The following is a 281,889-nucleotide window of genomic DNA, read 5'->3' on the forward strand; positions in this document are numbered from 1 at the left end:
AATTGAGGAATCAATTTCCCGATTATACAATCAAGAAAATTAGACTTGATAATGCTGGTGAATTTACTTCCCAAACCTTCAATGATTATTGTATGTCTATGGGAATCATTGTTGAGCATCATGTTGCTCATGTACATACACAGAATGGATTGGCTGAATCATTGATTAAACGTCTGCAAATGATTGCTAGACCAATGATTATGAAAACAAAGCTCCATATTTCTATATGGGGACATGCAATTTTACACGCTGCTTCATTAATTCGCATCAGACCAAGTGCATATCATAAATACTCCCCATTGCAGCTTGCATTTGGTAAAGAACCAGACATTTCTCATTTGAGAATTTTTGGATGTATGGTGTATGTGCCTATTGCACCACCGCAACGAAAGAAAATGAGACCTCAAAGAAAGGTTGGAATTTATATCGGTTATGATAGTCCATCAATCATTCGATATCTTGAACCTCAGACAGGCGACGTGTTCACAGCACGTTTTGCTGATTGTCATTTTAATGAGAAAATCTTCCCAATGTTAGGGGGAGAACAGAAATATACCGAAAAGGAAATTACATGGCATGTATCATCATTGTTACATCTGATTCCAAGAACAAAACAATGTGAAAAAGATTTACAACAAATTGTACACTTGCAAAGAATAGTCAATCAAATACCAGATGCATTTGCTGACACAAAATGGGTAACTAAATCATATATACATGCTGCAAATGCCCATGCTCGAATTGAAATTCCAAAGAAACAAATTGAAGATACTCATGATGTCATTAAACGCCTGAAGCGTGGAAGGCCAGTCGGTTCCAAGGATAAAAATCCTCGAAAAAGAAAATTAATAGAGAAACACGATGATCACAAAATAAAGAATGATGTTCTTGAAGAAACACTTGATGATCACAAAATAGAGAATGGTGTTTCTGAAGAAACACATGATGATGAAAATGTTCTGTCAGAACCACAAACTGACGAGAATCATGAAATCTCTATCAATTATATTAATACTGGAAAAATATGGAACCGAAAAGATATAGAAGAAATTGATGATATATTTTCTTATAATGTGGCAATCGACATCATAAATGATAATGAAGATTATGAACCAAAATCTTTTGGTGAATGTAAAAATCGGCATGATTGGATAAAATGGAAAGAAGCCATCCAGGTTGAATTGGATTCGTTAAATAAACGTAATGTTTTTGGACCTATAGTCCTTACACCTGAAGGTGTAAAACCTGTTGGATACAAATGAGTTTTTATTCGAAAGCGAAATGAGAAAAATGAAATAGTAAGATATAAAGCTCGACTTGTTGCACAAGATTTTTCTCAAAGGCCTGGAATTGATTATGAAGAAACGTATTCTCCCGTGATGGATGCAATTACGTTTCGGTATTTGATTAGCTTGGCGGTATCTGAAAATTTAGAAATGTGTCTTATGGATGTTGTTACAGCTTACTTATATGGATCACTTGATAGTAATATATATATGAAAATCCCTGAAGGATTTAAGATATCTGAAGCACAAAGTTCAAAACCTAGAGAATGTTATTCTGTGAAATTACAAAGATCATTATATGGGTTAAAGCAATCTGGTCGAATGTGGTATAATCGAGTAAGTGATCACTTGATGAAAAAGGGATATGTAAATAATTCAATATGCCCTTGTGTTTTCATTAAGAAAACAACATCCGGATGCGTAATTATTGCTGTATATGTTGATGATTTAAACATCATTGGAACGAATAAGGAAATTCAAGAAGTTGTGTCATACTTGAAGGAAGAATTTGAAATGAAGGATCTTGGAAAAATCAAGTATTGTCTGGGTTTACAAATTGAACAAAAAGAATGTGGAATGTTTGTTCACCAGACAAATTATACAGAAAAGATCCTTAAACGTTTTAATATGGATAAATCAAATCCTTTAAGTACTCCGATGGTTGTTAGATCATTAAACATAGAAAAGGATCCATTCCGTCCATGTGAAGAAGATGAAGATATTCTTGGTCCAGAAATACCATATCTAAGTGCTATCGGTGCCCTTATGTATCTTACAAATTGTACAAGGCCTGATATATCTTTTGCCGTAAATTTGTTGGCAAGATTTAGCACATATCCAACAAAGAGACACTGGAACGGAATTAAACATATATTCTGTTATCTACGAGGAACGACAGGCTTGGGACTTTTGTATTCAAAATATGCTAATTCAAGTATAATTGGTTATGCCGATGCTGGATACTTATCTGATCCACACAAGGCACGTTCCCAAACTGGATATGTTTTTACTCGTGGAGGCACTGCAATTTCTTGGCGTTCACATAAACAAACGCTCGTAACAACTTCATCAAATCATGCCGAGATTATTGCACTACATGAAGCAAGTCGTGAATGTGTGTGGTTAAAATCAATGACCCAACATATCCAAATCTCATGCGGATTATCATTCGACGAGAAGCCTGTGATACTATATGAAGATAATGATGCATGTGTTGCTCAAATGAAAGAAGAATACATAAAAAGCGACAGAACTAAACATATTCCTCCTAAGTTCTTCGCATTAACCAAGGAGCTAGAGAAGAATAAATGTATTGATGTTCGTCACATTCAATCAAGTGAAAACTCATCAGATCTCTTCACAAAGGCACTTCCTACGTCAATATTCAGAAAGCACATATATAATATTGGGATGCGCAATCTACGAAATTTGTGAAGAATTGTTCGTGTCAACATGAGGGGGAGTTTACGTGACTGCACTCTTTTTCCCTTGCTATGGTTTTTATCCCAATGGGTTTTTCCTAGTAAGGTTTTTAACGAGGCGGTATAAAAACACGTAATGAAGACAATCATTATGATCATCATCACAAGGGGGAGTGTTGAAAAATATATTTAAAATATGTGTATTGAATATTTGAATGTTGAATATTTGAATGTTGAAAATAAGAGTTGTAAATATTGAAAATTAGTGTGTGATGATGTAGATAATGATGTATTTTATTTTTGGATTATTTGTAAAGATTTCCTATAAATAGATCTCTCATTTGTGAAGAAAATCACAATTGAGTAGAGAGAAAAATATTATAAAGTGTGTAGTTTAGGTAAATTTTGAGAGTTTGAGATTTTTACTTTTTACCATAAATTTTTACTTTTCACAACATTTATATTTATTTTTTTAATTTTTAGGGTCATTGTCTTCTGTTATTTGATGAGACTTTTATATAAGGAGGGGAAAAAAAGAAGAGATTTTTTTATACAGAGGGAGAAAAAAAAAGAGATTTATGCAGTTGTTCTAGTAATTATCTTTTACAACCTCCGATTTATCACACACATTAAACGTTTCATGTGGTGACAAGTAAAAGAAACTCTCATGTTAAAAATTCAAAATTAGAGCTTAATCCTAACAGTTTAAACTTTTTATTAAAATTTATGGTCAACTAACTCTGTAACGGCATAAATATATTTGATCCTAACTCGTGATTTTCAATACTACAAGTCCAAAACAAACATGGACCTCGAACCTCAGAAATGCAAATGTGTAGATTGAACAAAACAAGAATGATAAATACTAATGATTTGAAACAAATAGCCGAGGAACTACACAAATCTTGAGGCAGCTTGCTGTCAAATGAATAATGTTACAGGCTATAGAAATCTTAAACTTATTGTACAAAGACTAGTTGAAAAGGGCGATTATATTTACCAGGTTCCCCGTTGGTAGGCATAAAGCTCGGACTCACAAGATTAGCACAACCTTCACACAAATCTTCCAAAGTCGGATAGGGTCGGTCCGTTGACTGGATTCCCGAATGGAAGTTAGATTACATAGACGCCTGAAATAGAAGTCGTGCTCACAAAATATTATTTATTGGCTACTCGGGTGGAAACTCAACAATTTACTCAAGCATTAGATGAAACCTGAAGAAATAGAAGAAAAATCAGCCAGTCAGTATGTATTCCATATTTCCATTCATAAAAAACACGTCCACCTATATGGGTGAATTTCACAGTAGCAAAAACTATCACCAACCATTTTGACTACAAACCACCGTCCTCAAGAACTACAGATAATGAAAAGTGGGGGGTCCGTAGGCATAAATTTGTTCGAAACAGGTGCTGCAAATGGAGGTTTAGGGACTTGAGATCATCTAAGTCATGGCCTTAGCTGTTGAAGGTGCAAATGCACCAAAACATACCAGGTATATAAGGCAAAACAAAAGGGGATTTCCACACTAAAGAATAATGTTCTAAAATTTGGATGCACAGTGAAAATTCTGTCACGTAAAAATATAACTTGTACGAGGCAAAGTCCTTCATATTGGAAATTAAGTTCATTGATAAATGTAGAGTAGTACAGTTGGAGCGAGGGTAAGACATCATGGCATAAAGTTTTTCGCTATTTAAACTACCAGCCAACTTGCATGTTCTAAAACACTGCATACACAGATTGTAAGACGTCTGTGATTCATGCTCAAGTTAGACTTCTAAAATTGCCAATATTCTGGGCCTATTACTTTGCATTTCCACTGAATTTTTCACATATAGAGCCTCTAACCTGTTGGCTTCTTGATAGACCACTAATAAAATGGAGTGATGGTAGAAATGAAGACCTGAGTGAATATTCCACTCCTACTGCCAATTGGAAACCAAAACAGAAAAGGCTGAAGAAAGGTCTTATAACCCAGAAATGCTATAAGAATAAACCAAGAAAACATTTCAGAAGTATTTTGTGAAAATAGAATGCGCGGTAGATCAAGATGGATAAATGAATAGTATTAAGATCATATACACTAAACGTGTCACATCTCTAAAGCCTGTTAAATATGTTAAAAGCCCTCCTCACATGCCAGTGATGTTGTTTTTAAAGCCTCGACCGTGGAACTCTAGTTCATAAATGGTTTAAGACAGACCTGAAGTTTGAAGACCAACCTCATTTGAAAGCTTAGACAGTTAAATATGTGAAACATTTAACATTTTATATTCTGTAACAAATATAAACAGTGAATAGAAATAGACAATTCACCTATTCAGAGAATCCCTGATCAGATCATTTGGGGAAAATACTGGCGTACTGGGATGCCCACTTGCACATTATCCCTGAAATCCATGTTTGGCTCCTGCTTCACTTTGTTAGAATTATTCTCAGCATAGAATTTTACATGATTTATATTTCCCAGTGGATATTCGTGGACATCCACGGCAAAGCGACTCGGTATGGATGTTCCTTTACTGACATATACTGGATTTCTAATAGATTCCTGATCAATTACCCTGTCTGTTTTACCACCATACAAACTTTGCATATATTGCACGTTAGTTAGACCCCCTTCTGCTTTTTTTTTGCAAGACGATGCAGATGAAACTGAACCTGAATCAGAAAACTCAGAAAGCATAAACGCAGGTTTACATTCTAAGTCCAATATTTGACCAAAACCTGATTGATTGTTTGATCGAACTGATGGATTGTTGTAATCCACTGTCGTATTTCCAAAGCTAAGGTTTTGATTGACAGAAGCAGGACTATTTACAGGTTGAAAATTGGCTGAAGATTGGGATGGAACCACCAAGCAAGAAGCCTGCACATTTATTGAACGGCTCGGCTCCAGCATTATAGATTGTCTCTGTAGTTCCAGCTGGTGCTGTCTTCTTTGTCGCTGCTGTTGCTGTACGAAACTTTTCATCATATTACCATTCGCTTCAACTACACTACTATTATCGCAGGCTGGTACCACATCACTGATATCCTTGGATGACCAGGCTCTGAATTCCGATTGACCATCCTCGTTCGACATCAGAGGATGAGAAATTTGTTTGATAATGTTGGATGAGCATTTAATCAAAGGCTGACCATAAGCCACATTTTGATCTACAGGAATGTATTTAGGTCCCTGCAGAGATGCATGAAGTAGGGCTGGCTGATCCATTGCTGACAAAACTAAGTTTCCTGCTGGTCGAGACAAAAACTCAGCATGTATAGCTGCCAATGTCTGTGGAGGAAGTTGGGCAGAACCTGCCAATGCTTGGATGTCAAATCTCCCAATGGAAGCTAGGTTTGGATTTTGTTCCAGCGGGCCACAATAAGAACTAGGGAGACCACCCTGTTGTTGAGCCACTCCACTCAATCTCTTCAAGTATAGTCTAAATTTCTGCCAATGACATCATAATTACTATGAATGGAGATGAGCGAAGAGTCAACCCAACTATGCCAGAAAATGAAAAAGTACAATACACATCGAATGATTTAGTGATAAATTATTGATAAGGATACGGGAAAAAGAAATTATACAAACAAATTGTATAGTTTTTATTCCTAAAGAACTAAAAAGTCTTTCTTAGAAGTTACCAATCTCCGTCAAATGGATAATATCATGAAAAGAGCACTTATGAAAGAGGTCCTAACATTTAGATAATCCACCTGTTGACCAGGAAAACTGTTTTCAAATATAACATTTCATGGTTGCACATGTTCACTCATTTTTCACAAGTCTCGGGATTTTTTAAATTTTTCTTTGTAATCCCAGGTGCAACAAGGAGATGGAATGATGGATATATGAAAATCACAAAAATCAAATCCACCTCAAGAAATATAAACTTCAAAACAAGGAGGACGACTGGATTTCATCTAGTTCTATGGGAAGCATCACTTTCACAATAGACCAGCTGTAGTTCTTAGACTATGTACAACTTCACACAGTTTTCATACATTATGCATTTATAAAGAATTATTGCAGGTTATGTAAACTTTTACTGGAAGTTTGTGATTGTGAAAGTGGATATCGTAAGCGAATATATGGCAGCATTGACACCAAAATCTCAGTCAACTAAAATATAAAGAGGATGCAGTACAGATGTAATTCCACTATTCCAAAAGGTCTTGGTCTATATTCGCAAGTTGTAACAAGCAATTGTGTCATGTAATTCTTGCATGTAGGGAAGACTTCTGAGACTGGTGTAAATCAAACATCACTAAGTGAAATTGGTGAAGATCAAAATCACCCAGTGACTAGGCTGCGAAGTTTACATTACCGCTTTGTACTGCGTTATTTCGAAACTTGCATATTTTCGACAAATGACAGCTAATACAGCTCGACTGTGCGCCTACACCAATGCAAACAACTAGAAAAAAATCAATTTTGAAATAACCAAATTCTTAAACAATCTATTCACCCCCGCTATACACAGTTTTTGCCTACATTTATTTCCCAACAGGTCGGCACGAAAGTCAATCCAGTGATCTTAGAAACGAGTGAATGGATTGGGTGGCAACAAAGCTGTGTGTGTGTGTGGGGGGGGGGGGGGGGGGGTGATTGAGCTTTCTTAAAGGCTTATCGACTAATGCTAAATGCCTTTCCACCCATTTAATCATTGGATTCAAGCAGAACAAATTTTATTACAAAACCATAACATTTTTGTGATGTTCATATCTGAAGAGTGAAGGGTGATTATTACAGGATACATCTAGGTTCCAAAAGGAATGCAAGAAAATTTCTAATTATGTTTGCTCCATAAATTATTAGTTATTACAATATTTGCTCAACCATGAGAATGGGAAAATTACTTGTTTTAAAATTTACTTCTGTCGGTGCTATGTGAATAATGTGGCATTAATGGAGAGAAGCTATGGTAACATCATTAACATTTCCATTTATTTTGTAATATGTTATACAGGAATATGAAAACATAGGACTGCATACCAGACCTGTAAGTGACTTGCCACATTCTCCCTCGTTAAACCAGGAACATTCATCAATTCAAGAATTCTCTTGGGTACGGCCTCTGAAAGGAAACAGTGTACTATTAATAGTTTAATGGGCACAAATTCAATTAAGTGTTCTTTGTTAGGAAAGCCGCATCAATAAATACAATTCGTCCTCCAGAAAATTTTAAAGAGCAAATATAAGGAAGTGAAAAAAAAGAAGAGAAAAACCATACTATCAATCCCGAGTTGATTTACAGCACTAACAAATTGCTGATGAAGGTCCACAGACCAGACGACCCGAGGCTTCTTTGCCATGGTAGGGTCATCATTTTCCAATTCTGAGCTATCATCATCTTTAGTTTCCCTCCTTTTCTTCTGTGATTTTAGTACCCCATCCCCCCCCTCATTCACGGAAGAGCCATACTCAGCATCATCATTTGCTCGTTTATTCTGATCGCTGTCGTCTAGGCTATCTGAATGTTCGGGTTCTTTATTGCCATTCCACCTTTTCCTAACAACATGCTGCCAAATATTTTTCAGTTCTTCATCCCGAATAGGTTTAATCAAGTAATCACACGCTCCATGTCTGATTCCTCTCATGACAAGGTCCGTCCTTCCATCAGCAGATATCACTGCAAAACAGAATGTTACATAAACTCATGGTATCCATTTTTCAAGCCTTAGTCACGATATGCCCAACTCACTTATAACAGGAAGGTCCATTTCCAATCCAACTAACTCCAGAAGTCTGAAGCCATCCATATCAGGCATGTGAACGTCACTGAGTACTATATCATAACAGCCTTTCCTTTCCCGTAATAACTTCAAAGCAACTGTAGCTTGAGAACAACTGGTAACTGCAAAAAGTCCCTACCTTTTTAACAAATTTTATACGAGTGAATGTACTTGTCAATCATACTGGTTTAAATCATAATCAGTGACAAGGATATTGGTAAAAGAACAGAAGAAGCCGATCGATGCCCAATGTGTAATGTCATGAACGCCGATAAGTAATTACGCTACGAAACCATTTCTCGACAGCACAATGAGCAATAAGATCTCATTGCGATGATAATCAAGCGCGGATGGAACCAAAACAGCTTTTGCTTTGGTCCAACACAAGTAGATCACATACGATTTCCCAAATAATCAAAGATCATCCGTCGCTCGCAAGTCGAGAAAGAAGAGAGAATTGAAATAGCAAATGCATAGACCCAAAAAACAATAAAGTCGAAGAACAATGAGCTCCAAGTCGAATTTAAGGCCGCTACCTACTTCAGTAAAACGAATCAAAGAATCACTAACCATTGTACACGCACTTGAGAAGCATCTGCTCCAGCACACGCAAACAAACGAGGTCGTCGTCCACCACCAAAACCCTGAGCCCCGCCGGGAACTGCTCCGGCACCACCAGTTTTCCGCCGCTAGAGCACGCCATTTCAGAGTAAAAAAGGAAATTTTGCCTCCCGAAGTAAAGACCTAGCTTTACAAAGTACAGCAGCGGTAGAATATACACATCAACAATATGGAACCATAAAAATCTCCAGCTCCAAAGAGTTGACCGTTTTGCCCCTGAGATCTGATTGATTCGAGGAAGGAAACGAAACGGGAACAGAGCAGACTAGCACGGTGGCCTTTTTATTACATTTGTGGAGAGGATAACGCGAACTGTTGTCCGTTTCCGTTCGATACAGTATATCTGTACGCATATGTATGTATATCCACGTCACTTGACTACGTCACATAGTTTCCATACATGCTGAATTATATTTTTTTTATGCAAGATATGATGATAATGATAATAATAATAATAATTGATATCTATATTTTAGGAAATAATAGGTAGGAGGAATGATTTATTCGTACATTCCGACATCGTACTGTTGTACAAGTTTTATTCCGCATAGGGTTATTATTTTACTCGAATTTTCACACATTCTGAAATATAATGTTTTAGCCAATATAGATATTATAATTTTAATTTAAAATAAAATATATTTATAAAAGATGTTTTACAAAAAGAACATATCCTGACATCTTGGGAACATACAAGGCGATACCGAAAATTACTTCTAAAAAATCTGTGGAAGCTGTAAATTATTCATTAATTCCCTGGGATTCTTCCTCTTTGTGATCTTTTCTGAATGCGGTGCAAGTTGTAGTTACAACACTTTCCACAAAATAAAACAACAAATACCTCCAAGATTTGACAAAATTCAAAGTCCCCACAACAATCAAGAAACCAACCAAGAATCCAGGCCCAATTCCTGCATAAAACCATGGGAACAAAGAATCATCTCCATCTTCATCGGAACCACCAGATGCCTGTACTGGCGGCACTGCAGCATCTCCATCACAGCTTTTCAATATGGGAGCTCCACATAGTCCTTTATTTCCTACGTAAATGGATGGATCTTCAATAACTTGTAGCTGATTTCCAGTCGGTATTCGACCCGACAAACCGTTGTAGGATAAGTTCAAATGCGTGAGGTAGTTTAAGGAAGACAGGCTTGATGGGATTTGGCCAGAAAGGTTGTTTCTTGAAAGATCTAGTGAAATTAGTTCTTGCATTGCTCCAATGTCATCTGGGATTCTTCCCGTCAAATGGTTTCCTGCCAAATCTAGATTCCTTAAACCAATGAGTTTTGTAATGTTATGCGGAATTTCACCAACTATGCTGTTGTTTGAAAGGTCCAGGGATGTGAGAAAGGGCATCGTTTTCGTGTACCGGCGCTCTATCCCATTAACGATTTCGAGAATGCTTCCTCCATAATCAACATCAAGGATTAAGTACTCCATGGCGCTGTGTTCTTCAATCATGCCTGTGAGATTTTTAATGCATTTGGGGATTTGTCCGCTGATGTTGTTTGATGCCAAGTTTAGTAATTGGAGCTGTGGCAGTTGGCAGAGGTTTTGAGGGATGTCGCCATGGAATCCATTTGATTGAAGACTGAGAAACTTAAGATACTGGAGCCTTTCCCCAATCCATTGTGGAATTGTTCCTGTAAATGAATTCCTCCCCACGTCTAAAATGCTGAGAAATGTCATGTTCTCGAGTGATACGAGCTTCCCTTCGAAACTATTGTTGTTCAAGTGTAAAGACATGAGGCTTAAATTGCTTAAAGAAGTGGGGATTTCGCCATGTAAAGTGTTGTTTGTCAAGTCCAGCATAGACAAGTTCTCCATGTCTCCTATGCACTCTGGCAATGATCCGTGAAACTGGTTGTTTGCGAGATCAAGAATTGTCATTGACATTGCATCACATAGAAAACTTGGAAACAGACCAGTAAGTTGGTTGTTTGAGAGTATAAGTACACCTAATTTCATGTTTGATGCATTTTGGGCAGGAATACCGCCTGACAGTGCGTTGTTGGAGACGTCAATAAGATAAACGTCTGAGGGTAAGGGTCTTAACGGTCCGGCAATATTGTTGGAATGAAATATTAACCTCCTTTCAGGGTTATTCGCCTCCTGAAACTGTGGCAAGCGTCCACTGATATTGTTGTTCGATACATCCAAGTATTTAACTCGTGAATACAGCTTTTCAAACCAATCGGGCAATGTATCTGTTATGCTAGCATGAGGCATCCTCAAATCCGTGACATTTTGTTGCGTTCGAAGCCAAGATGGAAACCTAGGTCCAATTGTGCAAGAAGCTAGATTGATCGCGTGCAGTTGAAATGGAGGAATCCAGTCGGAGCTCACGTTGAAAAATAAGTCGTTCAATGACATAGACAACTCTATCAAATTTATTAGTTTAGCCAAGTGCAACTCAGTTACCATCCCAGACAGAGAGTTGTTAGATAAATCCAACTTTTCAAGATTTGAAAGCAGTCCAAGACTTAAAGGGATGTCTCCACTTAACCTATTATTTTGAAAATCTAACTCCCTCAAATTCAACAATGTCCCGAGAGATCCTGGGATTGGACCAGTCAACAAATTGTAAGAAAGCCGAAGATACTCCACATCTTGAAGACAGCCATCTTCATTTACTCCTAAATCTGGGATTTCTCCAGTAAATCTGTTTTCAGTCAAATCCAAGAACTTCAGTTTGCAGAGATTAAGGATACCGTCAGCTATCATTCCTTGAAACTTATTTTTAGATAGGTCTAGATAAGAAAGACTACTCAAGTTCAACAATGTATTAGGCATTGAAGAGTTCAGGAAATTGGAAGACAGGCCAAGCACTCTGAGAGATACCAATTTTTCAAGATTTTGTGGAATTGAACCGTAAAAGCCATTACCATCAAGACGTAGTTCAACGAGGCCACTAATGTTAAACAACCAGCGAGGGATTGCAGAATTTATCGTGTTCCATTGAAGATCAAGCGAAACAAGGGACGTAAAATTCACATTCGATAGAGGGGGAATGGAACCAACCAATGTATTAGAAAAGTTCACTTTTATCAATGCAGGTAGCATGTTGATCGAAACCAACCAATCCTCAGCTTCTCCAAGCTGCACACCCGAGAAATCCAAGTGCTTCAAAGAGGAAACACGAGATATCCAATGAATACTATCAGAAGTCAATCTATTCATCCAAAAATCACTCAAATCTAAGTACTCCAGATGCGAAAGATTCCCAATATGGGGTGGAATCTTTCCTTCAAAACGAGCAGCAGAAAGATTAAGATATCGCAAATAAGTTAAGGAACCGAAGAACTTAGGAATCTCAAAGCCTGAAAAGTTGTTCATACTCAAATCCAAGTATTGCAACTGCTTCAAATCAAGTAAAGAAGGACTTATCTCACCTCGGAGACAAGTCTTGCTGTAAATTGCTGCATATTCATCGTGATCGACGATATCTTGGAACCTTGCATAGTCGATAACGTTTGGATTGTGAAGGTCTATTTTCACAACAGTGAGATGTTTTGTTGCTGCACGTGACTCCTTCCCATTCACAGCATTCTTGTCCAATCCACGAAGATAGTCGGTTTGATTCATCCGTGAGGAATTGCTTGAATGTCGTTAGTGCTATTCGTTCCTTGCCTATACATTTTACAGTTGAATGCATCGCCCCAACTGTTAGTCCTGGTGTCTGTGTGAAAACAAGAGCAAAGAATAGGAATACAACAGTTGACATAGCCATGATTTTGTTTTTCTTGGTGGTATACAAAGCTTCTGATTTGTGTGTTGCATGTTTTATATACTATATTTGATCTATGATATCTATCAAGCAACAGCGTGGATTTAGAAGAAATTTACTATAAATTTTCTTTCTACACGTGGCATCTGAAATGTTGGTTTCGTGGAATATTTACCTGCCTGATAATTCTATAAAATATTAATTTTTTAAGTATATTTTAGCAGCTTCTTTTTTTCGCTCTCTTATTTAATTAGATTTTAATTGGTCTGCACAAGGGAAGACCTCGAAATTGATGTTGCGGTGAACTCAATGACTTTTGGGATATCATGAATGGTGTCGTTATTTTTTTAATACAATTTATATTTATTTGAAGGGTGAAAGTGTACTAGAGATTTCCGTCACGTTATTAAGATAACTATAAAAAGTAGATCTTTCATGAGATAATTTCAAGAATTTTTATTTGTAAGACAGTCCAATCCTATCGATATTGACAATAAAAAATAATACTCTTAGCATAAAAAGTAATATTTTTTCATGGATGACCCAAATAAAAAATATGTCTCACAAAATACGACTCGTGAGATCGTTTCACACAAATTTTTGTCAACTATAAATTGTTAAACCAATATTATACTATTAATAAATTAATAAGTAATATGTAAAAATAAATTTCTTATATCTATCGATTTTTTATATCAGTTGGAGGACTTCAAAAGATTATATATATTATAGTTAGATTTGTTCCTTTGTATATATAAAAGCTTTTTGATGGGTAATTCTTGAGTCAACTCTCAACGAATTTAAAACATTATCACTGAGCAATTATGTTTGACTCACGAGTATTTTTTTAATCCCACATATTGTATTGATTGCCGGCAATCTGGGATAAATGGACAAATGGTCTACATCGAGATTAAAATCAGGATCCCGATAAATTTGAAGTTAGAACTGTTTCTAATATATTTTATGATCTCTCCCTCACAGTCGTTTATACAAATTAAAAGTTGAAAATATAATTTTTATTTTTTTATGAAACTTCATATCAATATGATTGTATAAGTAAAGGTTTATATTAAAAATGAAGAAAGGTTTATATTTAAAAAAAACGTTTGGCATCTTGATATTAAATTTTCTCAATTTTCATGTTGCGTGATGGTAAAGATAATTCTGTTTGTTGCTAACGTCAATTTGCCGGCCCCCAATACCTCTCTAAAGTAATTTGTCCTTTTGGTCTTGGGGTGATGGATTTTAAAAAAAAAAAAATTTAAGAAGGGTTGAGTTGCGTGTGATATTATTATATGTTATATCTTTACTATTTACCGAATTTTTTAAGATCGAATTTTATTGGAAATTTAGTGGTCAACTTCCTCCTTGTTTGTTTTGCATGGATGTATCAAAATTGGCCAATTGTCATTTCAAAAAAAATTAAAAAAAAAAAATCCTACTCTGATCTTGGAACAAATTTAAGTAAATACAACATTGCTGATACTGAAACATTTAGTCCTTCATATTTATGAAAGGCATATTTTGTCTAGTTTTATCCATGCACACGGAGAGTGTGTGGCATAGCCAAAACAAAGCTCCGAATGTACGATGGTCGAGCTCACAAATAAAAGAATGAATAGTTGAAGACTAGACACATTTATCGTAGAAAGTTGCCAGTTAATATAAATAATGGTGGCGCAAAAAGAATACTCACATTTGTAAATGTAGGTAGCCGTTTTGATCTTGTAAAAAATAAGGATGTCTTTCTCATTCTTAAAAACCCGCCAAAATCGGTTCATTTTAGATCATGGAATAGGAAACTAAACAGCCAACCTGATCATTTTTCAAGGTACACAAATCATACGAACCTAAAAATTATAAATAGATCATCAGGATACAAGGATGGAAAAAAATCTGACCTCCAACAAATTACACGAATTTGCAAACCTTAACTAATTGTCACCACAATAACCGCAGATGAGATTACAAATACAGACTGAAGATTTACAATCATATTAACTGTAATTGAGATAATTTTTCCAAAAGGATAAGAGTAAACTTCAATGCCCTTCTTGATTTGATTCTGTGTGACATTGTTGAGAGGGTTTCTAATCTACGTCAGAAGCATACTGCACATTTAATTGGATTTTGCTTGTCATGATTACACAAACAAAGAAGGGCTGAGATTACGAGATGAGAAAGGACAAACAACGAGCTTTACTAAGAACTGGGCCTCAGCACTGCAATTGGTTCATTTGTTATCATGTGTTACGTGTCACCTGCTTCTTGCTACAGTCCTGCATGGTTGTTGGGAGATCATTAAGAACCAGAAACATTCGAGGATAATAACTAAAGAACAGAACATCATATCACAAAATTTGGTATCTAATTTGGACAAGTCACAGTAGATGGGGTATATCCACCCCTTAAAGTCGTGATAACAACTTTATATCTATGAATAGTCTCAAAACAACTTGTTTTTGCCACAGAATCTCATTCCAGCAAACATGCAAGATATTAATCATTCTCTAAGTTATAATCATTAAAGTTTAAAATAGATAACGAGCTTGGCAGAAATCAAAGGCAGGTTGCCAAGAAGTCAATGTTAGTGATGGAGAAATCTGTAATTCATATTCAGCGCGGAAAGCTGACAAGAAATCAGTTTTAGTGGGGAGAATCTGTAATTCATATTTTGGTGCAGAAAGCAGACGATAGATAGGTGGTTAAGATGGCAACCAGATACACGAAATGCACTACATAAAATAACCAGATATCACAAGATGCAGTCATTCCAATCGAATATGGAACAGCAATAAAAACAGACAACCTGAATAACATGCTAGTATAAGGGAAGTAACATTTTCAAGAACAGGCATACCTTCGTGGATGTAACTGGGAATTGTTTAATGAGCTATTACGATTCCCGAGTTGTTTGGCACTATTTTCATGTTCTTTCCCCACATGCATGGCAGCCACCTCCTTCTCCATCGAGGCCACTTCTCTTCTCATCTTTTTGGCCTCAATTTCCATGGCTTTAGTTAATGTTTCCACCTTCTTTGCTAGCATCTGATCAGAAAACAAGACAAGTAGGTTTGAGAAGAAGACTAATCAAGTCAGCGAAGTCACCATAGCACATGCAAATAAAGAAACCAACCTCAATTGCATCATCCTTATCTTTTAGGCTCTGATCCTTTTCATGACCAGCTTTTCTCAAGGCAACCACTTCTTTTTGTAAAATATCGTACAACAACCCTGGCACAGAGTCCTCTCCATCATTGTGTGCATCACTGGGCTTTTCATCTTGATTTCCTTTCCACGGGCTATTTTGCTTCTCGTCATCCTCAGTTCCATCACAGGACTGACTTTGCATGAAATTTGGCCCTAATACATTTAAGACAATTTTACTCCTGTCCAAAGATCTTGAACCCCCATCAAAAGACTTTGATGTCCCTTTTGCATGTTTCAACACGGAACTGCTCCCAGAAGACCTCAATGAAACAGACGGAGGCCTCTTGGTTAGGAAGCCATTGGAAATCAGTTTGGAAATGTTTTCAGCACCACCAAGTGACTGGCGATGCAAAGGATTATTAATTGAGCATTTTCCATCTGCCGTACTGTGTGCAGCAGTGTTTGGTGATCTCAAAGTTTCTTCAAGAACTCTCAGACGAAGTTGATATTTTTCCTGGATGGAAGAGCTAGAACTTAAAGTTGAAGAATTTGAAATTTCATTAAAAATTCAGATAAAAAACAACTGAGCTAGTTACTTTCAACTGGCCTTCAGACTTGGCGGTTCTCTCAGTAATAGCTAGCTTGTCTCTTAGTTGCTGCATCTCACCCTGTGACAACATACAGAACTCATCTCACTATTGACTTTAAAAAGTACAATTGTTTAAAGGGCGAAAAAATAAAGTCTGAAGTCACTGGGAAATTACCTGCAAGAACCTCCTTTCTTCAAGCCATTGTTTCACAGGCACCACCTTATCATTTGCATCTTTCCATTCATTAGCCACAACAGTTGCCACCCTGTTTGCCGTTACTTTTGCACGAGCTAGCTCTCTATCAAGAATTTTTCTTTCTTCCTGAAGAAATCAGCAAAAGCTGATCACATATTAGGGTTTCATAACGCTGAACAATGCATGAAATACAAGTTTACTTTCGTATTAACCACATTACATTCATCTCCTGAACTTTACGCTGATAATCCCGCACTGCATTGGCAGCTGCACCACCAGCAAGAACAGCCTCTTCAAGTTCATGCACAGTTTGAGTAAACCTTTCAACCTCTGCAACCTTCTGGCGGTGCATTCTATCTAAAATCTTATTCTCTTCCTGATAAATCATAAAATGCTACATGCTAGGGGGGAAAAGAGAGAAACAATAAATGTTCAGATGTGGTTTTAAAACCAAAGAGCGTGCAAGACCGCAAAACCTGGCATATTTCAATCTGTTTAATCAATTCTTGGTTCTTGTTTTGGAGATCATCCACCATAGAAGCCTTCATCAATGCGACCTGCACAGTTCTCTCTGCTTCCACTAGAGCAGCCTCCTTCAACTTAGTAAGTCGGTCCAATGCTTTGTTATCGTCCTGCAGCTTTGCAATCTGGAAGGGGGATATCAAAAAATTAAGAAATGTTCCCCAAATGGGAATTGTTTAACTAAATGGAAGGTAGCCTAAAGAAAATATGGACCTCTTGCCGAGCAAGCTTGAGCTCAGCCTCCAAGGGAGCCAAGATAGCTTCGATTGGAGGCATATCGTCATCCTTCTGACCAGCATGAACTCTCCGAAGAGTGGCTTCGGCAGCAAATTGAGCAGCCATTGAGGCCTTCTTTTCATCGTTAATTCTCTTAATCTCAAGATTCTGCACAGAAAAAACCATTGAAAAAATACATAGAATGGAAGGGGGAAGCTCGAGCTATTACCTTGTTTTCTAGGTTAGATTCTGTTAATTTGAGTTTCTCATCCACCTTTGCCAACTCCTCAGTGAGCTAAAGCAAAATAAAATAATTCAGCTTCAGTTCAACTCCACATGTAAAAGGTCATGCCACTCACAAAGTGAAAAACAACAAAAAGGGGGATTGCAAAGAAAAGGTAACATCAAACAACTTCCAATCTAAACTCAAACAAAAATTTCTTTGTTTTAATTCGACATAAATGCAGATTATAAATGAACCACATTCAGAAAAACCATTCAAAATTTGCCACCGACAAGGGATCATTTCTTAAACTGACACTGCACGCATATGCTATGGATACTTGAACATCTCAACAAAAAATTGCAATATATTAGGATCAATGAATAGCCTGACATAGAAAACTCTTGCGAATTCTGAATAAGTTTACCTTAAAAATGCATCGGCCCATTATCTATTTCAAAAAAAATTTCTACTAGCAATTGAAAGTCTTTCGAACAAACCCACATGAACTTAAAGAAGACAAAAATTGGTGTCATGACAGAATAATAACAATTCATAATGAGTGGGTACAACATTAACTTGTCCAAATACTTCCTAAATTATTTATCCTGCACCCAAGTTCTAGAGCAAGAGCAAAGACTGAAAACTTGTTCGGACTCAATTAAGTACTCGGAGCAAACAAATTATTTTAGGAAACCTGCTATGCAGAATAACTGTCATAGACCACAAATGTAGTCTATCTCAGGTTTAAACTTAGGCAGCCTTTGTTCGTATCATTAACACGTAATCTGTATACCTGTCAAATATTTATTATTCTAGCTTAAAAATAAGCATTTACAGAAATACGTTCCAGGAACAAACTGGGGAAATAAGGAACAAAATGGACCTCTTCCACTGCTTTCTCTCGAAGGCGCTCCGACAACTTCAACGCTCTTATCAGGGACTGTGCTTCCCCCAGTTCCCTGTCCTTCTCTGCAAACCACCAGAAAAGGTAACACTAATACGCCGTCGTTTCCTCAGTGAACGGTCACTGATTAACACATCTCACATTCTTAAAACATAAAATAATAATGACATAACAAGTAATAAAAGCAAGGGCACAGAAACGGCAGCATCTCACAAGATATCCAAGCGCCGGATCCACCTAAGGAGACCAACCTTTGACTTCATTCTCGAGGCGATTAAGCTCCAGCTTCACCGGATCCGAGCCATGAAGCAGGTTTATCAAGTCGTCCGCGTCAAGGCTCGGGCGCACGCCCCTCCGCCGCGACGAATAAGACTTTCCTCCCTCTCTAAACGATGCCGACGCCGTCAGCGGCGTCCTCTCCGGCGCATTGTCACCTGAAATCAGCTCCGGCGTCAAGGAAACATTTCCTTCGCCAGAAATCCCCGTCATCACCGATCTGTTTGCTTCACGATCACGCATCAAATTTTCGAAAGGCTCCGACAGTATAAATTACGACAATGTGTAGCAATATTATATGAATACAGGTACAAATATAGACGTGTGTGTACATATACGTATGTATATATGTGTGCGCGCGCGCGAAGGAGAGAACTCGAAGATGCAAGTGTAGAAGGTGAAGAGAAATTTTAAGTTTCAAACAGTGTCATTTATTTTTCTATTCTGTATGCTTTTCTCCAGGGAAACAGAGTATGTGTGTGTGAAGAGAGAGACACGTAGAGGTTTTATGTGTGTGAGTGCGATCGACTGTAACTTCGTCAGGCACAAAAGCATGTGAGAGAGAGAGAGAGACGGAGAGGTTTTTTTTTTGACAGCGAGACGGAGAGGTTTTATGTGTGTAAGTGCGATCGACTGTAACTTCGTCAGGCACAAAAGCAGGAGTCCTCGACTCAAATGTCCGAATTAGCCTTGCTGATTGGATAAGAATTGCTTTAACATTGAGGGTGACAATGTCAGGCGAATTGTGTTCGGCGTGTCTTTAGCATTTCTAGTGTGGAACAAATAAAGGACGAGTTAACGGTTCCAAAGCTATTATTGCTTTAGGCGTCTCTTCTCCAAAAATAAATGTATATTACTAACTTATATTTTTAACTTAGTATACGTTAATTATAACAATTATTTAGTAATTTATTCGAAACCGTTTAAACATACAAGGTCATATTAATCTATTTAATCTATAATTGTATTGAATTTTTAAACTAATTACTGCGCAATAAATTATTAATCAAGGGAAATGTAGCAAAAATTTGACACAAATAAAAAAAAACTTTAGAATTTTGAAAGCGGACAAAAAATACAGATTCTATTAGATGAAGTACATATTTTATCATCATCATCATAAAAATATTTTTTTAAAGAAAAAAGTCAAATTCATTGTATATCGTATACCAAAATTAATATAAAAAAGCAGCCGGCATTAATAATAAGATGGCACTTGGCATCTAAAGATTACAGGAAAAATAATTAAAGACAAATGAAGAGAATATAAAACAACAAAAGCTGAGGAATTTGTGATAGAAATATATTTAGGCATATTTTGGTAATGGGATAACGGATGGATTGATAAATAATACTCTTTGGGTTCGCTTGGTCTGTAGGATATGATAATTGAATGATTAATAATTTGATTGATAAATGGTTGATATGATAAGATATATAATTTGAGAGATATATAATATAATGTGTGGTGTTAAATTAATGACATGGATAAAATCATGATAAATGTTTAATGATCAAAATACTTTTCATCTTAATATGGTTTCGCACAGTCCCCACCAGCCCACGCCAGCCAATGGAGACTTCTTCCAAATCCCTAGAGTTGTTTCTTTCGGCGTTTTTGACGTCGTTTTCGCATGTTGCCCTACCTCAAAGGGTTCGATTTCGATAAACCCACAATTGCATACGTACTTGAAGGAACCATCCAATTGGATTTTCCTTTTTCAGGAATAGAAACGAAAAGGGGATTACGAAATAAGAAATTTTTTTTGGATATTAAGGGTTGCATTGGATTTGTACGATGGTGCTGTATCCGGATGTGCTACACTAAGCCTGCATTGCGAAGGGCACCACCGTTTTGGCGGAGTTCAATTCCAGGGACGAGACCCTAGGTGCTCTTGCCGCAAAATGTTTGGAAAACACTCCGGCTTTTCATTCCACCTTCTCCCACACCGTCCGCTCCCGCACCTACTCTTTCTTGATCGAGGACCCTTACGTTTATTTCGCGATTTTCGATGTGAAATTGGAGAATTCGGAAGGTTTGGCATTTTTGAAGAGCGTGAGAGAGTCTTTTGAGGACGTTTTTAACGGGGATCCGGGGAAAAAGAGGTTGGAGCATTTGAGCTCACATTGTTTTCAAGGTGAATTTGAGCTCACATTGTTTTCTTCAACACCGGTCAATGGCAAGAGTGTACCGATGAAGAAATTAGGAGAATGACGTAAAGAACACGCGATTGAAAATTTGATTTTTAAAATCAGGGGTATTTAGGACATTACTCTGTACTGGAGTTGTCGGATAGTTTTTATCCTCATGGTATGACTGGATCTCTTGTCCACCGCAAACAGTAAAAACTGTCCCACAAATAGTCAATGTCAAGTTTAAAAATCAAAGCAAACAAAACATTAATAATCTATCCAACCTTAATACTACTAATCAAACTGAGCATTTATCTCATGTTTGGTACCTTTTTAAAAAGCTCATGATAATATCATGGGTCATTGATAAATAATTTTTTAGAAGGATAAATGTCCCTTCTATTAGTTGTGATAATTTTAATTTAATGATAAAATACACTACAAATGATTTAATTGTCCTCAATTTATAAATGATTTTTATAAATAGATATAAATTAAAATCAAATAAATATTTTTATTTATTTTTATATATTATATAATATGATAATTATATAAATGAATTCGATATAATTATATAAATAATTTTTATAAATATCAATAAAATTATTAATATCACTCGATTAACCTTAAAAATTGATATTTGACTTGACTCACAAAACCAAGGGTTCAATTATCATATTATATAATATATAAAATTAGGTAAAAATAAATAAATCATGCAAGCACTATCGGCGCATAAACAGATAAAAAATATGAACTCAAGCAACAACTTTGAAATTATAAAATTTATTATGATAATGTTAATTTTGTCATTACAATCTAATATATAAATGTAATCATTCTTATTAAAATCATACCAAACATTAAATATAATATCCTACATCTTATTTATCTTTAATTTATCATGATATTATGTATCAAACTATGCCTTAATTGATAATTTACTATATAATTAAAAAAATGTAATATATACTCGCCAAATTTAAATATCACACATTTTTTCGGGGAAAATACAATTAATAATTCTACTTTATCGCACGATATAAACAAACATAGTCTTCACATTTTTTGATAAATAATCTAATTTTTTTCACGTAGTTTAGGATAATATATGTGGTTCCATAAGTAATATGAAGTATTAATTTATTCAATTAAAAATATTTGACAAGTGGCAAAAGCAGTTAATGAAATGTGAGATTAATTGATGTTATTTTAGTCGAATAATTGTTTCGATATTTCGATGTGAGATTTTTGGCATTGATAATTATCTCATTCTCAAGTCTCTTTCGTTCGCTATACGATCGGGATATAGAAGTATTACACCCACACATAACAAGACAGTAAGTTTAACCATTGACGCCAACCTTCTAGTCCAGAGATGGGCATACGCCCAAGCCACTCCCGAGAAACCGAGTCTGAGGCATCTCTCGTAAATTTTTAGGTCTTCATTAGAAACATGTGAGATATATCGAGTTATCAAGAGGATATAAAATAATCTTGACAAACAGTAATCCTGGAGAGAATGAATAAATTTGGCATTCTCACAACGGATGAGGACTCTTATTCAATATTCAGCTAAAATAAAGTTTGTTATATCTCACTTGTACATGAAAGAACAAGATGAATTAAGTATGAAGTATTCTCGACTCGTTTTCATTGGATCTTACTTTGAAGCCGGTTAAAAGATGATCAAAGTATTTGTTACAATAACAATTTTTACGAATACGTGACGTGTATGGACAATTTCTTTATGGTTGAAAATTATATTTAATCAGAAAATTTAAACATTGCAATAGATTTGTATGATTAACTAAATTATGTCTTTAAAAAATTAAAACAAAACAAACAGATTTTTTTCATCAATTGCATTGATTTAGTTGCATTTATTCTTTATATTGTATCTGGAGTGTTTATCTCCTTAAAATATGATGAAAATTTATTTTTTTTGGATTATCGATATATTATGTCAATTTTCATTAATATATAAGAAACCCACACGATATAATAATGTCGGAATAGAAGGAAAATTATTTGTGAAAAAACATAGACTAGTTCATACTACACGGACATGGGAGGTCGAGCAAGAGTAAAGGAAGGAATTAAGGCTGCACACTTTGGCCTCAGTGGCAACGTTGCTCTTCCTTGAAGTATCTATTTACCAGTTACAAAAATAATCGTCGCCAGCCGATGCACAGTTTGATTTAAAGAAGAAAAAAAAAAGGTGCTTACTGGTTACTCGAGTACTGGTGCAAAATATTGTTTTGACGACAAGTTTCGAACAAAAAAAACTAAATTATTGTTTGACAAATTCTAGAGAACTACCACAATGGTAGGTATGTGTGAGGTCTGTTTTCATTTTTCTGACATGTTTGATTATAATATATTATTATAATTTGATACTCACAGAAAATTTAGGGTCCGCTTCAAGGGGGCCAGGAGGGTGTCCTGACATAGCCCCTCTGACGCTCAAGTCAGTGACTGAAGATATATGCGAGAGGCAACTAAGGGTGTTGCTAAAAACAATATAATGAATGAATCAACCGTATGCTTAAACCTGGTATTTATAAGAGAATACATGGGCCCTGATGAGCTTCCCATCCAAATGTGGTCCGGACCTGCAAGATGTAATCCGGGCCTAGGGACCCATGGGGTATCATAATTAAAAGAGTATTCTTATTCATTTCTAAAAAAAAATAGTATTCTTATGGTTTTTAATGCGACAGCATAATAGATAATTAATATATTTGATTCCTCTCCTATTTTATTTTTTTATCCGTAAATAAAATTCAAATACAATTACGCTTTCGCACACCAATTATTACGAAACAATACAAACTATATAAGCAAGTTACAAGCTTCGATAATAACGAAAGCACCTCGGAGAGTGATCAGTCAAATATGAAGGAACGTGACGGGTTTGTTTCCGAGGGGTATTTACTAAATCCCAGTCGCATGTGAATTTGTTTAAAGATTCTCGCTGCGAATGCAATGTTCCCCCAACAACCTCAATTTTTACTTCAAATCTCTATGATATTGGCCCCTGCCCCGATTTGACTGAATAAAAGTCATATTTATTAGATAAATAACGTGAAAAAAGTCAGATGTGCGGAATATAATATTCGAGACTATATTTTATAATTTTATTCGAAGACATTTATCTATAGTTGGTACTTTGATATCAAATTATATTTTTTTTCTAATTGTTATTCTATAGATTCGAGTCCATCCGCAAAGATACGACGATCGAGCCCCATGACCATCCAACCAAAGTATATCTTCTAAATTGCCCTTCTTTTTGTTTTATTTCATAATGTATATAATTTCCATTTTTCAGTGGATTAATTGATGTGAGACAAGATAATGAAATTTTTATGAAGAAATTAGTTACCTTTCACATCTAATTAATTCTAATAATCGTGACTAGTTAAACTTGATCCACTGTCTATCAACATCACGTTCTCAAGAAAATATACGATTTCCTCTCTTGTCAAGAAATACATATACATACTGCTACCATTATAATTTTTTCAAATCCAATTTCTATTTTTCTCAAATTTTCACTAAACAAGTAAAAATAATATTTACAGTACAAATACGCTGGACATTCCCAATCTCTCAACAACGATCATAAATCGTTTTACAATAAATAGCATAGATCCACACATTAAATTACATCACTATAGCTAAGAGAGCAACGAAAGATTAATATTTTGATATTCCTGATTGTCTGCGACACATATTGTATCTCTTTGTCAAAAAGTGCTCTATTTCTTAAGTTTCAAACCTTGTAGGCTGTAGCGGGAAATGCAGAACACCTTATTCTGGACAGATTCATCTCCACGATCGCAAAGTACACAACATTTGTTAATGACATACGATTGTCTGTCCCGAGTAAAGAGTTTACCATGTGCTATTAACCAAACTATAAATCGATGTTTAAGAAGTATATATGTTTTCCCCGATTGGCAAAGCCGTGGAAGTTGGTCTATGTGTTTTAAACAAAAATTTGATAATAAAAAGTTTGACCACAAAATATAATATTAGGTTGTATTGGATAGATGAATATAAGATGACGAATTTCAAAATTTTTGATTTACTTGGATTGAAAAAATTTAAGTTTTTATTTGAATTGATGAATTTTAAATTCAAGGATTTCAATGAATTTAACCCGAAACCGTGACCGTAACCACCCAATCAGAAATTATTTACAATTTATGGCTCCAAAACCCATATACCCAACGAGTTGACATGCCTGGTTGGTATTTTTTCAAATTAAAAAAAAAAAACTTTAGCATAAAATTCTACTTTCAGTTTGTTTGATTTTGATTTTTTATAATGTAATATTTTTTTTTTTTCATGTTAGATTATTTACATTAATTGTTTAATGCAATTAAATAAATACAACTAAATAGAGATGACAACTTTTTCCACGGGTGTAAGGCCATGCGGGCAAACCCGAAACATGGATGTGGATCGCCAATTTTTTCGGGTTTGAGTTCGGATTGGGGGATTTTTAAAATCTCCGAAGTAGTTCGAGCCGTGTATGTGATTATTGTCCTCATCTTCGAATTCGTCCCGAAAGTAATATCAATAATAAAATATATTATTTTTTAAAAATAATAATAATATTTTTAATATTGATATTAACATTAATATTATCACTAATAATAAGTTTTGATTTGAGAAAATCTCTGAATCCGTCATCATCTTGTCACATTAATATTTTTGAAATAATGATGGGAGCGGGGATGAGAAGTTGACCATCGCGGTTTCGCTGAAATCGAAAAAAAGGAGATCGGGGTGGGCATGGGGTGTTGATGGAATTCAATGACGGGGATGACAAACTCGTCCTCGTCCTACCTCATTGTCATCCTTAAGTCTAATATATGTAGTCAATAATTAATAATCATAAAAGTATATCACTCAAGTCCAAAAATAAACTCATTGAATGAGAACGTTTAAAAATTTAAACATCATCAATTGTGGCATAAATAATCAACATTTGGGCACTCGGGACTCTTTTTACCATTCTCACTCTCACGAGTGAAAAAAAAGTTTAACTAATTAATTAGATAGATAATTAGCATGAAAATCACCAACTCCAATATCAAATGCATACATAAACATACATATGTGCAAACATTTTTTTTAAATTTTGTTTTTAAAAAATTATGTAAAAAATAATTTATATTTAATTAGACCGAACTGGACCCGTCCGTTCCCTCACTCGACCCATAACCGGCCAGATTTTCTCGACCGGACCGGCCGTGGCCAGGTCCAGATATACATAAAAGAATTTAACGACACTGTTTATTTACCTAAAACAGAAAAGAGCAAGAAATGGACCGCAGCGTACCATTTCCCAAAATATGCTATAGAGATCCTGTCTTCCTTTGACTCGGAATACTCCATCCATGGCACAGTAGTGTTCGTACTACACTCGCTCCCAATTTTCCAGCACAATCTTTTCCAATTCCATCTTAACCCCTTGACAAAACTGAAATTCCAATCATGTCCATGTCCTCCCCCGACTCCCCGCTACTCCCCCTGCGGCAGCCCTCCCGCGCCTCCTCTATATCCCTCCTCCTCTCTCGCTTCGCATCCATCACCCGTCGCCGGGGCGGTGCATCCGTTGTTGTCCGAGAGACCGCTGCCCGCGAGCTCGAGCAGCGCCGTGCCGACTGGGGTTACTCCAAGCCCATCGTTGCGCTAGACATGATGTGGAATCTGGCTTTCGTGATTGTCTCAGCAGTTATGCTGATTTGCACTTTGGATGAGAACCCTAATATGCCGATCAGGGTTTGGGTGTGTGGGTATGCGATTCAGTGTTTGGTTCATGTGGTTCTCGTTTGGGTCGAGTTCAGACGGCGGTACTCGCGTTGGCTAGTGGGAGACGATGGCGGAGAGGAAGGTAGTGGAAGTGAAAATGAGGAGGAGAATGGGGATGGCAGAATTGGGGTTTTAGGGATCGGCAGTCGGTCGAGGTTGGTAAAATTTCAACATAATTTTCTTTTTTATGATTTATGAATTTCAGTGTTCTGTGGGTTTTTTTTTTTTTTATGTCGTCATCTTTTGTTCCAAGCAAAGCATAGTGCAAATAAAAGGAGTTCGCATTTTGCTACTGCTATACTATAATTAAAATTTATGCTATTGCAAATCACTTGTGCAAATTAATCTTCCTATTTTCTGTTCTTGAACTACGCTATCTGTATGTTATCCAGCTTCGTCGAAGGCGCCTCTAAATTATAATTAGCCCAACCGTATTATCACTCTCAATTTCGGTCCCCCAGTCTATTCTCAACATTTACATGCTCATCTCTATTCAGTCGTGTGACCATTCATACAAATTGTCTTGGCCTTATCCGAGCCTTCTTTGCTGATTCCGGATTCTGATTTAACAATAGAAAAGTTAGGAACTTCTTTCCTTTTCAATACAAGTTGAAGTGGGATCCTTCCTAATTTTATTTCTCTATTGTTCAATCTCAGCGACAATCATTATTTGAATATATGTAGTCTTTTGTTGTCCACTCGTCATCTTTGTTAGTGGAGTCACCTGGGTTTGAATGGCTGAGCCTCCTGAAATTAGTTTTTTCATGTGTAGTTGCCAATTACGATAGCTGATATGAACGGCTGCAAGAAGCTAATTTCCTCCCATGCTTTGTTAACTAATATGGCTCCTTGATTAGTTTTTGCATGTAGTTGCCAATTAAGAAAGCTGATATAAACTGCTGCAAAAAGCTAATTTCTTTTGATGATTGGCTAACATTTGTGGAATTTCAGCACAATGAAGCGATGTGAATCTGTTAACACTATAGCCTCGTTCCTGTGGTGGATAGTTGGCTTTTATTGGGTTGTCTCAGGCGGTGAACTTCTCTTGAGAAGTGCTCCACGCTTGTATTGGTATATTCTGAAGCCAACTTCTTGAATGTTTCTGCTTGTACTTAACTGATTTTTATGTTTGTCACTATGGACATGCTGCATCTGATTTTTTTTCAAAAACATTATCAATGCAAATCTGAGTTGTGAAATTGGTAACCTAATGGCTATACCATGCATTAGCAAAAATCTTTCTCCCTTTGTTGATTTTCTTCCTTGTTAACAATCATTCTTCTATTTATCTTCAAACTGATGGAAGGGAGGTCATATGCTTATGGCATCATTTCTTGCAGAAAATAATTGCTATTAAAAATTTCCTTTTGCCCTGACATTGAGTGTCACGGTTGACCTATTTTGCCTTTTGGTTTATCGTTAGCAGCAAGTTATGTTAGAATGCATAATAATTATCAGCTGTCCACATTTTGTATTTTAAGTCATACCTAAATGGATCCATCGAAAGTGCATCTGTTGGATCTGTCTTGAAATGATTCCGTTGAATACTTCTTCTGTTGATTTTGAAGTATTTTCCCTTCCTACCTCCCTTGCATATTAATCTCAGTAATTAATAGCTAACAAAGCGTGCCTAGGTTTACGGACAGCTTGATGCCTAGGCTCAATCAAGGTGCTGCCTTTTCATGAAGTGCGTACCTCGGCAAGCCTAAAAAGTTTTGAGACATACGTAAATGCGGAGATTGCAAATCTTTATTGTTGTTGATAAATTTGTAAAATGCGTATCATAAGTTACTTGGGATTATTTCTTCATATATTTAGATTCTAAATTTTTATGTGTTAGTTAACTTCATTTCAATAAGGCACGGGACTCACCTTGCATGACAACCTTCTCTTAGGTCTGAGGACACTCATTCACCTTAGTACTTCGTGAGCGTTTCGTAAATATGTTATTAGTTGTAGAAAGAGACTCTCAGACCCACTAATACTTGATGTGTTGCAGGTTGGCTGTTGTCTTCTTGGCATTTGATGTATTCTTTGCCATATTCTGTGTTGTTTTAGCATGTCTTATTGGAATAGCACTCTGCTGCTGCCTACCATGCATCATTGCAGTTCTTTATGCCATTGCAGGCCAGGTATGCCACGATGATCTCAAGCTGAATTTGACTGATATTTCAATTTTAAAATCCTTTACACTCTCGCTTGGATGATCAGGAGGGTGCATCAGAAGCTGATTTGAGGGTCCTTCCCAAGTACAGATTTCAAACCTGCAAGGATGAAGATAGGCTAGGCTTTGGAGCAGGAAGAATGATTCCTTTTGAAACAAGTAGTGGAGCCAATGATCGAGTTCTCTTACCTGAGGATGCGGTAAGTTTATCATGTGTTGGGTGTTTTTTGTGTGTTTGTGTTTGTGTTTGTGTTCCATCTCATATATCAAGCAGATGATTCAGAACTCGAATTCTATTTTATGGAATCGAGTATAGCGCAAACCTAAAAAAATTACTGTTCTTGATTCAAGCTCACAAGTCTGTTAAAAATTAACCGGCTGTTTGTCAGCTGTTGAATAAAGTAGTTCATACTTGAAGTTGGCTCAAGTGATAAAGCCTTTTTGATTCAGTTACACCCTTAATTGACACCAAATCACGATATTGAAGGAAACCAATACTACAAAACCGATGATAAAGATCACAACACATTCATTTGGTGTGAAAAAGGAACTAACCTCACTATTGCATATGGACGTACCCCTTCGTATCTGAAAATATTCGTATCTGAAAAGTTTTGAGTTCATGCTTCATTTACCGGTTTCGATTTCGATTTCCATTTGTGGGGCTCAATTTATTGTCAGTTTCCTACTGGACTTGAAAATGTTCTTCCAGGAATGCTGCATATGTCTGTGCGAATACGAGGATGGGAATGAACTCCACGCGCTTCCGTGCAATCACAACTTTCATTCTACGTGTATCGTGAAGTGGCTTAAAATGAACGCGACATGCCCATTATGCAAGTACAACATTCTCAAGGGTAACGATCAAGTCTAAAACAAAGGAGAAACACTCAGAATCTTGGTGGATTTATTTATTCTGATATTTGCACCATGTACATAGTTGAAGTTGGGATAATAGAGACTGGAAATGTTCTCTGCATTGTTCTGAGAATAAGATAATAACTTACATCTATATGTTATCATATTATAAGTTAAATATCATGAAGAAATTTTTTGTAAGGTTACTCCCCATGCCGTTTATGTCTGGCATTCAGCGAGTGTTTTTTTGTCATAATTTGTATAACGAAGTGTTGTTTGTTGTAAAAACTGTGGAGAATTTCTCGATATGATTACATATTATAAGTTAAATATCATGAAGAATTTTTTTGTAAGTTGACTCCCCATGCCGCTTATGTCTGGAGTACAGTGTTTTTTTGTTATGATTTATAAAACGTGTTGTTTGCTGTAAAAATGATGGAGAATTTCTCAATATGCCACTTGTGTAAAACAATGTGGTGTTGTTTTTTTTTTTTTTTTTTTAATTTCTAATCCCAAAAGCACTCTCACATTTGTAACTGAATTTGGTGTAATAAATTAACACAAACTAAAATTATCATTACTTAAATTTATTGCATTAAACACAACAACGAAACAAATAAATCCAACAATCTAAAATAATAATTTGGCCAAATCAATGTATGTACAACAAAAGTAGCTTGACAGCCTAGTTCCCAGCAAAAGTTCATGCTTTGTACTCAAAATCAATCCACTTAAAAATTAACAAATCATATTTCCCAAAAAATTGTAGCTTACATAGAGCAATGTTTGTCCACAACAATTTACTTGTGGAATAAAATTTAACATCTCACCACCGTCAATCAAGCCATTAGTTGGCCAACAAGATTTTATATAACAAAGTGACACCTATATTAAATTTTTAATTAAAAGACAATTTAAAGTAGCTAGTACTTTGAACTAATTGAGCATTTTTTAATTTTATAATTTTTACATTTACTAAAAAACATGTAATATAATACATTGATATCAAGATTTGGCCTATCTGAAAACTGCATTATGCTTCATGAACTTTTTCTCGAGTATTAGTTCATCACGCTCATCCTTCAAGCCCAATAACGTTTTTAGCAAATTTGGTCATTCCCTCTAATTTATACCCTCCTTCTTTTTTCTACATTTTGCAAAAACTTTCACTGTTAAATTTTAGTATGTAAAATGAAATTTATGGAAGTTTACCCATCGAAACTCTTCTTTATTTATTGATTTAGGGTGAAGTACAAATTTCATGCTCCTTGAATTGATCATTCGAGTAAGATGATTGTCAATCCATTAAATACTGACTTGACGATACTTCTGATATCCAACATATATCGTGGAGATTTTCCATGTTAAGCTCTAATATTCGACCTAAGCTGATTCTCTTGACATTTTGAAAGACGATGTTTCGAGTTTTTGTTGGTTTCTTAACTTTTAGAACAAAAATCATCCACCATAACCTATAATCATCGGCCTTCCAAGTTTTAATCTCCCATAATATTATTGGTTCCTTGATTTTGTAGTTGATGATCATCGATGATATTTTTTGTTTTTTGGCCTTGTGGATATGGATCTTCTCCCATATATTGAATTCCGATTGTCATATACTATATTGTTCATCTTAGTTTTGGATACCCTCCTTCACATTTGTGGGACCCTGACAATGCATCAAATAATGGTGATGTGAATTTTCTGATGATTCTCCTACCTCGACATTTTGTTTGAGGTCATTATTCTAGTCTTTCTCGCTATTCTTATGTTTTTCAATCCATTTACTCGATGGACACGATCTTGCTCACATTTTCTGTCATACAACTCACGATTTCCTCTATACATATCATGACACTCGATACAATCAAATCTCAATTCCTCGAGTCCGTTCTTGTACTCAAGGTCTGAAGTAACATGAGAAGATACCCTCAACAATTTCTTTGGGGTGTTATTTTTTATATTACACCAATTTATGAAAGAATCCTCCAGACAATCGTTCTAGTTTTTCAAATCCTTGCTCCACCCCTTCACGGGAAACCTATATTACCTCTTTGAAACATAATTGTATGGATCCGAAGAATTAGAAATCATGTATTATCTATCATCGAAAAGTGTATTCCATTATTGTGAATGTATTCTTCTGTTGTAGCTTTCATCTAAAATTTTCTATTTTATCTGTAAAAGAAGAATTAAGATTATCATATTCTACATATTCACAAGGATTTATTTGTACATTAAGCTAATGCAATGAATTCCCCAAATAGTATTCATAATTTAATTCTTTTAATATTTTCTTGGTAAAATTTACCTAAGAAATCTATATCTTATTTTGTAAAAGATTATTTATGAATTCGAAAAGTTAGAAATCATATCTTTTTCATTCTAATCATCCATCGAGTGCATTCCATTCCAATTGCTCATAGACTTATTGGACTTTGGAACATCTTTTTGTCATTCTCCGTGTTTCCTCGCTTTTTTCGCGGCATGGTCCCACTGGACATGACAAAAATTTTGTACAAAAAATTGCTCGGGCATGCCAAACACGTAATCATGCCAAGTGTGTGAAATCAAACTTCTAAATCACAAGCGATCCAAATCCCGAATTGACGGTTAGTTCTAACTCTCCTAATAAGTCACATAACTAGGAAATTATCTTAAGAAATTGAGGAAAAATTTCATGAACGACAACATATTTAATTTTGTGATCATAAACTGGAGTAAATATTTTTACAACTAGAATTAAAGAATTTTTAATAAATATACTAAGGAAATTAGTATAAACTAAAAACGAGTGAACCAAAATCGATAAAATTTACGGAAGCTTTTGCCGTATAACTTTTGTGTTGATTAGCTCCTTCTGACTTATTATTCACATTTGTTCAAATTCTTTCAAGTGATTCCTCTCACTTTTCTCGGATCATCGCAACTTCCCTACTTCCCCTGCACGAGCGTAAGTTTGGCCCAATTTTTTCAACCGCTTGATTCTTCTGATCTGATGTGATGGACTTTAATGTGTGTTTATTATTTGTTGGCTTGTTATTTAATTTTGGTAACACACATAAAAATTGTAATTTTAAAAATGAAAATTTTTAGGTTACGTATTTAAATTTGTCTTAAAATTCCAACGAAGCACGAGGCTCCTCGAGTCATTTCACGAGTCGAGGCCAATTTTCTTGCCAAATCTTTTGCCAAATTTAATCGCACTGCTGATCAGGATAAAAAACCCTAAATTTGGAAACCAACAAATCAAGAAAAGACCAAGAATTATCTCTGGAAATTTTCGAAGTTGAAAATTCCGATTCAACTAACAAGCTATCGATTTTGCAGATTCTCTTCGTTTCGTCAATCAGTTTTTCATTAGATCTACTGACAGTCTGTTATCGAAGATTCATTAAATGTTATGTAGCTAAATTAAAAGGCAAGATTTTCAGTTTCTTTTTCCTGGGGATTTGCTATGGCGGATGCGCTGTCTGTGATTCCACCAGCTGTGCTTCGTAATCTTTCCGATAAGCTCTACGAAAAGCGCAAAAATGCTGCTTTGGAGGTAATACATTGCGTACGGGGATATGAGTGATTTTATGTTTGTGGGTGTGAGCGTGCTTTTTTTGGAAAATTTGTCGTGAGTTTGAAATATTAGGTTCAAGTGTGTATCGGGCTTTAATTTTGTCAGTTGGTTGATAATCTGGAGGTTTTGATTGGATGTAGGTGGAAGGGATAGTAAAGCAATTAATCAGCTCTGGGGATCACGAAAAAATAAATGCCGTGATCAATTTGTTAGCCAACGAATACACTTACTCACCCCAGGCGAATCATCGGAAAGTATGTTAATTATTTAGTTTCACTATCAATGTTAGAGTTCATTCATCTAGTATGTACGTATGTTAGTTGAAAGTTTCATTTGTACGTTTCTGTTTTTAGGGAGGGTTGATAGGATTGGCAGCAGCTACAGTGGCTTTGACATCAGATGCCGCCCAACATCTTGAAGTAAGAGTGTTAAAGTGACGATCAAGTTTCATACTTATTATTTGACATTGCTCAGGCGAAGGAAAGAACTTTTACTAACAGAATGTATAATAGATGGCCGATCTAGTTTGCTCATCTGTTCCATTGACTTTAGCCCCCTTTTTACTTATAACAAACCATCACGTCTTATTAATTCACATTAGTCAGGTTATTTTGTGAGAAGCTAATCACCTAATAAATTCAATCATACAGTTGATTTAATCGTCTGGTTCTAGGCGAACCAGGTTCCTTTATTTTTTAATTTACCGTTAATGCTTTAAAATTTAATAAAGCACATTCTGTTTGGGTCATCGACTCATTGAGGATACAAATTTGCAGTTTTCATGAATATTCATGGCTGCATGCCTATTTTACCGCCTACATCTAATGTTTGGGCGAAGTAAACACATTTAAGTTCCTGCTTCAGGGAACTCAAAAGGTGGAGCTTGCTAAGCTCCTTCCTGTTCAAATGTAGCAAGCAGTCAGGCATAAAAATTGCCAAGAAAGTTATGCTATCTATTGCAGGATGCAGGAATGCCAGTGGCCTAGTGTACCTAAATGGATTGAATAAACTGAGGGATGTTCTCATCTAATCCATCACTTTTGATCCAGTGACCACCTAACATTTATAGTATTTGTATTTGCCTATTTGGATGTACCTATCTTTTATCTCGATAAATTTGGCTGAATTGGTTTATGTTTTAAAATTTGGATTTTGTGATTCAGCGATTGAGACCGTGGGTGAAGAAGTATGGATTGTAGTTTAGTTGAAAGATGACGTATCATGAACTCAAGTTAGTTTTAATGAGTGTTGGGAATTATTGATTCAAGAAAGAAATAATGATCTTATAGCATAAATTGACATAATTTCTACATGCTAAGAGCTAATGAATTAGAAAACTTTGGGTATAAGATGCAGTAATATGGTAGTACCACACTTTGTAAATGTGAGATATACCTCAAAACCCGCAGACTACAACAGAAGGATCACATGGATCATATGTTCACCTTTTTTAGAGGAATATCTACTGACTGGGCATGATTTCCTTAGCCCAAGTGTGTTACTGGATCAATCTGTACATTTCAATTTTATGTTAAAGTTGAGATGGGTATGAATGCTAGAAACTGGTCTGAAATGTCACAGAAGTAACATTTTCAAATTGCATTGCATGGAACTTGGCCCTTTTCATTTCTTTGCTTGTGAAGTTCATTCATGTATCAAAATGAATATACTTTCATCCCTGAAACTGAGGTAAGGTTGCCAGTGGGTAAGTAGCTTGCTCCTTCGACCTTGATATGAGTTTGATTTACCTTTACGTAACTGCTGTTGGGTAAGAGTTGAATTCTCCATTTTGAGAATCAGAAGAGTAGAAAAACATTTTCCTCCCTTGAAGTAAAACTATAATGCATGCATCTGAGTCCTTATGTGTCATTTTTCCTATAGCTTATTTAGATTTCCTACTATTCTTTGACTTCCTATTTTTCTCGTCTAATGTTTCTTGGGGTGTTTCTGATGAAGTTTTTTTGATCTAATGCCTCTCTTCCGCGGTCAATCCAGCAAATTGTACCCCCCGTTTTAGCTTCGTTTTCTGATCAAGACAGCCGAGTTCGATATTATGCTTGTGAAGCTCTGTACAACATTGCAAAGGTACAAAAATAGGGGACTTTTGTTATATTCCACTTTTCCTTGTGTAATTTAGTTGTCCTGTTTGCTAATTTACAGGTTGTGAGAGGCGATTTTATCGTGTTCTTCAACCAGATTTTTGACGCGTTGTGTAAACTTTCTGCTGATTCAGATCCCAATGTACAGAGTGCTGCTCATCTTTTAGACAGACTTGTAAAGGTATGTGGTTTCTGTTTCCTGAGTATGCATGCATGCATAAATTTATGCATAACTGATACAGATACTTTTTTAGTATTGCTAACTTTGGTTGCTTGTAATGCAGGATATTGTCACCGAGAGTGATCAGTTTAGGTCTGGTGTCTCATTTACTTTGTTCACATAGCAATGTATCAAGCTGAATTCTTTGATATCTCTAATAATGAAGCAATTTATTTTAACTTTCTACTGCTGCCATTTTCACCTGACTCAGCATTGAAGAATTTATTCCATTGTTGAGAGAACGAATGAATGTCCTAAACCCTTATGTCCGCCAATTTCTGGTAGGATGGATTACTGTACTAGATAGTGTTCCAGATATCGATATGCTGGGGTTTCTCCCTGATTTTCTTGATGGTGAGAAGGCCAAAACACATTCACAGTCTCTAGCTGTGTTCCTGCAGATTTATGTTCTCACATTGGTGATAAAATTGCAGGCTTATTTAACATGCTTAGTGATTCTAGCCACGAGATAAGGCAACAAGCTGATTCTGCACTTTCTGAATTTCTTCAAGAGATCAAGAACTCTCCAGTAAGATTCAGCGATGCTACATAATTAATTTCTTTAGTTGTGATTAGAGACGAGCATTTATTGAGGAATCCTGCCCTTTAATGAGCCATGAGGATTATCGATTCATTTTGTTCTGTATTCTTGCTCATACTTCGGCTCTATGTTGCTTTTCACATGCACCACCGAAATAAATCAGTGAACATGATCTTTCTAGATTCATCAAACAGATGTAAGACAGCATGTGACATAGAAGTTGAGAAAGTCTAACAAACAACTATCTTATAACGTAAGTTGAAAATAATCCTTGTCAACTAATAATTTCTCGTGGAAAACTTAACTGGTTTCTCACCATTGTAGGAATCTGAAGTCCCAAATACTCATTTTTATCTCAAAATGAGTGATGGTAATTCACTTGACAGCTCCCAAACATGCTATAATAGCTTGTATGAGGTCCCCCAAAAAAAATTAAAAATCAAGGAGCACAATCTTAGAATACTCAATAAACATAATAGATAATACCTTAAAGATTCTGTTGCTCCAAAACGAGAATAACAGTGAAAAAACGAGAAAGAGGAAAGAATCCAGACATAATATAATCACCTGCTAAGAAATGACATTGGAGATTGAATATCATTTGAATCCTAGATATGAAGGTCATAAATAATATTTCCACAGTTTTCACATGATACCACTATGCAAAAGTGGGTAAAATAAATTCTTGAGTTATATATTTAACCTTTTAGATTAGATTAGATTAGATGAGGTTTTGAGAAGTTAGGAAAGATACGCTGTCCCTGTTCCATCCATAAAATATATCTAGAATGGATAGATCTTAAACTGAAAAGATTTTTATTTCAAACGAAGATGGAGTGAATGACAAGGACTTGAAATGCATCGAACTTTTAATTGTGCTTACTCGTTATTGACCCAGCTACCTTGTGACACTTTAATTTCCTTACTAAACTCTATCTTAAATGAAGAAAACACGTTTTTCAAATGGAAACAATTGTGAACTAGTAAACCCCACTCATTTGGTATTTAACAATAAAATGATTGACAGAACTGCTGGAAGGCCTTTGTTGATTGTGTACGAACAAAATACAAGTTGAAAGGTAGGGTAAGATAGAATTTTTCTAATGGAGGCTTTCACTCTTTGGTAACCCTATTTATTTTATCATTTATTGATTAATTTTTGCTTCAATGTAATATATGTGGATTTCGCCCGAAATACTCTTACCAGAATATACTTTCAGGTACCTTGTTTTTTGATGGATTTATCGGTTAAAATCAATTAGCCCATCATACAGACTTTATGCTCAGAGCACCTTTCTTTGCCTATTTCATTTTGAAACTCCTCATCCCCATCTCAGCATTGTCCTTCCTTCTTTATGTTGAGAATCTATGCTGACTGTCCCAGATGCCTAACGTGATTGTTTCTGTCATCCTTATCGATTCTAGCCCTCTCATCGAATATTACTTAAGAACTTTGATATTCTTGTTATCAAGTTGATGGTTGAAGTAAATAAGGATTATGTTTTGTGCCTCTAATAGTTGACCGGTGTTATACCCATGGAGAACGATGTTTCCCTGCAATTGTGTTTATACCTTGATTCCTCTAATCCTAGTATGAGAAGATTAACTCGGCTGTGATTCAAATTACTAGAGGAAAGTAAGTTTTGAAGTGTGTTAATGTTATCTTTTCACGAAGTAACCTTCTAGTTACCGAGTAGAAAAACCTTAGAACTGCAGAAAAATAAAATCCCAAGTTAAATTTCACTTCCTCGTTATTAATGGATGAACCTTCTTTTGAATTTCCGGAAGATCATTCCGTGCTTATAAAGGGTATTACTTGACCAAAACTGGATACTGTGATGTCATATTGAAGACTTGCTGACATTGCGTACATTTCCTTAAAAATAAAGGCAATTAGGAGACATTTCCACAGATCATATATTAGAACGCGACCCAAGTAATAATTTCCATGTTCAGTTTTGCCCTCTGATGAGCCTTTATTATTTAGACCACTACTTTACATTTTTAGCAATTAGTTGAGAACTGCGACTTTTGAAGTCTGTAGATTATGGTCGAATGGCTGAGATACTAGTGCAAAGGGCAGAATCACCTGATGAATTTACTCGATTGACTGCTATTACCTGGGTAAGTACTTTATGTGCTTTTATGATGTGTAGTAGTAAAATATTGTGTGGGTTTCATTCTGTCAGATTTGGTTGTGTTCACAACTTTTCTCATGCAGATCAACGAGTTCGTAAAACTTGGTGGGGATCAACTCGTACCCTATTATGCTGATATTCTTGGCGCAATTTTACCTTGCATATCAGACAAGGAAGAGAAAATCAGAGTTGTAAGTTTCATTCTTCTTGTTGACGGAAATGAACGATTCAACATTGTATTCCACAACTTTCAAAAGAACTGATGCACCTTTCAGGACTTGTAAACTGAGTTGTCATTTATTCGTTGCATGTCTTGCTTGGCCTCCCCGATTAAATTTTTTTATTCTGGCGGGTGTAGACTTATGTTGTTTGACATTCAGGTTGCTCGTGAAACAAATGAAGAGCTTCGTGGAATGAAAGCAGATCCAGCTGAAGGATTCGATATTGGAGCTATTCTCGCTGTAGCTAGGAGGTATCATTCTCCTATCTGAACAACTAGGTTTATGCTCGTCTGTATTTCACTTGTGGTTTATTGACGACCCTTGTAGAAGGTGATACATGGTGCTATAGTTGCTCTTTCCAATGCCTTTCAGCGGATGAACTGTGTTGAAAATTTTAATTTTTTCTATGTACCAGTCATCTGTCTACTGAATGGGAGGCCACACGTATTGAAGCTCTACACTGGATAGCAGCCCTTTTAAATCGACATCGAACAGAGGTGATCATGAATATTTGCTATTTCCAATGCACATGATTTAAAAGAAATTTTCGTAATGCATATTCACGAAATATGTAATCCTTTTCGTAATGATTTTTTGTGTAGTTGTGTGATATCAGACATTTTGTAAATTCAGTAAAAAGCATACGTTGGATGCACGTATTATACTAAATTTGAGGTTTTGGTGATTGATTGATTATGCATTGGAGATTTTTGTACACGTACTGTTGAAGTGAAACTTGGGGACTTATAATCTCAAGGAAGCCTTGCTGTGCTTAATTGTTTTTTAGCTGAAAGTTGGTCACAAAGCTTTACTCAATAAAATATTTTTGGTTGTGGGCCATCTACTAGCATTTCAAAATCATTGAACTTTCAGTTACATCATTTTTGGGAATTGATGATTAGATTTTCACTTTCCATTTTCTCACTTGAAACAGGTTCTATCATTTTTGGATGATATCTTTAAAACTCTTCTGACGGCACTTTCAGATCCATCTGATAAGGTATCTTCTTCACTTGCTTTCCTCACTTTCTCAGTGCCTATTTTTTAAAACCAATTTCTGCATCAATTTTTTTAGTCTTTAATCTTTTTGATGGAGACATTCTAAGATACAGTTTCTCTACTTTTATAAACTATGCATTCAAAGCTTACATTTTGCATGTTAGAACCTTATGACAAGGGAAATGCTTTATTTACATATTTCTACATGTCTCTATTGATTTGATGGGTCTGATGCTTTACTCGCTGCCGGACTAGTTGTGGAATTTCTCAATCATGCTCTCCAGATTGGAGGTTTACTGCGTTGAGTTTACAATAACTTCAGCACCATTTAACTTATGATTTATGGATGAAACTCTGGAAATTTCTCAATCATGTCCTTCTTGTTTTCCATTTCATCTCAGGTTGTGCTGCTGGTACTTGAAGTCCATGCTTGCATTGCCAAAGATGAGAAGCATTTTCATCAGCTCACTTTGTATTTAATGCAAAATTTTAGAATTGACTATTCTCTCTTGGAGAAGTGAGTCATTTGCCTATGCTTCTATGAATATACTGAAATAACTTTTTTAACATTGTTTATAACCGGAGTAAAATAACTCTTTGTTCTTGCAGGCGTGGCGCTCTGATAATTCGTAGACTATGTGTGCTACTTGATGCTGAAACCGTGTATCGGAAGCTTTCCACAATACTTCAAGGGGAACCGGATTTGGATTTTGCATCAATCATGGTTCAAGTACTATGTTGTTCACACATGGATTATTATTGTGTTTCATTCTTTTTGGTCTTGTCTACCATGGATAGATAACCAGTTTCAATATTACTTGTTTTGCTTATTTATGATTTCCAGTAATTGTATACTCCTTGTTTTTAGGTTTTATTTTTTATGCTTCTTTCTATATGGGGCAAGGTTGGGGCCTGCTGGTCGGTCGGACAGCAAGAGATATTCCTGTGAATGTGACCCATTTTTTCATTTCAGGCTTTGAACTTGATTTTAATCACTTCTTCGGAGTTGGCTGGCATTAGAGATCTTTTGAAACAATCACTGTTGAATGATGCTGGAAAAAATTTATTTCTATCTTTATATGCTTCGTGGTGCCATTCGCCAATGGCTATCATAAGCCTTTGCTTATTAGCTCAGGTACGAGCTTTGTGATTAGTGGTCAGCCATGTCTTTACCTACCTTTGCCTTTGCCTCTGCTGTGCTTTTTCAACGTTTACATTTATATTCTTGATGGCACTGCTACACAGACATATCAGCACGCGGGTTCCATTATCCAATCTCTGGTCGAGGAAGATATCAATGTTAAGTTCTTAGTCCAATTGGATAAATTGATCCACCTTCTGGAGACTCCCACCTTTGCTTACCTTAGACTACAGGTAATTTTAGTAGACGTGGTTAGTGATGACAAATTTCATCTTACTTCAACTACAGACGTAACAAATTTCAACTTACATCAATTACAAACTTGGTTTTCCGTAACAACTTTCTCTCGTAAACAGATTTGGGATGCACATGTAAATGGTTTCATGCATTAAGTAACCATGTTAACTTGTGTTAATTTTTTTCTCTATTTAGCTGTAAAACTTGTGTATGTTTTTCTCTATTTAGCTGTAAAACCTATGTATGTGAACCTGTGTATAATCAGTGCTTATTTTTGTGCATGTTTGCTGACGATCCATTACAATAAATAAGGTTAGACCACAAGAAGAGGGACCGTAGAAATTTTAACTGTTGGAAAGCTTAAGAGGGACATGAGAATACGTGATTTATTTTTGAAGATAATGCTATGATGCGGCAAACTTGTTTAATCACGGAATTCAATCTGAACAATTTTAATGTCTACGCCTGAATTTAACATCTGCTTAGTTTTGTTTCCAAGTCAGTTAGATCACTCTTTGAATACAATTTTAAACAGTTAAATTAAGTACTGGATAGTATAAAGCAATATTACATGTACAAGGTCGATGGACTGGAAGTTTGTATGACATCGATATTTTTCAAAACTTTATACAGATACGAAAAATCATTAGAACAATTCGATTTTTCACTGATGCTAAATGGTGATTTAAAGGTGGGTGAGATGTCTTCTGCTACAACTGAGAAAAGGAGATCATTATAGATACTGTCTCAATGTGTAACTTAAAGAAGTAAAACTTAAAAAGGTATTATGGGAGATGGCAGTTGTTCATAAATCATAAGTTAATTGCTGTTGAACAGTCTCTGATGTCAGGTTTAATTTTCTTGTGAAAATGGTGTTGATGGCATTATCCACTTGCCTTTTGATGCTTGTTTTTTTGGTTGTTGAACATTCTGTCATCCCTGTGCTTTATGTCTGTTCTATTTCTGACCTTCATTCGTTACCACGGTAAGTTTATGACAATATTGTCGGAGCTGACGGAGCATTTGTCTTCATTATTTTTTGTCAAACAACTCATGTACAAAACTATTTTTTATGCCATCGTACATCTCTTATTTGCCTATTGCAGCTTCTTGAACCTGGAAGATATATATGGTTGTTGAAAGCCTTGTATGGTCTCCTGATGTTACTTCCGCAGGTATATGGATACCAGTTTCTTACTTTTATCAGCATTTTAGAAATCTCAAGTACGGATGATGGCCTCATTGCAGATTTCTTCCATATAGCTTCTATGATTTATTGCTTGGGAGTGTTTTATCAGGCACATTGTTGATTTGATGTTTTAAATTCAATTCCTCTTTGCTGAACTATTTGCGTGAAATATTGGCCTGAGAAAAAAGGAAAAACGATAGTTGATGGGAAATTAACCAATCAGTAGGAGCATGCAGACAAAGATTGAAGATGAGATGATTGAAGGACTGTGGGGGAAGAAAAATGCAAATTAACCAAGGACACGAAACTATTTGACACAAATTTCATCTAACTTCAAAGAGCAACCGATAACAAATAATAAGCAGTTTTCGGCTGCAAAGTCTGCACCAGCCATAAAAGATCTGCATATTTCTTGGGCAGCTGGATAGTTGGTAGCAAAAAACCGAGTATGCATCAGTCCTAATGAAGCCAATTTTCACCCAAAAGATTATTTCATTTATTATTGTGGCTAGCTGAGTAATTGAATTTCCGTTAAATCAGACCTTTTCAAGCCTACATGTTGATTTTGAAGGACTTCGTATACTCGCTTCCATTATTTCTCTCTATTTTACAGGATCTTTAAATGCCCTTATGTTGTATGGCACTCCTAGAAACTTTCGCAGGCTTCAATAGAAGTTAGTAATGGTGTAGTAATAGAAATTTGGTGGTAATCGCATTTGTTAATGGGACTACCTTATGGTGACAAGAATAACTTATATGATCTAATATCAGAATATTTTTTCTTGGGGATGGAAAATCCACCGCTGGGTTTTATCAACTTGCGAATTCTTCCTCGAGTGATGGAGAGGTCCAGTATATATGCATGAGCATAGGTCTTTTGAGTGCATTTATTCTCGCGATTATGCTCTTCATATTTCTTTTGTTTTGCACTGCTGAAGAAATTATTAAAACTCAATTATTTGTTTTGGCAAAAAAATCTGTTTCAAATGTTATTTTCAAAAACCAAAACGAAAAACTCATTCCTATGAGAAATAAATTGAGGCTTGTACTGTTCATTAAACATAATTTTACTGAACATACTCGTACTTTTTCACTTTATGTCCATTAATTCTGTGTGATAAGTCTCTTCTCACGCACTGATGCAGCAAAGTGTAGCATTCAAGATCCTCCAGACGCGGTTAAAAACTGTACCCCCATACTCTTTCAGTGGTGAACAATACAAGAGAGTGTCACCAGGAAGTATTTTGTTGGAAGGTAATTATGTAGGTGGATCACAACTTTCAGATGGTGACATCAGTGAAGATCCACATAACATGAATGACGGTATGAACTTCGACTCAAGACTGCGGCAGTTTGAGAATGTGCAGCAGCAACATCGCATACACACTAAATCTCAGGCACAATCGCGTTACATTTCTGCTTCATCTGGAAAGGTATGTGGTATTTTGTTTATTGATATTAATATAGTTTGTCTACTGGGAATTTTATTCAGTCATGATTTCTGTTCAATTTTCTTTCAAAAAGAAATAGATGGAATTATGGCTCATTTACAAACCACCCATATTTTGAGATAAATTCTACCTGAGCCAAGCTTAGGGTGAGACACACTCATACATAGTTGGATTCATTTACTTAACGTTCTCTTGACTCTTGAAATGTGCTTTATGTTTCAAATACTTTTAGCGATTTTCTTTTCTGTTAACGAATGATTTTACTCTGCATCAAAAAAGTTTGTACTATATTTGCTGATAATTAACAAGTAAAATTGTTCCGCGGCCAAATGTTAATCTTTCTTTCAGGACGTACAAAGACCAGAAGAACCAAGTCGTCCACCATCGCAAGAAATGAATAGAACTCCTTCAGTGCTGTCACGCAGAGGTCCCGGGCAATAATTTTATGGACTGGTTTTGAGGTTATTTATAATGAGGATTCATTATTCAAGACTGCTGAGGTTTTCTAGCATATGTAAATTGTATATCCTAATAGCTTCTCTATTGAACCCTAAAAGGGTGGTTATGGTTGGCAGTGGAAATTTCTTGGCTGACTCGCCAAGCTATTCTTTTGACAACAGATACACCCATGTGGTTATGTTATTTTTATTCAAAAACCATATGGGAGAAGAAAAAAAAGTAGATGTTGGGTTTAGGTTGTATTGAGTTTGTTTCTACTACTAATATTTCTATTCATTTGCTACAGCTTAACATATCTTACATGGCTACGATTCGATTATTTTACTATTTTGGATCCATTGTGTATTTTAAAATCTAGTAATTTTAATCACTGTTAGAAATTAGATACGGGGTGTCGGCACGTCGGCTCTCATGTTCAAAAAAAAAATGTTAAAATCTTCCACATAACTTGAAGTACGTATGTGATTGGTAATTATGTGATATCGATGTTCTGATGCTGACCTCTAAATGAAGTTTTCCAAGGAAGTTGAGGATGACGAAATGATTCGAGTGGATTTCAAATTTATTATATTTATTTGATTCAAAATTAGAAAAAAAAATTGAAATTTGAATAATTGATTCTGGATTTCAAATGCTTTAAAATTCTCCTACATATGCAAATTATTCATTCAAACATAAGCTGAGAAATGTTTTTGAATGTATGAGCTCAGTTATTAAAAACACATTTGAAAATTGAATGGTTTGATTAGGCTTCGTAACCAATGGTTGTAATTTGCTATGTTTTACATTTATTTTGTTCAGAATGACATATAAAACATAAAAACTAGATAACATATGCGTGCATGTACATCTGGATTAACAAACTAACCTTAAGCTCGTACTACTTTTTTCATTACTAATTTTCCAAATTTACATGTGTGGGAGTGGAATAATAATAATAAAAAAAAAGGAGCCATCTACGACAAGTCGACAACAAAACTCTGTAAATTTGGGGAATTTATGCAACTGTTGACTGCAAAAACATAGCCTCGCAGTTATGACTCATAATGCATATATCTTCTTCTTTTCATCAGAATTGTAATCATCCAAATCAGAAATATTTGCAGAATATGCCCAAGAGAACGATTTGCTTCCGCTTGCTCGTCTGATCCGCCTCTGAGAATCGCTATCGCATATTCCGAAATGCTGCTGGAAAACGAAGTAACACAAACTGATTAAAGTCCCCACAAGAATCGGAGCCCCGACGACCGTTATCGTAGTCGCCATCCAAGAACTTTTCTTCCCCACGACGACAAAAGATATCGACAAAAACGCCCCACAAGTGCTGATACAGGCGGCCCACATCATCTTATTCACGACTGAGACTACTTGTTTTTGAGCTCTGGTTTCCCAAGCAACCAAAGTGATCTGAACGACGACTACAGAAAGTGATAAGAAAAGGGCGGTGGAATCTAAGAGACAGAATGCACGGAAAGCAACCGTTTTTGAAATACGTGATTCGCCTGCTTCTGGTCCGTCTGGAAAATACTGACCAGGCAAGTTAAATAGAGCAAGAAAAGCAATGGATGCCACAAGAACAGCAACGACCGTGACAGAGTTGATGGTATTTTGAACGGCTTCTCTGTGAATTTTCTTGAGTTCTTTGGCAATTCCTGAGACTCGTCTCTGTGTTCTCTCATTCTGTTTGATTTGTGAGTGGACTTCGTGTTTAATGTCACTAACGGTTCTTTTGAGTTCCATTGCTTCATCAGCTTGGCCTATGTGTATTGCGTGCTTGGCGCCAGCCTCCACCAGAGCTTCCTTGATTTCCAGAGGTGAGTCTCCGTATTGAAGTTTCTCTGCTATGTCCATCGCAGTTTCACGTTGATTATTCATGGCATTCACCTCGACATGTGCGTAACTCAGTAAAAGTCCAACTATCTGAAATGGAAAAAAGCAATTTCCAGATTCAATAAGAACACAATATAGAGTAAGGTAGTAGAATTTTCATGATAAGTATATACATACATCAATTAATAGATACCTGAGAACGATTCTTCCGAGTGGCTATGTGCACAGCCGTATTACCCTTTTTGTCCCGTTCGTTTAACATGGAGTGATCAGCTTCCAGTAATTCATCTACCACAGATGTCTCCTGACCTTTAACAGCCATGTGCAAGGCAGTTTGGCCCTTCTTATCCTTGATAGAGACAATACCTGGATCCCTTTGGACCAGTGCTTTTACGACGTTCAACCTGCCATATCTTGCAGTTGTGTGCAATGGAGTTTTCCCATTTTTCCGAACAATCATCATCGAGCTCACATCTGCATCGAGTATCGCGTTCACTACATCCACATGACCATTGGAAGCAGCTGAATAAAGGGGGCTCGTGTTCGTTGAGTTGCATACTTTGCAAAGCTCGGGCCACTTCTTCAGCAGTTCTTGAACAATTCCTAAACACCAGAAATCAGGATTTTCTGTTATGTGGAAAGATCGACAAAAGTTCCAAGACCAGTAGTTTTCGAGAAAATCCAAACTTAATTTGGCTAAAAGATGAAGTACGCCAACACAAAAAGAAACATCCTGATCCAGTTACTCCCCAATCATAAATCTTTAATTTCAACAAAACATAATAATAAGCTTACAATTTGGTATCACTTGCTACCTATTTCTCATCATTCCACACCTAAGCTAAATTCAACCGTATCACCAAATTCAGTTCAGCATCCTTTGATCAATAAAGAAACACCAATTAATTTCTAAAACTTTCTTTAAATTCAATCTGCATACCATCGCAATTAAACACAAACGCACACTAAATTAACCAAAAAGGTGTAAAACATGAACACCAAGTAAATATATAATAAACCACACACACTCAAGCAAAAAAATCAAAAAATATTCCACCGACAAGGAGTGAAAGGGACAAATTTTTATACCCAAATGGCCTCTGGCAGCGGCGACTTGGAAAGTATCCATATCCCCTTTAGCCCTCATCATAACAGTCTCCAAATCACATAAAGCTACCAAATAATTGAAAACCTCAACAAAATTATTCTCTGCAGACACATACAAAGCAGTCTGTTTCTCATCATTTTGAAGGGCCATCAAAACAGATGGATCAGATCCCTCATTCTTGATGATGCTCTTGAGGGATTCAAGATCATTAGATTGAACGGCCGAGAAGAATGAATGGTGGGTAATGAATCTTAAATATTTTGAATCCATCCACTAACTATACTACAATCAAGCAAACAACACGCACGAACAAAGAAAAGTTCCGACCTTTGAACTGCTGTTTCTGCTCTGTTTTGCTATGTAAACGAGTGGACGCGAGCTTATATGAAAGAGTACAGTTAACATCACGAGTCTCGCATGTATTTCTAGAAAAAAGGTAGTTGATCGGGTTTAATTTAAATAACTTATTAAATTTATTTAAACACTAGTTCAAATATAAATTTCATTAATTTAAATAATTAAACATTTTACTTGATTTAATATAATAATAAAATTTACTATTAAATTTGATAAACTTGTTTATATATTTTTAATAATTTTATTAATTAAACATAATATTATACAAGAATAAGTATTATAATTATTTATACATTTTTTTTAAAAAATACAATTTTAAACTTAATATCAAACACATTATAATTGACCACAACAAATAAATTTTAACTAAAGTGTTGCAGAACTATCGCTTTGCATCAACCTACCTAGCTAGCTCTCAGTATAATAAGACTGGGTTGGAGCAAAAAATCCAACACCATTTTAGTGTTTTGGATTGGAGTTTCTGTAAAAGAGTCACGATGGTCTGAAAATGCAAGTGCGAAATGAGATAAAGTCAAACTTCTTATAAATTAAAGTTGGGAAAAATCACCTTTCTTGGTTCTAAAAAATCTGGATATGAGTGTTGAGACTGAAAAATATAAAACTCAAGCACGATCAAAGAAAGAAATTAGAGCAAAAGGAACGACACGCATTTACTTGGTTCGGATTGAGATCAATCTTACATCCAAGGTTCTGGGAACACCCCAAGAGAATTCACTATAATGAACAAGTTTGATATGATTACAATTCTCCACTGATCTCACAAAGCCACACTACAACCGAGTTCTCAATACAATCTATATCCGATTGCGAAGCTTGTATAGTGCTCGGTCACCCTGAATCACAGCAATTCTTGGCTCAAGAGTTATTCCAAGGAGGGAAGAAGGATCAGAGTGATTTTTCACTTTGTGTACAGAGAGTATTTCATGAATAAGACGAAGAAAGAGCTTAGTCTGTTAAGTCAGTTAGCAGGCCCCTTTAACCATTCTATTCTCATTTAATCCATTGACTTCCAAGACTTAGTCTCAGCCGTTGGATGAGTACATCGCATCCTTGTGCCATCTAAGCCCTTTGATCACAAACGAGTCAAAATAATCTTCACAATGAGTTTTAGTATTCTATTCCTTCACGATTTATAATATGATGGTGTATATTCTTAATAAATAGATTTTTATTTTTTATCATTATTCTCAGAGAGAATAAATATTACATAAATTTTCCGATGTAACATTAACATGATGCATTTTAGTATTCAAATCTGCGACATCGATAACACTGTATTGTAGGGGCTAACAGCTTTGAAGGAAAACATGGGATAAGTCGTGAATCCCTTGGTATGAATGATCTTCGAACGTGGCTTCATTATTCTCTTTTGGCTGGTCACATTGTTTAGGTGTGGGATTGTTCCTTTGCTTTCTTTCTCCAACTGCCGAAGTTTCCTTTCGGTAGACAATATTCCAGCAAATCTGAAAAAAATAATAAATGAAAAAAAAGCTTTCATTTTTGAGAAACAATTAACAAATTAATAAATAGAAATACATACATATATATATATATATATATATATACCTTTTGAGGGCATTTGCATTTGTGCCGCCATTTTTAATGGGTATTGATAGACCCGTCATAGTGTTTACCAGTGAAATCGGATCATTTAGAAGCTTCTCACCAATGGTCGCAAGTCTCTCCAAGTTTTCTACTGTTGCGATATCCACTGAATTTTCAATGCCACTCAGCGTATCATCCTACATTAACAAACGTATTTAAACAAAAATAATATATGTGTTTAATGACATTAACCTGATCTTCTTCATCAATCGTTACTTCTATGTTTTCAAGATCAGAGAGTAACTTGGTGAATTCATCGATGTATTCATCTATGGACTTATTCTCCTCAATCTTGAATCCATAAAACCGTTGTTTCAGATAAATTCTGTTGGGAAGTGCTTTCGTCATATATAGTTGCTCCAATTTGGTCCACATCTCAGAAGCAGACTTTTCTTTTACCACTTTTCTGAGAATTTGATCGCTCAGACTCAGAACGATTGTATTTCTTGCTTTCTTGAGAATCTCGGCTTTGTTTTGTATTGTGTCGGGCATTTTTGATTCACCATTTAGAGCCTCATACTAGCCCTAAGTTTCCCAGGTGTGCAATCATTTTCTCCCTCCACAAATTAAAGTCGTTTCTGCCATCGAATTTCTCCACCTCGAATCTTGATGTTGAAATATTGAAGGTTTGCCCCTGGCCAGTAGACTATCCACAAGAAATCAACACAAAGCTTCGATCGAGCAGTCAATTCAGCGGCTTCCGGTTTCAGTTAATATTCAACAGTAGGACAAGAACCTGGCTCTGATACCAGTTTGTTGAGACTGAAAATATAAAACTCAAGCACGATCAAAGAAAGAAATTAGAGCAAAAGGAACGACACGCATTTACTTGGTTCGGATTGAGATCAATCCTACATCCAAGGTTATGGGAACACCCCAAGAGAATTCACTATAATGAACAAGTTTGATACGATTACAATTCTCCACTGATCTCACAAAGCCACACTACAACCGAGTTCTCAATACAAACTATATCCGAGTGCGAAGCTTGTATAGTGCTCGGTCACCCTGAATCACAGCAATTCTTGGCTCAAGAATTATTCCAAGGAGGGAAGAAGGATCAGAGTGATTTTTCACTTTGTGTACAGAGAATATTTCATGAAGAAGACGAAGAAAGAGCTTAGTCTATTAAGTCAGTTAGCAGGCCCCTTTAACCATTCTATTCTCATTTAATCCATTGACTTCCAAGACTTAGTCTCAGCCGTTGGATGAGTACATCGCATCCTTGTGCCATCTAAGCCCTTTGATCACAAACGAGTCAAAATAATCTTCACAATGAGTTTTAGTATTCTATTCCTTCACGATTTATAATATGATGGTGTATATTCTTAATAAATAGATTTTTATTTTTTATCATTATTCTCAGAGAGAATAAATATTACATAAATTTTCCGATGTAACATTAACATGATGCATTTTAGTATTCAAATCCGCGACATCGATAACACTGTATTGTAGGGGCTAACAGCTTTGAAGGAAAACATGGGATAAGTCGTGAATCCCTTGGTATGAATGATCTTCGAACGTGGCTTCATTATTCTCTTTTGGCTGGTCACATTGTTTAGGTGTGGGATTGTTCCTTTGCTTTCTTTCTCCAACTGCCGAAGTTTCCTTTCGGTAGACAATATTCCAGCAAATCTGAAAAAAATAATAAATGAAAAAAAAGCTTTCATTTTTGAGAAACAATTAACAAATTAATAAATAGAAATACATACATATATATATATATATATACCTTTTGAGGGCATTTGCATTTGTGCCGCCATTTTTAATGGGTATTGATAGACCCGTCATAGTGTTTACCAGTGAAATCGGATCATTTAGAAGCTTCTCACCAATGGTCGCAAGTCTCTCCAAGTTTTCTACTGTTGCGATATCCACTGAATTTTCAATGCCACTTAGCGTATCATCCTACATTAACAAACGTATTTAAACAAAAATAATATATGTGTTTAATGACATTAACCTGATCTTCTTCATCAATCGTTACTTCTATGTTTTCAAGATCAGAGAGTAACTTGGTGAATTCATCGATGTTTTCATCTATGGACTTATTCTCCTCAATCTTGAATCCATAAAACCGTTGTTTCAGATAAATTCTGTTGGGAAGTGCTTTCGTCATATATAGTTGCTCCAATTTGGTCCACATCTCAGAAGCAGACTTTTCTTTTACCACTTTTTTGAGAATTTGATCGCTCAGACTCAGAACGATTGTATTTCTTGCTTTCTTGAGAATCTCGGCTTTGTTTTGTATTGTGTCGGGCATTTTTGATTCACCATTTAGAGCCTCATATAGCCCTAAGTTTCCCAGGTGTGCAATCATTTTCTCCCTCCACAAATTAAAGTCGTTTCTGCCATCGAATTTCTCCACCTCGAATCTTGATGTTGACATATTGAAGGTTTGCCCCTGGCCAGTAGACTATCCACAAGAAATCAACACAAAGCTTCGATCGAGCAGTCAATTCAGCGGCTTCCGGTTTCAGTTAAGATTCAAGAGTAGGGCAAGAACCTGGCACTGATACCAGTTTGTTGAGACTGAAAAATATAAAACTCAAGCACGATCAAAGAAAAAAATTAGAGCAAAAGGAACGACACGCATTTACTTGGTTCGGATTGAGATCAATCCTACATCCAAGGTTATGGGAACACCCCAAAAGAATTCACTATAATGAACAAGTTTGATACGATTACAATTCTCCACTGATCTCACAAAGCCACACTACAACCGAGTTCTCAATACAAACTATATCCGAGTGCGAAGCTTGTATAGTGCTCGGTCACCCTGAATCACAGCAATTCTTGGCTCAAGAATTATTCCAAGGAGGGAAGAAGGATCAGAGTGATTTTTCACTTTGTGTACAGAGAATATTTCATGAAGAAGACGAAGAAAGAGCTTAGTCTATTAAGTCAGTTAGCAGGCCCCTTTAACCATTCTATTCTCATTTAATCCATTGACTTCCAAGACTTAGTCTCAGCCGTTGGATGAGTACATCGCATCCTTGTGCCATCTAAGCCCTTTGATCACAAACGAGTCAAAATAATCTTCACAATGAGTTTTAGTATTCTATTCCTTCACGATTTATAATATGATGGTGTATATTCTTAATAAATAGATTTTTATTTTTTATCATTATTCTCAGAGAGAATAAATATTACATAAATTTTCCGATGTAACATTAACATGATGCATTTTAGTATTCAAATCCGCGACATCGATAACACTGTATTGTAGGGGCTAACAGCTTTGAAGGAAAACATGGGATAAGTCGTGAATCCCTTGGTATGAATGATCTTCGAACGTGGCTTCATTATTCTCTTTTGGCTGGTCACATTGTTTAGGTGTGGGATTGTTCCTTTGCTTTCTTTCTCCAACTGCCGAAGTTTCTTTTCGGTAGACAATATTCCAGCAAATCTGTAAATAAAATAAAAAAAAAAGCTTTCGTTTTTGAGAAACAATTAACAAATTAATAAATAGAAATACATATATATATACCTTTTGAGGGCATTTGCATTTGTGCCGCCATTTTTAACGGGTATTGATAGACCCGTCATAGTATTAACCCGTGAAATCGGATCATTTAAAAGCTTCTCACCAATGGTCGCAAGTCTCTCCAAGTTTTCTACTGTTGCGATATCCACTGAATTTTCAATGCCACTTAGCGTATCCTCCTACATTAACAAACGTATTTAAACAACAACAAAAATAACATATGTGTTTAATGACATTAACCAATTAACGAATCAATTCGAAAAGCTTACTTGGATTCTTAGGTAATTATCCTCTGAGAAAAAAGCTTGGAAAATCAAGGCATTGTGAAAATCAACCATGTCTGCACTGGCTTGAGTGAATATCTCGAGCAACGGCGTCGTTCCACCGTGAAGAAGCCAATCCAGGATACCCCATTTTCTAGCAATTCTGCTATTGTATTTCTCCTCGACCTTGGCAGCACCCGTCCCTATCGATAACGTTAGAATACGAGGGTAGTCTCCAGGTTTTATTTGGGACAAGTCGACGTTCTTGTCAAACATATGTTTCGTCACCTCAGTTATAGCAATCAATGTCTGTTGGCATGATAGAAAAACAAAAGTCGATTAAAATAATTAATTTATGGTTATAAAAAAGTATACATTTGGATTCTGTTTTATCCCACAAACCACGATCGATCGGTGAAATTAATATATAATTTTTTACCGGATTATTAGCAGCAACGCCACCATCAATGAGATTGAACTCGTAATCATAACCATTTGCATCAATTGTCTTGAACTCATGACCGGGGAGAAATGTCGGAGCTGCCGAAGTACTTATGCAAATGTCCGACAGTTTAGCATCTAACCACGTGCATCTTTTTGCCTGCACGAGGTTGTTAATTACAACTTTAATTTAATTTATATGACTTGGATTAGATTATTATAACATATAACACACACATACACAAACAAATCACCCGACCACTTTACCGAATTACATGTACCACCTTGATGGGCCCTCATTTTAATCGTGGATGCCCAATTATATGTATATGTTCACAGAATAAAATAAAGGGAGGCAAAAAGGGAAAAAAAAAAAAAAAAAGAGAGGAGACTACGGGCTGGTCAAGCCGCCTACCTCCACTAGACAGAACATTACATTATATTTTAATACTCAAATTTCGGACTTATGAATAGATCCAAACTCATTTACTTAATAAATTTATTAATGACAAAGACTAGCTTGTGTCCATATATATATATATATATATATATATATATATAGAGAGAGAGAGAGAGAATATATAAATATAGAACAATTTTAACTCATTTACTTTAAAATAATTTCAGATATGTCAGTCATAACTCAAGTATAATTAATTGTATAAATCCAAACTTTAACTTGGGAAAATGATTCAAATGTGCTAAATAATAGAGAAGCATAAATAAAGGGTAAAACATAAAGTAATAACAATAATTATAATGAAGCTCTTTGGAAAAGCCCGAGATACCAAAATGGGCCCAAAAATTAACGTTGATATATACCTACCTCATAAGTGGAAAAGATGACAGGCTGCAGACGCTTTATATCGAAAGCTGGAATCACCACGTTAGTTAGAGCTTGAGTCAACGTAATCTCTCTCAACTCTTCCCTCAGTACTTTATGAAGATGTCTCCCATCATACAAAGGTCCACTCAATGATTTGAACAATTTCCCGAACGGAAATAACGTGCTTCAAGATCATGACCAGTATCATATATTATGTGTGTGTTTGTGGCCAAAATTGAAAAATAATCAGTCCAAGAGATCGTCAACTTACTGAGTTTGTGGGAAGATTTTGGGGCAGTTCTCCAAGTAGAAAGGCTTAATGTCTTTTGCGGCGTAAAGGGGTCGATTATTTTCGTCGGGGGCCGAGATCATGGCGGTGACCAGGCCACCGGTGCTAGTCCCCGCGATCACGTCGAAGTAATCCGCGAGTCTTGCATTATCTCCATCTAGCTCCTGCAACAAGTCACGAATCAAGATTCTTGATGGGGAATCTAGTAAAATACATATGATTTATCTTTGTTTCTGTTACCTGAAGTTGAGATTCAAGAAACTCGAGGATAACAGCTGGTATGATTCCTTTGATGCCACCTCCATCAATACTGAGGACTGTAACGAATCTGTTACTTTTTGGAGGAACTGGTTCTTGAAGGGATGAATTTGTCTCCATTTTCCTGCAGATGAGATCCAGTGAAAGAAAGAAAGAAAGAGAGAAATATATATACATATAATAGAGCACAACCAGCTGGACTCGGAATAATTAATAGACCTCGTTGGGTACCTAACGAATGAGCCACTTGGAATATCGACTAAGATTTTTTTCATTCGTCTCAAACATATAATTTAATTTACACATAATTAATCTATCCCAATCTTTAAATAAATTAATTACTTGCAAAAATATTTTTATATTATTAAAACATTCATTAAATAAGGATAACTTCGAATTTTTTTTTTTAAAAATTCCTTTTTAGAGTACTTTTTAAAATATGTGTGAATATATATTTAACCTGGTATAGAGGGAGTATTAAACTTACCCAAAAGTTGACTATTATATCTTTTGTAATCAGTGAACCTTATTATTTATTATTCATAAAACAGACGACGCCAAACGATCGATAATAATGTATAAGAGTTGTTTAATTTTAGTATTTTTCATTTATACTTAAGTGCTTACATCCTCCCGTTAATGAATAAACTCAAGAGGAATATAATTTTGGAAATAATTTGTTGGATGCAATAATTGTCCTTGCTTGGTAGAGCGATCGAACCATGATGCTTGAACTGATGTGCGGTTTAAAAGATTTTAGTTGCACAATTACTACTAGCTATAGATTTTGGTAAAGCGGCAATCACTCGGTCCTACATAATTATAATTTAATTTTTTAAATTATCTATATTTATCTATCTATAATACGTCATATGCTTCTATATTGTTATTATATTATAAAGATTGGACCCCATACTAATTACTTCCAATCTTCTACCAAGTTTTCTTTCTTGATAGAAAAAATAACATAACAAAATAGAAACTCGAATATTATTTTTTTTATAAAGAAACTCAAATATTAAATCAAAATTTTAGAAAATTTTAATATCATTATATTTTACATAAAAATTTACTACTTAATATAATTAAACTCAAATATAATTATATTTTGTATTAAAATTTAATCCCTACGCACACATTAGGATGCGTGCATGGTTTAGTTAAATAACATACGACGATCCGATACTCTGGAAAAATCGATTATTAATCAAGTGATTAAACAACACCTTAGTCATAATTGAGGGTGTGGTTGGCTATCGAGATCGGTCATCCTCCCTTCTTAAAATTTTCAAAATTAATAATTAATTTTGTTTTAATGATACATATTTACTCATCTTTTTATTTTAAAAATTATATTATAATTAAATACATTCACACGTTATTTATTTATAACTTAGGGTTCCCACATGACTTAGTTTGTCCTTTTCTCGCACGATTCAGCTTGTTAATTGTTTTTATTTTTCACGCAATTCAACTTGTTATTTTTTATTCGTTTAATTTAAATATGCATCTCTTTTTGTACTTGGTCATATTATAATATAATATAAACTCGAGTAGCTGTGATTTCTTGAACTGTGCAAGAAAACTATATAAAAACTCATCCTTCCATGTGCCTACCCACCCCTAAATTTATGATGATTTAAACATGTGTGTATTAAATTCAATTTTTTAAATATCAAACAAAATTCGATATAATGAATACGTTCCTATTTTTCTAACTTTTATAATTTGCACGAAAGTTGTTTACGAGGTTGTGTGTATTAATAATCACAAACGAATCGAATCTTTTAACTTGTTTAAAACATATAATACTCAATAATTGAGAAACTTATCCGCGAGGAGGTTGACTTTATCGTGAATCATTAAATTGATTTTCTAAAATGATCCGAACCGTAGTATTATAATTTCACACAATGCATGGTTCAGGTTTTATATAGTTTTCTAGTAAGTGATTTCGCATTTATTTTTTTCATTATTTAAATTAATTCGTTTAGATTATATATAGGACATGCTTTTCATTGGTAAATCATCTAGAAAATGGATATATTATATTCCCCACGATCTTGTGTGCATCTTACATTTATGCATATATATAGTCCCCAGAATCTTCTGCTCTGAATTTAATCGTCGTAATGAAGATCGACCATTGATCAGCAGAAGCATTAGCAGGAAAACAGCAAGATACATTATCATGGTGAAATTCTTGGGGAACTTCATCTTGAGAAAAGAAAGAGTGGCGATATCTCAAGTAGTAAAAAAATGGATATATTCCCCACGATCATGTATCTATCTTACATTTATACATACATAAAAAAAGAATATGGGGTGGGTGGGTGGGAGTGGTACGTTTCAGGATATTAAATTGGAGATAAGGCATTCATAAATTCAAAAGATTCATATTTTTCAACAATCTTACCCACCTATGCAGTATCAAAAGATCAACATAATCAAAGAAAGATTCTTGTTTACTTTGTATATTATGGCAGCTTTACTTTCAATTTTGCCGATGAGGCCTTGACCTGATGATTAAGGTTGAGCTTCCGAGACTTTTTGGTCTTAGGTTTGAGTCTCGCTGGTTACAAGTATTATTTTTTTAATTTATTTAGATAGATTTAATTGTTTTTTTACACTCTTTGCCCGAGATAAGCAAGTGTCGGCTCCACACTCAAGTCCTGCCATTAATGCAAACAATGGTATTATATCTTTGTAATCTGAAACAATATTATACTTGTATACTTAAAACAAATTAAAAAAACCAAAACTTTCAATTTTCAATCATTTTCTTATTTCTTTGTTCAATAGAAAATTTGATATACTTTAATTTAATTAGTTTGATTAATTTCGAGATTCACCGCTAGTTTTTGTTACTCGAAATGTATATAAGAAATTTCAATTTAAATTATTTTGAACTAAAACCTAATTATGTTTAAATAATCCAGTTTCGATTTCGCCAACCATTCGGGTCATTTTCAAATAATTAGATTTGGGCTTCACCGAGAGCCATCTAGAACCGTATCTCTAGGCTCTAGCTCGCTCTTTGGACACAGATTCAGGCCCATATATGCGTTATTTCATCATACCCATGTGGTACATTGTCCCATGATAGGATGAATGGCCAGGATTTGCCCACGCATATATAGGACCCACTTTTTTTTTTAAATTGTATGTGTGGCAAGATCTTATCCCGTTGAAATGAAGTGAGGGTAATGTCCATATAAGTAGGATCTCATTTAACCCATATACGTCTCTTTCCCCCGTGGACCTCATAATTTAAGGCTTCGTTTGGAGTAAAAAAAAGGAAAGAAAAGATAGTATTCGGAAGGAAAAAGTAAAAAAATGTGTTTTCGAAAGATTTTATTAATGAAAGGAAAACAGATGAAATGAGTGATTTTTTTTTTCCCATCTTCAAAATATTTTCCAACCAAAAATAGAAAGAAAAAAAAAACTCAACTTTACGTCCATTATCAAAAATATTTCCCTCCCAAATAAAAATATTTATTTATTTATTTTTCTTTCTTCGATTCTCAATTTAAAAAATATATTATTTCTTTTATTTTCTTTTTCCTAGTCCAACTCCCAAACGTCCTGCTTCAGCACTTGCTTCAACCCATTACTTTAAGGTAAAATAACCTCTTTATAGGGTAATTAGTTTCTTTCCTCTCAGACTTTGATTTCATGATTTGTTATTGCATTGAAATGAAGATTTTTCGTTGGACTGGGCTGAAGGGAGGTGTTTTACTTTGTTTTTCTACAATTTGTTGCGTGGTTGAGTTTAGGAAGCATGTTTTGGTACTGTAACTGTTCGATAAAAGGATTATGTGGGCAAGTACGCTTGATGTATGAGCTTTGTCGATCCATGGCCAAATAGGTTTCTTGCAGCGCAGAACCAACCATAATCCCACAAAATTGGTGTCCAGGTTCAAGGTGAAGCGAATTTAAATTAGTCGTCAAGCTTAGACGTTTTGGTGAAGTTGAAAGGATCCAGACGCTTGTGTTTTTCCAAGAATGATTAATGAAGTTGAATCGTAGGCGATAATCATTCTTGGTAATGGATATTTGTTAAGTACAAGATGGATGGTGTGTAAATTGATCTTGTTTAAATATTTAGATCATAGTAAATGATCTGTCAGATGTTAAACTTGGATAAGACACATGATTGGCCTTACATTATACGGTACCACACGCCTAAGTGTGACATGCCCCTCTAACATCTGTGGACTAAACAATATCAATCAGACAGTCGTTTCTCAAATGAGGAAATAAATCGATCTTTATGTGTAGCTTGTGAAAAAAATTCAGTTCTACTCTTTGGACTTATCTCCAACTGCTTGTATTTGTTGATTTTCTTCATCTGGTTTGGATTACTGAGCAACTGTATTTGGATTTTTGACAGGATTCGCCATACCATGTCTACTTTGCGTCAGATTAAAATATTCTGCTGTTGTAAATCACTTCCCTCTGCTCGCCTGTTCCAGCACCTACATTTATTCGCCTCCACTGGCGACGGAAGGAATTCAGATTACCCTCCAGAACCCATTCCAAACTGGTCTTTAAGAAGGCAAACTTTACCTGACAACCCTAAATTTCCAAAATCCAATCTTGGAAATGAAAATGAGAATCTAAATTCATGTGAGGGCATAGATGATGACGATTTTGTGGAAAGATTTAAACTTGGCCTTGATCTCAACTCCGGAGATACAAAACTTGATTCTGCTAATGGCAGAAGTAAGCCATCAGAAAATGCTGAGCCGCTGTTGCCTCCGCATGGTGCGGATGTGATATTCAAGAATATGAAGAAGACGAGGTTGATCCCGAATGCAGTAGCCATGCTTGATGGTTTGTGTAAAGATGGGTTGGAGCAAGAGGCAATGAAGCTATTCGGATTAATCCGCGAGAACGGTTCGATGCCAGAAGTGGTTGTATACACTGCTGTGGTTGAGGGTTTCTGCAAAGCATGCAATTTTGAGGATGCAGTGCGAATTTTCAAGAAAATGCAGAGTAATGATGTGGTTCCAAATGCACATAGCTATGGGCTCTTGATTCGGGCTCTATGTAGAGGGAAGAGGCTGGAGGATGCATTCAGTATTTGCATTGAAATGTTGGAGGCTGGACATTCGCCAAATTTGGCTACTTTTATTGGTTTGGTGGACAAGTATTGTGGGGAAAAGGATCTGGAAGCGGCTGGAAACGTGATCCAAGCGATGAAGGAGAAGGGTTTTTCCGTTGAAGAGAAAGCAGTTGAGGAGTATTTGGAAAAGAAAGGACCTTTCTCACCTTTTGTTTGGAAAGCAATCCTTGGGAAGGAGGCTTCGAAGAGGACTTCGTAAAGTGGATTTTTTGAAATTTTTGTTCGAGGAATCCTTGTATATGGTCTAGTGGAACATGTATCTACAGGTTCACTTTCGACACACTTTTTTCTCCAAATTCATAGAACTGGAATCTTGAAGGCAGACAGATAGGAATAAAATATGTTGTGGTTTTATATCAAAAATAAAGTTGAAGTTAAAATAATTAGCGAGATTTGGGTAAGAATTCAAATGAATTTGTAATTTTAAAATACGCATTTTGACGTCAAATTTTAAAATGTTGAAATTGAAGTGATAAACCCGAAACTATATATGACAGTAGAATATATCAGAAACATATAATATTCATTGCATAATATTTGATAATTCATATAACTCCGATCCGATTAGATTTGCACCACCAACAATAACAGATGTTCTTGATCCTGTATTATGAATCTACGTCCATACGAGGGTGAAATTCAGAATCTCTCCTGAATCCGCACGACATGGGTTCACCACAAAATATATATATATATAAATTCAAAAAATAAACGATCATTTATACGGATTCTCTCAGATCTCTCCATTCCACCTCAAATTGTTTCTTTCTCCCATCTCTTGGAGCTTTGCTTAATTTGTTGTATTCTGATCATGGGATTTAAATCATTGTTCAACCGGAAGAAGAAACATCGCCGCGGCGGCGGGGAAGGAGTAGACGGGCTGCCACTGACGTCGGTGAATGTCGAACCCATAAACTCGAGATCATCGTCTCTGAATTCCCGCGCCAGGATCGAGGAGGAGTTGGAGCAAGTTTTCAAGAAATTCGACGTGAATGGAGACGGCAAGATCTCCGCGTCAGAGCTGGGGTCCATAATGAGCAGCCTGGGGAATGCCGCCACGGAGGTGGAACTGGACAGCATGATCCGCGAGGTGGATTCAGACGGGGACGGGTTCATCAATTTGCATGAATTCATCGAGTTGAACACCAAGGACATCGATCATGACGAGATATTGGAGAATCTGAGGGACGCATTCCGGGTGTTCGATATCGATAAGAACGGATCGATTTCAGCGGAGGAGCTGCAGGATGTGCTGATGAGCCTGGGAGAAGAATGCGGATTGGCGGAATGCAGGAAGATGATCAGCGGGGTGGATTCAGATGGGAATGGGGAGATCAGTTTCGAGGAGTTTAAGGTGATGATGACCATGGGATCTCGTTTTGATGCAACCAAAGATTGACTGAAATGAAAGATAATCCATTCATTCTCTGTAATATTTCCATGCACTGAGTAAAGTTATTGTTCAACTAGTATATATAGAAGCTCGTTTAATTAGTTTCTTTGATTTGATATATAAGTTTTAATTCAATATACGTTTTGATATAATATAAACCATTTCAGAAATATTCAAAGATTGGTCTGATATCTCTTTTCTTTTGGGATTTCGTTTTTTGCACTTGAAAGACAAGATTTTAAAAGATATTAATGCATCGTATATCATCTATATCTATGTTATTAAACACGAGAAACTGCATTCTGCAATAATTATTTTTTAATCTCAATTCTATAAAACTGATCCAATCCCAAAATAACTCCTCCCCATCATGATAACATATATATTTTTAACTCGAACATAAATTAAAAAAAAATCTACTCCAATATCATCGTGTAACCTGCAAGCTGATGGAGTTGATATATAATGTTTATATTTACATCTAAAAACCCAAGAAAAAAAAATAGGAAAGAAGAAAAACAGACGGATCTAGGAATGACAAATTTTCCCACAGGTTTGGGGTCCCATGGGGAAAACCCGATTCGGGGATGGAGATCCCCGATTTTTTCGGGTTCGGAGATTTTTTTAAATCCCCGATGTAGTTCGGGGCGGGTATAAGATTATTATCACCATCCCCGAATCCGCCCCGAAAATAATATCAATAAGAAAATAATAGTATTATTAGTATCAATAATATAATAATAATATTACTTTTAAAATATTAATAATAATAATATTATTATCACTGATAATAATAGATAATAATAAGTTTTTGCTTAAGAAAATATCTAAATCCATCATTGTCTTGCCATATTAATATTTTTGAAATGAGGATGAGGGCGGGGAAGAGAAGTTGATCCCCGAAGTTTCGTGTTTGGGGATTCCTCGAACCTGAAAAAGCGGAGATTGGGACGGGTATGAGGGTGAGGATGGAATTCGGGGACAGGGTATCCTACCGATATTCACAATAAAAAGTAATACTCTTAGCATAAAAAGTAATATTTTTTCATTGATGACCCAAATAAGATATATGTCTCACAAAATACGAACCGTGAGACCGTCTCACACAAGTTTTTACCCTTATTTCTATTGTAATATCTTAAAATTAATATTTTAAAAAGTAAATTCTAAGATCGCATTCTTTACTAAGTTTATGACTTATAACTCACCAATATTCAGGAATTTATCTTAATTGTCTATTCAGAATGTAACGATCATGAGTTATCTGGATCTTGATCTCCCTCTGACGCTTTCTCCTGTAAATTGAATCTCTATGAGATTAGGCTTTTCTAATTTTTGTAATAATATTCTCGGTTTTTTTGTTTTTTTACAAAGTTTTTACATGATTAGGTGTTTTTTTCTTTGATAAAATATTTTGACATAGTTTTGAAATTGAAGCAACTTTGAACCATCAGCCAAGAAGTAAGGTAAAGTAAATTATGCCCATTAATTGAATAAGCCCAGCTGTATGAAACCAAATCCAACCGAATATGTAATATTAACTTCAATATCAATTATAGATATAAATGATTATCATTTTATTAAAAATTATAGTTAACGATAATTACATAACTCAAATGTTTTTTTTTATTATACCTGTGGTCAACTATTTTTCAAATGCTTTCTCGATGAAAATAATTGTTGCTCCATAAAATTTAATTCTCAAATTTTAAAGAAAAATGGAATCAAAATATTTTTTCTATTTGTAAAACAAAAACCATTTTTTCCAAATTTATAGTTGTAGGACACAAAGCTTTACTACTTCTGGAGAAATTATGGCTGACAATAACAATTCGATGGTTCTTGGTGTCACAACCTCGTATATTTCCTACTTTTTAAGCAAATATATATTTGCATTTGCTTGGACGTCTCATTAAATGTTAGAAAAACGTAAGTTTATGATGATACAATCGTAAACGTCTCGTTAATTTGTAGAATATACGTATATACGCAATCAATCTAATAAAAAACAATAAAATATAGCAAATCTATATATAAAGTTGAACTGAAGAAAAGCAAATTAACATTTTTTTTTTAAAAAAAAAGAGTGAATGAATTAAAGAGAGGGGCAATTATCTGGCGGTATGTCTTCTAAGTTTATTATCGTGTTCTTTGCGGTGGAAGCTACGACGTCGGAAGCGTAATAAATTAAATTTTATTGCAAGTTAAGAGACAAATTATACTCGTTTATCCCCTTAAAAGATTCAATTTTTTTTTTTTTAAAAAATAAGTTCTTGAAGGGCCAAATAATATAAATTTTGTAGTTATACAACGTTGAAGGTTCGAATAAATTCCTCAATATAGGCCCACCGATGTCATTCACCATTATTGGCCCTTGTTTGTTTTGTTTTGTTTTGTTTTGTTTTGTTTGATTCTATCATTCATTATTGACCATTAGGGTGACCACGAAGTGTTAAAATCAACTAATTAAATAGTTCTACTCCAAAGGAAACACGCCACCATTTTTGAATGCTTTACTCCTCGTACTTCTTTCAACATTAATTCCTTTTCCCACTTCTTTATCTTTATCCCTTCCAAATTAGTATATAAAATACTCAATCATTTTTTCCCCTATAATTAAAATAAAATTAAATGTCGATAAATAAGTGTGCTGACTTCATTCATATTGATCCCAAAAACACAAAGAACTAGGTGAGGATAAACCGAGGTAATGAGATTTGATTTAGATAATTGAATGTATAAGTTTAAATTTTTAAATAAATTTTTAATGGATATGATATTACATATGTTGGATAATTTTGATACGTAATGAATGAAAATTAAGCAAATTAATCACAATGTGTTTGATTAGAAAAATTCGAAAGGAAGAACGAAACTTAATTAATGAATATTAAGTTCGGTGGTTCAGAATTAAACTCGAAATGAGTTCTTCGAATGTTGAAAAAACTTCAAACGAGTAGTCGGAACATTTAAGGGACGGAAACCGAAAAAAAATCGGTGTACTGTAGAAGGTGCGCACATGCGCGCAGACCCTGCCGAGCGTTGCCGAGAGCGCTCGGCAACACGCGGGGCGCCTGCACGCGTCGCTTCGTGTTTTTTCGTGTCCCTTCGGATTTTTCTGGTATTTTTTCCATTTCTTTGGCATTGTTTGATGCTTGTGGTCAGTTACAATGACCAAGGGACACCATTTTGAATGAAATATCATGTCTTTTCACATGAAAAACATTAAATGATTGACTTATTGAAAATCAAAAACACATATACATAACATATCATTTTGCATATTGTTCTTCTTCCTTCTTCAACAAGAGAGAGTTCCATTCATTTCTTTGTTCTAGAACTTGGATATTTGAGTGCTCATTATCCAAGAGTTGTAGTTGTATCTTGGGAGAAGATTGCCACAAACCTTTAGCACACTGTGAGTGACAAATTCTTTTTAAGGAGAAAGTGTTCAACACTTGCTTCTACAAGTCATTTTCCTATCAAATTTCAATCACACAAACAATATAAACTTAAGCTATCTTAATTTATCCAAAAATAAATTAAAATATAAATCATAGATGCTGGAAAATTCCCATGATACCCTTTCGATCGATTTATCATCCTATATAAATATAGGCCAAACAAAAAACCCACAAATTAAAGCACCTGGTTCTTTTCATCTCTTCTCTCTTGTAATTAATTAATAATTACTCTATCTCAGCTTCAATGGCTGTTGATTTGGATTCATTTTCAAGCAGTAGCGTTGATCAACAAGGCATGAATATATTCTCCTTCTTCAATATTTTTATTTTAATTTTATTAATCGATTATTCAATGAGTGCAGGAATGGAAAGTGACAATCTCACCGTTCTGCAGAAGCATATCATGTTCTTTGATCGGGATAATGATGGGGTAATTTATCCCTGGGAAACTTTTCAAGGTGATCGGTTCAATTATTAATCGATCTATTTATTTTTTGAAGAGAATAAATCTTTAATTATCTGCTTATGGCTATGAAAACACACATATTTCACAGTGAACATTAAAAGGAAGTCCATGAAAGAGTCGCATAAGGGTTTCTGTGGCCATTTATAATATTCAGTCGGAAATCATTTTTAACTGAATATTTAGATAAATTTTGAGTTAACTTATCAATTCTTGGATACTATTTAATCATTTTAATCGAATTTTTAGGTTTTCGAGCTATTGGGTGTGGGATTTTTCTATCTTCTATGGCTTCTCTATTAATCAACATTTCTTTGAGTCGGAAAACGAGACCGGTAAGTCTCTAGCTAGCTTGTTTTTTATACTATTTGAGTTTTTATTTGCTTCAGCGTGTGTATTAATATTACTCATCTCAAATTACACTATGTCTCCTCAATGATTTGTATCAATTATTAAATTAAACATAAAATTAAGCATTTAATAAAATTTAAAAACTTGCACCAATATTTTTCCTCAAAATTTCTATTGCAACTTATTTTCAATATAATATTACTCCTCTCATATTGAACTATGACCTCTAAATAATTTATATCAATTATTATTAAATTAAAAATAAAATCGAAGCATTTAATAAAAATTTAAAAAATTAATGATTTTAATTTTATAATTTACTAATATATAAAGTTAATAAGAGGAGACAAGTCTGATCTTTATGCACGTCAAAGTCATCACGTTGGTATTAGGCTCCTTTTCCTTTTATCCATTGTATTCCAACCAACACCATTAACTAAATATCTCCTCAAATCCAGTGGAGGGAAATGAATATTGAGTGAGTTTGAGAAGATACAATTAGAGAAAATTAATATTTAAAGAAATTATTGAAAAATTGATCACCCGATTCAATTTCAAAATCCTTAATTATTGTGAGCATATTTTTACATGTTTTTTTTTTATTAAAAAAATACAACATGAATCGCTCTAAAGCATCAAATATTCCAAATCTGTGCCATGAATGCGACAATTATTTACACAAATTTTAAAAATAAAACATGTATAAACCGTGTCGAGTCGGATATTTTTTGGAAACTAACTAGCTAATTGAATGAATGAATAATTCACGAGTTTGTCGATGTGATTTTATTGGTGGTAGGGGAAGCCCTTTTCCTTCAAATTCCCAGTTGAGGTGAAGAACATTCACTTGGCCAAGCATGGAAGTGATTCTGGTGTGTATGACAAACGAGGAAGGTTTGCAACTCTGACTTATTTTTCAAACACTGCATACACACACACACACACACACACACACACACACACACACACACACACACACATATATGTATGACAAACGAGGAAGGTTTGCACATATGTTATATATATATGTATATTATGTATATATGTATATATGTATATGACAAACGACGAAGGTTTGCAACTTTGATATGTATATTTGATATCACTCTACATCAATATCTCAATAATGTTTATTTATGGAGTATTTGTAAAATAATATATTGGTAGAAATAATTAAATTTTTAGATTATGAAAAAAATAAGAAATTTAGGAAATGAACAGTGTTTGAAAATAAAAGTGAAAAATTTATTTTTTTAAGATAGAATATTTGATTAGTAAGTGATTTTCATACTACTTTTTTAATTAAAAAAAATAAAAACAATAATATCATTATCAGATAATGCATCTCTCTCTTTATTTATTTGAATGAATGTGACGAGGACTTTTGAATTGGACCAAAAATATTGAGGGGAGTGTCTAGAAGAATTTTCATTTAGTTATCAAAATATCATAATCACTTTGAAAAATTAAGAGATTTGTTTTGAGATTTTAATTAAATTGATCAGAAGCGAAAAGAAATCCGAGTTAAGAAAAAATGAAAATAAATAATGATTTTTTAGTTATTACAAACACTGTTGTTTTTGGATGGTTAGATGAATATCTGGCCACTATATATGTTATTTTCATATTTAATTCTGAACACCTGTTTCTCACATGATATTGGTATCGTCCTACTTTCAGTTACCTCCATGTGATTTCCAAATGACAAAAACTTGTGCGAGACGGTCTCACATGTCATATTTTGTGAGACATATATCTTATTTGGGTCATAAAAAGTACTACTTTTTATGCTAAGAGTCTTATTTTTTATTGTGAATATCGATAGGGTTAACCCATCTCACAGATAAAGATTCGTGAGATCGTTTCACAAGAGACTTATTTTTTTCAAATTATTACATGCAACGATAATCAATTGTAATAATTAATTATAAATGGGCTTCGTGGGTTGTTTTCGCAACTTATAAGTCAATTATTATCACTACTTATGGATAGAATTTGAATGACTTTTAGTGGTGCGACTATAGCTTTTACAATAATGTTGTTTTAAGATACAATATATTTCTTGTGAGACGATTTCACGAATATTTATTTGTGAGACGGATCAACCCTACCGATATTCACAATAAAAAGTAATACTATTAGCATAAAAAGTAATATTTTTTCATGGATGACCCAAATAAGAGAACTGTATCAAAAAATACGACCCGTGAGACCGTCTCACACAAGTTTTTGCCTTTAAGATATATATCATCAGTACGTGAACAAACGGTCCATGAATGCGTTTACGATTTTTTTATTAAAGAAAACAGCAATTTTGTTTCAACGTATTGGTTTATTCGTGATTTTGGTCATCTATGTAGTTCAATTTTAGTCTTAGTCACATATTCTTCAATTTTTGATAATTTTTAATATTTTGTCATCAAATGTACTGATGTCAGATTGTACACATCAGCGATATATCAGAGCTACGTAAACACCACATATGTCTACACCGTATCGAAAAAAAACTAAAACTACAATATTATATATGCAACGACTAACAAAAGATGCACATATTTGATATACCCCATAAAGATATCCTCTGTTATAGTTAGTGATTCTCTATTTTTTTCTTGTTGACTATTTTCAAAGGTTTGTGTCATCTAAGTTTGAGGAGATATTTTCCAAGCATGCACTTGCTCATCCAGATTCATTGACATCCAAAGAACTGGAAAGTTTCGTCAAATCTAATAAAGAGCCCAAAGATTATCGTGGATGGTATGTATAGATAGTCCCCTCTGATCATATCAAAGAAAAATCAATCTTAGTCCGAGTTTTATATATATATATATATATATATATATATATATTATATCTAAAAAAAAGATACGTTGTTGCCAACATTATCTACTAGTGTAGTGGCATAAACTTATCTCGACACGAGAAATTATTGAATTTGATCCTACGTCAAAGCGAAAAATCTCAACCCCGATTGTAATAAAAAAAATCGTCTAATTATCTAACTTCTCGAACTCTTAAAATCGTGGATTGATGAAATTCAGGATGGCTGGGTATGTAGAGTGGAAAATTCTATACATGCTTTGCAAGGATAAAAACGGTCTGCTACATAAAGATGTCATTCGAAATGCATTTGATGGAAGCTTGTTTGAAAGAATGGCAAGGGAAAGAAGCATCAAAGAGACCAAGTAATTTGCAAGAATTATGAAAAGGTTACAAATTAACATGTGAAAATCTATTTTATATGTGAAGATGAATTGATTTGTATAAATTATATAAGTTCTTCATTCTTTTGTGGTGTGATCGAATAAATAATATTCACTTGCTTGCAAAATTTCTCTCTTCAAAATTTATTCATGTAAGTCAAAATTTGTACTGCATCGTTTTATTTCTTTGAATCCACGAATTTTAGATTAATTCAGTCATTGAAATCCAATCAGTTCACAACCCTCATATATATTCAACTATATACACATTGCTCGTATATCAAAATTTCCATGTAATTACGAAAATGAAAAACGATTGCCCGAATGATATCATTGCCTGCTTCAATTAATTTTCAACATTTACACCTTAGAAATCATATAAGGAAAAAAAAAAAAAAAACCACATCTAGAAAATATTTATAATTTAATATCTCGAGATGATGGAATGTGGCTCCCATCTTCTGTGATTTTACACCGTAACAGTAGAAGTCCGACGTGAAAAATTACAACAATACCTAAAAAAAATCGAAGAAACCAGACTCGACCACCACTTTAATTACAAGTTTACAATATTCATCTTCCACTTGACTAGCTTTGCATTACACTAAGGCCTAAGCACAAGACCATAGTAGTCTACTCCTTAATTCCCTTCACAAAATCGACATGCATGCTAAATTTGATCAGTCTCCCACTTTATTTTCTATTTGTTTCGTAATGCTTCTTTCACTCTTTCCAAACCCTTCAAATTCTTCCCTACAATCCTTAACATACGTCGGTTGTTCCCAGCAAAGGTACATCCCCGGAACTCCTTACGAATCCAACGTCAACTCCGTCCTCGCATCTCTTGTTAACTCCGCCACCTTCACAAATTTCAACAACTTCAAGATTTCAATCCCCGGCTCCACCCAAAACGACATCGTCTACGGCCTCTTCCAATGCCGTGGCGACCTGACCAACTCCGACTGCCACCAATGCGTCGCCAACGCCGTCAGTCGACTTGGGAGCCTCTGCGGCCGCGCTTCGGGTGGCGCGTTGCAGTACGAAGGGTGTTTCATCAAGTACGACAGTAGTCCATTCCTGGGTGTGGAGGACAAGTCTGTGGTGTACAGTAAATGTGGCCCGTCGATCGCGGGGGAATCCGATGTACTGACCCGGAAAGATGCTGTGCTTGCTTATCTGACGGGCGCAGGGCAGTACTTTCGGGTTGGCGGGTCGGGTGAAGTCCAGGGTATGACGCAGTGTGTGCAGGATTTGACTACGGGTGAGTGTCAGGATTGTTTGTCGGAAGCCATTCAACGACTGAAAAACGAGTGTGGGGATTCAGCATGGGGGGATATGTATTTGGGAAAGTGCTATGCTCGGTACTCGGAGCGTGGGTACGCCTCCAGAGGCGGTGAGAAGCTTTGCCGCCGTAGGTACTGGTGGTTCACCGTTTGTATTTTTTACCTACTCTTCGATTTTTATATGCTATCATAAATTAAGATACCGAAGATGGCTTCGAGAGAGTATAGCTGTATATTGTTATGTTCACTATATATATATTTGGTCTTAATTTGTTAGTAAAACATATCCTTGGCAGTCTACAATTCATGTTGTGTGTATTTTTTTCAAAGACATTAGATGCTGAAATTCTACGCAAATATTCATGAAATAATATGTTTTTAAATATAACGGTTTCCTTCAAACATTTTAAAAAGACCTCGAAAGACCAAAACTTGCGTGAGACGGTCTTACGGGTCGTATTTTGTGAAGGGAATTAAGAGTAGACTAAGTGCCACTTCTTTGTGGTGTGACCAAAATAAATTCTCGGAATTGTCTCTGTTCTTTCTCACTTTGCCTTTCTTTAGTTTGTATTATTAAAGTGGGAAATCGACTTCATAATTAAAGAAATAAAATAAAAGGGGAAAAGGTTGGAGCAAAAGCCGTTGTTTTCTTTGCCTTTATTTGACCACGCCTTAGAGATAGATATGGTGGAGTTTGAATGTGACCCAACCATTTAATTTATATTTTTCGATATTTAATTTTATCCTATATCCAAACAAATTACATATAATTGAATCATTGGACCAGTACCATGATGTATATATATAAATGAAGAATATAATCTTGAATTTATACATAATTAGGCTGCCTTTACTATAAAGCATGGTACCACCTTGTTTAATGACCCCCAAAGAACACAACACCAACAAAGTGGCCGGCCAAGTACGTGAAATCGTATGGTGGTCACATGCACTAAAAGAACTTTGTATTCTTGGTCATGCTTGCTTTACAAAAGCACTTATTTTTAAAAAAGTAGACTACATAAGAAAGATGCCTTCAAAACTACAAAATTTCCACGACTTTCTATAAAACCTCATGAACAATAGGTCCAGTTAAGGTACCAAAAATAAAACAAAAATCCCCAAATAAATAATAATAATAATAATACTTTAGAAACATAAATTCATAAAAAAATCACACATAAACGCCTTAAACATCATTTCTCGGCTAAGCAGGATGAAGGGCTTACAACATGAATTTATTATTTCATGTTTCATCTTTTTACCTTAGTTTTAACCAAGAACCCTTATATTACATTAAATTTCTAAATTCAAATAAATATTTTATTATCTCAATTGTTTGCCAATTTACAAATAAATATATCCAATGGCAAAAGGCTTCACTCAATGTCGCTTTTTCACTTAAACTCAAGTTCGACTTGTCTTATATTTTATCAAGTTACTCAACTTTATTTTTTCATCACTGTCGATCAACTGCTAAAGCTTTTGTCAAGGTAGATTCCAATTTAAAATTCCAATAATTAATTTTCGCTCAGTTATTATATATCAAAGGCTGAAACATATAATTTATAATAATTTATAACGGTTAATACGTACTATATATGAGAATCGGATTTGCGATTAAAATGGTTCAAGTCCATCGATCTGAATACAATGTTGAAGAAGCTGCTTGATTTCATCCGTGTCTGAATATTGGCAAGTGGGATGGGATATATACAAGAAATACAAGAAGTTGATTATGCATTACGTACGAATTTTGAAACGTAGAGTCGAATGAGTCATTAGCTTAATTAATATTATATTAGATTGAATTACTTATTTTAAAATTATATCACAATCACAAAAAATAAATAAATCGACATCATATATATGTCGATCAGATATGTGAATTCAATAGAGATGTGAGACGCCAAAGATCATTTGCTAAGGGTAGTGTCTCGTATCGTAATATATTATACCAAATAATACATATAGTATATCGTATCAAAAATTACAGTATTAAATTTTTTTATATCGACACCGTAATTAAAATTTTGATATATTTTCTGTATTTATAGTTAGTATATCGATTATATCGAAATATTGCATTATACAGAGATTTCGATATGATATCGTTTTATACCAAAAATACCTTATTTTTTTTAAATATAAACTTTATTTTTTAAAAATATTATATATTTTTTATTTTATATATATTATTTCGATATTTCTGTATATAACGAAAATTTTCAGATTTCATATTGTTACCGTATTGAAAATTTCGTAATCGGTACCATACCGTACCCAAAAAATTCAATATACTAAAAATTTCAGTACCATATGATCAACATATCAAAAATTCGATATTTTTTTTTTCACCTTAAGCTATAGGTGAGGCCCAAGACCTGATATGTTTAGTTGGTTTGAGAAATAATTGAAAGATTAGCGAGACAAGTGATATAATTGAATTGGGGCCGGTGTTTTAGATACTACTAGTAAGATTGAGGCTTGAACTTAACTCAACCTCAAAAATTAACTCAAAGATGATGATTGTCCAAGTCCATATATATATCTCTCAAAGATTTTATTCAATTGGTTTAAGACAACTAACATACCGTGAGACCCAATACCACTATGGCTCATGTCTCACCTATCTGACACATTTAATTAGTTTGAGAAATAATTGAAAGGTAAGCGAGACAAGTGATATAATTGAATCGGTGCAAGCTAGTTCAAAGGAGATGATTGTCCAAATCAATATATATAGCTCTCAGAAATTTTATTCAACTGATTTGCGACAACTAATATTTAAAGCATGAAGTTTACAAATAATCTACCTATCGGCAGAACGGGTGATACAACTATGAGTAATCCAATATATAACGATGAAACTTGAGCTCTGATACCATATTAAGATTCAGAGTTGAACCTACCTCAATTCTGAAAGCTAACCGTCCAAGCTCATATATATAATTGTCAGAAATTTTATCCAAATGATATATAACAACTATCAGCTACCACTCAACGAACAAAAATATGTGGTGGCATCGTACTTTCATTAAATGGGAGAAGCCGCAGTAACGACAAAGTTTTCAGGATTTTTCATTATATGGAAGAACCGCAGTTATGAAAAATATGTGGTGGCGCGCATCGTACTTCCATATTGAGATCTTTATTCAATCCGCTCCATTGATGAATTCTGAATTTATATAGATTTTTCTAAACATCGTCATCTTAAGCCACAACAATAAATATTATCAATATCATGAAAAATCCGTTTGCTGGATATTTTTTAATGACCATGGAACCTGATACTCTTCCGTTCGCAGGGTAAAGCGCTGGATTTTCTTTCTGTTTGTTGGTTTCCACATGCACTGTTATTTTCAAAGCTTTGTAAACCTCCAGCACATCGCCTTCAACCACTTTGAGTGCGATCAATTTCTTCTCTTCATCAAATAATGCTTCTACTTCGTGCTTAGCCCTTTTCTCCTTGCCCTCTAAGACATAGTTTGGTATACATGATAGGATAAACGTGTGATATATAATATAAGTATAAGTTAAGGATAAATAAGATGTAGGATATTATATTTAATGTTTGGTATGATTTTAATAAGAGTGATTAAATTTATATATTATATTGTAATGACAAAATTAACCTTATCATAATAAATTTTATAATTTCAAAGTTGTTGCTTGAGTTCATATTTTTTATTTGCATGATTCATTTATTTTTACCTAATTTTATATATTATATAATATGATAATTGAGCCCTTGATTTTGTGAGTCAAGTCAAATATCCATTTTTAATGTTAATCGAGTGATACTAATAATTTTATTGATATTTATAAAAATTATTTATATAATTATCTCGAATTCATTTATGTAATTATCATATTATATAATATATAAAAATAAATAAAATTATTTATTTGATTTTAATTTCTACCTACTAGCATAGATTTATAAAAATCATTTATAAATTGAGGGCATTAAGTCATTTGTAGTGTATTTTATCATTAAATTAAAATTATCACAAGGGACATTTTATCCTTCTAAAAAATTATTTATCAATATCATGGGCTTTTTAAAAAGATACCAAACATGAGATAAGGATGATTATTTATCAATCCATCCCTTACCGCATGTATCAAACTATGTCTAGGAGACAATTCAAATGAATTATATCGAATTAATTCGCAAAAGGTTTTTGAATAAAGGATCACTACAAAATTTAAGCTAATTACCTTGTGTGTACTTCCAGAACATTTTGGAGCCAACATCTCCCCATTCTCCTTCGTGCGAATCACAACCTCAAACTAATTTAGGGCTCATCTTTGATACCCGGTGTGGTCTGTACTTAAAGAGTTGATGGAGTACATCTCCACCAGATTTGTATTCTATCTGGGTTGTTAACTTCCCTCCTAGTAAGACCCATCTATAATAAAACTCAGTGTATTTATGGGCGAATCTTATAATTATACTAATACCATTATGTTATATACTTTTAAAATATACCCATTTTATTCCAAAAATGCTCTTTGTCCTACCCAAAAACAAAAACAATTGTAGGATACTCAAAAGGTAATTATCACCATGTATTTCATGATTTTCTAATATATAATTTTTTTATCGATCATTCAATAATCTCATCATTCGAAAAAACTGTTCACATATTCAATATCTAACGTAACAAAGTATGTCTATCTGAAACTCTCAGTCTTATTATAAGCAAATTGATTATAGAAATTTACGGGATAAGATAACACAATATTTTAAAAGATATATTTTCCTCAAACTTCAGCAAACCATAATCCAACATCTGCCAACAGCATAAGGAGAGATATTCATCATCTTCAATCTGTGATATTTAAAAACTTATTGTTATTTTATGACACAATACACAGACACAGATTTTATTATTTGAAACACACTCTTCATTATTCCTTGGCGTGATGAGTTTCGATGTCCTTTGTAAGATCAATGAATAATCCCAACAAAGTGAGTGGATCTTCCACATCTTCATTGCGTTTCTCATACTCCAAAATCCATGTTACCAGATCAATATCTCCATTTGTTGCCACATGAATAGTTAACTTAAACGCTTTGTAAATCTGCAATGCATCACCTTCAAGCACTTTGAGTGCGATTAATTTCTTTTCTTCATCGATGGCTTCTACTTCATGTTTAACAACTTTCTCCTTGCCATCTGCAGTTCAAAAGGGTTCATAAATCTGAGCAGAATATGAGCTTAATTTAGCTGAAAAATTAAAGCACTAAAAGCTCGTTAGAAAAGTTTAATGTTACTGCTGCTTGCATGCCTTACCATGTGTGTAGTTCCAGAAGATTTTTGAACCTACGGCTCCCCATTCTCCCTCATGCAAATCACAACCTTGAACTATGCCGGGGCTCATGTTTGAAATCTGATGTGGCTTGAATCGAAAAAGTTCGTGGAAGACATCTCCACCAGATTTGTATTCTATTTCGGCCGTTAATTTCCCAAGAAGACCCATACGTCTAATCTCTAACAATATACTCCAGTAATTTAGATATTTCCAAGTGAAATGAAGCTAACCAAAGTCCTCTTTATATATACATAAGTCATGACTCTGGCTTCCTTTTTTTATATAGAAAAAATAATATTTGCGTTTAGCCTCTCATTTTTCCATGAGAATTTAACAAGATGTAATAATCCGCTGACCCAATTGACAAATATCAAGTCTCATAAGTGCAATTAAGTTGCTTCTTTGGCCATTTCAGTACATTTTGGCAAGAGCGTCGAGGTGATACTAGATATTGTCAATATGTCACGGATAATTGTTAGTGTGACACCAAATATTTTTATTATCATGTCAATATTCCGTCAAAAAATAATATATGTAAGATTGAAGTTTCACTAATTAGATGAGCAAAATCAAAATAAGGAATGTAATAACAATTTAGAATGATATCACATTTATTCTAAAATCCTTTTAGTCATACATGCACAGCCCGCAAATTTTCAAATATAATATTTTAAATACTGGAAATGAAACTGGATAAATTTTCGAGTTTGGTATTGATTTATGCCCAAAATTTTAAAACTTGACTAGATAATGGAATGAATTTAGCAATTTGTGGACATGTATAATGATAAAAGATTTGCCAGATAAGCATATAGTAATCATCATATATCAATCGAGAATAAAATTTAAATATCTATATCACAATCTATCTTGAATTTTCGAAATATGAAGATGAAGATGGCGCGTCTATCTCGATACACCTATAAATAGATCATCAAGCAATTAGAAAACTTACATTATTTTCACTCCACATTTTTTAGAATAATTGTTTAATATTATGACAAAAACTTGTGTGAGACGGTCTCACGGGTCGTATTTTGTGAGACAGATCTCCAATTTGGGTCATCCATGAAAAGTATCACATTTTATACTAAGAGTATTACTTTTTATTGTGAATATCGATAGGATTGACCCTTCTCACAGATAAAGATTCGTGAGACCGTCTCACAAGAGACCTGCTCATTATTATTTGATCAAATTAAAAATAATAATAACACATGCAACACGTGTGTATCTTTTACTAGTTGTTATAAAATATTAGATATTCATAAGATCCTTTCCTTCTATTATTTTGATTTGAAAAATACACGGTTATTTTAATGTTAGATTTATAAAGTTTTACACACTTGTTTTTTTTAAGTTGACTTGTGTTTTTTGTTAAAATATATACATATTGTTTCGAAAATTCGATCTACATGACATGTTCTTTCAATTTGATATATGATTGCTTCGCTTCGCTTCGTTTTGATATGATCATGTAATGGTGCACGAGAAAGCCCATGAGAAAAGAAGGTCCCAGACTTAGAAGAAGTAAGTTTACAAGAGAAAGTTACGGAGGGAGCTCAAGATTGAGATATCACATGGTCGTTACAATAAAATGCATCGTTTCGGTTTGCTTTGATAAGTTTTTTTGTGACTCCTAAACGGTGAGATTATAATTGTTTCAGACCACGCCCCTTAGAAGATTGAAAATTAGAGACTGACCAATTAGTAATTGAAAAGAATATAAAGTTTGTGCCATTTGATCGCCATTGTTTTGTTCTGTTTGATTTGTATTCGACATACTTCTTTCGAATCATATAAATATATATGTATTTTTTATTCGATCATATCGATCAACCCCACTTGGTTAGGTGTTCCAACTTGATGAGTGCTTCTCCAAACACCCACATCTTACTCTCCTTCCCAAATAAGAAAGAGAATCAATAAAAAAAAAAGGTGCAGATTATGTTTTTAGGCCTGTGAAGAGGATGTTTTCACATTTAAGAACATATCTTAGTCATTTTATTTCAATTTTATTTAAGTTGTAAATACTGACACAACCTTTTTTTGTTTCTGTGAATTTTCATTGTAAAGACAATTTATTTATGAAGCAGACTAATTTTGGTTTATATTGTACTGCGAGTCTTATTATTTTACGATTTTGTTTGTTAAACAACGTCGTGTCTGAAAAGAATATAATTTCCTAATTTAATTTATTTCTCGAATATTATCTTTTCCTTGTTGATTTGATTGTGTATAATATTAAATGAGATTTTTTCTTTCTAGATAATGAGATAATTATGCAAATATTATTATGATATGACATCAATCTTTAAAAGGAGTTTGTTTCTAATTAAACTCCTATTTTCCTTGTGAAATAAGTTTTCTTTTGGATATAAAATATAAGAGAGATAAAGTATATAAATTATAGTAGATCTCTTGTGAGACGGTCTCACAAATCTCTTTATCTGTGAGACGGGTAAACCCTACCTGATATTCACAATAAATAGTAATACTCTTAGCATAAAAAGTAATATTTTTTCATTAATGACACAAATAAGAGACCCGTCTCACAAAATACGACCCGTGAGACCGTCTCACACAAGTTTTTGACCATAAATAAGAGACACAAGGACGTTGAACAATGAGTTTTTTCAAAGGAGATTCATGCAACACAAGTTTAAGAGAAAAAGATTTACAAAGTTGCTGCTGATCGAAGAAGTGTTGAGACCGTGTGTTGTCTGTAGATGTTGTTGCCTTGATTGTTAGAGACATCTACAGGACAAATTCTGTGACGAAGTTAGCTGAAGATCGTTTTGTTGCTCCAGTTTTTGGCATCACATTTTTGCTCTCTTGAATAAGTTTTATTATGGTTATTTGTTTTTAGGAAGCATTTATCAACGTGTTGAATTGAGAAAATTGATTTTAGTAGTAATCACTATTGATATTGTTTTCGTGTAAACTCATTAGTTTTATAGTTATTAATTTTTGTCTTGAGGCACCGCACAAATATTTATACTTGTGCAAATTTAATCTAGTCCATCGTATTTATTTAAAGACAATTTGTGTTATAAACTTTAATATTGTGCTGCATGTTGTCTGAAATGTTGTAACATTCGGCACAACACTTAATTCTGATAAAACACAAATTTACAATCTTATACTGCTATTGTTATATACACTCACATCTGTCAAGCAATAACCCTTACAGTGTCAACGCGCTCGAGTCTCGGGTCTGACAATACATATATTTGTTAAATTAAAAATTCCATTGTTTAAACTTATAGGTTACAAATAATATTAAAAATACTATAAAGTCTCACTTATCACATTTTAAAGAATCTTCAAAAATTTAAACAAAATCTTTTTGTTTAATTGTTGCCTAAGCTATTGTGATGGTAGTCATTTCAAGCGTCTCTGTAACGATCTCGTAACGATCTTCTTATTAAATAAATTGCATTTTATTTCTTAACTACACCTATTAATCACGTATTCACGTTGTACGCCATATTTTAAGTACTTTTATAAATTATAATATAATTTATAATTATAACATATTATATGCACCGGGGAACGTAAGAACATTCAGGTTTTATTTTATCAAACATGTATTTTTTTTTAAACAATTAATTATGGGGATGAGAAACCAAAAATGTTATAGAAAATTTATGTGATAATTAATGTCAGATACATAGTTTTATAACACTGTATGATATATTTTGTTTGTGTATGAAAAACGTGACAAGAAAATGAGACAAGATTTAGCAGATCCCTTGTCACGAAATCAGCCGACAAAGACAAGTGAAGATTCGCGAAATTGTCACATTTTATTATTCTGGGTTTCATAGACAATAATGACTGAATAATTCACCAGATTGTTTTTAAAAAAAGTTATCTTAGCACTTGGGACTTGAGATTTTGCTTGAAAAATCTCGATGCTTTGTTATATTTTAAGACGGGCAAACACTCGAAATTCTTTTCAGTTCAGCTTGGTTTGTCTTGTGTGAAAAACGATTTCTTTGATATTTGAACTGATTAATTAGAAAAGCGTGACCAAGTAACAGCTATCTCCATTTATAATAAACCACTGTGAATTTGTTAATTAATGTGTTTTTTTTTTTTATGTTATGATAGCGCAAAATATATATTATTCATTTGACACTGAATAATAGATGATTTGCTTGTGCATCATTTCATTTTGGTACTTACGTTCATTAATTTTTCTACTTTATTTTTGCATCACCGAAGATAAACGCACACGCAATTTTTATTTTTATTTTTGGCCTTTCTTTTTGGGATATGATATCTAAAATATCTTTTTTCTCGAATTTTTATATATTTGGTTAGATTTTATTTTTAGCAACCAATAATATATCTTCTTGAGTGGGATCCAGGGTACTTGTGTTCGATGAAGCCTGAGGCAAAAAGTAAAAATTGCCATCTTATTGTAAAAAATAATTATAAAAGTTCGCAAATTACAAGTATAATGAGAAATACATAAATAAATCATATGACCAAAAACAACATATTACATTAATAATAAGTCAATAAATAATTGAAATAATTATATAAATAATACTGGTCTATTTGTTTAAACACGAAAATATTTATCAAATCGGTATAGTCTAGTTGTCGGATCATTTCTTTGTCATTCTACAACACTACTAGCCCATTTAATATGTCATATGGCATTGTTGATCACAAATATTTTTTGATTAACTTCAATTTCGAGAAACTTATTTTCTGCTGATGAGTTGTGACTGGTCCGAGTAATAAAATCTTAAGGACAACATAAGTATTTGAGAATAAATCATTCAGTATCGTCAAACACTATAGAATATCACTTGGTTTTATTAATTTGTTGAATAACATCTTATAACCATCAACTTTGATCACAACTCACCGTAGTAAATGTATAAATGTCCAATGTGACTCAAGCTTATTGAAGCTCCATATTATACTTAATCAAACTAGTTAAATGCTAATTCTTTAATTTTTTTTCAAATTCAACAAAACTCAAAACTTTATTTATATTCTTTAAATTATTCAAACCGAATTTTCAGATAAAATCGAGTTTAATCGATTATTAATAAAAAAAAATTCAGATTGTTTTTTTTTTTTTAAATTTTGAGTTAGATTTTTTTACTTGATATCAATTCAACATATAATCATAAAAATAAAATAATTGTAATAATAAGTTCAGGTCTCTTTCAAGGCCGGGTCCTGAGACGAAAGCCTCTTTGACCTTACATAAGATACGGCTCTGGATCCCACAGTGTTTAATACTGTCTTTGAATTAAATATGTTGGTTGTTTTACAGACCTTGTCCCGTTCATTTATATTTATATAATCGACAGATCATTTTTAAATATTTTGTCTGCCTCTCTCAAATTAATGTAAATAAAGTTAATATTTCAATTATTCGCATAATCGAAATTGCCTTGACCTGTTCGTAGATATACCTTTCTCCAACCGCATGAGTACGCCAAGTACAGAACATAACTTTCTCTATTAAATAAATAAATAATTATAAATCGATTAAATATGATTCATTTGACATTGATCGATTATATGGATAAAATAAAGGAAAATGGATGCCATTATTAGGTATCAAGTTTAATTCCACTTATCGTTTTGATTAAATAACACAAAATATCACACCAAATGCAATTAAGTGGCAATACCCTTGTATTATTACACTTGCAGATGGCAAGGAGAAAGTGGTTACGCACATACTCAAAGCAGTCAATGAAGAGAAGAGATCGATCACATAAGAAGTGATCGACGGTGACGTGAAGCAGCTTTACAAAGCCAGGTTTCATGCCAAAACAAATGGGGATATCTGTCTAGTTACATGGACTTCTCAGTACGAGAAGCTTGACGATGACGTCGAAGAACCGCTCTCGCGAATGGGATTCATACTTGATGTTACAAGAGACATCGAGGCTCATCATCACATGAAGGATTGATTGCTAATGTCATATATTAATGGTTTACTGAATATTAAAAAAAAGTACTGAATTCTACGGTAGAACAACCACTCACTGTGTTTCCAAAGAGAACACACTCTCTCTTATTATAGGAGAACAAAACACCTAAAAAATATTATAGAACTAAACATTTAAATGCTATAAGATGAGAGAAATATTCGAGAATGAGATGATCTCAACTGATGGAGGAGAGTTCTATTTATAGAGCTCATCTGGCTTGTGAACACGAGAAGACAATATCAATTGTATTTGCTTTCATCCAAAGACAACGCTTGGAAAATATGATTTTAATTTTTCAAGAAATCATGCACATTCAATATCATCTCTCAATTTGTCTCCACATTTAATGTTATCCGCAAATTTGTCGACAATATGTATATATGTATATCAACGTTTTTTTTATTGCTTTTAAATATGGTAATCGATCATTTTAATGAATATCAATGAATACTACACGAGTAGTTGAATATGAGAAATCAAAAGTGGAATTTCGCTTGATAAGAGATTATTTGAACTGCTGAAGCTCGACTCAAGGAGCTAAGAAAGTATCTTCCAAACTTTCATTAGTAACAACTTATGATCGTAGTTATATCGTTATATTTTTGTAAAAACAAATATAATTATTATATATAAAATATTATATCTCGTTGAGTATAATAACTGCGTCTGCTGCTAAAATAATAAAAACATGATGTTATGCTGCTGTATAGTTTAAAATATTTAAATAACACCGTTACGATCCGCTATAACGACTTTTAACAAAACAAAAAATATTCATCATATATATTTGTCGATTTATAAATATGTCATCTATGGTTCTTCAAGCACAATCAAATATAATTTAACAATTCTTATATTTTAAAAAACTCATTTCTGGTGCACAGTTTTTTCTTGCATCTTCACAAGTTTTTCGAATTGAAACATAATATACATCAGCATTTGCGACGGAATACATATATAAACCGTCTCTATTTAGCGAGGGTTTAATAACCGTCGCTAAATTTAGCGAAACCGTCGCTAAATTTAGCGACGGCATTCGAAAAACTGTCGCTAATATTTTACGTAAAATAAAAAAAATTAATAATTTAATAAATCTGTGTTGTGAATTGGTACAATCGTGTAAGATATAAAAAAATGTAAGTTTCATGAAGTGATAAAATCGTGTAAAAGATAAAAATGTTAATTGTTTTGAAGTGCTAAAATCGTGTAAGAGATAAAAATTTTAAGTGTTGTAAAGTTGTAAAATCGTGTAAGTGAGAAAAATTTTAAGTGTTGCGAAGTGAAGTGGAAGAAAATGTAGCGAATTTGATGGTATTTATAGAGAGTGGTGGAAGACAATGGAGGGAATTTTATGCGGGATCGAATTTTTGAAATTAGCAACGGTTTTATTACAACTGTCACTAATTTTAGCGACAGTTATAGTTAAAGCGTCGCTAATTTGGTGGAAGAAAAGGGAGGAAATTTTAGGTGGTAACGAATTTTTGAAATTAGCGACGGTATTCTTTGAACCGTTGGTAAAATTAGCGACGTGTTTACTTGTTTCTGTTGCTAACATTAGCGACGATTTAAACTAAACCGTCGCGACTTTGAAATTATCGACGATTTATCTATAACGGTCGCTAACATTAGCGACGGTTGTAAGAAAACCGTTGTCGATTAGCGTGAGGTTAAAACAAAACACAATGGTATTACGGTTTTATAAAAACCGTTGTCTTTTGCTTAAAAAATGATCTATGACAACGGTTTTATAAAAACCGTTTTAATGAGGATGTTGAAGAACCTCTCGCTAAGTTGGGATTGTGCATTAATATCACCCGTGATATCGAGCTTCATCATCTAAACAAGACAACATAATGTCGATGAACATCCATTTCGATCGTTGGCAGTAAAAAGTGAATAATTTGCTACGCTTGTTTCCCTTCCTTCTATATATATATATATATATCTGTGTGTGTGTGTGTTTTAAATAATTTGATATGCCTGTTTGCTGTTGGTGTTGTAACATTTAAATATGGAAAGTAAGGGGAGTGAACATTTGAGTCCGATCGATTCACTTTTCTTTATTTACAATATATACACAACGAGAGATCAAACTCACGCATCTGAGGTTTATATGCCACAGTAAAGCATCGTCATAATTATCATTAGGGCGGGATAATATACATGCATAGAAATGAGAAATAGATAAGAACGAAATAAATGTAGATACCTTGTGTGTATTTCCAGAAGATTACAGAACCAACACTTCCCAAATCTCCTTGAAGCAAACCGCAGCCTTGAATTAATTCAGGGCTCATCTTGGGTATCTCACGGGGCATGTATCTAAACACCTCATGAAACACATCTCCACCAGATTTGTACTCTATTTGGTGCAAATTGATTTTTTAAGACACGATCTCATGAGTCATATTTTATTAAATATATATTTTATTTGGTTCAACTATGAGAAAGTATTATTTTTTATGTTAAGAGTATTACTTTTTATTGTGAATATCGGTAGAGTTGACTCATCTCACACATAAAGATTTGTGAGATCTTTTTTTTTCCAATTTAAATAATTGATTATAATTTTCAAAATACAATTTTTGGTTTCAATTTGATCGGTTGGGGTTACGGTTTTTTTCCCCGATAAAGAATTGATTTTATAATTTCCGGTTTATCATGTCTTAATTACAATCCACCCCACGTACGAGTATCATAAATGTATTGAAATCTAATTTAATATTTGTAGATAAATGATTAACAAGTATTGAAATGTATTTAAAGTATGATAGGATGCATTATAAAAAGATTATACATCCCAAAATGTATCTCTCTGATTCAAAAGATTTAAACATGAAAACGCATACCAACAAATATTAATTAGACATTATTTGTTTGTGTAACCGTGTAAGGAGACCCTACCCAATATATATAAATAATTTAAAAGGCAAATGAAAGTTTGGCTTTTTTAAATTAAAATATGTTACAATTAATGTTGTAATTTTCACATTAAAATTCTGATTTGATAAATGAATTTGGTGGAATAGATTCCAATTAATTACTGGTTGTAATAACTTTATAATTAAGTTATATATTTCAAATTTATTAACCTTCAGCGATAATTCGTCAAAAAGACTAAAAAAAGAAATGGCAAGTAGACTACAATCCTGAATTGAACAACAAGAAGATAAAAAATGAAATATGTACAAGTTAAGGGACTAAGTATATTATTTTTTCTTGATTAATTACTTTTATTATATCGATGTGTTTAGTACAAGAGATTGCTCAGAATTGTGGTGGTTATTCTTGTAAAACAAAGTGTTTTTTAGCTTTTATAATAAACCTAGTGAATCTACTATCCAAAGGACTAGGTGACATTAATTCAATGGAGGAACTGATTAATGACTATAATCAATTTAACAAATACAATTTGTGAAACTATTTCACGGCTTCAATTTTGTGAGACACATCTTCAACCCGACCCAACTCATGAGTGTTGGGCTCTACCCTTTTGAAAAAAACAGTTTTTTTTTTTTTTTTTGGGTTAAAATGATGCAGTGTGTAAATATTATGCTGGTTTCCAAATTTGCTGATGCCAAGGGAATTTGGCAGCAGAATGCAAGAAATGGTGATGAATGGAGGTTCCTAGTTAGCTAACGAACCTGCCTCATTGGATAGAAGCCGCGATAAATAAATAATGAGTCGCGATATTCAGTAACCAGATCACACCAAATAATTTTTCAAAATACTTGTTATGTATACTCGTGATATGATTCAATTCTTCAAATTCAAAATTTATTTGTGTTTGTTCTCCGATCGTCTATCCTGAGACACATATTTGGTTGACTGCTTGATTAAAACAAATTAGCTAGGTAAGATCCACTTTGTATATTGATGATACCCTCGGGATAGCCCGGGTTGTGCCCGAGTCATGGACGATTCTTGTGCCCGGGACATGGACGACCCAGGATACTGGATGGATGGCCAGAATCAGGACAAGTCGGCAGGAAGGGTTCATCAGGAGTCGGGCGGGTGAATGCCCGGGACGTCTCCTCCCCGGGCCACCGGACGCCCGGGCTCTCGTTCAAACTCCCGGGAACTTTCTACCCGGGCCACCTGGATATGAGCACCGCACTCGAGTATACTAGCAGAATAGGATGTGGGCGACTGTCCCATCTCTGACACCAGGCCGATGGGTTGACAAAATCAGATGGGCTGGATGTGACCAGTATGAGATTTGACATGTCAGAATATAGGGTGTGCTCAGCCGTCCTACTATAATTAGTAGGTAGCACGGAGAACGAGGTCATCATTACTTCTCCTACTATAAATACCAGATTCTCTCTTTACATTTACATTCATTCATTGACACCAATATCACAACCATCACTTGGTTACATTGGTTCTTGGCTTGAATCATTCGCTGACTTAAGCATCGGAGTGGCCACGCCGGACACCCCTCCGGCGCCCATTCACGTGGTTACCTTCTTGAGTGCAGGAAATCCTCTCCGCTCGGGAAAGAAGCTTCTGGTTCAGATATCTACATTGATCTTATTTCCTTCATCATTTTGATAGCAGATCCGGTGGAGCACCCGACCCTGCTCGTCCATTTCACCCGGATCGCATCATATATCAAAACTTACATCTATATATATATACTATCGAATCAGATAGTTTCATCAGGCAGATCCAAATCAAAAAGGAATGCAATGAAACAATTACTGGATGATCAGTATGTGCTGTAGACTCGACCGCTCGAATCAAGACCGAAACCATTTTCCAGAAGTTGGAATCAAACCAATTTCTCAATTCTCGAGCTGTTTTCAATACTAAGTACCAATTACTGTGTTTCGTTTTTCCTTTTAGTTGACATCACTTGCAATGAACGATAGGATACTAAAATCCATGAGCGCAGCAGTTCGAAACATGTATAATTTATCCTATAATATATTTTAGGGCGAATTGCCTTCATATTTTCTTGAGAGGCTTATCTTCATAATTAATTTTAAATAATCTAATCCAATAATGTTACTGTACGTAATTATGTTAATGCGATATTAAAAACATTCACACGACTCATGAAACCATATATTATTTATTTTGAAAACGATATTAGAAAAATTCTTAACCTAATTAATACGGTTACTTATATGATAATATATATTTCATAAAATATACGGGATAATGAAAAATTCTTGTCGAGTCTCAACTCTCAAATATTATTATTTTCGTTTGATATGATTTATTAGACATTGATTGATTACACATTTTTGTTTCATCCAACGTAACATCATCTCAGTTGAGACACTAGCTTGTGTCATCCCAATTCCCAAGCACAATTTGTTGTCAGACGATCACACGCTGTGCTGTGACACTTCGGTTATTTTCTTGCTGTCCGGATTAATCTTGAAGCAGCTCGTACATTATATATCTGCAGCGTGCATGCAGATCTTTAACAAGCACACATTTGCACCAACTCCTGTGACATACTTCTTCACACATCAATTGCTATCCACTCAAATATTATTAGTTACCTTTGTATAGTTTTATTTTTATATGTAAATAAAGTAAAATAAAAGCATCCATATTCATATTATAGTCATTCAAATTACATTGTAAAAATTGATTAATGAAATTAAAAATACAGTCCATGCTCTGGCATCGATCCTATGTCTTTGCTGCCATGCCCAAATGTCTGTTTTTTTTTTATTATTATTATTATTATTATTAATTCAATTCAATTGACAGAAGCAGCTGGAAAAAAGTATCGACCAAAGTCATCTTCATCTGAAAGTCGTGACTTGTGACTGGCGACGTTTCATGAGTTGCATTATGCGCTTTGTTTGTTTTTCTTTGTAATTTGGTAGCGACTTTTAGTTCTGGTATTCTTGCCTTCTTTATATGATTCTTGACGACAGAAACTGGCTTGAATTGGCAATTCTATTGCACCACAATTGACATAACGGGTTCATATTACTCCAAATTTCAAATTTGGATTTTCCTCGCCCATCGGGACAGGGTTTAGTTTCTAATATTTAATCGAAATTATAAAAAAAAAAAAAAATCTGGAAGTGTCTATTCTTACCTTGTTAATAACTAGTTAATAAATATAGTAATGGATAAATAATTATATGTAGTTTGACTGATTAAATTTATAATCAACATAATTTTACTTTTTTAATAATTAATTAATAAATATAGATAAAAGTTTTATATTAAGCGTAATACATAAATTTTAAATTGCAATGATTTGATTGATATAAGAAATAATTAGTATATGGATAAATTATAATTACAATTAAACATTTCATTGGATGAGAGATTAGTGGCTTCATGACTACAAAACTTTACAACGTACTTCCATGACGGGAGATGCATTCAAAAATATTGTTGTATTCACCAAAAATTTAGTATCATTTTTCTAAATCGAAATTTTTGAAAATTTAAATCACGTGTTAAAACACCTTAGCGTGGCAATTAAATTTTGACGAGAAGCCGCGGAAGGTGATATCACACTTTGAAATACAAAAATTTTTAGACATTTTTAAAAAATAAAAAAAAAATTAGGAATTTTCCTAATGGAATAATAATATTAGGTAACTATCATATTCTATATTGGGTCCGTACGTATTAGCGTCAAATTTGACTTTGATGAGATTGAGGTCAAAAGTTGAATTTAATTATCATGTCCGGTGGAACAACACAATACAATCAATTTGAGACTCCACCAACTTTACTCGATGTTTAAATACCTAAATCCGTTTACGTAGGCCGAAGAATTTCTCGAGTCAACTAAATATTAGGTTATAAAGTTAACAATAAATTATCACAAGTACTAGACAAACAGTAGATACACTTTTAACGAAATGCAACACTGATACGACCAATTGACTCCTCACTTCTCTCAAAATTCCCACAACCTTAAATACACAAAATACTGCATATTCTTACACTAATTCGCCTCAAATGGACATTCCCCGCCAACCAATTCACGTCCTCATTCTTCCTATGTTTAACTCTCTTTTCTCACATACTACTCGGCCTTGCAGATGATCGTATCGCCCTCCTCCGCCTACGTGCCTCCGTCCGTGGCCGCACCTTTAGATGGAACACAGCTGACACCACCCCATGTACGTGGGAAGGCGTAAAATGTGATGACACGACTAACCGTGTGGTTTCCCTACGTCTTCCGGGCAGTGGCTTAATCGGGCACCTGCCATCGAGTACCATTGGCAATTTGACGGAACTCAGAGTCCTCAGCCTCCGCCACAACGCCCTTTCGGGTCCGATTCCTTCTGATATAGCTTCATGTTCTCAATTAACTGATCTTCACTTGCAAGGCAACAGCTTTTCGGGTGAGATTCCAGAGAGTTTCTTCACTTTGACAAATCTTTTACGTTTGGATTTAGCAAGAAACGAGTTTTCAGGGGATCTGCCATCCGGTTTTAATAGCCTAGTAAAGATAAGAACTTTGAATTTAGAAAACAACCAGTTCACTGGATCGCTTCCTGATTTGCATAGCCTCAGTAATCTCAGAAAGTTCAACGTTTCTTTTAATGGTTTGATCGGTTTGATTCCACGGAGTTATCATAAATTTTCTGCTCAATCATTTCTTGGAACTTCCCTTTGTGGTGGACCTCTTGTTTCTTGCTCCAAAAACAGGATGTCAGGTGAAGCAGTAGCCGGGATTATTACAGGATCAGCTATTGGATTTCTTCTAATTCTTACGTGTGTACTCATTCTACGGAGAAAATACAACAGTATAAAAACAATCCCAAGGATACCACCTTCCCCGATGAAGCCATCGGGCTACGAACCATGGAATCCGAAGTCTACAGCAATGACAGAAGAAAACAGATCAAACAGTACATTTTCTGGCCGAAGCCCTTCAAATGAGAGATTCAAAATTGTCAACAAGAATAGTGGGCATGACGGATTCGTGTTTTTCGATGGGAAAACTTTCACTTTACAAGAACTGTTCCGGTCTTCGGCTGAGATTTTTGGGAAAGGGAGCGTTGGATCAACGTATAAAGCGTATTTAGACACTGGATTTCAGGTGATTGTGAAGAGGTTGAAAAACGCAAGTGTTTCAGAGAAAGAATTCAGGTCGAAAATCGAAGAACTGGGATCATTGATTCATAAGAATTTGTTGCCGGTAAAAGGGTATTATTATGGCAGAGAAGAGAAGCTTATCATCTACGAGCCTATGTCGAACAGAAGCTTGTATGCTTTTCTTCATGGTTAGCCTCTCTTCTCCATAAATCCTTTTCTTTAAACTTTCATCCTGCCTAATATCTTTCTCCCGTTGAGTAAGCACAGAAACGCAAACGCACACTTATAAATTTAAGGTTTGGGTTTAAATTTATCGATATATATCACTATACACTAGAAAAATTTCTCGTTTCCTTGCTTGTTTTCTGCTTACCATTGACTTAAAGAACCCGATCACATGTATACATGTTTCATCATCAGGAACCAACAAGCAGTCACTTTCTTGGGAAATCAGGCTAAGAATCGCCCTCGGTACAGCCCGTGGGATCGAATATCTCCACTCCAGCAGCCCCCAAACCACGCATGGGAATATTAAATCATCCAACATCTTTCTAACAAAGTACTACATCCCTCGAATCACAGAATTTGGCCTCATACAACTCGTTCCTCCGGCATCCGCCACAAACGGTTATCGAGCCCCGGAAATAATCGACACACGCAATGCCACACAGCCTGCGGATGTGTACAGTTTTGGGGTCATACTGCTCGAACTTCTGACGAGCAAATCGCCCGAAGAAGCGCTGGCTAAGGAAGGGATCAAACTGGCGAGTTGGGTGGAATCTGTTGTTGAAGAGAAGTGGACAATTGAAGTGTTCGATCCCGAATTGCTTCGGTACGAGGATCTCGAGGAACAAATGGTGCCGCTCTTGTATTTGGCGATTTCTTGCACGTTGCGGTATCCGGAGAAGAGACCATCCATTGCTGAGGTCGTGCGGCGGATTGATGAAATTTGTGGCGGAGAAGTAGAATATTAGTGTTGGTGTTTTTTTGTCTTGTAAAAATAACAGATGCATGGTTTATATGTATGCCATTGATTTATTAATGATCAGGTATTTCTTCTATATCTTTGATATTTTTGTGAAATTTATAATTCTAAAAATATTTAATTAAGAATTTTATAAATTTTATAAAAGTTTAAAAATATCTAGTTTAAACTATTGTAGAGTTAAAAAAATTAACGTGATATTCAAATTTGATTTTTAAAAATTTTATAAAAATTTAAAAATATTAAAAATGTCAATAGAAGTAAAAAATTGAAATTTAAGATATAATTATAAAATGTCAAAATTTATCTATTCAACATAAATATTTTGAATGAACTTTTAATTGAGAAATATTTCAAACTCGTGTACTCATTTTCATTTATATTAAAATAATATATATACAAATAATAGTTAATTTATTCTTTTCTCCTTCGTATGTTTTTCTGTTTCTTTGGACTTTTAAAAACATATATTTTCTATTACTAATAATATTTTAAAATCGAATTTATGAACATTATTCATTTTATTTTTGAGTTATGATCACAAAATCTAGTGAAATTTAAATTTTATTTATTAAAATATTGCAAAATAATATAAATTTAAAATGTATTTATTAAAATATTGCAAAATGAAAAGTGTCATGAAAATATTACAATCCGTTGAACTCGTTTTCGGATTCTACATTATAAAAAAAACAAAAACAAAAACAAAAAAATTGTCACGAATTCATTGAATCCGTGACTCTCTTTTCCTCTTTAAATTCCGCGCATTCTTCCTCCTACTCTCTAAAATATATTTGTGCAATTCTCTATCCGATTCTCGAAATTCAGTTGCGTAATTCTTCGTCCGATTCTCCGAAATTCAGTTGCTCAATTCTCCGCTTGACATTATTTCCAAATTCGACGTTGTGTTTGTAATATTTTTTTGTTATCGAGCATCGTTATATTTTTGAAGTTTTATTTTTATTATTATTGAAATAATTTTGTTTTATAATGTTATTTTTTATCAGAATGTTTAACATTGTTAGGTAGTACTATTATTCGTTGATTTTGTCATTTAGTTCATACGAGTGAGTCTTAAAACCTTTACTGATGACTTCTTGAGATATGTGTATATGCATCACAAATTTATATTTATTATTATTATTTTTATTAGCTGATGACATACAAGATTCTATAATCAGATTCACATTCGAAAAATATCTTAAAAAGCTTAAGTGTTTATTCAATCACATTTCTAAACACTTTACTCGTATTAACCGATCCTAACAAGATGGATATCTGAAGTTTCCATATTTTATGCTCATTTCCTACTGATGTAAATATTTTTGGTTGAGACATGTAAATCTCTTCCTTGATGTCACCAATATTCCATAATCATACCATGCTGCTATCGATAACAATATCTTAACGGACTTAAACATTGCGACTGGAGAAAATTTTTACCCATAGTTAATACATTGCCTTCGAGTATATCTTTTTGCTATCAATCTTGCTTTGAAGGTCATTTTCCTTCCCATCAAACCCAAAAGTTTCTTTTTGTAAATTCATTTGCTTTCTATGAGAACAATTCCCTCATGTAGATCTACTAAGGACCACAATTGATTCAAATACATGAATTTATTCTCAAACTGCATGGCTACAAGTCATTTAGATGAATCATCAGAAAATGCTTCTCTAAATTTTATTGGATCACATTCAAGATGGTTTCATCTTGGACTTCTTCAAGAAGCATACTCATCATTTTAGGAGGCCTTGAGATCATTTCGGATAACCTAGGAGCTTGTACATCTTCAACTACATATCAAACTATGTCCATTAATGTCCTATTATGACGTTCTTACACATCATTCAACTGGGGCGTGACAGGTAGGGTACACTGTGAGAGAATCTAGTTTCGAAATTCAGTATCTATGTATTCTCCACCTTATCAGATCGAAGTGTTTTAATATTTTTTTTCTAATTGTTTTTCTATTCTATCTAAATTCTTTGAACTTTTCAAAGACTTCGTACTTGTATTTCATTAAATATGCATACACATATTTAGAAAAGTCATCAATAAAGGTAATAAAATATGACTGACCATATTTTATGCTAACATTTAGCAGGCCACAAATATATGTATCGATCAAATCTAATAGATCATGTGCACTTTCTACTTTTATTTATTATGTGTAACAAATTTATTTTTATTTTTATATCGTGATTAATATTAAAAATATAATATTTAACAAAATTATACTTATTGGTATAATACAAGTGAAAAAAATTATAATTATATTAGTATGATAAAAATAATACAAATATAATATAAAATATGACTTAAATTACTCTCTCAAACGTGGTTGTAAGAAATTTGTAATAAAATCAACGATGTTAATAGCTGAAATAAATGATAAAATCAACTAATAATAGTATTACTTAACAATGTTAAACATTCTTATAAAATAACAATATTATAGAACAAAATTATTTAAATAAAAATAAAAATAATATATGTTAAATAATTCAAAAATATAATGATGCTCGATAACAAAAAATATTATCAACACAACGTCATATCTGGGAATAATGTCAAGCGAGGAATTGAGCAACCGAATTTTGAGCAACTGAATTTCGGAGAATCAGACGAAATGAAGGTTGGCTACCATTTAAGTAGCAATTTTCAAGTTCAAGATTTATGAATGAAAACTAGAAACTGCAAATTATTATTATTTTTTAGGACGATATGATTCGATGCTCACAGGATAAATCACGAAGTAATACAATAGTCTAAAATTGATGTTAAATAGACTGGACTGAGTTTATATCTAAAAATAATTACTAATTACTGATGTCAAGAGAAGTTGAGAAAATCGCGTTTGTTAAACGCGCTAACAGCTAATTCCATGGCCACCCTCGTCTCATGTAAACTTCCATGGCCTTTCTCCCTTTGATTTTTTTCCTTTATTTCCAGCATCTCTTTTCCAGTTTTTCTCGACCCGTGTCACTGATTTGCTAGATTCATCGTATTACTTGTTGCAAATATCCTGCTTCAAATTTATTTCCTCAATTGAAATCCCATTTAATTCACTCATTTTTTGTCTAATTTCCGGTAGTCTTTTTCATTAGCTATAAACTATTCTTTCACACGCTTGTTTAGCTTTAATTTCGCTGCGTTTTCAAGGTTTTCGGCGTTTGAATCTTTGCTTCTTCTTTTTTTGCGCTTTTCAAATTCCGGAAATTGGAAGAGAATGGATGATGTGAAAGATAAGATGAAGGGCTTGATGAAGAAAGTCAACAATCCTTTTTCATCTTCAAATTCTAGCAAATTCAAAGGCCAAGGTAGAGTTTTGGGCTCTTCTTCAAGTCCCGATCAAGTTTTATCATCATCTTTGTCTAATTCCAAGGCTTTACCTCAAAAGACGAATAATATTTCTGAACGTTTACCGCGAAAGGTAAGCAATAGTTCTGAGCAGAAACTAGAGAATAAGAAGCCTGAAATATTGGCGAATAAGAATGGGGACGAGAAGGATGGTAATGGGTTTGATCCATTTAATTCATTGATCACTTCTGGGAGAAGGAATCCGCACGGGTATTCTTTGAAAGTGTTTGAATGTCCTGTTTGCAGTAAAGTGTATAGCTCAGAAGAGGAGGTTTCTGCTCATGTTGAATCTTGTTTGAGCAGTTCAGATTTGAGTAATGTGAACGGCGGCGAAGAATTGGTGGGCGGTGAAACCCGGCTGCACGATTGTGTGAGTGCATATGTATCTGGGAAGCCGAAGGATAGTTCGATGGAGGTGGTGATGAGACTTTTCAAGAATGTGGTGCTTGATCCGCAAAATGCAAAGTTTAGGAAGATAAGGTTGGGGAATCCTAAGATAAAGGAGGCAATAGGGGATGTTCCGGGAGGGATTGAATTGTTGGAATGCATTGGGTTTGAGTTGAAAGAAGAAGGTGAGGAGATGTGGCTTACGATGGAAGTTCCTTCCGAGTATCGGCTTGGTTTAGTCAAGAAAGCTATATCTTTGCTTGATCCTAAGAAGGATGAGGAGTTACCATCCACTGCTCCTGGTAAGATCGAGGAAGACCTTCAGCCGCAGAAGGTCGATAGACAGGTGTAACTCCAATTCATCACGTATTATGTTTCACATTTTAATGGCATTTGCTTAAATTATTTTGTAAAATATTGTGTCGGCTGCCTTTGCTTTTCGGTACAGCATATATCATGAGAAATTTTGTGTCTTTTTCTTTGTGATCGTTGTTAAGGATCGTAACTGTGCAAGCCCGGGAATTACTGGTAGTGCTCACTTGTACAGACAGATGAAGAATGCAATAGCGAAGGAAATCTATCTTGTTGTTTATCAGAAGTTGGCACTCCTTTCTGTGTTATATGGAGTGTATATGCGTGTAGATATTGATAATTTATCGACAAACAGAAAAGATCTTGATTTCAGTTGCATCGTTCATAATCTTTTTAGCATTTAGGAGGATCGTATGGTTTCACTCAGAAGCTATGAAAGAAGAGCAGATTATGTGATACATACATATACCTAAGAGCATCATTTGATAAACTTTATTGGATGACCTAGTAAGAACTGAAAGAAGAAGCTTCTGAAGGGATGGAATAGCAGCTTCTGAAGGGATCGAATGAGCTGCATTTTCTTTGAAATTTTTCTCTCTTGTTTGCTGACTCGGGAAAAAAATACTTATATTTTGATGCCTGCTATCCGAAAAAAACATCTTTTCTACTATCATAAGATTCACTTGCTATTATTGAATTTTACAGCAAGTGAATTTTACGGGTCTTGTTACAATAAGCTAATGGCAAATAAACTCTCATCTCTCATACACATCACGTTAACGTGAATTATTTAACTTAAATGCACTATATTGTTAATAATTATCATCAGTTGAATGAATTGTAGCCAAGAACAAGATGCTACAACTTCAATTGGCTTCTGTGTCAAGTTATATGTTTGCTTGTTATTGTATTTAACATATTTCGCTTTCTAAAGATCCTAATGCTACCTATTGATGTGGCACCAGGTGGATTAGATGCTATTGTATCAAAAATATATGCATGTATACTTAGTCGAATAATCAATGACACTATCTAATTTAAATGGATCTTGATCATCTGTTCGGAATCTTCTTTCATTAAATACCAATTAGAAAGATCAAAAGTCGCTTTTCCTATGTTAAAATCATTTGCATGGTTTTGGTTGCTTTATATTTCTATGAATATCCCTAGTTCAGATTATATTAAAAACCTTGTCTGGTCAAACATATGGCAGCATCAATTAATGTCACATTAAGACATTAGTCTCTTTTTTATTCATGCTTTTGAGGAAAGAGTTCTCATTATTGAAATGGATGAATCTTTAAGTGCTTATTAAATTTTAATTTTAGAGCTAAATTTAGGATGTTTCCAACTTTATTCTTCTATAACTGGCTGCATGACATTGCATCGGTAGTTTCTCTTCCTTTGTCCTCCGGTAATATATCACACAATTTTAAGAAATCTGCTCTTACCAGTTCTCTGTGTTATTATGTAATTAGGTCCGAGTGTTCTTTTCTGTCCCTGAGAGTGTAGCCGCAGAAATTGAGCTCCCTGATTCATTTTACAACCTTTCGGCTTTGGAATTGAAAAGGGAAGCAGAGATGCGGAAGAAGAAATTGGAAGATTCAAAGCTTTTGATCCCTAAATCATACAGGGAAAAGCAGGCAAAAGCCGCAAAAAAACGGTACAAGAGAACTGTCATTAGAATACAATTTCCTGATGGAGTGGTACTTCAAGCCATTTTTTCTCCATCAGAACTTACTGGCGCTCTGTATGAGGTTAGTGCTCTGATAATGTCGTGTTATATACATGAATCCTAAAAGTTAATTCTTGGTTTTCGAATCTGTTATTCCCTACACATGAATTTCTTTATGAGATGTTTGAACTTTCCGGGTATAATTTAGTTTGATATGATTAACTCACAGGCCTATATCTGAAATCACTGTATTCTTGTAATTAATGTTGTAATAATACCTGTTGATTTTATAGACGAAAATAAATAGGAGCATGTTGTATGATTTTGACCTCAAATTATCTAGTCTGGTTGTTGTAAGATGAAGGTATTGCCTTTCGCAAATTTATTTCGGTTAATAAACAAACAACACGTGGTTGCACTATTTGTTGTCTGCATGTAATATACTTTATCTTATTCTACCGACATTTGGTTTTTACACTAGTTTGTGAGCTCTGCACTGAAAGAACCAAGCTTAGAATTCGAGCTGCTACACCCAGTTTTGGTTAAACGGCGGGTAATACCACATTTTTCGCCGGCAGGAGAGAAAACCGTTACACTTGAAGATGAAGATTTGGTTCCTGCGGTCCTTGTCAAGTTCAGACCCATCGAGACAGAAGCCAACGTGTTCACAGGTCTCTGCGATGAACTCCTCAAACAAATTGAGCCCCTTGTGCCCGATTCAGCCGTTCCCCCGTTGTAATCTCTACAAATTTCTCCATTTAAGAAACAAAGATCATCCTTTTTTTTTGGTCTTCCGATATATTTAACTCCACGGTTTTCAATTATTTTGATGATCAATGCGGGGGTAACAAGTCTAAATTGTAATACGAATAAAGAGATTTTTTTTATTAATATATCGATTAATTAGATCTTTCAGATTTTTGGCCAACAAGCGATTCGGAAAAAAGGCCAGCTTGAACATTGTTTAAGAAAAATAACTTCATGGTCGAGAGGGAGTTCTGGGATTGGGCAATGATTTGAATTTTGAAGAAATGAAGGGGTAAATGAAATTATGATGATCTGATGAGGGTGAGTGCATGCAAGTGGAGCTAGTTTGGTTTGCGGGGCATGACAGATGATGACAAGTGAATGGAATCCAGCTATCTTTATTCACGTCCCCGCAACCTCTTGTCTCGCGAAATCTTACTCCCACTCTCCAACCCGTCACGCTTATATTTGGAACCCCACGGGGTCAAAATCATAATTTTTTCAGTCCAAATCCGAACCTTCATTCGTCATCGTCGATGTTATGAATCATCAACCAAACACATAAAGAAAAGGAAAAAAAATAATCTTGACCGTTGGATTTCTGACACACCCAACTCCCTCTTTTTTTTTTGGGGTATTTTAACTCCTCTTGTTTTTGTGTACGTGCGTAATGTTATACTCTAAATGGTACGAATACAGTAAACTCAGAATAAATGTGTGTTGTTACACTACACTCACTACTCTGTAATTAAGTGTACCAAGCTTGGGTGTTGGCATTGCGATTTCCTTCCTCAAAAGCATGCCACTCCCCCTTGCTTTTTCTTTGTCTAAAGCTATTTTCTTGGTGCCGTTCTCTTTGGGGTCTTGTGATAGGGGTAAAAGATTCGATTTTTGGAGTTCAAGAGGAAGAAATACTGGGAAACGGTTCATGGGTTTATTGCTTCTTGTTCTTCTCTTTCTGGTTTCTGCTTCTTCTGCTGATGAAGGTTTGTGCTTTTTCTTTCTTAACTTGCTTGCGTAAACTGTACTGTGTTTTTTTTTTCCTTTATTTGGTTTCGTTTTACTGATTTTTTAGTTCTCTTGTCCTTTGCGTATCGCTTATCCTTGAATGCCACTCTTATTGCTTAGTCATTGGTTGTCATTTGGCATTTTTGTTCTGAGAAATATTGTCCTGTATTCATTTAACAAACTTTAGTTTAGTATGATTTTGGTGGGAGTTACGCCACAGTTAGTTTATTTATGACTCTATTAGGGTATTATGCATTTATGCACTGCTAATTATAGAAATGTGTACATGTGGAATTTCTTGGAAAAGTTTACTTTTGCTATGGACATTTTTCTCGAATAAAAACCTCCAATGTGTCCTGGTCAGATTTGAATTTTTTTTCTATTGCTAAACAGCTCAGATTGTTTTCTGTTTAGACATATAAAGTGCATTATAGCTTTAAATAAATTTGAGCAGAATTATTTCTCCCAGTTCGGTCCTATTCATGTCAGTTTCGGAGTCATTTTGTCATTTTTATATATTAAAATCTCATATGTCAGCAAGTGACAAATCGCTGACAGTGCAGTTCCATATTTTGATAGATGAATCTGCATTTGTATTTCATTTTATGCACATGGGATACGTCCATATGTTTGATGTTTCTTTCCTGTACAGCAGTGCAGGTGCTTTCATGTATGTTTTTTTGTACACATGCTGCGGCAATAATTGAAGTATCAAAATAGTGAGGCAATCTGGGATGTTGCCCATGATATTTGTTGAATTTCATAGCAAAAGTCTGTTAATTTTTTTCATTTTTCCTTCTGAAAAGGATGGCATGCTTGATCCTAGTGTGGTGAACTTTCTAGGGGTTATGAAGTTTCTTGTGCAAAAGTATATCACTGCCCGCAATTGGAGTGAGAACATTATGTGAGTTTGAAGATTGGTCGATAATGACATGACCAGTTTCGTGAAAAATCTCAAGGATACAAGTCATTTATTTGATGAATTCAGTTAAAGAAATCAATTGAATCGAGTATTTTACACCATGGATAAAGCACCAGCTAGTTTATGTCTTAATGTTGGCTGTGATAATTGTTGATATTACGAGGTGGATAATAGGTTTCCGGATGTTGTTTCTTCCTCTGTTATTCTACTCTGGCGCACTGGTTCTGTCATTAAAATTGCATTTCCGTAATTCCATTTTCCAAACTTGTTTGTAATTAAGCATCGGGCTTGGCCTTAGATTCTGCAATCTTGTCTTTTTAATCATTATTTTTTAGTTAGTAAATAAATTCTTACCACACTTGCAAAGTTTTTTACTTGACAAAATAATTTTTTCTTGAATTTTCTATTTCCCTTCATATATTATTAATGTACAATAAAGAATATATGGTCTTATTCATGGGACTGATAGCATATACATCTGTTTTGAAAAGAATTTTGAATGATCTGCTTAATGATATTGCATCTCAAGGCAATTTTTTTGGTATTTTACGCTGTGGTACTTTTTCCAACTCAAATTGGCTGATCATTTGAAACATCTCAAATCTTATACTTTCAAGCTCAACTCAAGATTTGAGATAAACTGGTTCCACGCTTGCCTCCAGTGACGGAATCAATATCTCGACTAAAGGGGTGAAACTTAAAAAATAAAGATTTTTTCAAACATGGTGGTCAAATCACATTTGCCACTTATGTTTGCTTAGAAAAATATACTCAGACTACAGGAAAATTGTGCTATGGATGGGGAGACTGCTAGCTTTTCCTTTTTCCGCCAGCACTTCCCTCGGTTAATTATTTTAGTCCATTGTCTTTGTCTCTAGCCAAGTTCGTTATGTCTTTATTTCTTATCTTCAGGGGCTTTCATTGGCGTGAATATCGGCACAGCGCTATCTGACATGCCAAATCCAACTCAAGTGGTGGCCCTTTTGAAGGTTCAGCAAATCCGCCACATCAGGCTTTATGATGCTGACCGAGCCATGCTACTGGCACTTGCGAACACTGGAATTCGGGTCACCATATCCGTGCCAAATGACGAGCTTTTAGGCATTGGCCAATCTAACGCCAGTGCAGCAAATTGGGTTTCTCGCAATGTTCTTGCACATGTCCCTGCCACCAATATCACTGGAATAGCTGTTGGATCTGAAGTCCTTTCCACACTACCAAATGCAGCTCCAATCCTAGTCTCTGCCATTAAATTTATCTACTCTGCACTTGTAGCCTCTAATCTTGATTCCCAAATCAAAGTTTCTACTCCACATTCTTCTTCTATAATCCTCGACTCATTTCCTCCCTCCCAAGCTTTCTTTAACCGTAGCTGGGACCCTGTCATGGTCCCATTGCTGAAGTTTCTACAGTCCTCAGGATCGTATCTTATGCTTAATGTTTATCCATATTATGATTACATGCAATCCAATGGTGTGATTCCATTGGATTATGCTCTGTTTCGTCCTCTTTCTCCTACCAAGGAAGCCGTAGATCCTAACACACTTTTACATTACACCAATGTCTTTGATGCAGTTGTTGATGCAGCATATTTTGCAATGTCTTATCAAAACTTTACGAACATCCCAATTGTAGTGACTGAAACTGGTTGGCCTTCCAAAGGCGACTCTTCTGAGCCAGACGCCACTCTCGAAAATGCCAATACTTACAACAGTAACCTCATCAGACATGTTCTTAACTCGACGGGTACCCCAAAGCATCCTGGGATTGCAGTTAGCTCGTACATTTATGAACTTTACAATGAAGATCTTCGAGCTGGGCCAATTTCGGAGAAAAACTGGGGGCTCTTCAATGGAAATGGGGTTCCTGTTTATATTCTCCACTTGACCGGTTCGGGAACAGTTTTGGCTAATGATACTACGAATCAGACATTTTGTGTTGCAAAGGAAGGTGCTGATCCGAAGATGATACAGGCAGCGTTAGATTGGGCTTGTGGTCCTGGAAAAGTTGATTGCTCTATTCTTGTGCAAGGGCAACCATGCTATGAACCAGATACAGTTGTGGGGCATGCATCATATGCTTTCAATGCGTATTATCACAGAATGGCTATGACTGATGGAACATGTAACTTCAATGGAGTAGCCGTCATCTCTACCACTGATCCAAGTATGCGACCAAAACTTTTTCTCATGTTAAACTTCGACATATTATATTGATAAAACACGAATAAATTCCCGTTAGTTAGTTACTATTGACACTGATTTTTTGTATATGTTTTCTGGTGCAGGCCATGGCTCTTGCATTTATACGGGAAGGTATAAAATGATTCTTCCTCCAAAGAAATGCCAAATGTAATAGGCTTCTACTGAGTTTTTTCTCAACATGTCAATCTTTTTCTTGCAGCGGCGGAAGAAATGGAACCTTTGTAAATGGCACCGCTCTTGTTCCTACCAATTCCACGACATCTGGTTGCCATTCACGACATTTCCGTCAAGAAAATATTTATATTCGTGTTATAACCGTTTGCTTTGTAGTCTGGTGTGCCGTATATTTGTAGTGGTATTTAGAATCCTGTCATGGTATTTTTGTAGTTCAACTGAATTAATGCCCAGAAACAGTTGGTTTTGTCTTCATTTGACGATTCCAGCTCACCCGTTTTTGTTCACTCCGCGAATTTAAGGGTGGGCAACATCGAGTGGGAAATGGTTGGATGACAAGTCAACTGATTCCTTAATTTGTGCAAACAATTCAAGTTGATCATTTAAATTGATTGATGCAACTATCTCTTGGTTCAAGTGTAATGTAGGTTCTCGTTGAACTCTCTCTAAATTTAAGGATGATGCTTTTGCATAAATATTTGGATCGTGATATCTCCTTATGCTCTGTCGAAAACGATATGATTTAAATTTAAGATTCGATAATGGCATTGTATGTAGGATCTTTCCCTTGATAACCAAGTCAACGATGATGGGAGTACGTTGCATTGATAGTTGAACACTTGTAGTTCTTGTCGAAATAAATTATAGTAGCCGATCCTTTGCTACTTGATCACAGAATAGACTCGCATGTTCTATGCTTGGCCAAATTCGAGTTCGTATCATGTTCATACCCTTGTAAAAAAACAATGGAAAAAAACATATAAAAGAGTTTATTCAGCAGTTTTATAAGATAAAATTCGAATGGCAAGAATCACATGCAAATCCTTACGAGATAAAATTCGAATGGCAAGAACCACAAACAAATCCTTCGGAACCCACAAGCGTCAGCTGTGAGCCAGCATGTTCATTACAATATGGCTTATTACAAAAACTGCATTTTGGAAGCTTGAGCCAACAATCCAAGCACAAAGAATCCACACAAGCTGCTTCTTCGAGTTCATCAATACCGTTGAAGCAAATTCCACATTCTTTGCATCTCGGAATGCAAAGATCGCATCCCCTACATTTCTTCCCACAGACGAGTCGAGGGCAGTCGAAAACCATTCTTACTTCATCGCATATTGGACATACTTCCACATCGATTGAATGATAAGTCCCTTCGTGCAAAAGGGTGGGGAGTTTCTTGTGATAAAAGATCTTGGATTGGTTTGGTCTCGATTTAAGGTTTGGGTTGATTAGCTCTTGAAGAGTTTTGAGTTCTTGTTTCTTGATGCCATAGATGCCATTGATTCTGAGGCAGTTTAGATTGGGATTTGTTTGTGCGAGGAATCTTACTGCTGTGATGATTCCTTCTGTTGATAAGTTTGTGCAGGATGGTACATAAAGCTGCAAAAATAAACTTGGGAGTGATACAAAAATATATGTACGAGGAGCATATGATATAAAATATAGAAGGGGAAGGTTAAGGATTCAATCCCTTCAAAATAAATTAATAGCACACGAAAAATAATTGAAAAATCTATGTTTGGGTAAAATCACTTCATGTTTCATGCATTCGGTGATGTGTTGACCTGAGATTAAAGCTAAATAATGAGAGAAAGACGAGCCTTATGAAATCAATAATGGTGACAACATATAAAATAACTCCGGACCAAAGGCTAAACCTTGCTGATAAAAGAATTTTGTGCCACAACCCTCAACAACCCATCATCTGTAATCTTCACGCAGTTCAATAGAGCCAGAACTTGCAACTGTCCTTTCGATTTCGACGCTATTCTCATAAGAATGTCATCTGAAATACGAAAATTCAAAGGCCGGTCCACAACGAGTTGCATCCATGGTAATATGTCGTTGTTTATGGCATCTCCAAGTGATCTGCAGACTTGGGACATGGACAAAAGTTCAAACAGAGGAAGATAAGTTAAAACAAAGAAGATTGCTTCATGGGGGGATGATCTTTGTTCTAAACAATTGCTCTGTCCATTGTTCTCTTCCATTCGTATGATTTCTTGGTTCTTGGTTGCTTGAATGGAAATTTGTTAGGGGTTGAATTCAAAGATTTGATTCCACAAGTATTAGGAACAGAACGAGGATGACAAGGGATGTAAGAAGTTGAACACAAGGTATTGTTGTGGAAGTTTCATAGATTTATATGGGATGTAGCGATTGTGGATGGGAGTATGGCGGCATATTAAACTTGTCTTATCCATTAGTAACTAGAAAATCAGACCCTTCATTTTCTTGGTCGAAGTGACATAAGTACCCTTCAATCTGTTTAGAGCAAATGAGAACAATGCCCCTACAGGAGGAGCTTGATGCTAATATTCAACACAAGCATCTCCATTAGCAAAATCTCGACCGAATACAAGATTAATATGCCAATTACTAAACAAAAAATCATGATGCAAATTCGTTTCTTCCATGGAAGACATCATGTATCAATCTGTATGATTCTCAAGTTTCAAGAATCGTAAAAAAAACGAATCGGGAATGAACAATTCATCTTCGTGCATCGATATCCAAAGGCTCCACAGCAGTCTTGAAGAGAAGAACATAGAATTTATCTATTGAGAAATACAAAAATCCTCCCAAGGAATGTGTCACATATGAACCAAAGCTCGTTCCAACGATGCAATGCCAAGCTGGACCATATGTAGAGTCAAAATCCTGCAAACCCGCACAAGCTCATTATGTAAGCTAGCTTGTCGCGTGAATTAAGCATAAGACAGCTCGATTGATGTTCAAAAAATTCAAGATAGATGAAGTTTATTTCTGGGGTGCCATCACAGACTTAAAGGGTAGAACTTGCAAGATTAATGTTTTCATATTATTACTTCTTCAATCGATTAGATATTGGTCTGATTACAGGAATTTCACGTGCCAAAGAAGGACGGAGGCTGAAAAAAAAGGGTGAGAAATTGAACAATAATTAGGGACTAACTATTCGTGCTCGAAAATTAATTTTGACTCAAAAACGTAAACCCACTTCATCTGTGCGTTAATTGAACTATATTTTCATCAATTTTTTGTGTTCAAGAAAATTGATTCCATAACTATATGGATCAAGAAACCAACGGAAAACGAACAAACAGATACCAGTAACAAATTCCATTAATTCAAGAAACGATTCCTATACAACGTAAAACTGTCAACAATACACAACACTAGCTAGCTCCTTTGGAAGAGGCCTTAATTAAGAAAGCCGACAGGGGAATTTTATCAAACTCCCTTTGCTCCAAAAAGGAAAATAATCTTAAAAAATTGATGGCATCCATTTTTAACGCATCAGCAAGGAAAAGAGAAGTGTATCATCACCTTCTTGAGCGCAAGGGCGAGGTGTTTACTATCAGGCTTTCCTGAAGGCATGGATTCAAGATTATTTCTTGCTGTTTTAAAGGCGTGATTTTGCAAAGATATGGGCATGTCCGAAGCCCTCATGCGTATATTCATGCACGCATTTTGCTGTTTCTGATCAATGCCTTTTTTCTTCTGAATCAAACTGTTCAAGAATCTGCTTCTTCTTTCTAATTCCACCTCTGCTCCCTCCATCTCACATCTCACATCTCACATCTCACATCTCACATCTCACTCACTGTGCTTTCTTCATTTATTGTGGTTTTATACATGTACCTTGTGATGTATGGCAAAATAAAAGTGTCTGCTTGTGCTCCCAATGGGTGGAACATGTGAGTGATTAGACAAATAATCAACAGTTCGCTTCAATTCATCTTATCGATAATTTTTTTGAACGAGTTTGCACAAAATTTATCAGTGTGATTTACCTATTTTTCTGTGATTAATTTCTTATCAATAATTTTTTTTTAACGAATTCAAACATAGTTTATTGATATAATTTACTCGACCAACTTAGTTCGTAGTTTGTTGACTATCACGTTAGCACGAAAATTATTTACTTTCCAAAAAATAACAGATATCAGCGACACTAACAAAAAAAAAAAAAAAAATAGCTTGCGGGTGGGTGGGAGCCGGGCATAGGTTGGAAGACTAATATCATGGCTCTCGAGGCACTTTTAAGATTTGTTTTTATATTCCTTTTCTAAGCTCAAGAAACTCTAGCAATATTTAATTTTAAGCTTAAAATCTTGTGAGTTTTCAAATTTAAAGTTGAAACTTCCATTAATGTGTGATTGGGTTTTAGCTACTAGCTCGATTTAAATTTCACAGGAGCGTTAGCCTTCGATTTAACAATAAGGCGAAATTCCATAGTATGGTATTGATTAGGTGAGTATATTTGTAGTTGTGGATGATTCTTAATGTATTGTGGAGACAAGGTTATTGGGTATGGCGTTTGGAGCCGAAAACTATGATTTAATTGCGGGAAATATTGTTCATTGATGATTTCAGTTTTTTTTTTTTTTACGATGATAAAATTTATTATCGTTTTCTTCTATGTGATTACACTGGTAAATTATGTGTGGCATGTTCGTCCGATAAAACATTAGTTAAACATTCATGTTCTCTGTCAACTCGGATATTTGTAGAAGTACCAATTCTCCCTTGCATAACCTATTGAATCTGAAAAATACTAAAAACGATGTTTTTTTAATTGAAAAGATCGTATGTGAATCTCAAATTAATCAAATATTTAATATCGCATATGTGTGTATTTTTTTAAAAAAATGGAATTTTATATTTACATTACGCGAAAAGAAAATCAAGAAGCACGAGGAGAGAGGTGTGGGGGGAGACAAAAGCAACGACAATCACGGGCAAAATAATAATCATAATAAATCAATGGCTAAAGCTGCTTTTTCCCTCTCAAATTTCTCTCTCTTTTGAAAGTTTGTCTATCGGGGATCGGAAATTCTTTACTTTTCAATTCATGTTTGATGGAGGATTTTTTTAAAAAAAAAAAATTAATAATGTAGGACGGACAAGAAATTAGAGTAGAAAAGATAATTAATTTCTTTTTTCCAAAAAAAAAATCTTTAAATGGAAAGATGGTATTTATAAATTTATTGTTTTACAATAAAATGTAATAAAAAGAAATAATTGTTTCCAACTTAATTATCTACCCATTCCTCCAACAGAGGGGGCCGTCATTGCCATTCCTTGGCTCTGTTTCTCAACATTTCCATGCCATCCTGTAAACAATATCAACAAGTAAAATTAATAATAAGACACGGATCCAGTGCGTTCTTAAACAAATTTTTTAATTAATTTGTATAAATTTCATCAAAATATCCAAAATGATTGAAATTTAAATCACTAAAATAATTCAAAATTTTTATACGCTTTTTCACAATATATTATTTTCGTCATTCTCGACTAGATTTTTGTCCGTTGTTATGAATAAAAAAAATATGTACACACAAAAAATTTGAAATAAGTTACCCAGAGACATGTCGAATCCACGATGTTGAAGCTCACGATATTCTTGACACAGCGCGCACGACTCACAGCAGCAGTGTACGAGGAAATCGTTGCATGGGCTCTCCGGCAGCAAATACTGCTTTCTCAACTTGGACCGATAGAAGCACGAGTATATGCAGCAACATCCCGTCGCAAAGCCAATGAGACCATATAGCCCTCCACTCATTCCACAGCCTAAACTCGGGGGAAGAGATTTATATATATTGCAACTTGATATTTAATTCCCACTATAAAATTTATACAATGATAACTGAATAATTCTAATTTATTTAGAAATACTAACAAAGTTTGTCCTTAAATAATTTAATTAGTTTCTTTTACTTACTAGGGGATCCTTTGTCTACAATCTCAGCAACCTGTCCAAATGTTATACATGGACACCAACATGTCATGCAACCTGAAACATAAATATATCCATAATTACTATTAAATAATTCACGAATCCTTCTACTAATTTGTTACATATCAAAATTAAATGATAACTTACAACTATTAACATCGGAGCAGCAGTCACATAGACCGGTGGACCATTGCCCAGGAATACCGCTGCCGTGGGCGTTTAGCGGTGACGGTGAACTCCCCATCGGTTGGATGTTATCTAGAAATGGATAGCTACTTGGAGATTGGACTGGTATTCCCATCACCGGTGGTGGTTGGTCGTAACTTGGTGGTGCTGACGGTGGTGGTTGAGCTTTTGCATCGTGATAATTCATTTTGAAAAAATATATCGAAAGAATTAATTATAACCTAGATTCAATGAATGTGAAATTTGTTGATAGGCACAAGATTTTGTTTATATAGACTTCATTTATATTAATCAACGCGGTTAATATATACTATAAATTGCAAGTCCATTGATTTATTTAATTACGTGTGAAATAGAATTCGTCAAGATTGATAGATTCATCCTACACGCATCTTGAATAAATCAGTCAAACGTATACAAAGATGAGTTTGAGTAATTAATTTGTTTTGGATATTGATCAAAATTCAAACAATAAATTAAACACCTCTTTTTTCCACCACCAAAACACAACATTTAATTTACTTGTAATTAATTAATTACTAGAAGAACATAGGTTTTGAATTTAATTTATAATTAATAATCCGAAATTCGAAAAGTCAAATTTCAGACTTAGTCGTGAAAAAATTTCTAGTCCATATTATTTGAGTTCCTTAGGGCATCCGCATCCATCGGAATTAATCCATGTTAATAACTCTCCATCTCATCAAAAATGATGGGGTCCACGAGCCACATATTCATTACATTAACACTTCCCCATTATTAACACACACTCGCATTCATTTAATTTCAACTTTCATTATTTATGGGTCCCACTGTCCACTTACTCATTTTTTTTTATTTTTAATATTTCAATATCTTTCTAATATTTTTAAAATTTTACAACAAATATTACTAAAAATAAATAGTATTATTATTTTAAAAATAACTTAATTCCAATATTCATTAAAATATTATTTAGAAATGAAAAAAAAGTTGGACTCTTTTATTTAAAATATTATTCAACACAATCTCTTTAAAAAAAGTATTGTTTTTTCATTGATGACCCAAATAAGATATCTGTCTCACAAAATACGACCCGTGAGACTATCTCAGACAAATTTTTGCCATAGATTAATTCATGATATGGATGGATCAGTCATGCACGTAACCTTTTAAATCTCTAGAGACTAATATTTTATTTTTCACTTTGTGTTAAGTTCCTTTTCCATTTCATGTGCTAGACCGGCGGTTTTATTTTCTTTTTGTTAAAATTATTATATCATTTTTAAAATTATAATTATATAAAATTCTATTGTCAGGGAGTGCAAACAAAACATTAAAATTTGTTTCAGAATGAGGATTTATCTCCGATTTCCCCTTATAAAAAACTCTAAACATAATTAATTCTTTTTCATATAAATTAAATTTATCTTTTTTTCCTTTTTCAAATGTGTTCAGTATGTAAGAAAAACCAATAGATAAAGAAAAAAACAGCTCATAAAATCCATATTAATAAAAAGTGTACATGTGTTGCACGTGGAAGCGATTTTATTTGAGTCAAAATTAGTTAATATAATAAATAAAAATGAAAATTTTATTTTTTATAAATTCATATTAATCACATATATGAAGTTTGTGTATTTTCACGTGTTTATTTTAAATAATTTACTTTTTGTTATATCATTTTGTTTGTTATTTGTTTTTTTATCTTAAGTTCTTAGTTAATACAAAAATTTTCTCATTATGAAAATAACGATTTTCTGTCTAATCTAATTGATAGAGACTTTCAGCACAATAATTTATAACAATTGAATATCTTTAAACACAATATTATTGCAAGTGTACCTGTCAAATTTTAATAGCAAATACAAATATCGTCCGACAGAAATCGATATATTACAAACCTACTTCAAGAACAATTCTTTAGTCAAAATTAACAAAAAGCTGAATAAATTAATAAACTAACTTGAAATTAAAATAAAAAGATGAAACAAATGCAATATAAATAATTTAAATTAAAATAATAAATAAACAAATGTTAGAATCTCCATTAATGCACGTACCATTTAATCTTATATAAGCAATCCTTTCGAATGTTTTAAAGAAAAATTGATTTCACATGCATATATAATACAGCTCATTGACGTCCCATTCCTCCTTCAACGTATGGAGCCGCCATTGGCATTCCTTGGTTGTATTTTTCAACATTTCCTTGCCATCCTACACCATTTTCAACATCTTTATTAATAAAAACATACAAACGTCGCTAAAACTGTAGATTGTAATATATGTCGACTTTTTCCCAAGAAAAAATTGACATACGTACATACCTAGATGAATGTCGAATCCACGGCTTTCGAGCTCGCGATATTCTTGACACAGCGCGCACGACTCGCAGCAAAAATGGACAAGACAATCACCGCAAGGAGTCTCCGGCAGCATATACTGGGCTCGCATCTTTGATCGGTAGAAGCACGAGTATATACAGGAACATCCCGTGGCCAACCCAATTAGAGCATATAGCGCTCCATTCATTCCGCACGCTGCACCAAATTTTTCATAAAATTTTCTTTTATATTTCCCCTCTACAAATATGTAGATAGAATGTATTTACAAGTTACATACATATTTTGCTAGAGAACTCGAACTCTAAGTTAGCCCGAAACTTGCGCGATATTTTTTAGTTCTACATCGATCGGGTGTAGAATTTGAAACACATTAGTAAAATTATTGAAGGGTTACTCAAAAAATTTTAATGTATATATACACTTACAAGAAGATCCTCGGTCTAAGATATCAGCAACTTGGCCAAATGTTATGCATGGACACCAAAAAGTAATGCAACCTACAAAAAAATACTATATAATTAGTAAATAGAATTAAAATTAAAATTAAAAAGCAGATCAAATAATCATTGGGTACAAGTTAAATTTATAAATACATACATTAACGTGTATTATAAACGAAAAATATTGACCTACAATTGTTGATATCGGAGAAGCAATCGCAGAGACCAGTAGACCATGGTCCTGGCGCGATGCCACCATGAACATTTAGCATTGCCGATGGGGGGCGCTGTGGTTGGATGTTACTGACAAATTGATAGTTAGAAGATTGGACTGGTACTCCCATATCCGGTGGTGGAGGTGGCGGCGGTCGTGGAGGTGAGGTTGTAAGAGATTTTTTATGATCCATGATTTCACAATGAAATGGTCCAAAGCAACAAAAAAAAAAAAATCACAGGAATATAAAAGTAAATGTGCAATGCAAGGCTAAGAGTTCGACGTTTGGTAGTTAATTAGTTATAATGACCAAGTCAAGCGCAAGATTGATACATTGGTGGTACACTTGGCTGGAATTATTAATATTGAGTTGGCCTACAAATTCGTTCATCCTCGGGTTTTTACACATAGGCATGTTTTAGTTTGTGAAGGTACTTTATTAATGTCTTGATAACGAATTACGTCTTGTGCATTCATTTATTTATAATTAATGTTTTTTTTAATTGAGATTTGTTACAATTGGATCTTGGACTTTATCTCAAACCTGGACAAACCTAAGATTTCGATGTCATATGGACTATACGTTGGCACGAACAAAAGAAGAATCAAAGAGATAATGGGCGAAGGGCAAATGAGTTATGAGTTCAATAAGCCAAGCTTCTCCTCTGGGTCACAAAGATCTAACTAAGGAGGAAATTTTAGTGACTGGCTTGAAATGACGAACAAGAAATTTCTTTAAAAACGATCCCCAATCCATTCCGGTGCTATGTACCCCAGGGTTCCACGCAGTCTTCATACACTCACCTTATCCTCTTTCTTCTTCAACTTGGCTATCCCAAAATCCGAAACCTGGGGGCAGGATCATCCCCCAGAAGTATGTTTTCGGGCTTGATATCACAGTGCAGAACCCACTCTAAGCATTCTTCATGCAAGTATGCTATTGCTCTAGCCACCCCTAGAGCAATCCTGTAACGAATATTTGAATCAAGGATCGGTTTCTTTTTTGAGCCAACAATAGGCATTGTTTCTTGATCCATCTCAGAAGATTCAACCTCAACCTCTTGGAACAAGAAGTCACTCAACGGCCCATTTGGCACATACACAAAAACCCCACAATCTAACCAAGTTATGGTGGTGCATTCGAGAAATAATCGTAACCTCAGCCCAAGAATCAGAATCACCACCACTACTATCATGCAAACGCTTGACAGCTACGACCCGACCATCACTCAACTTTCCCATGTAAACAACACCAAGGCCACCCTTCCCAATCTCTGTTGAAAAGTTATTTGTGGTGTCTTTAAGTTCAGCGTAGCTAAACCTCCTCGGTCCACCAGAAGGCATAACTTCAAGGCCAATGTCCTGGCCATATCTCTATACTTAATGTACTTCTGCAAAAATGTACAGAAGAAAAACACCCCACTAATAAGCTCAGCTGCAAATAGAGTGCATATAATCAATATATTCCTGGTGTTAGTCTTGGACGCAGTGAGGGGTAGAGGAAGGCTTATTCTCTCCGGACAAATAACCTCCATCAAATTGGTCACGACCTTAGAGTTGGATACATCGGTTTCAGATTCATCGACCCTCAAGAACATGGAGATCTCTGTCCCTGGTGACCAGTATCCAACAATCATCTTATATAGTTGTAAAACACAATAATTAGTACCATCATACTTAAACATGAATCCAAGACAATTAGGAATAGCTAGACACCTGGCTTCACATGTAGAAAAATTTGTGGTCCTTGTGTCACTCTGATTCAACCCTCCTGTGAAATTTACAAAATCCAATCTCAGAAACTTGCTCCTCCCAGTTTCCTTAATCGGAATTTTTCGTTCGCACGAGTCATGCGCTGCTTTCTTGAATCCAGGGGGGCAAACACAAGAAGTTGAGAGATTTGATGCATCATACATACTGCATATATAATTTTCACCACAAGTTCCATGAATTGTACACAGCTTGCCACAATTGTCTTGACCCGAAATCAAAACTATAAAGCCTAAGATTTCCATCATCATCAAGACTCAATTTTCTCAACATTTTCACGTCAAAATCCATCGCATGATAAATAGAATTCTGACCATATACCAAAATCCCATACTCATCCAAACTTTGAAAAGAAAAATTACCAAGATTAGTCCAGTAAATATCATTAGTTACTCACCAAAAAGAGCTTCCTCGAATCAAACATGAACTTACCATTTTTCGATATAAGAACAGTCCCATTAATATTTTGACCAGGAAGAATCGTATCAGACGGAAAATAAAAACTTTGAAAATCACCATAAACAAGACTCACATTAGAAATCAACGAAAGCCCATTCCCATTCACACGGTCAACAGCCCGAAAGGGCCAGGAGTTCCTCCCATCAGTTGACGAATTCACCAGCAGCAGCTCACGGGAGGAAGATATGATCAAAGAACCGGGAGCGGAAACAGGAGAAAAGATATTAGCGGAGCAAACGACAGCGTCTTGTGAGACGTTTTAGAACCATACTGAGAACGTGTAGAGGTTTTGGGAGCTGGGGAGAGGTTGAAAACCAGCGGCGAAGGTGGAAATCGGGGAGATTATGATTTGGTTTTGGGTCGGAAGCCATGGAGAGTCGGAGACTGAAAATGATGAGATTTTCTTTTGCGGAACTATGGAAGAAGAGAAGTGGAGAAACGAAAGGAAGACGAGGAAAAAGTAGCAGAGATTGTAAGACATAAATTAACAATAATTAATTGAAAATGGATAAACAGTTGAAAATTTTGAAATGCAAGTAAGCTTTCACAATTCGAAGAAGAAGATTTCTTCTTTCGAAGCAGTCGTTTTTTTCCCCGCTGTGATTCTGTGATATGGAGACCAGACTGGACCGGACTGGCCATTTTGACTGTAAAATAAAATGCATGTAGTGCCGGTGGAGGTCAACCGTTCGTCCGGATCGATCCAAGTGAATCGGGCTATATTAATTTCCCGATCCGGTTTTCTTTTTCCAATTACATAGAGTGGGTTTTCTGCTATTACTCGGTTCAAACCTGGTCGTAGTGAAAAATATCTTAAAATTAAAGTCAAGAACCATATTGTTGTGAAAAAGTAAAAATTTATGGTAAAAAGTAAAAATCTCAAACTCTCAAAATTTACCAAACTACACACTTTATAATATTTTTCTCTCTACTCAATTGTGATTTTCTTCACAAATGAGAGATCTATTTATAGGAAATCTTTACAAATAATCCAAAAATAAAATACATCATTACCTACATCATCACACACTAATTTTCAATATTTACAACTCTTATTTTCAATATTCAAATATTTAACATTCAAATATTCAATACACACATTTTAAATATTATTTTCCAATACTCCCCCTTGTGATGATGATCATGATACGATGATGTCTTCATTACGTGTTTTTGTACTGCCTCGTTAAAAACCTTACTTGGAAAAACCCATTGGGATAAAAACCATAGTAAGGGAAAAAGAGTGCAGTCACGTAAACTCTCCCTGATGTTGACATGAACAATTCTTCACAAATTTCGTAGATTGCGCATCCCAATATTATATATGTGCTTTCTGAATATTGACGTAGGAAGTGCCTTTGTGAAGAGATCTGATGAGTTTTCACTTGATTGAATGTGACGAACATCAATACATCTATTCTTCTCAAGCTCCTTGGTGAATGCGAAGAACTTAGGAGGAATATGTTTAGTTCTGTCGCTTTTTATGTATCCTTCTTTCATTTAAGCAACACATGCAGAATTATCTTCATATAGTATCACAGGCTTCTCATCAGATGATAATCCGCATGAAATTTGGATATGTTGGGTCATTGATTTTAACCACACACATTCACGACTTGCTTCATGTAGTGCAATAATCTCGGCATGATTTGATGAAGTTGTTACGAGCGTTTGTTTCTGAGAACGCCAAGATATTGCAGTGCCTCCACGAGTAAATACATATCCAGTTTGGGAACGTGCCTTGTGTGGATCAGATAAGTATCCAGCATCAGCATAACCAATTATACTTGGATTAGCATCTTTTGAATACAAAAGTCCCAAGTCTGTCGTTCCTCGTAGATAACGGAATATATGTTTAATTCCGCTCCAGTGTCTCTTTGTTGGATATGTGCTAAATCTTGCCAACAGATTCACGGCAAAAGATATATCAGGCCTTGTACAATTTGTAAGGTACATAAGGGCACCGATGGCACTTAGATATGGTACTTCTGGACCAAGAATATCTTCATCATCTTCACATGGACGGAATGGATCCTTTTCTATGTTTAATGATCTAACAACCATTGGAGTACTTAAAGGATTTGCTTTATCCATATTAAAACGTTTAAGGATCTTCTCTGTATAATTTGTCTGGTGAACAAACATTCCACATTCTTTTTGTTCAATTTGTAAACCCAGACAATACTTGGTTTTTCCAAGATCCTTCATTTCAAATTCTTCCTTCAAGTATGACACAACTTCTTGAATTTCTTTATTCGTTCCAATGATGTTTAAATCATCAACATATACAGCAATAATTACGCATCCGGATGTTGTTTTCTTAATGAAAACACAAGGGCATATTGAATTATTTACATATCCCTTTTTCATCAAGTGATCACTTAGTCGATTATACCAAATTCGACCTGATTGCTTTAACCCATATAATGATCTTTGTAATTTCACAGAATAACATTCCCTGGGTTTTGAACTTTGTGCTTCAGGCATCTTAAATCCTTCAGGGATTTTCATATATATATTACTATCAAGTGATCCATATAAGTAAGCTGTAACAACATCCATAAGACGCATTTCTAAATTTTCAGATACCGCCAAACTAATCAAATACCGAAACGTAATTGCATCCATCACAGGAGAATACGTTTCTTCATAATCAATTCCAGGCCTTTGAGAAAAACCTTGTGCAACAAGTCGAGCTTTATATCTTACTATTTCATTTTTCTCATTTCGCTTTCGAATAAAAACCCATTTGTATCCAACAGGTTTTACACCTTCAGGTGTAAGGACTATAGGTCCAAAAACATTACGTTTATTTAGCGAATTTAATTCAACCTGGATGGCATCTTTCCATTTTATCCAATCCTGCCGATTTTTACATTCACCAAAAGATTTTGGTTCATGATCTTCGTTATCATTTATGATGTCGATTGCCACATTATAAGAAAATATATCATCAATTTCATCTATATCTTTTCGGTTCCATATTTTTCCAGTATTAATATAATTGATAGAGATTTCATGATTCTCGTCAGTTTGTGGTTCTGACAGAACATTTTCATCATCATGTGTTTCTTCAGGAACACCATTCTCTATTTTGTGATCATCATGTGTTTCTTCAGAAACGTCATTCTTTATTTTGTGATCATCGTGTTTCTCTATGAATTTTCTTTTTCGAGGATTTTTATCCTTGGAACCGACTGGCCTTCCACGCTTCAGGCGTTTAATGACATCATGAGTATCTTCCATTTGTTTCTTTGGAATTTCAATTCGATCAGGGGCATTTGCAGCATGTATATATGATTTAGTTACCCCTTTTGTGTCTGCAAATGCATCTGGTATTTGATTTGCTATTCTTTGCAAGTGTACAATTTGTTGTACATCTTTTTCACATTGTTTTGTTCTTGGATCCAGATGTAACAATGATGATACATACCATGTAATTTCCTTTTTGGTATGTTTCTGTTCTCCCCCTAACATTGGGAAGATTTCCTCATTAAAATGACAATCAGCAAAACGTGCTGTGAACACGTCGCCTGTCTGAGGTTCAAGATATCGAATGATTGATGGACTATCATAACCGATATAAATTCCAACCTTTCTTTGAGGTCCCATTTTCTTTCGTTGCGGTGGTGCAATAGGCACATACACCATACATCCAAAAATTCTCAGATGAGAAATGTCTGGTTCTTTACCAAATGCAAGCTGCAATGGGGAGTATTTATGATATGCACTTGGTCTGATGCGAATTAATGAAGCAGCGTGTAAAATTGCATGTCCCCATATAGAAATAGGGAGCTTTGTTTTCATAATCATTGGTCTAGCAATCATTTGCAGACGTTTAATCAATGATTCAGCCAATCCATTCTGTGTATGTACATGAGCAACAGGATGCTCAACAATGATTCCCATAGACATACAATAATCATTGAAAGTTTGGGAAGTAAATTCACCAGCATTATCAAGTCTAATTTTCTTGATTGTATAATCGGGAAATTGATTCCTCAATTTTATTATTTGAGCAAAATCTTGCAAATGCAACATTTCGAGTTGATAATAAACATACATGTGACCATCTGCTGGAGGCATCAATCAATACCATAAAGTATCTGAATGGTCCACATGGTGGATGGATTGGTCCACAAATATCACCCTGAATACGTTCAAGAAACATTGGTGATTCAGTTTGGATTTTGACTGGTGATGGTCTTATAATAAGTTTTCCAAGAGAACATACTTTACATTGAAACTTATTATTCTGAAAGATCTTCTGGTCTTTCAGTGGATGACCATGTGTATTTTCTATAATTCTTCGCATCATTGTTGAACCAGGATGTCCCAATCGATCATGCCAATTGGTTAATATCGAAGAATTATCAACTACCATGTTTGATTCAATGAGACTTATATGTGTATAATGCAATCCAGTAGGGAGTATTGGTAGTTTTTCAATCACATATTTCTTTCCTGATTTATATGTGATAAGACACATATATTTCTCATTCCCTTTATTCATTGTTTGAGTATCATACCCATGGGAATATATATCATTAAAACTCAACAAATTTCTTTTCGATTGTGGTGAATATAAAGCATCATTGATCAAAAATTTTGTAACATTAGGTAACAAAAATTGTGCTTTACCACATCCTTTAATCAAGTCTACAGGACCTGATATTGTATTCACCGTTGTTTTTGTTGGTTTTAGTTCCAAGAAATATCTTTTATCTCGGAGGATAGTGTGCGTTGTACCACTATCGGGTATGCAAACTTCAGCTTTGCTCATAGCATTTTCCATATTTGAACTTCAAAAAAATATGCAATGAAATAAATTACTTGCAATATATATTTAAATATAACACAAATCATAATTATACAATAAAACATTATTCTATGAATACATGAAAAATAGATTATTGTACATTTATATTCTACCATTATATTGTTCATTTTTAGAGAAATCGTTGAGAAAATCTGCAACATCAATATTGTTCATTTCTATCCCACCAACATATTGATCATTTCCAGAGAAATCATTCATAAAATCACCAGCATCAAAATGAGTTGAATCACTCAAACGGTCACTGCGTTCAGTGAAGTTGGTCTCCTTTTCTTTCCCCTTTAATGATTCTTTATAAAGTTTACAAAGGTGCTCAGGGGCTCGACAAACTTTGGACCAATGTCCTGGAGTACCACATCTGTAACAAGAACTTTCATATCTTTTTGAGTGCTTCTCATTAACACTTGTATTCTCATGATGCCTTTTCTGTGGATGGTTTGGGACGTTCTTTTGAGATGAGTTATAAAAATAACTATCTCGATTATTTTCAAAACCACGGCCTTGACCACGACCACGGCCAATTCCACGTGCACGTCCACGTCCACGTCCACGACCTCGACCAAAACCTTGTCTTTGAATTTGATTTTGGTTTCCAGGTTTAAATTCATTTTTACTTACAGCATTTACTTCTGGAAATGCTGTTGATCCAGTGGGTCGGGACTGATGATTTCTCATTAATAGCTCGTTGTTTTTTTCCGCCACAAGAAGACAGGCGATGAGTTCAGAATATCTCGCGAATCCACGTACTCTATATTGTTGTTGTAGAGTAATATTTGATGCATGAAACGTGGAAAATGTTTTTTCAAGCATCTCAGATTCTGTGACCTCATGTCCACAAAATTTTAATTGCGAGATTATTCTATACATCGCCGAATTGTAATCACTGACTTTTTTAAAGTCTTGGAATCTCAATGTATTCCATTCATCCCGGGCGGTCGGAAGTATAACTTCTCTTATATGTTCGAATCTTTCTTTTAATCCCTTCCACAAAGCCATGGGATTTTTTTCAGTCAGATATTCACATTTCAATCCATCGTCGAGATGTCGACGCAAAAATATCATGGCTCTTGCCTTTTCTTGTGACGTGCATATGCCATTTTCTTTAATGGTCTCGCTTAGACCCAATGACTCAAGATGCATTTCTACATCTAGAGTCCATGGCATATAATTCTTTCCCGTGATGTCGAGCGCAACAAATTCGAGCTTTGTTAAATTTGACATGGTGGTACTAAAAAATTACGATGCATTTTATTAGTTAATAATTATTGCAATACAAAGTAACGGATAAACAACAAGTACAAGTATTTGTAAAAATAAAAAAAACGCACGAGGAGGATATTCTCCGATAAATAAAAGACTCGTGAGTATGATAACCAAAATAATTAAAAATATCCTTGAAAAAGCCATCTTCTTTTTTCTTCGAAAAATTTGATGATGAATAATTTTTAGAGAAGAAGAGAAAGTTGGAGTGAGGGAATGTGTTTGTGAGATCATATTTATAGGGCAAAAACTAGCCGTTTTTTACCATTTATGACCGTTGGGGTACAAAAAAATAAAGGTATGTATTTGTATAATTTTATGGTAATAATATGATATATATAATATTAGACATGTTTAAATAATTATGTATATCATATCATAATATTGTAATGAGTGTCATAATTTATTTTGTTTAAAAACCTTATAGGCTTTTATACTTGTCGTATCCCTTACCGGGAGTGTGGGATGTCGTCTTAACATCCTCCCAGGATTTATAACAAGTTTATGAAAAATTTATTTTTATTATTTCTAATAATAACATTATATTGTATATTAAATAAATACACAATAAATAAATAACAGTAAAATAAATATAATTATTTTTGTTACCTTTTTCTTCTGTTTGGAGCTTGGAAAAGTATGTAGGACTTTTAGAGTTTCGTGCTGATAACGTGTTGTGAAAAAGTAAAAATTTATGGTAAAAAGTAAAAATCTCAAACTCTCAAAATTTACCAAACTACACACTTTATAATATTTTTCTCTCTACTCAATTGTGATTTTCTTCACAAATGAGAGATCTATTTATAGGAAATCTTTACAAATAATCCAAAAATAAAATACATCATTACCTACATCATCACACACTAATTTTCAATATTTACAACTCTTATTTTCAATATTCAAATATTCAACATTCAAATATTCAATACACACATTTTAAATATTATTTTCCAATACATATCATGTTTTTACATTATCCAGTTGGCAAGTTATTATATTTATTAGTTAGCTTATGTGTCAGCCACGACTGATAAAATAATGCTAATTCCGTCGGCTAGTCAGCAATTCGCGGTCAAATTAACTTACTTTGGTGCAAATTGGACTACAAATAACACAAAATTTAAAGTTACATGACCATAATCTTAATTTATATAGGACTAAATCCAAAAAAGGTGGAATTTACAAGATCGAAATGACTATTTCCCCTAAAAATAATAATTACTCCAAAAAAATTTCTTGTTGATATTCCACTGAAGTCAACATATGGGAAACTAGGCTTGTCGTTCCTATTTAAGAACCTATGCTTTCAATTCCAATCGAAAAATGGTGGAACCAAAACCGAATCATTTGAATGCATTTTATGTTTTTGTTTGCGACAGTTTTAAAGTTTGACGTGAAGAAGAAAATAACTCATGACTTAATTGAACTGATTATCTAAACCTATATTAAAAAATATCGTGAATATTCAGTTCTTTGATAGAAATTAACCATATGGTGAATATCGGTTAAGTTTAATTTTTGCAATTATAAAAATGAACGAAATCCATAATTAGTAATACGGCATTCGTCTATTGCCTCAAATCTTGTATGCCATTCTTCTTGTAATCCCCGCTCCGTCCAAAGATTCCAATTGTCATAATCTGTGGACTTATCACAAAATAATATAAAGATCTACTCATTGACGTTAATTCTTAGGTTTCAAAACCTTGAATTTCCATAAGTTATCTCGGTCTAAATTAAGTCCTCCAAAGATCTAAACACACAAAATTAGACACAATGCATAGGAGAATTCGTCAAGTCTTTACCTCTCTGAGAGAGCACTCATGCGTTAGCTACGCCAAGATTGCAACCATCGGGGGCTTTTGTGACATCGATCTCACCATTGTCAAAGCAACATCCCACGACGACTTCCCCGTACCGGATAGGTATGTTCACCAGTTCTTGAAGACTTTTTCCGTCTCGCCGTCGTCGAACCGTGCATTCGCCCTCAGCTTTTCTCGGCGTTTTTCCCAAGACACAATCTTGGCTAGTCGCCCTCAAGTGTTTGGTCCTCCTCCACCGACTCCTTAGGTCATTGCCAGATGACAGCCGCCTCAGGGCTGAACTGTTGTGGGCTCGAACCCAAGGGTTATTGTCGCTCTACCCGTGTAACTTCCAAGACAGCTCATCCTCGGCTTCTAAATACTACACTGCTTTTGTAAGATCATACGCAAGGCTGCTCGATGAAGCCATCACTTGCGTTTCTCCTGAAATGTTGGAACAAAGTGCTCAAGATGAAGAAACGCCGACGTACAAAATCAAAGACGTGGGAAATATGATAGAAACCTTGCCTCAACTCCAAAGTCTGATGGACCGTTGCATCGACTGTCACCCCGCGGGTGCAGCTTCGAGGAGCTTCCTCATCCAGTCCGCCATGAAGCACATAATCCGCGATAGTTTTATGTGTTACGCCACTTTCAAAAGTCAGATTTCTATTATCTTAGATAACCTGATCCAGTTACCATATCGGAGTAGCTTAGCAGCCTTTGGAATCTACAAGAAAGCATCATTTCAAGCTGAAAAACTGTCCAAATATCACGATTTCTGCAAGTCTATGGGATATTGTGGATTCTACGAATATCCTTTAATCGAACGAATCCCAGAAATCCAAATACGAGCACTTGAAACATTTCTCAATGGGATGTGGTCCTTCACTGATCAATCATCCTCGAATGTGTCGACTCTCACGTCCAACGTGCCATCCCCATTGAGCTTCACGGACGACTCTAGCGAAAAGCTTGCTGTATCCGGCCGGCAAGACAAACGGCTGTTTGATGATATTCAAGTAGAGAAAGATATAGAACTGGAGCCCTTGATAAAAAGGGAAGATCATGATGAAATCAGTACAAGTGATGGTACTTGGGAAGATCTTTTGGAAGCCTCCATTAGCACTAATCCATGCATGGATTCAAGGAACGATTGGCAAATGGAAGTGTATAACCCATATGTTCTTCAAACTCCAAATCCTTTTTATCAGCCACATAGAACAAATTTCTTTCACGGATCTTGCCCGAATACCCCTATTCGCTCTAGGGAACTTCGATGAAAATAACACGATTTCCTTTATTTAGCCATCTTTTCTATTATTGAAATATTTGTTGGCAAAATCTTCAGTTTCAACATCACATCTAAATATCTTCTTATCAAACAAGTGAAGTAATTAATCGGTAGTAAACAATATTTAATTTTATTCTTATCAAACAAGTTTATATTTGAGTCTTCCGATCCTGACTAAATAGGTAGATAGACAACATGACTATTACATAAAATGTGTTAAAAAAAAGTTTGGATGCAATGTGATTTTTTTCTCCAATAAATTTCATGAAATTTGAATTCAAATTTTTCAGGATAAATTCATAATTTTAAACATATGAAAAAAACTTGTGTGAGACGGTCTCACAAATACGTTGGGTCGTATTTGTGAGACGGATCTCTTATTTGAGTCATCCATGAAAAAGTATTACTTTTTATGCTAAGAGTATTACTTTTTATTGTAAATATCAGTAGGGTTGACCCGTCTCACATATAAAGATCCGTGAGACCGTTTCACAAGAGACCTACTCTAAAAATATTTTACTTGTTTGGATAAATTTAATCATGAAAATTTAAATTAATGTATTGTTCATATAATATCAACACTTATATACTGTTAATTAATCTTGAGCCATATATTTCAATTAATATTTCAATTAAACTAATATAAATGTTAAAAAAATAAGAAAAACTAACAACTTCATACAAACTGATTTAGCTGAAAAACCATTATATGTACAAGTTTCAAAAACCGCGAATTCCATAAGATTAGTGATTATTATAATAATATTAATATAATTTAGAATAAATTAATGGTATCGGCCTCCACCCATCGTTTCCGCCCACAGCCACAGCGGCGGCCGAAGCAACTGAAGGACACGCCAAACTATTCCGTTGAATCCAAGAAACTGAACAAGAAAAGGCAGTAAAGTAAGATCTTCCACTTCGCTTTCTTCATGCTTTCAGATATCACAATATCCTTACCTACCACACTTGTTCATCATAAATCAAAATTGCCTCGTCTTTCCAATCCCAAGATCGGTTTTTTTCAAGTCCATTTTATAGAACCCTTGACAATTTCCATGGCGAAGAGTTTGCCTTCATCAGTGACTCCATTGAAATGCGGCCGAAGTGAAGAGATTGAGAATCAAAAAACTAATCTTTGATCCTCACAAAATCGACTCAAAGTTGGTTCAGGAAATGACTTATGATGCTCTGGTTTGGAGTTCTCTTCGTGGACTTCTTGTTGGGGACAGGAATTCGCAGGTTGAAAATGAGTAAATAGCTGATTGTATAATTTCTTTTCCTTTTTTTTAGCATTATCCTTTTTTGTTTACTTGAATTCTAAGAAGTCGTGTGTATTATTATCGTTGTTTATACCGTCATTAGTTGGTATTAATCCGAGTAAAGAATGGTGTTGTTTAAATTTTTTTCCTTCTTATTTTTAGTTGAATTTTTGCAGTGAATTGTGAGGCTAGTATCTGATCGTCTTGCTTTTCGGTTTCAAAATTAATCATTTGATGCCTGATATATATTAGCTGATTTAGTTCAATGCCGCTGTATGTTTCTAATTTAATTTCGATCGACTCTCTTCAGCTGAATTATTAGGTTGTTTTAGATTTAATCTTCATAAACTTGCAGAGATCAGGAAGAGTTCCTGGAGTCGGCCTGGTTCATGCTCCAATATCTTTGCTGCCTCTGCCGTTTCCTGAAAGCTGTTGGAAGCAAGCTTGTGAAGTTGCTCCGATTTTCAATGAACTCATTGACCGTGTGAGCTTGGATGGGAAATTCCTACAGGATTCACTCTCTAGGTTGAAGCATTCCTGATCTAAGTGGAACATTTCTTTGTGTATCCATTCATTCATTCACCATTTACCTAGAACTGATGGATGACACAAATGCATATTTAACGACGTGGTTTGCCATAATTTTTAAGTGATTGTGTGTCCTAATTGACCCTAAACATACTTTTGTTAAGTTTTGGTTGAACCAAGTAATGCATAGTTTTATCTTTTATGTATTTTTTTCCTTTTCTGTTTTTTTGTTTCACTGCACTAATTGCATTGCTCACCTTCTCTTTCTAGAACCAAGAGAGTGGATGCTTTTACATCTAGACTCCTGGATATTCACGCCACGATTTTAGACAGCAACAAGATAGAGGTATCTTCATGTTTAGATTTACTTCTCCCAAAACTAATTGAAGTAGGTTTTGTTATAATGATGTTTTTTTTAGAAGTATGTTACTTTTTTAGATTGCAAATTTTGTGGAAAAGAAGATTGAGGTACATTGTTCTATTAAAAAAGTAAAGAGTAGAAAGTAATCCAACAGGTTGGGTTTAATATTCTTCTTTGACATATAGTTAGGTGGAAAGAATTACTATGTTAAAGATTGTAAATTAACACTTTTCAGTTCATTCAAGTTCGTTCTGCTATTTTAATTTTAGTTTCTTTTGATTAAGTTCAAATAATTAGTGGAAAATAGTTAAATGGTTGCTGGTGATAATTTGCCTAAATGTTATTTTTGTTTCACAAATGTAGAAACTACTTAAAAAATTTCCTTCTCATTCAAGTGATAGGCGTAATTAATTTTTTTTAGAATCTATATTTCCTTATCCATGATGCCACCATTGGGACACTAAGCAATGAAGCCCTGCCCACCCCCCCACCACCCCACCCCCCCGGCGTTGTGGAAATACTATTAGAACTCAAATATCAAGTAAACAAAAATGTCTATGTTCAACTTAAATTTGGTGAACGGAAACTAATTTTTGAATTCATGGTATACAAATTGCATAATTTGCTACTCATACTCAGAGTGCCTACATACTCTTGGGAAGAAGGATTGTCAGACATTTTGGTCTATCAATGTTTCTTTTTGGCATTTTCTTCTTTTTTTAATTGTTATCTTTAATTATCTTTTCCTTGCACTTTATTAAAATATTCATAACTCACAGCTCAACTTTATTTTGTCCATCTTATTCCAAACTAAACTAGTTTTGATGAGATCTCTTGTGGACATTAATTGAAGTAGATAGTACTGTTTAGGATATACGCTTAGGACTACATCGTTCAGAAACAAATCTACTTCTCCAAATAGAGCTCAACACAATTTCATCTTCCTTTCCTGGACTGAGCTGTCTTGTTAGTGAACTTCACAGGTTATTCAGGGGATTTTCGTATTTCCTTCATTTTTATTAGATAATATTCTTAATTTCTTTACGTGCCGTCGTTTTCCATCATATTATTCATATTTTATGACTTGTTATTTTCAATTATATTATTCATATTGACGTTTATTGCATCTAAAACATTACTCCCGAGGCGTTATAATTCTTTTCAACTAAGCTCAAGGAACTATTGCTTACAATTTTTTGGTTCTTTGTTGAGCTAGAATCTGGCACAAAAAATATTATTTGTATCCTCTAAACGTGTTTCTTCCAATAGGACTTTATCTATTATTTCCTGGTAAATTTGTTGTAAACACCTAAAATGTTGTGATGAACAGAAAATGATAAAACCTGTGATATATAACGTAAAGAGTGGAATACTTAAAATAATTGAAAGTTTAGGATAATTTGGATCCTCTACTGTCCTGTGGTGGTTTCTGTGTCATTTTAGATTCTGATGACTATTAAATAAACTGTTGTCAGTTTTTGTTGCAGCAGTTTATAGTACTAAAGAACATTCTAGGTTGTCAGTTTTGCAGCTTTTGAATTCTGTTATAAAAATAAGGGTTTCCATTGGTTGAGAAAGAGGTTGGGTGCAGTAATAAAAAAGATAGGAAGAGAATGTGGAGGGGAACAGCTTCGCCGATTGGTTATTGTGCATTTTGTATTGGAAAATATTGCCCTTGCATTTTTAGTTCGCTGTCTGGGTTATCTATTACCCACAAATTATTCACAATTCAAATTAGGTGAATATAAAGAGGGGTTTCGTTATTTTCAGGAGCCTGCTTCAACAGTTCAAGCAGCACCTCGCATTAGATCCTGGACGGGTTCCACGAAATAACACGGTTGGTCAGTTTGCGGAGGCACTGGCTAAATCTTGGACCGAGTATAATAACCCAAGGTTGGTTAACTTATAATAAGCTGTTTCTCTCCCTGAATTTTCTTATCACCATCCTAATTAACATGCTATTCAGTGCTGTGGTTATGGTTGTGGTTCAAACCGAAGAACGGAACATGTATGATCAACATTGGCTTTGCACAGTATTAAAGGAAAGATATCCATTTTCAACTCATGAATGCTGAATTTACCATTTACGGCATTTTTATGTATCATTATCCTCTTTTTTATTATTTTTTTGTGAGATTTCCCCCAGTGATGTATCCTTAGCTAGATATACATATCATGTTAGAAGCATTAGAAAGACATTGGTGGAGATTGATGAACAAGGACAGCTTCTGCCAGATGGAACACTTATTGTGTAAGCGTTAAATGAGACTTAAATATTACCTCAAATTTGGTAGCTTGTCTGCTTGAGCCTTTAGAGCTACACTTATAGGGATGGTGAATCAGTTGCAGTGGTTTACTTTAGAGCCGGCTATTCCCCTACTGATTATCCTTCAGAATTGGTGAGTCAACTTGTTTTTGCTTTGTGTTTCCTCTTTAGAATCAGTGGAACTGATATAGCCAGTGTTCATTCTATTCGCCTGAATTAAAGTTCTCATGGTACTTGGTAGGAATGGAAAGCTCGTTTACTGATGGAACAATCATCAGCGGTCAAATGTCCTTCAATTTCTTATCATTTGGCTGGCACCAAGAAGATTCAACAAGAGCTGGCAAAACCCAATATACTCGAACAGTGATACATCAAAAACAGTTTTGTAAATGCAAAATATTAGTAAACATATTCAGTGAAGGTTTTGGTTCCTCGATATGAATTGTGTTCTTCTCTTTGAGTTTCAAATTTATTCAAGCTGTTACCTTGTATTTGGAATCAAGGGTAAGAAAGAGTTCACAAAGGTTTTGTGACTGCTCGAGCTTTTATAATCTTTACCTTCAATGCATTCTCGGATGAGTTTTCTCTGTTCTCCTAGCAGGTTTCTTGAAAACAAAGATGACATTGCCAAAGTACGAAAATGCTTTGCTGGGTTGTGGAGTCTAGACGACTCAAACATTATCAAGGATGCAATCAAGAGACCTGGATACTATGTCATGAAGCCTCAGCGGGAAGGAGGAGGTCCGCGTTCAGACTTGTTATCAAGACTAATGCAAATCATTGCTATAATCATTGACGATTTTTCCACTTTTCAATTTAGGCAACAATATATATGGAGATGATTTGAAGTTGGCCCTCGAAAGAATGGAGAGGGTCGGCAATTAGGAAAGTGCAGCCTATATTCTTATGCAGAGGATTTTTCCAGCCATCTCTCCTGCAATTCTAATGCGAGAAGGCGTTTCTTTTCAAGACAACGTTGTATCGGAACTTGGGGTGGGTTTTCAGGTTGTCTTTTTTTAAAACTTACGGAATAGAGTAATAGTGGAAAAGATATGAAAGAGGCTTTGACATTGGTGAGCAATTTAAAAGTACGGTTCAAAGTGCTGATTCTGAACTTGGTTCGACTTTTAAGGCAAGATGGTGCGAACAAATTGATCCGGCTCTTGAGCTTTTCGTGCAAGATTGTATGTTTGTGTGTGTGAGTGTGTGTGTGTGTGATCCATATGTGCCAAAAACTAGCGAAGTAAAATAAATCCATTAAACACCACAATGAAACGATAAAATAAATCGTTTTAAACATCAAAATTTGTAAGAAATAAGTAAAATAAATTCATTAAACACATAAAATAAACGCAACAATGAAGTCCCGCGACTGAAATTAATGAAACAAAGGAAGATAAGTAAATAAAATAAGCATAAAATATTTTCCAAGAATCTACACCACATTCTAACCTAGTCCTAATTACCTTCTGTCATTAAACTTTCATTTATTCTTCAAATCCACTTGCATGTATTCGGTTCCTTCTGAATTTTCTTAGATATCATAAAATCAAAACAAAGCCCAAATTAAAATATGAACAAATCTATATGGTGCTATGTAAAATACAGCATGTGTGATAATTTATTATTGGATTGTATTATGCATATACTAATCGTACGTAAATTTGTTGCATCCAAAAACAATAATGAATAAGGTTGATTTCACTCGATCCATCGTAAAATTTGTCTTCAAAATGGCCTTTTGAGATTCTTGAAGTCCAAAGAATCAATGCATTCCACGCTATTTCTATACAGATTCAATATCTTCAAAAGCTCAGTCACCTTCTCCTTGTTGTTTCATTGCAACCAACCTGCAAAAGCAACAGCAGCTTCTGAAAAGCGCCTACTTGAAGAGCTTCAAGCGCAACAGTTCCTTCTCCATTTTCACCGTCCTTTCCCAGTTTCCATAGAATCGAAACGGAAAAATCTGTAGCCAAATCCGAAACGCGCAACAATTTCTTCGCCAGAAGTGGCACTGTTAGAACGTTTTCACACACCTTGTTCCTCCCCTCGCTATGGCTACAAATCCCATCCAAAACACCTAAAGCCTTCTCACATATGCTTCTTTCCGAATCCACGAGAATTTCAAGAAGATTTTGAACCAACCCCATTTCAAGATATCTTGATACGATCGCTTCCTTGACTGAATTTGACTGAGATGATGTTATTATGTAGTACGTTGCTAACAGGCTTGCTTTTGTTGTGGTGGGGCAAATGGGCTCTTGGATCAACTTCATTAATGCATCTAAAAGCCCTTCGATCTTGACCAAATCTTCAACCATCTCTTGATCATTGCAAGAAAGTATTACTTTTAAGGCTATTACCGCATTTCTTTGACTGGACAAACTCCCGAATCTCAAGAACCACACTATGGAATGTAAGGATTCACTTGTGGACAGATTACTCTTTGTCTCCTCATCAAGAGACGACGCTAATGTTATCGTCAGCATGGACAAGATTTCTTCATGTAGTGCAACGTGTTCATGGATCGAATCCCTCTTGGTTAAGGCCTCAAATGCAGCAGATAAAACCCTTCCCGCCCCAATCGAGACAATACATCTCTTGTTTCTATCACTTTTTTTAGCCAAAGAGTTGATCATTGACACCAACCCTAGGCAAGATTCATGGTCATTTCTTCGTATTGCATCCTCGATTTTTGCCAGAACCTCCAAAACTTCATGAGAAGTTATAGGAATTCTAGGAGTTGGAATCCTTTCCACCCCATAAGACCTATTCTCCACGCACCAATCTTGAATGATTTTCCTTATGGCATGGTTAGGTATAGGCTCAAGATTTCTCAAGACCATTTTAGTGATGGGACATGTAACGTTACCGGCCTCGATCCACTTCTCGATGCTCTTCCTGTCGCATGTTATTCCAGTCGATAACGTCACTGGATCTTTCATCAAGTCGAGTGAAATCGGGCAACGAAAATGACTCGGTATTGCTAGCTGTATGTTAGCATTATCGTCCTCCTCCAAACTTCGCTTCTTCGCTGCACGACGTGCAGCTCTTCGCTTTCTCCAAGTCAAAAACATCTTAAAGCACGAAGTGAAATGAATCAAAACTACACAAAACAAGATAAAGATTGAAAACAAATGTATATTGATCAAGAATATATGTAACTCTTTGATCGGGTAATTTCAAGTTTGTCAGGTTTAATTTGCTTCTTTTTTGGGAACTTGAGATGGTATATATAAGCGCATATATGTCGCGTATGCTTTATGGGTTTTTGGTACGCGTTACAACTTTCAAAACATAGTAAGAAGGATTGAACAATAATTTTAAAAAAAGACTCTTGGGTTTAAATTCAAGAAACGTTCAACACCGGTTGCAAGTGTGTGCGCAAGGAAAATTGTTGGGAAGAGATTTGAATATTGACCATTGAATATTCGGTAAGTCCATAAAATATAATAATAATAATAATAAGCCCTTCAATTGAATAGCATTTGAGTCCAAGGCTTTGACCCCAATCTGTCAACGGGTTCGTGGGACCCACCGACTCCGCAAAAACGTGTTTCCATATTTTGAAAAACCGTGATTTGGGTTCCGTACTTGTACTGTTGTCAACGAGCAAGGGAAGGTTCGAAACGTGTGTGATTAATTAAAGTCTTATTCTTCGTATCAAATAACGATTTATCGATAGTTTATTTTTATTCAAAACTAATCAATCAATGGGTCAAAGACAAAATCAGTCGTTTGATCAATTAATGTCGTATTTTTCGTTTTAAAACAACGATTTGTCGATAGCTTATTTTTATTCGAAACTAATCAATCAAGGAGTCAAGTTTGGTCGTAGAACATTATTTGATAATATTAATTCTTTTGTTTGCACTACCAACATGTTTAATCACAAATACATTAGTGAAATGGCCCAAACCCCACTCTTTAAAATAAATATTTATTTGCTTACCAAATTTATGCTAAATCGACGTTTAACGTTTTTAACCTCAAATATATTGATGGGGCCTAGGAAAGCATGATAAAGTAAATATCTTTTTTTTTTCTTGAAGTCATTTTGAAATAACCCAGCGGATCCAAACTTTTCATAAAAATACAGCTAAAAGGATTGAATTTTTATATATAAAAATATAACCGATCCAACCAAAATAATCAAACTAATTAGTAACAATATGTATGAAAAAATTTGCTTTTACCAAGAAGAAAGTTCATTATTGTTAATCGACTCATTCTGATTGATGTTCATCATTAAATTGTTATTTAACATTAATGGATCAGTTTCTTATATTTTCTTTAATATTGATTTTGTTTTTCTCTAGTCCCATCTAAAACAATAACTTGCGCGACCCAAAAACAAAAAAAGTCAAATCATAATGTTTACACATACTGCTTATATCGAGCATACAAAATTAATATCGCTTACATATTTCGTGTGGACTTTAAAATTTATTTATTTATTAAACGCAAACAAAACCAAAGAGTCAAATCTTGCACAGAAGCAACAAATTATAATTTATTACAACAATGGACAGCAAAAAGACATCAACCACCCTTAATTATCTGGCACTAAATCCGGTATACAAAAAGACATGGTTGCAGAAAAAAATTGGACAATTTTTAAATGGACAAAAAAATCTGGCTGGCCGGCACTTCAAAGTCCAATCTCGATCAAATTCATTCACCTCTGTCCCATAATATATTAATAAAATAATCAGTTGAAAAAAGAATTTTAAACTAGTTTATCTTACATTATTTAATTTAATAGGGTTTGGTTTTAGGTACAGAGGAATATCATAAATTCAGGTTATGTGACTAATCATCGCACATAAAATTATAATATGCGTGCATGCAATGTTAGATATCAAGGGTGGGATGAAATTAGAATTTGACAACTCACCTAATAAAATCTAACTAAAACTATTTGAGTTTGAAGAAATCATTGAAACAAGAAAAGGGGTTGTCTCTAAATTAAGATTAACCACCTTCGATTAACCAATGGAATTTGAATCACGCGAGCACCATTCGTGCACATGGGCAAAGCTACGAGGGGAAGGCGGCTTCATAGACAGAAGAATACACAAGAAAGACTCTAACCTCGGCCCCAATCTCAACGTCCATCAGCTGATGTGAACGAATCAGCAAAACCAGATGGCCGAGTCGGTATGCTCGTCTGAGTATTTTCGTTGCTACCAAGGTAAGAAGAGGAGCCATCAATGGAACTCATTCCCTCAAGAGCCTGCCATTTCTTGACTGCTTGAGGTAAGGTCATATCATAATCAATCCCATATGCATCATCTGGATCCGCTGGTTCCGATGGTTTCCAGAGTTCAGCGAGAGATGACAGCACGTTGACTGAATGGCTCATGTCAGGACGTTGATGTGGCTCTCTAGCGGAGCAGTGGCCGGCCAGTTCTGCCACAGTGCTGATGCTAGAAAGAGTTTCTTCATCGAGGACGATGGTAGGATCAATGGATTTTCGGAAGGTGTCTCTGTTGATGAGCATTCTGCGGAACCATGGTACTAGATGCTGGCTGTCGTCCGGGAAAGACTCGTCCAAGGCTTTTCTTCCGGTGATAAGTTCCATCAAAATGACTCCAAAGCTGAATACGTCGATTTTGGTACTCACTCTGCCGGTTACTATTCAATTATGCAAAGAAACCACTGTCAGATGAGGCAAGCAACGACACTTCACAACTTACTCATCAAAATGATGTTTGCCAAAATACAAAACCACCGCATATAAAACGTCTGTAGCCCATAGATCGATTGATTGTCAAATCTTCAGATTCAACAAAGCTAGATTCAATGTTCTTAGATGTGAACAAATAGCACGAAACATATCTTCTTAGCACGAGCATAAAGAACAGAACTTAAAACAGGCGGGTTGTGCCAATCTCTTCAAGATTAAAGACTGCTAAATTTTAAGCATGAAAATAACAATGCCAGTGCGATCAAAGAACTTCTTCCTGACTAAAAAATTTGAAGGAGCAAATCAAGGAAAAATCAGCAGCAAACATTCACAAAAACGTTCATGAAACAATTATCATGATTTTTTATAACAAACAAATAAAGCCCTTGCAAATGAACAAAAGAGATACCTGCATATTCCGGTGCAAGATAGCCAAAAGTTCCGGCCAATCTAGTAGCAATTGAAGCTTTACCATCAGGAGCGAGGCGAACAAGCCCAAAATCTGCAACTTTAGCCTTCATATCATCTCCAAGAAGAATGTTTGATGGCTTAAGATCCCTATGAATAAAGCTCTGTTGAGCTAAACCATGCAAATATTCGACACCCCTACCAACATCCAAGGCAATAGCCAGCCTTTTCGTCCATTCCAGGGGTTTCAACCCTTCTTCCTTCCAGTTAAAAAGAAACCTACTAAGCGTCCCCTGAGGCATGTATTCATAGACAAGCAGCCTCTCGTTTCCATCTAAGCAATATCCCAAAAGTTCAACCAGATGCCTGTGCCTGACTTTTGTAAGGACAGCAATCTCAGACTTGAACTCGTCTAATCCCTTTTCGCTCATCACTCCAGATTCCATCCTCTTTACGGCAATCTTCGTCCCATCATGCAACTCCCCTTTGTAAACCGTTCCAAATCCGCCCCTGCCTAGTATATTTTGTTCACTAAAGTTGTTTGTCACATTTTTCAGCACTTGGATAGAAATCACCATGTTACCTGTCTCAACAATGTGAATGTCACTAGGCCCACTGCTTAAATGACTCTGAGTCTCACTCATCCCCCCATTAATGTTTGAACCGGCAATAGTAATCTTAACAGCGTCTTCGGACCCAGAATCACGAGGATGTATAACCACGGTGTGGGGTGGCTGTACTCTACCAGATCGCTTTTGTTTGGTTCGATAAAGACAAAAGACCAATGCTCCGGCGAAGAAGAGGGCACAAACACCACCAACAACCGATCCTACAACCACCCCAGTCGATGATTTCTTCCCACTGCCGCTCGATCTTCCATCGCTATCTGAAGTGGATCCAGGAGAATTTCCACTCCCACCCTGTGGTGGAGGTGGAGCATTCTTCCCAATATTCAAGTTTCCATTAGTGTTGACCGACACACTACTCTTAAAGATTGGTACCGGTCCATAAATTTGATTATCTGAAACATCCAACACTGTAAGATCGGGAAGGTTAGTCAATTCATTGGGAATAGTACCTGTCAAGAAGTTATTAGACAGAATCAATCTCTGTAGAGTTCGTGATTTGTGATATGTTAGGAGAGATAGTTCCATTTAGGCTCATTCCATGAAAATTCACCACAGTAATCTTCCCACTGCTACAAGTAATCCCCTTCCAAGAAGCACACGGGTCATTCCCTTTCCAAACCTCAGCGAATTGAACAGGATATCCAAAATCCTTGACCACACTGACAAGGGTATCAACTCGTGGTTCGCATTTCACACCCGGATCAGGTAAACAAAAACTGTTGCTACCAACCCTCATGTCCACCAGTACCGTGTCACTGAAGCTCGGAGTCTTCCCTTGTAACTTGTTGTTCGTCAAATTCACCACGACCAGTGACTTCAGTCCAACCAAAGAATCAGGCACGGGCCCGGTCAAACTATTATCCCGTAAACTCAAGTTCTGCAACTGAGTTAAGCCAGTGAAATCCGGTAATGGCCCCGAAAAGAAATTTCCATGCAACCAAACGTCAGTTAACTGAGTCATATTATGCAACATATCCAACGAACCGTTCAATCTAACACTACCCCTCTGACCATTGAGCCACAGAGACTGTATGGTAGAGCCCGAGAACGTAGATGGCAACGGGCCTTCTAGATAATTAAAAGCTAAACGCAAACGCACTAAGCTCGGAAACGTATCAGGCCCAAAAAAATCAGGCAAGTAATCCGGAAATATTGGTACCACTGGCTGAAAAAACTTGCAAAGTAGACGCACCTTTGATACTTTCAGGGATAACCCACGAGTCAAAGGGATTGTAATCCAAGTAAACACTTTGTAAAGAGTTGACACCATTGAAAAAATCCGAGGGAATTGAAGAGAAATTGTTGCTGCTAAGCGAAAGGGTTTGAAGCGAGCTCAACCCCGCAAAACTCGGCAGCGGGCCAGTGAGATGGTTTTGCGTAACTTCGAATATCTGCAAAGACGTAAGTTTATTGAGGTTAGACGGGAGAGACCCTTCAAGATTCTGATTTCCGATCTGGATCCGGGTCACCCGTTTATCCGCGGAACACTGAACGTGATTCCAACTACAAGGGTCCGAGTCGACCCAACCGAGCAGGCTAGGTGAATTGAGGCTCTTCTTGAGGTCTTGCATAACCGCCGCATCAGGTGACTGCGAGCGGCCAACGGCGGCAAAAACCGCAAACACAGCGAAGCAAAGCATTCTTGAGGCCATTATTCTCAAAGGGTGAAATGGGTATGAAGAAAATTCTTGGGTCTGACCCCGAATCTCACATTTCATCAAAATCGTCATTGCATTCACTATTCTGAGATTCTCTTCACCTTTCCCTCGATCGGTCGCTAGGGTTCTATCTTTTCAAGAAAGAAGAAAAGGATTTCAAAAAAGTATAGAGCAAAGCAGAGTGCGCGTTTCTACGTAGGATTGGGAAGTCCGAAAGGTGATAATTCGCGGAGTGTGGGGTGTGATTTCTTGCATAGAACTGTAGAAGGAGGCGGAAACAGAGTGTGTGTGTGTGTGTGTGTGATATATAAATTGCAATGCATAGGAAGGAGAGAATTAAAGACGTGTATCGAAAGGAAGGCAAGCGAATGGGATACAGTTGGCACATTGATATTTAATTTTTGGCAAGTTTTGGGGCCCATATAATTACGGGTGGGCCCGTTAGAATTTCTTCTGCAGATAATAAATTAAATTTAGATAATGTGTTGAAATTTAATGCTGATTATTTATAATTTTTTTATGATTACTTAAATCTTATAGTTTATTTTTTTTTATTTTTTTTCGAAATATATCTAGTCATTGCGGTATTGTATGATTACATCGTAACACCGAAAAATAATTTTATTATCAATAATTTTTATTGCATACTTTTTAATATAGTTAAGCTTTATATAACTGTATATTATATCAAATTTAAATAAGTTATTGACGATAATTTTTAATTTCTCACAAAAATTGTGTCTGTTGATATGTTTTATTTAAATTTAATGGCTTCCGGTCATTGATTTGGTTGTGATTAGGTGAATAAAATCAATGAAAATTTAAGTTCCAAAACATTATGTCCCGTGAATAATTTCTCGAATTCTTGCAGGTATTTAAATAAAATATTAATCAAAATTAAATGTCAGTGGACAGAAACGTTATTTTTTTTTCTAAAAAAGAATAAGAATTTCTCGATTACTTGTTCTCATAATTAAAGTGCGTAAAAAGATTTTTTTTAAAAAAATCTCAATCCAAAATCAAATTTTTAATTATGTTTGAAAGTTCTAAAAAGAAAATATCAGATTAAGCTAATTGAATGAATCGATTTTTTGAAGTAATTAATTAAATAAATTATATAAACAGCGAATCAAATTCTATTGGTTAGGTGGATAACGATTTCCTATAATTGCTGCTTTAATTGTGGTGATACGGCAATCACTGAAAGTCAATAGCTGACGTACACACACTTAGCTTCTAATCGTTATTACAATACATTTTGATTAAAGTTAACTAATTACAGCGGAAACAAGTTTAAAATTTCTTTACCATGAGCCCAAAATATTTCTTCTATAATTTAAATACTAAAAATAGTATTTAATCTCACATCATAAACATGCCCACACGTAATCAAAACCAATCATATACAAACAACTCATATCCTCGGGACATGCCCCGTTATATAAATACATATACATATATACTGGGAACAAAATATAAACATCAACTCAAACTATGACTCCCTCCAGAAGTACCCTCTCCGGTCTCCTGATATCCATCCGGAGTACCTGCCATTGTCCACACTCAAAGACAACAACAGCACCCTTGAAGGTGAGCAAAGCTTCGTATGGAACAACCATCATACATAACACAAGTATTTAAATAATGATATATGGTATGCAATGCATGTATGTCGTGGAGGTATCAGGTCAAATGCTCATCCACTGAGCACATGTCAAAATCAAAAGAATCGCTATCAAATCAATGCTCGAGCTGTCTCGCATATTTTTTTCGAAGCATAAGGGAAGGAGGCCAACTTTATATGTCGTGTCACTCGAGGAATCAGAACAAGACAAGCATGCCAAAAGGGCCCCCAAGCATATGCTTTGTCTAACAAACTCTCTTTCAACTCCGGACCACATTCGGTCCCATTCTCTCTTATCTTCGTTCTTAGTTATCCGAAGCACATGTAAAGGCGGCGGCGCCACCAGATGTAAAATGTAATAATAAAGTTTTTAGGTACAAATTTATCAAATACAACACAATCAATAATGGTGACTAGTGACTGTATTTAAGAATAATAAACAGTCTCTACTCAAACAGATAAAATGATGATGGATATTACGGCTCATACTTGTTCTACTTCCCCTATCAATGTACATACAGCAGGGGAAATAACCGTTTCTTGACCACTGCATACGCGAATACACAATAATCTAGCCAAAGCCTAGTCGGTTAGCAACCAGCGTGTCTGCATCTGCCATTGACATGTTAAACATACCATAACCAATATAAACACGCCCTCTAATTACAAGGTTAGAATTCAACCAGCAGAACGTGGAAAAATTGCCGGCTCCCTTGAGTTGTACCCGTTTCCATCAGTTGGAAATTTTCAGCTACCAGAGTGTCACGAAAAGGTGGACTCTGAGACGGGTTTGGATTCGAAGAAGTTGGCAACAGCTTGGTACAGAGTCTTCTCTTGGAAAGGTTTAGATACGTATCCATCCATACCACATTTCAAGCATTTGTCTAAAGTTGCATGTATAACATCGGCTGTCATGGCCAGTATTGGCATGTGCCACTCTGTTTTTCCTTCTGTCGTGCATCCTCCATTTATATGCATATTTGCTTTGCTTTCCATCTCTCGGATAAGACGAGTAGCCTCAAACCTAAAATAATAGGAATAAGTGGAAGATCGAGCACTTCAGATAACGTCTAACATTAATCTAGTTCGCAGTATCGACAAAAGGCATCACAAGAAAATATAGGTGCAGCATTTCAACATCAAATACTCGTCACGATCTTTCATTAAATTTCATTTTGGGTTTTACGAAATTAATTGTCGATTCTCATACAAAGGGAAAAGAGATTAATGAAAGGAACTACAGCAAGTAATCCATAAAGAAAGTAAACATACCCGTCCATTTCAGGCATCTGAATATCCATAAAACAGGCATCAAAACTATGTGGTATCTGAAGCCATTTGAGAGCCTCTTGCCCACTCTCAGCACACTGCACATCAGCCCCGAATTTTTTGAGCGCACCAGCAGCAACTCTGCGATTCACGACATTATCGTCAACCACCAATATCTTCTTGCCACACAACAAGCCACGAAGGCCACCAGATCGGTACGAGACATCTCTTCCATGATGGATTTTCTGGCCCAATCCCAGTACCTGTTGAAGGCATGCCGCAACCATACTCGCTCTGAGTGGTTTAATGATCACAGTATCGGCAAAGCCAGCCGCCTTGGCTTTATCAGACTCGACAACTGTTATGTTGGTTGCCAGAAGGATTATAGCTGGAAACTTATGCGAGTAACCATTGTGTCTCCAGTTTGATATCGATGTAAAGCCATCTTCACTTGAAATCCAAGAATCTTTTTCAACTAGAAGCATATCTGGAAGCTTTTCATTTCTGCCAAGATAGAACACTGAATCAAATTAAGCAAAATGAATTTACTACAGACCACTTTCCCTAAAAAGTTATCGAAGTTTACCCAACAATAGTTTTATACTCAACACAATAGGTCACGTATATAGGCATCCAAGATAGAAATATGGTTTTTGTACACCAGAAGTTTTAAAAGGTTTTTATCACTTTATCAATGGAGAGAAAAATTTGGCATTCGACTTGCTAGATGTCAGAGTACATAAAATGAATTGTGCTTACTTAGAAAGAAGGGGGCCATATTTGCCAGACACAGCAACAGCCGTCCTAATGCTACCAACAACTTCAGCCCGAATTCCAAGTCTCTTGAGGTGGTACCGTGTGACAGCAGCTCTTACCGGATTCCCGTCGATGACAACAGCTCTCAACCCTTTTAATGAAGTGGGTAAATCATCGGAAAGGGATATCTTTGGATCAAGAGCTGCACTTTTCTCACATCTTTGTAACTCAACTGTGAACGAAAACGTGCTTCCAATATTTAGACGGCTAGTGAATTTCATCTGACCGCCCATCAGCTCAACAAGACACTTACTGATGCTCAATCCAATGCCTGTTCCCCCATAATTACGAGAAGTTGAACTGTCTGCCTGCATGAAAGGGTTGAAAACTCGTATTTGTGCTTGTTCAGGGATACCAATCCCCGTATCTTCAACAAAAACAATTAAAGTTACTTTCTGATGTGCATTATCGTTCATCATGTTACTGGAGGAATCATACTGTAACTCGTCTTTTAAAAGATTAAATGATTCCCAACTGCTTCGATCATCAGCAGCTTGATAGCCACTCAAGGTGTTAAATTGTCGACCACGAGCTTGACCCATACACTCGGACTCTCCATTCAAGTAGGTGTCTGCCTTCACATCCCTTGTGTATTTGGATTGTTCAGCTAAATGCACTCTAACAAATATATGTCCTTGCTCGGTGAACTGTTGAATGCATTAAAAATTATCTCTCATACGTTAGACCAGAAAGTCTAGAATTCTATGAAAGATTAGGTTCGATAATTTTTCACTTACTTTCACAGAGTTTCCCACAAGATTGGTGATCACCTGCCTGAATCTTCCTGGATCTCCCACAACAATTTCAGGAACTTCTTCGGAAACAAACACTGCCAACTGCAAATTCCCAACCAGCACATAAAGAGGTTGAAAATAATAGAAAAAGCGATAAAAACATAATAAAGCAGTACTTCTTGGCTACCCGGATACAAAAAAAGTTCGATGGATATGTAGATTTTGGTTGCTACAGAACTGAAGGATTTACCTCAATACCCTTTTGCCGACATTTCTCCGAGAACAAGGATAAAACATCATCTAGAATCAACCTCACGTCAAATGGGACTGCTTCAAGTTCTAGCTTGCCGGCTTCGATCTTTGCACGGTCAAGCACTTCATTTATCAAGGTAATTAATGATTCCCCACATGCTTCAGCTGTTTGTGCATAGTCCCTTTGGGTTGAACTAAGTTCAGTATCCAATAGCAGTGCAAGCATACCTAAATGCATAAGAAACAAGTGCTTTACAAGTCAGTTCCAACTCAACACTTTGATACATACATATGTGTGCACGCGCGCGTGAGTGTGTGTGAGAGACAGATTTAATAGTATACCAAGGATGCCATTCATTGGGGTTCTTATCTCATGAGAAACAGTGGCAAGAAACTGCACAAAATGAAAGATTGGATTCAGCTGGTAACATCTTGCAATTAAGTGACACGAGTGTGGCTAGATAAATCATTAACAAACAAAACCTGAGATTTGGCAACATCAGCAGCTTCGGCTCGAACTTTCAATTCTTGCATTTTATTGAAATCGTCTTCGACTCTGACAATGTGAAGTCCTGCACCATATATCATGTATCCAACAAGAAATCCAATAATAAAGAGAAAAAAAGCTGTTGTGAGTGCAATCCATGACGTTGGAGCCTTCTGAAGATATCTACAAAATAACCAAAGTAACGAGTATTACTTTGTTTTGTGATTTGTTCATCTAGAACAACATTGATAAGTTTTGTTAACCGACCGACATATCATTTCATGTTTACGAAATGGATCGCCAAAGTCAAGTTTGCTGATGTGCTTAAGGTGCATGTCGCCATCCTGTGAATGGTGTCCGTACATGATCAGAGGATCAGAAGAGTTGGTGATATCATACACATTAACCACGATTGCCTGGTTCCCAGCAAGTTGCCCGAGTAGATTTTCAACTAGGGATTCAACATCAAAGGCCCCACCTAGGTAACTGCTTGAAATCAACAGCAAGAAGCACATGAAAAAATCCCACCACAAGATTAGGCCAGGATGCAAAATGCAAAAGGTGCAAATGATGTATTTGAAATACAGACTGGGTCTTGGTGTAAATTTTTAAACAGGGATTTGAGAACTCTGGAGTTTCGGCTTGCATGAAATACACAAAGATATAAAATAAGTCCACATGCATACCATATCACCAAGAAAATCAGTGAAAACCTTCACAAATTGTATCCAATGTAAACCATATGCTAATGACTGATTTTCTGAGAAAGATAAAACTCCACTCGACATTTTTCACTCTCTTTCCCCCAGGAATTTTTAAATTCCAATTGGCAAAGTCTAGTTGACTAAAACAGTACAATGAAATAGTTTCACATATATTTACACAGAATAGAAATCATGAAAATTTTGTAAGTCTTGACTCCCAAATACTCACCCTGCGGTTGATTCAATACGTTCTTTGACAGTCGGATTAGAGGGAAGCTTGGAGTTATAAACGGGGAATGTCAAAACAACCCCAAGATGATGAGAATTTAGCAACCTGAATGGACTAGTAAGAACTGCTTTACCCGTCGCCCGTGCCCTCAATATGTTTTCACGGTCCTCCTGTTTCAACAAAAATAATTAAGTAATCAGAAAATGAAAAGTGGATACTTAATTATCGTACCACGAAGCATATCATAATAGAGGAATTGAATCACCTCCCCGGACATCATATCAAGTGATTCAATGTAGGATACAGTTTCTTGCGAGAATATAACAGGTGCATATTCATCTCGCATTGGCGAAGGCTCATTCTCCATTGTTCTTATAGTCCATCCATGCCGCCTTTCGAAATCTTCTCTCTCAGTATTCATAACCCTCTGGGCGTAAGCAACCCCACTCAACAATGGCCTCTCAAACGCAGTTCTTGCTGTGTATGCAGCAAAAGTTTCCTACGGTTTCATACAGCACAAAATGTCTAAGAAAATAAACTCAAATTACAATTATCAAGGAACGCCACATTTTTGTGTTTGGAACACGGAACTGTGTGAACTCAAAGCAAAATAATATAGCCATATCATATCCAACAAAAGAAAGCATATATGCCAGCACCGAAAATGAAAATAACATCATTTAATATGAAGCAAGCTTAATCGATTGTCAGAGAGTCAAGCCATCAGTGGAAAGTAGAACTACAGTAGACGTACATACATACATACAAACATACAAGAGCCAAAAAAATGTGAAACGCCAAAATCCATAATGAAAACAACCAAAACAGATCGAGATCCCTATTTTTCTCCAAAAATATCCATTAAGATCTCTTCGCATTAACAGAAAATCCTCGCCACGTTTCACAAAATCAGCACCAAGAGAAGCAAAAAAATGAATTAGTAAACACCAGAAACACAAGAAACCTGATCAATTGCTGAAGGGTTCTTGTAGAAATGGAAAGTAGATACAAGTATTGCAAGGGCATGGACATGGTTAACACTAACGCTAAACTGATCCTGTAACATTCTTGCCCTCTGATCACACATACTCACGAGCACTTCTTTCCTCCTCTCTTTCTGCTCGTCATCCATGTAATCATAAATTCGTTTGCTGCCGTACAACATTATCATGATCCAGAGTCCCAAAATTCTCGGAGTCGAGGCTTTATGGACGAATGACAAATTTTTCTTTGCGCTCAATTGTTCATTCACCCTCACAGCCACCATGCGATAGCCGTGTTTCTTTTCGCCCATCTTGACAACTTGCCCTCCTCCTTTACTTCGCTTCAGAACTTAAAGTCCCGCCCTTTCGAGCAAAACGAAGAACCCGAGAAATCAAATGCAGTAGAGCTCGTGCAAAAAGATTTCAAGATTCACCTTTTTCATGGAATAGGAAGAAAAGAGTTAGCCTCAAACTCCGGCTCCTTTTATCATTACAATAAAAATGTATGTATAGTGTTAGTCAAAAACCATCTGCATTTCACCCAAATAGCAACCCCCAAAAAAGAAAGAATCTTTAACAGCAAAACAAAAGGTAAATTATTTTCACGGAGCCCATGATGGGAGGAACAAAGCATGGCCGTGCAAGCCTCAAAAGACGAAAGAGAGCCCAAATTTCAAGAAGCAAGAAACTCTCTCAAAGACTCCTAATGGGGTTTCTTGAAATAATATATTAGTATAAAAATGAAAGAGCAATAAGAACCAATCATACATAGACTTTAATCAGCAAAGCGTGAAGATTAGTTCAAGTGTCGAAAACAAACAGCGGCACGTTCACTGCCCCTATCTCTTAAAATATTGCTCCACATTCTTACACTCGAACAAATCAACAGAAGCAAACACGTTATATAGTTCTAGATTAAAAAAAAAAATTGGATACAACAGAGTAATGGAGGAGTTGATCCATCAAATAAGTTTTATGGGTTTCTCCAAGATTTCGTTTTTGACCATCTTTAGCCGGAAAGAAATCGGTTTCGGAGATATAAATGAAGTATTTGTGGAGTTGATCTCTTGAATTTACTTTCTGGGTTTTGTTTAATGGAGATTTGGGGATGGGGGATAATATTAAATTATAGGAATACACTAAGTGAGAGAAGATGTAATTGCCCTGCTTACTTTTAAAAGCAAACTGAATCGAATTTGAGGATTTTTGCAGATACGCTCTTGTCGCCTTCTTGACTAAAAACTCCCCCTCTCTCTCTCACACAGTACATCTCTTCTTATTTTCTTTTTACTTTTCTACTGTTGCTTCCTTGTTGCGCTTTTACAAATATTTGTTTTATTTTTATTTTAAACTTATATTTAAACACTTCACAAATTAGTTAATCATTAAATAAACAATTTAACGATAGATAACGTGAGATATGTGAATGAATCTAAACAAATCAAAATGATATCTTTTCTTTTTATAATCTTTTCATTTAATTTAAAAAATAATTGTCTCCATATTTAAAATAGTTCATGAGATCAGTCAATATGATTTTTACTATCATAAAAAATAATATTTTTTTTATAAATTGAGTCGAGTCAAAATTATATCTCACAAAAATACAATAGCACAAAAAGAGTTTTTATGTTTAAAATATCTTCAATGAACTCTTGTTTTTGTTAAGAATATAAATATCAGTGATTCAACCAACACCTGTCCCAAAAGGAAGTTTTGATCTCCTTTTTGCTAAGAACAAATTTAATTTGGTAATTAAGAGCTGGCCTCTCCTTTTTGACAATTAAAAGAAATTGAGTTGATTTTTGAGTTTTTAAAATTTTCACCTTTGATTTTCGGAAAGATGCGTGAAATCTATGATGTAGTATATGTTGATCAATAAATAAAATAATTTATTCTTAAATAAAAAAAAGAGTAGGTCTCTTGTGAGACGGTCCTCACGAATCTTTATCTGTAAGACGGGTCAACCATACCGATATTCACAATAAAAAGTAATATTCTTAGCATAAAAAGTAATACTTTTTCAGTGATGACCCAAATAAAATATCTGTATCGTAAAATATGACTCATAAAACCGTCTCACACAATATTTTTATCTAAAAAAATATATTGCAAGTCGCTTTCACGTATCTTGGCGATGATGACTTCGCGACAAGCCACAGATCTCATCCCAATTTTAATTTGACCTAAACGCCCCCACATCCCCTCTTTTTTTCCACTTGCTCTTTCTCATATATAAATAATATTCTTTACATTTATTTATTAGAACTACGAGTATAATTGAGTCAAGCGAACTCGAGTAAACATAAATTTACTATATTGAATTCGATCTCGACTCGATTGATTTTTAATTCAATCTCAATAATTTATAGATACTCGATTCGAGTACAAAAAACTCGATTTAGAAATATTGTGTGTGCGTTACTCAAATAAATAAATATAAATTTGTGTACATATATATATAGGTAAATACATATATATAATCAAATATGTAGAAAGCTATTGAAACATAAACATGTAAAATATGAATTCGATTCGATTAAATATTCGATCTACTCGAACTTGATCAAACTGAGCTCGAGTCGAATTTTGATCTAACCACTCACAAGCTACTTACTGGTAACTTGACTCGTACCCAAAATTTAGAACTACTTAACTAGATTTTATTATGAATGTTTAATTTATTTATCTTTCTTTTCCCATTTTTGGAGAATTATTATTTTGAACCCGAGTTTGAGTAGGTCTCTTGTGAGACGGTCTCACGAATCTTTATCTGTGCAACGGGTCAACCCTATCGATATTCACAATAAAAAGTAATACTCTTAGAGTGTGTTTGGTTGATGTGATTAAATAAATATAGATTAATAATCACATACTTATATAATGTTTGGTTAAAATTTTAAGATATATTAATAATCATTTTGACCCGATTTAAGACCTAATTTTATGATTAATTATTTGATTATTAATCTAACAAATTAAGTGGGATAAGTTATCAACACACCACGAATTACATTTTTATCATCTTATCTCTTATGAAGATAAATATTTATTAAATTCTAATTTATTGTGTTTAATGATTACCGTAATACTTTCAAATATATTTCTAATAAATATATTTAAATTAATTTTAATAAACATAAATTATAATTAAAAATATTTAATTATCTATTTAATTATTTTGAAAATATTTATAATTATTTAAAAAAACAATAATATTATAATATTACTAAACTTTATTTAACATTAAAATTAATATTCAAAATATTACTACTATTTTAATTATTAATTATAAATATTTAATTATCTGTCAAATTATTTTAAAAATATTTATAATTATTTTAAGAAAAACAATAATATTGTAATTATTACTAAAATTTTATTTAACATTAACATTCAAAATATTATTGTTATTTTAATTATTAAAGTAAATATATATTTACAAATTTATTTCTAATAAATATATTTAAATTAATTTTAATAAATGTAAATTATAATTATAAATATTTAATTTATCTATCCAATTATTTTAAGAATATATATTTAATTAGTATTTGGGGCATTTTGGTCATTAAAATAAAATTTACAAAATTAATCCATCATTTTAAAATCATATCAAACACCATGTTATTTATCTCATCATACTATTAATCCATATATCTCATTTTTTAATCACTCTGATTATTAATCATTTACTTATCATATCACACGTACCAAACGCAGTCTTAACGTAAAAAGTAATAATTTTTCATGTATAACCCAAATAGGAGATCCATCTCACAAAACACAACTCGTGAGACCGTCTCACACAAGTTTGTCCTAAACTTTTCATAATAATTTCATGATTGTCATCGATTAATTACAAAAGAGTTGATATAACCTCATAAATTTTTGACATGCCCGTTGAAGATTTATTTATTTCTGAATGAATTTTGTCCGTTCCGAGTAATTTTCTGTTATTCGTTATTAGCGGTTTGCAAGTGGTAACCACCTTTAGTTGTTCATTACATTAACTCGAATTTATAATTGTTTTTTTTATTTAATATATTTTTAAACAAAATCATATCAATAAAAATTCAACATCAGACAATCAATTGTTAATATGATCAAAAATGATTCAGGTAATGACACATATTTTTTTCTTCAGAAGAAATTGATATTTAAAATTTCAGTACTCAGCACCATAGTGAAATTGAGACCAACAAGTGCTCAATAATGGCATCAAATTCAGTCTCGAAATTTAATTTACAAAAATTTATAACTTATCAATCGCATATATTGCACACAACATGTGTACACGAGAATTATTATTGAGAGTCACGTGTATGTTAAGAAATATCATAGTCAATGCGAAACAACGATTTGTGTTTTGAATACGATAACTTTAAAACTTTCATAATGATTTCGATATTGTATATGTTATGTTCGATATCGGTGTTTTTATCTAAACTAAAAAGATAATGTTTTCCAAGTATATATATATATATATGAGGACCATTAAATTTTGGCGTACATATTTTAGATGAGATTATTTTGTATTACTTTTGGGAATATAATATCTTATTAAATGGTATTAGTTTATGCTTGAGCATGCAAATTTCAAAAATTGGGAATGAGAATTACAAGATTGGGATATCATACAAGTTTAGAAAAATTAAGGCGTGAATATTGCGAGCAAAATTCGAAAATCCTACTATATTATATGCCTAATTATTGGCATTGATAGATACAAGGCCAATTGGAAATAATCAATCAAACTTTGGCACAAAATCGTTTTATCGAGCCATTATATTTTCGAACCAACTAAAAGCAATGGATTAAGGAATAAATCTCACACTTTGGTAGCTAAATAACTCAATTATGAGATGAGATTTTAAAGCCAAAAACGTGAGGTTTAGCATGATTTTGGGAATGATTTGAGTATCTAATTTAGCTCCCTTCTCCTCACCTATAAATATCTCATCATTCCTAGCATTTTTCACACCCTAATTTTCGAGAATCTTTGCTGCAAATTTCGAAATCCCAGCATCTATCCTAGCCGAAACCTAGCACCAAAAATCGTCCAAAGTTAGCCTAGCTCGTGAGCCAAAGCGCTGCCTGAGCAAGAAGCCTAGAAACGATCTAATCCACGAATCCGTCCATCTACATTTTTAGCAATAAAAAATATTGTAAGTAAGCTTATTTTAAAGATTCAATTTCGTTATGCATGTTTCTTCGTATTTTTGAAAATACGGTCGAGTAAACCTTATTTTCCTACTCCTTTTCTTGTGTTGGTTGTCATACGGTTTTGGGCACTGTGAGGAGTCGACTGTATATGAGTGGGAATCTCAAACATGATATGACTCTTATGCGGTGGGGATGTAACCGCTATATGGCCTCGCCCTTTTAGAGGAGTAAAAATGAGGGACCGATATCAGTAAACCATATAAAGTAGATGAATATCATTGTCTGGTCAACTTTATGCATGTGTTATGAATGATGTTATGCAAGTCATGTGATTTTCGAAATTATGCATATTGTTATATTGTCCTCGAACGGCCCTACTTGCTGAGTATTTCCCAAAATACTCACCTCTTTACAATCATTTCCCAGATATTCCCGGGGAAGAACTCGAGGAAGAGGAGTCGAACTAGTTTTGGGGTTGGTGAACTTTCAAGATTTTAGATTTAAGTCTATTCAGTTGTAACGTTTCCGTTTTTGATTATGTCGTTTTTTTCAAAATATTAGGGTTGTAAAGACAATTGTTATTTCGTTTGAATTATGATATATAAAATGGTTTTGATTTATACTGTTTTACGAGGCTGGTTATTTTTCGATTGTGTGATTGTTAAACAACACTGGTTTTGATATATTTATATATCCATCAATTTTGTTGTATTATGTGCATCGGTGGTGCACGGTATGTGTAACTTCCTCACCCAAAAAAGTCTTGTAGTAATCAAGTTCATTATCCCTACTTCACCACTATATGTACAATGCCCTCGGCACGAAACATACTTGAAATGCACCTCCATTTTTTCCTTCTTTTTTTTTTTAAAAAAAAAACTTAGATATCCAAACTCCATCTGACAAGAGTGAACTTATCGTTATAACCTATACACGATCGAAACTGACTTAGATTTATCCCGTAATATCGTATCTTTGTATTGTAATGAGATGCGATGGAAGTGTAATTTCATAAATATTAGTCATACTTTTGTAATTTTTTGTTCAAAACTCTTGTTTTCCGTTTCCTTATTTATCTGATTTATTTTATTTAAAATAGCTGAACGTCGTAAAAAAACTCTTTCCATCGACGACGAGAAGACAAATTTGTTAAATATACATGATTGTAACAATTTGAATTTCTAGCTAAAGTTGATCGACAAACATTGAAATTTAATAGGATTTAATTCCAAAATCTCTACATGCTCGAGTCCATCAAAATTAAAATCACTCTAAAAAAAATTAAAATTTAATTTCATATCATTACCTTACCTTACACCAACCCGTGCTAGGTGTGGAATTGGGTACTTACGTCGGTCAACGTACCACATTATACATGGCAGGCTACTGTCTCTTTCATATTACTTCACAATTTATGCAACTTTTTTTTTAAAAAAAAAATCCGTCAGACGTCGGTTAATTTATGTAAAAAATTAAATAATCTTAAAAAGTATTTTAAAATGTAAAAAATAATAAAAAATAGAAAAAAGAGACAGAAGCTGAAGTACAAAATGACAAACAAACAGTACTATCTCTTTCATATTTATTAATTAATTCCTTTAAAACATTAATTTAAAAATTCGCATGAATTAAAAAAAATATTAAAGTTCTAGCTGGCTGTCATAAATTTAACTTTTAGAACAACTTATATTATATATATAACATGCTTCCAGATCAATCGAGTATCTTACATTCAAACAAGATTTAGTTTCGTATGTTGTATTCTCCAATGTACTTGTGTTGCTATTTTTTTAGTAATAAAATTTTGATTTACAAATTTTTAAAACATTATCTTACATTCAAAAACCATAAAAATGGCATTTATTATATATTTTTGGTAAACTAAAATTTATATGATTTTCTAAGAAATAAATCTATGTGGTAATTAAATTAGCAACTTTTTTTTTTCTTTTTTTTACAAAAGACCAAGACTTTATTATTCTTGAGAAACAATACTTACTTTATAAACATAAAATGAATTTAAAGATTTTTATTTTTAATTAACCCACAAATATTTTGCGTGGGTGGAGGATGGTGACAAGATGACATAAATGGATCCGAAATTGACTGAATCGAAAATAATAATAAATTATGTAATTAAATTATATGTTTTTTAAAATAAATTCATGTATCAAATGATCCTAAAAAAATAATGCGAGAAAGTCTGACAAAAAGTTGATATGTTTTGTTTTATATTATTTATTCGTTTGTTTATTTTTTATTTTTTAACTAAATTTATTGTTCAAACAGTAACACTATCCATAGGCTTGTTGTCAAGTTTCTGCAAACCGTGACATGAAAAGCCCCGCTACGGAAGGCCTAAAATAGCATATATATATATCACTTTTTTTTAATTATTATTAATTATAAAAATTACAAGTAATTTATAATATTTCATCAATCTTCCCATAAGCATAATTCGTATAATAATCTAAGTATCGTTTTGATATATATATTTTTTCCTCTTATTTTGTTTAAAAAAATTCAGAAACATTTCCTTATTCGCTGATATTTTTATTCATATATGTCACTTATTTTATTTATATAACATCGATGTTATATACATATCTAAAATTTAATATTTACATATCTACGAAATATCTACACCGTAGGAGATAAAAATGTGTGATCATTTTTGCAGTGAAAAAAAAAAAAAAAAAAAAACTGAAAAGTTTGGCTCTTAGCCGAACCCAAAGGGTGCACGACACCTCCTCTCATCTATTTTGTCATGATAGAGCAGAGAATACGATGCTGCAAATAGAAAGTGCTTAAAAGTTTCGTGCATGATATGATTGGCATTAGGGTTTTCATTTTCGTTAACTAATAATTATATATGCTTTATGACATTAAACTTTATTAAAAATTGATCGCTAGAAACATAGGAATATCAAACTTAATACGACACATATTATGCTCTGTGTGAGCCAATTTGTTATCTGTCTTCGGTGAGACTACAATGAAACACTGAACTCGTTCCATTGTGATGTGTCCAATGCTTTGTATCACACGAAACTTTCATGTTTTACGACAGACTCATCTTTCGCATAAATGATTAATAAATAACAAGTTCACTTTACAATTTGGGTTTACTGATTATTTATTAAAAAATAATTAGAACAAATAAAAGTTATATAATCCACGACCTAATTGCACCAACTCCGTTGTGAAAGTCTAAAATACATGAAACCCAAAAAAAATATTAATATAGACTAATACATAATTTGTTTTCTAAAAATCAAACACATTTCATCAATATATTATAAAAATTCATACACATTTACACATATAAAAGAAATTTTTAAAAGTGCGTGATCTAAAACGTCGGCACACACAACACACACACACACACACATATACATATATATATATATATATATATATATATATATATATTTTTTTTACGAGAGATCTAAAGAACAAAACCCTCTACTGATATAATAACTATTTTACATTCGTTTGATAAATTACGTGTACTTGCTTTCGATAAAGCCCATTGGCTCCATTTACCAATCAAGTCATTCCGAGGCCCATTACTTCTTTTTGTAGACGGAAACGCCTGTGAACTTAGCAAATAAAATTTTTAGTCTCCATCTTTTATGCACATTTTTTTTCAAACATAAAATAAAAAATTATGTAAAACTCGAGCAGAAATTGTGTATTCGTAATATAATTTTACATATATATTTTTAAATATGGATGAGTTTGTTACAATAATATCTCGAATTCGAAATAAGTTGTTACAATAATATCTCGAATTCGAAATCTTATTTCCAATTTAGAATCTTAATTTCAGATGAAATTATGTATGATCGGCCTAAATCGAGGTTTTTACATACAAATTCTCAAACACCAACACATCAGTAATTTATAATAATCTCAGAGACATAGGCGAGTTTGTAAAATTTGAGGTGATGTGTGACGATATATTCTCGGGCGTTTCTACTCGTACACATATTCGATTTACATTCCCGTCAAGATGAAGGGGCATTTATGCATGGCTCGTATAAGAGATTTTATCACCACTGATAAACCTTCTGTAAATAAAAAAATAATAATAAAAAAAAGAACATGGTACGACCATTGCCATTGCCATTACCATTACCATTTAATAGCAACAAATGACAAAAGGTGCATGAGATAAAAAGGGATCGATGCAACTCAAAATCCCTACAATGAATAATTTAATTAAAATAAAATGGGGAGATCTTACCATATCTCGATTTGGTCCCATGTAATGTAATTTAATGCCGCATTTAGTAGCTTTCTTGCTATTGCTGCATAGAAAAAGGTAAAGGGATTCTAAATAAATATTCGGTAAAAATTTTATAAGAACAGAAAGCAATTGAAGGACCTTTGGAGTGTGGAAAATTTGATGGGATCACTGCAAGTCCGACTCATCCATAAATCGTATGGCTGAAATGGGATTTAGTGTAAAGTAGTGAGGCAACTTTAATAATTAGGGGGTGAAGGGTCCACTGAAACAAATGCGCAGCTTCACCGCTGTTTTTTCACAGAGGCATGGGACATTTAATGGTGGATGACATGCGTCCAGTCCATTCCATCGGCAGGGGCCAAAAATCATTATATTTATTTTAATTCGCAGAAATATCTGTGCAATGATCGAAGATGATAAATTTTTTAAACAACTTCTAATGTTTTTCTTTCAAGATTTTTAGTGAGTTCGGGATTTCTTGAATCTTACAATATGAAGACTTAATTATTTTTTTTAGATACATGTGAACATGTGAAAGTGAGAAAAATCTGCAGTTCCCATTTATCCGAATTAAATTCGACTTTCTATAAAGAATTCAAAGAGCATATTATCGTGTGGCCATCTTTTATTTCGTCTAATTTTATTGGCCAGCCGACCAGACAAGATAAAAGTCACGATTAAAGTAATTATAGGGACAAAACAAAACCATCTCTACACTCACATGCCTTTTAAAAAAACAAAACGGACTCGAGGTTTTATTCTAACAAGATGGTTTAGCTTACATTAAAATTGACATTTTAGTAATTGTATTAATTTCTAATAATAATTTTACTATGTTGTCTATCAATTGTATTAGTTTCTATATCTAACATATAATTTTATATGTTTATTAAGATATGTAATCACTATTAGCATGTGTATATTGTATATATAATACTGTGTAGGCCTAATTTGGCCCGACACTTGTTTTGGTGGTAGTGGGATTAGCATTTTCTGCTGCAGTGGTCTGTAAAATGCAAGCGAGGAAACATAAATAGCCCCGTGGAACACAATCATCTGCTATATTTCTCTGACTTTATCTGATGTACCACCACCCCTTCTCTCTCCTGATCTTATCTCCATGTTATTCTCGTGTTGCTGAATCCCACCATTTTTGGTAAAAACTAGAATCTTGCACCATCTGTCTTTTCATCTCACAATCTGAGAAGCTTGCAGTTTCAAGGTACTTAATGTGAAAAGCCCTAAACTTTTCTTGGGGTGTGTCATTATGGGTTACTTTTTTATTGCTTTTTGTACCGGTGATTAAAAGAAGGCCCTCGTTGATTCTTGTGACTCTGTAAAGCTGTGGAATAGTTTGAGTGAATTCTTGGATCATAAAGTTGTTTATGGATGGTTTGTTTTTTGGTTGGTGGTTTTGTTTTGTGTGCTTTATTTATTGGTTGGGAATTACATTAGAATTAGCTTTGATTTCTAGTACTTGTTGATTGCTGGCTGTGAAACCCATGATATTTCTGTTTCTTGAACATCTATGTGTGCATCTTTCTTTTATTAAACTCATAAAATTGGAAAGTAAATCATATTTACTTGAAAACGAAAGAAAAATCTAGTGCCATGATTATCAATCTCTTGCAGATCTTGGAATGTTAGGCATCACACTTCCGGATTATCGAATAGGGAACGCGATTTTAGCTTTCTTCCCAAGAAACTTAGAATTTATAAGAATGGAAATGATGTTTGAGGAATTTGTTTCCTTTGAAACTGCCATGCCCTTTCGTTGCTAGGTCCACGTGGAATCTAAGTTGGGATGCCGTGGTCAAATATGTCCCAAGAAAGTTTCTCTTTTCTTTCACAACTTCACCTAATCGTAAGTCCCATTTCCTAATCTTCTTGTTGAATCTTTGCAAGGGTAACATTGGTTTGAAGTGTAAACTGACCACAAAATCGTATTGAACGAGACCAAATTTTCTTTCAAAACCTGAATCAAAAGTTTGAACACAATAGTTTCCATAGTTGTTTCGAATTTTCAAAGAACTGTTGGTTCGCCGCAGTGTTATCCTATTCCAGGTTACTGATGTTCTGCTTGTACTAAAATCACAGCGTGGCTGAGTTAATACGTTAGTTGTTTGTTTGATTGAGAGTTTTATCCTCTCTTCTTTGGAGTATATATGCCCTTTCAAAGAATCTTGATTTTCGGTAAGCCTCGTAGAACAACCAGTAGCTGACATGATGTGGATCATGGGTTGCTTGTTCAGTCTGGTTGCTTCTGGGCTCTAGCACGTCCCTTCTCGTTCTTGCATTCAAATCAGCTCTAGATTTCAGCCCTTACACTCACTACGTTGCCTAGCTAGCCCTCATAACGATATCAAATATGCTAGACACTAGAAATTTTAAGCTATTATAGACGTCAGGACTTCAATATTTTGTGTCCAATGGTATCGAGTTATCCCTAGCCAAGGTGCCAATGCTATGTTTCCTTGAATTCAGAAATACTCCTACTTGAGTTTCTCCATTTAGTCAGCTGTCTTTGTTTGCACAAGTAAATAATTTCTTTGATTTTTCAGGTAACTCAGCTAACTTCACCAGAATATACGCAAAATCTACCTCCATGAGGCCCTCGAATCTCAATCTCGAGTCAGAGGATGAATCTGAGTCCACCAGCCATGTAGCTTCCAATATGTCCGTTCAAGAGACGTCCCCCGCCCATTCCAAAGAAACCAACCACTCTCAAGAAACAACACCTCTTACTCTCGACCTCACACTAGGCTTCTTCAACAGCACCAATACCGATTCAAAAGGCGCAGATGAATCCCCGCACCCTCCGGCAGGTACCCGAGTTTTCTCATGCAACTACTGCCGCCGGAAGTTTTACAGCTCACAGGCATTGGGAGGACACCAGAATGCACACAAGAGAGAAAGAACACTAGGCGAAAAGGGCCATGCGAATGGGTATGTTATCAGAGAGATATGCTAGCTTAGCGTCTTTACCGCTCCATGGTTCTGCATTTCAATCTCTAGGCATCGAAGCTCATTCAGCAATGCACCAACAAATCGCCATGCCTATTCAGAGGCCGATTCACGGGATCAAAGGTGGGGCAAGGTTTGTTGATCAAGGCTATTTTGGGAACACGCCTGCTGTATTCGTGGAGTATGATGATGCCGATATTTCGACATGGCCTGGAAGCTTTCGGCAAATCGAGGGATATCATGGGAATATGGGATTTCTCTCAGGACAAAGTTCTAACATATGTTTTGTGGCACCTGGTCCGCCTCCGAGGACAGATTCATCGCTTCCTGATCTAAATTTGAAGCTGTGAACCATTTTTTTTCCGCATGAGAAGTAGAGTTTAATTCGGTGAGACATTTGTCTTGATTCTTGGGAGTTTGATTCATCTCAGTGCTGTACAGGGTTTCTTGCCTGCTTTTCGAAAATATATGTTCTCTAATTGATGATGATCTCATTCGGATATTGTATGATTTACAAGCTTTACTCGAGTTTTACTTCACTGACACTTAGCTACCACTTGTTTTGCTCTCCAATAATCAAACATTAACTGTGATATACGTTAAGAGTTTTGAAATAGCAAAAAATTCTTTCGCGAACATTATTTGTAACATTCATAATCAATGAGCACGTAAATTTTTTTTTTTTTTTATCAATGCACGTTACAAAAGATTTCTTATAGCTTCAAATATATCGGCGGCTGATCATCGGAAGAGTACTACCCACTCGGGTTGATATTTAGTGGGATTTTTTTTTAAAAAATATGTATTATGTATTATATTATCATTTTAAAAGGTTTTATATTATAATTTGATATAATGTTTTTTTATGTACATGTATGGCCTAATCATGTGTATTTCTTACGAGCAGTTGCCGGAAAACTAAAGACATCATCTCAAACTGAATATTTGTTGGAATCGGGACAACCAACCATTGTAATGAGCTTCCGGCGGTAGTTTAAAAAGTACACATAATTAAAAAAATTACATAATCAAATTTAAGGAACTAGATAAATTACTAACTCAATGAAAAAGTTAATACTTTCATCTCAAATGATGATTCGCTTTAATTGATTACTTCTAATTCACTTATTTTTTTGGGAAAACGAACATTCGTTTCGCAGCATCCATGAAAATTCGCCGCATATTGTCTCATATATGTACTTTTTTTCAATTTGGCAACTCCTCGGTAAATTACCATTCCCTCGAAACTAGGATTGCTTTGATCATTGTCAAGTGCGGAATTATTAGAAGTGTTGTCATTTTTCTAAAAAGTGATAAGCGGTAGGCTGCCGACTATCTATCGCCTTAACGCCTAGTCGCTCAAATAAATTTTAAATTTAATATTGACAAATGAAAAAACAAAAAAAATTAAAATTATCATTATTATTTTTAAACTAAATAAAATGAATTGAATTGAAAATAAAATTATATTTAATCAAAATTTTAAATTTATTTTGTCAAACTATTAATTTCTAAATGTATGAACAAATATAATATTTTATAAACCCAAATATAATTATGAAATTAAATAATAGTTTTTTAATTGTTGTAAATAAGAATGAGAAATAAAGTTGAGTTATATTTATATTTTAATTTATATGTATTAAATAAGTCATCTCCATGTTCTTAAATGTTTGAGCTATTTTTTAAAAAAACATACTATTAAATTTCCTTAATATTAATATCAATTATTTTTTCCATTTTAATAATTTTCTTGAACTTTCATTTAAATTCTAAATTAAATTAATTACGTTATTTATTGTTCTATTTCACTATCATTTGAATACATTCAATGAATTATTAAAAAAAAATTAATATAATTAGATTTTAAAAAAAAAACTTGAAAAAATTATATATATGAAGGACTCATGATAAAGTATCTGAGTGCTTTAAATGAAGAGTCATTCAAATTATATTTAATCAAAAATTTAAATTTATTTTGTTAAACTATTAATTTCTAAATGCATGAACAAATATAATATATTATAAACCTAAATTTAATTGTAAATTTAAATAATATTAATAAAAAAATAATAAATTTGAATCAGAAGTATCTATAAAAGTGTGGATAAATGAATCATTAATCCACATACATCGGATGATATGCTATTGGAAAAATATTGTTGTACAGTTGCTAAAATGAGAAAGAAATATATAGAAAACCAATCAATTTTTTCATTAGTTTTTTCCCACTAATTTTGATAATAAATAAAATAAATTGAATGATTAACTGTCTTAATTACCCTCATAGATTCTATTTTATTTAGGTCTCCCCATATTTATATATTATCAAATAGTACTCAATCATAACAATAATTCCATGACATTTTATTTGTATTTGTAGAGCTATTTACATACAAGTATATAATAACAATTATATTGGCAAAAAGGTAGTCAAATATTAAATAAAAAAAATCAATAAACACATACTTTGAACAAAAAAATTTTTTGAGCTTATTCACGTATGTTATCACAATTGATACTTTTTCAGCTTACTTTTCTTAAAAAAAATCAATGACGGCATCTATTATATGAAGAAAAAAAGTAGAGTCAAATGGTACATAGATAAAATTATGATGAAATTGTTTTAAAAAATGACACAAATGAGTCAAAAAAGAGTAAGTGCAAGATATTCCAACAAATAATTCTTAATATAACGTTACCATAACTAAATTGGAAGTTATGTTGGTATAGAGTAAGTCTCTTGTGAGACAGTCTCACGAATTTTTATCTGTGAGACGGGTCAACCATAATGATATTCACAATAAAAAGTAATACTCTTAGCATAAAAAGTAATATTTTTTCATGAATGATCTAAATAAAAGATTCGACCCACTAAATTGATCCGTGAGACCGTCTCACAAGAGTTTTTGTGATTTATGTAATGAGAATTACCAGTTGTGCAAATAATATATACAAATTAGAATTTAAATGAGAGGGAGAAAATAGTCTATAATTAATTTTCTATATTTTATATTAAACTTCTAAATTTCTATCTCTGTGATGCCTTTGAATTTGTATATAGGAATAGATAATTTTATCTATTTACCATTGTCATCCTTAAAAGAGGTGAATGGAGTATTTATTTACTTTATTTTCAATTCTTGTGTTTAAATATATTATTTTTTTTCACAAAATACAATTTGTGTCCATGAGCTTTCTTTAGCTAATGTAATGTTTTATTATTATTTTATATAATTTATCGACTAACAAAATGTAAGTTTGTGAAAGATTTCGAATTTACGACATTTACGTGGTTATATTTTAGAATATAACTTAAAATGAAAAATTGTTGTCTCATGTTCTTAATTATTCCAAAATTATAAGTAAGTACTATTTTAGATTTTCAAGATGTAATTTTTACATTTTAGGAACATATTTATCAATTAATTGATGTAATGAGTAGATAAATATCAACATCATATACTAAAATGTTTTCTAGCTTAATCAATTCAAATCCTTTCATATCATTGTATTTGTATTGTTATGTTAGTACAATTTAATACTTAATATTATAAATCATTATTCCAAATTTTTATAATTTATTTTGATCTATCTTTTTTCGAACGAAATGTTGTTTGATGGATTGGATTACGTTATGCAAAGATTAAAAATATTTTTATTATTAATTTATTTTTTAGTTATTTAGAATATCGGTTCACGTGCGGATGCACGTGCTTTTTTGCTAGTTAGATTAAAGAGATATATGTATCAACCAATGTTTTGGTTGACGTCAAATAGTGCCTTAGAAGCATGTGAACGGTGGTGCAGTTTGTGACATCTTTTGTCCATATATATTTTTTTAAAAAAAATTCCATATTTAGTTTATATGTGGCTTCTCACAATCTTGCACGGAATTAACAAAATAAACAAGTTGCTGCAATAGGAAATACCAGTGTCCCACAAGCAACACAATGAGACCTCAAGTGACCACCTAGGGAATCTTGAATCCTTGGGATTTTCCTCTATCAGACAAGCCAGGTGTTAGAGGACCATGCCACACGGAGCTTTCTATTGACACTTTTAGTGTGGTTTTTGGAATCTGAGTGTACTTTTCTTTGGTTTAAAGCTACTGAAACTTTTTAATTACTTTTTAAACCTTATTTTCCTGTTGCAGACATTATATTTTTTAAATATAGTTATTTACTACAAAACACAGCACAATGTAGGGATTAAAGTGTTCCAAAACAAGAACATCAAGGTGTTGTAAAACTTATATATGTTCTCAACGTCGTAGCAAATCATATTCCCTTTTACGAGAATGGCTCTCGAAAGAAGCTTAAGCTACAATGCGTCGTCGGCGCTTCCGGTGACTCTTTTCACACATGTTGTGGCAATAGCATTGATCACTCTACTCCTTGTTTGGCTGCTTCATTTCAGGGAAGGCGTTGCTTTTAAATCAGATGTGGAAGCCAAGATTTTTAATGTGAACTTTTATTTATTTATGCATTCGTTTCTGATCACCTTTTCTTAAAATGTCTGGACGACGTTTGGAATGCAAATAAGTACTTATCGATCGGATATATATTGCATGTTGCAGTTGCATCCACTGCTGATGGTTATTGGTTTTGTCTTACTCTCTGGTGAAGGTAAACAAATAAAAACATGAGGTTATATATTTTCGAAAATTTCTTTTTATTGTTGAAATATATATATATAATGTAATATCTAATTTGTTTACAGCAATTTTGGCATACAAGACCGTGCCGGCTATTAAGAAATGGCCGAAACTGATTCATTTGGTGGTGCATTTGGTGGCACTCGGGGCCGGAATCGTGGGGATTTATGCAGTCTTCAAGTTTCACAGTAACAAGGGAATTGCCCACATGTATTCCTTCCATTCTTGGTTAGGCATGTCCACTATCTGCCTTTATGCTTTGCAGGTATGTATGGATTTTACTTTACAGCTGTTAAAAAATCTGCCAAATAATTTCGAATCTCGATCTTATTCTTCTTTGTTGCATTAAACTGTTCCCATTTCTCACATAATTTTAGTTTTTTTTTCAGAAAAAGTCCTGTAAATTCAGTTTAGAACAGTCAATGGTTCTTAATAAAATTTTTTTTTGGGAATTTTCAGTTTAATTCATGAGAATTTTCCATTTGGTTCTATTCAACTCTCTATTTGAAATAGTTGGAAATATTAAGATTGAGATTTGAGTCTAATTCGACTCAAAAACTAACCAAAGGGTAATATTTGACTCACATAACAGATAGCAAAGTAGTACATCAGAAAGATCAAACATCAATTATTTTATTTTTCTAGCTATATATAGTATTCCCATGTGACAAAAGTGTTTCATATACTAGTTTATGTGTGTTTCAGTGGCTATCCTCTTTCTTCTTGTTCGTTTATCCACGAGTACAAGAATCAACAAGGAAAAGGCTAGCACCGTGGCACGCAGTATCAGGCATCATCATCTTCTTCATGGTCATTTTAAGCGCAGAAACTGGACTGGTCGAGAAATTCTTCTTCTCGGGTTTACAACAAAATCAAGAAGCACTTGTAGTTAACCTCACTGCGCTCTTAATCTTCGTGTTTGCAGCGTCTGTTGTTGCAAGTGTTCTCTACTATTAGCGACGTACTTCCATGCATGCATTTATAAATTTGGGTTAAATATATTCAAAATTCAACCGTTAACGATCATTTGAATTTAAAATTTTAAAACCACCTCGGCATTTTTGCAGCGGACATAAAATGAGTCTTGGAATGAAAATAACATGTCAACTTGGAGTATACAATCAGATTTCCCCGTGATCAGGACAAGTGTTTTCGTCGCCTCAACGGTGTTTGATATAATCTACTGGCAAATTCCAACATTGGACGTATATTTCAAGGGTTCAAATGATCTGAACTAAAAGATATGTTACTATTCTAATAACAGAGAAAAAGAAGCATCTATGCTTTATCTGAAAAGCAGCTTATATGAAAAGCCAGCATGAGATCCAGGCCACTACAGCTCTCCATCGAGCTGTTTTTCGCTGAAATTTTGCTGGCAGAAAAGCTACGGAAAGGACGCCTCACAGGAGGTAAAATCAAACCTGATTGTTTGTCCATTAATAGTAGCTTGCCACACTTGCTGCACAGTTAAAACTTCGATGGTTCAGTTTAGAAACAGTAGCAATGCACGTAGTAGAAGTAAAGTAAATCATGGATAAATCAAAATTTCACCTGCAAACTTTGGTAAACAAAGTTCTATAACTGCAGATCCAGTGCTGCAATGATATAATCAGAAGTTAACAATAATCTGAAGTTAAGGTAGGATTGTCATGAATTTTTGGCAAATATGAAATACCAGCAAATAATGTAAGGCTGATTCGGGATTGACACAAATGAAGTATTGCAGAGCCATAGAAGCATGTTCCTGCAGAGAGAGCTCGTTGAAGGATATAAATTTTTCAGAACAAACTTTCGGGCCTCCACAAATAGTGAATGGGAAAAATAACAGTAGGGCTCTTACCGAGACATGTCTAAACACATGATGCAACGAAAAGCCATGTCCGTGTAAATGGCTGCCACCCTTAAAACAAATTATAAACAGTAAAAGCTCAGCAATATTTTAAAACAATATTTATATATGGGAAAAATTAACAAGTAGAGTAAGTTAAAAGTCGCTCCAAACCTTACAAAGCTGATTTATTTTGAAATTAATTGCCAAAGAAATACAGAATGAGCACAAGCCAAAATAAGAAAAACATGGTAGTGCATACATGCATACAAAAAGTCGTATTTATCAAGGGATATGGTTTTTTTTTGGCTTAAACATGTTCCTCTTGAATAATATACTTGCACACACCTCAAAATCTCAAGTCACAAAAACTTTAATCTTACCGTGTTTGCAAGCATGAAAAGGGCCTCCAGTGTTAACAAAAAAGTAAAGCTACCATGACATTACTTGACAACTCAGTCCAGGGGTGGAAAACAGCTTTCAGTGATATTGACAGAAATAAAACATACAGCACAACCAAGTAATATCTAGATGAAATCACCTCGTCAGGAGAAAAGAAAGCTACTGCATCCGCATCGATGGAACCAGCTGTATGCAGAGATATTACTGCTCTAAAAACAGATGGCAGAAATAGCTCGATTACAGCAGCTTCATCTGTTGAGTGAATACTTGCTGATTCTTGTCTTAACTGGGTTGTACAAGGGAAGCCGTGATCTTTTGACAATTCAATAGAACTTTCATTCGCAGCAGAGGGCAATGCAGATGCCCGCTTTAACCAATCCAACCTACGATAAGTAAATGTTCTAAAATCGGGAATCTCTTTCTCTAAATGGGACAAGATATCAGATAACGATCTCTGATCGCCAAGCTGTTCTTGAGGATTCAGAGGTAGGGGGCTGCAAAGTTTCTTTGCAGCCGATTCTACAGCAGAATCATCAGCAAGGTGAGGGAAAAAACGCCTTTTTTGATCTGTAAAGGCTTTAAGAGCCAATCTGCACAATTGAAGCCACAGTAATGTGCAACAACTTGACAATTTGAAAACTTTATACATGCACACACGAAAGCCTACACAAAAATTCAGGTTCCAAAGAATGAATGAACTGACAAAATTGTTTGAAACTTAACAGATTATACAACACAGCACTCTAGAACATTAAACTCAGGAAACAGATTAGCAAACAACAAGAAAATTACCTGGTCCGATCAACGGCAGAAGCACCAGCCTGACCAGCAAGTTGACGTTTCCACGCATAAGCAACAACAGCACCATCTGGGCAAACCAAAGGCATGTGGAGACCCCAAGAATTACTTCGTGAACGAAGAGAATCATTCAGAACACCAGATTCCTCCAGCTGCCTTCCTAACAAAGATGACAACATGTTAAGACTTATAAAGAATAACTCAGACTCCTACAGATTTAATCAACTTTCCTTGACACATGAAAATCAACAGATAGAAGAGATGACCAAATTTTTTGTAATAGTTTTATACTGCATCAAATTTGGTTAGTGATGTCACAGTCGAATATATCTGAAAATTTAAATCTATAGCTTAAAAATGTTAAGAGCATTCTTGAATGCCTGCAACGGTTTTAGCAAATAATTGTATAATAACTCTAAAGGCTTCTTTTACACCCAAATCAGTACCACTCAAACTGTTTTTGCACAGCAGACCCAGATCCCACGCTTCAGTCACATAATCCATTCTCATGAAAACAAACTTGAATATAAACTCAACCAAAAATCTAGATATCTAGAAACTGGATTTAGAAGATGGAAAACAGACCTCAAACCAAAACACATTTTCAGAGTATTCTCAGATATAAAACACCCAAAAAAATTTCAATTTTCACCAAATTTAAACAAGAATTTTCAACACACCCCTAAACCGAGTTCATAGTCAATGATATTAGAATGAAAAATCAAACTAACTCGAGAAGGAAACACAATTTTGACCGATCTGTCAAATTTTACCACCGATTTCTAGAAAAGTTTAATTGATGAGAAAAAATTCATGCGTCACCTACCTATGGAGCGAAGGTTTTGGAGGTGCTGGCGCATTAAGGATTCTTCTTTAACAAATAAATTCAAACACCTAGAAGACTGCTGATGGTGAGGCTCCGACGCCACGAAAAATAGAGCTTCCAGAAGTCGATCCGCTCCTATCCTTACATCAGCTATCAGCCGCCCCGCCTCACCCAGTCGTTCCAAAGCTTGCGCCACCTGCTTCGGCGGCGCATCCCCCGCCTCCGGTGGTGGTGTAGCAACCTGCTGCATTTTTTTCCTTGTCTTCCTTTTGTCGGTGATTATTCCGTGGTTTGATTTGAAAAAAAGGAGAGGATATTCATTTGGTTTGGGCCTTATTACTTTCTAAAATTAAAATGATCCGACCCGACTCAAAAAGCCTATGGGCTCGGCCTCTTTACTATAATTTATAAAATTTTCAGATATAATGTTAAAATTTATAGAAAAGAGAGTTTAAACCGAAGCCAAACCCTTGATTGCTACTTTAATTCTCCATTTTAATGATTACTCTGAAATAATCCGATACTAATGTCATTTACGAACATTGATGTGCTGTATACTGTTATCAATAGGTCCATCCAAGTTATTAAAACTCTTAATAATTACGTTTTCTGTCGAAATTTTGAAATAATTTTTAAAACAGAAAATAATATAATCATGACACGAAATTATAATAAAATGAAATAGCTTACATACTATACTGATAATAATTAGAAGCGAACTAATCACTTGTCAACAATCATGTGAATTGAAGTCGAGAATTTCATCCAAGTACTCATCAGGCTGTTCCATAGAATCCTTCATTAGGTATCTCGAAAGTGGATGAATCATATTCTATTGCAAAGCACGTAGGATAGTGCAATAAATAGCAAAGAGGATACCGCATATTTCCCAGTGAAATAGGACAAACTTGCTCCGAATTGCGACGCCTACAACTTACAAGGTCGTAAAAAGCAAGATAATTTTTTACAATTTCCAACTTCAGCAGTTGATTTTATTCAACAATTCTGCACGCATTGCTTCAGAAAGCTCGATAAACACTTTGAAACTAATAAGGGGACACCTAGCCGTTCCCAATACACAATCCCACACTCATACACATTGAGAAAATCAGTATTTACGGAACATATATATATAATCACAAATCACACGGAAGCAATCAACATGTCTAGTGGTGAGTGGGGCCGAGAAGTTCAAGAAGAAACGCCCTGTAATGTCGTGTTGTTTCCGACTGAACAGCATCGTTTAATGACTTTCCATATTTCTTATGGTATTCTGCTTTTATATACTGCATCTCGATCTCTGCCCTTGTAACTATAACTCTAGTAAGTGTAGACTCATCGGTCCCCATGCCTTTCATTGCCTTATGCAGCACCTTAAGATTTTCATTAGGACACAAAGTGAAACGATTTAGCTAGCAGTCATTGTTATTCAATGTTTAAAGAACTTACATTTTTTAGTGCAAATTAACACAACTATAATGTGTGGCAAAAATTTCCTCATTTCCTAGTGATAAAATATTGTAACATATAAAAGCAAAACCATTTTCTGGTCCAAGGAAATTAATTTTCTGATAGATAAATCATATTTCAAGACAAGATCCAGGATAATCTATACTCTCTTATATCAGGGATTGCACAAATGTCAATACAAGCCTAGATGCATAAAGTATTTTATTAAAAGGATTGCCCAATGAGTTTTCAGAATGGTAATTACCGTACGGACACTACAGTATATCATTTTTTTCTTATAATAAAATAGTTGGAAACATATGGCAACCAAAAGAATGATCCATGTAGGGGGCACACATGGGAAAAAAGGTGAAATAAAAAACTTAACTCTTTACCCTTTCCTTGATGGACAATGTCTCGACAAAATATAAATTTTTTACCTTTGCAAAGTATTTCCCAGGATTCTCGGCGCACCGTAAAACAGTCAGGAGTGCAAACTCAAAGTTCCCTGAGGTTTCACTTTTCACAACCTGCAAGAAGATTTCCAGTTTGGCAACAGACAGTAAAATTTAAGTACAGAGCTGAAACGATAGGTTTCACCTTTTGCAGTGACCTTCCATACAATCTGTTATAAGCAGAAGAGACTGCAGCCAAATGTGCTCGGCTTCTCTCACAAAAAATACGGATGAAAGTGTTCTCATCAGTCCCCACCTTTTTTTCCCCAGCTTTATAAAGAGATGTAGCATCCTGTTCTGCCATCGCCCAGTCTACCTCGGTACCTTCATATCTTATAGCATTCATGTAGGCAAGCAGCAACTGCCAAATGGAATAAAACAAAAACGATTAAGTGGATTTATGAGCATAATCCTTGTCTTGAGAATGATCTAGAAATTTCACTCGCACAGAATCTGTTCTTCAAAAAGTAGTTTTTTGATAACTAGTTCTATATGCATACTTATAACACAAAGACCGGACTTATAAGTTATAAATCAACTTTGTGCCTGATTTATAAACCAAAAAATTATCCTGGACCCATATGCTGTGGTTGAAATAGAAACCGTGATTTAGATTGATGTATCAGAAGACTATTATGGCCATTATCTGTTCTGTGACTACTGTCTACTACGTTCCTGGAATCATCAGAAACTTCACAAAATCAATCTAAAACTAACTGGCTTTAAATATGTAGTTAACTCGCAAGCAGACCCAATTCAATTGTAAGGTCCATACAGATTGTTGATTTATGTGCTCCTTACATAACTTAGTCGAGGCAATTCCAGTTGTTGCATAAGATATGCACATAGGACCTCAGAATATAAGAGAAAAATAAGGAAAAAAAGATTTTCCGACACAGCGATAATATTTAATCCCTTCAATTCATACATCATTACTAGACAACAATGTTTATCTTCCAATCCTCACACATGATCATTCCAACTGAACCTTATTCCCGATGCCTTACCTTGAATTAGCAGTTCTGAACGTGCGAAATCCATGGAAGAAGCACATTAGAGGTGCGCCGGGGATTGGATAATACTCAATCCTAACTATCAAGCATCCACTTTCCTCACAAAATTCCATGTTGTGAAGAGCAGAGCATCAGAGGTGGCTTATAAACTAATACAGAGATTCTAGTATAATCTAAAAAATAGTAGTTTGGATTTCAAATATACATAATTATAAAAAAATTAATTGGAAACTCAAATTCAAAACGATATTCAAATAGGTGAACAATTCAGGTCCTCGTTATAAACAAAATGGGATAAACAACTTTTACCCAGAAATTCTACACTCAGGTATCGTTTAAATTTCTCCTAAGCTACGTCAGTATGTTCAAATAATTATTTGTGTGAGAGTGGATGCATTTGTGTGTGTGTGTGTGTGTGTGAGAGAGAGAGAGAGAGAGAGAGAGAGAGAGAGAGAGAGAGAGAGAGAGAGAGCACCTTCTTGTGATCACCAGATGCATGACATTCAAAATCATGTTCAATATTAGCATGAAATCGTGCACGGTAAACTTGTTTAAGGAATTGTAACTGTGATGGGGTTCGAGAACATATTACTTCAGTAGCAGCTTTTAGATTGATGACAGTATCAGCAGCCAAAGATTGCCTTACAATGATAGCATCCCTTCCAGCAGGATCAGGCATCCACAGTAAGAGAGCGCTCTAAAATCATACAAAACTAGAAACTAAAAGCTGTAGCCTGTAAATAGTATTTCTTAGTAGAATCATCTAGAAATAGTTGTAGATTGATATTAGAAGCTATTACTACTAAATTTCTACATTATAAAGCTAAAAAAAGAAAGCATTCCTCTGAGGAAGCACGCGGAAAAAATTCAAATGTGATGCCAAATTTCCTCGGTACCTTGACATCACCACTAAGCTCTGAAGCCAGACGTTTATTTAGTTCTTCAGAATAGATAGCCTTGTACTCTTGTTCAATAAGTGCTCGTTGTGTTGCATCTCTATGCGCAAGGATTTTAACTACTGCAGTAGTATCACATCCAAAACCTAGACGGCGCAATTAATAGTTAGAAAATGCTGGATTCTTGGATACTTTGGAAAAAGAAAGATATAAACAAAACATTTGTCTGTAAATTTAAACTCTGTGTCAATCCCGAGCTTCATATTCCGGAATTTACGTGGAAACCTAAATCATGAAATATACTTGTTCCCTAGTTTTATATAGCAAAAAACAACAGAAATCGGCGAAAATCATGACGATTAAATAAATTCAAGGCAATACAGCAAACATCAGAAGTTTTTTCCCAATAATACCTGGTGAACTGTAGAAACAAGGGAACAAATTAAATAAAAAACAGAGAATTTACCCTTGAAAGCTCGGTACAATTGCATAGCATCATCACGAGGCGAAGTTAACATCGGAGCGACGCTCAGAGTCGCCATCTTCGATCCCCTGCCGGCCTCTTTCCAGAATCACCGACCGTAATGAAGATACGTTAGGAATCAATGATTGAACTCTAAAGATACGAAATAAGATGACACGTGTACACGCTGCAATTAAATGCATTCTATCTCATTTCTCATCTAGGCAAATATTGGTTAGACTCACGAGTATTTTGAATAATGTGTAATAAACACGTGAAAAAAACGACATATAGAATGCAAATAGATACACGTAAAATAATCTTATTTCATTTAATGTAAAATAAAAGTTTTCAGAAAAATTAATATTATTCATATATATATATATATATATATATATATATATATATCATAATTTATGTAAGTATCTTAATATTTGGTGTGGTATTTTTTTGAATAATCCAATTTTATTTTTTAGACGAGTTGACACGATCCATAATTATCATGAAAAATAATATTTTGCATAAGAAATATACAAAAAATATTATTTTCAGATGTTGTGTTGGATCGGAGACAGTCTCACAAAATTTACCCTTGAGACAGTATCGGATATGATCGATTGGGGGAAAAGCATTCACCAAAAATAGCTTGGTTATTTAAATATTGAATACCGAAAAATTAAATCGAGTTTGATTTCAGACCAAGTAGAAGACACTCAAAGTAATCAATCGTAAAAATCGATTAAATATTTTGAAAAGTTTTTAAATGATATGCATGCTGAATGAGTAAAATATTTTGGTTGAATTATTTTATCAAACAATTTGATATGCAATATTTTGTTATTTTAAAAACACATAAAATACTTCAACAATGCATCTAAATATCAATAGTAAATAAATGTGATAAATAAATAGACACGATTTTGTTTATGAATGTTCAGATATTAACTACATATATGTTACCATTTCTTCTACCTATAAATGATTCACTACAAGACTTTGATGTATACAACCACTTGTGCAAACTCATTCCAACTTAAAACTTATCATTTGTCTAATCCAAACTCCTAACACACTCTTGATTATAGGCCGAAATCTCACAATCTACATAATATTTGATGTCTCTTATGTCAAGACTACAAAAACGATCTTTAATGTATTTGTGTAAATATTATCAGTAATCTAAACTATCAAGCTCATTTATTTTTCGTGTGAGAATTTAATCAATTACATTGTATGTATATCTCAAATACATCATCACACATTGAGCTTGCTCTCATTATATCTAATTTCTTCATGTAAGCTGATCATACTTTGAATTACCTTCAAAAGCTTGCATGTGATATTCAATATTTTGTATTTATGGCCTCTAATAATGATATAAGTGTAAATACAATAATATGATCGTTTGAAAAAGTTGTATATGGATTCTGACATTGTAACGATCAAATTCGTATTTTTGACTATTTTCTGAAACTGAGTTGATATGAGCAACTGAGATGTTCCAAGTGAGTTTGATATGAGATGTTCCAAGTGAGTTGTTCTTTTTTTTTTTATAATTCTCGATTCATCGATTTTTGACAAAGTTATAAAAATGAAAGTTGTAGTTATTTCTCTTAGCTTTCAATAGAATTAAGAATCACTCAATTCTAAGTTCGTATGAGAGATATATGTATGAAATAGCAGATTGTCTGTAATATGAAACTTGTTCTTCATTCAGTGTAGAACCTGTAACTTCATCATGGTTTATCGATTTTTTGCGATCCGATTTAGATTTTGATTTGTGAATATATTTTGTAGATCATATTTCTTGCTCCGTAATTCATATTGAATCGTTCCATTTGAATAACCGAGTTGAGATACATGACCAAAATATCAGAACTGATCAAACTGAGCTAATTGTTGTTTTTGTTTCCATCAGCTTGATTTTGTGACTAATATTTTCATAGATAACATTCGAACTAAATGAGCTATTATGAATTATAACTTATGGAAAATCGAGTTTTCTAATTACTAGTTTTTTCGTCTGATCATTTGCATCACTGATCAATTTTGAGCTCGTCTGCAATTAAGTTGTGCTGAAATTATATTTCATTAATATTTCACTTCTAATTTAACACATATCAACTCCACACTTAATGAAAGACATTAACAATACAATAATAAGTTTTGTTATCATTAAAATCAAAAATATTCTTAATATTATGTAATCCATCAATTTCACAAGAGTTTTTGCGTTTTTTTTCCTTAAATGAACATTTATTTAATTAATAAAATTAATATAATTTAATTTTTACCATATAAATTTAAGCCAAAATGGACTATTTGAGTTGTGCGTACAATTTAAAATAATTTATATTATGATATTAAGTTAAAACGTTTGATCAATCAAATTAAGTTATTTCTAGTTTTAAAAATACTACGTAATGATATTCAAGATAAATATTAGGTTTTAATTTTTAAAAATTATTTCAAGGATATCTTGAATATGAAATTAATATAAAGTAGGTTTTGTGGTAATTTACTAAAAAAAAAATGCTCATCACGCAATCTTGCATGTGTCGAAGCGCAATTTCGCTCTCAATCATTCTAGCAGAAATTATATCGAAAGATATATTCAACTGGAATTAAATTTTAAAATATATAATTCCAAAAAAAATGTAATTATTTACAATGGATGAAATTATTTTACCAGTTGACCGCAAGAAGAATGAGACGACTCAAAAGGTCATAAATATTCTTATCGGGGTTATCGCCAATCATTTACATTACCAAATTTGCTTGTAGTGGGGTTGTGACCTGCAATGTCCCCAAGGCGTGCCTAAGCCCAACAATAAAACCCACCCACAACAAATTCAACACAGAAAGTTTATGTTTTTTCCTAATATTTTCAAAACATTCAATTATTGGCTTGGGTACCCTCAAACATCCCATTTTCTTTGAATTGTTATGTCTTTTCTAATTTAAACAAATTTTGACTGCTTTCTTTGGTTACCAAAAAGTTTGTTCGACCCTGATAATTAGTATGGGCGTGACTAACTTTTTTTTTTATCCAATGTTTTTTGGGTAATTATAGGCAAATTGATTTTACATGATATTAGAGTAGACTAATGCAACTCAATGATTTGACTCCAATGACTTGACTGTTACGGAGTTCATCCGTAAGTTTGAGAGGGATGTCATTTTGTACCCCTAATTGCTAATGATGCTGGAGCCAAATTGAGACATTTTCTGAATGGTCTGCGGCCGATCTTACGCCGTGATGTTAGGGTGTTTGGCCCTACTACCTATGATGTTGCTGTTTCCAGAGCTCTAGCGGCAGAGTAAGACCAGAATGATATTGAGCACGATCGCCAGGGTAAACGACCATTCTATTTGGTTCTTGAGTAGGTCTTTTGTAATATGGTGTCACGAATCTTTATCTGTGAGACGGGTCAATCCTACCGATATTCACAATTAAAATAATACTTTTTCATGGATGACCCAAATAAGAAATCTGTCTCACAAAATACGACTCGTGAGATCGTCTCACACAAATTTTTTGTCTTGGTTATTTAGGTTGGAATATGTTCAGAATGTTACATGAATTGTTGCAGAAAAAGGATTTTTCGAACGAAGCTGCACTGTAATGAAAATATTCAAACATGTTAAGATTGGAACTTGGACCTAACTCAACCCCAAAAGCTGGGGGGAGGATTGTCAAAGCCCATATATACAACTCCCATGTTATTTATCCAACCGATGTGGGACAATTAACAAAACAAATGTTTTAATTTTATAAGTGCGGGAAAAAGAGGTTTTTTTGCTTGTAAAATCACAATTTTATTTTCCTAAATGAACCCGGTGAAGCTGAGAAACCATGGTTGCACACATTGTCTTGTATTTTTTAAACTCCGTTTAGCCAAAAGTCTGAATTTTTTTTCCCCAAAATAGACTTTACCTTACTTGTTTAGTAAGTTGTTAATTAGTATTTAGTTTTTAAAAGATAAATCTCCAACTTTAACATTGTCAAATATATTATCCAATATTGATAATTATATTCAAATATATTCATATTCTATATAGCCACATAAAATACACTGAATTTCGCAATACCCTTTAAATAGAATTTGTTCATGAAGTAACTGCATCTCAGAATTAAATATGTCAAAACGAGTTAGATCAAATTGGACTGATCCCATCCCAACTCATACCTAATGATGAGTTTTGGTAGATTGCAGGCCGACTTGTCCCGCTAACGTGTTTTGACATATATACCGATGATGTTGTAGTTTAAAATTCTCTCATAATCTGGTTTTGATACACGACCATTTTAACCCAAAAGAATTTTTTATTACTTTTTTCTGGCAAGGAAAATAAAACAAAAATGGTGGTGCCGTATTCTGTAACAAATAAAGTTTAATATTTTCCAACGAGACTCCAGCCTGCGAAGCATGATAAAGGGGGAAGAATATACTTAGTAGCCGGAAATGGGAGCATCATCACGCCCAACACCTTTAACCACTACTAGCTAGAGATAATCGATTAATTAATTTTTTGTGGGCCTTTCCGTCTTTTAATCCACTTTCATCTTTACAATTGTGATCATTAAAAAATATTGATTAATTATTAACTATATTGTAAAAAAATTAATTAACAATGTCAAATCATTATATTCACCCCTACTCCATTTTAATATATGGCCCTACATAATACCCCCTATTGTTAAATTATTCCCCTAAGGCATGACTTTGAGAAAAGCAACTGATCCAAAGTTTTCAAAGTTTCTCCCACAATCAACGCCCCATTTTTGAGATCCTCACCATTTTTCCAAATAATATCGATGTATCGACGATGTTTTAAATACAGTTTAAGTCGACGAGTAAAATATAAGCAGAATATTTTTGATGTTAGTCGTTGACAGATGTTCAGAAGGTATATAGAAAAGTTGGGTTCTAAATTTTTTTTTATTACTTGTACTGAGTAAATTTATGTACTAACACAATAACTTGTAAATCACGTTAATCTAATAAATTATACTGAACATGATTTGTGTGACAAAATTGTCTGAGTAATAATTATATATATTAATTAACATGTCTCACGTATTATACAACAAAGTTACTTATTCAGGTAATTAATAACTCATGCATGTACGACTGAGATGGAAAAAAACTAATATCTACGATATAGACGTCCAATCCTGTTTCATTTTCACGCTTGTGATTTTATTAATTTTTCTTTTTAGATATACTTTGTCTGTGGACCTGTCCTCTATCTTTGACCAATTCATGCATCAAAATTTAATTTCTCGTTGTCCTTGATATTTAGTTCAAACCATGCCACGAAAAAAGGCCCATCTAATATGTTGTTCAAAAATAATAATAATAATTTCAATTTTTACACATTTTTGGAAATTTCAAACATTATTAGTCTTTATGAATTTTAAAATATATTTTTTGATATTATTTTTTTGCATTATTAAATGGATGAGAAATCAGGTCTGCCTGAAAACAAAAACTTGTGTGAGACGATCTCACGGGTCGTATTTTGTGAGAAGGATATCTTATTTGGATCATCCATGAAAAAGTATTACTTTTTATGCTAAGAGTGTTATTTTTTATTGTGAATATCGGTAGGTTTGACCCGTCTCACAGATAACACAGATAAAAATTCGTGAGACCGTCTCACAAAAGATATACTCTTGCTGAAATAGTTCAAACTGCAATTCTAAGTTACCTTTTTGAATGTCAGTTCTGCTTCTATTTATTCCATACAAAGTAAAACATCACCTGGAAATGAAAGCCTCTTTTACAATTTCACTGAACTTAATTTACAGACCACTTGAAGATTCAGTGCAATATATAATATGGAATTATTAAAAAATCATAAAACATTTTACCCCTCCAAGAATTGATTACAATTCCTTCTATTATTTCTTATTGTTTCACATTCCATTCCACGTTCCCTCCTTTTTCTCCATATAAAATCACACGCATAACAAGGAACAAACCCTTTTTGTAAAGCTCATTCTGCCCCTATGCACAAAGGAATTGTATCATCATTATCATCATATTCACCACTATTTCTCACAGACACGCATTTACACACACTCTAAAAATCTCCCTTTTGGATATTGGCTCAACTCCATCAATGGAGGTAAGCATGATCATTCAAAGAATTCTTTCTTTTATGGTGTTTCTTGTTATGGCTATGGCAGGAGAACAAGCACCGTACACGTCGATCAAAACCGATGCTTCAGCTCTTTTATCTTTCAAGAAGATGATTCAAAAGGATCCTCATGGGGTTCTTGTAGATTGGCAACTTAATAAAGATCCATGTAAATGGCATGGGATCGCTTGCACTCTTGGGAGAGTGTCAGCCGTTGATCTTGCTCAGTCCTCTCTCCTTGGCCAAGTTTCTTTCTATCCCTTTTCTATATTAGAAATGTTGACCTCACTTAATCTTTCTGCTAATTCTCTGTCTATAAATGCTACCACGTCGTTGGTCGAAATCCCTTATGGTTTGAAGCAACTTGAGTTGTCTTTTGCTGGTGTTTTAGGCCATATTCCTGAAAATTTCTTCGCAAATTGTCCTAATCTTGAATATGTGAATCTTGCTTTCAATAATATAACTGGTTTCTTGCCCGAAAATCTGTTCTTGCACATTGATAAGTTGCAGTTTCTCGATCTGTCATATAACAACATCACCGGCTCGATTGCCGGCTTGAAAATCGAAAGCTGCAACTCTTTGTTGAGTCTTGACTGGTCTGGAAACCAAATCTTGGGTTCCCTTCCATCCTCATTTTCGAATTGCACGAACCTTAATGAGCTTATTTTGACCGAGAATTCACTCAACGGGGAAATCCCTTCAGCTTTTGGTTCTCTCAAGAACTTACAAAGGCTCGATCTTTCTCACAATCATCTCACAGGCTGGATCTCAAGCGAATTGGGCGGTATATGTAACTCACTTTTGGAACTTAAACTTTCAAATAACAACATTACTGGATCGATCCCTACATCATTTTCATCATGTTCTTGGCTTCAAGTTCTCGATCTTTCCAATAACAACTTAACCGGATCGTTCCCTGATTCCATACTTCAGACTTTAGGATCTCTGGAGGTTCTATTACTGAGCAACAATATGATCTCTGGAGAATTTCCCTCTTCCATTTCATTTTGCAAGAAATTAAGAGTAGTTGATTTCAGCTCCAACCTGCTTTCTGGGAATATTCCACCGGATTTATGTCCCGGAGCTGCCTCCCTCGAAGAGCTGAGAGCACCAGATAATTCACTTTTCGGACAAATCCCACATCACTTATCTGTGTGTTCACAACTAAAGATCATTGATTTTAGCATAAATTACCTTAATGGATCAGTGCCTAAAGAGCTCGGGAATCTTGAGAATCTTGAGCAGCTGATTGCCTGGTACAACAGCTTGGAAGGAAATGTACCCGCAGAGTTGGGAAAATGCAAGAAACTCAAGAATCTGATATTGAACAACAACCGTTTAAGTGGCAAGATCCCAACTGAATTGTTCGACTGTGCTAATATAGAATGGATATCCCTCACTAGCAATGAACTCAGCGGTGAGATTCCACGAGAATTTGGGTTTTTATCAAGGCTAGCTGTTTTACAACTTGCAAACAATAGCTTGACTGGTCAGATCCCGAGAGAGTTAGCAAATTGTAGCAGCTTAGTTTGGCTAGATCTTAACAGTAATCAGCTAGGCGGTGAAATCCCACCTCGACTTGGCAGGCAGATTGGAGCAAAGGCATTAAGTGGGATCCTCTCAGGAAACACACTCGTGTTTGTGCGAAATGTAGGGAACTCGTGTAGAGGAGTTGGAGGATTGCTCGAATTCTCAGGAATTCGTCCTGAGAGACTGCTACAGGTTCCATCATTGAGAAGTTGTGACTTTACTAGGTTGTATTCTGGTCCAGTTTTGAGTCTTTTCACTCGGTACCAGACAGTGGAATATCTCGATCTTTCGTATAATCAGCTCAGAGGAAAGATCCCAGATGGATTCGGTGAAATGATAGCCTTGCAAGTTCTTGTTTTGTCCCACAACCAATTATCAGGAGAAATACCGGATTCTCTAGGGCAGCTCAAGAATATTGGAGTATTTGATGCATCATATAACAGACTTCAAGGGCACATCCCCGACTCATTTTCAAATCTTTCTTTCTTGGTACAAATCGATCTCTCCAACAATGAGTTAACAGGGCAAATCCCATCGAGAGGGCAGCTTAGTACACTTCCAGCAACTCAGTATGCAAATAATCCAGGTCTATGTGGGGTTCCATTGCCTGAGTGCCAATACGACAACCAGCCTTCCGAGAATCCAACAGGAAATGGTGAAAAAAGACATAAATCTGCCGGCGTCTCTTGGGCTAACAGCATGGTAATGGGAATCCTTATATCACTCGCTTCTGTCTGCATATTGATCGTGTGGGCAATAGCGATTCGTACAAGGCGCAAGGAGGCCGAGGGAGCCAGAATGCTAGGTAGTTTACAAGCATCGCATGCTGCCACGACATGGAAAATTGAGAAGGAGAAAGAGCCACTGAGTATCAATGTTGCAACTTTTCAGAGGGAACTGAGGAAACTCAAATTCTCACAGCTGATTGAGGCTACAAATGGATTCTCAGCCGCTAGCCTAATCGGGTCCGGAGGATTCGGTGAAGTTTTCAAAGCTACATTGAAGGATGGATCAAGTGTAGCCATTAAGAAACTCATACGGTTAAGCTGTCAAGGGGACAGGGAATTCATGGCCGAAATGGAGACACTAGGCAAGATCAAACACAAAAATCTTGTCCCACTTTTGGGGTACTGCAAAATCGGCGAAGAACGGCTTCTAGTATATGAATTCATGGAATATGGAAGCCTTGAGGAAATGCTTCATGGGAGGCCAAGAAATGGTCAAAAAAGGATTCTAACTTGGGATGAGAGGAAAAAGATTGCCAGAGGTGCAGCCAAAGGGCTATGTTTCCTTCACCACAATTGCATTCCTCACATCATTCATCGGGATATGAAATCGAGCAACGTTCTACTAGACCATGAAATGGAGGCAAGGGTGTCGGATTTCGGAATGGCAAGGCTTATAAGCGCTCTCGACACGCATTTAAGCGTCAGCACGCTAGCCGGGACGCCTGGATATGTTCCCCCAGAGTACTACCAGAGCTTCCGTTGCACAGCAAAGGGGGACGTTTATTCATTCGGAGTCATACTTTTGGAACTTCTGACAGGGAAAAGGCCAACTGATAAGGAGGATTTTGGTGACACAAATTTGGTGGGGTGGGTGAAAACTAAGGCGAGAGAGGGGAAAGGCATGGAGGTTGTAGATACGGAATTGCTATCCGTCACCAAAGGTAGTGAAGAATCCGAGGTTGAAGAAGTTAAGGAGATGGTGAAGTATTTGGAGATAACAATGCAATGTGTCGATGATTTCCCATCCAAACGGCCTAATATGTTGCAAGTTGTGGCCATGTTGAGAGAGCTAATGGGCAACAGTGCTTGAATTAAACCTCAGAACTGTAAAATATGCCGATGGTATCTAGCATCAAGATGAGACCAAATTTCGAGTTCGATGTCCAATTCTACCGATCCCTCCCCAACTAAAAAATATAGAGTTAAATGTTTGTGGCGAGTAATGTATGTCATGCAAAGCTGTTGAACATTTTGCGACAATTTTTTGTTCAAAGTTGTCAAAGGAAATCGCGACAAGTTTGAGTCATAAAATGAGAAGTTTCCGCGATTTTTTGAGTTCGGGTCAGTAGTTCATCCGATAAATCATTGTTTAGATGCGGAGATACGTTCGAGTCATAATTTTATTTGTCTCTGTGTATATATCATTTATGTAATATAATAACATATTATTCCATTGAAAATTTTGATACAAAATGAATGGCATACTTCGAAAGCAATGTGGTGCTCGGGTTAAAAAAAAAAGTAATTTCTTTCGGGCTTCGATCAGAGGGCCCCCATTTTCATTGCAATGTCGACATTATTGATAACTTTTAAATGGACTTTGAATCGGGCCATTGTTTCCAAGCCTAAATATGATAAAAGACATGCTTAAATGTTTTTAAAACGGTCCAATTTTTTCACTAAAAAAGCCCAATTTTGACATGTAATTTGGATTAATGGTTTTGATTTCAGTAAAATATTTGGGTCAACTTTGAAATTCATTAGTAAAAAAATATCAGTTCAATGCAAATTTAGTAACCATCTGTTCTAAATTATGTCCTGATTTCATCTTTAATGGATATATAAGCTTTTTGGAAATACTAAATATAAGCTCTGATTCGAAGCAAAGAATAGGTTAAAAAGAAGTGGAAGTTGGTGAAAAATCCCCAATCAAAACATTTCTTTGGGTTCACTCCCTACCCACAAAATTGTGGTACTATGTCATACAAAATGTAGTACACTTCATGTGGAAATGTGGTACTAAAAAAGTACCCAGGGACTGAACACAAAAAAAATCGACGGCTGTGGACTGAGGCCAATTTCCCGTAAAAAAAGCTGGAAACCATCGAGAATTATCAGAGCTATTTAAAATGCTAAAAACCATTTTTTAAGCAACAATAAATATGGAATATTTGCTAATAAAACCCATTATACATCATCGTGTTTAGGTAGGTCTGCCGCTTATGGCGTGAATGATTGATTGCCAAACATCAAATTACTAATTAATACGGAAAAGTGCTAACTGCTAGAACAGCCTCTCAAAACGCGAGACAGACAAAATGCCGACATGTATAGGTGTCGGATGCGAGAGTTGTTTGAATTGAGTTTCACGATGTTGTAATATATATACACACAATGTGCCGAAACCTAGATAATAGAATTCGAATTAATATACAGTCTAAAACTTCGGTAGTTGGCCAAGAAACATTACATTACTATAAACCCTCTTAACAAAAAGGTCTCTCAAAAAGTGCGGGATATGATGAATTTAAATCACAAATACCCCCATGATCAGATGCATTGCACTATTAATTAACACACGTAACCCTAAAATATTTCCCACTCGCCACTTTTTTCTACAGCTCATGCATGGAAAGTGACACATTTGATAACCCGATTCTATCGTTATTTGTTTGTATAATTCCTTGCACCATATGTGTGACCAAGCAACACACAGACATATATATAAGATATGATCAGGACTCTTTAAATCTTTTGTGTTGCATCTTATGTTTGATTAAAAAAATGTCTCAATTAGACTTAAGTGGATTCAAGAGAAGGAAGAGAGAGGAAAGGGTTTTCAAGTTCAAGATGTTCGGTGAAAGAGGGTATCCGGCCGAATTTAATGGTTCATTTCATGAAAATGTGAGAGCCCTTTTGAAATTTGGGCAATTTGAGAGTGGTGTGTGTGGAGGGAGGGCGAGCTGGTCATTTCAACTCGAAGTTCGCCGGCATCCCTTGTTACATCTGTTTCTGTTTGTTGTTGAAGAGCCTGTTGAGTTATCAATCGAGCTTCATTGCAAGCACTGTCACTATATAGGTAGAGTAGCATTGCAAACGTTTTATAGTGGGACTGGATCCAGAAATTAGGGATGAAGTTTTAATTAATTCTAGAAGTTATAAAAAAGATTTACATGTTTTCCTTCAATAACTATTCATTCCACATGGAACCAATCCATCGTAAGTTTGATTCATTTGTGTATGTTAATCATGGTGCATTATGCTTCTATTTTCAGAAATAAGTGCTTCGAATATATGCAAAATCATGCAATATTAGGATTTTTTTAGATCAATCATACTTCATTCGATTCATCTTCACAACTCAATTTTTACGAGGTCGGAATGTGTACAAGATGGACTAAATTAATCAAGATTTACATGGATGACAACAGCGAGTAGACTCACATGCACAGAGTCTCTCTCTATCTTTTTTCCCCATATTTTCATTAAGAAAAGTATATCAAGTTTTAGGCAGGACTCAAGAGCTATATGTTACAAAATAGAAGTTTAGCATTTATGACGTCTTAATTGTTAGGTGCGTTTCTGGTTTAATCTTCAATTTCTTTTTATTTATTTATTATAATTATTTTGTACTCGTTATTGAATTAATATTTAGTGAATAACAATAATTTTTTGAATTTAGATCAGGCTGGGGACATCATATGATTTGCAATAAGAAGTATCATTTTGTGCTGCCATCGAAGGATACAAATGTAATTGAATTACAAGGGGAGAGCCATTGCATGCACGGCGTGTTCCATTCCAACGGGTTTGGGCATCTTCTGTCCATTAAAGGGTTAGAAACCGGGTCGGATGTACCCGGTCACCAAATCATGGAACTCTGGGATCGTCTGTCCTGTAATCTACGTGCAAGGTTCGTAGGATTCGACGAAACTTGTTTTGCTATATGATTAATAGTAGGCAAACACGCAATATTTTCTGTAGCTATATGCGGTTTACAATCTTACATGCATTTTACGTACTTCCATTTTTAGTTTGATTATTTACATTTGATTCGTTTTTAACCAGACACGCCTATATATTACCAAGATACACTAATCTTTTAAAGATTTTGTTTAACGTTGTAGGAAAGTGAGTTTAAAAGATGCGGCGCAGAAGAAAGGCATGGATCTAAGACTGCTTCACACAGTGGCCTATAGTAAGACATGGTTTGGCCGTTGGGGCTACAAATATGGGCGTGGGACCTTTGGAGTTACTCAAGAAATGTATCAAAATGCTCTAAAAGAAATCCGAAGCATTCCCCTCAGCCTACTTGCTCAGATTCTCGGCGTCGAATCTTGTAAAAACGAGACCAAAATTATCTTGGCACGATATCAGGTTTTATCGGGACATTCCCTTGCCACACTAGGCGATCTATTCAATTTCATGATCGAGATAAAGTCTAGACTTCCCAGAGAAAGCAGCAAGGATTCTAACTATCCCGGAATAATGTCGGATTCATCGTGTCGGTGGTCACCTAAACGGGTGGAAATGGCCATTCATGTGGTGGTCGAAGCCTTGAAAAGGGCTGAATTTAGGTGGGTTTCTAGGCAACATTTACGAGACGTGGCGCGCACCTATATCGGTGACACGGGGTTGCTGGATTTCGTTCTCAAGTCTTTAGGAAACCACATCGTGGGGAAGTATTTTGTACGGCGTTGCCTGAATCCAGTTACCAAGGTTTTAGAGTACTGTCTGGAAGATGTCTCCCGAGCGTTTCCTAAACAAGATGGTTCCCCATTCATTGACGCAAAATCGAAGCCTCAAAATAAGATTAGTTGGGCCCAAATCATGAGGGACATCTTCTACATGTACAAAAACATCCTTAAAGAAGACGAGTCAATAATCACAACCAATGGGACATTAGCTACTATTCCATTGGCATCGAGAATCATACTAGACACAAAATACTTTCTTAAGGATTATCGCGGCTACACATCATCAGAAGATGAAACCACAAAACAGAAGGTCTATTGCACGGTGATGATCTTAGCTCATGACCATAATAAGCACAAATACAAGACTTTGTCAGACATAGAAAAGGCGCCGATAACACCATATGAATGCTTCGAGTTGAATCACGATGCCACTTTCGACGATCTAAAGTTTCAAGTCGAGAAGACATTCCGAGAAATTTATCTGGGATTACGATACTTTGTCACGCAATCAATGATAAACATCAGTCCAAAAGGATCGGATCTGGTGTTCAAGAAAGTCACAGCTGGTAGTAAGATAGCATTCGAGGGCATCCCAGGAGTGACTAATTATGATGGGATCTACCAAGGATGGATGAAGAGAGATTTAGTGGTGGATTGTCCTTGTGGAACTAAAGACGACGATGGTGAAAGAATGGTATCCTGTGATATATGTCAAGTTTGGCAACACACTCGTTGTGTTCAAATCCCAAACTATCAAGAAATTCCAAACATATTTCTATGCAACATATGTGAGCAAGACATATTGCACTTCCCCTCCTTACCTTAACCATATTCATCTTTTTTGTTGCATATTTATATGCAAAGATTGCTACATATTTGGGTGAGTATTCCTAAAAGTTTGTACTATTTAGAAAACATAAATTACATAAATAAAAATGGTTTGTTTTATTCCTTCATTTTTCATTGGTTTTATTGGTAAATATGGTTGATTATGTGATCATATGCTCATCCTTTTATTTGGATTCGACCAACTCATATTGATGATCTTACAGCTCATGATGTCTGACAATTTTTCCTATTATTTTAAAATTATTTAATCAAAAAGAAATTTTTTAAAAAAAGATTGGTCTGTCTCTTCGGGTCAGGGTCCTACCCCTACCCACCCATGTCTCTCCATCATCTCTCACCTCTTCGTTTCTCTCTTTGAAATCTCTCTCCTCTCTCCACCTTAAGGAAAAAATAAAGGGAGCGTTTTACCTGAACAAGTGAGTCTCTCTCCTCTCTCTCTCTCTTTTTATATTGGATTGGGTTGGAAAATTTGTCATACGTGCTCTGCTATATTATCTCGAGTCATCCATCTGGAAAGCTGATTTTTTTTTTTTTTTGGGATTTATGTTTTGGCATGCAATTTGTATTCTGATTTTGTTTCTTTCAGATCTCTTTGGTCTTAATTTTCGGAATCGGCTCAAGATGTCCAAAGATTGTGGCTTTTGTTGAGAATCGTTGTATTTTTTAATGTTGGTGGATTTTGAATAGATTGTTTATGAGATTTTCTATTTCAAGATTTGTTTGATTTTTCTTTGATTTTGGTGTCTCTCGTTTGGGTTTTAGTTGGAAACTTTGTCGTCTATTTGCTGTGATTTCGAAATTGTCCGGATCTTGTTGGTGTTTTGAATTGTGAAATTGTGGGTTTTGTAGGTGGGTGATCGTGACTTTCGATCGGTGTTGCATTCACTTGAATTGTGCATGAATTTTATTTAACAATTGATTTTTTGCTTTAGAACTGGAATCTTTCAGAGTTGAATTTATGTACACTGATTTTAATGTTAATTGCTCAACACTGAGCATCTCAATGTGATGTTATGGTTTTCGTCGTCATGGTTCCCGTCAGACTCGAGTATAAACTATTCTTGGAAAATGTAGATTAAAAATCCTGAATCATTTCTAAGATAATAACCGGCTAAATGCCGTAGTTAGTTATGCAGTTTTTCAATTCATCGTTTGAGCAATTTGCTGTCTTCAGCTACATAAGGACTTATATTGATTCATTAGCTGAATGTGGGTGCTTCATGGATTTCTTTGAGTTTTCTGGTTATCATATCGTGATCTTTTGTGCCAAGAATACGATGTTGGATGGCTTTATGTGGGGACTTAATGCATGAGGTGTTATTTGATTTGATTCTGTAGTAATGGATGAAGACAGCTTGAGAAATTGGGGTTATTATGAACCTTCCTTTAAAGGGCATCTTGGTCTCCAGCTCATGTCTTCTATGGTGGATCGACATACGAAACCTTTCCTGTCAGGACATGATAACCCTTTAATGGTTTCACCTAATGGCACCTACCATCCCCGCGATCGTGTTTCTGCAGAACTTCCTGCCACGCACATGGACTATGTTCGAGATAGTTGGATAAACCATCGCGAGAAGTTCTTGCATATGTTCCCAACAAACACTTTTAACCCGGTTCTTGCTGGAACTTCTGGGACTTATCATGCCATGCCACCATCCCACCAATCTGATCCAACAAAAGATACTGAGTCGAACATGGAAGAGCCAAGTGTCAAGAAGGGAAATGTTCCTGCAAAAAAGAGAGCAGCTGCGGCCCCAAAAACTTTGAAATCAAAGAAGCCCAAAAAAGGTCCTGTGCCAAAGGAACATGGTAAATCCTCTGTTCATCGTGCAAAAACTTTGAAGAAGAACATGGACGTTGTGATAAATGGAGTTGATTTTGACATTTCTGGCATACCAATTCCTGTTTGCTCGTGTACGGGTACTCCCCAGCAATGCTATCGGTGGGGGTTTGGGGGTTGGCAGTCAGCTTGTTGCACAATGACTATATCTATGTATCCCTTGCCTATGAGCACCAAAAGGCGAGGGGCGAGAATCGCTGGACGAAAGATGAGCCAGGGTGCTTTCAAAAAAGTCTTGGAAAAACTTGCATCCGAAGGCTATGATTTCGCTAACTCGATTGACCTGAGGACTTACTGGGCAAAACACGGTACCAACAAGTTCGTAACAATCAGATAGAGACTTATTTTCTGTTAGCCACGACTGGGTTGACACGGCATCAGTTATGTTTTCACTGTATATATTCAGTGGCCGGTGGCAGGGTTTGCTCCGTTTTTCGAGTTCTTGAATATTCGCATACTTGCTTTATGCTTAAAATTTAGACATTTGGGCCTGGTAAAGCTGTTAATGAGTTCTCGTTTAATTTGTTTCATTGGCTAGCAACATTTTCTGGCCGTCGAGGATAGGATTCTGAAATATTTCTTCTATTCTGGTTAATGGACAGATTTTGATAATACAGTGTCTTTTTCATGCTAATATTTCGTGACAGCTGCTTACTATGACTTTGAATGCATTCTCTTTTTAAAGTTTGAACGAGTATATGCAAAATAGTTTTGTATTAATCAACAAGTCAATAATGATGAACTGAAGCTTCCCTCTAAGGATGTTTCCAGTACCTTGCTCGTGCAATGTCTTAATTCCTGCAACTGCAGAAGTGGAAACTTAAAGTTTCTTCTCACGATATGTTGATTTGCCTTGATTGCAAGAATGTCCAAAGCAACTGCTTAAAGCATAGCCCGTGTGATACATTTTCCATTATAACAAGAGAGAGAATGGAGAGATCTGGATTTTCGAGTTCTTAAAAATCTAATTAGCTAGTGATTGTCGGTCACTGATATCAATAAAATAATACGAAGTCAAACTTTCCGAATCTTTAATTTATCATTTTACTGTCAACTTTCAAGGTTTATTTTATTTTTATTTTTTCTGATGCGTAAATCTCAAGTCTAAATGACTACTTCTAGTTAGCTAGTGATTATCGGTCACTGATATTTGACAGTTGAATGGATAAATTCCATTCACCTACGCGATTCTTGTACAGTTCATGGTACTTCTGCAAGAAGCAATCAACTTTAATCTAGTGAAAATTTTCATTTATGCACACACTTTAAATTTTGTCACCTCATTGCATGTAAAAGGGAAAGCCTGTTGATTTTGGCATATTTCGGGAAAACCGGCCGACCCTTTTCTATAGATAGGCTAACGAACTTTTAAGAATTTAACTCACAAGTTGATCTACCGACAGCGGAGCACATCCCTGAAGTCTCTGCTCTTGCCTACATGCAATTACAATACATCAATGTCCAATGAACGCAAACCGAGTGGTGCATAAACTAGTTTGACGTAACTTGCAGACTCGAAGATATTTGGTCTTTTTCCATGTGATTCCTTTGTTTATTACGAATTATGTACATCGAAATTTGCTGTTTAATGATAATGTCTTAATTCTAAAAAACAAAAACCAGTGACTATATTCCTCTCTTTTACAGTTCTGTTTTTTTTTAAAGATGGATTGTGGTTAGCAGCTAGCGAAAATGATCCTAAATAGTAAAACGTAGAAAAGCCGCCGTCTGGCTTTCCCCAGTTTTCCACGCTTTTCTTTGATGCCATGTCCATCTCTCACTGCAGCTTCTGCAAAAATCAAGAAAGCAAAGCGAAAAGTGGGACATTTGTCTCTATTTTCAAACTCGGCGGGTGAAAGTAAAAGCTACGCTATTTCATAAACATGGACCCATTAATGATTAAAGAATGAAAATCCAAACTTCGGTTTCATTTATCTAAAGGAAAAGTGTTGCTATATGGAGCCAAGTGGTGAGAATCTTTCATCTCTTTTCACTGTTTGGAGAAAACCCATCATGCCAAATCTACCTTTCCTACTCACGATATATGACAGGCCCTTCTAGCTTTGTTTCCATTCTTAATATCTGCTACGTGTATGCATTTCAGTTCATTTCATTCTCTTTAACCTTATTTGTTTTGCAGAGGATACAGAGAGTTTGGTGTAACCTGATGTCACTTTCATACGTGGGTTTTCCAAGCAAAGAAGATTGTGTAATATTCTCTTTGCCTTCTACCATATACATGATTTTGAAATGGCAAATATATATGTATACATGTCCAGTCTCTTGACGATTTTGTGGCTGAATATGTACGTAGGGGGACAAAAAAAACATGGATGCAATGGTGGAGGATACCGCAGATTCTGGTAAAGACTTTGGAATAAACAAAGAAAAGAGCTACTTCGGGTTATGGCCTATTGAGCATCCAATTGAACCTGATCCGCACCAGGACAGACCGGTGAACTGCCCATTGCCTCACTCTTCTTTCATAAAAGTGGGCGCCTCTTTCTTATTTACATGAACTAGCTATATAGATCACATGAGAATAGTTATGGCCCTTGTTCTAAACACAAGCATCCTAAAAAGGTTGCAAAACTCTTTTACGAGCAAAACAAAAATCCATGTGAAATTTTATCGCAGCTTTGATAACTCCATCTAGCTAGCATCCAATTTTCAGTAAGTTGCATCTCTAATGTTAAATTGCAGGAGGAACGAGTTTGTTTCGGAACAAGGCGCAAGAGGCATCACAGCCTTCATCATGATCAAGACCATTTCAAGATTAATCCTTTATTGAAGCGCCCTCTTCCACCACAGTGTAATAAAATGTATCAAATGCATTAGCACTAGCTAGTAATCGAAGTTTGATCTTGAAAGAGCAATCACCTTGCTGGCACATCAAAGGCAATGTTACCGCAATTTTCCAAGTCTACTCTTTTTTCTTTTTCTTTTTCTTTTTTTTTTGCAAACAGTGTATGTTGCGTGTAAGCTTCTTATTTCTTAATGTATCAGACTGCAAAATCCGACGTATTTCCGCACAATGGAATCATAACAGATTAACCAAGAAATGGAAAATTCATTGTTAACAAACTGTTTGTCAGGATCGGCACTTAGTTATAGTGCTATTAAGGTTGCAAACATATTGGCAAGCGAAATTAAGATGCTCTCATTCGAACTGTTGAATCGGATCTCGAATTTTAAAATATAAAAGGCAGGGAACTTTCAACTAGTTAGTGGATTCTCACAAACCACAATACATTCAATCATGCATAAGAGCTCTAAACCTTACACAACAAATCATGTCAACTAATATAATCGTCATGGTAGCAATATATACAAAACAAACGTAAACTAGAAAGCAATAGATAGAGTCAAACGGTAAGAACTCCACTTGAAAACAGTATTTGCATTTGTCTATCTCTACCAAGATGAACGAAATACAAGGACGTAGGGCTTCCAACATCGGGTTATGGGTACCTCAATCCATCGTTGAGTAGCTGGATGTCTAAATGTCAGTTGCCACTGCCTACTGCTAAAACATGTTTGGAAGAAGCTGGTACAGCATAAATCCACCTATATTCACCACCTTTAGCTGGTCCTGTCAACATAGCATCTGCAAAAGTGCGTGTTAGAATCTGAAATAAATCAAAAGTGGATAGCAAAACAACTTGCAGCATAAAACTATTTATGTAAAACAGAGATAGTTGAGAGAAACTGGGACCCTTGAATCGTATTTGCGGAAACTTCAGAAACCAGAGTATCAGAAGTGTGCGCAAAATTGAAACAATTCTTTTTTTCTTTTCAACAAATCCATGGCTGGTTCAAAACAGTTTCTTTATTTATTTGAAAGGATAATGTTCAACAGTAGCTGGATAGACTATACAATCTCTCAAGACATCAAATTAAATCTCATTTTTTAGCAGAAACATCAATAGTGGAGTAGAGGCAAATAAAATATAACAAGGAAAAAATGTACCACTTCAATTCTACTTTTAGCTTTGGGGGGACTCTGGCTCTGAACCGTAAACAGATGAAAATGACATTGTATCTTCTTTAGGAATTGCCACAAAGTTTAGAGGAGCAGTTGAAAGTCTTTTCATTTCCTTGAAATAACCTTTTTGACGGCCAGAATGAGAACGTGGAGTATGGACATCCGGAGTTGCACAGCCAACAGAGTTCCGACGGGGTGAAGGGGTCAAAGATCCATTTCCATATGCTTGGTACCCATTTGTAGTCCTAAAGCTGTTGCTTCTTCTAGGACTTGGCTTAGAACCATACATCGCTTCTTTCTCCGTAAGCAGAATATTTTGCAGTTTTTTATGATCCTGAACAGAAAATTTCATATCTCAGAGGCACAAGATAATCATGGTAATTTTTACCAACTGTACATACAATTGGCATGGTCACATATTCTGCGCCATTGTGTATTTGTCTGTTGTATCAAGGAAATCTTACTATATAAACACTAAGGTCAGAAAAAATAGAAATGAAAATAATATAATTATTTATAATAACTAAATCATATTTAGATAATAATAATTCCGTATTTATTTCCCATTACTATCATCATAATCTTAATCTTATCATTTTATTATTATCTTTGTTGTTACCATTATTATTATCAAATGGTAATTATTATTATTTTATTTATTTATATATTATTATTAAATGTTGTTATTATTATTATTATTATTTTATTTGTAAGATAAATATTTTTTTTATTAATATTAATTCATTACTATTTTCAATATTTATTTATAATTAAAATATAATTTTCTATTGATCTTATTTATTATTATTGTAAATATTTTTATCAAAATATTTTAAAAAATGAAATATGTATGTGTGTGTGTGTGTGTGTGTAAATAAACTTGGGAGAATGAGAATAGGTAAACCCACCCAACAAAATGATAATGTCTATTCCTGTGTTCATGGGAATAACAATTCTCATTGCAATGGGTGTTATCATTCCACAAGTTATATCAAACTAAATAATAGAAACGAGGACATTCCCACCTCATTCTATACTACCAAACATGCCATAAAAAAAATTTAGTCAGATCATTTAAATTAGTTTACCCTGGCACGCTTTTTCTCCTCTTCCTTCTGTATTCTAGTCAGTTTGTAATCCTCCAGTATTGATACCAAACGAACCTGAAGGCAAATGACACGAAAAACAAAAGAGCCAATAACTCAAATCATATAGAAGGATAAAAACTTGAAATTGCTAATGAAAACTTTTGGAAAACAAACCCCATCATAGAGAAACTGTTTATGCTTCTCATCCTCCCAGGCCAGCGTATGTCTAACCAGGTTTTCAACCATAGCTGAAAATCATAGCATGTTACCTCCAGATACGTAACCAGCTTTATCAAGAAACACAAAATTTCCTTATAGTCTCTAATGAAGTACCTGGTATTTTACTTATCATAGTTCTTGCTCGCTCCGCACGTTTTAGATTTATGTGTGCACCTCTCCCAGCACTGTAACGATTCTCATCCTGATATATCAGACCTATAATTACAAATATGCACATAAGGCATAGGAAAAACATTTCCTTCACATCCTATTCACATCAAACCACACTTTCTAGATTAAAACCATCATTTTTAGCTTACTCGAATATAATCTTCAAGCCAATTTTCTTCATCACAAGCAGAAAGCCATCTTTCAATTTTTTCCATTATTTCCATGCGAGATAAAGCTTCGTCTTTGGCTTTACAAATTTGGGTTTCGATGTTAGTTAATATTTCACTTGGATCCACCAAACCTGCAACAAATATGGATTCCAATCAGTACCTCGCAAACAATCCAATATAGGGAGTACTTCTTGATGATGGTGTTATCTACCCGAGTCTATCAAAGCATTAGTTTTATCAGCAGCGGTACTTGCATCAGGTTGAATATGAACTTTACGGCAAATATCTTCAAGTTCCAACCTCTTCTTCAGGACAAGTTCCTTCAGCCTGCTAGCTTTCAGCTTATTGAGTCTCTCAACCTCTGCCAATGCCTGCCCATGATAACATTACATTTCCCGATCTAGATTCACTTAAAAAGGGAAGGCTGCAAACCGTGGGGAATGATCTTGTTTAAATACCTGTTCAGCTATCTCCACTGTAAGAGCACCAGCTTGCACAATTTCAGATTCTGACAGATTGAGAATCGAAGTAATCTTCAAGAAGTGGACCTTCTCTTCATGTTTTGTGTCCATTAATTTCCAGAGTTCGAAGAGAGATCCAGCAACATCTTTCAGCTGCAGCAGACCATAGGTTTCAATGAAAGGGAAAATGGGAATTTACAGCTATTTATTAGAGGTAAATGATACCTTCTGATATCGAAATTTTCTCTCTGTTTTCAACCTCAAGATAGCCTGATCAAGACCCTCTAATGTGCTGTCACTGATATTTGTGGCCTGTTCCAGGCTAGATTCAGGCAAACTAGGATGAATATCGCTCACTGTTTTGCCGAAATCCAAACCTAGTACACTGCTCAAAGTATGGACCTCATTCACATAATCCATGACTTTTTGAAGGCGTTCAGACTGCAAATCATTTTCAAAATGTAAAAAGTGAGTTCTAGAACCCTAATACAATTAATATTAGCCTGTACCAAACTCTAGCAACCGATACCAAGCATTTTAAAATCTCTCTCATGGTAGCACAATATTCCATCATAAGTAATTCAAATAGGCAAATTCAAGCTATCAGAACAAAAAAGAATATATGCCAATCGATCTTTTACTTATATAATAACATCATTCATTGAAGTTGTTGCTCAAGTAGGAGCCGGTCCATCACACATTCCTCAGTGCAGGGAGTCAAGGGAGAATCTGTTCATGACACCAACAACCAAGAATGACATGAAAAGCCTCACAAGAGGAAAACGATAACATGAAGAAGAATCAAAAAGTTTAGAGTCATAGTTAAAATTGAGAAAGTACAAGGCTATATATTTGAACCTAGACTATATAATAAAAGGAGTCCACCCCACGTGCCAGTTTGGCATAGTTTGTAGACCCCGATGTAGCCAAGTTGAATGGTTCTACAACTGTAAGAAAGGTGTTGTCATAGTGGATGCAAGACACTAGCATGTGGTAATGCTTAATTTTTCAGGGCAAAAGAGACATCAGTTTGCTGTTGAATGGATGTCCAGTGGCATGTATCTTAGGAAGAGGAACTGATTCTTACTTTGCCAGCTCATTCTTTCTCCAAGAAGATTCAAGTTGATATCACTGAATCAAGTATAGAATGGTAATGAAAAGGATAATCGTACAAAATGGACCTAAGCAAATTCTGGATTGGCACTAATGTCATCAATCAAGAGCACGGAGAATATGGAGGAACAGTAAATATGTACCATTTCGAACTGACTACAAGTTCCTGAGACAAATTTCATACCTTATCTTTCTGTAGAACACGGAGACGTGATTGGTATTCCGTGAACTTTCTCAGTGACAAATCTTGTTCTTCCAGATCCAATGAAGTTGAAGCACAGACAAGATGACCATATCCTGAAATCTCATTCGTGATCTTCTCGATTTGTGCCTTAATATCTGCAAATTGTTTTGTTCTTTCATCTTTCTTAAGCTTCAGGTCCTCTACAATTGGTGTGACAGAAGCCAGTCGTAATTTCAACGATTTTGATTTTTTCTCTGACTGGACCTGTAGCATTCACAATTAGTAAGTTAATGAACAATATGAGGTAACCCCTAGAGAAAAGATCATTGAACTTAACAGTCGTGATTAATGATGACACCACATTCTATACTCTCTGCCGACCTTTCCCAGCATATCTTTTCAGAAAAGAAGTTAGCACAAACAGATGAAACTTAGATACAATGGTACATTACGTGCATCCAAAAACATGTACAAACATTACCCAGCAAACATTAAAAATTACTTTGATCTCCATCAGATATATGAAAAATACCGAAAGATTGATAAACCAGACACAGATGCAGATAAGTTTTTTTAATGTTTCCTGTATTTTTTGATTGATACACAAAAACAATATACTATGTTTCACAGGACATTCTCTAAACTTGTCCAACAAAATTAAAATTGCTATGACAAATAACCAGCTACCGGTGAATAGTGTGACTCAATAAACACTGATATTCTCTTTGTACATCATTTTTAACGAGAATTTTATGCTTTTTAGGGGGTCAATTTTCTCAGCTGAATTATTCTAAATTTCCAGAAACATAATCATTTAACATCACTTAATTTCCTGTCATTTTGCTTTTGTTATATGCTTATTGAAGCTTTCATTTTTCACGCCTCACGACACATTCAATAGATGTGAGAAACCTTTCTTCAAAATCGCAACAAAAATACTTTTCATACATCGTGGTGAATATCAAACCTGACATATTAGAGAAGCATGAACCAATCATGGAACAATTTTAAGGCTCAAATGAACATTGGGGTCGTGTGACTGAGAGTTCTAAGTTTTTACCACTAGATCAAACCTCTCTCGCATAATTTCTTAATTCTTAATTAACTTGTTCTGATTATGATAACATACAAGCAGGGGAAAAACACAAAGTTGAAGATTTAATTAATTTTAAAAATATCCAATTGGAAAAGGAAAAGGAGGATTGTTATAGTTCTAATGACACTTCATTACCTGCGAGTTCATATAAATTTCTCCAAGGGCCGCCATTAGCATGGCAACCTCCGCTTCTTTAGCAGCGATACTTTGATGAAGGCAGGCCTTCTCATTTGCAGCGTCCTCAACCTTTCTTCGGTAGATTTCCAAGCATTCCCGCTCAAGCTCCAACAACATGCGATCTTTATCAGCTTCAGTTTCACCAATTTCAGCCCATATTTGCTGCTCATTGGTTGAGTAATCTCAGAAAATACCACTCAACGTGAGACCAAAATGTTAAAGCAGTACTACAATTTACAGTTTTTCTCATATCGATGTTGGCTCCAACATATACTGGCTAACACCCATTTTCTTAAAGAATCACACTTCCTATATGTAATTAGAACAAACATAAATAAACAATTTTTTTTTTCATCTTTTGCCAGAATCCCACTTGAACTTCAACCACTACAAGGTTAATTATAGGCAGCGTTACTTACACTTAACTGAAAGTCAGAGAAAATTCAAAGGCTCGTTCTCAATTAGGCTCCATTGAAGTTAAGTTAAATGGAAACTTTTTTTAAAAAAAACACACACACACTTGCCAAACAGCAAATTCTTAAAATCACGAGAAACGAATTTTTTTTAGAAAACCCGAGCCTTATCCACCTAATTAAAATTTTAAAAATCGATTTTTACTTCGATTTTTCGCTAGAACCCGCTTCAATTAGAAAGCCGAAGTAACCAAGTTCCAACATTCCAAAGAAACTGACACCAAACCCTGAAGAATGCTCGAGAAAACTAATGCGCATAAATATTGTAAATTTTCAGAAGAGAGAGAGAAATCATTGTGTCAAAGATACAGACTTTGTAAAGAAAAGAAAAGAGAAGAGACCTGAAGTTCTTTGACTAAAGCATTGCAATTGTTGCTCGTACGGACGCTGCTGCAAGTACTCCCAAGAGCTAGCATTATTTCCACTCAATTAATTGACCCTTTTCTCTTTCCGTTTCTTTTTTGTTTCTCTTTCAACTCACTGCAGAACAAAGGAGAAAGACGAATCCAACAAAAATGCAAGGCTTTTAGGCATCACACTTCTCAAGAAAACAACACAAAAAAAAAACACCTCAACAATTCACAGCTACAACAAAATTTTCTTGTCAAAGAAACTCAGCAGCAGCAACTTCCTTCCCTCCACACAAAAACAGTTCTTTTCAATGCAGATAGACACACAACCACCAACCCTTAATTGACAACAACTCGCCTTTAAATTTTCTGAGAATCCTTTGTTTATGTTCTTTTTAAAAGAAACAAATGGGCCAAGAAAAATTAGGTGTAGTAGAGAGAGAGCCAAAAATTCTATACGTATAATACAAGAAAAGAGGAAGGCACCAACCCAATGATGCAGCCAACAGCTACCGACTGTTTAGCGGTAAATTTGGTCCTTCCACAGGTTAAAATGGATTAGAGAAAAGGTTTAGCCAAATGAGGGTTTTCTTTCTTGAGGTGGGGCTGAAATGGAGCAATGCACGTGGATCTACGCAGATTAAGAATACTTGTCCATTCTTTTTTAGTCTCCATGGTTTACTCAGTGACTCCCTGTGTATTTATTGCAGAATATTTTTATTATAAAGAGGAGATACTCATGGGATAGTAATTGTTCAAATTCAAATTTCCCGTATGTTATTCTACTTTATATTTTGTACTCTCGTTTTTTTTTAAATACAAGAATGTTATTGTTCTATATTATAAAAATATAATATAATTGACAAGATTATTTGACATGAACTCGATGCTTGTTTATTTCGAACAAATAAAATACAAATAATATACAATTAAATTACCTAAATAAATTAAGAAAACTACCATTTATAAGCGGGGTTCGAAACTGAGGTGAACAAGTATCGTAGCATCGACTTTAATCATTGGACCAAAGTCTCATCCATAATTTAGTAATCTTAGTTGGATATCATGTATACATTTTTTTATGTGTTCAAATTAAAAAAAATTCTAAATTTTTACTTATTTTTTCAATCATATTCGCAATATCAAATTACTTTCAAGAAATATTCTGGTTAAATCACTGAAAATAGTATGTATTTGGTGAGACAGTCTCATTGATCATTACTCGTGAGACGGACCAATCATACTCGTATTTACAATAAAAAGTAATATTTTGACGTTTATCGTGAGTGAGCTAATTAGAATATCATTCTCACGAAATTAATATGTGAAATCGTCTTATATAATTTTTCCTATAGAGAAAATTCTAGATGAATATGTAATAAATCTATTTATGATTTATCCCTATTTATATATATTAAATATATAACCATTTTTCACCCCCCAAAAAAAAAAGATAATATAAAGCTGGAAAATGATAAAAGCTAGAGGGGCACAATAACATCAAGAATTCCACAACGAATCCCCACTCATTTAATAATCATGATGTCAAATGATGTACAACTTTGAGGACACTAATGCCTCAACCTCCCAAAGTCCAACTTACGTAATTGGCCCATTTGTAGCATTATTTTCAACTATTTTATTATTCGAATCAAAATCACACACATTTAATTTTAAATTGAAATTTTAACAAGTATTTGATCTTTTCATTCCCTTATACAATTCAACTCTCGAAATAAAATCATCTGCATATCTGTTATAAATAAATACGTCGAGGCAATATTTTTATATCATCATTGTTTAACTCAATTTTTACGATAATTAAAGTCGTTTACCCATAATAATGTGTGCGTAACACCACTAATGAATGTACATGTTTTTTAAAATTAACATTTTCTCTAATTAAACTATAGCTCAATCCATAAGCTGAGGTGTATAAGTCAAAAAAGTTAAGATTCAATGTTACGTTTCATCTAACTTATTTGTTTATTACATGCTTTTCCTTTGGTTCTGAAATTCTAGCCTAAAGTGTCTCGCTGGCTTATTAATGATCGATTATTACACTTGAGATCCATGACGTTTTGTGAAATCTAAATTCTTTTATTCGACATAATTGCGAGCTTTAATTTATATGTTTATTTAAAAATAAAAATGCGATTTGATTCAATCGTTTGTTTTACTAATGTAACTTCTTTCTCGAGTTCTAATCCGACCCGAGCTCCTAGTTAGCGAACGAATGGTATTTCGAGTGTAGATGTTAAAATAGGATAATTATGGGTTCGATTTTCTTGAAAACTCTTACCTTTTGTGGTGTTGACGATATTTTATTACGATTGTAGTTTTTTTATATAAAAAATATAACAAAACAAAGCAAAACCATTTAGACATGGACGTTTCACCTGCTGCAACTCTATAATTATAATTATAATAATAATTATTATTATAATTACAGGTGGATATAATTAAAAATAATTTGCGATTGATCGGGGGATTAGGTTGCCAATATATAGAGCAATCGCAAAAAGGGAATACCCACTGTAGTTTGTTGATGCTCAGTGTTAGATTATTATGCATAATTTAATCAAAATAACAATTATCCTTTTCTTTTTCATAATGCGAATCTGGTGTCAGCCATGCAGGAAAATGACAATTTACAACAGAAAGTTAATAATAATACCCTGGACCCATGCACACACATTTTAAAATTTTTAAATCGGTTTACTGTGAAGTGGTTCATAAGACGGATCAACTCTATCTATATTTAAATAATAAATAATATTTATAACATAAATAATTATATTTTTTTAATAAGTTACTTAAATAAAAAATTCGTCTCATAATCTCACAGGAGTTTTTGTGTAAAAGTTATTATTATCATTAAATACGCTGTAAATGATAATTCTTTTTTTATTAAAGCATCGGATAATGCCCCTATAGTTATCCTTGAATATAATATTTTTCAAAAACATTTTTTAAATTTACTAAAATTGATTTACGAAGGTTTCATTTTTGCTGCCTGAACATTTGCTTGAAAAAATATCTTGGCAAATTTTTTTATTATATTTCATTGTGCCTGGAATCAAATAATTTTTTATTTTTTTTATGAAGCCTGACATCATAAATATTTAGTGCCGAAAGCTAAACTGAATAAGCAACGAGAGGAGAGGCCCTAGATCGCGTGCATGGATCAAGGATTATAGAAATGGGTGAAAAATACATAAATTAAAAAGTATTAATTTATTAAGATGGTATTTACAACCTCTAAAAAACGATTATTAGTACGTTCTTTTGAAAATTTACTAAAGAAAATTCCAATAGTCACTTTGATTTTATTTTTTTCTTTCTAGAAGTTGCAAATACTCCATAAATTTGAATTTTGCATTTTTTTTTAAATAAAGTGTTTTATAATATTGGATGTAATAATTTTTGTTTTCTGGTTTAGAAAAAGTTAAAGCAAAATTTCAGATATCTTGTAACTTTTGGGAAAAGCTTTTATAATAGAATTTTTTTTTGTTTCCAAACTTAAGTTTTTTTTTTAATAAAAAAATTACATTTAAAGTGGGAAAAAAAGGTTTGAAAAAGAACGTGCATTTTGAAAGGAAAAAAATTATATTGTTGTGAAAAAGTAAAAATTTATGGTAAAAAGTAAAAATCTCAAACTCTCAAAATTTACCAAACTACACACTTTATAATATTTTTCTCTCTACTCAATTGTGATTTTCTTCACAAATGAGAGATCTATTTATAGGAAATCTTTACAAATAATCCAAAAATAAAATACATCATTGTCTACATCATCACACACTAATTTTCAATATTTACAACTCTTATTTTCAACATTCAAATATTCAACATTCAAATATTCAATACACACATTTTAAATATTATTTTCCAACACTCCCCCTTGTGATGATGATCATGATACGATGATGTCTTCATTACGTGTTTTTGTACTGCCTCGTTAAAAACCTTACTTGGAAAAACCCATTGGGATAAAAACCATAGTAAGGGAAAAAGAGTGCAGTCACGCAAACTCCTCCTGATGTTGACATGAACAATTCTTCACAAATTTCGTAGATTGCGCATCCCAATATTATATATGTGCTTTCTGAATATTGACTTAGGAAGTACATTTGTGAAGAGATCTGATGAGTTTTCACTTGATTGAATGTGGCGAACATCAATACATTTATTCTTCTCAAGCTCCTTGGTGAATGCGAAGAACTTAGGAGGAATATGTTTAGTTCTGTCGCTTTTTATGTATCCTTCTTTCATTTGAGCAACACATGCATCATTATCTTCATATAGTATCACAGGCTTCTCATCAGATGATAATCCGCATGAAATTTGGATATGTTGGGTCATTGATTTTAACCACACACATTCACGACTTGCTTCATGTAGTGCAATAATCTCGGCATGATTTGATGAAGTTGTTACGAGCGTTTGTTTCTGAGAACGTCAAGATATTGCAGTGCCTCCACGAGTAAATACATATCCAGTTTGGGAACGTGCCTTGTGTGGATCAGATAAGTATCCAGCATCAGCATAACCAATTATACTTGGATTAGCATCTTTTGAATACAAAAGTCTCAAGTCTGTCATTCCTCGTAGATAACGGAATATATGTTTAATTCCGTTCCAGTGTCTCTTTGTTGGATATGTGCTAAATCTTGCCAACAGATTCACGGCAAAAGATATATCAGGCCTTGTACAATTTGTAAGGTACATAAGGGCACCGATGGCACTTAGATATGGTACTTCTGGACCAAGAATATCTTCATCATCTTCACATGGACGGAATGGATCATTTTCTATGTTTAATGATCTAACAACTATTGGAGTACTTAAAGGATTTGCTTTATCCATATTAAAACGTTTAAGGATCTTTTCTGTATAATTTGTCTGGTGAACAAACTATTCCACATTCTTTTTGTTCAATTTGTAAATCCAGACAATACTTGGTTTTTCCAAGATCCTTCATTTCAAATTCTTCCTTCAAGTATGACACAACTTCTTGAATTTCCTTATTCGTTCCAATGATGTTTAAATCATCAACATATACAGCAATAATTACGCATCCGGATGTTGTTTTCTTAATGAAAACACAAGGGCATATTGAATTATTTACATATCCCTTTTTCATCAAGTGATCACTTAGTCGATTATACCACATTCGACCTGATTGCTTTAACCCATATAATGATCTTTGTAATTTCACAGAATAACATTCCCTGGGTTTTGAACTTTGTGCTTCAGACATCTTAAATCCTTCAGGGATTTTCATATATATATTACTATCAAGTGATCCATATAAGTAAGCTGTAACAACATCCATAGGACGCATTTCTAAATTTTCAGATACCGCCAAGCTAATCAAATACCGAAACGTAATTGCATCCATCACAGGAGAATACGTTTCTTCATAATCAATTCCAGGCCTTTGAGAAAAACCTTGTGCAACAAGTCGAGCTTTATATCTTACTATTTCATTTTTCTCATTTCGCTTTCGAATAAAAACTCATTTGTATCCAACAGGTTTTACACCTTCAGGTGTAAGGACTATAGGTCCAAAAACATTACGTTTATTTAGCGAATCTAATTCAACCTGGATGGCATCTTTCCATTTTATCCAATCCTGCCGATTTTTACATTCACCAAAAGATTTTGGTTCATGATCTTCGTTATCATTTATGATGTCGATTGCCACATTATAAGAAAATATATCATCAATTTCATCTATATCTTTTCGGTTCCATATTTTTCAGTATTAATATAATTGATAGAGATTTCATGATTCTCGTCAGTTTGTGGTTCTGACAGAACATTTTTATCATCATGTGTTTCTTCAGGAACACCATTCTCTATTTTGTGATCATCATGTGTTTCTTCAGAAACATCATTCTTTATTTTGTGATCATCGTGTTTCTCTATGAATTTTCTTTTTCGAGGATTTTTATCCTTGGAACCGACTGGCCTTCCACGCTTCAGGCATTTAATGACATCATGAGTATCTTCCATTTGTTTCTTTGGAATTTCAATTCGAGCAGGGGCATTTGCAGCATGTATATATGATTTAGTTACCCCTTTTGTGTCTGCAAATGCATCTTGTATTTGATTTGCTATTCTTTGCAAGTGTACAATTTGTTGTACATCTTTTTCACATTGTTTTGTTCTTGGATCCAGATGTAACAATGATGATACATCCCATGTAATTTCTTTTTCGGTATGTTTCTGTTCTCCCTTAACATTGGGAAGATTTCCTCATTAAAATGATAATCAGCAAAACGTGCTGTGAACACGTCGCCTGTCTGAGGTTCAAGATATCGAATGACTGATGGACTATCATAACCGATATTAATTCCAACCTTTCTTTGATGTCCTATTTTCTTTCGTTGCGGTGGTGCAATAGGCACATACACCATACATCCAAAAATTCTCTGATGAAAAATGTCTGGTTCTTTATCAAATGCAAGCTGCAATGGGGAGTATTTATGATATGCACTTGGTCTGATGCGAATTAATGAAGCAGCGTGTAAAATTGCATGTCCCCATATAGAAATAGGGAGCTTTGTTTTCATAATCATTGGTCTAGCAATCATTTGCAGACGTTTAATCAATGATTCAGCCAATCCATTCTGTGTATGTACATGAGCAACAGGATGCTCAACAATGATTCCCATAGACATACCATAATCATTGAAAGTTTGGGAAGCAAATTCACCAGCATTATCAAGTCTAATTTTCTTGATTGTATAATCGGGAAATTGATTCCTCAATTTTATTATTTGAGCAAGTAATCTTGCAAATGCAACATTTCGAGTTGATAATAAACATACATGTGACCATCTGCTGGAGGCATCAATCAATACCATAAAGTATCTGAATGGTTCACATGGTGGATGGATTGGTCCACAAATATCACCCTGAATACGTTCAAGAAACATTGGTGATTCAGTTTGGATTTTGACTAGTGATGGTCTTATAATAAGTTTTCCAAGAGAACATGCTTTACATTGAAACTTATTATTCTGAAAGATCTACTGGTCTTTCACTGGATGACCATGTGTATTTTCTATAATTCTTCGCATTATTGTTGAACCAGGATGTCCCAATCGATCATGTCCAATTGGTTAATATCGAAGAATTATCAACTACCATGTTTGACTTCAATGGGACTTATATGTGTATAATGCAATCCAGTAGGGAGCATTGGTAGTTTTTCAATCACATATTTCTTTCCTGATTTATATGTGATAAGACACATATATTTCTCATTCCCTTCATTCATTGTTTGAGTATCATACCCATGGAAATATATATCATTAAAACTCAACAAATTTCTTTTCGATTGTGGTGAATATAAAGCATCATTGATCAAAAATTTTGTACCATTAGGTAACAAAAATTGTGCTTTACCACATCCTTTAATCAAGTCTACAGGACCTGATATTGTATTCACCGTTGTTTTTGTTGGTTTTAGTTCCAAGAAATATCTTTTATCTCGGAGGATAGTGTGCGTTGTACCACTATCGGGTATGCAAACTTCAGCTTTGCTCATAGCATTTTCCATATTTGAACTTCAAAAAAATATGCAATGAAATAAATTACTTGCAATATATATTTAAATATAACACAAATCATAATTATACAATAAAACATTATTCTATGAATACATGAAAAATAAATTATTGTACATTTATATTCTACCATTATATTGTTCATTTTCAGAGAAATCGTTGAGAAAATGTGCAGCATCAATATTGTTCATTTCTATCCCACCAACATATTGATCATTTCCAGAGAAATCATTCATAAAATCACCAGCATCAAAATGAGTTGAATCACTCAAACGGTCACTGCGTTCAGTGAAGTTGGTCTCCTTTTCTTTCCCCTTTAATGATTCTTTATAAAGTTTACAAAGGTGCTCAGGGGCTCGACAAACTTTGGACCAATGTCCTGAAGTACCACATCTGTAACAAGAACTTTCATATCTTTTTGAGTGCTTCTCATTAACACTTGTATTCTCATGATGCCTTTTCTGTGGATGGTTTGGGACGTTCTTTTGAGATGAGTTATAAAAATAACTATCTCGATTATTTTCAAAACCACGGCCTTGACCACGACCACGGCCAATTCCACGTCCACGTCCACGACCTCGACCTCGACCAAAACCTTGTCTTTGAATTTGATTTTGGTTTCCAGGTTTAAATTCATTTTTACTTACAACATTTACTTATGGAAATGCTGTTGATCCAGTGGGTCGGGACTGATGATTTCTCATTAATAGCTCGTTGTTTTTTTCCGCCACAAGAAGACAGGCGATGAGTTCAGAATATCTCGCGAATCCACGTACTCTATATTGTTGCTGTAGAGTAATATTTGATGCATGAAACGTGGAAAATATTTTTTCAAGCATCTCAGATTCTGTGACCTCATGTCCACAAAATTTTAATTGCGAGATTATTCTATACATCGCCGAATTGTAATCACTGACTTTTTTAAAGTCTTGGAATCTCAATGTATTCCATTCATCCCGGGCGGTCGGAAGTATAACTTCTCTTATATGTTCGAATCTTTCTTTTAATCCCTTCCACAAAGCCATGAGATTTTTTTCAGTCAGATATTCACATTTCAATCCATCGTCGAGATGTCGACGCAAAAATATCATGGCTCTTGCCTTTTCTTGTGACGTGCATATGCCATTTTCTTTAATGGTCTCGCTTAGACCCAATGACTCAAGATGCATTTCTACATCTAGAGTCCATGGCATATAATTCTTTCCCGTGATGTCGAGCGCAACAAATTCGAGCTTTGTTAAATTTGACATAGTGGTACTAAAAAAAAATTACGATGCATTTTATTAGTTAATAATTATTGCAATACAAAGTAACGGATAAACAACAAGTACAAGTATTTGTAAAATAAAGAAAACGCACGAGGATGATATTCTCCGATAAATACAAGACTCGTGAGTATGACAACCAAAATAATTAAAAATATCCTTGAGAAAGCCATATTCTTTTTTCTTCGAAAAATTTGATGATGAATAATTTTTAGAGAAGAAGAGAAAGTTGGAGTGATGGAATGTGTTTGTGAGATCATATTTATAGGGCAAAAACTAGCCGTTTTTTACCATTTATGACCGTTGGGGTACAAAAAAAAATAAATGTATGTATTTGTATAATTTTATGGTAATAATTTGATATATATAATATTAGACATGTTTAAATAATTATGTATATCATATCATAATATTATAATGAGTGTCATAATTTATTTTGTTTAAAAATCTTATAGGCTTTTATACTTGTCGTATCCCTTACCGGGAGTGTGGGATGTCGTCTTAACATCCTCCCAGGATTTATAACAAGTTTATGAAAACTTTATTTTTATTATTTCTAATAATAACATTATATTGTATATTAAATAAATACACAATAAATAAATAACAGTAAAATAAATATAATTATTTTTGTTACCTTTTTCTTCTGTTTGGAGCTTGGAAAAGTATGTATGACTTTTAGAGCTTCGTACTGATAACGTGTTGTGAAAAAGTAAAAATTTATGGTAAAAAGTAAAAATCTCAAACTCTCAAAATTTACCAAACTACACACTTTAGAATATTTTTCTCTCTACTCAATTGTGATTTTCTTCACAAATGAGAGATCTATTTATAGGAAATCTTTACAAATAATCCAAAAATAAAATACATCATTGCCTACATCATCACACACTAATTTTCAATATTTACAACTCTTATTTTCAACATTCAAATATTCAACATTCAAATATTCAATACACATTTTAAATATTATTTTCCAACATATATATTATAGTGCCAATGCATTTGACATTTTGACTTATCTTGATGCTGCATGACTGATGTAAAACGAAAATTTGTGTATATGTATGTATAGATAGAGAGGGAGCAATGGGCGGGTGGGTGCGACTTACCCCTCGATTTTTTTAACATAAAAACTTGTATGAGACGATCTCACGGGTCGTATTTTGTTAGACGAATCTCTTATTTGGGTCGTCCATGAAAAGTTATTACTTTTTATCCTAAGAGTATTATTTTTTATTGTGAATATGGGTAGGGTTGACCCGTCTCAAAGATAAAGATTCATGAGACCGTCTCATAAGAGACCTACTCATTTTTTAATTTCATTGATTAAGAATCTAAAATTAATTTTTTTCCTCCTTCTCCCCTAATATTTGTTTTTGCTCCGCCTAAAATTTTTAATATTTTTTTTGCCTCCCAATCTCTATTTTCTTGATAGATTCTTAAACTTTTAGTAACAATATATAGAGTACTAATAAAATAATACAAAGTGTTCGAGACAAGTCTACTGAAAACGTAGCAAAACTAAATATGACTCAAGTGTTATATATAATATAGATACATTACATAAGATCAAAAGATACCCCTTCACCAAATATTATCACGAGTTTATAAACTTAAATTTTTTGAATCATATAATAACATAAAATATCATATTTCGATCGCTTTACCAATATCACAATTGTTACTTCTCAATAATATCATTCACAAATTTGAAACTTGTCGAGTTTGAATGTGTCGTCATAAGATCAAGTTTTTGGGTTGTAATTCTTGCTGCCAACAAATGGTAATACATGTCTACGTTTCCACATTTATTTTGCGGTAAGTACGTTTCAGCTAACTTAATTATTTCGATTAAATTAAACTGAGTTCGGTGATTTAATATATATTATTATACAATCAATTAGAAAGAAAAAGGCCCTGTCGCCCTGATGACTTCGGTCGATTGAAATGGGCATTCTACCTACCATTTATGGAAACGCATCAAAGTATGTCAACACTCGTTCGTTGTGGAGATTATTATATGTTAGAACAATTTTCATAATTATTTAGTTTGTCGTTAAGACGTTAACGAACAATGTTTACCGTCGCGAAAATTACGGAGATCGACCTGAAAAGCTCTTCAGAAACCACACAATCATTGGCAAATGGTAAGACAATTCTTTGAAAATTCACGAAAGGGTGCAATGTTTAATGAACAGTAGTGTCTGTTCTGAATCGAATTTTTGTCTCTATATATATACATCATTAGACGAAGAAAGAACAATTTTTTTTTTATTCTGATTTGATTTAGTCACCTAAAAATACGGAATATCTACGTATATCATGAGAGAAATTTTTCATATCCTTACTAAAATGAGAGAGAAAATATTTTTTAAAAGAAAGCGTTGCAAACATGTTTTGAAGTTCATTCACAAATTATTTATATTCGAAATAAATATTCAACATTTATATATATATATATACACACACACACACCAAATGCTAGCCTATTTTAAGAATTAAGATCAAAAAGAGTTTTGGATTTTTTTAAAAATATTATATATATATATATTAAAAAATATTATACTTTCAAATCTCAAATAAAAATCCGTCAACGTCGAGGGGAGGACTTTGGGGGAAAAAAACAAAGTGGCTTCGGCTTTCAAACATATGGAGATTCTTTCCCTCGAATCAATTATTACGGCTGTTTCAGCTAATTCCAGCCTGTATCCTATCCAAAATTTATTTTATTCCTATGCAAAAAATCATAATGAAGCTTTCTTTTACAAAACAATCTCACGAATATTTATCTATGAGATAAGTCAACTATACCGATATTCATAATAAAAAATAGTATTCTTAGCATAAAAAGTAATATTTTTTCATGGATGACCTAAATAAGAGATTTATCTCACAAAATACGACCCGTGAGACCGTCTCATATAAGTTTTCGCCTGAAACCTATATATATTTTACACACATTTTTTAAAACAAGTCTAAGGTTGTCTTTCGTGAGTAAATAATTTCTTTTAAAAGTGATAAATAAATTTCATTTCCAAAAATATTCCTACAAAATTTTCTTATGTTTAAAATATTCGTGAAATTTTGTATATTAACTTTTTATATGAATATTTAATATTTATGAAAATCAAATAACACAACTTCAACGAACGATGTTGTACAAGTATATATATATATATATGACGGAAAAATTAAAATTAATTCAATATCAGATAATCTGTTCAAGTACTTTGTTCAAGCTTGATATCTTTAAATTTGTTTTCTCACAAATCAGGGTAATTTCAGAATTAAATAAAAAACTATTTCCTCAAATCCACGTGTAATCTTATAGATTTAAAGATTTTTATAGAATTTTTGCACGTAGAAGGAACACGAATCATATTTAACAGAATTTAGAAGAAATCCATCTTAAAATGGGCTTTCCCTTTATTCTTTATATTTAAATAAATCTATTCACTTTAAATGGACCACTTGAACTATATCCATCCACAGCCCATCATAACTTGTATGTTGGCGGTTCGAGTTACAATTTATTGTGTGTTGTTTAGTTATATTTTTATATTATCTATATTATATTATTAAATTTTTTACAGTTTTTTTTTTTAAAGTTTTATCGTTCATAATATTTGTTGACTAATTTTGATTGTGTGAATCCATTAATAATTTTTGTACATCTCTATGTCTTTTTTTTTCGATTTTTTCTCTCATTTATTTAAAAGTTCGACTTATCTCAATAAATCTTATACAATTACTAATATATAAGTATCATATTATAATAAAATAATATATTTTTTTATACATAAATTATCAAACAAAAGAAAACTAATACGACATGCATCGCATGTCACGTAACACTGGTATCTAATTAAAGTTGAAACTTTTATAGTAACTAATTATTTCTAATTTATTTAGTGAAACCTCTTGTAGAAATACAATCATATCCTTATGCATCGATTGACTTATGGACGAGATGATGAATGATATATTAATATAAGGATTATACAATATACTTGGATAAGATAATGATGTAATGACATTAATCATTCGTATAACTTGAACCAAACATTGAACAAAAAATGACGACTATAATCAATCAATATCTTATCGTCCCCATCTTTATATGCTAGAACCAACAATTTCACGGTTTAAAATTCATTTTGTTAGTTCATAGATTGCAACACAGGCTATGTATGGCTAAGTTTCATTGGCCCCTTTGCGTTTCAAACAAATAAAAATTATGAAGCTCGATATTTCAAATGGGGGTTTGGCCTTTTGAAAGTGATGTATTCGTTGACTCACAATATTTGTCCTTTCGATAATATTTAAAAAATACGTCACGTTGATTAAAATTCACAAGAAGTCGTATGTAACGTCTATACTGTGAGTTGTATTTGTCTGTTAGGTACTACATATTATTCCGATGTTAAATAATTGTAGTGGCAAATTTCAACATATATTCATTGATATCGTTTAAAACTTAGGACGGATTGATAAGATGTCGTAGACAATACGATACATGCATCTTATTATGAGAGTATTATTTGATAATGGTAAATGAAAACGACCGTCTTCATTTGAATTTTAAGCACAAAAACTTAGGTGAAGACGATCTCAATTTTCACGCGTCAATTTTGTGAAATTGATATTATTCTATTTGAGTTATATATGAAACACTATTATTTTTTATGTCGAAATTATTATTTTTATAGTAAATATGAACATAACAGAGACATACTCTATTTAAATATGTTTACTTAAAAGGTTTTATGCCTCAAATTTGTCATAACTGTTTGTTTGACGAAATGCTGAAATCATAAATTGTAGCGGCGGTGGACTGTGTGCGTGTGTTTGTGTAAAAATAGAATAGTACATTGATATAAATCTGTGTGATAAATATTTATTTTTAAAGTATTTAGTTTAGTTAAGTTTTTGTCATTGTACAAAACCATTGAGATATTTCGCCAAATAAATCGATCATAAATATATCTATATATTGAAGATAAATATTTTCTCTAAATACTTTATTGTGTTGGTGAAGTTCTTTTCAAAATCCCAAAAATATGTGTAAAATTTTTTTTACTACAAACGTGTCTATATATATTATATATGCATTTGGTCCCAAAATTACTTTTTTTTTAAATTATGAGTGATGCATCATTTTTAAACATACTACCTGAAATTGTTATTTTAAAATATATATATGATTTTTTTTTAAAAAAAGTAACACAAAGTTACAAAATAATTTTTTTTTTTAAAGAAACGACAAAGTTCTTTATATGTTGATGATTATAGCATTTACAAGTAGTTAGATTATATTATTCTAGGAAACAAAATTTTTTTTTGGTAATTTTTAAAATTTATCATAAAAAAAATTAATTTCAGCGTCCAAAATTGAATTCCTGTATGTATATACTAATAATAACTATTAAAAATGACAAATATAAAACAATTTTATAATCATGGATAAAAGAAGAGTAAATAATATAATAAGAAAATGAAAGAGAAACTAAGAAAAGGAAGTGACACAGGTAAACAAGGAGAATTTTGCGGGAAAATATATAAGTGAGACGTGTCACTCGATGGTGGAAGGGGGAGAACAAAGCCCAAACATTTGAGTCCCACAAGTGACATGGATCCCGTGCTGCTGTCGCACTCTCACAGTCACAAGTTGCTGTCCTGCTTTATTTAAATTATTCTGTGATACAGGGGTTTGATTCGAGTTGATGGAAAACCCTCTATGAAAGTCTTGCAAATGTTATTCTTGAGAGGGTGAATCAATCTTCTGAAGTTCGTGGTAAAGATCAAAATGGCGTCAATTTTGACAGCCGGTGAACTGCCGGTTAAGCTGAGAATATTGGAAGAGAATTCTTCTTCATCTTCGAGGCCGACTGACGCTGTGATATTTTTTGGAATAAGCTTGGTTTTGGGAATCGCATGTCGACATGCGCTCCGGGGTACCCGAGTGCCGTACACTGTAGCTTTGCTCGTTATCGGAATTGGTTTGGGTGCCTCAGGTTTGTGTTGATATGCAGTTGAATATTTTGCTTAAGTTTTTATTTTTTTTATTTTTTTTTGTATGAACTGAATGCAAAATCTCATATGTTACGAGTAATCAAGTTTGTATGCAAGCATATTTGTCACCGCTCGAGATCGGAAGTTAGTCAACGCACATAATTGTTAAATAATAAATTTCGTGGTACAACTTGAACTAAGCCATGAAATGAAATCGTCTTTACAATAGTAATTCTGAAAACGATAAAAATACGCTGAAAACTTTTACAACTTGAACAAAAAACTTAAAAGAACATAAATTTAATTAAACTTCTTCATGCGTCCAATACCAACCCCAAAACTGATGTCTGATTATTCTTCCTCTATTTATTCTTTTGACTTATCTGAGGAGGATAGAGCAAGAGGTGAGTGATATGATCGTCACTCAGTAAACGGGGGCCGTTTGTGCAGATACATAACAAATACAAATGAATTTCGAAAAACACATATCATATCATGCATAACATGATTATCATAACATGTCATCATCATAACCATAAATATAATTTTGGCTTAGACAATGATATTCATTTACTTTTCATGGTTTATTGATATCAATCCCTAATTTTTACTCATCTAAAAGGACGAGACTGTATAATGGTTACAATCTCACCGTGTAAGGGCCATAAAAATATCTCATTTTGGGATTCTCACTCATATCCAATTGAATCCTCACAGTGCGAAAATATAAAACATACGATAATTGTATCAAGAAAGAGTAGAAGAAAAATTACACTCGACCGTAATTTTCGAAAAACGAAAAAAATGCATAACTGAAAGTATACTTTTAAAACAAGTTCATTTATCTTAGACCTGAAAGAAAACATGAAAAATTCGAAAACATAGAAGAATCATGCAACCAGCACTTCGAAAACCCAGCAGCATTTCGATCGGAAAATCAGTCGTTTTGCAAAATCCTTTTCGCCTTATTGAACTGTTGGATCCGGCTTCACAGTATGCTCAAAAGTACGTCAAATAAACTAGAAACGGTGAATATCGAGTTTGAATTATGGACGAAAAATCGTAGGTGTGTTGTTTTCGCCTAGAATCTGAGTAGTTTTCTTGCGATGTTATATACGAAAAACTAATATTTGGATTTGGCTGAATTTGGATATGTTATTCAAAATATATGAAATCATATTCTGAATGGTGGAAATTGGTTTCCGGGCACTCGAGCGATGAAAATAATTTTCCAAACTTGAACAGAACTTTGTTGACTGCACCAGAATTGGGAGAGTATTTTCGAAAATAAGAAGAGCAAAACTTGAAAATTTGAATGTAATATGAGGTGTAAATTTTGAATGGAAGCATGTCCTATTTATAGAGGGGTAACTGCTATCCAGATCGTGCTATTATCTTATCGTTTAAATTTTTGAATTTAATTTTGAATTTATGATAGATTATATCTCTTATCTATCTCATTATACTTATCCAAATATACACATATATATTCATTATCTCTTATCATTTATCTTTATCTTTTATTTTATTTCCCAACTTTAGAAATTATACACCCAAAATTTCGAATTACATATATATACATAAGTGTATATATCTAATATATCCTAATTTAAATTCTTGAATAATGACCTATTTATATATCTCAAAAATCAAAATATATGCATATTATCATATTAAATTTTGAACATATTGGATAATTGTACACAAAGATTTAATTATCTCGCATCATTTTATATAATCTTGAATACAATCTTTGATAATCTAGTACAAAATTTCGAGTACATGAATAATACACCGAATTTGAAATTTGCGGGTTTTACAATATTGCTCTAAAAGTTGCTTTAGTTGCGGAGTGTGGATTGCATTTCTGCTTATTATTCAAATTGCATGCTAGCTAGAGTGATGGATTATGCATTCATATAGGATGAACCGACAGTTAACATGTGGTGAATATTGTTTATAGTTTGGCAAATTTTGTCGACGATGGTTAAATAGTCGTCGGAAAAGAGAAATGAGTATGTTCTGCTTTAATACTCTGATTATTGTGTATTTGGTGCAAATTAATTCAATTTTATCAAAAATAAATGAGACTTCCTTAGAATAGGATCCACGACCGATCACCGATATAGTCAACTACTTGTGTTCCTTTCAGTGCTGCAAGATTGGCTGTTCATGCATATTTTTGTTTCATAATAACACACTGACATCAGAAATTGGCGTGACATTATAACCTCACTCACAGATGCTCTCAACCGTTCTATTTATAAAACTAGTAGCAAAGCAAGTGTGTTGCACATGTGTAATGAACTTAAATACATTATGCATATTGATCCTAAATTTGCAAATGAACGTAGACACACAATTTTTCACAAATTATTCAATAACAAATATTATTTAATATTTTATCTATCTTTTTAAACAAGCATCGTTTAGTTTCTTTAATCCTTTTTCTTGTATGATTTTCGAATCTTTCAGGTATTTTTTTTCATATTTTTATTTTATTTTTCTTGCTTATTTCTTTGATTAAATTCAACATTCATATCATCATATCTAATTTTCATGTTCATTTTTCGTCGTTGGATTTGATTTTAATTAATCTATTTGATACTTGCGTGTTTTTTTTCCTATGGTCTTCTTATTTTGTTTATTTGAGTCGTTCAGGCTTCAGGTCTAACTCCGTTTTATTTTTCTTGTTTTTTTGAATTCTGACTCGGTTTCTCCGCATATTATATTTATTTTGTATTATGAATATAATTAAGTGTATGAATTAATTGTTAATGATAAAGAATGTACGCCTGTATTTTGAAGTATAATGAATAGAAAAAATTGAAAAAAAATGGAGTGATTAAAATAAATGTGATGTATATATTAATTTTAAAATTATTGATATAATTACTTGATATAAAAATTAGGAGAAAATATATGAAAATGTAAGAGCAGATAATATATTAGAAAAAAACTCTCTTGAGGCAAGAGACGTAGATATATATTTTATTAGAGAGGCAAAAAAAATTCAAAATAATTCATCATCGGAAAAGTCCAAACTGTATTTTCTTCCAATGAAAAAAATTAACGAGATACTTCGTGATCTTTTGGTGCAAATATTAATATTTAAAATTTATGAAATGTTATTTTTATATTTAAGTCATAACATCATAAAAATATGAAAAATATGCATACAACAAAAACTAATTTAGAATATATACACACACAAAATATATGTAATCATTAAAAAATAATATATTGTAAAAAAATATTTTGAATAGTCTTAAATCTTACAAAAAAATTAAGATAATGTCACTACATTTTTAATTAATTTTGCTGCATTTATAAGTCCGTATAATAGTTAAAATTATCCTAAAAGATATAAAAACAATTTTAAAATAGTGAATAATGTCAAATATTACAAAAATAATTAAGAATTGTTAGAGAAAAATGACAAGAGATTTCAAAATTTTAAATTATAATTTAGAATTTATGATTCAGGGTTTGAAAAAGATTAAAATAAAATCAAATAATTTATTTTGTTCACTAAAACATTTTGTTAGTAAAAGTTTTCTTGAATAATTTCGATCAATTACTTGTCAATAAAACATTTTAGTTAAATTAATGTAATATTAATTGAGTCATGATAGAAATAAATCTTGTAGGATAGAGCTTTTGCCGCTTTACCAAAAGTTATAACTTGTGGTAAAAATGCTTAAACGTTAACTCATATCTTTTAAAACCGTACAGTAGCTCAAACGTCACGTTTTGATTGTTCTATCCAGCATGTATAATTATTGTACCCAAACAATTGCGCTATTTGCAATTAATGAGAATCGAACTCATGACATTAACTTGACACCGATTGTATAAACAGATATTTGTCGCTTTACCAAAGATATAGTTCATGGTAACGATACAACTCAAAAATTTTAAACGGTATAGTAGCCCAATCATCATGGTTCGATCCATGTATCCAGCAAGAACAATTATTGCACTCCAACAATTTCGCTCTCAATAATTACACTTCTTGTAACTTATGAGAAACGATCTCATGACTTTGGCCCCAATATATACCAATTGTATGATCATGCACTTGCCGTTTACTAAAAGTTATAACCGGTGGTAACGTTTGCAATGTTAACTAAAATCTCTTAAAATCGTAAAGCAACTCAAATGTCACGTTTCAATTGTTATACCTAACATGTACAATTATTGCACCTATCAAATCCAATATGAATGTTATTTACACGAAAAATCGTTTGTCTAAATCAAATATATTCCCTCTAATTACATAATTACATTGAACAAAAAATAATTTTAATTAATAATAATAATTTAAAGAAAAAAATTAATTGTTAGAATGACAACCCTATGCTCTCACATATGCTCGGTTAAGTTATAATCATAGTAATAAATAAATAAATAAATAAATATATATATATGATGATTTGTTGTCTTGTTTGTTCTTTTCAACATATTAATTAATTTCTTATTGTATATGACGAAATTTAATAAATAAAAAATAATTTTTCATATTTTATACATATTAATTTATCATTATATATGATGAATTTATAAATATATATAAAAAAAACTATTTTTCCCATTTCAAAATAACAAAATTGTTATTTAATATTAATCACTTACTAAGTTAACTAAGTTATGTTTACCAATTTATTGTACATTATTTTGAAATGGGGAAAATAGTTATATATATATATATATATATATATAAATTCATCATATGTAATGATAAATTAATATGTAGAAAAGATGAAAAATTATTTTTTATGTATTAAATTTCGTCATATACAATAAAAAAATTAATTAATTGGTTGAAAATAACAAACAAGACAACAAATCATATATATATATATATATATATATATATATATATATATTGTAGTAGAATAATGTTAATACAAGCATAATTTGTATTATGTTTAGAATGTAACTGAAAATTGGATAACAAAATATATAATAATAAGGACTTTAATTTTTAAAAATTATTATGTAAAATATTATCATAACACATAATGAATCATAAGTGAAATTACTAAATTATTGAGCTACTATTTATTTAATTATTACTTAAATCAATTTATTGGAATTTGTTAATATTTAACATTTCTTATCATCTACATAAAAATATCAAGAGTTTCACAAATTTATAGATATTAATTGATAAAAATAATTTAAATTAAATATATAAAATCATCTACATAAAAATATCAAGAGTTTAACAAATTTATAGATATTAATTAATAAAAATAAATTAAATTAAATATATAAAAATTATAAAATTCATAAAAAATAATATAATGTGTTTGTAATAGTATGAAAAAACTGAGAAATAGAGTTGAAGAGCTCACACATTTTATTAGTTTTATTTTAAAAATTAAAGCGGCTTACATATCCATACATGGTACCAGGTTTTCTACGCCTCGCAATGAGAGGTCAAAGTAACAAACCACAATTAAAAATAATTCATTAAAAAATAATATGAGGAAATTATTGTAAAACCGCAATCACGGATTAATTCAAATAATATTTTACGTTAAAAAAAATAATCTTTTAACATATTTCGATATCTAAATCATGTACGATGCTTCTTAGTTCATGTTTAAAAATCAATTTGTCATAAAAATGATGTATTTATATATAAAAAAAGAAAAAAAGATAAAAACATTAAATATTCATTAGCAACCATGAACAAATCCACTTATTTTAGTAACAATAAAGAAAAATCATTGGTAAATAGATGAATTCAATATCCATTAAGTAACTTAAGATGGACAATGAATTACAAAACATTGATTTAATTTACTAACTTATATGAACAAGTGTATAATAGAAAAAATTCACAATTAAAAATCATATATTTATACGTAAAATGACCATGGACTCAAATAAGCCATAAACCTCTCGATTTCATAATCATCTATAAGTAACATTAATACACCTCGTCTTCTCAATGCTAGGTGCATTAGATAAACTGTTCTGCTTATATTTCGCTGGCTACCTCTGCTATTCTTCAGAAATTCTGATTAATGATTTATTGTTGGTTACTGTGACTGGTACAATGTTTTAATATACTGCAAAACCATCTGGGCCAAGATTTTGGTCAAAATTTGATATTTCAACGAACTGGTCTGCAGAATATGGAACAAATCATCGCTTGGGGAAGATTGGCAACGGGATTCGTATTTGTAAGTTAGGGATATATACTTTTTATAAATAATCTAAAACTGATGGGTTGATGCATTTCAAGTAAAAGGCATCTTATTCGTTGGTTCTAAATCACCTGTTAATGATCGGCGATGCATCATCTTTCTGTAGGGGCTGATATCGATCCTGATCTTCTCTTGGCTGTGTTCCTTCCTGCCCTTCTTTTTGAGAGTTCTTTTCTGATGGAAGTACACCAGATAAAGGTCTCTGGCACAACCAAGTCGACTTATTTTAGTTGTTTCCTCTCCATCCTTCATGTTTATTAGTTTAATCTTGGTTGATATTTTTCGTGCAAATGAAGTGTCAGCCTAATTTTATAGTTGACACATATGAATTTTGCTTATTATGCGTTTGAAGTTCTAAAGGAGCATAAATTGTGTAGAGCTTAGCATTTAGCTTTATATCATTTATATTCAGGTAAGTTAAACTCTAGACTTGTACTGGTAGTTATAATTGTTTGTAAAGGGAGTCTATTCCATATACTTTAAATACTTAGATTTATATTTAATGCATTATATTATATGTTTCTGTTTATTTTTAATTTTTCATTATCTGACCTTGAGTGACATAGCCCCTGAGTGCATAGCACCTTGCTGAAGCCTCCTCTCCCCACCCTTCATTCTTCACCAAGGTTCACTCTCTATCTTAGTTGGAGACTGTTTTTAGATAGACTTTAACTTACTCTTTTGCTTTGTTTTTTATTTATAGATGCTTTCCCTCTAAGTTATTGTGTTCGTAGTAGTTATATATTGTTTTGTAATTTTGGTCAGGCTTGATCCCTCCTTTCTTTTCATAAAAATCTTTTGGCCCAATTAAAATATTTGTGCGGAATATGTGTTTCCTAATTTAGTCCATTTTAGATATTTTTTTGCTTAATCATTTGCATAACTTTTCATTATTTAGAGCACCACCTGATTGTTATGATATTCATCATAGATCTTGTACCGGAATTACAATTTATCATTTATTTGTCCATGCTTCTGTCTTCTATCATAAATTTACATAAATTGTTATCTGCACTTCATCATTTTTTTTATGCATAATGCTCCAATTTATCTGTTAATTTGGTTAATACATACTGAAGTGGAGAGCTTTCTAATCCAGTTATGGTCATTGTGGTATATGTCAAAACCTCATTGCAGTTGTGGAGAGTATAAAACATCAAAATGAAAGATGTAGATTGTGAAAGATTGATCCAGTTTTGCAATTACTGGGGTCCATATTCATTTATATGAGTTACAAGCTATATTATATACTTGAATCAATCAAGTGCCAATCAAAACCATATAAAATGCAACGTTTGTCACCTAATTTAATGGTTACAACAGAATTTTGATTAGATTCTTATGCCTCCAATTTTTCATTATGTTGTGAGTTGCCATTGTTTATTTCTCTTGATAAGCACCTTTATAACGGCTTGTCCCATATCTGACTCAAATAGAAAGTGCTTGTTTTTCGGAATCAATAATATGGGAATCCAAATATTTATTTTACAGTTGTTTTCAAATCTCTCTGCAGATATGCTCATCCACTGTTGGATTGTTTGAAAAGATCTGGGTTTAAATGGTAGTATGTGTTGTAAATGAGTAGTCATGTTTGGATTTAAATTGCTATTATCATCAATTTTTTAGGTACAATATTCCTTTTGTCATACTTTTCTAGCTCACCTTTGCGGCTTAGTAATTTTTATAAAATTGTGATTTATAACTCTATCATTATTCAGCACACTGAATTGAATATGTAATAGCGAATCACATGCATATTTTCCTCATCATTTTATGCAGAGGTGTATGATTCAAATGTTCCTTTTGGCTGGCCCTGGAGTACTCATTTCAACCTTTTGCATTGGGTCTGCTCTAAAGGTTTGCAGAATTCTGCTTGCTAATCTGTTGACCTTTTGTTTTTCATTATTCTGAAACATAAAGAAATTGTAGCTTGCTTTTCCATATAACTGGAGCTGGAAAACTTCGTTGTTGCTTGGGGGTCTCCTAAGTGCTACTGATCCTGTAGCTGTTGTAGCCCTCCTGAAGGAGCTGGGAGCTAGCAAAAAATTGAATACTATAATTGAAGGAGAGTCCTTGATGAATGACGGGTATAATGACCAATTAATGTCTGAATAGCTGACTGTATTCTGATTATCATGATCGACTTCTGACTTGGCTAGTTGGTCGACAGAACTGGCAGTTTATTTATTTTTTGAACCTAATTATCACGTTTTTTCACATTCTTAAAAGTATTTAGATATTTTTATTTCAGGACAGCAATTGTGGTCTATCAGCTATTTTATCGGATGGTTCTTGGCTGGAGGTTTACATGGGGAGCTGTTATAAAATTTTTGTCACAAGTCTCTCTTGGGGCGTATGTCTTTTTACCCTATATCAGGATATCATAATAAATTATATGTGTAATTTATTTGCTTCTTTTCATGGCACAGCGTGGGCATGGGTGTTGCCTTTGGAATAGCATCTGTCCTGTGGTTGAGATGCATATTCAATGATACAGTTATTGAAATTACGTTGACACTTGCCGTGAGCTACATTGCCTACTTTGTTGTAAGTACCCAACTAAACCTACAAACTTGAAATGCTTAGCATTCAACGACAAGTTTTTTGTACAAGTTTTGAGATATTTCTATTCAATAAGATAGATCATCAAGTATAATCATATATTTTTTGTCCAAAATAGTGAGATGTTACCTTGGCATTATTGTTGTTAGTAACTATAGTATATATATTATTGATATACTAGTAATGACACATCCTTACTTACGATGCATGAGAAAGCATGAAGTTGATATAATTGATGGTATAATCTTTGGATCAAAACAAATCTTTAGTTAGCAAGAAATATTCTTCTAAGGTAATGAATTGTATAGGTTTAAAATTGAATAAAACATTATTTATAAACAAACCCCATTTCCAATATATTCTTTGGCCTCACATAAATTGGTGTATTCGCCGTTTTTTACTCTCACTTTGTCTGTCTTTTTTGTGTGCATTTATTTGTGGTAATCAACTTGAAAGAGACGATTTGAGGGAATAATTCTTTTCTACTATTGAGATTGCTTTTATAGTAATTTACAGCATAATTACAGCCCAATATCAGGGATAAAATTACTAATTTAAAGGGAAAGAATATCAACCTAAAATAAAACTACCTAAAATAAACTTGACAACCTATTTACCATATTTACTTGATTTACACCTCAAACCTTCCCTAAATAATTCATATTCTCGACACTCCCCCTCAAGCTGGTTTGAAGATGTCTTCCATACCCAGCTTGCTCACTAACCATTCGAACTGTCTCTTGTATAATCCCTTCGTAAGTAGATCAGCTACTTGTTCCTTAGTAGGGACATAGTCCACACAAATCACACTATTGTCTATTTTTTCTTTGATGAAGTGTTTGTCGACTTCCACATGCTTTGTGCGATCATGAAATACTGGATTATGTGCAATTGAAATTGCTGCTCTGTTGTCACAATGCATCTTCATTGGCACTGACTCTGAAATCTTCAACTCTAATAATAATTTCTTAATCCACAAGACCTCACAAATTCCCTGTGCTAAGGCTCTGAACTCAGCCTCTGCGCTGCTTCGAGCTACCACATTCTGTTTCTTGCTACACCAGGTGACTAAATTGCCACCCACAAATGAGCAATATCCCGAAGTAGACCTTCTATCAGTTAGACTTCCCGCCCAGTCTGCATCTGTATAGGCTTCAACTTGCAGATGTCCCAGACGTTTAAACAGAAGACCTTTACCTGGTGTTCCCTTCAGATACCTTAGGATCCTGTACACTGCTTCGAAATGTTCTGACCCAGGCGAGTGCATGAATTGGCTGACTACACTCACTGGGGAAGGCTATATCAGGTCGAGTGTGTGATAAATAAATGAGCCTCCCGACAAGTCTCTGATAGCGCTCCCTCTCCTTTACAGATTCTGTCCCTGCTGGTTGCAGTTTGACGTTGGGCTCCATAGGTGTCTCAGCCGGCTTACATCCTAGCATACCTGTTTCAGTCAACAAATCAAGGACATATTTGCGTTGATTGACAAATATACCTTCCTTGGATCTTGCAAACTCCATTCCAAGAAAGTATTTCAACACTCCCAAGTCCTTGATTTCAAATTCTTTTGCAAGCCTCGCTTTAAGTTCTCCAAGTTCCTCGTAGTCACTCCCTGTTAAGATGATATCATCAACATATACAATTAACACAGCAGTTTTACCTTCCTTTGAGTGTTTGTAAAACATGGTGTGATCAGCTTGACTTTGAACATAACCAAGTCGCTTCACAGCCTTGCCAAAACGTTCAAACCATGCCCTCGGAGACTGCTTAAGACCATACAGGGACTTTTTCAGTCTACACACCTTGCCAAGTCCAAACTTTGGTTCAAAACCCGGAGGGAGTCTCATAAACACCTCTTCATCTAGATCTCCATTTAGGAATTCATTTTTAACATCCAACTGATACAAGGGCCAATTGAGATTAACCGCAAGTGACAGTAGTACTCGAATTGTGTTAATTTTTGCAACAGGAGCAAATGTTTCCTGATAATCTATTCCGTATGTCTGCGTAAAGCCTTTTGCTACAAGTCTTGCCTTATATCTCTCTACACTACCAACCGCTTTGCTCTTTATTGTGAAAACCCATTTGCATCCTACTATCTTCTGATCCTTAGGTGCTTCAACAATTTCCCAAGTACCATTCTTCTTTAAGGCCTTCATTTCTTCGAACACTGCTAATCTCCAATTCGGGTCCTCCAGTGCTTCCTGAATGTTTCTAGGCACATCATGTTTCGAAATATTAGTAGTAAATGCCTTATGTGTTTCGGATAAATGATCATAGGTTATATATCTGGCAATGGGGTATTTGGTGCAGGTTTGAGTACCTTTTCGAAAGGCAATGGGAAGGTCCAAATCATTTTCTTGTGGGACAATTGGGGTTGGACTCTCGAGACTGACATTGGAAGGCTCAGGAATAACAGATAGAAGAATGTTTTTCTGTGAGTGAATGTTTTTCTGTGAGTGATGGAGAAAAGAGGTACCTGGAGTATCCATAGTTCCTTTGCCCGGGGCTTCCAATGAAGCTTGTGCTGGAATGATTAATTCATCTCCGCTTCTTCTGAGGACATTTCTCCTAGAATAAACCACAAGTTCAAGGATATTTCGGTTCTTCTCCATTCGTAGTATTTCCTTTTCCGACAGACCAATTTCACGGTCGACAATTGTGGATTCAGACTCCCCATTTTTTTCATTTTGAAAGTCAAGAGGTTGGTCAATAACCAAATTTGGAAGAGGTTCGGATATTTCCCAAAAATTTGATTCCCTTAGATTATTCTCCCCCTGAATTAAATTTTTGGTAAAATATGGTTTTGTTTCCATGAAGGTGGCATCCATTGTCATAAAAAAACGTTTCGTGAGAGGATTAAAAAATTTGTAGCCTTTGCGATTTGCAGCATATCCTAAAAAGACACATTTTTCTGCCCTAGGATCCAATTTCGATCGGGATCTTTTAGGTATGTGTACATATGCGGTGCAGCCAAATATTTTTAGTGGTAAATCCGAATTGATTCGAGATTCCGGAAAAAAAGTTTTCAAACAGCCCAGCAGAGTGATGTATTTTAAAACTCGTGTGGGCATCCTATTAATCAAATATGCTGCATTTAAAATTGCATCTCCCCACAAGTATTTTGGTACATTCATGTAAAACATTATGGCCCTAGCAACTTCAAGTAATTGCTTGTTTTTCCTTTCCGATACCCCATTTTGTTCTGGAGTGTCAGGACAGGTTGATTGATGTAATACGCCATTTTCCTTCAAAAAAGTCTCTACATATTGATTGAAATACTCTGTTCCATTATCGGTTCTCAAAATGCTTATTTTTGTCTGAAATTGGTTTTCAATCAAATTGTAAAATTCTTTAAAAAATTTTCCAACTTCAGTTTTTTCGCTCATTAAAAATACCCAACACAGTCTAGTATGGTCATCTGTAAAAGTTACAAACCATTTTTTTCCAGATGATGTAGTTACCTTTGAGGGTCCCCACACATCACTGTGAAATAAGTAAAAAGGTTTTGATTCAAGATAAGGTTTAGAAACATATGTTATACGTTGACTTTTTGCAAGAACACAACATTCACATTGAAAGTCTAAGTGATTCATTTTTTTTAAACAAATCAGGAAATAAATGTTTCATATATGAAAAACTGGGGTGGCCTAAACGACAATGCCAGACCATTATTTGATCACGAACAGAAAGGGAACTAATACTACTAAGCCCTTGAACAATTTTATTACCAGGTAAAATATTCTCAAAACAGTAAAGACCATTAACCATTCTAGCACTGCCAATCGTCTTCCCCGAGCTCCGGCTCTGAAAAATACAATGAGAGTCACAGAAAACCACACGACAGTTAGAATCTTTGGATAATTTGCTAACTGACAAAAGGCTGCAGGTGAGTTTAGGTATATAGAGAACAGACTTAAGGTCTATTTTTTCAGAAATTTGGACCAAACCTTTTCCGACAATAGGTGAAAAACTCCCATCTGCAATCCTAACTTTTCTATTTTCAGAATACGGTGAGTATAGTTTTAACAAGTTCAAGGAGTTGGTCATATGATCAGATGCTCCAGAATCAATTATCCATGGAGTAGAAATTCCGAAACCACACGAAAAGGCATTTATTTCGTTACCTGTATGTGCCACGGAGACACTAGGAGCACTGGACGATGAATTAGATTTTACCGGTGCTAGAAGCTGCTCCATCTGCTCTTTGGTGATGGTGCTGGCAGTAGTCTCGGCCTCATTTGCAGTGGGAAAGGCACGGACAGTTTTCTCCCCTGTTCTCCCCTTGAAGTTGGCGGGTTTGCCATGAATCTTCCAGCAGGTTTCTCGGGTGTGACGCGGCCTGTTGCAATAGTCACACCATACACTTGGTTTCTCCTCTAGTTTACGTAGGTTGGCAGCACCTCTGTGCACGTTTAGGCCTGTAGAAGTAAGAGCAGAACCTTCAACGGTAGCAGCAGGTCCCTTCTTGCCGAGCATAACATTCCTCCGGCTCTCCTCTCTCCTAACTTCAGAGAAGACTTCGCCGAGGGATGGCAGCGGCCTCCTACCGATAATTCTCTCCCTCACCTCGTCGAACTCAACATTGAGGCCAGCCAAGAACTTGAAGATACGATCATCTTCCACTGTTTTCTTGTGGTGCTGTCCATCTTCAGCATTCTTCCACTCATAAGCATCAAAGAGATCAAGGTCCTGCCAGATTCTCTTCAAGGAGTTGAAGTACTTGGTGACGGTTTCTTCTCCTTGCCGTAATTCACCAAGTTTGAGAGTCAACTCAAAAATTTGGGACTGATTCCCTAAATCAGAATACATCTGATTTATATTTTCCCATAACTCATATGCCGTAGGAAAACACATATAATTTGCGCCAATCTCCTCTTCCATGGAGTTTACCAGCCACGTCATTACCATGTAATTTTCTGCATCCCATGTAGCATACATTGGGTCATCTTCTGACGGAGCTTTCTTGTCACCCGTTAAATATCCCGTCTTTCCTCGCCCCCGGATATACATTCTCACCGACTGAGACCATCGCAAGAAGTTGTCGCCGTTCAGCTTGATGGTGGTTATTTGAACAGGGTGTGAATCAGATGTTGTTTTTGGCAGATCTCTAGTCACTGTGGGTTGTGAGAAAGACTGGGGAATGGTGGTGGATTCGCTAGAATGTTCAGACATGGTTCTAGCTTAGGGTAATGGCGCAAAAAAATTCTGGGCAGAAAAGGGTGGCTCTGATACCAACTTGAAAGAGACGATTTGAGGGAATAATTCTTTTCTACTATTGAGATTGCTTTTATAGTAATTTACAGCATAATTACAGCCCAATATCAGGGATAAAATTACTAATTTAAAGGGAAAGAATATCAACCTAAAATAAAACTACCTATAATAAACTTGACAACCTATTTACCATATTTACTTGATTTACACCTCAAACCTTCCCTAAATAATTCATATTCTCGACAAATCATCCAATCAAGTTAATATTCTACCAAATTTAAATTACATTTCCTTGATCGTCCTGTTATCAAAGAGTATGAAGCATTTTCATCCCTTGCTTCTTCTTGATCTAAAGCTGATGTCAAATAGTTTACCAGGCACAAGAAGGAGCTGATGTTTCTGGCGTTTTGACCGTCATGACTTTGGGGATGTAGGTTTGATTTTTATTTGCTTTTATCAGAACAGTGATAGTACTTGCACAAACGATTATCCTAAAGTCACACTTATTGATAGGTTCTATTCTGCTGTGGCTCGAACTGCCTTCAAGGGCGAAAGTCAAGAAAGCTTGCATCATTTTTGGTATTTTTCCCTTGTCAATTTTTATCATCAAACATAATACTATGTTTAAGTTATTCGTTGCACATATTTTATCATTTTTTATTTCTGTTCTAACTCTGGACGCATGGTTTTTTCTCAACCATAACTAATATTAATATTGAGAATATCTAATACAAAGTCTCATAAAAATAATCAATGCAGCAACATTAGAATTTATGAAAATTAAAGTGTCTCTTATGCCCAAAAAGTGCAGTAGTTACCTGCGACTTGCGTCAGGTTTTATTTTTTTAATAAGATTTTTGTTGTAGTTGATAGGATATCAAGGATTTGTTGGGTTAGTGATGCTATATGTGTGTGTGTAAGTGCACGCGCGAAAATATAATGTAAAATATGTATTTGAAATAAATTGAAATATATATTTGGGAATAAAATGGAAATGTAGTAACAAGGATTGTGCTAAAAAAGACAAATACTTAAAGATGAGTGTTGTTATGGATTGATAGATAAGAGCAGTCAAGATTGGAAAGCGGGCGTTGATGAGTACTCATACAAAAATGGAGCAAGCTAAAAATGAATATATTAGGGAAGAAGTGAATTGGAGTGATTGAAGGGAGAAAGATAAAATGGTAGGCTCAATCACAAGGAGAACGTACAAAACTTAGCTTGGCTAGAATTGTTATGTATGTTTGTAATGATTTTAGAACTAAACCTTTATTTAAAAGCTCCAGAAACAATGGAGTGCTCTATGACTGGTGATTTCATATGAAAGCAATAATATAGTCATCCCTCGTGGATTTTGTGAACTTATCAATTGAACCATTTGTACGAGTTTCTCTAAGTTCAACATTATTTAAGTTATCTGATTTGCTGATCAATTCCAGGATTGGGTTTTATGACATATTAAATCTGTTTCAGGGAAATGGTTGCTTATATTGCCAACACATTAATCTTCATCTTAAGGTAAAACATGTATCATCTCTCAAAATTTTTCTTTTGTGTGTCATCTCAACTTTGGATCCAGTGACTTTTTCCTGTCTGGGATGGCATTGAATTCTTAACTTTGACGGAACAAACTAAGCAGCTTTTTGTGAGACCACAGATGTTGTTTAATGATTTAAGTTCATATTTATGGATGTGACAAAATTCTTTTGCATCAATACGCTGCTGAAATTACTGGCTGACTTGAGAGAGCATGTTTACTTTTTTGTCTTCGCAGTGGGGTAGTCATAGCCGTGAGTTTTCTTGGGGGTGACGGCATATATAAAACTAATGGTAAATTCTTTTCCTTTTCTTAAATTAATTCACACTAAGCAAGAACATGTGGAATGCTGTATTTTTTATTATTGTTTTGTTTTTCTCCTGCTAAAGTTGTTTTTTTTTTCACAGAACATTCTTGGGGTTATCTATTCCTTCTGTATGTGGTTGTTCAAGTAGCCCGGGTTGTTGTAGTTGGACTATTGTTTCCATTTCTCCAATATTTTGGTTACGGTCTTGATTGGAAAGAAGCTATTATTCTTGTGTGGGCTGGTTTGCGAGGGGCCGTGGCATTGTCCCTTTCGCTCTCTGTTAAAGTGAGTTAATCTAAGCATCTTTTAGATGGTATTTTAGTCCTATCTTATTTATATGTGGTGTATTTGTGAATGAATTAGGATATCCATTTTTATATGAGTGGTATTATCCATTCTAGATTATTTCAAGTATAATTTTTTTAATGTGAAAACATTGTTTACAGAAATAAACCAAATGGTTGGAGATTTCATAGGCACTACCTTATTCTTAATCTTGCTTTATTTAGGTTGGATATTTTAAAAACATACTTTTACATGTTTAAGATGAGGCATGCATGTTAGTGCTCGAATTTTTACAGTTCAATTAAATTTAGTTATTAGTAGCAAGTCAATAGGCAGTGACAGGTGGAATGGTAGAGTTTAATGAGGTGGAAATAATGATCAGAAAATTGTAAGTGTGGGCAGTATGGAGCTTGTAAAGCAGTTGGGAAATGTAATGTCCCCTAATCTAAGGGTTAAGAAGTTGGAAACGAACAGTTAGCAACTAATAGTTACTAATGCGGCAGATCAAGTTAAAGAGTCAACAATTGGTAAATAGTCGAGAGCTTGGCAATTCCTACATATGGAAGTCCGATTACCTTTGAATCATTTTGGATTCAGTAAATGCTTAGTGGTGAGCTAAACCACCCAAGAAGTTGGAACTCAGTAGTCAGGAAACGAACAATCCATACTCAAACGTAAAAAGAGTGATTACATAATCGAAGTTAAAACAGAGTCAAATGACAGAAGTTGTCCAAGGATTAGCAACAATGACACCGAGACAATGTAACTTGTTTTAGGCAGAGCAAATTACATGAGAGATGAACCTAACCAAGAAGATGAATCAAACTGACAAGGAAGTGCGAGCTGCAAAACAAGCTAACTTGCAGAGAGAGTGCTAACTGATATTTAGAGAAATTTAACGAATCAAAGATAATAAGACCGGTAAAATATAAATAAACATGTGAAAGTAATTCAAAAGGAATAACTGTTAGCATGTAATCGTTATAGATGAACAATCAAGCGAACGGTAAATACAAGCGAATAGAAGAGAGTATAAATGGGAGAAGCATGTGATCCGAGTTTGGTTAAGACAGTCTAGCGGGACTGAAAAAACAAAAGAAGCAAAGTGGTCAGTAGACATTAGAAGTTGGAAAGTACAAGAAGATAACAAAGTCACGACACTGTAGAGACAAAGTGCAGCAAGCACGCAAAATTTGGCAATATATGATGTGATGACACGTGCATCGAAAATATAAAATAAGTTTCCTCAACAAATTGTGAAAGCTAAGTTCCAATTTTACGGGGGATCCGAAAAATGATGTCCTGAGTCCCAATGACCGGTTAATGCCTGTGTTTTCAAAGGCCAGCTCTAGATACAACCACATAACCTGTTATGTGCTTTTATTTAGTATAAAATTAATTTATTTTAGTGATTCTCAGAAATTTTAGATCTTAGCACTTCGTTTAAGATATGGCTTAAGAAAAACGTACTTTTAAGGTCTTCATGATATGCTTTTGTTACCGCTCTCTCTGTAGGAATGTATTTTACTTAATATGCAAAACCTAATTGTTCAATTGTGTTCCGTCATTTCAATTCTGAATTTTTATCGCATAACATGGTTATTTTTTCCCATTTCTGATGGGGGTCATATGTTTAGTGGGTGTTTTTCGTGATTAATTCTTCATATCATTTTACAATATGCTCCAAAACTAAAGTTATGATTATTTTTTATTTATACCTTTTTCTTTACTTTCTGTTTGCAATATTTGTACCTAGTTTTATCTTTTTCTTAGTTTTTCCTTTATTGATGTTTCAGCGTACCAGCGTTCACTCTACATTTATAAATTCTGATACTGGAAATCTGGTATGTCTTATAAAATTCAATGTCAACTATATGCAAATTCCCAAGTAAGAATGTTTTAACATATCCAATGGAATATATATATTTCTCTTACTTCTTCAACACATAACGCCATAGGTGTTAATGATTTTATTTATGTACGTATTTGCTTGAGTTCTAATAAATCTTACTTTTTATCGCTTTTGCAGTTTGTATTTTTAACGGGTGGAATTGTGTTCCTTACGCTTATTGTGAATGGATCAACAACGCAGTTTGTTTTAAGTGCTCTTAACATGGATAAGCTATCGGCAGCTAAGGTAAGGTTATACTTACATGTGTTATTCAGTTTCGAACACGGTGAATTTCGTCAATCATGATAGCGCAAATGGGAGTCACAAGGTTATAATAACTCAATCATGTAAGATAAACAGTGTCCAGCTGTGGATTGTGTATATACAGAAGTGGGCCAAGTGGCTGTTTAAACTTGTTGAAGTAATGCCTTAGAAATAGTAGAGCTGTGATCAATTGTACTGCGCTGACAGTACGCTGGGATCTACAGATATTAACTGATAATTTTGTGGCTTAACATGTACATTTAACACATCGAACATTCCTCAAGAATTTGTGGGGAAAACCTCCGTTTATGAAAAAGGTTTGCTTGAAATCTAGGTTTTCCTATTGTATTTCGGATACGTACCAAAATAAATTTTATCAGGAACTTTGCCAGGCGACTTTTAACAATCCCCATGCCAGAATATGTGGCAGAAAAGAACTATGACCAACATCTCCTCCTAATAACTGTAGCTTCTGGTTTCTCTCAAAGAAATGTTGCCACTCGCTTAAGTTAAATTGCGATGTAATTCTGTTATCATACTTTTTCCTGGAAAAGGCAACATAACAAATTAATATGAACGAAGAATCACGTTTTCTGTAATGCCATGTAGTGGTCCAGATTCTTTTTGTAATTGATCTCGTCTCTAAACACAGGGCTCATGATTCATAACCTCTAAACACATTTCCCCTTGTTTCTGTTTCTCAAACTTTTCAAGAATTGCATACAAATTCAATATCTAGTCGATAAATTATTGCCCAGGTTATTGCATGGTATTTCTAAATTACAAAATAACACAATTGTACTCTAGCTTGAAACTAACAATCATGGAGTAAAGTCCTCAATTTATTTCTAGATGGCAAATTCTAATGTATTTCGCTGAATATACAGTAGTCATTTAAATAGGACTTATCTTTAATTTTTAACTACTTTTGAAATGACTCTAGACCCTAAAGGCACTCTAATATTTTAGATTATATAATTTCCTAGTTCTCTCACTTTTATCACCTGCATCTTGTAATCATGCTCTAAACTACATTTTCAGGGCGTATTTGCGTCCACAGATATGTCTCCCAAATTAAACCTTTTAATCAACGTAATATGTTAAATTTATAAATGCACAGTGAAATGTACAAGTGTGCACAGCATTGGCTGTATGAACGGACTTGTGTGCACTTTATGTATCTGTGATGCTGGAGGATAAATAATTTCTTGTTACCCATGTAAACTATTTACAATTTTTTCGTTCTCACATTTTATGGCAGAAAAGAATATTGAACTACACAAAGTATGAAATGTTGAACAAAGCATTAGAGGCCTTTCGTGATCTTGGTGATGATGTGGAATTGGGACCTGCTGACTGGGTCACAGTTAAGAAATACATCGCAAGCTTGAATGATGTTAACAGTGAACACATACATCCCCATTCCTCATCTGAACCTGATGATAACCTTTATTGTATGGATTTAAAAGATATCCGCGTCCGCTTCTTAAATGGTAATCATTTTATACCTAAATTTCTTGAACTTCAATGCATTTCGTTATATTTTTAGTACTTAAGCCATTTGCTGATACCTGAAAAAGTGGTGTCTTCAACTTTCGTTTGTCACTAGTTTGTCTTTTTGTTCCGGTTACAATTTAAATCGTGTAAAGATGTGATATTTTCTGTTTTACTTTTGCCAATTCCAAAGCATGGGTCCTCGAGCTACTGTCAAAGAGCTTTTGTTTCTGGATATTATTACCTGTTAGCTTAGAAAGATTTTGAATTGACTTGTTCTTTTGCTTATTGTTCTCTTTATGTTATTTAGTTGAAATCTCATATTCATTGGGACTAATATATATGTATCAAAATGAAAAACATGAAATCTATCAAACACATAATCACTTAAATGCTACATAAAAATTTGTTTTTGTATCAATTCAGATATCTAAATGTTCGATATTATTGTGATTACAGGTGTTCAAGCAGCTTACTGGGTCATGCTTGACGAGGGAAGAATCACTCAAACAATCGCCAATCTCCTGATGTTATCTGTTGATGAAGCTATTGACCGGGTATCTGATGAGGCCTTGTGTGATTGGAAAGGTCTAAAGTCTTATGTGAATATTCCAAAATACTCCAAGATTCTTCGGTCAACCATAATCCCTCAAAAGCTTGTCACGTTGTTTGCTGTAGAAAGATTAGAGTCAGCATGCTATATTTGTGCTGCCTTTCTTCGTGCCCATAGAATTGCGAGACGGCAACTACACGACTTTATCGGTAAAAAATTATCCGTGAAATATTATTAACAAAAGCTATTGCATTTAAAGAAAACTATCTTCTTCTGATTAGATTTCAGATATTTTTGATATTATGTAAATTCAAAAAGTTGTTTTCCATTGTTGGAGCAGAACTCTGAAATGAAGATTGAAGAGTTTTTGATTTTCGATTTTCCGCAGCTTCATCAACTACTTTTGGTTTTGATCTATGTGTTTCCAGAATTCCTGTTGATCTCTTTCTTTGGGAGGAAAGTTAGTGCTTAACAAAAATACTACAATGGTAGAATTGCTCTGAGAAGTAAAAACTGTACAAACTTGCCAAAATATCGACCCTACAGGCCTTGGTTCTAATGATTCAGTGAAGCATTTCTTAATTTGCTCACACATGCATTTATCCCCTTAGGAAACAGTGAGATTGCTGCAACAGTTGATAGAGAAAGTGAGGGGGAAGGTGAGGAAGCAAAGAAGTTTCTGGAAGATGTTCGTGTTACATTTCCCCAGGTATGTAGACCGTATATTTTTGCACCTGTAGTGTTGAGTTTGTTCCCCCTAAGATTCATAAGCTGGTAACAACTTCAGGTGCTGCGTGTTGTGAAAACAAGACAAGTTACGTACACTGTGCTGAAACATTTGATTGATTATGTTCATAATCTAGAGAAGATTGGCCTATTAGAAGAAAAAGAGATGAGCCATCTTCATGATGCTGTCCAGGTAAATCACGGTGATTTATTTTACATGCATCTTTATTTGTTCTTTACCTTCTGGAGATCACACTGACAGTAAATAAAAATGTTCTGCAGACTGACTTGAAAAAGCTGTTAAGAAACCCACCTTCAGTGAAAATCCCCAAATTATGTGATTTGATAACCGCAAATCCTTTATTGGGAGCTCTACCTTCCGCAGTATGTGAGACTCTAGTGGCATCTACCAAAGAAATAATAAAACTAAGTGGTTCTACACTTTACAAGGAGGGATCCAAGCCAGCTGGTATCTGGGTAATTTCGAGTGGTGTGGTCAAGGTATTTAGCGATACGTACTTCGTACAATTGATATGGTTGTATATTTCAGCCCAAATCATCCGATGTCATCTGTTATTGTCTCATGAATGAGTTTATATAATTGCAGTGGTCAAGTAAAATTACATGTAATAAGCCTTTATTGCACCCAATTTTTACCCATGGAAGTACTTTGGGCTTGTATGAAGTGCTTGCGCAAAAGCCTTACATCTGTGATATTGTCACTGACTCTGTGGTGCTCTGCTTCTTTATCGAAACTGAAAAGATCCTTTCTGCACTGAGATCTGATCCTGCAGTGGAAGATTTCTTTTGGCGGGTATGATGTTAGTGTTTTTCTTACAGCTTGTGCAACACTTCAAGTTCCATTTATCTCTTTGTTGCATGCCATTTCATGGATATATTATTACTTGGGAATAAATATAGAATTTCTCATCAGCATTCAGTGCAAAATAGTCCTTGGTGGCCATCAGTTTTTTCGTATCAGCTGATAAAGCTTAACTTTATTCAAGTTGCCATTCAAATAGATTAGGAGGTTGGTCCCCTAAGTCAACTATGATGAAACTGACCCCATTATCTGCAGGAGAGTGTCATTGGTCTTGCCAAACTCATACTTCCTGAAATGTTTGAACAAATGGCAATGCCAGATATAAGAGCACTCGTGGTAGAAAGATCAACGATGAACATATACACACGAGGGGATAGTTTTGAAGTACTCCATAATTCTGTTGGTCTCCTGTTAGAAGGATACATAAAAATGCAAGGTTGGCAAGGAGATTTGCTTACAGCTCCTGCAGTAATATTGCCATGTGTTGATCAAAATGCTCGGCGATCCGAAAATTTGGGTACCGGACTTGTTTCTTATTTAATCAACTTTCTTTGCCAGCACATAGTATACTAGTTTTAGATAGATTTGACAGAATGCTGCTGTGGTTTATATAATTTTCTATTTATGTTAATTTTATCTTTCATCGTTTTACCCTTATCCTGAGATCCTTGAATGCCATCTTTTGGTTGTTCATGTTGAATGTTGGAGGTGGTGATATCTAATATATATGATCATCAATTATGGCAAGATCCTGCCATGCCGAAACACCTAAAAATCGATCGAATTTATGTATGAAGTTAAATAATTTTTTGAACAAAATTCCCAAGTTTCATGTGTTTAGGAAATTCTCAGTTTTATGTTTCTCCGTGTCCCTTTTCACGAGTTCATTTTTTTTGTACTGCAACAGAGTTTTATCATATTTCTATTTTGTTTTGTTTATTGATGAATACAGTCCTATGATACGATTTTCTTTTGGATTCTGTCATTTGGTTATGCTTTGACAACTGCACAAGCAATTAGAAGCATTTGTTCACACTCAAAACAGTTAAACAGATAAAAGAGAGATGGATAGATAGCAGAGAGATATGCAGAATTCACTTTTTCAACATTCAGCACTTTTCATGTTTGACGTTCAGTTTATTCTCTCAACATTCCTTAGTTTCACTGTAGCGATTCTGTTAAATATAGGTGCCGGAGAAGGAAGTTTCTCTCAGCAATTATCACTATATCAGGTTGAGACTAGAGCAAGGGTGATCATATTTGATATTGCTGGATATGATCCCAGCAGAACCTTGTGCAAGAGGTCATCTTCAAGAATGTCACAGTCTGCAGATCTCCCCTCTGGATCTCTTGGTAGAGAGCAACATAGTGGTCTGATGAGTTGGCCTGAACAATTTTTCAATCCCAAACTTCATGATCTTGAAGCATCGAATCGACAAGGAAACAATTTATCTGCAAGGGCTATGCAACTGAGCATCTTTGGCAGCATGGTAGATATAACTCGTCTTTTATTCCATACTTTTATTTATTTGCTTCGAATTCGTTGAGATGACTCACAGTTTTTGAATCAAAGAGATATTGTGCGATTCCTATGTTGGTGGTTTATTCAGAAGGGGATGAAATGATTAAAAATCGATCCCTTCCAAACTTTGTATTTCAATCGATGGAATGATCTGATACTAACTTGTTGAAATGCTATCAACATGATTAGATAACTTTAGAAGACAACGTGCCTCAAGCTTCCCAAGAAGTAGGAAAATAACCCCGTCCCATAGCCAGTCATGTCCCACAGTTCCTCTGACTCATCCTCGACTATCTCTTGTTTCTGCAAAATCTGAAGGGTCTACTACATTGGGAAAGAGACTTGGCATGCAAGAGAGCAAAGTAGAAAGTAATGTTTTGCTGCTTGAAAAATCGCATAAGAATGAAAGTCACGCAACAAGAGATGACTCGAGCGATGATTCTGGCTGCGAGGAAGAACATATTGTGAGAATCGATTCACCTAGTAGGCTGTCTTTTCCTCATGCTTCATGAGTCCCTTTACTGGATTAATCTTACTTTATTTTCTCATTATATAGCATTGTAGAACATTTATATCAACATCTTGCTGATGGTTATATCTCTGCAATGTTTGGATGAGTGGCCGCAAAATGAGGCTGAGGCTGTGATTAATTAGCTTCAGTTCGTAGATGTGACTTCAGAATACGAAACTACAACCTCTGTGAATAACATACTCGAGTAAATATAATAAATTACTCGTGAAAAATGATGTCATCTAAGTGGTCACACTATCGTCTCCACCTTGCACTCTATTATTTATGTGACCCGTAGAATGAAATTTTCAAAATTCTGGTCCCATGGCAATCATGAAAGTTGATACCTGCATTAACTTGTTCCATTAGGTTGAACCCGAGCCTAAACCTACGGAACAATCCGATTCGAACCTATAATTTAGATATTCAGAAGTCCGTTTATCATCAATAGTAAGCCACATCATAGTAAATCATGCTGGAGAACGATTTTGGAAAAAAAAAAAAATCATGCATTGCAATATTTTGATTTGAATGATATATATTGTCTTTACATTTACTTGATAATATCTTTTAAGAGAGAGTACTAATATTTATCACCCGTTACCTTTTCAATCAAACAAAATTGGTTGACATGTCGATTTCCGTACTTTTGCTGTCCCATAATTTTGTTACAAACAAGAGGTTAAAGCCAAGAAATGTACAGAGGGACCGGGGACGCATGCATGATGACCACGATCCTGCGTATGTTTGCAAACGTGTCAATGTTACGTCGAAAGAATGCCTGCAAATAGCACGTACTGCTTTAATTTTCTTTGGTTTCCCACACGCCCCCCATCTTCTTCTATTCACGTCCCTTTAGAAACGAATGTTCTGAATGCTGGCCATTGGCGTGCACTCCCCAAGAGATTAAAGACTAAGTTTTGAAGCAGTACAACATTATTATATATAAACTAGTGGAACGAACATTGCATGTTTGTACAATATTTTTTTGTAATTGATTTGATTTATATTCAAATAGAGTAACATCATATTGTAAAAAAGTTAACGAAATGTCATACTGTAATTTGAAATTCTAATTTTTTTAGAAAAAAAAAACTTAGACCAAGAATGTGAAGCGAATGGATGTACTAATACTTAATAGGATTCTTTAATAAATAAATGAAACGTACAAAATGGCAGCAAACACATAGGCACAAAAATTGTCGAGCAAAGTGATGGGAGATTCATAAATAATTACGTACAATATATCCCTTTTTATGGAGACAGCAAGAATCGTGTTTTGAAATGGCGCATTGATTTCTTGCATATGTACATGATCTTTATAAATTAGGTGAAAGAACATTGCAATAATTCGATTTCCAATGATTATATATGGTTGTACAAATCCATATTTTTTTCAAATATTATCGGTATCTAATTAAGCTATGTGATTTATAAATTTATTTTCAATTTCATATATTATGAGCGCCTACACAAATGATTTATACATACAAGTATTTGGAAAATAAATAAATTTGATTGTTCAATCAAAATCTAGGTGGTTTGAAAAAGAACGAATGGTGTTTTAGTGGCAAATTTGATATAATAAAGTAAGTGATGCAACAAATTTTATTTGATTATATATTATATTATACAAAAATTCAGATGAGACCGTCTCATGTATCAGTTTTGTAATATAGATCTTCTACTTGAACCGACCCATGAAAATGTATTACTTTTAAGTGCAAATATGGATTGAGTCGATCTGTCTCACGAAAACCTATTCATTCACTACAAAAAAATCAGTTGTTAGCGACTGTTTCTCAACAACCGTCGTAATATTTAGCGACGCATCGTAATTTCCGTCTCTAAAACCATCGCTAATTAGATTAGCGACGGAATAAACCGTTAATTTTTTTTTTGTAGTGATCGTATTATTCTCTGATCTGGTATCTAATTATATGATCTATAGGAAATTTTTCGTGTTTACAAAATTTTATATCTAAGCTTATCTGCTGTTTTTATTCGATCAAATTATAATATTCAAAGTCTTGATTTTTCTAGTTTGCTTTACTGCGGAAACCTAAATGATATAAAGTAGACTGAACATATCAAATCTATTTATCTCTGTCACATGCCTCGTTATCTGTTCTTTCTCCTCTTTTCCAGCACTTTGGAACTTCATTTTGCTAAATAATATTTTGTAAAATCTTTTTTTTAAGGAAAAAAATAGTTAATTAAGTTGTTTATTTAGGATATATAATCGATATATTTTCAAATGCTTTAATATTGCAATTTTCAGTTGACTGTAACTCGCATTTTTTTTTTTGGTACTAAAAACTAGATATTTGAAATCATTTATAAGGTTATTATGTGTAAAAAAATTATCTCCACCAAATGTCTCCAAGAGTAATTGTCCTTTAAATTGATACAACTTGGTATTGCGTATTAGACGTCTCAAATTTTTTATTTTTTATTTTTTGTTATACTTAATGATATATATCTCTTCCATTACATATGTACGTAGTAATTAATTACTACATGTATAGATATATTCTCATCGTATATAGGACATTCACACATCAAATATAAGATGAAACAAAAACTTATTTTTCTACAATTTAAACTGGACTATTTTTAAAAGCACGTGAGCGAAAAGATTTGAAATAAAATTAGTTTCTGGTTCGAATAATTGTTATTGTGCCTCTTCCATGGGTCTGAATTTTAGTGAATGCCACCACAGCCTTCCCAGACAATCCCGGCCCCTCCGGTGACACCAGTGGCCGGGCGGCGAACTCTCCAACAGGGTGGCGGACGGCCCTTGTCGGTGGCATTAAGATCCTCTTGTTGATGTCGTTTAATGTCACGTTGCCTTCGAATCCTCCCGGTTTCACTAATGCAAATGGACACATGACCACCTTTGCCAATGCCCTTTTGCTCCTCTTTTTATGATCATTAGCCCCTGAAATTAGAGTAATGTTTAATAAAAATATATATGATTAATTTGACAAAATAAAGGGCACGCGGAGGCAATATATATGTGTGTGTGTGTGAACTTGATCAATATGAGAATACAAAAACATTTGTAAGAATTTTTATGCCGAAATCATAATTACTTATTATTGTAAATATGAGTATGGTTTACTCGTCTCACGGATAAATATCCGTAAGACATTCTCACAAGAGATCTATTAGAAAATTATGTAAATAATTAACTTTGACTTTGCAAGTTATTCCAAAAATTGAAAATAACTAAAATGTCTCTCGAATCCTTAAATAGTGGCCACATAATTAGCCAAAAAAATGATTACATAATTGCATCAACGTGAAATCCTGAGATTGCTAAAAATCTCTAAAAAAAATGATCTAATTAATTCTCCATATTCTCAAATCTTAAGCGCACACAACCTTACGTGTGTGTTTAAGATTTGAAAATACGAAGAGTTAATATATCATTTTTTCCATAGAGAGTATTCACTAATCTCAGGATTTCACTTGGATCGTCTATGCAATTAACCCAAAAAAATAAATAACTTGCAATAAAAATTTAAACATGTTAATGAAATAAACATGATCTGCTGTAACTTAAGGGCGGGTCAAACATAACTGAGCTCAAAATTAATCAAAATAAGTACAGGAACTTTGCTCTTGATGAGACTCGTGACCTACCTCCAATCGCCTCATGAATTAAGTTGTCATTTTAGAACTTGAGGAATTAAGAAATAATATACATAATTGATTAGTGCATTATGAAATGTCACAATTATGTTGCATCCTCTTTGAGAGTCAAAAAGTACTACAGTTGGAGGAATTATTTTTGAATGTTAAAGTAGAATTCTATCAAAATAAATAAATAAATATTTTAGTGTGAGAGAGAGAGTGAGAATAATACCAGAAGAAACTATAGGGTCTCTGATGTATAGATTCTCTTTATCTGGTGTGCACTGAGAGTCCATTAATGGTTCTTTAAGAGAAGAAGATAAAGAATCATATGTTTGATCTGAGACTGCTTCTTCAGGTGTTCTCATATCTGACAGAATCAAGAGAAAACACACACACACACACACACACATATATATATATATATAAACCTACTTATAAATTCAGGTCTGCATTGATTTAATACTTCAACTGGAGAAAATATATATTATATGCCATGTTTTTCGCATCGAAACCAATTAGAAATTATTTGAAAACGGATGCTAGTTTCGTTGTAAAATGTAAGAACGATTATAGCAGAAGGGACCATTTATGTATTTCAGACAAGTGAAACTAATTCTAGACAATTCTGTCTCATCATGACTAGTTAGTTACCTGAAATGGTGTCACGCTTGGTTATTTGACTCATGCCGTCAAAGTTTTCACAGCAATCCTGCATGAAATTTGAAGTCCAGCACTTCTGTGGAAACAAAAAAAAAAAAAACCATCAATCATGAAAATCATTGACAGAATGAACAAAAACCCTGTAAAATTCAAGAAAATTGTAGCTCAAGAACTTGCTATTATTCATGTTGCACGTACCATCATGGAATGGTCCACTAAATCTTGGTTTTGATCATGTTCAGCGAATAAGAACAGTCGCCTTCTCTTACAATTAAATTCAAACAAAACATCCTCAAGATAACCCGTTGAAAAATCAGCCGGCTTCAGCAGAAGGCGGAGTCCAAGTACCATTGATACTACTCTCCATCTCATCTGTTTCAAAACTTACTCAAATTTTATTACTAAATAAATATGCATGTTAAATTTGTGATAAAAATTATTGACCGGAAAAGGAAAAAAAAAAAAAGAAAAGAAGAAGAAGAAACGAAAGAAAAGGATAAAAAGGTCGTATTTTACGTACTGAATTGAAACATGTCTGCGTTGAAAACTTCAAGGTTGTGGAAATCAAAACCTAGGGAAGAGCTATGGAAGCTACCGCTGAAAGCAACCGAACTAAGCTCAGCCCATTATTTTGCCTATATGGATGGATATATACAGTGGTACTGCTATATATATATATTAGCCGGTTAATTAATTATAAGACCAAATGGTAATAATTTAAAAGCTTGAGGTAGAATTCAAATTTAAATATTTATTTTGCAAGTAATAAAGTAAGGTACTGAATTATATATCTATTATTCGAATAGAGAAAAATATGAATATCAGTAAGATAATTTAAAAGACAAAAGGGAGAAAGTTGGTAAAACAAATTAATAATATGTGTAATTAATTTAAATTATAGATTTTTCCTCCTTTTAACTTTGTTAAATATCATGGATTTAATTACAAAGGTACGAAAGCAAATGATGTGAGGAATAGAAGGTAACATGCAGTCAACGGCCAGCAAGAACTAAAGGAGGATTTGTTTCCTTGGGATTCGGGAAAACTGTCTACTTTTAATTATTTGAGTAAATAAAAATAAAAATGTGGGGGCAAACAAAATTAAATGGGGGACTAGATAATTGCAAATGGGCTATAATGGCGTGTTTGTGCGGCATGTAAAAAGGAAGTATTGAAAAGCTTTGTAAGAGAGAAAGATTGGTAGGATTGGGAATAAGATATGATTATATTTGAAAGTACTATCATTTAAATAAAAGCTTTGCAAATGAAACATGGATTCAAATTCTCGTCGTACTAGATGTTTTTTTTTTAGCTCTATTTTGGTATTTCTCGTCGTTTTATGTTAACAAATATCAGTCTCTGGAGTATCAAATTTAATCATTTAATGTCGTGGAAGAGATCGAGGAGAAGTACCTTTAACTAAGTAGAGTATATATGGACAAAACGGATCTATAATGGGTTGTATTCAATGCTCCATGGTTGAGAGACAATTCAAAATCTCTAAGGTTGCTTTCCCTTTTTATTTTTTGTTCTTCTAATTTTTTTTCCTGCTGTTTCTCCTTTTGGTTTTCGTTATCTGGCTTTTCTTTGATAATTGCCATTGTAGGGTCATTCAATCACCTTTTCCTTTTACTTTATATCGTCAAGATTTATAGCTTAGAGTAATTCACAAGGTACTGATTTTTTATTTTTTTATTTTTTATTTTACCTTTTGGGGGTGGTTTATTAACCAAAGCCTGTTTATTAGTAATAACAAAGAAGTTGCATTTAATTTGTTGATTTATGATTAATATTAAAGTGAATAAGAATTTTGTGAGACGGTTTCATGAATTTTTATTTGTGAGACGGATCAACCCTACTGATATTCACAATAAAAAGTAAAATTCTTAGCATTAAAAGTAATACTTTTTCATGGATGATCTAAATAAGAGACCCGTGAGACCGTCTCACACAAGTTTTTGCCTATTAAATTATATATATATATATATATATATATATATATATGCATGTATATATATATATATATATATATAAATCAAGAAGGATTGGACTTACAGTTTACAATTGAGCTTTGATGGATTCTCTCGTTGCCGTCGCCACCCGATATCGGACAGAAATCGATGACGGGAGTGGAATTGGGACGAAGGAAATGAATCAATTTCATTATGGGGCTATAATTTGGGTATTGTTAGACTCACATGTAAGTTCCGTTTGACATTCAAGGAACAATCGACGGTAGAAAAATTTTCTGGAACCAGACTAACTAAAGAACATAATAATGTATTATCCTAAAATTGTAATTCATTGTCAATCTAATTTGAGATCGAAAATATATTATATAATATTTAATATGATTTATATTTAAGAGGACGTGGGTCTTCAATATGTTATAAACAATTTATTGTCATTGTAAAAATTTATTCTAGGTGCATTTAAATTTTTTGTCAAATTTATTGTGAATGTCGATAATTATAACTAACAAACTTAGAAAATAATGATTATTAAGTATTTGAATCATGATCTTGATTATTAATAGATCGAATTAATTCATAAAAATTTGTTATAGTTTTAAATTATTATTTGGATAGCATTAATGAAATTATATTAAATATGTAATAGAGATAACATGTGAAATTTCGAATTTTAAGTGAATTAAATATTAAAGTTACAAGTAAATTACATGAACAGATTATTTTAGTAAAAAAATAATTGATGATCATAAAATAAAAACAGTAAAAATATCAATTTTTTAAATAAAAGTATAGATATTATGTTATTTTATAATATACATTCAATAATGACAAAATTGTATTAAACTCCAAAAGATCATTTATTTTTTTGATAATCCAAATATTTTTTATTTTTAAATAATTGTACAAACACGAAAAGAATTATTGTTGGGGAACGAAGCGAAGAAGAAAGCAACTTTACTTTGAGCTGATATGATTAGCGGCGAAATGGATACTGCAGAGATTGTTATTTTCTGTTGAAATTTAGATCAAATTGTTATCCTCTCCATACAGACGACACAACTCCTTCCCCCATCAACACCGTACTTCCTGCTTCTGTTCCGCTACTCGATGACCCTTTTATATCCCACTTCTGTCGGGTATCATTCCCTTTTACGCGCGTCATCTTTTTCGTTCCCATCCTGTCCCAGTTCCCAGAATCCGCCGATAGCCTGTTTTTTGGAGGTCGAGCCAATTCCATTAGAGTGGAACTGAATGGTAGCAGTAGTGGAAAGGGCAGCGGTGGTGATAAAATCGATAATCTTGGTAGGGGTAGTGATATGTCGGAAGAATCATGTGAGTGTGTGGAAGTGATTGTGGTAGGCAGTAGGAAGGATGCTATGCTCGATTTCTGCTCTGGGTCGCCACTCGTTTCCCCTGTGCTGAGATTTTGGTATGCGTTTAATGTATCTTTGGTCCAAAAGTATATTATTAAAAACCATTCATAAAAATTGAATTTTTTTTATTTATCTGAGGTGGCCATTGCATGCATCGGTTGTTCTGGTTACTACGCTTTTACATGTGTATGGGTGTGTAATTTTAGCTTATGAATTTGAGCTTTATCAAGTAGGTGATTACAGAACTATTTATTTGGGTTGATAATTGCATATTTTGGTGTTTTACAGCTGGTAATATAGCATTAGGTCAGAAATAAAATTGACTTCTTAGGTTATGTAGTCTAATGGATTCCTTTACGAAGTAGGAAGAAGCATACTGTATAAATTGTATGAGATGATACGCTGAGTGGACGATGGATTAGAGATGGTGAATTTCAAATTCCTTTACTTGGTTGTATTGACAAAATTCAAGTATATTTGAATGGTAATTATGATGGACGAGTGTATTATAAATATATCCCTCAAATCCTTACCCAAATCAAGTTTATATCCTCAAATCAAATCCATCAATCCAAAAGCTACTCAAGGCTCTGTTAAATAAATATGCAGAGCCCTTCGAAAATAAAATAAATAAATATGCAGAGCTGGATGCTGGTAAAATGGGAGAAGTTTTCAAACTTACCGAATCAAGGTCCGTGAAGTAGATATAATTCAGAGAATGCAGTTTATCGAGGCTTCGTTATGTTTGATAGACAGCAATAACTATTCTCCAGGCTGTTTCCTTGTACAAGATGAAACGTAGACCAAACTTAGACAGCAATAACTATTCTCCAAGCTGTGATATGGTTCACTGCAGATTTTCTATACAATTTACTTGTGTATAGATTAGCAACCAGTCCAAGAACTTATAGGATTTTGCTGATGGGAAGTCTCAACACCCCCCTTCATCTAGATCTCCATATTTCATTCAATCACTTCCATGAGTTTTGTACAATTTATGGAATTATGACTATTCCTTTTTCTTTGCAAAATTGTTGTATTAATTTTGTTCCCATTATCATCTTAACATTATACCGCACAAATTTGTTCCCATTATCTTAACATTATTAATTTTGATTTCATTGCTTTTGATTTATAACAGGAATGTTGTTGTAAACGACTCAGAGCAGGCTCAATTGCAGCAAAGATTTACCAAACAAGGTTGAGTTTGACTTTAACTGTTCTCTTTTGCCTAGAGTTCGATGTTTCCCTTGTTGGTTCAATATAATGTTTTGATCTCCCGCAGTAGTTTTCTATCTTTATCATATTTATGTGAAGTGTTAGCAAACCATTTTTATATTCACTATGTAAACCATTAATGCGACTGACGTGGAAGCCAAACAAATTAATATATGTAAAGAGGTAGTGTGGAAACATGATTTGGATTAATTCACATCAACAATATTTGGTTTGGCTTATATCATGCCATATACTCTTACATTTGTTCTAATTTTAGAACTTTTAGCATGTAACAACTTAATTAATTCGGAGACATTTTCACTTATAGGACCTGTTGCAGTGCTTCTTTTCACTTCTCTTTTGGTCAATCTCTTTGTGTTTTTGCAGATCGCACTCCAAGAATGGTGGAAGATTTTTCTGAGCGGCAGTCTTCTAGCAAAGCATTCATACTTGTTTGTACATTTTTTGTCTCTCTTTCGATTATCTGTTTCTCGCTTTATTTGAGGTTTTTGCCTTCTAGTTTGCTGTTGGGAGGCAACTAAAATACAATCGCACAATCTATCAGTTTTTTCAATTGGCATTAATATTACAGCGTACGATTTCCTTCCGGTTCTCATTGGAGTTGATGTTTCTTCGAAACTATAAGAATAAACTCAAGATTTCCAGAAGCATCCTTTCCTCAAATTTTTATCTTCAAGTTGTCAAGTGAATTCAAATATCTTGATTTGATTGATTTCTGCATCATTATGCGTTGCATGGATAATATGTGTGTCAAAAAGTTATCATCTCTATAAGATTTCGTAATCAAGTCCGTGAGTGGAACTCTACTTTAAATAGTTCTTCCATGTGGGCCCGGGAAGGTTTTACCAAGTAGGAGGAAGGCCTTTCAGGCATTTTGTTGAAGGTGGCATGAATTGTGGCCACGACTTCATTTTTCAATGTCTGTTTCCCTCTTTCTTTCTCCCCTCTTCACCTGCTTCCTTTTTGTTCTTTCTGTTGGGGAATTGGTACACACACACACACACACAATATACTTGAGAAGTAAATGTTTGGGGGAGATTATATGATGTGAGGTCAGACTGTCATTCCGGCGGTCTGTACTTCTTCGCCGTTGATTATGCTCTGAACAATGTGTGAACTGTAAGTTGTTGCATAAATTTCAGACCTTTGATTGGTAATTTTGTCCTTTAATGAAACAATCACAGTTTGTGTATGTTAATAATTTCAAGGTTTCAGAAAAAAATATAAAAGGAATGCAGTACCTGAAGGAAGTATCTGTTTTGACGTTTGTATCTTGTTGAATTACTTTAGACATACAGTGGACAATTGCTTTGAGCTTCTTGTTTGACTCTCTCTTGTTCGTAATTCGAATTACAAGAAGCCTGCGTTATTGATATAGAATTAGCAAACGTCAAATTCTGATCAGCTTTTCAGACTGCTATATTGTAATTTGGTATCCTGTTTCAATAATTCAGAGATCTATATATTCTTGGATCTGTTAGATGTTATTCCACTGCTTATGTCTCATAGTGATAATCTCATCTAGGCGGTTAAATTATGTCTTTCCTTTTTTTTCTCCTTTATTATATAGGTAGCTAGTGCAGCTTATGGTTCAGAACATATCATTGCCCTCAACGTTCTCAGCAATATCAAGGCAGGAAATGGGCTTGTGGTGGGAATAATATTGAAGCCATTTAGCTTTGAAGGACGGAGACGCCAAAATGAAGTATCACATTTTCCTTTCTGATTTATATGACACAGGGTTCTGATTATTTATAGGGTGTCACCACTCACCAGAATGGTATATTGTTGCTCAGATATAAATGCATTCTGAAGTCTGATGTTTCAATTGGAAATTAAATAAAATTAAATCATGTTCTTGATCCTGGAAGTTGTATTGTATTCATATCTGATTTTTTTAAATCTGCAATGAATGGAAATATTCCATTGCAGGTCAACGAATTAGTTGGCAGGATTCAAATGCAGTCAAATTTTTCCATTGGTAAGTAATATCTTGGTTGTGCATTTTATGTGTCTTCTTTGTTTCGATAATGTTCCAATTTCTGGCTGTTATACGTAATAAGTTGACTTCCTTTTGAATTTTGTACAGGCATAGCATATAAAAATCCCTCCTTGAATTTGAATTATGCAAGCATATGATGGTGTTTTAAGACTTGAGCAGCATTACAAGAATATGTTTTATTCTTGATAACATGAAATTTTTTAGCATGTTGATCCTAATTTTATTCAGTGTTGACTAATGGATAGTCCTGTTCATTGACTAAAATTAGTAGCATAAAAGCTGTTCTTCTTCCTCTGGCCAATTTGTAATGATCTAATACTTCCATAGCTCTTCGCCTTGAACCCACAACTTGTTAAAGGACAACGTTCTTTAATACATGTTTGCTACTGTTAAAAGTTGAAAAATTATTTTGTAAATTTGGTCCCTTTCCTATAGGAGAATAATTTTATCAGGCTTTCCCATGAGTCTTCCAGAAGACATTTTCATTTATGCATTATGGATGTTTTTTTATTCTTAGTTCACATTCCTCGGAAATTCTTGAGAATCAACATTGATGTATTTCATCTTTTTTGGCTAATCGTTTCAACGAATAGTTTTTCTGGCAACTTCTGACCATGTTTTTAAAATTTAAAAGAATGTAAGGCTGAAAAACCTTCCGTGATTGTAAAATTTCAAGCACATATTCATGGATTGTTGATACATGGAAAATTTCCGAAGTTACATTTTGTTATTGTTGATACTTTTACACTTCTTCAAAATGATCATCCTACTAAGGATTGGACGTTGAAAGCTTGTATTAATTTATGATGGCTGCAGTTCTTGATACTGATACACTTTTGGAGAATGACTTGGTGACGCTGGATGAAGCTTTGAGAACTTCTAATAATACCGTGCTGATGGCCATGAATGCGATCTCCATTATCATCTCTGTATGCAAACCTTGATGCCTCTAGTTTGAGTTTTGATGTATCCTTGTAATACTAGTTTTGTTTAATGCAAATTTGATTTATTAATTCTTTTAATTGGTAAATTATGTCATGTGATTGACAGGAGAGATGTGTAAAGCTTTTGAATAAAAAGGATAATTCAATCAGAGAAATTCAGTTTCTTGAGTTTAGAAAAGTGAGTTTCCTTGAAATTTTAATTACTAATGCTTTCCCTGTTTATATAGTCTAATTCTACAATTTATAAAATATGTACCATAATATCTTTTTGCTGCATCACACCTTTTTATGTTGCTGGTGCTTTCAACCTGGATCCTCTTGGTTACGTTTTCTTCAGGATGACATCGGAATGCAGTAAATGCTACGATATCGATACATAAATAATCGTGATAATGTGGATCCATGTCTTTTATGGTGTTAAGTATTTCTAAAAGCTAATAACCGTGAAAGAATTTTTACGGAAGACATAATTATTTCATTCAATGCTTCAAAGTTAATGACACAACCGATTTTTCTGAATATATAAAAGACTCTTACAACTAAAAGATAAGATCTATCTGATTTAAAAATAAAAAGAAGAGATAAACCTAACCACTTATCCTAACAATATTTATCAATACTTCCCCTCTAGTTGGAAAGTACAAGTTATACATCTTCTCAATCATTTTTTCGAACAACGGCCTAAATAGGCTTTTTGTTAGGATATTGGCATTTTGTTCCATTAGGACATATGTTATGAAGATTGTTCTATCATCAATATTCTCTTTTATAAAATGTCAATCAGCGTTTAGTTCGATCATGATGCATCGGATTTTGACAAATATTTCACGCGGCCCTATTATCACAAAATAATTTCAATGGCATCCCTGTATTCATTTTCAGCTCATCCAGCAACATTCTCAGCCATAAAGCTTTACACACACCATGAGCTATTGATCTTAATTTAGCTTCGGCACTGCTCCTTGCTACTACTGGTTTTTTCTTACTCATTCAATTGACCAAGTTTCCCCAGACAAAAGAACAATATCCTGATGTGGATCTTCTGTCACTTATTGATCCGACCCAATCTGCATGAGTAAATATCTGAATGCTTCTTGCATATGTTTCTTCCTGTGGATCATGCATAAATCAGCTCACACAACTCACAGAAAAGGTTATGTCTCGTCTAGTATGAGCAAGATAAATCAGTTTTCCTACTAGATGTTGATATTTTCCTTTCTCCACAGAAATACCACTCACCGATTTCTCCCAGCTTTTTATTTGGATCCATGGATGTATCGATCGGTTTGCATCTTAACATTCCTGTCTCATTCAGAAGATCCAACACATACTTTCGTTGAGAAACTGGGATTCCTGATTTGTTCCTCGCCACTTCCATACCAAGAAAGTACCTCAATTTTCCCATGTCCTTCATTTCTAACTTTGCTGCGAGTTTCCCTTTTAGCTTCATCTAAATCATCTCCAGTGAGAACAATGTCATACACGTAGACAATAAGAATAGTTATTTTTCCATCATTATGTCTATAAAATAATGTATGATCAATATGTGCAGAAAATCAGGTTTTAGAATTGCTTAAGTGAACTTGTCTGACCATGCTCGCGGGGATTGCTTTAAACCGTACAGTGACTTCCTCAAGCTGCAAACTTTACCACTCTTACTTTCCCCATCAAAACCAGGTGGTAGTTCCATGTATACCTCTTCTTCAAGAGCTCCATTAAAAAAAGCATTCTTTACGTCAAGTTGATACAATGGCCAATCTAGGTTTGTTGCTAAAGATAACAAAACTCGTACTGTATTTATCTTTGCAACTGGGGCACAAGTTTCTTGATAATCCACACCTTAGGTTTGTGTATGTCCCTTTGCAACCAATCTTGCCTTGTAACGTTCAACTGAGTCATCAACACCCAGTATTTAATTGTGAAGACCCACCTGCAACCAACAATCATTTTTTCCTTGGGTTTCTGAACAATCTCCTAAGTTCCATTCATTTCCAGTGCCCGCATTTCTTCTAGAGCAGCTTGTTTCCATCTTGGATAGTTCCAAGCTTCTTGGATTGTAGTTGGGACTTTATTGCTTGACATATTTGAAATCAATGCCTGAACAGAAGCAGATAAATGTTCATATGCCACATACATAGCTGCCGGATGTTGTGTGCAAGACCTGGTTCCCTTTCGTAACGCAATTGGAACATCAAGGTCCGGAGAAGGGATATGTTGCAACACGCCTACAGTATTCTTTGACCCAGATTCCGAGTTGGAGACTTGGCTGCCAAGGATTTCTGTTTCTACTACATTGTCTGAATGTTTCTTTCGTGAGAAATGCAAAGGAAACGGCTGTAACAGTTCTCCCTCTGCCATTGACGGTCACAGAGTAGTAGAAGTAGGCTGCGCAATAGGACTAACAGGGCTCGATGCAGAATCTGACAAAGGAGGGTTCAAGGAGGGATAAAGATCCCATGTATACTCCCAAGCAGTTAGAAGGACCAAGTCTGAATTTTTATGTTCTTCATCAAAGGTGAATGAAGTAGCAGAAATTTTCTTTGGAAAGAAGGGCTGTGTTTCGAATAAAGTGACATATCGAGAAACAAAGTATTTTTTTAATCATAAAAGCTAATAACTGCGAAAGAATTGATATGGAAGACACAATAATTTAATTCAATGCTTCAAAGTTAATGATACAACTGATGTTCCAGAATATATAAAAAGACTCTTACAACTGAAAGATAAGATCAATCTAATTTAAAAATAAAAAGAAGAGATAAACCAAACCACTTATCCTAACAAAACCTATCAACACTTGTCAACAATTTCAGACGTTCTTTTCTTTCCTCGGCTCACTCAACCCTGACCATTTCATTTCCAGATTGTCGAGAGGTACAATAAAGCCAGAATTGGATTTGGAGCTGGTTACAATGTCAGGACTTCACTCTTAAGATCCACAAATGACTGTCCTTTCCTTGGTGTGGATTTAAAGGTATGACCCTTGCGATCCTTATGGATTTTGGATTTCGTTGTGAAACCATTCTTTGCTTTTGTTATTTGCTATTTCATGACAAATAATTAGTTTCTTACATCTGGACTTGTTTCTGCGGCCTGTGTATATGTTTTCATTTTTTTCATGATTATTTAGTTTAGCTTCTATCTTTTGTTTGGCAGGATATTGATGGTGTAATTTTATGCATCTTTGCGAGCTCAGATGTTACTGATTGTGGTGATGCAACTACCATTTTTCAAACTGTTCGACAAACTATAGGATGGAACAGTGAAATGATTGTATCTATAGTTCATGAATCCAGTCTGGAGCCTAGTGTGATACTGACTACAGTGATTGCTTTTGGGTGAGATTCCATGTCAACCAATTCAACAAACTTGTGAACTCTGGACACTAGAGAAGTCTTGTTTGCTATTATATGCCCATGTGGTTGGTGGATGTTAGTTGATGCTAGTTACATGTTTTTTTATAGGTTTATGGATAATTTAATTCATTTCTTAACTTCAGCATTCTTGATAAAACCCAATTTATCCACAATAATGTGAGATGGATACAAAATCATTTAAATTTGCAAAACTTACTGTTAGTGTTGAGCAAAGAAATAATGGATAAACTTTGGTGGTTCTGGAGAATCGTAGTTAACTTTGTTTAGTTTCTGCCTCAGTTCGTTTGATCGTGTATGCTTTTTAATCAGGGAGAGCAAACAGCGGCTGGCTCCGAAAAAAGGCATATTCTCTGATCTGGGTCGACATTTTCCTTTTATATTTGATACATTTAGGAAGAAATTTCAGCAGTGTATCAGCACTGAAGAAGCCTATCTATCTAAGAATTCGGATGATTCTGATATGGTGAATTCATCAGTGCATGATATTTTTTATGCAAATTCTACTGACGGTGCTCCTGAAACAGATGCTAACTCTAGCAAAAACCAACCTCTGTTTCACAATTCAGAACTCAGTTTTTCAAGGTTCCACTTTCAATCTCGTTTCCCTCGTTTCCCAGAAACGTTAAATAGTGTCAGTAGCCTATTTTTGCATTTAATTATTACTACTACTGAAATTGCAGTTTTAATTCTGGAGACCAAGACTTGGAATTTTGGCAGGCCAACTCTAATTCTTCCATCCATGATCCATATGCTGAAGGTAAATTTTGAAGATGCTTTGGTTATATTTCTGCTTTCAAATTTAATGATAACAAATTTGCAATTCAAAAGACAATGAATTAATTCTCGTTGGAATGGTTATTTAGCACCGAAAATGTTCAAGAGGGAGCTTTTCACTCGAGGAAATTTTGGGCCTGGTCATTCTACTGATCTGTCAATGTACAACGACAGTTCTTCGGAGTCATCTGACAGTGTCAGCATCTACAAACTTCCTGTAGGTGTAAAACAATTAGAGAAGTCAGAGGATACACTTTTCACCTCAAACACTGAGAATGGAGCAGATGGAAAAGTTGGTGACAGTAAGAAGAAACAGCCTCAGGCTTCTTTGTTATCTTTGAGTGAATCAATGGAGGCTGCTGATTATTCTCTAGCAGATTTCAACCATAATACTTCTGTATTAAAAAGACGAAAATTTACCAGTAATTCTGAGAAGCAGGGAGTACTTTCCACCCGTGCTGCATCCATGTTGGTAAAATTACACTCGCCCCTGACAAATCAATATACGACCTTTTGAATTCATTTGTTGTATTCTTAGAACCACGCATGAAACTTTCAAAGATATTTGAAGTTCAAACGACCTGCATTTATTAAATGACCTTTATTCATAAACCAACTGTTTGTTTTTTCCATGTGTTTCTATGCCTTCTTGCTTGAGTAACTACTCTTCTTGAGCATTAGCCCAGCCTGAAGTTTTAAGTTTTTTATTCTTTTATTTTGTTTACTTCTGTCTTCTAGACTGAAGTTTAAAGTTATTCTGAAAAATGAGCTCAATGGATAATGTCGGTGCCAAATGATCGGATATTTTTACCTCTTTTCCTTACGATGAATGTGATCGGATATATTTACCTCTCTTCCTTATGATGAATTACCTATTCCTTCTTCAGTAATTTTAATTTATCATTTTTGTTTCCTACGTTCCCATGTGCTACTCTAAAAAATTGACAGTTGTCTGTCCCTGGTTTAGATAAATGCCCCATTATTTTTCATCAGAGTTCCAGTTACAGCATTCTTTTTATATATATTGTGTTTTGACCTTTTTAACTTCTTTTTTCCTTATTCTGCATGTATCTCGATTCTTTCCGGAGACTTGCATAAACTCAGATTTCTTCCACAATATATATACTATTGCATTTTATATTTTTAAACTAATTTTACGCTTTTGATTCAGAGTTTAGTAAGAATTTATCAGTTAGTCAATCCTTCTTCAAATACCAGTTAATCCTTCTTTTTCCGTGGGCTAGCACATAAGATAAGGTGTCGAGAAGTTTATGATACATTATAATGACCCCAACGATTCAAATTGTCCATGGAAGAAATTTATTCTTATTACTGGTGCAATATTAGTTTAGGAAGTCTATAATATTTTTTTTTTTCCCTAAAATAGAGTCTTGAAAGACATTCCACACAGTCTACAATTAATTTCGTCTTTGTTGAGACACTAATTCCTTTGTTTTGAAATCTTCATGTTCTCCATATACAATTGTCCCAGCGTTCATTCTATTTGCTGGAAAACTTTGAGATTTCAATTAAAGGACCATCCATCATCATTCTCTTAAAATTGTAATTAGATTGTGATTGTTTGTTGTGCAAAGGAATCGGAGAGAGATTCTGAGAAGAAGTGGAATCGCGTGGTCGAAATGAAATATCGGGGCGGAATATACAAGGGGCGTACCCAAGGCGGGCTTCCTGAAGGAAAGGTATTCCATCATACATCTGAAAAACTAGCAAGTACATTTTCTTTCTTGAGGATCAGTAGTAAATGGTGAATCTATCAGGGTCGTTTGTTGCTTGGGGATGGAAGCATCTATGACGGGATGTGGCGCTACGGTAAGAGATCCGGATTAGGTACATTCTGCTTCAACAATGGGGATGTTTTCCAGGGATCGTGGAGGGATGATGTCATGCATGGCAAGGTAGCATTGATATCCCACTTCAGACATTTAAATATTTGCAGTCTGCTTCATTTGTTTGACTTTTTGTTGTTGCAGTTGCTACACGATTCCTCTTTGCATTGGATCGCTAATTTCAAACTAGAAGAATACATTCTTATATATGTTATATCATTTGACTGGGGGCTGACTCACAAAATCATGGCAATTGATATATCTGGGGCGAAACATTGATTTTCAAAAAAATGTATGCATGAAATCGTAACTTGTTTTCGTGTGAGTTGGCAATCACCCCCACCCTTGTCCTCGTGATTTGTCACCTACACCGAGAAGCTTTAATTACCATTAACTGTTCCTAATTCTGCTCTATGGATTTCTCTGATACATAGGGTTGGTTTTACTTTCATACTGGCGATAGATGGTTTGTGAACTTCTGGAAAGGGAAGGCAAATGGAGAAGGCCGCTTCTACTCAAAGCTCGGTGACGTATTCTTTGGTCAATTCAAAGAGGGATGGCGGCATGGTCACTTTCTTCATATCAACGTTGATGGAACAAGGTTAGTTTATAACTTTTTTCTTCTCTTTGAAGCTTCAATTCTTGTTACTTGGTTATTTTGGTGATTTCTAGTTGATGATATACTTACCATGTAGTATAGGATACACCCTTTTCTTCTCTATGTTCGACTTTGCGACACCTAAATATTATTACTATTGTCGGAAAAGTTCCTTTACAATATTGAAATCGAACCAAATTCAACTTGAACGCTGGATCTATCGAATTATCCATGAGATGGAGATCCCATTCTTTATATGCTATTGTTTGTCGCTGATGCTTATTGATAACACGATGTTCAATGGAGTAAGTCTCTTGTGAGACGGTCTCACGAATCTTTATTTGTGAGACGAGTCAATCCCTACCGATATGCATAATAAAAAGTAATACTCATAGCATAAAAAGTAATAATTTTTCATGGATGACCCAAATAAAAGATCTGTCTCACAAAATACGACCCGTGAGACCGTCTCACACAAGTTTTTGCCTGTTCAATGATGGATTTTAAAAACCATTTCATGAATCGTTTAAAACTCTTGTGCTATCTCATTTCCAAGTTTGTGAATACGCACACCCCAAAGTTCGCTGAATCTTTATCCGGTCAAGCATTTATCTATTTTGGTCCACAGGAGTCGCGAGGTTTGGGACGAAGGCGTGCTTGTTAGCAACGAACTATTGGATGCTGAGGCCGAAGATAGTTGAAATTTCACTGGAAATTGTTATACATAATGTGAATATGGAATTAAAGTTTGTTCTCTAGTCACCATTAATGTGTTGATTGCTCTGGTGAATGCTACATTTTGTTAATTTCCAAATTATGAAAAGTCATCAAAGCAAGTATGAACATTTGATTAATGAAATATTCTTGTAATATTTAGTAAGTAACAACATAATATTTGTTATCCTTCAATCCATATTTTTTATTAAAATTCCATCCTTTATCCTTCAATATAATATCATATATAATAAGAAATTAAATTTCCCGGATTCGGTTCGTACTTTGGAACCTCAGTAACACAAGTCTAATCCCAAATCAATTAATGTATTATATTAAATTGTTATGTAATTATATATTTAATTATGCATAATTTCGACATTTGGCTGATAATTGGCGGTTTCCTGTAATCTAGATGGTCCAAAATGGCCTGCCTTTTGAAACTTATTCAACAACAAATAATTCCACAAAGACAACATAACAAATTTTAAATGGGCTCTTCTCCCCCCACATATTTCTTTGTATATATGCCAACCACGTGATGTTGGATGGTATATGTGGCATCCATTTGGACCATTTCACGCACAAAAACCAAAAACCAAAAAAGCCGAGGACCCCCACAGAGTTATAAATTTATACACAATCTAAAATAAATAATTGAATTTTAACAGTGCACCCATCTAAAGGTGTCCATTCGGGTAGATGGGTAGATTGAATCGGATTGAGTAATAGTATCATTTAAAAATTGTTTAATCAGAACTCGAGTCAAGCCGAAAACTCTCTACCCGAACCCGATCAACCCGATTTTGAATTTTTTTTAAAAAATTAATTTAAACATATAATAATAAAATTTTCATCATATATATGATTTAAATTTATAAATTTAACTGTAGAAAAATAAAATATATTTATTAAATCAAATAAATAATTGTTTAAAAAATAAAAAATATTCAAAATAAATATTAAATTATGAAAATTTATGATATAAATATACAATAAATATTTTTTCAAACTTACAATATATAAAAATATAGGTAATATTTATTAATTATATTATTTAAAAAAATTAAAAATTTCGAGTCAACTTGGGTCAACCCGGGTTGACCTAACCCAACTCAACTCAATCCGATCATTTATTTCGGATCAGTTATTGGGTCCAACTCGAGCGGATCCTAACCCCAAAACCCAAAACTCAAATTTGATTTTTTTGGGATTGATCCGTATTGGATCGATGAATAAATAGTGTGTGATTTTGACAACTTTACTGCCACCCACCAGTAAGTTTTGAGAAACGTGGAAATTTGCTCCACGCCAATGTCACTTTCGACTGTTTTTCGGAGCACTACAAATACGTGAGCCTTCTTTCTTTACCACCCCGAAGCTACTATCAACTTAAAAAATGGCTGCTGGAACCATCCCATCAGTCAGCTTAAAGGGCTGCCAAAAGGCTATGCCGGTGCTCAGCATGGGCACGGCCTCGTACCCGCCGGCCGGTCTTGAGGCGACGAAGGCAGCGATTCTTGAGGCCATCAAGGTGGGCTACCGCCACTTCGACACGGCTTTCGCTTACGGATCGGAGAAGCCGTTGGGGGAAGCCATAGCCGAAGCACTACACCTCGGGCTCATCCAATCCCGGGATGAACTCTTCGTCACCACCAAGCTCTGGTGCAGTTTTTCGGAGCCCACGCAGATCGTCCCCGCTTGTAAAATGAGTCTGCGGCAAGTTTCTTCACGCTGATCCATCCTTATTAGAGTTCATTTATATCAGGGAATTAATTTGTTAACCTTTTTTGATGCAGAAACCTTCAGCTTGACTATGTGGATCTTTACTTGATACATTGGCCAATAAGATTGACCGAAATGATAAGTAAAACACCCGTTGTTAGAGAAATCGTGCGTCCTTTGGATGTGAAAGGTGCTTGGGCAGCCATGGAAGAGTGCAAAAAACTCGGTCTCACCAAGGCCATCGGTGTCAGCAATTTCGCCACCAAAACCATTGAAGAAATCCTCTCATCTGCCACTATTCCGCCCGCAGTCAATCAGGTGAGTGTATATCAACTAAATATTATAATTTCTAAATAAGTATCTGTCGCATATATCGAAACTCTAGTTTTTATCTTATTATTATTCATTCATCGTTATTCTTGGCTTTTATTTTAGTTCTCATTATTTAATACCAAGTATAAATCCAAAATGATCCACAATCATTTCCCATGCGAGAGCTCATACGTAAGAAAAAAAAACACGTGAATGTCTAACTCAACGAGTCCAAAAGTTGTGGGGCTGAGTGCAATCATAACTCAGTCTTAACCAACGAACATTGATTTTCTCAAATAAAATATGCAAAACTTGCCTAGATTCTGTACTATTAAACAAATAATTAGAATCGTAATTCGATATCTGATAAAAGGTGGAGCTGAACCCACTTTGGCGACCAGAGAAATTGAAGGAGTATTGTAAAGAAAAAGGTATTCACATCACTGCGTACTCTCCTTTGGGTGCAAACAACACCAAATGGGGAGACAACAGAATCGTGGACAATGAAGTTCTTGCCGATATCGCCAAATCACACGGAAAAACCATCGCCCAGGTGATATATAATCTTTATCATTCTATTCAATTTTTCTATGAACTCATATATATATATATATATATATATATGCATCAAACGCTCATTTATAATTTACGTGCATGTAGGTGGCTCTGAGATGGGTATACGAGCAAGGAGTGAGCATTGTGACAAAAAGTTTCAACAAGGAGAGGATGAAAGAAAATCTCGACATATTGGATTGGTCTTTGAGTGAAGAAGATATTGAAAAGATTAACCAGCTTCCGCAGCGCAAAGGAACAACTTTGGCCTCTATTTTGGGACACCATGATATTGTTTTGGAGTTGGATGCATTGGTTTGACACGATGATAATCAATCAAAATATAATATTCAAATACGTTGAAGTATATATTATGAGAAAAATAAATGTCCGAAGCTTTAGATTCACAATTCATGTTCAACATCTAAATCAAGAGGTTTATTTTAATTTATAAAACCAGTATATTTATGTTTCTTGTCCTTCATTCGATTCTAGATCATACTGTTTTGATTTCGAATCATGGGAAGAACACCGATTGAAGATGCATGGTTCGTTATATTTCTGATGTTTTTGGTTTCGTTTTCTGACTTTAGGAATAATAAAATTCACCATGTCGGTTACGGTTCTATGTGAATTTGGAACCCCGATTAAATACTTCCTTGTGAAAATAAAAATTGAATTACGATCTAAAATCAGAAAATAGTTTTGGTCATCATTTTGACGGATGATTCTTCAATGTGAGTTCACGATTGAATGAAAAATATAAATTATAAATTGAAAAAGACCCGCTTCTAATTGAAGAACTGGAGAAGCAGTAAATCCAACGGCGCACGCCAAAATTCAGCAGCAGCATCGATGCCCCTGCCGTTTGCTCTACACAAACAAATTATATTTGTAAGGTCAAAACTAGGTCATCTCAAAGCATATAAACCCGTGTATTAACTATTATGTTACATCATCGTCATTATAATAATATTTTTCGTGAAATTACTGCTTTTCCCTCTAGGTCCCAAAATATGATCATTTTTTATTTTTCGAAGCAAATTTTGATCTCAAGTGAATGAATTAAATTGACAGAAATATTAATAAGAGGTGCTAAACAAAACTATATTTTTGATTTGTCATTATTAAATCTCATTGAAAATATATTTGAAAGTATGCTTACATGTTTATATTCAGTTACGGTATGTATTGAAAAAATCGATCATCCAAGATATTAATAAGTCACTAGTTTCCCAAATTGAGAGTTTTCAAGTACATGGTTCTACAAATGAAGTAGGGGATTCAAGTACCCCTAACACAAATGTTAAGCCCGGATCATATTTAGATTAGTCGGACGGAGTAAAAATTAAAGCTCCGGATCCTTATCTTGATCCTTCAAGTCAACCCTTCATCTCGGGATTGAAGATGAAGATGTTAACCTTAGACCTCAAACTAAAAGGGAAAATCTAATATTGGTACTAACAAGCTTATAATTTTTCCATTTCAGATATATCAACAGAACTAAGAGAAATTTAAAAAATAGATATCAATCCAGCCATAATCCGAGTTGATATAGCATAAAAGTATATATCCTATAATATAGATGAAACCAAATAACTATCTCAAAGAGGTAAAAGATGTCCCGGTTTTTACTACATCACTCAACTTCACATAAATTTTAGCACTATGAAAATGGATCCAAGAAGCTGTTCATGAAACATGGACAAATAATGATTATTTGTCAAGAGAATATATTATGGAGCTCTAATTTTTTAGTACATCATCAGAACTAGCCAGAAAAGGTTTGCATGAAGCCTTTCACTTCATAAAGTTGATAAGACCATACATAAACATTCAGAAGTTCGTCAAGGATCCGCCTGAGAATGAAACACCTCTTGTTTCATCACTCACTGACGCATCTCCACTAGACGAGTATGGAGATTATGGGTCTCTCACAGAGATGGACAAAGTTAAATTTTCATTTAAATTTTATTAAAATTCTGTAAATGGATTTTTTTGCTATATACCACGACAAGAAAATATAATACGGAGACAAGTCCACATGGTGAAGATACACACAAATCACATTTTTCACGAGTACTATACAAAAACAAAAGTTTCTCTAACAAAGGTAAAAAAGACGTGATCCAACCACTACATTCGTGGATGGTGGACCATTCAACCACCACAACATGACAGACCACTAACCAGGGATACACCAACTAAAAGATGCCGTCAGCCATAACTGACAAAATTATTCACAATTTTGAAGTTCGGATTTCAAATTCACCAAGAATTCTATATATATTAGGACAGAAAGAAGATGAAGACATCATTTAACCTCTTCATTTTTAATTCAAAATAAATTTTTAATATTTTTAATTTATGTGTGTTGAAATTTCAGCTAGGATAAATAGTTAAACATGTTTATTCTCCTCTACATGAGGTTATTATTTAAAAAATCGTTGTATGTTTGAATAAAAGAATCAATGTCTATTGTCCTCTTGTGCATTATTTTAAAAATTAAACTTCTTTATTATACACCCTAAAGTAAAACACGATACATGGATGTGCTAAATGTTGTCGAAGGGATCTATATCAGGAATCATATGTTGCGAATGCGTGGTTAGACTGTGAAAAGCATCATGTAAAACCCAGTAGATACAACCCAACGAAATTGCAGTCAAAGAGATAAAATGTTTAATTTATTATATGGAAGAATGATGTATACCTCTCATATTCATGGTATGTTGACTGAAAATCTTTCGTAACTATATGTCTTTTGACATACTCGATAGATATAACGTCATGTGCCAAAAAAATACTTTAATGATGATTTTGAAATTTTTTAAATAAATTTGGAAACTTAAACTAATTTTTGATGGATAATAGTGTAAATTATAAATAAGAATAGAGTTCGGGGATTTATGTGACTTTCCCTAAATATGAAGACCGCTCCATATATTATATATGTATGTTTGTATTGATGTATGTATGTTATATATTAAGTCACAAACCTTTGTTGATAAGATTTAGTTTTACCAAAGTAATATTATTAGTAAATCTCTCGTTAATTGATAAGGGACCAATTTTTCTTGGTTACGTAACTTGTACATTTTTTAGTCTTAACAATTTTTTAAAAAATTTTTAGTCCATTTCATTACTTGGGTGATGTCAAAAAATGCTAACTAAGAATCGAAAATATGATACGGACAATGCTAGTGTTTATGTTGCTGCGTGAGCACTCCGGTATAGCAAAAACCTATCATTATCAAGCCGTAGACCCAGTCAAATTTACTGTTTACTTTACACTAGACATACCTACTCTCACCTATAACAATTTCCATCAACCAGTATAATGACATATCTTTCTACTTTGCCCTCGTCAAACCTAGGAAAAATTACAGAGAGGAGGAGACAACGGTGGAGTCAGGGGAAGAATGGAAGAGGAGTCGAAGCTTTTAGGAAACCCTCCAATTAGAGGCCATCGAACGGCATAGAAAATTTTCACACTACTCGGCTGTTAGAGGAAGAGAAGGGAATCAAAGTATCCGGCAAGAAGAGGATGTTTTGTAGAAGAAAAACCCATTTTCCAGATTATTCTGTTAATCTCTGGGGGTTTAATTTGCTTCTTACATTTATCAAAACTATTGAAGAAAAAATCAAACTAATTCTAATTATTCTGTTAATAATTCTTGTTCTTATATGTATTAAAAAAAAAAGTAATTCTTGTCCCTGATAGATATCTGCTGGTGATTTTTTGAACATCGTACAAGCTAGCTTATAATTTTACTTAATTTTGTTTAATTAAAATTGTTATTTACAAAAAAATTGATGTTGGGATTTATTTCAACCTGTGAAAAACTAATTGTTTTGTTTTTCAAAATTATTTATCGTATCATCTTATTCGAAGCACTATTTTTATTCAAAATTTTAAATTAATTGAACTTAAATGTCAATTTTTTTTACCCTTCAATTTACTTTAAAAATATAACAAATTTTTTTTTTTTGCACGTTCTAAGTACACAAATTATGTTATCAATAAAATAAAAATATAATGCAAATCTAATATAAAAAACACTGTTTATAAGTGCTAATTTATTTTTATTCACTGTTTAATATAATATTTTTAGTATTATTTATTTGAAATATTTAAGTTAATTTAATTTTATAAACATATAGCTAATTATATTATGAATATTTTATTAATTAATATATTATGAGAGTATTTTGATCAATATAGTATAATTACAAAAGTTAATCTATAATTTTAAAATTATATCAAAGGAAGGGGAAGTTTCCTTGTAAATGATGAGCATCTATGCAGTATGCTGGCGTACAATTAAGATTCTGGAGAGAGCGAGCAGAGTCAAAGCGCGCAGCGGTTGGTATCCGTAGAATTCTTTTGGATTTGTAATGATTGCCGGTAGAAGATCTGCAACTCGTGATGAGAATTTTTCTCCGTTGCAGTTATTCAAAATCTCATAAAATCTATACCCAGTTAAAAGAATTTGCAGGCGACCCTCCACCTCCATTTATACCATTTGTCTCCTTCCATAGACCATATACCTTCGTTTTAATATTCTCGTTCAGAAATTAGCTAGCTAGCCTCAGTAGGTAAGGTTCTACTTGCAAACAGCATAAAGGAAATCAAGAACCCAATTCAAATTCTTGAAAAATATGGTTAGCCATGAAAGGAATGTTCATGGGGTGAGACAGTACGTCAGATCGAAAATGCCGCGCCTCAGATGGACTCCCGATCTTCACCAGTGTTTCGTCCATGCAATTCAAGCGCTTGGAGGCCAAGAAAGTTGCTTCTTTAATTTACTCCAATATTCTTTTACAATGTTTTTGCAGTGATTTTTTTACTCCTTTAATCTTACTTTTTGTGATAACACAGAGGCAACCCCGAAATTGGTTCTTCGGTTGATGGATGTAAAATGGCTCACAATTTCTCACGTCAAAAGCCATCTTCAGGTTGCAATTTCATTCATTTTCAGGCAAAAAACAAAAACAAAAATTTCTTACCCAGGTCCCATCTGCTGTCGTGTGTGTAATCGATCGTGCCGCCTAATCTCACTCTTTCTCGTTCCACAGATGTACAGAAGCATGCGGAATCCTCCTGATTTAATTGGAGAAGGTACTCGTATATCTTTTCTAGCTTTCAATAATTAATTTATGCGCTTTACGTGCCGTGCCCCTTTGATATTCGTTTCTTCCGATACGTAAATCAGTGGCTATTTTTGTAAAATTGCCATCTTTTTTAATAATTTCTATAAAAAATAGAATAAAATTGCCATCTTTTTTAATAATTTCTGTAAAAATAAGTGAGCTACATTAATTTATAAATTATTATTATATTTAATTATATCCAATGCGTGTAAATCCAATTTTGTATATATTTAGAGGGTGGTGGATTGGTTTAGAACTTTGGATATATAGATTATATTGGTCCATGAAATTTTGAGCAACTTATTTTAGTTAGACCACTGCTGTTTACCTTGTGCATGCTTGGATTCGTGGTTGCCGGGTTAAAAATCTTCGCACGCAGATGGAAGCGTTCCACGGCTAGGAAATCGTCCTCGTACAGATGTTTTTTACATGCCTCCCATTCCGACGAAAAGGTGAAAAAGCTTTCCCGAAAATTTCAAAATGAAGGGTTAATTACCTAGTTTTAAATAATATTACGTGATAATTTGTACAAGGTAACAATTAAATCAAATTTTTACACTTTAATAATCATATCATATTGTTAAAAAATAGAGCTGGGATCGAGTATCCACAACAATGCGGCCAAGGAATGCGTGAGCCAGTCAGGAATTCGTACAGGGATGATGATCACATGCAGACAATTGCTGAGAAGAGAGGAATATTAATGGAGGAGAAAGAAGAAAGATGTGTTCTCAAACAGCATATTCAAGAATACATCTCTGACCCGACAGTGCTAGAACCCGACTATTTCAGGGTACAACACAATATCCTCCACTATCCTTTTTCTTTCCATCTTGAATTCTCATTCAGTCGTTCTGTTGTCCATTTTTTAGGACTGTTCTTTTTTCTTTTTCTTTATTTTTTTTTAAAAAGGACTAACCATTTTAAGTAGTGGGTTTTTTAAAAAAACTATTATTTGTGTAATTACATTAATCTTTACATTAATAACGTGGTTATTAATAATCTACAGAGTTAATAACTATTTTCGAGATCATAATGTAATTCTGGACTATTATTAAAAACAATCACAAAAGCCTATTTTAATAATTCTGTAACTCATCTAAGATTGTCATATCATAATAAATATATTTCTTTATTTTCATCTACAAATTTATCTATTTTTTAAATGATAATATAAACCCGAAATGAAAAATAAGTTATTATAAATTCTGACAGGTTATTTGTTATAATTATTCAGGAAAGTAATATATTTGCACTTTTGAGCTTGTCAGGATGAAGATCATGACGAGATCAGGATTTGCAAATTCGAGGAGACTACAAATGAAATCGATGGCTGTGAATTGTCGCTATCTTTGTGCTTGCCTCCTCGCCACACATGCCAGATGAGTCAGGTTTCTTCGACAGAGAGTGAGACAAGCGAAGCTGCAATCTCTTCATCCAACAGGTTAAAAGATTCAAGTCAGCCTATCCTTAATTTCCAACAACTACATCGGCTGAATCTTAACCTGTCTATTGGTTTGTGTAATTCTTGACGTATGTTTCTTTACAAGTTTATCGAATTATTATCAATCGACTCCAAGAAATTGCGCCTAACTTTTATTTGGGAGTTGGTTTATGTTTGGTAATAGCGATACTGTGTTAAAATATATTTTAGTTGGATTGAGTTACCGACATTAGAACTTTTCGGAGGTCTTATGCGAAAAACGTAATTTTAAGATTTTTCTTTGTAAATTTATTAAAGAAAATCTAAGAATTATTATTTTTTTAGAACGCAAACACAGTTAAATATGTTAGAACAAGGTGGTGAAATATTTCAAATATTTAATCAATGTATGAGTAGAAATACTTGAGGAAGAGTATGTTTGAAATATTTAATCAATGTATGAGTAGAAATGGGCAGCCAATACATGTGCTAGCAGGAATACCAATACATGTGCTAGCAGGAATGGGCAGCCACAAAAACCAACTCATCAAACAGTACTAAAGATGCCACCGCTGCAATAACACCATGTTAACAAAACCGCTGGCGCCGGCGCCGCTGACGGACCAAGACGGGGCATCAACGCCGCGAGTGAACAGGCTGGAAATAGAGTTGCTTTTCCTGCTAGATTTAGGGGTTACGGTGAGCTCCAGGGTTTTCGAAAGCTATTGCCAGCACTTGGAGAAGGAAGTGGTGCTGTGGAATGGAATCGCCGCGGTTGAAAGGCCTTCGATTACCAACACTACCTCCACCTCCGACGTCACGGAGATTTCTGTAGGAGACGCAAATATTTCCTCGTCACCATCTGAGCTAGTTGACTAGATGCATGTATGTATCTAACTGTGATCTCTTCATTAATATATATAATCCTTCATTTATGGAATTGGAACTAATTAATCAAGGTGTAAGTGAATCTGTATACCGGAATAAATCATAGAAAAATAATTAATTTGGACCCGAATATGACCCGAATTATATTAGTATTTGTTTATAAAATAACTTTGAATGCAAATTAAAGTTAGTTCTTGCATGCGCATTTTGCATGCATTTCTTCATGCTGCACACACCAACTGATCAAACGAATTCAAATTCAGTATGACTTAACAGCTGGTAACACTCATTTTCTCTACATGACCTCTTCTTTTTAAGAATCATTCATCAATCAAAATCTAGACCAAGAGAGTACTGATTTTAATTCTGAATTTTGTTCCAAATTTTTTGTTGAAAAAATTTCCACATGATGAAGATCATCATTGTAATGAAAGACTGCGAATTTTCCTTAGATGTAGCATTTCAAGAACCAATTCTTGAAGTAAAAGGCAAGATACAAAACTATCTAGGCATCCCCGTGTCCTCACAAATCCTATCAGTTTGCGACTGGGAACTGATCGACGGCCTCGATTTATCCGATTATCCACTCATATCCGAAGGTACAAAAATTGCCCTATTCATCAAACACATCCCGCCTGCCCTAGAGCCCAACAATAACCAAATCAAAGTCACCGTGAAATTCTCCACCCGAAAACTCGAAGTATCAGTCGACAAATATGACACCATAAAGAGCTTAAAGGAAAAGATCCATATAGTTGATGGCACCCCTATAAAGAGGATGACGCTATTCTTTTGTGGATTAGAGATGGACGACGATTTCCGAAATCTAAGCGAATATGGGATTCAAGAATGCTCAGAAATCATCGTGTTTTTAAAAACGACGACTCGAATCATGGTTGAGCCACCAGAAAATATCCTGGGGGTCATCATTCAGACATCGTCTTGCTTGTTGAATGCGGCCAAAATACCCGTTGAGACGAGCGATGCGAGCCGCGTCGAGGAGGTGAGGCACATGTTGTTGGAGAGGAGAATACTTCCGGTCGACGAGTATATATTTATACACAAACAGAGAATCATGCGTGAAGATTGTAGCCTTCGCTGGCATGGCGTTGAAAATGGGGACTACATTTACGTGTTTAAAGGTAGTGTGACACGGAGTGGTGGATATTGAACAATTTAATTTGTTTTATGATCATTTAATTCATTATAATTTTCATTATAAACTTAATTAATATTTATATATTACAATACTAATGCTGCGATGAGAAAAGTGAGGCATATGTTATGTAATTTTTTGCTTTTGAAAAAACCGATTTTCGAAACTTATAACCATTTTCGAGCTAGATTTGTGGGAGAAAGTAGTTTGATGTCAGGAAAAAGGTTAGTTTAATTAATAATGAGTATATAATAATGTATGACAAAAACTTGTATGAGACGGTCTTATGGTCGTATTTTGTGAGATATATATCTTATTTGGTCATCCATGAAAAAATATTATCTTTTATGCTAAGAGTATTACTTTTTATTGTGCATATCGCTAGGGTTGACCTGTCTCACAGATAAAAATTCGTGAGACCGTCTCACAAAAGACCTACTCATGATGTATATGTGAGAACTGACAAGTAATTGGTAAAGATACCAATACACAATTGCATGTGTATTAACTACTACAATTTTACGTATTACTTAAATAATGATAGTAAAATATCATTTTGAGGCTACGAGAGTATATTAGTTGAGCTCATAAACAACGTTAATATTCTATACTTACTATATTAGGAAAAAAATATAATTTTACTCTCGTAAGTTGTCATGTTTCGAGTTTTAGTCGTGTAACTTATTAAAATTTAGTTTTTATACAGTAACTTGGATTTTTTAAACTTTGTTTTGGTCAAATTTTTTCTTATCTTAAACAACTAAATTCATCAAATATATTTATTTAACATTGATTATCTTCTAAGTGTCATATGTGATAAGAATAAAGTTATAACTGTGGGGCCCTTAGCTCCTAATCGTTATTACAACATAATCTGATTATGGTTAATTAATTACAGCAGAAAACGAGTTTAAATTTTCTTTACAATGAGCCCAAATCATTTTATTTGAATACTAAAAATAGTAGTTTATCTCATATCATAAAACTCGCCCACACATAATCAAATCCAATCATATACAAACAACTCATATCATCGGGACATGCTCCGGTATATAGATACATAGATATATACTGGGAACAAAACATAAAACCTCAGCCCAAACTGTGACTCCCTCCAGAAGTACCCTCTCCGGCCTCCTGATATCTTGGAGTACCTGTCATTGTCCACACACAAAGACAACAACAGCCCCCCCTTGGGGGTGAGCAAAGCTCCGTATGGAACAACCATCATATATACCACAAGTATCTAAACAATGATATATGATATGCAATGCATGTATGTCGTGGAGGTATCAGGTCAAATGCCATCCACTGAGCACATGTCAGAATCAAACGAATCGCTATCAAATCAATGATCGAGCTGGCACACCGGCCTCAATCAGGGATACTCGTATGATAGCGTCGACAAAGCGCCATCAAATCCCAAATCTCAATCAATCGTCGGTGAGAGTCATGTAATACCAAACATAGCATTGTGTTCACAAACCCCAGAATCCAATCAAATCATATCAGGGTATCCAAGGATCATAGCTCAACGTGCATGTCATGTATCGATGTATGCATCAAACGATGTGTGTTAACAAAACATTTATTTTATACATCGATATTCAAATCACAATGTCATGTATGCCACATAAACTCAACAAATAAGGCATATAGACATGTATTCTCATTCCAATCAATCAAATCAATCCAACATATATCATATAATACAGATACATGTCGTATGTTACCCGGTCGCAACATACCTCAATTCTTCGTTCCAGTTGATGTAGCTTGAAGATATCAGTATAATAATCTATCTACATCAATAACATATTCATTTCAATCAATAACATGATCCAAAATCAATAATATAAGTTGCAAATATCTTTTGAAACTTTGAAAATTCATATCAAATCAAATTCATAACATAATTCAATTCCGACTTCGAATATGAATTTCTTGTCGGTTATTCTACCACATACAGGAATCTCGACTTCAAATACATGTTATTCCAGCACTTTCATATTTAGAGCTGCTGAAACTAGAAGAAATTTACCTAAAAAAGAAGCTCTCGACGCGAAGATTCCGAATCTATAATTTGTTTCGCGTTTGGACAACGTTTCGAAGTCGATTTGGACGAAAGAAATCGATTTTCCTTTCTTTTTCTCGAAACTTAAGAAGAGGGAATGAAGAAAGAAATGATCAGAAGCTTGGTCTTATCTTCACCGCCTTCGCGCTCGGGCGGTAGAATTCTCGCGCCCGAGCGCGAGATGTTCTGCCTCCGAGTGTCACTTGCACCGCGCTCGGGCGGTCAAAAACTACCGCTCGGGCGCGGAAAGTTCTGTCCGAGCAAAATTTTGTGCTACACTGGCGCTTGGGCGGTCATTTTCTACCGCGCGGACGTCCACATGTTCTGTCCAAAATATTGATTTTGTATTGTTTTGGCGTCCGGCTTCTCTACTCGAGTTCTTACAACTTCAATTCTGTTAATTAATCAATATCTAGTACGATATTTCATTATTAACACTTATTTTCTCATTTTTCACTTGTCATGATATACCTCATATACATAATCACATGACAATTTCATAAATTATCGCTAATTAACATAGGATTTACGATAATACGATACACGGTCCTTACAATAACTGACATTAAAATTCATCTGACCTAAAAAAGAAAAATAAAGCAAAACGATCCTCGATACTTTAAATACTATGAGAAGTGTCATTTTTATTTTTTATATGTAAGTTTTGATATATGTAATATAAGTTTTATTTTTATCACATAAGCTACAATGATAGCTTCACTTCCAAATAAGCAATATTAGGTGGATTTAATGGTTTCGTGGAAAAATGATTAAAAAAAGTCAAGTTATTGGATAAAAACCAAGCTTTAATAAGTTATAAAACTAAAACAAAAAAATTGACCAACTTATGTGTCTAAAATTGTAATTTTTTCAATATTTTATGATACTCAAACCAATTAAAGTAATTATTTTCGTATGACATGAGACACCATTTTGTTTTTCCAAATTTTCACTTATATTATATTTGGTATGACTAATTTGATTCATGTATATATTAGATATTATGAGCATATCTTATCAATTTTTTTCATATGTTTCTCAATTAAGTATTATAGATAAGATAAATAAGTTTTGAAATCACATATTTGAGCAAAAATCTTTATTTAAAAAAATTATAACTAAACTAACTATTTGAAAAATAAAAATTATTATTTATATATAATATTAATATATACACTCATGATTCTAGTGTTTAAAAATTGGCACGAACAATTGGTAGTAATTGGTTATTTGGTGGATAAAATATAAAATAGTAGAAATATTCCTTATTGGGCTTGTTTTAGTCCATAGTGAAATAATGGGAAGGCTGACGGCCCAATATCGTGCAAAGGCAATACACTGAATTTTTTTAAAAAACTTCATTTCCAACTATGAATTTTGATTCTATGACAGCCGCAGATATGAAACCCTCGAAACCCTTTTGCATATGGCTGTCGATCTTGCGGCTCGATTTTCGCTTCGATATTTATGTTCAGTGGAACTATAGGGCAGAGCAAACAGGGCGGCGCCACCCCTTTGTCAGCGAAGATAAGTCGTCCCAACGGTGACCTATGCAACAATGCCGCGGACGCGGAAACGAATGTGGAGGCAAATTGCGCTACCTTGCTCTCGCAGAGTGTGCGAAGCAAATACATTAAATTTTATGTGTAATTTTTCTATAAAAATAACTTTTGGCCATTCAGCCAAATTGATGGGTCCGCCCTGCTCTGCATGTCCACATTGGAATAACTGTGCACTTGATCGAATGTTGGAAGTGATAATCCGTAGAATTCAATGCAAATTGAGGTATTTCCCTTTTCCTTGGCATTATAACTGCTATTTCATATGTTATGCATATTCCATAGTTTAAAATTGAATTCATATTTAGATTATGTGGAGCCAGGCCGGAGCAATATTTAGAGATTTGGTTTTTAAATGGTTGACGTGCTTGAGTTTTAGGATGTTCTGGCTCGGCCTTTTCCATTGAAACTGGATGACTAAAATTAATCAGTAGTTCTTTTCAGATTCCTAGGATTTTCTAAAATGTGTTGAGATATGGCATTCGATTTTTTGTGAAAACAAAAAACATATGCTGTTTACAGCGCAATGAAATGAAATATTTGAGCTAGAAATCGAAAGGATATTTTCTTTTTATAGGAATAATGAAGAAAAACCTTGAGTTCAATTGTATGTTATGTCCTATGTTAAAAAATAGTCATAGGTTTATGCGGGCCTTGCAGGTCTATGAGTCTACCACAAAGAATACGAACAGTGGTATCTGCCTGACCATCGTGGTGAGTTATAGTGGTTAAGTTTGACATCATTTCCAATGGATTAATTGAGTTTTACTTCCATGTACTATTCTGTTTTTATGGATATTAGGATGTATTATTCATCCCTGAGTCTTGAAAAGTTAACAATTATAGTGAGGTAACGATGTTTATGATTATTTTCATCATAGTTGTCACGGGTGTAAGGCATATTAAGGCGCAAAGGGCAAGCGGTAGCACGCGCTGTCGAAGTTTTCAAAATAAATTTGAAAATTTCAAAGTTATATCAAAATGAATATAATTATAATGCATTAAATAACATGTGCTAATCAATCCAAAGCTTCTCACCAATTTAAATATATATAGCCTTAAGATTTTCCTAATTAGAGTCTTAATTCTATTTTCTCACGTGTTAGTAAATGTTTTGGGTGGAACTATTTCTCTTATAGAGTTGAAATATAGATAAACATTCGGGAAAATGTCTTATTAGATGCAGATAGACAGACAGACGGACGAGCCAAATCAATAAAAAGATAGGAAATCCAATAGTTCGGAATCTAGGCATATTTATTTTTCAATAATCTTTTGAGTATATTATAAATAAAGAATATACGATGAAACATATATCATATAAAATTTATTGATGATAAAACCGAAACAAAATCAAATCGAACTCACGACTTGATTGCTGAATCAATTATACAACTTAATTTTTTTACTGGTAGATGGCAATCAATTAATATTTGTTATGATCTGATTGGGTTTATGAACAAAAGCTTGCAAAGAATCAATTAATTTGTCGGTAGCTGATCCGTCGTGAATTTTCTGAAATGAAATTATATTCAACAACTTTATCAAAAAATGTTAACAAATTATCATAATGATCATTGATATTCAAAAAGCCAACATGTTATTACAAATATTAAGTTGTCCTAGAAACTTTTTAAAAATTTCTTATAAAGTACTGATATCACCTGCCATTGCATTAAATATATCAAAATTTTTAATCATTTTGGTGTTTCGGTCATTCATAGATTAAATTCTCAATTATTTTCCAACTGTGACACCTATAATATTTCCTTCAGCTAAAGTTGTAGGAATAATGCCTAAAACCCGAGTACTTCCAAGATGGCTCAGTATTAAACAAATCTCATTAACCCAATATTACCTTGTCCGAAACCAAGTGCATTTTTCTCTCAGCCAACACTTTTCCGACGTTACTTGTTTCTATAAACATTTTTTTTTCCAGAATTAGACCTACTACTATATTTACAAATATTTTTCAATGCTTGCGTTTGGGATCTTGCCATGTTTTTATTTTTGTTTTTGCATGCAAAAATAAAAACAAATTCAATATATTTTATAGCGGTAAAAAGATGTCATCATGACAAAAACACAGGATCCAATCGTGAATACAATAATGAAAAATAACAGAAATTCAAATGATGCACATGCATATATACAATGATGTGATTTTGGCTTACAATTTTCTCTAGTTTACGTTCAGAAACATCTTTTGCGCTCTATTTGAGTCGATATGCTTCTCATTCAATTTTTTTATAAATTGGTAAACGAGGTCTTTTTTAGTAAGATTCCCAAAAATATTACAATGACGCTGATCTTGGAATAGTTTTTATAAACATAGCAGTTCATTATGCATGTGTGGAACCGTCAATAAGAGGTCGTCTAGAGACTCTTTACCAAGCCCATTCTTATTGAAATCGTTTATATTATGTGTTTTTGGAAATACTTCGAAAGATCTGCTTCTTTTGTCACGAGTCTATCTTGTATACTTATGACAAACTTCTAACCATTTTGCCTTTAGTTTTTCGTACATGTGGTTTTTTCCTAATCTAGTTATATAACGAACAAGTAATGATTTTTTATCTTCGCCTCCTAAATGGAATTTGGCCTCAATTATAAGACAAATATCTCCTAGTATTCTTTTGTGCATAAACATTCTCATTCTTTAACACCTTCCTTGATAATTCTCTCCGAATACTTTTAGAAACAAAAGGAAAATATTTACGAAGTTTTACAAAAATTTCATCATTTTGAAGAGAAAATTAATTTTTTTTTAATTTTTTTTGCTATCGAGTTTATTAAGTTGCAATTTGCACAATTTATTGACGTCAATCATGTTTGAATTAAAAATTTTATTGTCCAATAAGCTTTGTGTACTAATACCATACAATGTTTTCCATAATTGTTTTTCAGCTAGAGCTTATCAAATGCATTGCCAACTGTTTTAGATTTGGACAATTTTCCCAGTTTTGGAGTTACTAATATTGTGGCTTCAGAGCATCCTTCAAACCAACCACTGGAAGCAACTGCAACAACTCAAGTGCCTTTTTGTAGTGACTTTTTGATGGCAGCACCAAATAAAGGTGCTGAGGATTACATGGTGGAATCAGAGTGTATGTCTGGTAATAACATTATTTAGTGATTTATTATTTTGAATTACACAGACAACAATAAGAAATCTACCATTTTTTGTTTTCATGCTCATAGATTTTGGGGTTCTATGACTGGATATTCATTCCTTTCAGTCCATATTTTTGTCAAAAGACCTGGATGCATTAAAGCGCTCAAGTGTCCTCGGGCTTTAAGCGCAAAGCGAAGTGCACGCTTTACGGAAGTAAAATGCAATAATAAAATATTCTAAAAAATAAAAATAAATTCAACTTTATTTTAAAAAATATGAAACATAAGATATCAAATATTGAAATTATTATAATCTTCATCTCTTGAATATCGAATATCAGAATGTGTGGGCAAAAGACGAGGTGACACAAGGGCAGAGGCGATGGGGGGAAGCCAATGCGATGTTGTGCTCTTTTTATGGTAAATAGAAGACAAATTGCACTTCAAAAGGCAATTTCACCTCTATAAGAATTTTTTTTAAAAAAAATCTGAAAGTACACAGAAGCGCAAAAAGCGCGCACTTTATGGAAGTCGTGTGCTTTGAAGCGCAGGCATTGCGCTTAAAGCGAGCGCTTATGCGCTTTGACAACCATGTTTCAGTTTCTTTGGTTTTTGTTAACAAAAAACAATGAATACATTTTAGGAAGGCAAACTCCTCGTGGTTAAAATTCTGCTGTATTATGCTGACATGAAGTATTGTTTGTTTCGTTTCTTTGGTTCTTGTCAACCAAAACAACACACGTAAAAGTAAATTCGAATAGTCACTTTGTGAAGATGAAAAAAATACTACATCAGGTCCATTTGAGTAGCATTTGGATTGGATGACATAATTATCTAAGAAGATTATGGCTTTAGGAAGAAGACTCGGTAATGAGCAATTGGTATTTGATTGTGTTAATCTTAAATGAGAATTATATGCATTTTGCAGACGCAGTAATGAGAACCAGATCCAGTTTTGGGTCACTTGGAGGATTAAAACCGACCAAGAACTTTTTTAGTGAAATAAAATTGCCACAAGGTTGATATTTTTAGTCCTTCTTGGAGGTTGAATATACATAAAGTTAGGGATTTATTAATTTATTCTTCATTTGAAGATATTTTTTTTGTCAATTAGTTAATTTTGTTTATTCCTTTTCTATTTGTCTAGTAAGCTGATTTGAATGGGTTAATATTCTTCAGAACAATTTTTTATAATTAAAAGTTATCGTTTATGGCTCACAAGTTGAAAATGCAACTGCTATTTGTGCTCCACGTGGTTAATTGTATTCCTCTTTCATTTTTGTTTAATTTTGAAAAATATCATGCTTTTAATGACTTTTCTAATTTAAGATAAATATATCATTTTGAGATAATAATCATTCCGGTTTCATGTACTCAAAATATTGAAAGTAACGTGTCTTTTCTAATGTCGGAAGAAAATTTTGGATCGATGAAATTTTCGGATGGGTCAAATAATCTATCTCACGATGTATTTGTTGTTGAGGGTTGCCTTCTTATTTAAATATTAACATCAATGTAAGTGAAATTTTATTAGTTAAAGAAAAATACAGGGGTTTGGAGCTAGAAAGTTTGTTTTGAATGCCCGCGTTGTAATATCTGCTCTATCTGCTTAATCATAGGAAACTCGAATATAAAGTGTTATAAATTAGGACCAAGTGATTGGTGAAATATTGCTGCCTTTAATGTTGATGGTTCAGCGAATAAAAAAATATCGATCGATGCAATTTTCCTTGGTTAAGTTTGTTTTTCTCATTTAACTCTCTTCTTTTAAATTATATATCTAAGTGTTGTTCTGAGGAAAACATGTATTTTAGTTAATACTTATTTCAACTTATTTTAAACCATGAAGTTCTGTAATTAGTTCGAAACATGCAATGTCACCTAAAATGGGACACATGTAGTTCATTTTAGGAGTATAATTCTAGACTTTCTTTTGTTGACTTCTTTCTATATTGAATGTGTATTAAAGAAATTTGCTAGTATAAATACTTGTGAAACTAAAAAAATCAAAGTGGAGAAAAATGAATGAGATATTATGGTGATAATTTTTTTGAAATAAAAACAAAAGAATTTTCTTGTAAAACTAAAAAATATGAAAATAAATGTAGGATGAAATTAACGATTTATGAAGTGAGTGATAAAATTAGAAGTAAATTGAATTTCATTTTGTGAAGGTGAGAAAAATTACCAATTACCATCTCATATCCAACTATTGAATTTCTAATTCCAAATTACTCGTATGTTATTTAGTATTGTGTATAAGATTGCTAAAATCTACTGATTAAAGTAGGAAAACACTATAATAAAGTAGTGACAAATATATTTATGGCTTACTAACTGTTGTTAGAAAGCTTGCTTTACAGCGCATGTCGACAAATTGTAGATAGAAAAGCACTTGACACAAAGCTTTTTCGCCTATAAATATCGGATGCCCTCGTTGTAGATTTCACACTCATACAGCGCTGAACTTTTGTCATCGCAACATTTTTGTTTGCTCAATATTAGCCCACTTTTTTTGTTTGTTCGTCAACTTTTCCATTTGAAACTAATAGGACATGGCACAAGATGGATCTGGCAGTTTTGGTACAAATGACATGAGCCAGCGTGACTCAAAGAAAGGGTGGACGAAGGCTGAAGATAAAATCTTGAAGGACTATTTGCAGGAGCATGGTGAAGGGAATTGGGGTCTAGTACCAGAAAATACAGGGTTAACGAGATCTGGAAAGAGTTGTAGAAGTAGATGGGTTAATTTTTTGAGGCCCAATCTCAAGAAAGAAGCATTTTCTGTCTATGAAGAAAGACAAATTGCCGAGCTTCACCGATGGCTTGGCAACAAATGGGCACGCATTGCCGCTAAGGTTATTAGTTTTGCTTTGTTAGTGTCATGTTTCATTGTTTTTTCATATTATAATGTACAAGGCATTCAATTATTAAGCCCTGAACTTTTTCCATGTAAATAGCTTCCAGGTAGGACCGATAGTGAGATTAAGAATTATTGGAATACCAGGTTGAAGAGACAAAAGCGTGCAGGTTTAGCAATTTTCCCATCTGAGGTACGCCAAGAACATCAGCCGTCCAATTCCTCACCGCCTCAATCATTTTCATCTTTTTTGGCTTCACTTCAGCCTCCTCATCCATACACCTCGTCTTTCTTCAAGCCTGTTGGATCTCCAACCCTAAATGATCCATCACCGAGCATACTGAATAATTCCTTTTTTAATAACCAGCTGACCCTTTTTCGTGACAACAAGGGTGGTGTGGCCTTGTCGCTGGTTGGTTCAAACAGATCAGTTCCTTCATCTTGTCCAGCGCCAAATAAAGGTGAGGATTACATGGTGATGGAATCAGCGTCTATGTCTGGTAATAACTTTATTTAGCTGATTTATTATTTTTAGCTACACAGAGAACAATTAGAAATCTACCTTTTTTATGATCATAGATTTTGCAATTATATGACTAGAAATCTGTTCCTTTCAGTTTCATTGGTTTTTTGTTGACAAAAAACAATCAATACATTTCAGGAAAGCAAACTCTGCATGAATATACTCACATGAAAGGTTTTTGTTAACTAATACACAACCAATTCATTTTTGGAAACGGAATTCATTGCTGTGTTATTTTTTCTTGAAATTTCATTTTCGTTTCTCTGGTTTTTTAAAGCCAAAGACAATAAATACATTTTTGGAATGCACACTCGGCAAATGTGGAATTCGTTGCTGTGTCATGCTGACGCCATATTTTTAACACAGTGTCTTGTTACACTGATTAGGCAGTCATTCTGTTTCATTGCCGGAAGTTGATGACGGTAATGAAAACCTAGGTTTAATGCCATTAATGAATTTTCATCCCACACTGTGTTATATGTGAGGTAAGCAGCACCTTTGTGAGCTGAGTTAATTGTTTTGTTTGTTCACCACTGATTATACTTTCGTTCTTATTCGATTAGTAGGAGACTTTTGTTACATGGTAATGTTTTCCTACAATATTTTTGGTGATTAATTTGTTCACTCTGGTGCAGAACATGAGGAATCGGAGCATGGTGTCGAGTCTTTTGAAGCCGAGCTATCAAGCCTGCTCAACAATTACCCGTCAAACATGCCGCTAGATGTGCCCTTACCGGAGTGGGAAGACTTGAATCCTGTTTGCAAATAAATAATGAAGAAAAGAAGTAATGAAGATTTGTTTTTATTGAATACATTGAAAGTGCATATTATTGTTCAAATTTACAATGTGCTGTACATCTCGTTTATATACAAGAATGTGCCCATCTCTGAAATACAAAAACCAACTCAGCCAACTGATTGATGTTATAACTTCTACTTTAGATTCCATTTATCCAACCGGCACTAACTGTGATGATATGGTTGATAACGATGTCGATATCAGTAATGTCCGTGCTAGTGGACATAGTTGCAAATGTGGTGAAGCAGGTATACACCTGTTTTTTACCTGTACATCTGGGTACAATCAAGAAGTTATGATCTTTTGATGCATTTCAATTGCTGGAATCGACCTTTTTCTGTCTTGGTCTGGAGAAATTGATGGTGTTTTCTGACGGAGAAAAGCTATGAGATGGGTTACACTTTGTCATTTTGATACATCGACGATTGCAAGAAACGAGATTAGCCCGTCTGTTACTACAACTCTTTTCGGATACATTATGGCCAGAATTCGTTTGAACGGAACATAAATATTGTTTTGGATTTCTGACCAGAGAATGGCGCGTATATATGGCAAGCAAATTCCCGATATGACAAGATGTATGATTTGGGTGATATGATTGATTCTCTTTTTATTGGAAAAGATAAAATATTAGTTATATATTACCAATATTTATTTAATTTATTACAACACTTACTAGTGAATAAACATAATTATTTTTTATATTTTTTATTTAAATGAGAGAAAAATCCCTTGAAAACCTAACCATTTTCAGGGAATTGCTCGGTATATATAATATATGGTCGAAACCTGCAATTTTTTTCTCGTCTTTTTGAATTCTATAGTTATGAATTGAGTTTGGATTAAGGTTGTAACAAGAATTAGTATGTATTTTATGAGACAGTCTCACAGCTCTTGATCCGTTAAACGGGTCAATCATGTTCATATTTACAATACTAATTAATATTTGACATAAAAATAATATTTTTTAATAGATGACCCAAATAGGAGATTTGTTTCAAAATTGAGTTTTTGTGATCAAGAATTTGGTGATGTTTTCTTGTGTAAAGAAGTTTTTGGCCTTGCCCTTTCTATTTAAATTAAATTATTAAATTCGTCCAGGAATTTTAAGGAAAATTTACAAGTATCTATATTAATCTTCCAATGTTCTTTATATATATTTCATACATAAAAAAATACATATTTATGTGAAAATTATTGTCTACATCTACACAAGAATACACGCATGAAGATGAATTTTAATTTGCATGTTAAATATCGAATATTCCACTTGATTTCTCGTGAGAAAAAACATAGAAAACATATATTTATGACAAAAAGATGATCTTTTGGGGATTTGAACGAATGAACACTGTCTAGTTAAAGTGGAAGTCATGCTCTACGGTTCTAGCGTGAAACCCTTCAACATATACGAATAGCTTGCAGCTTTGTGCGCTCATGTTAACTTGAAACACTTAAATCAATATTTTTGAATTTGCGATAATTTGTTGTACGGAAGGTAGATGGACAACAATTAATAGTACATAAATTAAATCAAATCACCCAAATAAAAGAAAACTAAAAACTTAAATTTTTGGCGCTCTTAATTAAAGAAAATTTACAAAATCGGTCGCTAGATATTTTACGACACAATGAACATTTCGCAAATCCGATATCAGTTGTACAAATTATAATGAATCTCAAATGTCGAGTGAACTTGAAATTCATCCTAATTAACTAACGTGAAACAACATATATGAAAATGGAAGAGGTGAATTTGAAAATTATAGTATTGCTCCTCTAAATCTAAAAAATACATTTGAATATATTTGAAATGGATCTATCCAAACGCAACGTGAGTTGTTTTATCTCGGGAAAAGGCACTCGAGTTGCTGTATGTAGGTGGTGCCTCAGGTAGTTGGATTGAACTACATATATATTTCCTCAAGGCACGGCAATGCATTTGAGGAAGCCTGAATGACAAAAGACATTTGGTCCAAACGGGGTGAAAAAGACAATGCGTAGGAGGCCATCAGCAACAAGCCAGGCCACCCTTTTTGTCTGCGTCAGCTGGTTCGAACAAGTTTTGTGAAGGATCATATGGTGATTTGTAATTGGAATATGATGGTGGTGTGAACTCAAGCCAAAAGAGATGAACTGAGGGGGCTGAATTGAAGCCAGAAGAGATGAAAATGATTGTGGTGGTGAGGAATTGGACGGCTGATGAAATGAAGGAACCCCGAAGCCACAGGACGGGGAATTGTCCACGGCTAAAGGCATTGGGGATGCACTTGATAAGCTCTGGCTAGAAAGAGGAGCAGTGGCTGGACAGGATAATAAATAAAGTGATCTGTGGGGAGAAACCAGCGACAGGCCAAGCTTTGTCCCGAAAAAGGGTCAGCAGCTGGTTGTTAGAGAAGGAATATAATTATCCAGTAGGATTGGTGAAGGATCGTTTACAGTCGGAAGTCGGACATTCTTGAAGAAAGATGAGATATTTGGATGTGGCCGGCTGAACCGAAGCCAAAAGAGATGAAAATGATTGTGGTGGTTGGCCTACTTCTGGAGGGGAAATAGCTAGACCAGCACGTTTCTGTCTCTTCATCCTGGAAGCTGTTTCAATGAAAATGAGACACTTAAAATTAGTAATGAAGTATGTATATGAACTGATAAAAATCAATAACAAAAGACGATCGATATCATCGTGGATAACTTAATGCTGGATAGTACTTTCGATTTCAGTAAATCCAATGCGAATAAAATATGAACATGCCAAAAACATCCTAAAACGTAAGAACATCAACAAATACTTAATACAATCTCAATCTAAAATCAATCAAAACCGAGGAACAGGTAGAAGTGATAAGAAAAAGGGAAAGGGGTTATACCCAAACTTTAGCATGGCGTCGCATGCCGTGTTTGTTCGGTTACCTAAAAACTGGAAAAACAAAATCTTTTTTTTTAGAAAAATTACACACAAAAATAAATTTTTGTGCTGCAGATTATGCTGCCAGCCTCCTGGAGTGAGACCCTCCTCCACATCCGCCACGGCAGCGGCGGAGGCACTGTGGCCACCATTCCCCGGAGATCAGCGTATCTTCTCTTCGCTGACGGAATGGACGGCCAGAAGCGCCGTTTTGCGATTGAAGAAAAATTATTGTTGATGTGAACTTCTAACCGCATAATGATACATATTTATAGGAAGAAAAATCTCGAAAATAATTAGGGTTTCACACATCTATGTGGCAACGCTGAGAAGAATTAATTATGTCATTTTTCCGATTGAATTAACAAATTATGATATAATTATTATTGGGATTTCACATATAAATGCATTTACTCAACTCTTAGTGTGTAAATTTCCATGTATTTGTAATTATATATTATATATTTTAGATTGTTTTCTAATGGAATAAGTTGAAATCTAATAACATAATTGTCTAAGTACGATAGGGGTCAATTCAAAATCACCAAAATTAAATTTAGTCAAATAAATTAAATGAATTTAGAATCATGAATTTGGTATTAGTGATTTTAACGCGGTATTAAATATATATTTTAAAAAACTAAAGTAATCACATAATAATAAAATAATAATGAATTATTAATCTAAATCTCCATTGTTATTCTAAAAAATCTTTATTTGCAAACCTTAAATGCTATAATGTATCTTAAAATGTTGTATCATTCTTATATAGTAGAATAGTAACAAAAAAAAAACATTTTCTAAAAATTAAAACATACTTATTAATAGCAAATTTAATACCTTTTTCAAAAAATTTGACAACATACTATGCTTTTTACAATTCATGATCATGTTTGTATTTAATTTAATTTTCCTTTTATTTACTCGTCAACTTCAATTCATTTTTTTTCTTGTTGAGATTTTTGTTTAAGCAAATCGTAAATGTAAAAAAGACAACTATGTATTCGATATAATAAAAAAAAATATAAATATATTTTCATATTGCACAAGACGTTTGATCAAATGCATTAAATCATGCACAAATTGGTTAGAGAAAATAAAACCATGATATAAGCAAATCATAAAATGTTAAAAAAAAAAACATAGAAGTATTGGATATATGGCCGTGTCGAGGTTCGCGGCAGCGGCTACGTGCGCAAAGTCATATCTCTAATACACATAAAGATATAGCCAAATAAAGAAAAAGTAGACAGAAAAATAAACAAAAATAACAGTAATGGATGAAGGCGACAGACGGTGAGGCAGACCACGGCGGTGGCAACGAGTGTGGATGGTGGAGAGGATGGCAACAACGAACACAATATTAAAAATATCAGTCTCAAATTAGAGATTGACATAAACAATCGTTTTCGAATAAGAAGTGTTAAGTTTAACTTACCTTAAATTTTGTTAATGACAAAAATAACATCGAGTTGTTTCAAGACAAGTTTTCATTATCGTATAATTGCATGATTGTTGCCGCTGGACAAGTCAAGTTTTTCATTTATAGTTCTATCAGAATCTCAAGCTGCAAACGTCATTAAAAGATCATCACTTGAACATCCATAATATTTTTTCCATTTAAATTACGCACTTAGTTCGCTCTTTATATCTATTTATCTAGTTGTTGTGTTGATTGATTGCTTGCATTGAATATATATTATATTATTAGTCTAGTCGTACTGTTTTCACACTTAATCTCTTTTATTGGTTCAATTAAGTCTAGTCGTTCAAGAAAGAGTTTTAACAGCTAATAACTATTAAAACCAGGTCAAATTTTGAAAAATATTTTTAAAAAATTTATTCACCCTCTCTAATTTCTATTTCGATCCCCCAACAGAGAGTAACAAAACTACCAGTCTCAAATTAGATACAAACATAAATAATTGGTCTTAAATCAGAGACAACATAGCCGTTCGAGAAAGAGTTTCTTCCTCCTTTATTATCCAAATTGAAATTTATTTTTTAGTCTCGTTTCTATTTTCCCATCTAAAGTTATATATTATCAACACCAATGGCTGAGCTAGGAATATGATTCTACTCGAGCTTAAAATTTTAATTTCTAGAATTTTTTAATATTTTAAATTGATTTACTCGGGCTAATATCAAATTGATCCAAAATTTACATATAAATTTTTAAAAAAGAAACTGAACCACCCAGGCTTTGCCAATTTGTGTGGCTCCGGCTCCGCTCCGCCACTTCTCAACACCTTTTTAGTATCAAATTGATCCAAACATAACTGCTAAGCTAAATTTTCCTTCTCATATTGGTAAAGAATGTCTCATTTACGCAAAAGTGAATGCTTTAAAACGACACAAACGTAACTGCTAAGCAGCTCCAATCATTGAGAGAATGTTTATAATTTTAAAATAAAGGTGTCCTATTTTAAAATGTGATCAACTTAACCAAACACGTACAGTTAACAACAAAAACTGCGGCATATATATATATTACAAGGTCGAGACTTGATTTGCTGCCTTGAGAAGATTGTTGTGGCAACGTTAAATTGATCTTCATCTGCATTATTTGCCCAAATTTAAATTTAAGTAGGAATACCGGCATGGATTCAAGTCGTTCTGCGAGATCCCAGCCCATGTTCTTAAAAAAGTGGATTTCGAGAAGGCTTGATAGCTGATCTATTCACTAAGAGTTCAAAGCTGCATACATACACCATAAAATTTATTTTCTGAACAGTTTGAAGAAATTTCATCATCATTGGCAGTGGCAAAGCTGCATACATACATAATTCCACAAGAGCAAATATATACCCCAACTTTACGTATAAGCATGATCCACAATAAATTTTTCCATCTTTTTAAATGTGAAATATACCACGTGATTTCTCGTTACCAAAAAAAAATGATGAAAATATATTCTTCTGATAAAAAAGATAATCTTTCGGGGGATTTGAATGAATGAAAACTGTTTAGTTAAAGTGGAAGACGTGCCTCGTGCATGAAATAATCAAAGATACGTACATTGTGGGTTCTACAGTTCTAACATTAAGCCCTTCAACATATTGAATAGCCTGAAGCTTTGAGCTGTCAATAATTCTTGCGCTAAAAAAAAGAATTCATCGTCGTTTTTCTTTAAAAACAGATCCGCTGAATCAGTTGCTAATCAAACGGCGCCAAAAAATTCTGTTAATATTTTTCTCTAGTGACGGATTTGCAAAATCGGTCGCTAATCATCTAATAATAAACGAGTCGCAAGGATGCCATCAACAATCAACAACATATAAGTAGCTGAAAAAAAACAATATTTTTCACTAAATCATTACACAATGGTGCTACCGAGTATATTACAAAATGTAACTGGAAATCAAATCGTTATTGTAGGACCGAGCGCTTGCCGCTTTACCAAAAGCTATAGCTAGTAGTAATGGTGCAACTCAAATCTTTTAAACCGCACAGCAGCTCAAACACCATTGTTCGATCGCTCTACCAAACAGGGACAATTATTGCACCCAACAATCTCCCTCCAAATAATTGTACTCTTTGCAATCAATGGGAATCGAAGCCGTGACCTTGGCTCTGATACCAATTGTAGGACCGAGCGTTTGCCGCTTTACGAAAAGCTACAGCTAGTCGTAATGGTGCAACTCAAATCTTTTAAACCGCACAGCAGCTCAAGCACCACGGTTCGATCGCTCTACCAAGCAGGGACAATTATTGCACCTAACAGTTATAGAAGATTCTTTGATTGGTATTAACTTCAGCAAATTGTTTTTATCATACCAAGCATATATATCAAGGCCCTTGGATCGAACTACTTGTATATTTTCTTAAAGCATCGCAATGCATTTGAGGAAGATGATGCATTAGACTTGGAGGCCATCAGCGACGAGCTAGTCCGGGCCACTCATTTCGTCGCTAAAATGCGTCAGCAGGTTCGAGCAAGTTTTTTGTAGGATCATTTGATGATCCGAGAGTTTCAGATCTCTTTAACCTAGCTAGTATTTTTGGGTACGAAACGCCAATTCACTTCACCATGCTCCTGCAAATAGTCTCCCAAGATCTTATCTTCAGCCTCAGTCCATCCTTTCTTTGAGCTCATGTCATTTGCAGCAAAGTTTCCAGATCCATCTTGTGCCATGTCCTTCTAATAGTTTCAAATGGAAAAATTGATGAACAGACAAAAAAAGTGGGCTAAGTTTTCCAATGACCAAAGATCAGTGAAGACTACGTATGATTGTGAGAACACAGGAGACTTCCCATAGTTTATAGGGTAACCCATGCTGGATTTGTTTGGTTACCTAAAAACTGGAAAAACAAAATTATTATTTTTTTAGAAAAATTACACATAAAATTTATTTTATTTGTGCTGCAGAATATGCTGTCAGCCTCCTGGTGTGTGGAATGGAGTGGAGTGACGAATGTCAGCGGCACTGCGGCCAACAATCCCAGGAGAACAACGTATCTTTGCTGCCGGAAAGCCAAAATGGCCGCGGGAAGCGCCGATTCGCTCGCTTTCTCTGTTGCAATTAAACATAAATTATTGTGATGTGAATTTCTAACCACAGAATGATACATATTTATAGGAAGAAAAATCTCGAAAATGATTAGGGTTTCACAAATCAGTGTGGCGGCGCTGACAATAATCAGTTTAGTCATTTTTCCGATAGAATTAACAAAATAAGATATGATATTAATCATATATTGCTATTATTGTATTAACAAATTATAATATAATTGATATTGGGATTTCACATATAAATGGATTTATTCAACTCATTGTGTAAATTTACATGTATTTGTAATTATATATTTATATTGTTTTCTAACAGAATAAGTTGAAATCCATCGAAATTAAGAACATAATTTTCTATGTTTGATAGGGGTAAATTTAAAATCGCCAAAATTAAATTTAGCCAAATAAATTAAATGAATTTAGAATCATGAATTTGGTACTAGTGATTTTGAATTAATTTCTCAATCCAAACGTAATATTAAATATATATTTAAAAAAACTAAAGTAATCACATAATAAAAAAAATAATGATGATGACTTGTTAATGAAATCCATCATCATTCTAAAAAAACTTTATTATTTTAACTAATAATTTTTTTTAAAAAAAGTAAACGGTTTAAGACGAAATTAATAACTTAAATCTCAAATTAGAAATTGATGTTTTACTTTGTCCCTAATTATATCACAAAATCGCGCTAATGACATGTATATATAAATAATATATTGATTTACGACTCTAATATTTTTGTAGAACTTGATCCAAGTATGTGATATTATTGTTATGATTAATCAATTAATGTTTTATCATCTGCATCCAGCGATGCATATTATATATAATTAGTTATTTATGAAATTTGAGAAATTAAGATTCCTAGAATATCTCACAATTGGACTCAAAACATCCATAGCATACAAAAATATCTCATATTATTAATATTCTTGAGATTCCTAACTTTTCACAATTTATATCCAAATTCAAAATATATATATATATATATATATATGAAAATATACATCTCATTGAAAATATGTTCCGAAACAACATATGAATATTTAACAAGTTTGTAAATGGATGAATGAAATGTGAAATTATTTTAAGTTTATTGCTAGAAAAAATTCATCACTCGTCTTATTTGATAAAACAATAAATATAGTCAAAGATATTTAAAATCGTATTATATTCACATATTTTTTTTTCTTTTTTATCGTTAGTCAAAGATTTGAATATCGCGTAATAGCAGAAAACCATAACACATAAACTATCTATAAAACACATAAAAATATGCTAGAACAAAAATTTTAATCATGCATTAAACTACAAAAATAATACATTTGTGACATATATCCATCACAAATATGAGAATGTATAAAGTTTTACTTTAAATCGGGCATTAAACCTCAAATCCACCAAAGGAGAAATAGGCCTTGAGAGTTGGGATTTGATTCTTAATCTTTGTTGCATTTAGGATTCGTACATTCAATTTTATTTTCCTTAAAAATCAAAATTACTCTTTTTTTAAAAATTTTCACCTTCAAGATATTAAGTCGATTATCCGAATTATATCCTTGTACGCCACTCTCGTATTGTAAGGCATGTCTTTCCTTCTTTTTTTTGTCATGGACATGCACAAATTATTTCTCAAATTGAGAACAATTTAATTTTCTTGAAATAAAATTTGGCTTGTAATAATATAATTCCTAGACATTATACATTAGCGATAAAACCCACTTAAGCTAAAAAAAAAATTCAGACTAGACGAGAAAATCCCCGTCATTAGAAATTCGAATGACATTCCAAAAAACAAAATATTTGCCAATCTTCATGAGCTTCGCATATCAGCAACACTTTGTGTCCGCTTTCAACTTCAATATTATTTGCACGACGAATCGGAACACGGACGGGGATGTAAATCATCCCATTCGGGGAGGGGCACAACTAACGGGAAGTTGTCTAGAAGCCTGGACAGTTCATCGTCAATAAAATTGATGCCTGACCCCGATGCCTTGGCTCCTGTGCCTGAGGGAACAAGTAAAACAATGTATTAAACTAAATTATGGGGGAAAAAGTGAATATCTATAGCAAACAAGACTGACTAAATTTCATTCATGAATCAAGTGACGCTAAGTCGGCCATAAATGTTCAATCCCATTAACATTTAACAGCAAGACCCCAAAGAGTTGATACTTACCATCAAACAAGAACCAATGCGTAATGGAGCAACAGAAAAAATATGCTTAGCAAAAGAAAATGAACAAATATATCGAAGATTCGAAATGGTTAAAAAACTGCAGTTTAGATCTTGTAAAAAATTTCAAAGGTGGTTTTCTCATGAATTGTGAAACTAGAAACTAAATTTCAATTAAATATCAACAATTTGAATTGTACCAAAATCCTTCCTAGATTGCCCGCCCATCAACAATTTACATGGTAATAAATAAAGATTAAATATCAGTAAATCGATGTATTACCATGCATGAATTCTGATTCCATCGCCTCAAAATCTCCAGCAGCATTATTTGGGGTGGCAATCACATGATCACTTGAGAAAGGTTTAAGAGTTGATGTGACCATTTCTGGTGATTGCATGGATGGAAGGCCTAAAACTACCTTGTTTGGGTGGGGATCGAAGCCAAAATGGAGATAATTTTCTTGAACCGGTAACACTGGCAAAAATGAATTCGGTAAGATCTGTTTCACAGAAGGCAATGTAACCAAAGTGGGTGAAGAAAGTAATTCATTTGATGGTGAAGAA

The 281,889-nt window shown here is 34.2% G+C and overlaps 38 protein-coding genes, 1 long non-coding RNA gene and 3 pseudogenes across 72 annotated transcripts in view; 23 read left to right on the plus strand and 19 right to left on the minus strand.

The window, feature by feature from the left end:
* Positions 1-3,526: 3,526 nt before the first annotated feature.
* On the minus strand, positions 3,527-9,397 carry LOC142552715 (two-component response regulator ORR21-like). The gene is made up of 6 exons (XM_075662487.1): positions 9,009-9,397; positions 8,408-8,560; positions 7,937-8,335; positions 7,704-7,780; positions 5,028-6,150; positions 3,527-3,922 (listed from the first exon to the last, which is right to left on the minus strand). Exons 1-5 carry the CDS (start codon positions 9,139-9,141, stop codon positions 5,047-5,049), a joined length of 1,866 nt encoding a protein of 621 aa, XP_075518602.1. The 5' UTR covers positions 9,142-9,397; the 3' UTR covers positions 3,527-3,922; positions 5,028-5,046.
* Positions 9,398-9,800: 403 nt separating this feature from the next.
* On the minus strand, positions 9,801-12,647 carry LOC142554271 (receptor-like protein EIX1). The gene has a single exon (XM_075664956.1). The coding sequence runs from the start codon at positions 12,645-12,647 to the stop codon at positions 9,801-9,803; it is 2,847 nt and encodes a 948-aa protein (XP_075521071.1).
* A 2,257-nt stretch (positions 12,648-14,904) lies between these two features.
* On the minus strand, positions 14,905-19,323 carry LOC142552716 (microtubule-associated protein 70-1-like). Its single transcript, XM_075662489.1, has 11 exons — positions 18,847-19,323; positions 18,575-18,660; positions 17,695-17,760; positions 17,463-17,633; positions 17,204-17,374; positions 16,948-17,103; positions 16,707-16,853; positions 16,539-16,610; positions 15,929-16,456; positions 15,653-15,840; positions 14,905-15,071 (listed from the first exon to the last, which is right to left on the minus strand). Exons 1-11 carry the CDS (start codon positions 19,112-19,114, stop codon positions 15,050-15,052), a joined length of 1,875 nt encoding a protein of 624 aa, XP_075518604.1. The 5' UTR covers positions 19,115-19,323; the 3' UTR covers positions 14,905-15,049.
* Positions 19,324-26,241: 6,918 nt separating this feature from the next.
* On the plus strand, positions 26,242-30,171 carry LOC142552717 (E3 ubiquitin protein ligase RIE1-like). Its single transcript, XM_075662490.1, has 5 exons — positions 26,242-26,988; positions 27,785-27,904; positions 28,833-28,965; positions 29,045-29,197; positions 29,710-30,171. Exons 1-5 carry the CDS (start codon positions 26,516-26,518, stop codon positions 29,869-29,871), a joined length of 1,041 nt encoding a protein of 346 aa, XP_075518605.1. The 5' UTR covers positions 26,242-26,515; the 3' UTR covers positions 29,872-30,171.
* Positions 30,172-32,988: 2,817 nt separating this feature from the next.
* Positions 32,989-44,411, plus strand: LOC142552718 (protein VAC14 homolog). Of its 3 annotated transcripts, none has more exons than XR_012821866.1 (20): positions 32,989-33,402; positions 33,564-33,677; positions 33,777-33,842; positions 35,419-35,508; positions 35,584-35,703; positions 35,807-35,835; positions 35,954-36,096; positions 36,177-36,271; positions 38,321-38,407; positions 38,505-38,612; positions 38,802-38,893; positions 39,058-39,139; positions 39,577-39,642; positions 40,043-40,158; positions 40,251-40,371; positions 40,615-40,776; positions 40,887-41,015; positions 42,126-42,194; positions 42,432-42,654; positions 43,354-43,440. XR_012821866.1 is itself a non-coding variant. In XM_075662491.1 (20 exons), exons 1-20 carry the CDS (start codon positions 33,313-33,315, stop codon positions 44,098-44,100), a joined length of 2,160 nt encoding a protein of 719 aa, XP_075518606.1. In that variant the 5' UTR covers positions 32,992-33,312; the 3' UTR covers positions 44,101-44,411. The 3 variants fall into 3 exon arrangements, 1 of the variants encoding a protein (XP_075518606.1); XR_012821865.1 differs by having other exon boundaries at positions 42,435-42,654; XM_075662491.1 differs by lacking the exon at positions 42,432-42,654 and adding an exon at positions 44,008-44,411 and having other exon boundaries at positions 32,992-33,402; positions 43,354-43,641.
* Positions 44,412-44,982: 571 nt separating this feature from the next.
* Positions 44,983-47,484, minus strand: LOC142552719 (ankyrin repeat-containing protein At2g01680-like). The gene is made up of 3 exons (XM_075662492.1): positions 47,038-47,484; positions 46,142-46,551; positions 44,983-46,038 (listed from the first exon to the last, which is right to left on the minus strand). Exons 1-3 carry the CDS (start codon positions 47,324-47,326, stop codon positions 45,160-45,162), a joined length of 1,578 nt encoding a protein of 525 aa, XP_075518607.1. The 5' UTR covers positions 47,327-47,484; the 3' UTR covers positions 44,983-45,159.
* Positions 47,485-50,405: 2,921 nt separating this feature from the next.
* LOC142552720 (patatin-like protein 2) lies at positions 50,406-54,783 on the minus strand. 2 transcript variants are annotated; one of them, XM_075662493.1, is made up of 7 exons: positions 54,589-54,782; positions 54,331-54,512; positions 54,060-54,243; positions 53,232-53,393; positions 52,799-53,101; positions 50,775-50,950; positions 50,406-50,677 (listed from the first exon to the last, which is right to left on the minus strand). In XM_075662493.1, the coding sequence occupies exons 1-7, from the start codon at positions 54,724-54,726 to the stop codon at positions 50,464-50,466; spliced, it is 1,359 nt and encodes a 452-aa protein (XP_075518608.1). In that variant the 5' UTR covers positions 54,727-54,782; the 3' UTR covers positions 50,406-50,463. The 2 variants fall into 2 exon arrangements, with proteins under 2 accessions (XP_075518608.1, XP_075518609.1); XM_075662494.1 differs by lacking the exons at positions 50,406-50,677; positions 50,775-50,950 and adding exons at positions 52,192-52,451; positions 52,533-52,708 and having other exon boundaries at positions 54,589-54,783.
* Positions 54,784-58,253: 3,470 nt separating this feature from the next.
* LOC142552721 (uncharacterized) lies at positions 58,254-60,131 on the plus strand. Of its 2 annotated transcripts, none has more exons than XM_075662496.1 (2): positions 58,254-58,651; positions 59,000-60,131. In XM_075662496.1, exon 2 carries the CDS (start codon positions 59,013-59,015, stop codon positions 59,931-59,933), a length of 921 nt encoding a protein of 306 aa, XP_075518611.1. In that variant the 5' UTR covers positions 58,254-58,651; positions 59,000-59,012; the 3' UTR covers positions 59,934-60,131. The 2 variants fall into 2 exon arrangements, with proteins under 2 accessions (XP_075518611.1, XP_075518610.1); XM_075662495.1 differs by having other exon boundaries at positions 58,254-58,530; positions 59,000-60,130.
* A 170-nt stretch (positions 60,132-60,301) lies between these two features.
* On the plus strand, positions 60,302-61,280 carry LOC142552723 (putative calcium-binding protein CML25). The gene has a single exon (XM_075662497.1). It carries the CDS (start codon positions 60,546-60,548, stop codon positions 61,131-61,133), a length of 588 nt encoding a protein of 195 aa, XP_075518612.1. The 5' UTR covers positions 60,302-60,545; the 3' UTR covers positions 61,134-61,280.
* Positions 61,281-64,728: 3,448 nt separating this feature from the next.
* LOC142552725 (putative peroxygenase 4) lies at positions 64,729-68,736 on the plus strand. Its single transcript, XM_075662500.1, has 6 exons — positions 64,729-64,884; positions 64,954-65,049; positions 65,304-65,389; positions 66,205-66,299; positions 68,037-68,162; positions 68,447-68,736. Exons 1-6 carry the CDS (start codon positions 64,836-64,838, stop codon positions 68,592-68,594), a joined length of 600 nt encoding a protein of 199 aa, XP_075518615.1. The 5' UTR covers positions 64,729-64,835; the 3' UTR covers positions 68,595-68,736.
* Positions 68,737-69,062: 326 nt separating this feature from the next.
* LOC142552724 (plasmodesmata-located protein 6-like) lies at positions 69,063-70,173 on the plus strand. The gene has a single exon (XM_075662498.1). It carries the CDS (start codon positions 69,272-69,274, stop codon positions 70,082-70,084), a length of 813 nt encoding a protein of 270 aa, XP_075518613.1. The 5' UTR covers positions 69,063-69,271; the 3' UTR covers positions 70,085-70,173.
* Positions 70,174-74,631: 4,458 nt separating this feature from the next.
* On the minus strand, positions 74,632-75,436 carry LOC142552726 (kirola-like). Its single transcript, XM_075662501.1, has 2 exons — positions 75,195-75,436; positions 74,632-75,077 (listed from the first exon to the last, which is right to left on the minus strand). The coding sequence occupies exons 1-2, from the start codon at positions 75,379-75,381 to the stop codon at positions 74,809-74,811; spliced, it is 456 nt and encodes a 151-aa protein (XP_075518616.1). The 5' UTR covers positions 75,382-75,436; the 3' UTR covers positions 74,632-74,808.
* A 12,659-nt stretch (positions 75,437-88,095) lies between these two features.
* LOC142554379 (putative inactive receptor kinase At1g48480) lies at positions 88,096-90,257 on the plus strand (the record flags this gene model as incomplete). The annotated part of the gene is made up of 2 exons (XM_075665045.1): positions 88,096-89,407; positions 89,640-90,257. Coding segments are annotated over 2 exons (1,866 nt in total), but the record flags the coding sequence as incomplete, so codon positions are not given.
* Positions 90,258-93,434: 3,177 nt separating this feature from the next.
* On the plus strand, positions 93,435-94,304 carry LOC142554272 (plant UBX domain-containing protein 2-like). Its single transcript, XM_075664957.1, has one exon. It carries the CDS (start codon positions 93,435-93,437, stop codon positions 94,302-94,304), a length of 870 nt encoding a protein of 289 aa, XP_075521072.1.
* A 1,439-nt stretch (positions 94,305-95,743) lies between these two features.
* LOC142552727 (glucan endo-1,3-beta-glucosidase 3-like) lies at positions 95,744-101,270 on the plus strand. Of its 2 annotated transcripts, XM_075662503.1 has the most exons (5): positions 95,744-96,021; positions 97,560-97,672; positions 99,529-100,782; positions 100,904-100,931; positions 101,020-101,270. In XM_075662503.1, exons 1-5 carry the CDS (start codon positions 95,963-95,965, stop codon positions 101,171-101,173), a joined length of 1,608 nt encoding a protein of 535 aa, XP_075518618.1. In that variant the 5' UTR covers positions 95,744-95,962; the 3' UTR covers positions 101,174-101,270. The 2 variants fall into 2 exon arrangements, with proteins under 2 accessions (XP_075518618.1, XP_075518617.1); XM_075662502.1 differs by lacking the exon at positions 95,744-96,021 and having other exon boundaries at positions 96,687-97,672.
* Positions 101,271-101,744: 474 nt separating this feature from the next.
* On the minus strand, positions 101,745-102,997 carry LOC142552728 (F-box protein SKIP28-like). Its single transcript, XM_075662504.1, has 2 exons — positions 102,659-102,997; positions 101,745-102,380 (listed from the first exon to the last, which is right to left on the minus strand). Exons 1-2 carry the CDS (start codon positions 102,989-102,991, stop codon positions 101,820-101,822), a joined length of 894 nt encoding a protein of 297 aa, XP_075518619.1. The 5' UTR covers positions 102,992-102,997; the 3' UTR covers positions 101,745-101,819.
* Positions 102,998-103,318: 321 nt separating this feature from the next.
* Positions 103,319-104,675, minus strand: LOC142552729 (dynein light chain 1, cytoplasmic-like). The gene is made up of 2 exons (XM_075662505.1): positions 104,310-104,675; positions 103,319-103,661 (listed from the first exon to the last, which is right to left on the minus strand). Exons 1-2 carry the CDS (start codon positions 104,541-104,543, stop codon positions 103,494-103,496), a joined length of 402 nt encoding a protein of 133 aa, XP_075518620.1. The 5' UTR covers positions 104,544-104,675; the 3' UTR covers positions 103,319-103,493.
* Positions 104,676-105,932: 1,257 nt separating this feature from the next.
* Positions 105,933-107,133, minus strand: LOC142554380 (protein PLANT CADMIUM RESISTANCE 2-like). Its single transcript, XM_075665046.1, has 4 exons — positions 106,876-107,133; positions 106,714-106,785; positions 106,350-106,562; positions 105,933-106,099 (listed from the first exon to the last, which is right to left on the minus strand). The coding sequence occupies exons 1-4, from the start codon at positions 107,099-107,101 to the stop codon at positions 106,023-106,025; spliced, it is 588 nt and encodes a 195-aa protein (XP_075521161.1). The 5' UTR covers positions 107,102-107,133; the 3' UTR covers positions 105,933-106,022.
* Positions 107,134-108,781: 1,648 nt separating this feature from the next.
* On the minus strand, positions 108,782-110,098 carry LOC142552732 (protein PLANT CADMIUM RESISTANCE 2-like). Of its 2 annotated transcripts, none has more exons than XM_075662507.1 (4): positions 109,871-110,006; positions 109,667-109,738; positions 109,224-109,436; positions 108,782-109,113 (listed from the first exon to the last, which is right to left on the minus strand). In XM_075662507.1, the coding sequence occupies exons 1-4, from the start codon at positions 109,944-109,946 to the stop codon at positions 109,031-109,033; spliced, it is 444 nt and encodes a 147-aa protein (XP_075518622.1). In that variant the 5' UTR covers positions 109,947-110,006; the 3' UTR covers positions 108,782-109,030. The 2 variants fall into 2 exon arrangements, with proteins under 2 accessions (XP_075518622.1, XP_075518621.1); XM_075662506.1 differs by having other exon boundaries at positions 108,788-109,113; positions 109,875-110,098.
* A 532-nt stretch (positions 110,099-110,630) lies between these two features.
* Positions 110,631-112,605, minus strand: LOC142552730 (putative receptor protein kinase ZmPK1; annotated as a pseudogene).
* Positions 112,606-119,954: 7,349 nt separating this feature from the next.
* LOC142554273 (putative clathrin assembly protein At1g14910) lies at positions 119,955-121,306 on the plus strand (annotated as a pseudogene).
* Positions 121,307-122,088: 782 nt separating this feature from the next.
* On the plus strand, positions 122,089-126,894 carry LOC142552733 (glutathione synthetase, chloroplastic-like; annotated as a pseudogene).
* A 523-nt stretch (positions 126,895-127,417) lies between these two features.
* On the minus strand, positions 127,418-128,963 carry LOC142554381 (U-box domain-containing protein 20-like). The gene has a single exon (XM_075665047.1). It carries the CDS (start codon positions 128,809-128,811, stop codon positions 127,552-127,554), a length of 1,260 nt encoding a protein of 419 aa, XP_075521162.1. The 5' UTR covers positions 128,812-128,963; the 3' UTR covers positions 127,418-127,551.
* Positions 128,964-130,588: 1,625 nt separating this feature from the next.
* Positions 130,589-134,465, minus strand: LOC142552734 (receptor protein kinase TMK1-like). The gene is given in 4 exon segments (XM_075662508.1): positions 130,589-131,371; positions 131,833-132,949; positions 132,951-133,601; positions 133,603-134,465. Coding segments are annotated over 4 exon segments (2,886 nt in total). The 5' UTR covers positions 134,191-134,465; the 3' UTR covers positions 130,589-130,841.
* A 1,600-nt stretch (positions 134,466-136,065) lies between these two features.
* LOC142552735 (histidine kinase CRE1-like) lies at positions 136,066-142,477 on the minus strand. 2 transcript variants are annotated; one of them, XM_075662511.1, is made up of 12 exons: positions 142,389-142,477; positions 141,198-141,650; positions 140,499-140,732; positions 140,234-140,403; positions 139,568-139,786; positions 139,297-139,483; positions 139,156-139,207; positions 138,812-139,041; positions 138,565-138,663; positions 137,771-138,474; positions 137,015-137,515; positions 136,066-136,766 (listed from the first exon to the last, which is right to left on the minus strand). In XM_075662511.1, exons 2-12 carry the CDS (start codon positions 141,525-141,527, stop codon positions 136,505-136,507), a joined length of 2,988 nt encoding a protein of 995 aa, XP_075518626.1. In that variant the 5' UTR covers positions 141,528-141,650; positions 142,389-142,477; the 3' UTR covers positions 136,066-136,504. The 2 variants fall into 2 exon arrangements, with proteins under 2 accessions (XP_075518626.1, XP_075518625.1); XM_075662510.1 differs by lacking the exon at positions 142,389-142,477 and adding an exon at positions 141,985-142,365.
* Positions 142,478-151,905: 9,428 nt separating this feature from the next.
* LOC142552736 (zinc finger protein 7-like) lies at positions 151,906-154,154 on the plus strand. Its single transcript, XM_075662512.1, is given in 3 exon segments — positions 151,906-152,026; positions 153,196-153,557; positions 153,559-154,154. Coding segments are annotated over 3 exon segments (759 nt in total). The 5' UTR covers positions 151,906-152,019; the 3' UTR covers positions 153,949-154,154.
* A 3,683-nt stretch (positions 154,155-157,837) lies between these two features.
* Positions 157,838-159,376, plus strand: LOC142552739 (putative ascorbate-specific transmembrane electron transporter 1). Its single transcript, XM_075662518.1, has 4 exons — positions 157,838-158,063; positions 158,178-158,226; positions 158,321-158,520; positions 158,961-159,376. The coding sequence occupies exons 1-4, from the start codon at positions 157,899-157,901 to the stop codon at positions 159,210-159,212; spliced, it is 666 nt and encodes a 221-aa protein (XP_075518633.1). The 5' UTR covers positions 157,838-157,898; the 3' UTR covers positions 159,213-159,376.
* Positions 159,329-162,513, minus strand: LOC142552737 (mediator of RNA polymerase II transcription subunit 27-like). The gene is made up of 7 exons (XM_075662513.1): positions 162,110-162,513; positions 161,278-161,443; positions 160,625-161,075; positions 160,096-160,155; positions 159,931-159,999; positions 159,807-159,850; positions 159,329-159,714 (listed from the first exon to the last, which is right to left on the minus strand). Exons 1-7 carry the CDS (start codon positions 162,357-162,359, stop codon positions 159,534-159,536), a joined length of 1,221 nt encoding a protein of 406 aa, XP_075518628.1. The 5' UTR covers positions 162,360-162,513; the 3' UTR covers positions 159,329-159,533.
* A 541-nt stretch (positions 162,514-163,054) lies between these two features.
* Positions 163,055-166,599, minus strand: LOC142552738 (annexin D5-like). Of its 3 annotated transcripts, XM_075662515.1 has the most exons (7): positions 166,389-166,599; positions 165,923-166,068; positions 165,673-165,723; positions 165,502-165,591; positions 164,159-164,374; positions 163,999-164,088; positions 163,055-163,482 (listed from the first exon to the last, which is right to left on the minus strand). In XM_075662515.1, the coding sequence occupies exons 1-7, from the start codon at positions 166,462-166,464 to the stop codon at positions 163,276-163,278; spliced, it is 876 nt and encodes a 291-aa protein (XP_075518630.1). In that variant the 5' UTR covers positions 166,465-166,599; the 3' UTR covers positions 163,055-163,275. The 3 variants fall into 3 exon arrangements, with proteins under 3 accessions (XP_075518630.1, XP_075518631.1, XP_075518629.1); XM_075662516.1 differs by lacking the exon at positions 165,502-165,591 and having other exon boundaries at positions 165,619-165,723; XM_075662514.1 differs by having other exon boundaries at positions 165,502-165,723.
* Positions 166,600-172,319: 5,720 nt separating this feature from the next.
* LOC142552741 (serine/threonine-protein kinase BRI1-like 2) lies at positions 172,320-176,117 on the plus strand. The gene has a single exon (XM_075662519.1). The coding sequence runs from the start codon at positions 172,515-172,517 to the stop codon at positions 175,878-175,880; it is 3,366 nt and encodes a 1,121-aa protein (XP_075518634.1). The 5' UTR covers positions 172,320-172,514; the 3' UTR covers positions 175,881-176,117.
* A 1,457-nt stretch (positions 176,118-177,574) lies between these two features.
* On the plus strand, positions 177,575-180,349 carry LOC142554410 (PHD finger protein MALE STERILITY 1-like). The gene is made up of 3 exons (XM_075665082.1): positions 177,575-177,869; positions 178,478-178,703; positions 178,918-180,349. Exons 1-3 carry the CDS (start codon positions 177,575-177,577, stop codon positions 180,311-180,313), a joined length of 1,917 nt encoding a protein of 638 aa, XP_075521197.1. The 3' UTR covers positions 180,314-180,349.
* A 276-nt stretch (positions 180,350-180,625) lies between these two features.
* Positions 180,626-182,813, plus strand: LOC142552742 (protein BASIC PENTACYSTEINE2-like). The gene is made up of 2 exons (XM_075662520.1): positions 180,626-180,752; positions 181,675-182,813. The coding sequence occupies exon 2, from the start codon at positions 181,677-181,679 to the stop codon at positions 182,514-182,516; it is 840 nt and encodes a 279-aa protein (XP_075518635.1). The 5' UTR covers positions 180,626-180,752; positions 181,675-181,676; the 3' UTR covers positions 182,517-182,813.
* Positions 182,814-183,835: 1,022 nt separating this feature from the next.
* LOC142552744 (uncharacterized) lies at positions 183,836-185,752 on the plus strand. The gene is made up of 3 exons (XR_012821867.1): positions 183,836-184,388; positions 184,494-184,670; positions 184,883-185,752. It is a non-coding gene; the product is annotated as an uncharacterized LOC142552744 (long non-coding RNA).
* Positions 185,412-192,338, minus strand: LOC142552743 (65-kDa microtubule-associated protein 6). Of its 5 annotated transcripts, none has more exons than XM_075662521.1 (13): positions 192,157-192,338; positions 191,658-191,796; positions 190,802-191,005; positions 189,571-189,834; positions 188,499-188,714; positions 188,271-188,426; positions 188,024-188,183; positions 187,792-187,943; positions 187,586-187,673; positions 187,427-187,500; positions 187,253-187,327; positions 186,150-186,498; positions 185,412-185,786 (listed from the first exon to the last, which is right to left on the minus strand). In XM_075662521.1, exons 2-12 carry the CDS (start codon positions 191,730-191,732, stop codon positions 186,166-186,168), a joined length of 1,797 nt encoding a protein of 598 aa, XP_075518636.1. In that variant the 5' UTR covers positions 191,733-191,796; positions 192,157-192,338; the 3' UTR covers positions 185,412-185,786; positions 186,150-186,165. The 5 variants fall into 5 exon arrangements, with proteins under 5 accessions (XP_075518636.1, XP_075518640.1, XP_075518638.1 ...); XM_075662525.1 differs by having other exon boundaries at positions 191,658-191,785; positions 192,157-192,336; XM_075662523.1 differs by lacking the exon at positions 192,157-192,338 and adding an exon at positions 192,025-192,132.
* Positions 192,339-206,113: 13,775 nt separating this feature from the next.
* Positions 206,114-230,673, plus strand: LOC142552745 (sodium/hydrogen exchanger 8). 9 transcript variants are annotated; one of them, XM_075662535.1, is made up of 23 exons: positions 206,114-206,528; positions 212,673-212,723; positions 212,854-212,945; positions 214,527-214,604; positions 214,677-214,834; positions 214,999-215,100; positions 215,177-215,294; positions 220,904-220,956; positions 221,040-221,105; positions 222,000-222,044; positions 222,301-222,356; positions 222,471-222,655; positions 224,452-224,499; positions 224,685-224,792; positions 226,072-226,303; positions 226,764-227,066; positions 227,469-227,566; positions 227,645-227,776; positions 227,866-228,084; positions 228,191-228,397; positions 228,662-228,923; positions 229,595-229,909; positions 230,118-230,673. In XM_075662535.1, the coding sequence occupies exons 1-23, from the start codon at positions 206,321-206,323 to the stop codon at positions 230,438-230,440; spliced, it is 3,459 nt and encodes a 1,152-aa protein (XP_075518650.1). In that variant the 5' UTR covers positions 206,114-206,320; the 3' UTR covers positions 230,441-230,673. The 9 variants fall into 9 exon arrangements, with proteins under 9 accessions (XP_075518650.1, XP_075518643.1, XP_075518646.1 ...); XM_075662528.1 differs by having other exon boundaries at positions 226,764-226,892; positions 226,983-227,066; positions 229,595-230,272; XM_075662531.1 differs by having other exon boundaries at positions 226,764-226,892; positions 229,595-230,272.
* A 2,291-nt stretch (positions 230,674-232,964) lies between these two features.
* On the minus strand, positions 232,965-235,404 carry LOC142554382 (protein XRI1). 2 transcript variants are annotated; one of them, XM_075665050.1, is made up of 5 exons: positions 235,262-235,404; positions 234,940-235,113; positions 234,733-234,817; positions 234,311-234,382; positions 232,965-233,380 (listed from the first exon to the last, which is right to left on the minus strand). In XM_075665050.1, exons 2-5 carry the CDS (start codon positions 235,111-235,113, stop codon positions 233,091-233,093), a joined length of 621 nt encoding a protein of 206 aa, XP_075521165.1. In that variant the 5' UTR covers positions 235,262-235,404; the 3' UTR covers positions 232,965-233,090. The 2 variants fall into 2 exon arrangements, with proteins under 2 accessions (XP_075521165.1, XP_075521164.1); XM_075665049.1 differs by having other exon boundaries at positions 234,311-234,448.
* A 2,239-nt stretch (positions 235,405-237,643) lies between these two features.
* On the plus strand, positions 237,644-249,769 carry LOC142552746 (protein ACCUMULATION AND REPLICATION OF CHLOROPLASTS 3, chloroplastic). 3 transcript variants are annotated; one of them, XM_075662537.1, is made up of 16 exons: positions 237,644-238,143; positions 239,229-239,287; positions 239,693-239,757; positions 240,897-241,031; positions 241,259-241,307; positions 242,145-242,257; positions 242,379-242,450; positions 245,136-245,246; positions 245,429-245,610; positions 245,959-246,231; positions 246,330-246,406; positions 246,513-246,895; positions 248,019-248,123; positions 248,202-248,339; positions 248,705-248,871; positions 249,497-249,769. In XM_075662537.1, the coding sequence occupies exons 1-16, from the start codon at positions 238,031-238,033 to the stop codon at positions 249,567-249,569; spliced, it is 2,115 nt and encodes a 704-aa protein (XP_075518652.1). In that variant the 5' UTR covers positions 237,644-238,030; the 3' UTR covers positions 249,570-249,769. The 3 variants fall into 3 exon arrangements, with proteins under 3 accessions (XP_075518652.1, XP_075518653.1, XP_075518654.1); XM_075662538.1 differs by having other exon boundaries at positions 238,043-238,143; positions 239,693-239,761; positions 240,897-241,106; XM_075662539.1 differs by having other exon boundaries at positions 238,044-238,143; positions 239,693-239,761.
* Positions 249,770-250,940: 1,171 nt separating this feature from the next.
* Positions 250,941-252,655, plus strand: LOC142552747 (D-galacturonate reductase-like). The gene is made up of 4 exons (XM_075662540.1): positions 250,941-251,301; positions 251,382-251,625; positions 251,993-252,172; positions 252,280-252,655. Exons 1-4 carry the CDS (start codon positions 250,982-250,984, stop codon positions 252,490-252,492), a joined length of 957 nt encoding a protein of 318 aa, XP_075518655.1. The 5' UTR covers positions 250,941-250,981; the 3' UTR covers positions 252,493-252,655.
* Positions 252,656-255,543: 2,888 nt separating this feature from the next.
* LOC142554383 (uncharacterized) lies at positions 255,544-258,906 on the plus strand. Of its 3 annotated transcripts, XM_075665053.1 has the most exons (7): positions 255,548-255,675; positions 256,470-256,963; positions 257,054-257,130; positions 257,251-257,293; positions 257,705-257,777; positions 257,917-258,118; positions 258,597-258,906. In XM_075665053.1, the coding sequence occupies exons 2-7, from the start codon at positions 256,834-256,836 to the stop codon at positions 258,855-258,857; spliced, it is 786 nt and encodes a 261-aa protein (XP_075521168.1). In that variant the 5' UTR covers positions 255,548-255,675; positions 256,470-256,833; the 3' UTR covers positions 258,858-258,906. The 3 variants fall into 3 exon arrangements, with proteins under 3 accessions (XP_075521166.1, XP_075521168.1, XP_075521167.1); XM_075665051.1 differs by having other exon boundaries at positions 255,544-255,675; positions 257,054-257,293; XM_075665052.1 differs by lacking the exon at positions 255,548-255,675 and having other exon boundaries at positions 256,441-256,963; positions 257,054-257,293.
* Positions 258,907-259,986: 1,080 nt separating this feature from the next.
* On the plus strand, positions 259,987-260,807 carry LOC142554274 (polyubiquitin). The gene has a single exon (XM_075664958.1). The coding sequence runs from the start codon at positions 260,043-260,045 to the stop codon at positions 260,805-260,807; it is 765 nt and encodes a 254-aa protein (XP_075521073.1). The 5' UTR covers positions 259,987-260,042.
* Positions 260,808-264,241: 3,434 nt separating this feature from the next.
* On the plus strand, positions 264,242-271,893 carry LOC142552748 (transcription factor GAMYB-like). 5 transcript variants are annotated; one of them, XM_075662544.1, is made up of 6 exons: positions 264,242-264,651; positions 267,333-267,541; positions 270,092-270,397; positions 270,500-270,592; positions 270,767-270,899; positions 271,558-271,893. In XM_075662544.1, exons 3-6 carry the CDS (start codon positions 270,095-270,097, stop codon positions 271,689-271,691), a joined length of 663 nt encoding a protein of 220 aa, XP_075518659.1. In that variant the 5' UTR covers positions 264,242-264,651; positions 267,333-267,541; positions 270,092-270,094; the 3' UTR covers positions 271,692-271,893. The 5 variants fall into 5 exon arrangements, with proteins under 5 accessions (XP_075518659.1, XP_075518660.1, XP_075518657.1 ...); XM_075662545.1 differs by having other exon boundaries at positions 270,767-270,860; positions 271,558-271,892; XM_075662542.1 differs by adding an exon at positions 268,468-268,557 and having other exon boundaries at positions 270,500-270,899; positions 271,558-271,886.
* Positions 271,894-280,803: 8,910 nt separating this feature from the next.
* Positions 280,804-281,889, minus strand: part of LOC142552749 (transcription factor MYB93-like) — a 6,237-nt gene continuing 5,151 nt past the window's right edge. The window contains exons 3-4 of one of the 4 annotated variants that reach the window (XM_075662547.1): positions 281,606-281,889; positions 280,804-281,153 (exon numbers count right to left, since the gene is read on the minus strand). The exon at positions 281,606-281,889 is cut by the window's right edge and continues 119 nt beyond it. In XM_075662547.1, the coding sequence (XP_075518662.1) occupies positions 281,008-281,153; positions 281,606-281,889 (430 nt within the window). In that variant the 3' untranslated portion in view covers positions 280,804-281,007. The remainder of the gene's footprint in view (positions 281,154-281,605) is intronic. The other 3 variants (XM_075662548.1, XM_075662549.1, XM_075662550.1) reach the window with 3 other exon arrangements.

The sequence above is a fragment of the Primulina tabacum genome, chromosome 8 (genome assembly GCF_025594145.1).
Source record: "Primulina tabacum isolate GXHZ01 chromosome 8, ASM2559414v2, whole genome shotgun sequence".
Lineage (NCBI taxonomy): Eukaryota > Viridiplantae > Streptophyta > Magnoliopsida > Lamiales > Gesneriaceae > Primulina > Primulina tabacum.

What these genes read in the sequence shown, in the direction of transcription:
- LOC142552729 (XM_075662505.1), bottom strand. Translation starts at nt 104,543, where the DNA reads ATGGAGGGAGCAGAGGTGGAATTAGAAAGAAGAAGCAGATTCTTGAAC. An exon ending in TCGCCCTTGCGCTCAAGAAG is followed by an intron (nt 103,662 to 104,309) that starts GTGATGATACAC and finishes GCGGGTTTGCAG; the next exon opens with GATTTTGACTCTACATATGG.
- LOC142552719 (XM_075662492.1), bottom strand. Translation starts at nt 47,326, where the DNA reads ATGGATTCAAAATATTTAAGATTCATTACCCACCATTCATTCTTCTCG. An exon ending in CGCTGCCAGAGGCCATTTGG is followed by an intron (nt 46,552 to 47,037) that starts GTATAAAAATTT and finishes TCTGGTGTTTAG; the next exon opens with GAATTGTTCAAGAACTGCTG. An exon ending in CTCGGAAGAATCGTTCTCAG is followed by an intron (nt 46,039 to 46,141) that starts GTATCTATTAAT and finishes TTTCCATTTCAG; the next exon opens with ATAGTTGGACTTTTACTGAG.
- LOC142552720 (XM_075662494.1), bottom strand. Translation starts at nt 54,783, where the DNA reads ATGTATATATATTTCTCTCTTTCTTTCTTTCTTTCACTGGATCTCATC. An exon ending in AAAATCTTCCCACAAACTCA is followed by an intron (nt 54,244 to 54,330) that starts GTAAGTTGACGA and finishes ATGATCTTGAAG; the next exon opens with CACGTTATTTCCGTTCGGGA. An exon ending in ATAATTACCTAAGAATCCAA is followed by an intron (nt 52,709 to 52,798) that starts GTAAGCTTTTCG and finishes TTGTTAATGTAG; the next exon opens with GAGGATACGCTAAGTGGCAT.
- LOC142552741 (XM_075662519.1), top strand. Translation starts at nt 172,515, where the DNA reads ATGGAGGTAAGCATGATCATTCAAAGAATTCTTTCTTTTATGGTGTTT.
- LOC142552742 (XM_075662520.1), top strand. Translation starts at nt 181,677, where the DNA reads ATGGATGAAGACAGCTTGAGAAATTGGGGTTATTATGAACCTTCCTTT.
- LOC142552735 (XM_075662511.1), bottom strand. Translation starts at nt 141,527, where the DNA reads ATGGGCGAAAAGAAACACGGCTATCGCATGGTGGCTGTGAGGGTGAAT. An exon ending in TTGATATGATGTCCGGGGAG is followed by an intron (nt 140,404 to 140,498) that starts GTGATTCAATTC and finishes TTGTTGAAACAG; the next exon opens with GAGGACCGTGAAAACATATT. An exon ending in CAGATGCCTGAAATGGACGG is followed by an intron (nt 136,767 to 137,014) that starts GTATGTTTACTT and finishes CTATTATTTTAG; the next exon opens with GTTTGAGGCTACTCGTCTTA.
- LOC142554382 (XM_075665049.1), bottom strand. Translation starts at nt 235,113, where the DNA reads ATGAGATGGAGAGTAGTATCAATGGTACTTGGACTCCGCCTTCTGCTG. An exon ending in TAGTGGACCATTCCATGATG is followed by an intron (nt 234,818 to 234,939) that starts GTACGTGCAACA and finishes TTGTTTCCACAG; the next exon opens with AAGTGCTGGACTTCAAATTT. An exon ending in CAAGCGTGACACCATTTCAG is followed by an intron (nt 234,449 to 234,732) that starts GTAACTAACTAG and finishes TGATTCTGTCAG; the next exon opens with ATATGAGAACACCTGAAGAA.
- LOC142552727 (XM_075662502.1), top strand. Translation starts at nt 97,486, where the DNA reads ATGCCACTCCCCCTTGCTTTTTCTTTGTCTAAAGCTATTTTCTTGGTG. An exon ending in TGCTTCTTCTGCTGATGAAG is followed by an intron (nt 97,673 to 99,528) that starts GTTTGTGCTTTT and finishes TCTTATCTTCAG; the next exon opens with GGGCTTTCATTGGCGTGAAT. An exon ending in TCTTGCATTTATACGGGAAG is followed by an intron (nt 100,932 to 101,019) that starts GTATAAAATGAT and finishes TTTTTCTTGCAG; the next exon opens with CGGCGGAAGAAATGGAACCT.
- LOC142554410 (XM_075665082.1), top strand. Translation starts at nt 177,575, where the DNA reads ATGTCTCAATTAGACTTAAGTGGATTCAAGAGAAGGAAGAGAGAGGAA. An exon ending in CAAGCACTGTCACTATATAG is followed by an intron (nt 177,870 to 178,477) that starts GTAGAGTAGCAT and finishes AATTTAGATCAG; the next exon opens with GCTGGGGACATCATATGATT. An exon ending in TCCTGTAATCTACGTGCAAG is followed by an intron (nt 178,704 to 178,917) that starts GTTCGTAGGATT and finishes TTAACGTTGTAG; the next exon opens with GAAAGTGAGTTTAAAAGATG.
- LOC142554380 (XM_075665046.1), bottom strand. Translation starts at nt 107,101, where the DNA reads ATGAATTATCACGATGCAAAAGCTCAACCACCACCGTCAGCACCACCA. An exon ending in CTGCTCCGATGTTAATAGTT is followed by an intron (nt 106,786 to 106,875) that starts GTAAGTTATCAT and finishes TTTATGTTTCAG; the next exon opens with GTTGCATGACATGTTGGTGT. An exon ending in TGTAGACAAAGGATCCCCTA is followed by an intron (nt 106,563 to 106,713) that starts GTAAGTAAAAGA and finishes CCCCGAGTTTAG; the next exon opens with GCTGTGGAATGAGTGGAGGG.
- LOC142552748 (XM_075662542.1), top strand. Translation starts at nt 270,095, where the DNA reads ATGGCACAAGATGGATCTGGCAGTTTTGGTACAAATGACATGAGCCAG. An exon ending in GGGCACGCATTGCCGCTAAG is followed by an intron (nt 270,398 to 270,499) that starts GTTATTAGTTTT and finishes CCATGTAAATAG; the next exon opens with CTTCCAGGTAGGACCGATAG. An exon ending in GGAATCAGCGTCTATGTCTG is followed by an intron (nt 270,900 to 271,557) that starts GTAATAACTTTA and finishes ACTCTGGTGCAG; the next exon opens with AACATGAGGAATCGGAGCAT.
- LOC142552717 (XM_075662490.1), top strand. Translation starts at nt 26,516, where the DNA reads ATGTCCATGTCCTCCCCCGACTCCCCGCTACTCCCCCTGCGGCAGCCC. An exon ending in GGGATCGGCAGTCGGTCGAG is followed by an intron (nt 26,989 to 27,784) that starts GTTGGTAAAATT and finishes GTGGAATTTCAG; the next exon opens with CACAATGAAGCGATGTGAAT. An exon ending in TTCTCTTACCTGAGGATGCG is followed by an intron (nt 29,198 to 29,709) that starts GTAAGTTTATCA and finishes ATGTTCTTCCAG; the next exon opens with GAATGCTGCATATGTCTGTG.
- LOC142554381 (XM_075665047.1), bottom strand. Translation starts at nt 128,811, where the DNA reads ATGTTTTTGACTTGGAGAAAGCGAAGAGCTGCACGTCGTGCAGCGAAG.
- LOC142552726 (XM_075662501.1), bottom strand. Translation starts at nt 75,381, where the DNA reads ATGGGTCTTCTTGGGAAATTAACGGCCGAAATAGAATACAAATCTGGT. An exon ending in CTTCTGGAACTACACACATG is followed by an intron (nt 75,078 to 75,194) that starts GTAAGGCATGCA and finishes TTTGAACTGCAG; the next exon opens with ATGGCAAGGAGAAAGTTGTT.
- LOC142552732 (XM_075662506.1), bottom strand. Translation starts at nt 110,088, where the DNA reads ATGGATCATAAAAAATCTCTTACAACCTCACCTCCACGACCGCCGCCA. An exon ending in CTTAGACCGAGGATCTTCTT is followed by an intron (nt 109,437 to 109,666) that starts GTAAGTGTATAT and finishes AATTTGGTGCAG; the next exon opens with CGTGCGGAATGAATGGAGCG. An exon ending in TGGATTCGACATTCATCTAG is followed by an intron (nt 109,114 to 109,223) that starts GTATGTACGTAT and finishes AAAATGGTGTAG; the next exon opens with GATGGCAAGGAAATGTTGAA.
- LOC142554383 (XM_075665051.1), top strand. Translation starts at nt 256,834, where the DNA reads ATGGTTAGCCATGAAAGGAATGTTCATGGGGTGAGACAGTACGTCAGA. An exon ending in AGCGCTTGGAGGCCAAGAAA is followed by an intron (nt 256,964 to 257,053) that starts GTTGCTTCTTTA and finishes GTGATAACACAG; the next exon opens with AGGCAACCCCGAAATTGGTT. An exon ending in CCTCCCATTCCGACGAAAAG is followed by an intron (nt 257,778 to 257,916) that starts GTGAAAAAGCTT and finishes GTTAAAAAATAG; the next exon opens with AGCTGGGATCGAGTATCCAC.
- LOC142552725 (XM_075662500.1), top strand. Translation starts at nt 64,836, where the DNA reads ATGGCTGTTGATTTGGATTCATTTTCAAGCAGTAGCGTTGATCAACAA. An exon ending in CAGTAGCGTTGATCAACAAG is followed by an intron (nt 64,885 to 64,953) that starts GCATGAATATAT and finishes CAATGAGTGCAG; the next exon opens with GAATGGAAAGTGACAATCTC. An exon ending in TCCCTGGGAAACTTTTCAAG is followed by an intron (nt 65,050 to 65,303) that starts GTGATCGGTTCA and finishes TCGAATTTTTAG; the next exon opens with GTTTTCGAGCTATTGGGTGT.
- LOC142552715 (XM_075662487.1), bottom strand. Translation starts at nt 9,141, where the DNA reads ATGGCGTGCTCTAGCGGCGGAAAACTGGTGGTGCCGGAGCAGTTCCCG. An exon ending in TCTCAAGTGCGTGTACAATG is followed by an intron (nt 8,561 to 9,008) that starts GTTAGTGATTCT and finishes GACTTTTTGCAG; the next exon opens with TTACCAGTTGTTCTCAAGCT. An exon ending in ATGTGGCAAGTCACTTACAG is followed by an intron (nt 6,151 to 7,703) that starts GTCTGGTATGCA and finishes TGTCATTGGCAG; the next exon opens with AAATTTAGACTATACTTGAA.
- LOC142552718 (XM_075662491.1), top strand. Translation starts at nt 33,313, where the DNA reads ATGGCGGATGCGCTGTCTGTGATTCCACCAGCTGTGCTTCGTAATCTT. An exon ending in TCTCCCTGATTTTCTTGATG is followed by an intron (nt 36,097 to 36,176) that starts GTGAGAAGGCCA and finishes ATAAAATTGCAG; the next exon opens with GCTTATTTAACATGCTTAGT. An exon ending in TTTCAGATCCATCTGATAAG is followed by an intron (nt 39,643 to 40,042) that starts GTATCTTCTTCA and finishes ATTTCATCTCAG; the next exon opens with GTTGTGCTGCTGGTACTTGA.
- LOC142552728 (XM_075662504.1), bottom strand. Translation starts at nt 102,991, where the DNA reads ATGGAAGAGAACAATGGACAGAGCAATTGTTTAGAACAAAGATCATCC. An exon ending in AAAATTCTTTTATCAGCAAG is followed by an intron (nt 102,381 to 102,658) that starts GTTTAGCCTTTG and finishes TTATTTTTGCAG; the next exon opens with CTTTATGTACCATCCTGCAC.
- LOC142552721 (XM_075662496.1), top strand. Translation starts at nt 59,013, where the DNA reads ATGTCTACTTTGCGTCAGATTAAAATATTCTGCTGTTGTAAATCACTT.
- LOC142552745 (XM_075662535.1), top strand. Translation starts at nt 206,321, where the DNA reads ATGGCGTCAATTTTGACAGCCGGTGAACTGCCGGTTAAGCTGAGAATA. An exon ending in AATTGGTTTGGGTGCCTCAG is followed by an intron (nt 206,529 to 212,672) that starts GTTTGTGTTGAT and finishes ACTGGTCTGCAG; the next exon opens with AATATGGAACAAATCATCGC. An exon ending in CGGCATATATAAAACTAATG is followed by an intron (nt 222,357 to 222,470) that starts GTAAATTCTTTT and finishes TTTTTTTCACAG; the next exon opens with AACATTCTTGGGGTTATCTA.
- LOC142552743 (XM_075662521.1), bottom strand. Translation starts at nt 191,732, where the DNA reads ATGCTAGCTCTTGGGAGTACTTGCAGCAGCGTCCGTACGAGCAACAAT. An exon ending in CTTTAGTCAAAGAACTTCAG is followed by an intron (nt 191,006 to 191,657) that starts GTCTCTTCTCTT and finishes ACCAATGAGCAG; the next exon opens with CAAATATGGGCTGAAATTGG. An exon ending in GTGTTCTACAGAAAGATAAG is followed by an intron (nt 188,715 to 189,570) that starts GTATGAAATTTG and finishes AATGATTTGCAG; the next exon opens with TCTGAACGCCTTCAAAAAGT.
- LOC142552739 (XM_075662518.1), top strand. Translation starts at nt 157,899, where the DNA reads ATGGCTCTCGAAAGAAGCTTAAGCTACAATGCGTCGTCGGCGCTTCCG. An exon ending in TGTCTTACTCTCTGGTGAAG is followed by an intron (nt 158,227 to 158,320) that starts GTAAACAAATAA and finishes ATTTGTTTACAG; the next exon opens with CAATTTTGGCATACAAGACC. An exon ending in TCTGCCTTTATGCTTTGCAG is followed by an intron (nt 158,521 to 158,960) that starts GTATGTATGGAT and finishes TGTGTGTTTCAG; the next exon opens with TGGCTATCCTCTTTCTTCTT.
- LOC142554272 (XM_075664957.1), top strand. Translation starts at nt 93,435, where the DNA reads ATGGATGATGTGAAAGATAAGATGAAGGGCTTGATGAAGAAAGTCAAC.
- LOC142552716 (XM_075662489.1), bottom strand. Translation starts at nt 19,114, where the DNA reads ATGCGTGATCGTGAAGCAAACAGATCGGTGATGACGGGGATTTCTGGC. An exon ending in TCAAGCTTGCTCGGCAAGAG is followed by an intron (nt 17,375 to 17,462) that starts GTCCATATTTTC and finishes TCCCCCTTCCAG; the next exon opens with ATTGCAAAGCTGCAGGACGA. An exon ending in AACAGATTGAAATATGCCAG is followed by an intron (nt 17,104 to 17,203) that starts GTTTTGCGGTCT and finishes ATGATTTATCAG; the next exon opens with GAAGAGAATAAGATTTTAGA.
- LOC142554274 (XM_075664958.1), top strand. Translation starts at nt 260,043, where the DNA reads ATGATGAAGATCATCATTGTAATGAAAGACTGCGAATTTTCCTTAGAT.
- LOC142552738 (XM_075662514.1), bottom strand. Translation starts at nt 166,464, where the DNA reads ATGGCGACTCTGAGCGTCGCTCCGATGTTAACTTCGCCTCGTGATGAT. An exon ending in ATTGTACCGAGCTTTCAAGG is followed by an intron (nt 166,069 to 166,388) that starts GTAAATTCTCTG and finishes TGCGCCGTCTAG; the next exon opens with GTTTTGGATGTGATACTACT. An exon ending in CTGGGAAATACTTTGCAAAG is followed by an intron (nt 163,483 to 163,998) that starts GTAAAAAATTTA and finishes GAAAATCTTAAG; the next exon opens with GTGCTGCATAAGGCAATGAA.
- LOC142552746 (XM_075662537.1), top strand. Translation starts at nt 238,031, where the DNA reads ATGTCGGAAGAATCATGTGAGTGTGTGGAAGTGATTGTGGTAGGCAGT. An exon ending in TCCCCTGTGCTGAGATTTTG is followed by an intron (nt 238,144 to 239,228) that starts GTATGCGTTTAA and finishes GATTTATAACAG; the next exon opens with GAATGTTGTTGTAAACGACT. An exon ending in CCCGTGCTGCATCCATGTTG is followed by an intron (nt 246,896 to 248,018) that starts GTAAAATTACAC and finishes TGTTGTGCAAAG; the next exon opens with GAATCGGAGAGAGATTCTGA.
- LOC142554271 (XM_075664956.1), bottom strand. Translation starts at nt 12,647, where the DNA reads ATGAATCAAACCGACTATCTTCGTGGATTGGACAAGAATGCTGTGAAT.
- LOC142552737 (XM_075662513.1), bottom strand. Translation starts at nt 162,359, where the DNA reads ATGCAGCAGGTTGCTACACCACCACCGGAGGCGGGGGATGCGCCGCCG. An exon ending in CAGCCTTACATTATTTGCTG is followed by an intron (nt 159,851 to 159,930) that starts GTATTTCATATT and finishes ATATCATTGCAG; the next exon opens with CACTGGATCTGCAGTTATAG. An exon ending in TTGTTTACCAAAGTTTGCAG is followed by an intron (nt 159,715 to 159,806) that starts GTGAAATTTTGA and finishes TTAACTGTGCAG; the next exon opens with CAAGTGTGGCAAGCTACTAT.
- LOC142552723 (XM_075662497.1), top strand. Translation starts at nt 60,546, where the DNA reads ATGGGATTTAAATCATTGTTCAACCGGAAGAAGAAACATCGCCGCGGC.
- LOC142552724 (XM_075662498.1), top strand. Translation starts at nt 69,272, where the DNA reads ATGCATGCTAAATTTGATCAGTCTCCCACTTTATTTTCTATTTGTTTC.
- LOC142552747 (XM_075662540.1), top strand. Translation starts at nt 250,982, where the DNA reads ATGGCTGCTGGAACCATCCCATCAGTCAGCTTAAAGGGCTGCCAAAAG. An exon ending in TTCCGCCCGCAGTCAATCAG is followed by an intron (nt 251,626 to 251,992) that starts GTGAGTGTATAT and finishes ATCTGATAAAAG; the next exon opens with GTGGAGCTGAACCCACTTTG. An exon ending in ACGGAAAAACCATCGCCCAG is followed by an intron (nt 252,173 to 252,279) that starts GTGATATATAAT and finishes ACGTGCATGTAG; the next exon opens with GTGGCTCTGAGATGGGTATA.